The following is a 288,358-nucleotide window of genomic DNA, read 5'->3' as shown; positions in this document are numbered from 1 at the left end:
CTCCCCTCAGCACTCTCCCCTCAGCACTCTCCCCTCAGCACTCTCCCCTCAGCACTCTCCCCTCAGCACTCCCCCCTCAGCACTCTCCCCTCAGCACTCTCCCCTCAGCACTCTCCCCTCAGCACTCTCCCCTCAGCACTCTCCCCTCAGCACTCTCCCCTCAGCACTTTCCCCTCAGCACTCTCCCCTCAGCACTCTCCCCTCAGCACTTTCCCCTCAGCACTTTCCCCTCAGCACTCTCCCCTCAGCACTCTCCCCTCAGCACTCCCCCCTCAGCACCCTCCCCTCAGCACTCTCCCCTCAGCACTCTCCCCTCAGCACTTTCCCCTCAGCACTCCCCCCTCAGCACTCTCCCCTCAGCACTCTCCCCTCAGCACTCTCCCCTCAGCACTTTCCCGTCAGCCCTTCCCCTCAGCACGCTCCCCTCAGCACTCTCCCCTCAGCACTCTCCCCTCAGCACTTTCCCCTCAGCACTCTCCCCTCAGCACTCTTCCCTCAGCACTCTCCCCTCAGCACTCTCCCCTCAGCACTCTCCCCTCAGCACTCTCCCCTCAGCACTCTCCCCTCAGCACTTTCCCCTCAGCACTCTCCCCTCAGCACTCTCCCCTCAGGACTCTCCCCTCAGCACTCTCCCCTCAGCACTCTCCCCTCAGCACTCTCCCCTCAGCACTCTCCCCTCAGCACTTTCCCCTCAGCACTCTCCCCTCAGCACTCTCCCCTCAGCACTCTCCCCTCAGCACTCTCCCCTCAGCACTTTCCCCTCAGCACTCTCCCCTCAGCACTCTCCCCTCAGCACTCTCCCCTCAGCACTTTCCCCTCAGCCCTTTCCCCTCAGCACTCTCCCCTCAGCCCTTTCCCCTCAGCACTCTCCCCTCAGCACTTTCCCCTCAGCACTCTCCCCTCAGCACTCTCCCCTCAGCACTCTACCCTCAGCACTTTCCCCTCAGCACTCTCCCCTCAGCCCTTTCCCCTCAGCACTCTCCCCTCAGCACTTTCCCCTCAGCACTCTCTCCTCAGCACTCCCCTCAGCACTCTACCCTCAGCCCTTTCCCCTCAGCACTCTCCCCTCAGCACTTTCCCCTCAGCACTCTCCCCTCAGCACTCTCTCCTCAGCCCTTTCCCCTCAGCACTCTCCCCTCAGCCCTTTCCCCTCAGCACTCTCCCCTCAGCACTTTCCCCTCAGCACTCTCCCCTCAGCACTCTCCCCTCAGCACTCTTCCCTCAGCACTTTCCCCTCAGCACTCTCCCCTCAGCCCTTTCCCCTCAGCACTCTCCCCTCAGCACTCTCCCCTCAGCACTCTCCCCTCAGCACTTTCCCCTCAGCACTCTCCCCTCAGCCCTTTCCCCTCAGCACTCTCCCCTCAGCACTCTCCCCTCAGCACTCTCCCCTCAGCACTCTCCCCTCAGCACTCTCCCCTCAGCACTTTCCCCTCAGCACTCTCCCCTCAGCCCTTTCCCCTCAGCACTCTCCCCTCAGCACTCTCCCCTCAGCACTCTCCCCTCAGCACTTTCCCCTCAGCTCTCAGCCCTCAGCACTTTCCCCTCAGCACTCTCCCCTCAGCACTCCCCCCTCAGCACTCTCCCCTCAGCACTCCCCCCTCAGCACTTTCCCCTCAGCACTCTCCCCTCAGCCCTTTCCCCTCAGCACTCTCCCCTCAGCACTTTCCCCTCAGCACTCCCCCCTCAGCACTCTCCCCTCAGCACTCTTCCCTCAGCACTTTCCCCTCAGCACTCTCCCCTCAGCCCTTTCCCCTCAGCACTCCCCCCTCAGCACTCTCCCCTCAGCACTCTCCCATCAGCACTTTCCCCTCAGCACTCTCCCCTCAGCACTCTCCCCTCAGCACTCTCCCCTCAGCACTTTCCCCTCAGCACTCTCCCCTCAGCACTCTCCCCTCAGCACTCCCCCCTCAGCACTCTCCCCTCAGCACTTTCCCCTCAGCACTCCCCCCTCAGCACTTTCCCCTCAGCACTCCCCCCTCAGCCCTTTCCCCTCAGCACTCTCCCCTCAGCACTTTCCCCTCAGCCGTTTCCCCTCAGCACTCTCCCCTCAGCCCTTTCCCCTCAGCACTCTCCCCTCAGCACTTTCCCCTCAGCACTCTCCCCTCAGCACTCTCCCCTCAGCACTCTACCCTCAGCACTTTCCCCTCAGCACTCTCCCCTCAGCCCTTTCCCCTCAGCACTCTCCCCTCAGCACTTTCCCCTCAGCACTCTCTCCTCAGCACTCCCCTCAGCACTCTACCCTCAGCCCTTTCCCCTCAGCACTCTCCCCTCAGCACTTTCCCCTCAGCACTCTCCCCTCAGCACTCTCCCCTCAGCCCTTTCCCCTCAGCACTCTCCCCTCAGCCCTTTCCCCTCAGCACTCTCCCCTCAGCACTTTCCCCTCAGCACTCTCCCCTCAGCACTCTCCCCTCAGCACTCTTCCCTCAGCACTTTCCCCTCAGCACTCTCCCCTCAGCCCTTTCCCCTCAGCACTCTCCCCTCAGCACTCTCCCCTCAGCACTCTCCCCTCAGCACTTTCCCCTCAGCACTCTCCCCTCAGCCCTTTCCCCTCAGCACTCTCCCCTCAGCACTTTCCCCTCAGCACTCTCCCCTCAGCACTCTCCCCTCAGCACTCTCCCCTCAGCACTTTCCCCTCAGCACTCTCCCCTCAGCCCTTTCCCCTCAGCACTATCCCCTCAGCACTCTCCCCTCAGCACTTTCCCCTCAGCACTCTCCCCTCAGCCCTTTCCCCTCAGCACTCTCCCCTCAGCACTCTCCCCTCAGCACTCTCCCCTCAGCACTTTCCCCTCAGCTCTCAGCCCTCAGCACTTTCCCCTCAGCACTCTCCCCTCAGCCCTTTCCCCTCAGCACTCTCCCCTCAGCACTTTCCCCTCAGCACTCTCCCCTCAGCACTCTCCCCTCAGCACTCTCCCCTCAGCACTCTCCCCTCAGCACTTTCCCCTCAGTACTCTCCCCTCAGCACTCTCCCCTCAGCACTCTCCCCTCAGCACTTTCCCCTCAGCACTCTCCCCTCAGCCCTTTCCCCTCAGCACTCTCCCCTCAGCACTCTCCCCTCAGCACTCTCCCCTCAGCACTCTCCCCTCAGCACTCTCCCCTCAGCACTTTCCCCTCAGCTCTCAGCCCTCAGCACTTTCCCCTCAGCACTCTCCCCTCAGCCCTTTCCCCTCAGCACTCTCCCCTCAGCACTTTCCCCTCAGCACTCTCCCCTCAGCACTCTCCCCTCAGCACTCTCCCCTCAGCACTCTCCCCTCAGCACTCTCCCCTCAGCACTTTCCCCTCAGCTCTCAGCCCTCAGCACTCTCCCCTCAGCACTCTCCCCTCAGCACTCTCCCCTCAGCACTCTCCCCTCAGCACTTTCCCCTCAGCACTCTCCCCTCAGCCCTTTCCCCTCAGCACTCTCCCCTCAGCACTTTCCCCTCAGCACTCTCCCCTCAGCACTTTCCCCTCAGCACTCTCCCCTCAGCACTTTCCCCTCAGCACTCTCCCCTCAGCACTTTCCTCTCAGCACTCTCCCCTCAGCACTCTCCCCTCAGCACTCTCCCCTCAGCACTTTCCCCTCAGCACTCTCCCCTCAGCACTCTCCCCTCAGCCCTTTCCCCTCAGCACTCTCCCCTCAGCACTTTCCCCTCAGCACTCTCCCCTCAGCACTCTCCCCTCAGCACTTTCCCCTCAGCACTCTCCCCTCAGCACTTTCCCCTCAGCACTCTCCCCTCAGCACTCTCCCCTCAGCACTCTCCCCTCAGCACTCTCCCCTCAGCACTCTCCCCTCAGCACTTTCCCCTCAGCACTCTCCCCTCAGCACTCTCCCCTCAGCCCTTTCCCCTCAGCACTCTCCCCTCAGCACTTTCCCCTCAGCACTCCCCCCTCAGCACTCTCCCCTCAGCACTTTCCCCTCAGCACTCCCCCCTCAGCACTCTCCCCTCAGCACTCTCCCCTCAGCCCTTTCCCCTCAGCACTCTCCCCTCAGCAGTCTCCCCTCAGCACTCCCCCCTCAGCCCTCTCCCCTCAGCCCTTTCCCCTCAGCACTTTCCCCTCAGCACTCTCCCCTCAGCACTCTCCCCTCAGCACTCTCCCCTCAGCCCTTTCCCCTCAGCACTTTCCCCTCAGCAGTCTCCCCTCAGCACTCTCCCCTCAGCTCTCTCCCCTCAGCACTCCCCCCTCAGCACTTTCCCCTCAGCACTCTCCCCTCAGCTCTCTCCCCTCAGCACTCCCCCCTCAGCACTTTCCCCTCAGCACTCTCCCCTCAGCACTCTCCCCTCAGCACTCTCCCCTCAGCACTCTCCCCTCAGCACTCTCCCCTCAGCACTCTCCCCTCAGCACTTTCCCCTCAGCAGTCTCCCGTCAGCACTCTCCCCTCAGCACTCTCCCCTCAGCACTCTCCCCTCAGCACTCTCCCCTCAGCACTCTCCCCTCAGCACTTTCCCCTCAGCAGTCTCCCGTCAGCACTCTCCCCTCAGCACTCTCCCCTCAGCACTCTCCCCTCAGCACTCCCCCCTCAGCACTCTCCCATCCGCACATTCCCCACTCAGCACTCCCCCCTCAGCACTCCCCCCTCAGCACTCCCCCCTCAGCACTCTCCCCTCAGCACTCCCCCCTCAGCACTCCCCCCTCAGCACTCTCCCCTCAGCACTCCCCCCTCAGCACTCTCCCCTCAGCACTTTCCCCTCAGCACTCTCCCCTCAGCACTTTCCCCTCAGCACTCTCCCCTCAGCACTTTCCCCTCAGCACTCTCCCCTCAGCACTCTCCCCTCAGCACTTTCCCCTCAGCACTCTTCCCTCAGCATTCTCCCCTCAGCACTTTCCCCTCAGCACTCTCCCCTCAGCACTTTCCCCTCAGCACTCTCCCCTCAGCACTCTCCCCTCAGCACTTTCCCCTCAGCACTCTCCCCTCAGCACTCTCCCCTCAGCACTTTCCCCTCAGCACTCTCCCCTCAGCACTTTCCCCTCAGCACTCTCCCCTCAGCACTTTCCCTTCAGCACTCTCCCCTCAGCACTCTCCCATCCGCACATTCCCCCCTCAGCACTCCCCCCTCAGCACTCTCCCCTCAGCACTCTCCCCTCAGCACTTTCCCCTCAGCACTCTCCCCTCAGCACTCTCCCCTCAGCACTCTCCCCTCAGCACTCTCCCCTCAGCACTTTCCCCTCAGCACTCTCCCCTCAGCACTCTCCCCTCAGCACTCTCCCCTCAGCACTTTCCCCTCAGCACTCTCCCCTCAGCCCTTTCCCCTCAGCACTCTCCCCTCAGCACTCTCCCCTCAGCACTCTCCCCTCAGCACTCTCCCCTCAGCACTCTCCCCTCAGCACTCTCCCCTCAGCACTTTCCCCTCAGCTTTCAGCCCTCAGCACTTTCCCCTCAGCACTCTCCCCTCAGCACTCTCCCCTCAGCACTCTCCCCTCAGCACTTTCCCCTCAGCTCTCAGCCCTCAGCACTCTCCCCTCAGCACTCTCCCCTCAGCACTCTCCCCTCAGCACTTTCCCTTCAGCACTCTCCCCTCAGCCCTTTCCCCTCAGCACTCTCCCCTCAGCACTTTCCCCTCAGCACTCTCCCCTCAGCACTCTCCCCTCAGCACTTTCCCCTCAGCACTCTCCCCTCAGCACTTTCCCCTCAGCACTCTCCCCTCAGCACTTTCCTCTCAGCCCTTTCCCCTCAGCCCTTTCCCCTCAGCCCTTTCCCCTCAGCACTCTCCCCTCAGCACTTTCCCCTCAGCACTCTCCCCTCAGCACTCCCCCCTCAGCACTCTCCCCTCAGCACTCTCCCCTCAGCACTCTCCCCTCAGCACTCTCCCCTCAGCACTTTCCTCTCAGCACTCTCCCCTCAGCACTCTCCCCTCAGCACTCTCCCCTCAGCACTCTCCCCTCAGCACTTTCCCCTCAGCACTCTCCCCTCAGCACTCTCCCCTCAGCCCTTTCCCCTCAGCCCTTTCCCCTCAGCCCTTTCCCCTCAGCACTTTCCCCTCAGCACTTTCCCCTCAGCACTCTCCCCTCAGCACTTTCCCCTCAGCCCTCTCCCCTCAGCCCTTTCCCCTCAGCCCTTTCCCCTCAGCACTTTCCCCTCAGCAGTCTCCCCTCAGCACTCTCCCCTCAGCTCTCTCCCCTCAGCACTCTCCCCTCAGCACTCTCCCCTCAGCTCTCTCCCCTCAGCACTCTCCCCTCAGCACTCTCCCCTCAGCCCTTTCCCCTCAGCACTTTCCCCTCAGCAGTCTCCCCTCAGCACTCTCCCCTCAGCTCTCTCCCCTCAGCACTCCCCCCTCAGCACTTTCCCCTCAGCACTTTCCCCTCAGCACTCCCCCCTCAGCACTTTCCCCTCAGCACTCTCCCCTCAGCACTTTCCCCTCAGCAGTCTCCCGTCAGCACTCCCCCCTCAGCTCTCTCCCCTCAGCACTCTCCCCTCAGCACTTTCCCCTCAGCAGTCTCCCATCAGCACTCTCCCCTCAGCACTTTCCCCTCAGCACTCCCCCCTCAGCACTTTCCCCTCAGCACTTTCCCCTCAGCCCTTTCCCCTCAGCACTCTCCCCTCAGCACTTTCCCCTCAGCACTCTCCCCTCAGCACTCTCCCCTCAGCACTTTCCCCTCAGCCCTTTCCCCTCAGCACTCTCCCCTCAGCACTTTCCCCTCAGCACTCTCCCGTCAGCACTCCCCCCTCAGCACTCTCCCATCCGCACATTCCCCACTCAGCACTCCCCCCTCAGCACTCCCCCCTCAGCACTCCCCCCTCAGCACTCTCCCCTCAGCACTCCCCCCTCAGCACTCCCCCCTCAGCACTCCCCCCTCAGCACTCTCCCCTCAGCACTTTCCCCTCAGCACTCTCCCCTCAGCACTTTCCCCTCAGCACTCTCCCCTCAGCACTTTCCCCTCAGCACTCTCCCCTCAGCACTCTCCCATCCGCACATTCCCCCCTCAGCACTCCCCCCTCAGCACTCTCCCCTCAGCACTCTCCCCTCAGCACTTTCCCCTCAGCACTCTCCCCTCAGCACTTTCCCCTCAGCATTCTCCCCTCAGCACTCTCCCCTCAGCACTTTCCCCTCAGCACTCTCCCCTCAGCACTCTCCCCTCAGCACTTTCCCCTCAGCACTCTCCCCTCAGCACTTTCCCCTCAGCACTCTCCCCTCAGTACTTTCCCCTCAGCACTCTCCCCTCAGCACTTTCCCCTCAGCACTCTCCCCTCAGCACTTTCCCCTCAGCACTCTCCCCTCAGCACTTTCCCCTCAGCACTCTCCCCTCAGCACTTTCCCCTCAGCACTTTCCCCTCAGCACTCTCCCCTCAGCACTTTCCCCTCAGCACTCTCCCCTCAGCACTTTCCCCTCAGCACTCTCCCCTCAGCCCTTTCCTCTCAGCCCTTTCCCCTTAGCCCTTTCCCCTCAGCACTCCCCCCTCAGCACTTTCTACTCAGCACTCTCCCCTCAGCACTCTCCCCTCAGCACTTTCCCCTCAGCACACTCCCCCCTCAGCACTCCCCCCTCAGCACTCTCCCCTCACACTTTACCGCGACCCACACCCCCATCCCCTTGCCTAACCATGATGGTGTATTGTGTCTTGCAGGGCCATGCGGCGACCGACCCGGCCCACCTGGCAGACACTGTCCCCGGCCAGCGCCTGGGCGGGCAACCGACGCAGGTCGACCGGGCCCATCAGGCTTACACCGCCCCCGGCCAGCGCCTGGGCGGGCAGCCCACAGGGACTCTAGCAGCGACGGGGAGGGCAGCTCCAACAACAGCCCTCCGGCCCAATCCAGTGATGACACAATGACACAGGACACCAGCACACAGGGGACAGACAGACACGACGACACAGGACACCCGCACACAGGGGACAGACAGACACGACGACACAGGACACAGGACACCAGCACACAAGGGACAGACAGACACGACACAACGACACAGGACACCAGCACACAGGGGACAGACAGACATGAAAGAACACAACACAACACCAACACGGAGGGGATGGACAGACAGGACACCGCACCCCAGGGGACCCCCGACTACAGGTCTGATGAAGACACTGAGGTTGCGTCACAGCTGTCTCCTTAACCTCCGCCATCGCAGAGACTCTCACCTCGGTTGGCCATTTTAGTGATGAGGCTTCTGGGACACTAACTGGTGCGCACCACACAACCACTCCAGTATAGTAGGTGGAGGTAGGAGCAGCCGAGGGGCCGGACGGTCGGAGGGCAGCCTGGTCCCAGCAAACAGCTGGGTCCCGGGTTCCTGGAATTCCCTCACCCACTCATAGACCCGATGCAGTTAGGGACCCAGGGACATGAGAAGGGGGTGACGCAGGTGGAGGAGTGCATCCGCGTCCAGGAGCAGGAAATGGTGCCAGTCATGAGTGCCACACAGGCCAACACCGCACAGGTGGCGTCCGCGGAGAGGCAATGGTGGGGACGGTGTCGGGCATGGGTCTGAGTTTGCAAGGCCTGTGCACGAGGCCTCTGCGGCCCAGGACAGGGCTGCCCTCTCACAGGCAGCTATGAGCCAGAGCCAGCTGAACATCGCAGAGGTGCTCAACAACCTGGCCCGGTCTCAGCAGGCCATCGCTGAGAGCATCATTGCCTGGGTGATGGCCGGCGTTGTACAGAGCCAGACAGGGATGGCCAACTCCCTGTGCTCCATGGCTGCAAACGTTCAGACCCTGGTCGGTGCCAACGCGGGCCTCCAGGACTGGCAGCAACAGGTGCCGGGGGTGCCCCGGGTGCTGGATCCGCTCGCACCCCCATCCCATGCAGAGCCCCGGGGCCAACGAGCACCCCGAGGGAGGAGGAGGTGATGCAGTCGTTCTGGGTCCCCCTGCAGGGGAGGTCCTGGAACTCCGCGCCACCTCGGACTCCCCCCCCCCACCCCCCCACCCCCACCATCCCTGGTGCACCTGGTGGGCAACAGGCAGAACAGGGTGGCACTACGCCATCCCAATTGTCCGAGGTGCAGCCTGGCCCATCAAGGCTGGGCCGCCCCAGGAAACGGCCGCCAAAAGGGACCCTAGTCACAGGGCAGGGGCCATAGGAGTCCGCCTCCAGTTCTGCTGTACCGTCTGGGGAACACCTAGATGTAGTAATAGGGCCCAGAAGGCCAGAAAGGTAGACACTGAGTAAGTTGGCAGAGATACAGGGCACAGAATAGTTAGATGGGCTGGGGCACATGTACAGGAGGTCCGTTACTAAACACCATTCACACCTATGTGAGCTGCCTCTGTGCTCTGTCCGATGCGTCCGGGGGTAGGGCGGGGACTGGGTGCCAGTGTGGGTGTGTGGTGATGCGATGGAATGTTGAGCTCCGGTGTGTGTGATCCGTTGGATCCGCCCTCCCACGGTTCTCCCACGCCAACCCGCCCCCAGCCATACGACAGGGCCATGAGATGCAGTGTCCAGGCCACATGCAGGGTCCACCCAGGTGGAGAGTCTTGATGTGGCGATGAGTCAGATACTGTTGAACGATGTATGGCTCGGAGCCCGTCGCAGAGCGGGCTGTCGTCATTCTCCATGCCCGCACCAGACCCGCTTACACCGTCAACTGTGTGACCCCCCCATCCCATTGTGCTGCAGGTGAATGTGCCATGGAGGGGTGGTATGCATGCGAGTGATGTGGTGGTGGGGGAGGTGAGGGTGGTCGGTGGTGGGGGTGGTGCCGAACGTTGCTGTCTGTGCCCATGCCCATCAATCCTGCCACCCACCATGGTTGCTGAAACGTGCGGCTATCAGCGCCTCCCGTGCCGGCAGCGTCGGGTAGCCTCCCGTTGCCATCCATCTCCCATGTCCATGCATCGGCCCCCCCCCTCTCCATCGCCCTCATCTGGAGAGGAGCACCCCTTGTCCTGATCCTCCTCCTCCAGCACATCGCCCCTCTGCTGGGCTATGTTGTGCAGGACGCAGCAGACCACAATGATGCGGCCGACCCTCACCGATGGGCACTGGAGGGCCCCTCCACAGTGGCCCAGGCACCTGAAGCGCATCTTGAGCAGCCCAAAGCACCTCTTGACAACACTCCTGGTCGCACTATGGGCATCATTGTAGCGGTGCTCCGCGAAGGTCTGTGGCCTCCGTATAGGCGTTATCCATGGACCATGGGTATCTGAGCAACAGCGGCAAACCCTGCTGCACGGGCATCCTGGCAGGCGCGATCCTCGGGGAACTGTACATATCGGTCTGCGATGTCGTACAGGGCGTCAGTGACGGCCCGGATGCACCTGTACACCGATGGCTGCGAGATGCCAGGCAGGTCTCCACTCAGCGACTGGAATGACTCCGTCGCAAAGAAGTTGAGGGCGACCGTCACCTTGACGGCCACCGGGAGGGCATGTCCATCCCCGGTCCCACCTGGTGCCAGATGTGCCATAAGGTGGCAGATGTGGGCGACGGTCTCCCGGCTCACCCGGAGTCTCCTCCTGCACGCCCTATCCAGGAAGTCCTCGAAGGACATGCGGCGCCAGTAAACACGAGGCCTCATCGGACGCCTCCATGGCCGTGGCACACCCTTCTCCTCCTCCTCGGTATCCTTGTGCTTTGGCACCCCATGTCGTGGTGCTCCTCCTGCGCCTCTCGGGAGTATGGCCCTGCGGCTTGCACGTGCCCCATTGCGGCCCGCTCCTCTACAGCAGGCTCCGCCACCTGCCCGTCACACCCCTGCTCCAGCTCCCACTGGGCGTCATGCAGGGCAGCGGCCCCCGCCACGGCGGCCAACAATGCTGGAAGATGGCTGAACAATGTACGATCTGCAGGGGGTGGGCATAGACAAGGTTCCATCATTGGAATATCCCCCTCCCCAGCCAGGTGCCATGGGCTACATGGCCAGACCCGTTTGCCAGCAGGCGCCCCAACCCTGCCCCCTCAGTGCCCTGACACGTCGGCCTTCCCCCCTGCCAGGGCCACTGTCTGGCGGCACTGCCATCACCGGGGGCTGCCGTGTGTGCCGCCCTGGACCTACCCATTGGTGGGTGCTGCCAGCTGGGGGTCTGGCACACTTGACGCCGGCCGTGATGCGTGAGCCGTGACAGCGAATGGGTTGGGTGGACATCCACATGTCCGCCGTCATGGCGTCTGGACCGTTGGATCCGCCCTGCAATGGCAGGCCATGGCCGCCCACAGCCTTTGTCGCCCTCACCGCTCCTTCACCAACCCCCCCCCCCCGGGGCAGCGTACGTGTGGAACCACCCCCCCACACCGCCCGCAGTCACGGCCGTGCCGCTCCCCCTCCTGGGGTCCCTACCCCCAACGCCGTTCTCCCCGTGTCTGAGTGGGTTTCCTCCGGGTGCTCCGGCTTCCTCCCACAGTCCAAAGGCGTTTAGGTTAGGTGGAGTGGACATGATCAATTTCCCCTTAGTGTCCTGGGATGTGTAGGTTAGGCCAAGGGCTTGTTGGAATAGGGTAGGGTGCTCTTCCAGAGAGTCAGCGCAGATTCGGCAGGCCAAATAGCCTCCTTCCGCACTGTAGGGATTCTATGATTCTTTAAATAGAAAGATTGGGGCTTACATGTGGGATGGAGGAGGACGGGCTAATGGGGGCCTGAGAGGATAGAGGTCATCTGGTGTGCGGATAAGAAATAAAGAGGTGAGGGGAATGACGAGGGCAAGTGATGGGGGATAATAGAGCATGTGGATTGAGAGGGCATGGGGTCATGAGGTTTTCGGGGATGGGTGAAGAAGGTGGGGGGAGGAAATACGTTCAAATTTAACATAGTTTTGAGATATTAGATATTTTAGGTCCATATATTTGGAACTGTGAATGGAGGCAAGCCTTTTAACCAGCCCACTCCAGAGTCAGCCTGCCTCCAGCCCCACCTCAAGTCTGTCAACGCAGGCAGCAGATCTGCCTCCAGGACAATTGAGACTGGAGGAGTGCAAAGCTGTGCTCCCGTCAGCCTGGAGAAGGGGGCAGCAATGTGACTTGGTTCAGTCTTGACTTCCATTTCCTCCCATGAGAAAATTGGGCTCCTGGTAATGGGAGGTAGAGAGTGCAACATTAAGAAGCTATTCCCAGCTTTAGTATCAAAGTAAGAAGCTATTCCCAGCTTTAGTATCAAAGTAAGAAGCTATTCCCAGCTTTAGTATCAAAATAACAATACAGCAAAGAAGTATGTTTTTCCAAGGATAAATCTCATTAGATTCATATTAAATATAAAAAAAAAATCATTCACCATTTTTAACTTTTCATGCATTTTCATTGACGATCAAGAAAAAACAGACCTGTTACAACATGTTGTCAAACCAATTAACCATCAACAGTTTAAAATAACATTCTAGTCAGCATCAACTTCATCTCTAGCCAGTCAAGGGATTTAGTCCATGGATTGGCAACACATAAAATCTACTTGCATTCAACGCTCAAGTCAAAAGCAATAGGACTCTTGTTAGAAATGGAGCATTTTGGGTATCATATTGATCAAACACAGCCAGAATATGGTAAATGCCTTTACAGATTAGCCTGGCATGCTTACCCACCTCTTTTGCAGTGGCCAAAGTGCCGAATAAAATACATGAATAACGTGTCAAGCCAGGAGAATGCTGTGCAGTAAACCATATAATGGCTGCTGTCAATCATGCCAACAGCTAGTGAATTCCATTACTGGAATCCGTGACCTTTCCCTGAGAAATTCAGTCTGCCTTGCAGAAAAGAAACAATCAGTTTGGGATAATTGAATATTAAACCGTGAATTAGTAAGGACGGCTGCTGTGATAATTACAAGGAACAGCATACAACTACCTTTTGTTTCATGTCCGTTTTTGGATGGAAAAATCTGCTGTGCATCCTGAATGTAATGAATCAATGAATGAATTCATACATTCTGCACAGGATGTTTCTCTGGGAGAGTTAGGGAGGAACTTCAACAGTCTCGTTCAAACACGAAATGTTACAAAAATACTCCTGCCAATTTTCTGTACTGAAGAGGCTGAGTTATGTCAGGTGTGGTTCCATGCACATCAGCTGCCCTCCAATTCATGCTTCATGAACATACCTGGAAAATAAGTAGTGGCAAGTTATGCTACTCCGAGGGGCATCACAGCTGAGCCAAATCCTACCGACAGTGAATAAGCATATATGAAAAGCCTCGACAAGAGTTACGAGAAAGCAAAATAAAAACAGTGAATGTTGTAGGTTTTGTCAGGATCTGTAAGACGAAAAGAAGGATTAAGGATGCAGGCTAAATTAGACCCTTTCACATTCAGAAAAATCCAAAGAGCTCAAGGCCAGCAACAGTAGCTCTTTTGGGAGTGCAAGACTCAGACGTTTCGTGGGCCACTGATCCATTTATGTTCAAAGTTGCATTTCATCCATATTAAGCATTAAAAGAAGCAACCCTTGACTTTCTGCAATCCCTCTAAAGTTTTGTGAACCATTTAAACTGGGCAATAAAGGCCAGCAAGGTTATTATTTGTCAGGAAGGGTGCTTTTAAGGATAAATTTCTCCTTATATCAATCCTAAATTGCCAGCCCCTTATTCTGAGACAGTTACCCTTAGTTTTAAACTCTCCAGCCAGTGTGAATCTTCTCCTAGGATTCACCCTGTCAAGAATTTTATTTCTTCAATGAAATGACCTCTCATTCACCTAAACTCCAGAGAATAGAGGCCTAGCCTACTCAATATCTCCTCACAGGACAATCTCATCCCTGGATTCGGCCTAGCAAACCTACATTACATTCCCACTCAAACAGGTACATTTTTCTTAGGTAAGGGGACCACAATTGGACACAGCACATCATGTGTCGTCTCACCAAAACCCACAATTTTAGTAAGACTTTTTAAATCTTATGTTCTTCATTTTAAAAAAGTCAGCCTACCATTTGATTTTGTGATTGCTTGCTGTACCTGCATGTTACCTTTCTGGTGATTTGCATACAATAATGTCCAAGACCCTCTGAATGCCAACATTTCTCCATCTCTCATCATATTTTGCTTTTTTATTTTTTTCTTCCAAAGTGGATAACTTCCAACAGCCAGCGGGATATAGAGGAGCAGATAGGTAGACAGATTTTGGAAAAGAGTAAAAACAACAGGGTTGTTGTGATGGGAGACTTCAACTTCCCCAATATTGACTGGGACTCACTTAGTGCCAGGGGCTTAGACGGGGCAGAGTTTGTAAGGAGCATCCAGGAGGGCTTCTTAAAACAACATGTAGACAGTCCAACTAGGGAAGGAGCGGTACTGGACCTGGTATTGGGGAATGAGCCCGGCCAGGTGGTAGAAGTTTCAGTAGGTGAGCATTTCGGGAACAGTGACCACAATTCATTAAGTTTTAAAGTTCTGGTGGACAAGGATAAGAGTGGTCCTAGGGTGAATGTGCTAAATTGGGGGAAGGCTAATTATAACAATATTAGGCGGGAACTGAAGAACCTAGATTGGGGGCGGACGTTTGAGGGTAAATCAACAGCTGACATGTGGGAGGCTTTCAAGTGTCAGTTGAAAGGAATTCAGGACCGGTATGTTCCTGTGAGGAAGAAGGATAAATACGGCAATTTTCAGGAACCTTGGATAACGAGAAATATTGTAGGCCTCGTCAAAAAGAAAAAGGAGGCATTTGTCAGGGCTAAAAGGCTGGGAACAGACAAAGCCTGTGTGGAATATAAGGAAAGTAGGAAGGAACTTAAGCAAGGAGTCAGGAGGGTTAGAAGGGTCACGAAAATTCATTGGCAAATAGGGTTAGGGAAAATCCCCAAGGCTTTTTACACATACATAAAAAGCAAGAGGGTAGCCAGGGAAAGGGTTGGCCCACTGAAGGATAGACAAGGGAATCTATGTGTGGAGCCAGAGGAAATGGACAAGGTACTAAATGAATACTTTGCATCAGTATTCACCAAAGAGAAGGAATTGGTGAATGTTGAGTCTGGAAAAGGGTGTGTAGATAGCCTGGGTCACATTGAGGTCCAAAAAGATGAGGTGTTGGGCATCTTGAAAAATATTAAGGTAGATAAGTCCCCAGGGCCTGATGGGATCTACCCCAGAATACTGAAGAAGACTAGAGAGGAAATTGCTGAGGCCTTGACAGAAATCTTTGGATCCTCACTGTCTTCAGGTGATGTCCCGGAGGACTGGAGAATAGCCAATGTAGTTCCTCTGTTTAAGAAGGGTATCAAGGATAATCTAGGGAACTACAGGCCGGTGAGCCTTACGTCAGTGGTAGGGAAATTACTGGAGAGAATACTTTGAGACAGGATCTACTCCCATTTGGAAGCAAATGGATGTATTAGTGAGAGGCAGCATGGTTTTGTGAAGGGGAGGTCGTGTCTCACTAACTTGATAAAGTTTTTCGAAGAGGTCACAAAGATGATTGATGCAGGTAGGGCAGTGGATGTTGTCTATATGGACTTCAGTAAGGCCTTTGACAAGGTCCCTCATGGTAGACTAGTACAAAAGGTGAAGTCACATGGGATCAGGGGTGAGCTGGCAAGGTGGATACAGAACTGGCTAGGTCATAGAAGGCAGAGAGTAGCAATGGAAGGATGCTTTTCTAATTGGAGGGCTGTGACTAGTGGTATTCCGCAGGGACCTGCTGGGACCTTTGCTGTTTGTAGTATATATGAATGATTTGGAGGAAAATGTAACTGGTCTGATTAGTAAGTTTGCAGCCGACACAAAGGTTGGTGGAATTGTGGATAGCGATGAGGACTGTCAGAGGATACAGCAGGATTTAGATTGTTTGGAGACTTGGGCGGAGAGATGGCAGATGGAGTTTAATCCGGACAAATGTGAGGTAATGCATTTTGGAAGGTCTAATGCAGGTAGGGAATATACAGTGAATGGTAGAACCCTCAAGAGTACTGAAAGTCAGAGAGATCTAGGTGTACAGGTCCACAGGTCACTGAAAGGGGCAACACAGGTGGAAAAGGTAGTCAAGAAGGCATACGGCATGCTTGTCTTCATTGGCCAGGGCATTGAATATAGGAATTGGCAAGTCATGTTGCAGCTATATAGAACCTTAGTTAGGCCAGACTTGGAGTATAGTGTTCAATTCTGGTCGCCACACTACCAGAAGGATGTGGAGGCTTTAGAGACGGTGCAGAAGAGATTTACAATAATGTTGCCTGGTATGAAGGGCATTAGCGATGAGGAGCGGTTGAATAAACTCGGTTTGTTCTCGCTGGAACAACGGAGGTTGAGGGGCGACCTGATAGAGGTATACAAAATTATGAGGGGCATAGACAGAGTGGATAGTCAGAGGCTTTTCCCCAGGGTAGAGGGGTCAATTACTAGGGGGCATAGGTTTAAGGTGCGAGGGGCAAGTTTTAGGGTAGATGTACGAGGCAAGTTTTTTCCACAGAGGGTAGTGGGTGCCTGGAACTCGCTGCCGGAGGAGGTGTTGGAAGCAGGGACGATAGTGGCATTTAAGGGGCATCTTGACAAATACATGAATAGGATGGGAATAGAGGAATATGGACCCAGGAAGTGTAGAAGATTGTAGTTTAGTCGGGCAGCATTGTCGGCACGGGCTTGGAGGGCCGAAGGGCCTGTTCCTGTGCTGTACTTTTCTTTGTTCTTTGTTCTTTGTTCACTCTCCCCCACATTATAGTCCATCTGCCATGTTCTTGTCCAATCATTTAGCTGGTTCAAATTCATTCACACCCACCTTGTACCATCGTCACAGCTTACTTTCCCATCTAACTTTTACATTAACAAACCTGGACACATTACATTAAGCCATTGATGTAGATTGTGAGTAACTTAGGCTGAAGCACTGGTCCTCATAGTACTCTGTTAGTTACAGCCTGTCAACTCGAAAAATTACCCATTTAATCTCTCTTTCCTCTCTGTTAACCAGTCCTGAGTTAATGTCCATATTATCTAAAGATGTGCAGGTTAGGTGGATAGGCCATGCTAAATTGACCCTTTATGTCCAAAAGATTAGATGGTGTTACTGGGTTACGGGGATAGGGCGGAGGTGTGGGCTTGTGTAGGGTGCTCTTTCCAGGGGCCGGTGCAGACAAGATGGGCCGAATGGCCTCCTTCTGCACTGTAAATTTTATGATTCAACCGCATGAGCCCACTTTCGTAAAATGGCCACTTGTGTGACAACGTATTGAATGCTTTTTGAAAATTCAAATACCTGACAGCCCCTGATTTCTTCCTTGTCTAACTCGCTCGTTACAACTGCAAAAAATCCAGTGGATTTGTCAAACTCATAAAATTTCCCCATAAAATTAATTTGACAATATCTAATAATTTTGTTATTTTCCAAGTTATCTGTCTTTTATAGTACATTCTGATATTTCCCTGCCACAAATAGTAGGCTAACTGGCCTACTGTTTTCTCTTTTCTTTTTCCCACCTTTCTTTACAAGTGGAGTTCCATTTATCACTTTACAATCCATAAACACCACACTGGAATCCCGGAAATCTGGAAGTCTCTTCTTTAATACCCTAGGACAATGGTTCTCAACATGGGGTCCACAGAACCCTTCCAGGAGTCCGCAGTACAGGGTCAGCCCATGGTTAATTGCTCAGGGCACCATGGGTAAGATTAAATGAGCGACAGATGTAGGCTGCACCCACTGGCTTCCTCCTCTTTCACCTGCTTCTCTTGTGCTCCATCATGCCCTCACAGTGCTCCTGCTGTTCTTCTAGTCTCACCAGGTTCCTGCTCTCTCTAATCCCTCGTGCTTCTGCTCTCCACATTCGCCATTGCACCGTCCCCCCCATCCCCATGCTCCTCTTTCTTTCTGCTCCTCTCATGATTTCTTTGTGCTCTGTTCTCCTCGGACTCCTACCCTTTTCCTTGCTCCTGCCAAGGATAGCTTCTACAACTGAGAAACATGCACATCCATCTTACAGTCGGGCAGCATTGTCGGCACGGGCTTGGAGGGCCGAAGGGCCTGTTCCTGTGCTGTACTTTTCTTTGTTCTTTGTTCTTTGTTCACTCTCCCCCACATTATAGTCCATCTGCCATGTTCTTGTCCAATCATTTAGCTGGTTCAAATTCATTCACACCCACCTTGTACCATCGTCACAGCTTACTTTCCCATCTAACTTTTACATTAACAAACCTGGACACATTACATTAAGCCATTGATGTAGATTGTGAGTAACTTAGGCTGAAGCACTGGTCCTCATAGTACTCTGTTAGTTACAGCCTGTCAACTCGAAAAATTACCCATTTAATCTCTCTTTCCTCTCTGTTAACCAGTCCTGAGTTAATGTCCATATTATCTAAAGATGTGCAGGTTAGGTGGATAGGCCATGCTAAATTGACCCTTTATGTCCAAAAGATTAGATGGTGTTACTGGGTTACGGGGATAGGGCGGAGGTGTGGGCTTGTGTAGGGTGCTCTTTCCAGGGGCCGGTGCAGACAAGATGTCTCTTCTTTAATACCCTAGGACAATGGTTCTCAACATGGGGTCCACAGAACCCTTCCAGGAGTCCGCAGTACAGGGTCAGCCCACAGGTGGGCACCATGGTTAATTGCTCAGGGCACCATGGGTAAGATTAAATGAGCGACAGATGTAGGCTGCACCCACTGGCTTCCTCCTCTTTCACCTGCTTCTCTTGTGCTCCATCATGCCCTCACAGTGCTCCTGCTGTTCTTCTAGTCTCGCCAGGTTCCTGCTCTCTCTAATCCCTCGTGCTTCTGCTCTCCACATTCGCCATTGCACCGTCCCCCCCATCCCCATGCTCCTCTTTCTTTCTGCTCCTCTCATGATTTCTTTGTGCTCTGTTCTCCTCGGACTCCTACCCTTTTCCTTGCTCCTGCCAAGGATAGCTTCTACAACTGAGAAACATGCACATCCATCTTACAGGTACCTGTCAATAAGTACTTATTTTCTTAAAAGCATTGCTAAAATAATCATTATATGCATTATAAGTACTATATAGCATTATAATTCAGCGGGGGCGTCGTCCACGATTACCAATAGATTTGAAAAGGAATCCTTCAACCAAAAAGGATTGAGAACCACTGCTGCAGCAACTTGCCACAGCAGTTTTGACACCACCAACCCAAACTGTAACATCTACCGCCTGGGAGGACAAGAGCAGCAGGTGCATAGAACACCACTACCTCCAAGTCAGACATCACCATGATTGTGAAATATATTGCTATTGCTGCATTGTCACTGGGTTCGAATCCTGGAACTGCCTACCCAACTGTATTGTAGGCATACCTTCTTCACGCTGAGGGAGGCAGTTCAAGAAGACGGCTCACCTCCACCTACTCGAGGGCAATTACTGATATATATTAATGGTCTAGATCTTTGAGTTCATAGAATTTACAGTGCAGAAGGAGGCCATTCGGCACATCGAGTCTGCACCGGCTCTTGAAAAGAGCACCCTACCCAAGCCCACACCCCCACCCTATCCCCATAACCCAGTAACCCCACTCAACCAACACTAAGGGCAATTTTGGACATTATGGGCAATTTAGAATGGCCAATCCACCTAACCTGCACATCTTTGGACTGTGGGAGGAAACCGGAGCACCCGGGGGAAACCTACGCACACATGGGGAGAACGTGCAGACTCCGCACAGTCAGTGACCCAGCCGGGAATTGAACCTGGGACCCTGGAGCTGTGAAGCAATTGTGCTAACCACTATGCTACCGTGCTGCCCACACGGTGTGCAGGTGACAATTTCAACATTTGCAGATGACGCAAAACTTGCAAACTGTGATGGGGTCAGAACTTCAAAAGGACATAGACAAGTCGGTGGAGTGGACAGAGGGGTAGCAGATGAAGTTCAACATGGTGAAGTGTGAGGTGATGCATTTTGGGAGGAAGAACATGGAGCGACAATATGAAATAAGGGATGAAGTTATTAAAGGAGTACAGGAGCGTGTAAAAATGCACAGATCATTGAAGGTGGCAGGACAGGTGGAGAGAGCAGTTAACAAAGCAATTAGTATTCTAGGCTTTATTAATAGAGGCATAAAGTATAAGAGGAAGGAGGTTATGCTGAATTTATACAAGTAGACCTCAGGTAGAATATTGTGTAGAGCAGGCATTGTCAAATTTGGTGGCCCGACCCGCGGGTGGGTCGCGGGCGGGTGTCGGGAGGATCGCAGAGCCGTCTGTCGCGGAAGTCCCGATCGCGCAAATCTGCGCGCAACAGCTGGCTGTTAATAACGGCGGTTGCAAGCGGCCTTCAAAATGGCCTTGAACGTGTAAAAAAAATGCGGCCGCACTGCGCATGCGTGCCAGATCATCGGCGTGCATGGGCAAAACTATACGCAAGCACGCCGATGATCGGGCCGCATGCGCAGTGCGGCCGCTTTTAATTTAAATGGTTGCAGATTTTTGTTTTACAAGTTCGGGGGGGTTTTATTCATTTTTTCCCTTTATTTTATTCTTTTTTTTTTTACAAGTTTGGGGGGGGTTTATTTGATAAAATTTTACAGGAAAAAAATACAGAACTTTGGACAGGTGGAGACTCCATACTTTCCGACACCGGAAGGCTTCACCTTCATCCAACAGGTTCCATTGGAGGAGCGTGTACGAGGCCAAAGGGACCCAAAACCATTTCCTCCATTTTTGGCAGCAGCAAATAAGGTAAGAGAAAATGGTGGGTCGCGCAGGTCAGCCGGCATGGGTCGCGAAGGTCGGCCGGCGTGGGTCGCGAAGGTCGGCCGGGTTGGGTCCCGAAGGTTTTCCTGGTTGGCAAAAATGGGTCACCGGAAAAAAAGTTTGAAGACTGGCGTAGAGTTCTGGGTGCCACACTATAGGAAGGATGTGAACTCATTGGAGAGAGGTTTACAAGGGATGAGAAACATCAGTTATGAGAATAGTTTGGAGAGGTTAGGGGCGGGATTTTCCGACCCCACGTCGGGTAGGAGAATCACCGGGGGGGGCGGCGGCGTCAATCCGGCCCCCGCCGGTACCAAATTCTCCGATGCTGGAGAATTGGCGGGGTCGGGAATCGCGCCACGCCGGTCGGCGGCCGCTCACAGCGGCCCCCCCCCCCCGGCGATTATCCGGCCCGCGATGGGCTGAAGTCCTGCTCGTTCTATGCAGGTCCCGCCGGTGCACATTGGACTAGGTCCCTTACCGGTGGGACCTGGCGGCGCGGGCAGGCTCCGGTGTCCTGGGGGGGGGGGGGCGCGGGATGATATGGCCCCGGGGGGTGCCCCCACGGTGGCCTGGCCCGCCATCGGGGCCCACCTATCCGCGGGCGGGCCTGTGCCGTGGGGGCACTCTTTTCCTACGCGCCGGCCGTGTAAGCCTCCGCGATGGCCGACGCGTAGGTGAACCTACGCCCCTGATGCTCCCGCGCATGCGTGGACCCGCGCCGACCAGCGGAGTCTCTTCGGCCCTAGCTGGCACGGCGTCAAAGGCCTTCCACGCCGGCCGGTGGGGCGCCAACCACTCTGGGGCGGGCCTAGACCCTGAAGGTGCGGAGGATTCCGCACCTTTGGGGCGGCCCAACGCCGGAGTGGTTCACGCCACTCCGTCCCGCCGGGACCCCCCGCCCCGCCGGGTAGGGGAGAATCCCGCCCTAGGACTCTGCTCCTTGGCTCCGTGGAGAGAAGGCTAAGAGAAGATTTGATAGAGATCAAGAATGAGAGGGCACAGATTTAAAGTGACTTGCAAATGAAGCAAATGTGATGTGAGAAAAAACTTATTCACACAAGGTGTGCTTTGGGTCCAGAATACACTGCCTACAAATGTGGTGAAGGCAATCGAGGCATTCGAGATTACTTGATTAGAAACAATGTGCAGGGACAAGGGGAAAGGCTGGGGAATAAGGCACTAAGCTATGATACTCATTTAGAGAGCTGACACAGACATAATCGGCCAATTGGCCTCCTTCTGCGCTGTAACAAATCTGTGATTCTGTGAATTAGGGATGGCCAAAAAAAATTCTACCCTTGGCAATGATGCCGAGATCCTGTGAATGACTAAAGAAAAATGATGCTTGATAATTACACAAGCACAAAAATTCACCCAAAACAGATGTTGGAAGTTATTGCTGTTAGAAAACTGCTTTGCTCTACTTTGTAGTTGTCCTGATACATATATCCTGATGAATGTTTTTTCAGGTGCTTTCCTTCGCACATTACAGTGACACATGCACTGCAGTAATTCAAAATTGACTTGAACACTACATTATTGTGAGAGATGTTTGTATGGCTACATGGAAATCCGCTTGAACTGTGAATAGAAGGGTATGATTCGTTCTTTGAAACATCTGATTGAACCTCTGGGTAGATCATGACCTTATGAATGGTGTAACAGTTCATAAGCCTGTGAGGGGGTGAAAGGCTTACTCCTTTTCCAATGCTTATGACTCAGAATCATGCAACAGTGCTATTGGTTGGCAGCCACAGCTATCCCCTTTGGTAATGCTAATAAGGCTTCCACTGATGTAAGACAGATAACAAATATAATGAGGCCCATATAACTAAGGAGACAGAATATAGGCATTCTCAATCGACATTAGATCTCTGGGATGCAGGCCAAAGAGTGCCCAGAATCCATGTTGTTTGCTACACACCACATGTTATTATAATGAGGTAAGACCTTCCAGAACCTGAAGTTGATGACTTCCATCCCCATGGAATGAGGAGGATGCATGAGGACAGCCAGAGAAAATTGTACTTCAATGCCTTCAATGAATAAAATATAACTCACCAAATGACAGCACTGTAAACCTACCTGTTCTCCCTCACAAAATCCCTCTGTCAAAAGTTTCTGCTAATTTCCTTCAGGCAGTTTTTGGGGAGTCAAAAAATTAATTTGGCCCTTTATTTGGGCAGGCAAAGTGGCGAGGATTTGAAGGACAGTCCTTCAGAGGGACCGGCAGTCAGGGGGAATGGCATTGCCGAGCCTGATATATTACCATAGATCGGTGAATGAGGAGAACGTTTTGGGTTGGTGTGGGGGTCCGGGGCTACCTGGGTACGGACAGAGTCAAAATCATGGAGTGGTCTGGGTTGAGGGCACAGCGGCGACCTTGCTCCCGTTTTCACTAGTGAAATATTTGGCAAATTCTGTGATTTTATCCACCTTGAAGATATGGAGACAATTTCGGCCACATTTTAAATTGGGGGTGCTATCACAGCTGGTTCCAATTTGGGTGACTCCATGGGTGGGATTCTCCGATGCCTGACTCCGAAATCGGGAATGACGATTGGGTGGAGAATGGCTCCTGACGCCGAAATCACGGCAGGCGCCGGTTTGACGCCGGGTAGCGATGGTCCGCCCCCTCCAAATCGACGTTATCGAGACTTGCGCCATGCACAGTCGCAACCGTGTTTGCATGTCATTATCGAGTCCACCTGCAACGCTCTGCCTCCGATGGGCCGGGTTCCCGATGGCGCAGGCCATCTTTGATCTGAACAATCGTGAGCTTGGCGTGGCTGCTGAGGAGAGGTCGTATGGAGAGTGTGCAGCACTGCTATACCGAGCTTACAGCCATGCCGCTGGCTGGGGGGCTTCTGCCAGGGCTGGGGGAGTAGTAGGGGGTGGCCAGAAGGTGGGCTGTGTGGACGGTACGCTGTCCAGCACAACCAGTGCCAATTTTTCAGGCGCGATCGGTGCGTGTGTGGGGTTTGTAAGCATACGCGTGGCTTCAGCTTGTCAGCCCTGCACGTGTCCAGCATGGACCCGGAGATTCTCCCACGGTTTTTTAACATGGCGCCGACGCGAGCCCCTCACTGGTGGCAGATTTGATGCAGGTGTGGCGGCGACTTTTCAGTTGTGGAACACCACGGATCCTCCATTGGCGTCAGCACTTAGAAACAGGAACCGAGAATCCAGCTCTATATATTTGTACCTGCGAGGTAGGAATCCACGTTTAAGGGGTGGGAAGGGAAGGGGTTGGAAGGAAAGGGAGATCTGTTCTTGGAAGGACGGTTTGCGAGTTTGGAGGGGTTGTCGGAGAAATTTGGGCTCTCGCAGTCTGACTCGTTCAGACACCTACAAGCCCGCTATTTTGTGAAATGGATCTTTCTGGCATTCCCTGTGGCGGCGCCAACCTCTTTGATGGAGAGGGTTCTTTCGTTCTCAGGGTTGGAGGAGGGGAATATCTCAGGTATCTATGGAAGGACTATGTCCGAAGATGCAGTATAGGTGGAGGGGATAAGGCCAAGTGGGAGGAGGAGTTGTGTAGGTGTTGGAGGATTGAGTGTGGAGTGAGGCCATGCAGAGGGTGAATTCCACATCCTCTTGTGCAAGGCATGGCTTAATGCAGCCCTAAGTAGTGTATAGGACTCATCTGACTCAGTCCAGGTTGAGTCAAAGAACAGTACAGCACAGGAACAAGCCCTCAGCCCCCCAAGACTGCGTGAATCACATGTCCTACCTCGACCAACTGCCTGTATCCTTCTATACCACATCTGTTCATGTGCCTATCTAGATGAGTCTTAAAGGTTGCCAATGTATCTGCCTCAATCGCCTCACTTGGCAGTGCATTCCAGGCCACCACCACCACCCTCTGTGTAAAAAACATCCCCCGCACATCTCCACTTCTGCCCCCTTGTAATTGTCATTTCCGCCCTGGGAAAAAGCCTCCAACTGTTCACCCTATCTATACCCCTCATAATTTTATAAACTTCTATCAGGACGCCCCTCAGCCTCCGTCTTTCTAGGGAGAACAATCGCCGTTTATTCACTCTCTCCTCATAGCTAATACGCTCCATACCAGGCAACATCTTGATAAACCTTTTCTGTACTCACTCCAAAGCCTCCACGTCCTTCTGGTAATGTGGTGACTAAGATTGGACACAGAATTCCAAATGTGGCCTAATCAACGTTCTATATAACTGTAACATAATTTTCGAGCTTTCATACTCTCTCCCCGTCCTATGAAGGCAAGCATGCCATATGCTTTCTTTACCACCATTTTCCACCTGTGCTGCCACTTTTAAGGATCTGTGGACCTACACGTCAAGATCTCTCTCTGTCTTTATGCTCCTGATGGTTCTGCCATTTATGTTATAACTCCCACCTGATTTGGATCTACCAAAATGGATCACCTCGCATTTGTCTGTGTTAAATTCCATCTGCCATTTATCCACCCAATTTTGCAGCCTATCTATATCCTGCTGTATTCTCTGACAATTTTCATCACTATCTGCAACTCCTGCAATCATTGTATCATCTGCAAACCTGCTAATCAGACCAGCTACGTTTTCTTCCAAGTCATTTATATGTATTACAAAGAGCAGAGGTCCCAGTGCCGTCCCTATGGAACGCTATGAGTTACAGGCCTCCATTCAGAAAAACACCCTTCCACTGCTACCCTCTGTCTTCTAGGGCCAAGCCAGTTCTGAATCCATCTAGCTAGTTCACCCCTGACCCCATTTGATTTAATGTTTTGCACCAACCTGCCATGAGGGACCTTATCAAATGCTTTACTAACGTCCATGTAGACAACATCCGCAGCCCTTTCCTCGTCAATTATTTTTGTCACCTCCTCAAAAAACTCAATTAAATTAGTGAGACATGACCTCCCTCATACAAAACCATGCTGTCTGTCACTAATAAGACTATTCACTTCCAAATGTCCATAGATCCTGGCTTGGATTCTCTGCTGTCAGGATTCCCCATTTTGCTGGCAGCACAGGGATTTGCCGACGGCGTAGGGCTGCCCACAATGGGAAACCCCATTGGCCGGCTGCCGAGATGGAGAATCCCTCGCGGGTGCGCCGCACCAGATTTGGACGGAAAATCCCGCTCCCTATCTCTGAGAATCTTTTCCAACAATTTCACTATCACTGACGTCAGGCTCACTGGCCTATAATTACCCAGGTTATCCTTGCAACCCTTCTAAAATAATGGAACAGCATTGGCTATCCTCCAAACCTCTGGGATCTCACCTGTGGCTAACGAGGAAACAAATATTTCTGTTAGAGGCCCAGCGATTTCATCTCTTGTCTCCCTCAGATCTCTGGGATAGATGCCATCTGGTCCTGGGGATTTGTCTACCTCAATGCTTTTTAACACACCTAACACCTCCTCCCTCGTAATAACGACCTGTTCTAAAGTGTTTACATATCCCTCTGAGACACCACCAATCATGTGTCCCTCTCTTTTGTGAATATTGATGCAAGTACGCATGAAAGATCTTACCTACTTACTTTGGTTCTACGCATAATTTCCCTCCTTTGTCCTTGAGTGGACCAACTCTTTCTCCAGCTACCATTATGTTCCTAATACACATATAAAATGCATTGGATTCTCCTTAATCTGTCTGCCAAGGACATTTTGTGACCACTATTGCCCTCCTAACTCCCCGTTTGAGCTCTTTTCTACTTTCCCTGTATTCTTCAAGTGCTTCATCTATTTTTAGTGGCCTAGACCGTATGCATGCATCCTTTTTCTTTTTGACTAGACTTGCAATTTCCCTGGTCATCCACGGTTCCTGAATCCTGCCTTTCCTTTTCATCGGCACATGCCTGTCCTGCACGCACATCTACTGCTCCTTAAAGGATCTCCGGTGGTGGCCATGGTGTGAGTGGTCGTGCATTTGGCAGCTCTCGCTCGAGGCTGTTTTTTTTTTACCTTTTCCTCGCTTGCAGGCTGGATGTTTTGCAGAAAAGAGGTGTAGGACTGGATGGAGAAAAGTTTGGCTCCACTGGTGGAGCTGGTGGATGGATCCACGGACCAGAAGTAGGTCGACAAGAAGGGAGCAGTTGGAGCAAGAGAATCTTCATGCACCACAGGACAGGATGGCGGAGGATAAAGTGTCTATCTTGCTTGCCCAGTGGTCGTTGGAGCAACTTGTGGACTTTCTGACTGAAAAGTTTAGCCGGAAGAGGAAGGAGGTCCAGGAGGACCTGGCCAAGGCAATGGAACCACTAAAAGCTGGAATTGACCATGTGGAGTCATTCGGAAAGTAGAGGAGGCGGTGGGGGATGTTGCTCTCATTGGTTGGCTCTTAATTTGGCTCTGTTTAATCACGTTTGCTCAAGAGTCACCAGGTATCTTTAGACACCGCCACAAGGTTCAGAACCGAATACTGATCAATGACTCGATACACCAGTTAGTAAGTTCAAAAGCAATGCTCATTTATTTACATACAGTCAAATCTACTCATGCATAAACTCTACAAACTAAACTACCACTATTACTAAAGCCTATACTTAGCTTCGGGTGCCCACTCAGTCAGACGAACAATGGCCGTTGCTCAGTTCTGAGGCTGCTGGGTTGAGCTGTTTACAGGGTAGCAACTAGGAGCATCTATCTCGTAGCATGCGTTGACTTGAAACTTACTTGGTCTGCTGTGGCTGCTAGGCTGATCTCTCTCTTCGGTGAGAGCCAAAGCCAAAGGAGCAAGATTCTCCCTTGGGGAATATCTTTTATAATAAAAAGGTCTTTGCGCGCTTTTGGGCGGGCCTTGGACTTGGCCTCAACTAATTGGGTCTTTCCCAATCAGTCGTATCGATCTTCCTCCAATAGAGGGGTGGTTCCCTGATCGCTGGGTGTGTCCTGGTGACCGTTGGTCTGCTTTGTCTTAGTCTCCTCTGGTGCCGGGGAGTCTGCCTTAACATTGTGTATCAAAATGTTTCCCTTTTGACCCCAGAGATGGCTCATTAGTATGTAGATTGCTTGGCAGTTTCTGTCCTGTCTGAGAGGTTAAGGTTCTAATCAACAGACAGAGCTTGCATCTGCTTGTTTCTTAGCATTGTCCAATTTTCCCTGCATTCTTTGCAAATGTCCATTTTGTAATCGGGACGTGGCCATCCCAGATGGCTACACTCCCCCCTTGTGATCCTCAACGCGAAGCGTGAAGGATCACACCACTATGTCGTCTTCATCCTCTGATCACCGGGGCACCCATACTTAGGCTCTACACTGTCCTATCCTATGCAACATAATTTTACCTAAACCGTTTTAAATACATTCATTATCATAAAACTCTACGGGGCGCTATGACATTAATTCATGCATTACAGAATTTTTTTAAAAAACTGGAACCTCTAACTATTCTCAATAAAATATCCTCATTCAAACAATCCAAAAATACAAACAATCCAAAAATAATCTATACATCTTAAACTGTATAAAATAGCAGCACACAAATTTCTCTGGCCTGGCAGTCAGACACAGAGGTTTACATCTCTTTATCCATAGAATATATGAAGAAAAATGGATGCACTTTAATCCGTCCCAATGGGTTCGGGGGTCTGGTGAAATCCGAAAATGGGGGACCTAAATCTGTACACCGGGGTGTGAGGACGATATGCTCTCTTTCGCCATTTCCTGACTCTAACTGTTTGCACGACACTGCAAAGTATCGCCAGCACTAAGAGTGCTTCGACTACATATGAGAGTGAGTACCAGGTCAGGTGATAAACTTATCACACCAGGTCAGGGTGTTGCTAGCTGTCGCTTGGCTAGTTATCTCGGGGTTTCGTGTATTACAGGGGTGAGAGTCATTTACGGTTTGTGTAGTCGGGGTCAGGGGGGTAGCGTTCGCGCGCAACTGAAGGGATCCTGCTAAGATCCATGTGAACACGAAGGCTGTCTTCATCTTTGTCGGACTTCTTTGTCTTCCTCTGGGGTTCCTGAGTTTCCGGAGTTCTGTGAACACAAGCATAATTTCTGTTATTATCTTGTTTGAGATCTCGTATGTTTGTCTGTCTGCCCTTTTTGCCAATTTCCCTTTATAATTGGTCACCATCTGTGACTCCCTCATTTTTTTTATTTTTTAAACCGAATATTTGGACTAGACATCTTAGAAAATACTGCTGTACTGCGAGCCGTCTCGCAGCCTGTGTGATTTACCATCCCAGTGTTTGAGGATGTAAATAGCACAGGGAAGCAACCTAAGGATTGCCAAAACCAAACAGAAGAATTTCAAACGTAACGAGCCAAAATGGGGTGCGTATGGGCCACGGCGGGTAAGAATTGGATGGAATCTCTGGGTAGGACGGTGATCAATGCCGTATGTGCTCTACCCGAGCGTAGCTGACCAGAGGGGGGTCCTCAGGCAAGGCGGAGACCAATGCCGTTTCTCCACTGCCTGAGCAACCGGCAAGAACGGGTAAGAACGTGGTCGTCGTGGGGGGTTGCCTCTCGAATTAGGAGAGCAACTATGAGTCGTGTTCTGTCGACAAACTAGTTCCTCTGAACTATGTCTGGGACATACTTGTTCCATTAACAGCCGGGGGGCGTTAAAGGAGTGGTGACGTGGGCCGTGAAAAACTTTCCGAGTTTACACACAACACTTAACGATAACACTAACGAACAAACATTCAACAAACATGGTGCAGGTTCCATCAGAAAGGACACCGTATCTCTCCATCGGTTCCTTTTTTCTCCATCATCTGGACACCTCACTGCTCAATAGCAAACAGGGTCGCAAAGGGATTCGTTTGGTGGGAGTCAGATTCTAAGTCATCATCTTCTCCCGGCTGCCAAACTCTTGTCTGTAGTAACCATGCTAAAGCTGCTTGGGGCGAATTGGGGTCCATCTCATCATTCCGGATGAGCCTGAACAAATTGTCTCGGTGCCAGAATCGTGTGTCAAGGTTGGAGCTACTATGCTTCAATCTGTAATCAGCGGGCGGTGGGTCTGGGCCAGGGGCTTTGATATAAATGATCTCAAATGGGTCGGCAGAATCATGCTCAGATTCACTGGGAGTGGGGCCTGGTGCAGGGGTATAGTCGTAACGTGGTGTGCTGTGGCTGTCGTCATTGTGATTGCTGTCACTGCTGGTTGAGGGAAGGGAGAGGCGGAGTCGTGCCTCTGGGGGCTGAGTTGAAGTCGTGTCTGAGGGCGGGCTGGAGTGGTTAGGGGAGGGTAGGAATACGTCATCTGTGGGCGGGCATGATCGTCTGCTGCTGTGAGCAGGATGTGGTGCGTGTGGTTATTCTGTGAGCCGTTAGCCTTGAGCTGATTTATATGAAACCACGCAGACTTACCATTTGGATAGGTTATTTTGTATACTGAGAGGCTGACTTTGTCCGAAATGGAGTACGGTCCGGAAAATTTTGGGGAGAGGAATGAACTGGGGTTGTAAAGGGAAAGCATAACTTGTTGCCCTACTGTAATCTCAGTGGCGTGTACTGTTTTGTCGAAACAAGCCTTGCTCTGTTTCTTCCTGGTTCCAAGTCTCACTGCTGCGGCGAGTTGGGCTGCCTTTATGTTCTGTACCAGTTGTTTAACCGCATTTTCATGCGTGAGGGCTGTAACTGCGGGGCTGGCCAAATCCAGTCCTAATAAATACTCAGTGCCTTTCATGGGGCGTCCGGTCATGAGGGTGTGGGGGGTGTAACCTGTGGATGTAGATACCATGTTTCTTAAAAATATCAAAGAAAATGGGAGAACTGAATCCCAGGTGCTATTATTCTGCTGTACCATTTTCCTGAGGGTGGCTTTCAATGTCCTATTCATTCGTTCTACAATACCACTTGACTGGGGGTGGTATGCGATATGGAACTTTTGTCTAATGCCGAAAATTGTGAGGATGTTTTTCATTACACGTCCTGTGAAATGGGAGCCTTGATCGGACTCTATACTGCGTGGGAGGCCCCATCTTGTAAAGATGTGGTGTGTTAATATTTTAGCCGTTGTCTTGGCCGTATGAGTTCGCGATGGAAATACTTCCACCCATTTTGTGAAGGTGTCTATGACCACCAACACATATTTGTAACCATTCCTGCACGGGGGTAGGGGTCCTATATAATCTATCTGGAGATTTGTCCAGGGTCCATTAACGGGGCGGGTATGACTAAGTTGAGCGTTTTTCGCTTATCTGTCCGGATTGTTCTGGGCACAGATTAAGCAATTCTCAATGTAGTGCGTTACATCGGTTTTTAAATCAGGCCACCAGCAAAGCGGTCTGAGGTGGACTTGGGTGGGTTCAATTCCTTGGTGTCCATGATTGTCATGGAACTGACAAATGATCTGGTTCCTGTCCTGGCTGGGAACTATATAAATGCCATCCTTTAAAATCACACCGTCGTGTGTGGTGATTGTGTTTTTAAACTTGTCGTATGGGGCTGGGAAGGTTCCCGTTAAAACTTCCCTGAGTTTCTTGTCCCTCTTTCTGTGTCTTCGCTAAATCCTGAATGTTGGTCTGTGAGACCTGAACTGCGTGTACTGGGGTGCTTTCGGGGGGGTTCCAAAAATAACCATGCCTGGAGCCTGCCTTCGCTAGGGCGTCTGCTTTAACGTTACCAGGGGGGGAAGAACGGTGATGACTGCGAACCTTAATTATTCCGTATTTCCTATCCTTCGCTGTCTCTAAGACATAGCGGAGTAATGGGGCTGAGGGTAGGGGTTTACCATCCGCCGAAACATATCCTCTTGTTTCCCAGAGTGGTAGGAACTCTGTCAAACTATTACAGACATACAAGCTGTCTGAGTAGATGTCTGCTGGGGTCGGGAATGAGTCTGGGTGGTCTACAATATATGCAATTGCTGCCAGCTCTGCTGCCTGCGAGCCTAAGTGTCCTGGCAACTTTAAGGAAATGTCATCTAGGGCCATCCACATATATCTTCAGGGGTGCGCACGTGTCTGTGGGCTGGGGTCTCTGGGGTGTACTACCTGTTTTCCTGGGAGGTGTCTTGGGAATAAATGGGCCTGTGTTCTGTTTAGTGGTGATGATCTCACATTCGTGAGGGGTGCCTGCATACTGCAAATTATCAGCAAGGAAGGTGTGGGTTTTGGTTCTCTTTACCGTGATGTCTCGTCCCTGTAAAAGAAGGGTCCAACGGGCTGCATGGATTTGGCTGACTGTGCCATCTTTAAGTCGGCCGTCTAACAATAGCTGTGTCGGGGTGTGTTCTGTGAGGATGGTGATGAGGTTGAGTCTTGTAATGTATGTGAAGTATTGTACTGCCCAAAAAACTGCGAGCAGGTGCCTTTCACAGGCAGAAAATCCTTGCTCTACGGGGTCTAACATGCGTGGGGCGTATGCTACGGGGAGTAGGTCATGGCGTTCCTGGAGGAGCACGGCCGAAAGGGTTCGGTCGGTGCTTGCTCCTTTGATAGCGTACGGGGAGAGTGGATCTGGGACCTGTAGTGCGGGGGCTGCGCTGAGTGCTCTTTTTAAAGCGTCCACGCCATATGTGTGCTTCCCAAGGTGCCTGCTTCTTGAGAAGGTCGGAAAGGGGCGCTGCTTTAGTGGCGAAACCGTCAATATGGTTTCGGCAGTAACCAACCAGTCCTAAAAATGACCGGAGGGCTGAGACATTGTGGGGAAGGGGCAATTTGACGATTGAGTCAATTCTTTTTTGCTCGATCTCTCGTTTACCATGAGTGATCACTGTTCCCACGGTAAATCACTTTTTCTTTCAAAATCTGGGCGTTCTTGGGGTTGACTTTAGAACCAATTTCTTTTACGAGTGCTAGGAGTTCGGCGAGAAGCGAAATGTGCTCTCCTTTTGTGTCTGTCTGTAGTAACAAGTCGTCTACATACTGGACCAGACAATCGGGGCGGGAAAACTTTGCCAGCTGTCGGTGGAAAATGGAGGGGGAGTTGTGGAAGCCTTGTGGAAGGCACGTCCACGTGTATTGTTGCCTGGCGAATTTGTACTGGCACGCTTTAGCCAATGGAATGGTTCAGAAGCCATTCCTAATGTCCAAAACCGAAAACAATTTTGACTGGAGTCCCTGTTTGAGCATGGTCTCGGGACTCGTGGCTATGGTGGGGGCTGCTGCTGGGGTTACTTTGTTCAGTTCCCGGTAATCAATGGTCAGTCGCTATGATCCATCCGGTTTCCTTACGGGCCAAATTGGTGTGTTGTTTGTGGAGGCTGGTGATCTGAGTACACCTTGATCTAACAAACTCTCTATTATTTTGGAGATTTCTCCCTCTGCTTCCTGGGGAAATCTGTACTGCTTCTGGGGTTTAGGGTCGGGACCTGTAATGTTCACAAAGCCAGCCAATTTGCTACAGTCGTGCTTGTGCTGTGCAAATGCTGCTTTGTGTTCCTGCAGGACTGCCCTAACCTGTTTGGCTGCACTAATGGCTCGAGGGTCGAACCAGAAGTCTCCTACTGAGCTAATCCTATTTATGTACTCTCCTACTGTGATGTGGCGGGGGCTCGTGCTGCCTTTGCCATTTTCCAATCACACTTGTTAACTGGGTCGAAAGAAAGGTTATGGGAGCTCATGAAATCGATTCCAAGGATATGTTCTGCTGTCTGGGGTGGATCAACTAAAACCACGGGGTGCTTGGTCATGATGTTACCTATCTGTATTGCTATCGGGGCTGTGATGTGTCCCTGTTGTAAATAGCCTGTGAAACCGCTGCGTGTGATGGTGTCTGTTGTGGGCCACGTGTCTCGCTGAAACATCGTGGAGGAATTGAGTGTGGTGCGGACCCTCCTGTGTCCCAAAGAAATTCTACGGGTTGTCCCCGGACTTTGCCTGCTAGTACCGGTCTACCGGACTTGTTCCAAATGGTGTCGCAGACCCAAGTTGTGGATCCCGAACACCGTCAGTCGGTGCCGTTCATGTCTGCATTCTCTGAACGGGCGCTTACGCTATGGATTGGCTTTACCCTATTCCTGTTTAGGGTGCCTGTCTGTTGGTTTCTCTGCTGCTTCTGGGGAGCATTGCACTCTCGTGCAAAGTGTCCTAGCTGTCCACAATTATAACAGTCTTGAGGTTTTGGCTGGGGTTGGCTGTTCCTGCCCTCATTTACCCATGCAGCGTTCTGGTGTGGTTTAACTGGGTTCATCGCTGCCTGCTCTTCATCGGGTGTTATAAATGCGGTTTTGGCTGCAATTGATTGCTCCCAAGCGCGGGACAATCTCTTCAAAACCCATTTTTCATTGTGGGCCTCATCAGAGGCATCATAATTTGTGCAAGGTTTTCGTCCTGCTTCTGTGGCATGGGAGACTAGAATTCGGGTCCATTTGGCCATATTATCTGGGGACAAATGGGCGCGGGCTAACTCTCCAAAAACTGCGGTAAAGTGAATCCACGAACGTCCAGCAAACGCTGTGGAGCGCTCTGTCTTCTTTTGCCTACACTTATTTAGGCCTTCTACGGGGTCTCCTCTGTTAAAGCCGATCGCATCAAGGATCGCTGTGTGCATCTCTTGGAGTGTGGCTCCTCCTACATTCTGTGGGTCGGGAAGGGCTGCCACGGCTGAAGGGTCGAGGCTTAAAACTGTGAGCTTCACTTGTTCCTTTTCGTCCAGGCCGTACATGGTTGCCTGTTGTTTGACTTCCACGAAAAATTGGTGGGGGTCTGATGTGGGAAGGAACGGTGTAATTTTTCCACACGTGTCCCGTAATTGGGTCACGGTTAACGGGGTTGTATAAAGGAAGTCTGCTTCTCCTTCTCCTGCGGCCCTGCGGTGTGTGGTTACAGGGTTCATTGGGGTGTGTTCTATCTGTTCGGTTGGGGGTTGGGGCACTTTCCTTTTCTGGGCTTTTTCCTGCGTACATGTCCCATGTACGTATCTATGGGCAGTGTTGTTCAATTCCTGCCAATCTGGGCCGTTTTCTTGATCTAATTGGGGTCCGAATTTACTCTAAAATCCATTTTGCACGGACAGCAGAGATTGTAATTCTGCAATTTGCTTCCGGCATTTTGCGTGGTCTACTGAGCTCTGCCTTTGTCCTGTCGTGGAAGTATGGAGTGCTCGTAGGGCTGCTTTTAAATCATTGCACTGTTTCTGCAATTTCTCAACTTGCTGTTCTGTTTCTTGTCTTACCAAGACCGCACGTTGCGTGTCCTGGTAGGCCTTATCATATTGCGTCTGAAAACTGTTCAAATGCACGAGACAAGACTGATGTGCCCGCTTGGCATCATCCGCCTCTCTGTCCCTTGCTTCTAACTGCTCTTTTAAATCTTGATTCTCTTTCTCTACCTCACTCACATCTACCTCACTGGTTCTGTCTCTCTCCTCTATCTCTCTACGGAGCATCCTAATGACCTCCTCTGTGCCTCGCAATTGTGCCAAACAGGACACGATTGCCATCGGCTTGCGAGCTTTTCCTAAGCTCTTCGTGTGTATCTCTGACAGGTTCTCCCACCAAGTATGTACTATACTCCTGGGTCCTGTTTCCTCATTATCACAGAATTCACTCCAAAGGGGCCATCCTTTCCCTTTGAGATATTTCCTGATCTCATCTTCCCAAATGGGACACTGTCCTACTCTACTGGTCGCTGCAACCTCGAATTCCTGGGGGTTCATAAGGCGTTCCATTGCCTTCATTACCATTTTCTCTATCTAGGTTCTCTACTGAATTTGGAACAGGGGGTGATAAAGTGGTGATGTAAACACGGGTACGGCTTTCGCTAATTTCCGGCCTACAAAACTCCCGACAGTTTTACGCAACAAAATCTCTCAGGTTTACCTTATATCCCTGTTAGTACGCATGCATTAACACACTTCCGAATCTCAGAGGCTTGATCAGTACTGTTTTGACGCTTGTGGTTTTTCTTTCTGTTCCGAAGTGGATTCTCAATTCAAATTTTGGGTTCTCTCGGAGTGGTTAGGCCACTTCTAAGTCGAGTCTCGTCAGATGTCGCCAGTAAATGTTGCTCTCTTTGGCTGGCTCTTAATTTGGCTCTGTTTAATCACGTTTGCTCAAGAGCCGCCAGGTATCTTTCGACACCACCACAAGGTTCAGAACCAAATACTGATCAATGACTCGATACACCAGTTAGTAAGTTCCAAAGCAATGCTCATTTATTTACACACAGTCAAATCTACTCATGCATAAACTCTACGAACTAAACTACCACTATTATTAAAGCCTATAGTTAGCTTCGGGTGCCCACTCAGTCAGAGGAACAATGGCCGTTGCTCGGTACTGAGGCTGCTGGGTTGAGCTGTTTACAGGGTAGCAACTAGGAGCGTCTATCTCGTAGCGTGCATTGACTTGGAAATTACTTAGTCTGCTGTAGCTGCTAGGCTGGTCTCTCTCTTCGATAAACCAAAGCCAAAGGGGCAAGATTCTTCCTTGGGGAATATCTTTTATAATAAAAAGGGCTTTGCACGCTTTTGGGTGGGCCTTGAACTTGGCCTCAACTAATTGGGTCTTTCCCAATCAGTTGTATCGATCTTCCTCCAATAGAGGGGTGGTTCCCTGATTACTGGGCGTGTCCTGGTGACCGTTGGTCTGCTTTGTCTTAGTCTCTTCTGGCGCCGGGGAGTCTGCCTTAACATTGTGTATCTAAATCATAGAATTTACAGTGCAGAAGGTTTCCCTTTTGTCCCCAGAGATGGCTCATTAGTATATATATTGCTTGGCAGTTTCTGTCCTGTCTGAGAGTTTAAGGTTCTAATCAACAGACAGCTTGCACCTGCTTGTTTCTTAGTATTGTCCAATTTTCCCTGCAATCTTTGCAAGTGTCCATTTTGTAATCGGGACGTGGCCATCCCAGATGGCTACAGGGAGCACGAGGAGCAGCTTGCCTCGTTGGTGGCCGAGGTAGGTGTGATGCGGGAGACTCAGCAGGGATTACATAGATACATAGAGAATAGGAGCAGGAGGAGGCCTTTTGGCCCTTCGAGCCTGCTCCGCCATTCATCACGATCATGGCTGATCATGCAACCCAATAGCCTAATCCTGCTTTCTCCCCATAGCCTTTGATCCCATTCTCCCCAAGTGCTATATCCAGCCGCCTCTTGCACATATTCAAAGTTTTAGCATCAACTATTTCCTGTGGCAATGAATTCCACAGGCTCACCACCCTTTGTGTGAAGAAATGTCTCCTTATCTCTGTCCGAAATGGTTTACCCTGAATCCTCAGGCTGTGACCCCTGGTTCTGGACACACCCATCATTGGTAACATCTTCCCTGCATCTACCCTGTCTAGTCCTGTTAGAATTTTATAAGTCTCTATGAGATCCCCCCTCATTTTTCTGAACTCCAGCGAGAACAATCCCAACCTAGTCAATGTCTCTCATATGACAGTCCCGCCATCCCTGGAATCAGTCTGATAAACCTTCGCTGCACTCCCTCGAGAGCAAGAACATCCTTCCTCAGAGAAGGAGACCAAAACTGCACACAGTACTCCAAGTGTGGCCTCACCAAGGCACTGCACAATTGTAGCAACACATCCCTTCTTCTATACTCGAAACCTCTTGCAATGAAGGCCAACATACCATAAGAACATAAGAACTAGGAACAGGAGTAGGCCATCTGGCCCCTCGAGCCTGCTCGGCCATTTAATGAGATCATGGCTGATCTTTGTGGACTCAGCTCCACTCTCCAGCCCGTACACCATATCCCCGAATCCCTTTATTCTTTAGAAAGGTATCTATCTTTTTCTTAAAAACATTTAAAGCAGGAGCCTCAACTGCTTCACTGGGCAAGGATTAGCCTACCATTAGCCTTCTTTACCGCCTGTTGCATCTGCATGCTTATCTTCAGTGAATGGTGTATAAGGACACCCAGGTCCCGCTGCACACGCCCCTCTCCCAATTTACAACCATTCAGATAGTAATCTGCTTTCCTGTTTTTGCTTCCAACATGAATAACCTCACACTTATCCAAATTATACTGCATCTGCCATTGGTTTGCCCACTCACCCAACCTGTCCAGATCTTGCTGTAGGATTCCTGCATCCTCGTCACAATTCACCCTCCCACCTAATTTGGTATCATCTGCAAACTTTGAGATGTTACATTTTGTTCCCTCATCCAAATCATTTATATTGTGAATAGCTGGGGTCCCAGCACCGATCCCTGTGGTACCCCACTGGTTACTGCCTGCCAATTTGAAAAGGACCCATTAATCCCTACTCTTTGTTTCCTCTCTGCCAACCAGTTTTCTATCCACCTCAATACATTTCCCCCAATCCCATGCACTTTAATTTTGCACAATATTCTCTTCTGCGGGACTTTGTCAAATGCCTTCTGAAAGTCCAAATATACCACATCGACTGGCTCCCCCTTGTCGACTGTACTGGTTACCTCTTCAAAGAATTCCAACAGATTTGTCAAGCATGATTTTCCCTTCATAAATCCATGCTGACTCTGACTGATCCTACCATTGCTTTCTAAATGTTCCGCTATAAAGTCCTTGATAAAGGATTCAAGCATTTTCCCCATTACCGATGTTAGGCTTACTGGTCTATAATTCCCTGCTTTCTCTCTACCTCCCTTTTTGAATATCGGAGTGATGTGAGGTTAAGGGAGAAGGTGGAGGACTTGGTGGCAGAACCTAAGAATCGTGGGGATGCCTGAAGGCATCGAGGGAGCGACGCTGACTCATATGTGGCCAAGATGTTGGAGAAGCTGGTGGGGGAGGGGGCCTTTGACTGGCCCCTAGAGGTCAAACGAGCGCACAGGGCGCTGATGAGGAGGCAGCAGGCGAATGAGCCACCGATGATGATGGTGGCGAATGTTCACCGGTTTCTGGACAAGGAGAAGATGCAGAGATGGGTAAGGCTGACAAGGAGATGCTCCTGGGAGGAGACCGAGCTTCGGGTGTACCAGGACTTGGGCGCGGACCTGGCGAAGAGGAGAGCCGGGTTTAACTGGTTGAAGGCTGCCCTCTTTAAAAAGCGGGTGAAGTTTAGGATGTTGCAGCCGGCTCGCCTCACGATGACATTTAACGGCCGAGAACACTATTTTGGGACACCAGAGGAGGCGATGGAGTTTGTAAAGGACAATGGGTTGACAGGAGAAGGAGGACATTGAACTTTGGAGGGAGGTGTGGGGAAATGGGTGTTTTTTCAGTCTGCTTTTTCTCGTATCTTTGTTTTTGTTAGTTGTTGGAGATCTTTTGTCCTTTGAGATGTTTTGTCACGATTGAGGGTGAGTGCACTTTCTTTTCTTGTTGCATTGTTGCTTGTGAGGCGTGTGAGCGAGGGAGGAGGGGAATCAGCAGGGGGGGGGGAAGGAGGCTTAGGTACCTTGGGCAGAGGCTGCCAGGCTACCTGTGCGAGCTAGTTAACAAGAGCACAGTGGGGAATGATCAGGTGGTTAGTGTAGCAGAGGGGGATGGATAGTTATTTTGTTTAAGGGAGGGGAGAGAGGGGGGTGTTGCTGACAAAGGTACTGTTGCTGGGACGTAGCATCTGAGGGTGGGCCTGGAGGGGCACGGGGTACAGGCGGGGGTCTGGGCCTAAGAAGGGGTATGGTTGATCAGCAGTGGAGGGGGGGCGGGATGCCCTCCGACCAGGCTGATCACATGGAACGTGAGGGGGCAGAATGGGACGGTTAAACGGTCGCGTGGTTTTGTGCACCTAAGGAGCTTGAATGCGGACGTGGCCTTTTTACCAGAAACACACTTGAAGATCGGGGATCAGACAATGCAAGGAAAGGTTGGGTAGGACAAGTCTTCCATTCGAGATTACACATAAAGACACGGGGGAGTGGCAGTGCTGGTAAAAAAAGCGGGTGGCGTTTGAGGTGGGGAATACAACAGCTGATTCGGGGGGAGGTTTGTGATGGTGAGTGGGAAGCTGGAGGGGATGCCTGTGGTCCTGGTAAATGTCAATGCCCCAAATTGTGACGATGTGTAGTTTATGCGGCGAATGCTGGGGAAGATTCTGGACCTGGACTTGCACCGACTGATTATGGGGGAGGGGGTACGTTAACAAGGTCCTTGATCCAAGGTTGGACTGGCAGAGCCCGAGGTCAGTGAAGGTTTCAGCGGTGGCGAAGGAACTGAAGGGATTCATGGAACGAATGGTGGGGTGGACCTGAGGAGGTTTGGTAGGCCGAGAGTGAAGGAGTTTTCGTACTTCTCCCATGTGCACAGGATGTACTCCCGGATTGATTTTTCTGCGGTAGGTAAGACGTTATTGGTGGGGGTGGTCGACTCAGGGTATTCCGCGTTTGTGGTGTCAGACCACGTGCCACATTGGGTGGACTTGCAAGTGGACTGGGAGTGTGCACAGCACCCGCAGTGGAGGCTGGACAAAAGTTTGTTCGCGGATGAGGAGTGTGTGTGTGGGTGAGGGCCGCCATTCGGGGATATGTGGAACTCAATGACACAGGTGAGGTCTCGGCCGCCACGCTGTGGGAGGAGCTCAAGGCAGTGATTAAAGGACAGTTCATATCGATCCGGGCGCCGAGGGAGAAGGGGGAGTGGGCAGAGATGGCAAGGCTGGTAAATGAGATTTTGAGGGTGGACAGGAAGTATTCAGTGGCCCTGGAGGCAGGATTGTTGATGGAGAGGCAGAAGTTCCAGATGAAGTTCGGTCTGGTGTCCACAGGAAAGGCAGTAGGGCAGTTGCGGAGGGTCAGTGTATGAGTACAGGAAGAAGGCCAGTAGGCTGCTGGCCCATCAGCTCAGGAAACAGGAGGCGGCGAGTGAGATTGGAAGGGTGGAGGACTGTAGGGGTTGAGTGGTACTGGGCCCGGTGGGGGTAAATGGGGTATTTGAGGAGTTTTATTGGAGGCTTTATAAATCGGAGACCTGATCGGGGGAGAGGGAATATGGCGATTCCTGAATGGGTTGGAGTTCCCCAAGGTGGAGGTGGGCCTGTTAGAGGGGTTGGGAGCACCCTTTAGGCTGGTGGAGGTGATGGAGGGTATGGGGGCGATACAGGCAGGGAAGGCCCCAGGCCCAGATGGTTTTCCGGTGGAATTTTATAGAAAGGTTTTTGGTGACCTGGGGCACCTGCTGGTAAGGGCACTCAATGAGGCGAGGGAGAAGGGGGATCTCCCCCTCCTACCTTATCGCAGGCCTCAATATCTTTAATAGAATATACAACATAGAACAGTACAGCACAGCACAGGCCCTTCGGCCCACAATGTTGTACCGACCATCTATCCTAATCTAGGATCAACCTAACCTACACCCCTTCAATTTACTGCTGTCTATGTGCCTGTCTAAGAGTCGCTTAAATATCCCTAATGATTCTGACTCCGCCACCTCTGCTGGCAGTGCATTCCACGCACCCACCATTCTCTGTGTAAAGAACCGACCTCTGACATCTCCCCCATACCTTCCTCCAAACACCTTAAAATTATGTCCCCGCATGACAGCCATTTCCACCCTGGGGAAAAGTCTCTGGCTCTCCACTCTGTTCATGCCTCTCATCACCTTGTACACCTCTATTAAGTCACCTCTCTTCACTTTCATCTTGAAGAAGGACAAGGATCTGGAGCACTGTGGGTCCTACCGTCCGGTATCACTGCTGAATGTAGACGCCAAGTTGTTGGCAAAGATCTTGGTCTCGCGGATTGAGGACTGTGTGCCGGGGGTGATAGGAGAAGACTAGACGGGGTTTGTTAAGGGGAGGCATCTGTTAGACGTCTGTTGAATGTTATAAAGATGCAGTTGGAGGGACGGAATGTGGAGGTGGCGGTTGCTATTGATGAGAAGAAGGCAGTTGATCGGATAGAATGGGAATATTTGTGGGAGGTACTGGGGCGGTTTGGGTTCGGGCAGGGGTTTGTGGACTGGGCCTGGTTCAGGCACCAGCGGTGTGTGTAAGGACGAATCGGGTGAGCTCGGGGTATTTTATGCTGCATCCTGGGATGAGGCAGGGATGCCCACTCTCCCCATTGCTCATTGCCATGGTGATAGAGCCACTGGCAATGGCACTCACAGCATCAAGGGGTTGGCAGGGGTTCGTGCAGGGTGGGGGGTGGAGCAGAGTGGCTCGCTATATGCAGACAACCTGTTGCTCTACATATCAGACCCATTGGAAAGCATTAGAGATTCATGGATATTTTGGTGGAATTTGACCGGATCTCGGGGTATAAGTTGAACATTGGGAAGAGTGGACTGCCCGATCCAGGCGAGAGGACAGGAGAGGAGATTAGGAAGATCAATTTGTTGATCTTGGGGTTTGAATGGGCTGGGAAAGCCTCTCTGGTGCAGAAGGTGCTGTTGGAGTGGGGGTGTGGGACGGAGCGGGTGGTGGGCTGGCCTTGCCAAATTTAATGAACTATAATTGCCCAGCAAACATAGCCATGGTCAGGAAGTGGGTAATGGGGGAGGGGTCGGTATGGGAGCGGATGGAGGCAGCCTCGTGTAAGGGCACTCGTTTGGGGGCACTGTTGATGGCACCTCTGCCGTTTTCGCCAGCCAGGTACTCCACAAGTCCAGTAGTGATGGCGGCCCTGAGGATATGGGGTTAGTGGCAGCAGCACCTGAGGGTGGTTTGGGCTCAGATTTGTGGGAACCACAGGTTTGATCCGGGGGGGGCTGGGGTTTCGGGGGTGGCGGCGGCCGGGGATTGAGCGGTTTTGGGATCTGTTTGTGCGGGCCTTGGAAGGGTTGGTAGAGGAGTATGAGCTGCCCAGCAGGAATAGGTTCTGGTACTTACAGGTTGGGGATTATGTGAGGAAACAGGTGCCGTCCTTTCCTGACCTGCCGCCCCCGGGACAAAGTGATGTCGAAAGCAGGGATTGGTGAGGGCAGGGTGTCGGAGATTTATAAAGAATTAATGGACTGAGAGGGCACACCGATAGGGAAGTTAAGCGGAAGTGGGAGGAGGAACTGGGGAGGGCGCTGGAGGCTGGGTTATGGGAGGAGGCTCTGAGAAGGGTGAATGCATCCTCTTCGTATGATAGGCTTAGCCTCATCCAATTTAAAGTCGTTCACAGGGAGCATATGACGGTGGCCAGAATGAGGTTTGTTGAGGGGGTGGAGGATAGGTGTGGCTGGTGCACGGGGGAGCCTGTGAACCATGTCCACATGTGTTGGGCCTGTCCGAAGCTGGAGGGATTCTGGCGGAGGTACGCTGACATGATGTCTGAGGTGCTGAGGGTGAAGATGCTCCAAAGTCCAGAAGTGGCAATTTTTGGAGTGTCGGAAGACCCGGGAGCCCAGTGGGTGAGGGGGGCCAACGTTTGGGCCTTTGCCTCTTTGGTAGCCCGGAGATGGATCTTGGGACTCAGGGCCGCCGAACCCAGGGGTGTGGATGAGCGACCTCGCAGAGTTCCTCAGGGCCGCTGAACCCGGGGGTGAGGGTGAGAGACCTCCCAGAGTTCCTCAGGGCCGCCGAACCCGGGGATGAGGGTGAGCGACCTCGTAGAGTTCCTCAGGGCCGCTGAACCCGGGGATGAGGGTGAGCGACCTCGCAGAGTACCTCAGGGCCGCCGAAACCCGGGGGTGTGGATGAGCGACCTCGCAGAGTTCCTCAGGGCCGCCGAACCCGGGGGTGTGGGTGAGCGACCTCGCAGAGTTCCTCAGGGCCGCTGAACCCGGGGGTGAGGGTGAGAGACCTCCCAGAGTTCCTCAGGGCCGCCGAACCCGGGGATGAGGGTGAGCGACCTCGTAGAGTTCCTCAGGGCCGCTGAACCCGGGGATGAGGGTGAGCGACCTCGCAGAGTACCTCAGGGCCGCCGAAACCCGGGGGTGTGGATGAGCGACCTCGCAGAGTTCCTCAGGGCCGCCGAACCCGGGGGTGTGGGTGAGCGACCTCGCAGAGTTCCTCAGGGCCGCCGAACCCGGGGATGAGGGTGAGTGACCTCGCAGAGTACCTCAGGGCCGCCGAAACCCGGGGGTGTGGATGAGCGACCTCGCAGAGTTCCTCAGGGCCGCCGAACCCGGGGGTGTGGGTGAGCGACCTCGCAGAGTTCCTCAGGGCCGCCGAACCCGGGGATGAGGGTGAGCGACCTCGCAGAATTCCTCAGGGCCGCTGAACCCGGGGGTGAGGGTGAGTGACCTCGCAGAGTTCCGCAGGGCCGCTGAACCCGGGGGTGAGGGTGAGTGACCTCGCAGAGTGCCTCAGGGCCGCCGAACCCGGGGATGAGGGTGAGCGACCTTGTAGAGTTCCTCTGGCCCGCCGAACCCGGGGTGTGGATGAGGGATCTCGCAGAGTTCCTCTGGCCCGCCGAACCCGGGGGTGTGGGTGAGCGACCTCGCAGAGTTCCTCAGGGCCGCTGAACCCGGGGGTGAGGGTGAGTGACCTCGCAGAGTTCCTCAGGGCCGCCGAACCCGGGGATGAGGGTGAGCGACCTCGCAGAATTCCTCAGGGCCGCTGAACCCGGGGGTGAGGGTGAGTGACCTCGCAGAGTTCCTCAGGGCCGCTGAACCCGGGGGTGAGGGTGAGTGACCTCGCAGAGTTCCTCAGGGCCGCTGAACCCGGGGGTGAGGGTGAGTGACCTCGCAGAGTTCCTCAGGGCCGCTGAACCCGGGGGTGAGGGTGAGTGACCTCGCAGAGTTCCTCAGGGCCGCTGAACCCGGGGATGAGGGTGAGTGACCTCGCAGAGTTCCTCAGGGCCGCTGAACCCGGGGGTGAGGGTGAGTGACCTCGCAGAGTTCCTCAGGGCCGCCGAAACCCGGGGGTGAGGGTGAGTGACCTCGCAGAGTTCCTCAGGGCCGCTGAACCCGGGGGTGAGGGTGAGTGACCTCGCAGAGTTCCTCAGGGCCGCCGAACCCGGGGTGTGGGTGAGCGACCTCGCAGAGTTCCTCAGGGCCGCTGAACCCGGGGGTGAGGGTGAGTGACCTCGCAGAGTTCCTCAGGGCCGCCGAACCCGGGGTGTGGATGAGCGACCTCCTGTTTATTGATTTCTTCCAGGATGGTTAAGTCAGCTGGGGGAGGAGGGGCGGTGGTGTTGAAGAGGTGGTGGTTTTGGGGTTAAAAACAAAAAGGAGGCTGATTGGGTGGAGGGTGGGGCAAGGGGGTGTTGGTTATTTATTTGTTATAAGAATTCCTGTTTGTTCTCTTTTTGGTTTTGGTTGTGTTTGGTGTGTATATATATATATATATACAAATGCCTTAATAAAAACATTAAAAAACACTCCCACATGCCAAATGTGGATTTACCCTCAAACAGCCTTTCACAACAACAGCCTCCAAATCCTGCCTAATCTGCTTGTAAGTTAGCGTTCCCCCAATTTAGCATCTTAACCCAAGGAAAACACTTGTCCTTTTCCATGAGTATCTGAAAGCTTACGGAATTGTGGTCTCTTTTCACCACGTGTTCCCCCACTGCATGTTTGATTACCTCGCCGAGCTTGTTCCCTAGTACTAGGTCCAATATAGCCCCCTCTCTAGTCAGACTATCCACATATTGGGCGTCATTCTCCGACCCCCCGCCGGGTCGGAGAATGGCCGTTGGCCGCCGTGAATCCCGCCCCCGCCCCCGCCGAAGTCTCCGAAGGGAGAAAAGTCGGCGGGGCGTTAATGGCGCCGCTGCCGCGGAGAATGTCACGGGTCTGCGCAAGGCAGCCGGTTTTCGGCCTGCCGATATTCTCCCTTCCGGATGGGCCGAAGTCCCGTCGACGTGATGACCGTTCACGTCGACGTGAATCAAACCTCCTTTTCATCGGCGTGACCCGGTGCTCCAGGCTCACGCCGACCAGCGAGGAGGTGAGTGACGGCCTGGGGGGTTGGCTCTGGGCAGGAAATGGCGTGGCCGCAGACTGATTGCGTGAGGAGAGGTGTGTCTCGGCTTGTGTGTGTGTGTGTGTGCGGCGGGGGGGGTGGTTAGAGTAGGCTGGGCTCAGGGGGAGTGCCGGGAGGGGGTCCGTGCCGGGGTGGAGGTTGGGGGTTGGGGGGGTCCGTGCCGGGGTGGAGGTTGGGGGTTGGGGGGGGTCCGTGCTGGGGTGGAGGTTGGGGAGGGGGTCCGTGCCGGGGTGGGTGATGGGAGGGCAAATGAGTTGGTCCACCTGGCCAGGTGCCAGCCTCCAACAGTTGGACCCATGCGGTCCATGCCACCTGGCTGGGGGGAGGAGGGGATATGGGCAATGATGACATGTCGTCGTTCCCCTCCCCCCCACCAGGCCGTCATGTTTTCAGACCATCCAGCGATGTTGGCCGCCGTGGTGGCAGCCGCTCATGTCTATGTTGCCCTGGATGAGGAGGAGGAGGAGGAGGAGGAGCGTGCCAGAGAGGCGGCGCAGGCTGCCGCAGAGGGGCAGGCGGCAGCCGCCCAGGCTGGAGGGACACCTGACCGACAGGACGAGGAGGGGGAGGAGGACGTCGCGGCCCCACGGCAACGGAGGCACCCGAGGGCGCCCCGTGTGTACCGGCCCCGGCAGTCATACCAGGACCTCACGGACCGGGAATGCAGGAGGAGACTCCGGATGAGCCGGGAAACCGTGGCACACATCTGCCACCTGCTGGCACACCTGTCACCGCGTGGCACTGGCGGGGGACACCCTCTCCCCGTGTCCGTCAAGGTTACGGTGGCCCTGAACTTTTATGCAACGGGGTCATTCCAGGCACCGAGTGGGGACCTGTCCGGCATATCGCAGACATCGGTGCATCGGTGCATCCGGGCAGTGACAGATGCCCTATATGCCATGGCGCACCGCTACATCCGCTTCCCCCGCTTCCCCGTGGACCGGGCCAGCCAAGATGCCCGGGCCGTGGGCTTCTCTGCCGTGGCCGGGTTCCCCATGATCCAGGGCGCGATCGATGGGATGCACGTCGCCGTGCGGCCACCTGCAGATAACAGGGCCGTGTTCACTAATAGGAAGGGGACCTATTCGATGAACGTACAGGTGGTCTGCGACCACCGCATGATGATCCTGCACGTCTGCGCCCGTCACCCAGGCAGTGTACACGACTCATTCGTGTTGTCGCGGTCATCCATCCCCGGCATGCACGAGGGTCGCCATCCCCGGCTGAGGGGCTGGTTGCTGGGCGACAGGGGCTACCCATTGCGATCGTGGCTGATGACGCCTATACGGAGGCCACGCAATGAGGCGGCGAACCGCTACAATGATGCCCATGTAGCGACAAGGGGAGTGATCGAGAGGTGCTTTGGCGTGCTGAAGATGCGTTTCAGGTGCCTGGACCTCTCTGGGGGCGCCCTCCAGTATCGGTCAGATAGGGTCGGCCGCATCATTGTGGTGTGCTGCGTCCTGCACAACATAGCCCAGCAGAGGGGCGATGTGCCGCAGGCAGAGGAGGGCGGAGTGGAGGAGCAGCAGGAAGAGGCGCAGTCCTCCCCAGATGAGGAGGATGGGGGCAATGGTCAGGGCAGACGGGGTAGACACAGGCGGGTGGCTGTCCACCGTTACCGGCTGGCCCAGCGGGCACGGGACAGACTGATAGACGCCCGCTTCACTGACTAGATGGGCGTGGGAATCGGGTAGTATGGCCACAGACCGCACACCATGGCAACAGCCGACCACCCACACCCCCCACCCATCCACCCACCCAGCACCCTCACCCCCCTCCCCAACCCCACACACCCCACCCGCATGCACACCACCACCCCCCCCCCCAATTGCCGATCCACCGGCGGCACAACGGGCCGGGCTCACCCAGTTGCGGGTGGACGCGTGTCTATCGCAGGCCATAGAGGATGATGACAACCCGCCCTCCGATGAGCTCCTGGCTCTACATCGTTGGACTATGTCTGACCCATGGCCACAGTACCACCATCCACCCGGACCATCCCTGCATGCGGCTGTGACACTGCAGCGCACGGTCCCGTCCTCTGCCCGGGGGATGTTGATGGCGGCCCAGGGGGAAGGGGGCAGACTCACCTGGGGCTGAGGTAAGACCACCCGTCACACACACACTTGCGCTCAACGTACATGACACGCCCGCACACTTTGGACAGAGCACAAAGGCAGCTTCGGTAGGTGTAACATTGACTTTAATAACCAAAGGAGTTCATGCACGTGCCCTAGCCCCTAAAACTCATCTGTGCCCTGCACCCGTGCCAACTTACTCAGTGTCTAATTGTTTGGCCTTACGGGCCCTTTGACTACGTCTACGTGGTTCCCCAGACGGTACAGCAGAACTGGAGGTGGACTCCTGTGATTCCTGCCCTCTGACACTGGATCCCTTTGGCGGCCGTTTCCTGGGGCGTCCTGGCCTAGATGGGCCAGGCTGCGGCCCGGGCGACTGGGATGGCGAGCTGCCAGCCTGTCCTGCCCGTTGCCCACCCGATGCACCTGGGACGGAAGGGGGGGAGTCCGAGGTGTCGCGGTGTACCGGGACCTCCCCTACAGAGGGAGCCGGGACGGACCACACCACCTCCTCCTCCCCCGGGGTGCCCGATGGCCCCCAGGCCTCTACATGGGTGGGGGATGCGAACGGACTGGCCATCCGACGCGCTCCCGACATCTGGCGCTGCCAGTCCTGGAGGCCCGTGCTGGTATCGACAGGGGTCTGCAGGTTTGCAGCCATGGAGCCCAGGGGGTTGTCAAACCCTGTCTGTGACAGTGCGACGCCGGCTCGCACATGGCCACTGGCGCCGATGCCCTCAGCGATGGCCTGCTGAGACTGGGCCATGGCCTGCTGAGACTGGGCCATGGCCTCCACCGCCGACGCCACCCGTGCGGTGTCAGCCTGGATGGCACGCATGACCGGGACCACTCCCAGCTCCTGGACGCGGGTGGACTCCTCCACCTGCGACCGCAGCCGCCGCAAGCCACCCGTCACCCTATTCGCTCGTCTCCGTGTCGGTGGTTGCATCGGATCTATGTGTGGGTGTGGTAACTGCAGGAACCCGGGATCCATCTGGGCGGCAGATGTTCGCTTGGCCTGGGCTGCCCTCCGACCGCCGGGTCCCTCTGCTGCTCCTACCTCCACCTGCTGTACCGGGACGGCTGTGTTGTGCGCACCAGTGAGTGTACCAGACGCCTCATCACTAAAGTGCCCAACCGTGGTGAGTGTTTCTGCGATGGTGGAGGGTGTTGGTGACAGCAGTGGCGTTGTGTCGTGCTCTTCGTCCCACTCTGACTCCATGGCACTTTGGGGTGGGGGTTCGTCTCCACCCATCCACTCTGAGTCACTGTCCGGTATTTCGTCTTCCCGGGTAGGGGTGTCCTGGGTAGTGCTGTCCCGGGTCGTGCTGTCCCGGGTAGTGCTGTCCCGGGTAGGGGTGTCCTGGGTAGTGGTGCCCCGGGTAGGGGTGTCCTGGGTAGTGGTGTCCCGGGTAGGGGTGTCTTGGATAGTGGTGTCCTGGGTAGTGGTGTCCTGGCTCGGATGTGACGGGGGCCTGTGGCTGCCCTCCTCATCGCTGGGTGGTCGCTCCCGCACGTGACGGGGGTGTCGTCTCCCTGTTGCTCCAGGTCTCTCCGTCTCCCGTGGTGTGCGAGGGGCATCCTGCGGGCGTCGCATGCTGGATGGTCCGGGTCTCTCCGTCTCCCGTGGTCTCCGAGGGGCATCCTGCGGGCGTCGCATGCTGGAGGGTCCGGGTCTCTCCATCTCCCGTGGTCTCCGAGGCGCATCCTGCGGGCGTCGCATGCTGGAGGGTCCGGGTCTCTCCGTCTCCTGTGGTCTCCGAGGGGCATCCTGCGGGCGGTGTGCATCTGCGGGGATGGGTGCCTGGACGTTTGGTCCTGCGATACACAATGAAGCATGCATGGTTAGACATCAGGCAGTGATCAGGTGATACGGGGGAGGGGGATATAGGGGAGGGGGGATATGGGGACGGGCTGTTGGTGGCCCACTTGCTCGTGGGGCCCCGACCTCTGCATCAGCAACCTCCCGGTCCTCAGGTCCGCCAGCCAGTTCCAGGGCCCTTTCCTCGTGTACGGTCAGTGGCCTCTCATCAGCGGGCCCTCCTCAAGTCCTCACATGCTCCCTATTGTTGTGTGCGCGCTTCTCCTGTGGGGCGGGGGGGGGGGGGTGGTGGCAGGGGTAAAAGGCAACAGTGTTAGGCAGGTATATGAATGCATGCCATTGGTTGCGCGTGCATTGCAGAGGTTAAGGTTAGGGCTGGATTCACTTGGGGATATGGGGGATGGGGGGATATGGGGGAGGGGGGATATGGGGGAGGGGGGATATGGGGGAGGGGGGATATGGGGGGGATATGGGGGAGGGGGGATATGGGGGAGGGGGGATATGGGGGAGGGGGGATATGGCGGATATGGGGGGGGGGATATGGGGGAGGGGGGATATGGGGGGGATATGGGGGAGGGGGGATATGGGGGAGGGGGATATGGGGGAGGAGGGGATATGGGGGAGGGGGTATATGGGGAGGGGGGATATGGGGGGGATATGGGGAGGGGGGATATGGGGGAGGGGGAATATGGGGGAGGGGGGATATGGGGGAGGGGGGATATGGGGGATATGGGGGGATATGGGGGAGGGGGGATATGGGGGAGGGGGGATATGGGGGAGGGGGGATATGGGGGAGGGGGGCATATGGGGAGGGGGGATATGGGGAGGGGGGATATGGGGGAGGGGGGATATGGGGGGGGATATGGGGGAGGGGGGATATGGGATGGGGGGATATGGGGAGGGGGATATGGGGGGATATGGGGGAGGGGGGATATGGGGGAGGGGGGATATGGGGGAGGGGGGATATGGGGGAGGGGGGATATGGGGGGGATATGGGGGAGGGGGATATGGGGGAGGGGGGATATGGGGATATGGGGGAGGGGGGATATGGGGGAGGGTGGATATGGGGGAGGGGGGATATGGGGGAGGGGGGATATGGGGGAGGGGGGATATGGGGGAGGGGGATATGGGGGAGGGGGGGATATGGGGGAGGGGGGATATGGGGAGGCTCACCCTGCCTGCTCTGACGAGGTCGTTCACCTTCTTGTGGCATGGGTGCCTGTCCGTGGTGTCAGGGCCACAGCGGTGACGGCCTCTGCCACTTCCCTCCACAGACGCCGGCTGTGGCGTGGGGCAACTCTGCGGCCGTGCCCGGGATACAGGGCGTCCCTCCTCTGCTCCACCGCGTCCAGGAGCGCCTCCACATCGCGTGACTCGAACCTCGGGGCTGAGCGACGGCCAGCCATCCAGTCGGGTGTTCCGGTCGGGTGTTCCGGTCGGGTGGGGGGGAGCTGCGCGGCCTTATGAGCCGTCACGCCGTGCAGCGCGTATGACGCTGCACGGCGTGAACCACTGTGCAAGCGCGGATCCCGTTACGTCGCTGCTAGCCCATTTCGGGCCGGAGACTATCGGCCCATGTTTATGACGTGACGCAAGTAGGATTTGCGCCGTTTTGTGCGCCGATCGGCGGACTTTCCGCCGATAACGGAGAATTTTGCCCATTGTTTCCAAAAACCTTCTTGGACACACTTAACAAATTCCTCACCATCCAGACCCCTAGCCCGAAGGGATTTCCAATTAAAATGAGGAAAATTAAAGTCTCCCACTACAACAACCCTATTATTTCTACATCTATCCAGAATCTGCTTACATATCTGTTCTTCAACTTCCCGTGGGCTGTTGGGAGGCCTGTAGTGTAATAATAATAATCTTTATGGACACAAGTAGGCTTACATTAACACTGCAATGAAGTTACTGTGAAAAACCCTGAGTCGCCACATTTCGGCGCCTGTTCGGGTACACAGAGGGAGAATTCAGAATGTCCAATTCACCTAACAGCACATCTTTCAGGACTTGTCGGAGGGAAGCGGAGCACCTGGAGGAAACCCACCCAGACACAGGGAGAACATACACCCCCATCATTGTGACTGCCCCCTTCCTGTTTCTGAGTTCTACCCAGTGTCTCGCTACTTGATTCTTCCATGGTATCCTCCCTCTGTACAATTGTAATATATTCTCTAACCAGTATTGCAACTTCCCTACCTCTTTTACCTTCCCCTCTGTCTCGCCTAAAACACCTATAATCCTAGAATATTTAGCTGCCAGTCTTGTCCCTTTTTTAACCAAATCTCCGTTACAGCAATCACATCTAAGTTCCGCGCATGAATAAAGGCTCTAAGTTCATCTGTTTTACCTGTTATATGCCGTGCATTGAAGCAGATGCACTCCAGACCTCCAGGCCCACCGAGTTCGACCACCCCAGCCTGCCCTTCCTCTTAGCCAGCTGGGCCCTGGTACCATGCTCATCCCCAGGCTTTACACTTGCTGGCTTACTGTTCTGATTCCCACTCACCTGCCACATTTGTTTAAACCCACCCGAACCATGCTAGCCAACCTACCAGCTAGGATATTGGTGGCCTTCCAGTTCAGGTGTAACCCGTCCTTCTTGTACATGTCCCACCTTCCCTGGAAGACATCCCAATGTTGCAAAAAACGGAACCCCTCCCTACTGCACCAGTTCTTTAGCCACTGTTCAGCAGCACTATCTCCCTCTTCTTAGCCCCCCTAGCACGTGGAGTAATCCTGAGATTACTACCCTAGAGGTCCTGCTTTTTAATCTTCTACCTAACTCCCTAAATTGCCGTTGCAGGACTTTGCTACTCTTTATACCAATGTTGTTTTCCTGCGGGATTGGAGGACAAAGCAAGCGCTGTAGAGGGTGTCCGGCCAACCATGTGCAGATGTTCTGGTCCTGTTCTAAGCTTGTGGAGTTCTGGGTCTCCTCCTTTTGCACCGCGTCGGCGATTCTGAAAATTGAGCTGGACCTTAGTGCCATATTTGTCCCTTAGTGGCCATATTTGAAGTGTCAGACTTGTTTGAACCACAGACGGGTGCCGGGGCCAATGTCCTGGCCTTCACCTCACTGCTTGCCCAGAGGCGAGGGCTGATGGGATGGAGGTCAACTTCTCCACCCAGTGACTCAATGTGGCTGGGAGATCTGATGGAGCTCCTATACCCTGAGAAAGTCAAGTATATCGTGAGGGGAGCAACTGGGTTTTTTTAACGAAGGTGGTAGCCGTTTATCACGTATTTGAAGGAGTTGGTCACCGTTAGTTGCTAAACAGGGAGGGGGTCTAGAGGGGGCGTTATATTTTCAGTTGAGGGGGTTTGTGGTTTGGATGTTGTTTGGGTGGGATGTATAAAATGGAAAATGTTTGAATAAAAGTATTTTTCAGAAACAAATTTCCTTAAGTGCAAAGGTCCTTTTGCCATCATCCTGCTCACAAATGTGCTCAAACCATATTTACTTCCTATAAAACTAATTCACCCAGAAGTGTCAGAAGACTTGATTAACTATGTGAAGATTTTAGAGGGTGCAGGAAGGTTTACAAGAGTGGTTCCAGGAATGAGAGACTTCAGTTATGTGGATGAATTGGACAAGCTGGGATGTTCTGCTCAGAGACGTTAAGAGTGGAAACTTGACAGAGGTTTTGAAATCGTGAGGGATCTAGACAGAATGGAGAGAAAAACTTCCCACTGACAGAAGGGCAGAGGACAGAGGATAGCAATTTCAGGTAATTGGTAAAAGGAGCAATGATGACACGAAGAAGAGCATTTTTATGAAGTGAAGTGAAAATCGCTTATTGTCACAAGTAGGCTTCAAATGAAGTTACTGTGAAAGTGAGTGGTTAGGATCTGGAATGTAGTGCCTGTAGTGGAAGAAGATTCACTTGTGGCTTTCAAAAGGGAATTGAATAAGCACCTGAAGAGAAAAACACTGAAGGGTTACAGAGCAAGGCTAAAGGAGTGGAAGCAGTTGAGTTGCTCTTGCAGAGAGCTACCAGGCCAAATGGTCTCTTTTTGAGTTGGAATCATTATATGATTCCATGACTTGAACTACAATTGCTTCTTAGTGCCCCCAGCTGACACATTTGTTGGTGGTCCTGGTATGTTAACTTCTACCTGGTTCCTGAGTGAGATTGAGCCTGAGGGGTATGGGTGATGACAGTCTTGTGTTCAGTGCTTCATCTGGTGAAAACACATTTTTAAAATTAACTATTTCCTCTTGAGTGAGTATCCCTGGACTGGGGCTGGAGTGTGATACTGAAGAATCTAGATTGGGGGCGGATGTTTGAGGGTAAATCAACATCTGGAATGATGTGGAGATGCCGGCGTTGGACTGGGGTGAGCACAGTAAGAAGTCTTACAACACCAGGTTAAAGTCCAACAGGTTTGTTTCAAATCACTAGCTTTCAGAGCACTGCTGCTTCCTCAGGTGAATGAAGAGATAGTTTCCAGAAACATGTACAAAGTCAAAGATGCAAGACAATACTTTGAATGTGAGCATTTGCAGGTAATTAAGGCTTTACAAATCCAGAGACAGGGGTAATCCCAGGTTAAAGAGGTGTGAATTGTCTCAAGCCAGGACAGTTGGTAGGATTTCGCAAGCCCAGGCCAGATGGTGGGGGATGAATGTAATGCGACATGAATCGAAGGTCCCGGTTGAGGCCGCACTCATGTGTGCAGAACTTGGCTGTAAGTTTCTGTTCGGTGATACTGCGTTGTCGCGCGTCCTGAAGGCCGCCTTGGAGAACGCTTACCCGGAGATCAGAGGCTGAATGCCCTTGACTGCTGAAGTGTTCCCCGACTGGAAGGGAACATTCCTGCCTGGCGTTTGTCGTGCGATGTCCATTCATCCGTTGTCGCAGCGTCTGCATGGTCTCGACAATGTATCACGCTTCAGGACATCCTTTCCTGCAGCGTATGAGGTAGACAACGTTGGCCGAGTCGCACGAGTATGTACCGCATACCTGGTGGGTGGTGTTCTCACGTGTAATGGTGGTACCCATGTCGATGATCTGGCACGTCTTGCAGAGATTGCCATGGCATGGTTGTGTGGTGTTGGGGTCGCTGTTCTGAAGGCTGGGTAGTTTGCTGCAAACAATGGTTTGTTTGAGGTTGCACGGTTGTTTGAAAGCAAGTAGTGAGGGTGTGGGGATGACCTTGGCAAGACGTTCGTCTTTATCGATGACGTGTTGAATGCTGCGAAGATGTCGTAGTTTCTCTGTTCCGGGAAAATACTGGACGACAAAGGGTACTCTTGTCGTTGTGTCCCATGTTTGTCTTCTGAGGAGGTTGGTGCGGTTGTTTGCTGTGGCGCGTTGGAACTGTCGATTGATGAGTCGAGCGCCATATCCCGTTCGTACGAGAGCATCTTTCAGTGTCTGTAGATGTCTGTTACGCTCCTCCTCATCTGAGCAGATTCTGTGTTTACGGAGGGCTTGTCCACAGGGGATGGCTTCTTTAATGTGTTTAGGGTGGAAGCTGGAGAAGTGGAGCATCGTGAGGTTACCCGTGGGCTTACGGTAAAGCGAAGTGCTGAGGTGACCGTCGTTGATGGAGATGAGTGTGTCCAAGAATGCAACCGATTTTGGAGAGTAGTCCATGGTGAATCTGATGGTGGGATGGAATTTATTGATGTTATCGTGTAGTCGTTTCAGTGATTCTTCGCCGTGGGTCCAAAGGACAAAAATATCATCGATGTATCTGGTGTATAATGTTGGTTGAAGGTCCTGTGCGGTGAGGAGGTCTTGTTCAAACTTGTGCATGAAGATGTTGGCGTATTGGGGTGCGAATTTGGTCCCCATGGCTGTTCCGTGCGTCTGGATGAAGAACTTGTTGTCGAAGGTGACGACGTTGTGATCCAGAATGAAGCGGATGAGTTGCAGAATTGCGTCTGGAGATTGGCAGTTGTCAGTGTTGAGTACGGAGGCTGTTGCAGCAATGCCATTGTCATGGGGGAGCACCAGATACATCGATGATACTTTTGTCCTTTGGACATTGTCTTGCATCTTTGACTTTGTCTATATATATGTTTCTGGAATCTACCACTTCATTCACCTGAGGAAGGAGCAGTGCTCCGAAAGCTAGCGATTTGAAACAAACCTGTTGGACTTTAACCTGGCGTTGTAAGATTTCTTACTGAACATCTGGATTGTGGGAGGCTTTCAAATGTCAGTTGATAGGAATTCAGGACTGGCATGTTCCTGCGAGAAGGATAAGTATGGCAAATTTCGGAATTTTGGATAATGAGGGATATTGTGAGCCTAGTCCAAAAGAAAAAGGAAGCATTTGGAAGGGCAAGAAGGTTGGGAACAGATAAAGCCCGTGAGGAATATAAGGAAAGTAAGAAGGAACTTAATAAGCAAGGAGTCAAAAGGGCTAAAAGGGATCACGAAAAGGCATTGGCCAGCAGGATTAAGGAAAATTCCAAGGCTTTTTACACATATATAAAGAGCAAGAGGGTAGCCAGGGAAAGGGTTGGCCCATTCAAGGACTGGGGAGGGAATCTATGCATGGAACCAGAAGAAATCGGCAAGGTACTGAATGAGTACTTTGCATCAGTATTCACCAAAGAAAAGGACTTGCTGGAGTCTGGGGAAGGGTGTGTAAGGTAGTCTGGGTCACATTGAGGTCAAAAAGGTGTTGGGCGTCTTGAGAAACATTAAGGTCGATTTGTCCCAGGGCCTGATGGGATCTACCCCAGAATATTGAGGGAGCTAAGCGAGGAAATTGATGGGGCCTTGACAGAAATCGTTGTATCCGCACTGGCTACAAGTGAGATCCCAGAGGACTGGAAAACAACTAATGTTCTTTTGTCTAAGAAGGGTAGCAAGGATAATCCAGGAAATTACAGGTCAGTGAGCTTTATGTCAGTGGTAGGATAATTATTGGAGGATTCTTCGAGACAGGATTTATTCCCAATTGGAAGCAAATGGATGTAATAGCGAGAGGTTTTGTGAAGGGGAGGTCATGTCTCCCTAATTTGATTGAGTATTGCGAGGAAGTGACAAAGATGATTGATGAAGGTAGGGTAGTGGATGTTGTCTATATGGACTTCAGTAAGGCCTTTGACAAGGTCCGTCATGGCAGACTGGTACAGAAGGTAAAGTCACACAGGATAGAAATGAGCTGGTAAGATGGATACAGAACTGGCTTAGTCATCGAAGAGAGGATAGCAGAAGAAGGGTGTGTTTCTGAATGGAGGGCTGTGACTAATGGTGTTCTACAGGGATCAGTGCTGGGACCTTTTGCTGTTTGAAGTGTATATAAATGATTTGGAGGAAAAGATTGGTGGAATTGCGGATAGTGATGAGGACTGTCAGAGGATACAGAGCATATAGATCAGTTGGAGACTTGGGCGGAGAGATGGCATGTGGAGTTTAATCCGGACAAATGTGAGGTAATGCATTTTGGAAGGTCTAATACAGGTAGGAACTATACAGTAAATGGTAGAACCCTTAACAGTATTGACAGGCAGAGGGATCTGAGTGTCCAGGTCCACATGTCACTTAAAGTAGCAACGCAGGTAGAGAAGGTAGTCAAGAAGGCATACGGCATGCTTGCCTTAATCGGCTGGGGCATTGAGTATAAGAATTGGCAAGCCATGCTTCAGCTGTATCGAACCTTAGTTAGGCCACACTTGGAATATAGTGTTCAATCTGGTCTCCACACTATGAGAAGGATGTGAAGGCTTTGGGGAGAGAACAGAAGAGGTTTACCTGGATGTTGCCTGGTATGGCAGACATTAGCTATGAGGAGAGGTTGGATAAACTCGGTTTGTTCTCATTGGAACGCCGGAGGTTGAGGGGTGACCTGATAGAAGTCTACAAAATTATGAGGGGCATGGACAGAATGGATAGTCAGAAGCTTTTCCCCGGGGTTGAAGAGTCAATTACTAGGGGACATAGGTTTAAGGTGTGAGGGGCAAAGTTTAGAGATGTGTGAGGGAAGGTTTTTACACAGAGGATAATGGGTGCCTGGAACTTGCTGCCAGAGGTGGTGGAAGCAGGTACGATTGTGACATTTAACGGGCGGCTTGACAAATATATGAATAGGATGGGAATAGAATCATAGAATTTACAGTGCAGAAGGAGGCCATTTGGCCCATTGAGTCTGCATCGGCCCTTGGAAAGAGCATCCCGCTTAAGTCCACACTTCCAACCTATCCCCATAAACCCAGTAACCCCACCTAACCCAATTGGATATTAAGGGCAATTCAGCACAGCGAACCCACCTAACCTGCGCATCTTTGGACTGTGGAAGGAAACCGGAGCACCCGGAGGAAACCCATGCATACACGGGGAGAACGTGCAGACTCCGCACAGACAGTGACCCAAACCGGGAATCGAACCTGGGACCCTGGAGCTGTGAAGCAGCTGTGCTAACCACTATGCTACCGTGCTGCCCTAGAGGGATGCAGATCCCAAAGGTTTTAGGTTAGACAGGCAGCATGGCCGGCACAGACTTGGAGGGTCAAAGGGCCTGTTCCTGTGTTGTACTTTTCTTTGTTCGTGTTCTTTGTATTACAGAGCTGGTGATGGAGTAGCAGAAGTTCAGGGGCTGGATTCTCCGCCCCGCCGAGCCACATTTCAGGTTCACCCCTCTGGCGGGATGCTCCGGTACGCCGGCATGTCAATGGCATATCCCATTGTGGGGCAGCCCCACGCCGCCAGGAAACGTCCTAGCTGACGGCAAAACGGAGCATCCCGCCGGCGGAGTCTCCAGCCCCAGGTTTTCCATGATATGAATCGGAATGCACTGCTTGAGACTGTGGTGGAGGCAGATTCACATAGAAGCCTTCAAAAGAGAATCCGATTATTTCTGAAGACAAAATTAATTTGCAGCAAAATGGGGAAAAGACGGGAATAGGGCTAGGTGAGTTGTGCGTGAAGAGAGCCAACATGGACACGATAGGCCGAATTTCCTCCTTCTGTGCTCTCACCATTCTATATGTGCCAACAAACTGAAATCTGGAAGTACCTGGTAGTTATTGGAGTGGTTTCTCCCTTCCTGTGAGGCAGTCCTTCCAAAATGAAATACAAGAGCTTGCCTAGCAGTACCCACACTGACCTTGCCCCTTGAAGAGGCAAAGACTAGCTGTTAAGTTGTGCGATTTGAAAAGTAAATAACTCAACCTGCCTTGATGAAAACTACCCATGATGAGCACTTACCAGCCTTCTAAAGCCACCGTGTCCCAATCTCATCGTCACACTCCTGATCCCCTCTCTGACTTTCAATGTCTATTCCTTATGTGAATGAAAATATTTCAATGATGGTGCTTTTTTCTTTACCCACTAGAGTTCAGAAATGAGGACTAAACAGACTCTTAATGCAGTTTTACTATAATATTTACTGATACTTTTCCAAAGTCCCAGGAACTCATGAAATATAAAATTTATCTTCCTTTCAAATAGTGCATCTAATACATGCAGGAGCTGATTTTACAGCTCTGTCACAGTAGCTGTATGGGCACTATATATGTACACCTTCAGCACCTAAAGCTGAACGCATGCAGTAAAGGTTTGGTAAACTAATTGTCATATTATGGCATGTCCAAAGCCAGTAACTGCTACAGTTGTCATTGAACTACTGACTATCCTTAAGTTTACCTTGCTACAAAGGAGAAGAAATAGCTCCACTGAGAGAAGATGAACTAAAGTCAAGTGCAAACTGCCTGAAAAAGTATTTGGAAGTCCTCCAAGAGCATCTGATGCATTGCCAAATGTGATTCCAGTCTGGCTACCTTTATAACCTTGCTGTACAACACAGGCCAACACAGCACTTTGCTTCTATCTGGTGAGTATCAAAGAAGAACAACCCGATAATGCAATTTAGTAGCTGTTCGCAGGTGCAGATATGCCCATGTTTTTGCCAAATGCATTATTTGTGCCCTGCAAATTATATTAGCAGTCACAAAAAACTCTTTCAAACGAGGAACATTTTCATTGATTCACAATACATTGGCTGATGAAAGTTTGTGATGGTGATGATGTCTTATTTTCCTGATTTATGGTCTTTCGCCATCTTTTGCAGGAAAAGTTATAAAAAGGATGATTAACCTAAAGGGACCCAGAAGTAGTAGAACTAATTGTTCTGTCTGTATTACCTCATAGCATTCTAGTGCATTCTGCAAAAACATAGAAAGAGAGCTACTCATCATGGGGAACCTAACGTCTATCCTTCCGGTGTGGATCTAATGGATTCACATAAGCTTGTGGCTACCAGAAACTGAACTGGACGAGCCATATCAATACTGTGGTTATCAGAGCAGGTCAGAGGCTGGGAATCCTGTGCCAAGTAACTCACCTCCTGACTCCCCAAAGCCTATCCACCATTTACAAGGCACAAGTCAGGAGTGCAATGGAATACTCTCCACTTGCCTGGTTGAGTGCAGCTCTAAAAACACTCAAGAAGCTTGACACCATGGATGAGAAAGCAGACTGCTTGATTGCTACTCCTTCCACAAATATTCAATCCCTCCACCACCGACGAACAGTGGCAGCCGTGTGTACCATCTACAAGATGCAGTGCAGGAACTCACCAAGGTTCATTAGGCAGCACCTTCCGAACCCATGACCACTACCATCTAGAAGCACAAGAGCAGCAGATACCTGGAAACACCACCAACAGGAAGTTCCCCTCCAAGTCACTCACCATCCTGACTTGGATATACATCGCCGTTCCTTCAGTCACTGGGTCAAAATCTTGGAATTCTCGCCCTAACAGCACTGTGGGTGCACGTACACCTCAAGGACTGCAGCGGTTCAAGAACGAAGCTCACCATCACCTTCTGAAGGGAAACTAGGGATGGGAAATAAATGCTGGCCAAGCCGATGATGCCCACATCCAATAAGTGAATGTAAAAAATGATGGTGACCCACAGACTATGGGTGGGTGTCAATCTTTTATCATTGGCAGCACTCTCACTTTTGACTGAGAACATCGTGAGTTTAAACCCTGGTCCAGAACCTAGGCTAGTACGTCAGTGAGGTACATAAGAAATACTGCACTGTTGGATGTTCTGCCTTTCAATTGGATTGAAGTCATCATTAATCATTGCCACCGGGCATTCATGATTTTATCACCCGTTGAAGACAAAGTTCCTGTAAACTAGGTCTGGAAAGGTCAGCAGCTGATTGGAGGTGGCCATTGGATCATTTGAATGAACCTGACTACGTCTTCTCCAGTGAACGTTTGATGTCTCGAATGAAGCATTGCATTGTTGGTCAATACCATAGACATTTGCTGTGTAATTCTAATTGATTGCATACCTGGGAAATGTCTCACATTATTTAATTCTAGTGTTGTAGTTGCACTGAAATAGCACTACAAGGATGTTGTCAAGGCCTATATCCTTCCCGAGTACACATTTCTTTATTAATTCATGGACAGTGAGCATTGCTACTGCAAATCCATAGTTGCCCTTGAAAAGGTAATGGTGAGCTGCCTTCTGGAACTGCTGCAGTCATGTGGTATAGATACACCCACAGTGTTGTTAGGGAGTTTCAGAATTCTGACCCAGTGACAGTGATGTGGTTCCAAGTCAGGGTGTGACTGGGAGGAGACCTTGAAGATAGTGGTGTTTCCATGCATCTGCTGCCTTTGTCCTTATAGGTGGTAGAGCTTGCTGATTTGGAAGGTGCTGTTGAAGGAGCCATGGCAAGTTGATGCAAGTGCATCTAGTAAATGCTGCCACTGCACGTTGATGGAGGGATTGAACATTTAAGATGGTGCATGGGGTGCTGATACAGCAGGCTGCATTTTCCTGGATGGTGAGATTCCTGTATGTTGTTGGAGCTGCACTCATGCAGGTAAATGTGGATAATACTATTGCACTCCTGTTTGTGTCTTGTGGACAGCTTTGAGGAATTCAAAGGCAAGTTACTTGCCACAGAATTTCCAGCCTCTGACCTGCTCTTGCAGCCACAATATTTCTATTCTAATCAGAGCTGTGTACAATATGTAGCCCTTTTAATTCCAGACCCCCTGAAATAAAGGCCGACATTCCATTGGCATTATATATTTTATGAACCTGTTCATTGGCTTTTAGTGACTTCTGCACTGGCACCTACATAAAACTAGGTGCAGGAGTAGCCTTGAACCTGCTGTGCCATTCAGTAAGATGATGGCTGATTTTCTACCTTAACTCCATTTTCCTATCCTATCTTGTCATTTACTGTGGAGTGCATGAAATCTCATGACTTCAGAACAAACAAGGCCAAAGAAACTTGATCACTATCTGGCAGAATCTCAGGAAGGGACTGAATGGAAGTATCCACTCGACATGTTGATTGTAGATGTTGCCTTACCCCTTTAAATCCCATGCTCGAGTCTGTTCTAGCAGAGAATAAGAATGATCATGAAGCCCTTCTCATTAGTTTCCTGATTATCCATAACCAAAGCAATAGAGTTTTGTTTTCACCCCTTGGTTAAGGAACTGTTTAGCTCTACTGATGGTATGCCACTTTTGATGTATATGGGTTGCCTTAGATAGTAACTTGGTTAGATTAGCACTTTACTCTAAGGTATGCCTGGTGATAATATATACGTGCCCATTTATATTCCCTATTGGACTTACAGGTTGATGTAAAGGAGGGTCGATGGGTAATAATAATAATCTTTATTGTCACAAGTAGGCTTACATTGCAATGAATTTACTGTGAAAAGCCCCTAGTTGCCACATTCCGGCTTCTGTTCGGGGACACAGAGGGAGAATTCAAAATGTCCAAATTACCCAACAACACATCTTTCAGGATTAGTGGGAGGAAACTGGAGCACCCAGAGGAAACCCACACAGACACGGGGAGAACGTGCAGACTGTGTAGAGTCATGGGGCGAAATTCTCCGTTATCGGCGGAAACTCCGCCGATCGGCGCAAAAAACGGCGCAAATCCCACTTGCGTCACATCATAAAAATGGGCCGATAGTCTGCGGCCCGAAATGGGCTAGCAGCGACGTAACGGGATCCGCGCTTGCGCAGTGGTTCACGCCGTGCAGCGTCATATGCGCTGCATGGCGTGACGGCTCATAAGGCCGCGCTGCTCCCCCCCACCCGACCGGAACACCCGACCGCAACACCCGACTTGATGGCTGGCCGTCGCTCAGCCCCGAGGTTCGAGTCACGCGATGTGGAGGCGCTCCTGGACGCGGTGGAGCAGAGGAGGGACGCCCTGTATCCCGGGCACGGCCGCAGAGTTGCCCCACGCCACAGCCGGCGTCTGTGGAGGGAGGTGGCAGAGGCCGTCACCGCTGTGGCCCTAACACCACGGACAGGCACCCAGTGCCACAAGAAGGTGAACGACCTCGTCAGAGCAGGCAGGGTGAGCCTCCCCCATATCCCCCATACCCCCCCTCCCCATATCCCCCCTCCCCCATATCCCCCCTCCCCCATATCCCCCCTCCCCATATCCCCCCTCCCCCATATCCCCAAGTGAATCCAGCCCTAACCTTAACCTCTGCAATGCACGCGCAACCGATGGCGTGCATTCATATACCTGCCTAACACTGTTGCCTTTTACCCCTGCCACCACACCCCCCCCCCCCCCCCCCCCACAGGAGAAGCGCGCACACAACAATAGGGAGCATGTGAGGACTGGAGGAGGGCCCGCTGATGAGAGGCCACTGACCGTACACGAGGAAAGGGCCCTGGAACTGGCTGGCGGACCTGAGGACCGGGAGGTTGCTGATGCAGAGGTCGGGGCCCCACGAGCAAGTGAGCCACCAACAGCCCGTCCCCATATCCCCCCTCCCCTATATCCCCTCCCCCGTATCACCTGATCACTGCCTGATGTCTAACCATGCATGCTTCATTGTGTATCGCAGGACCAAACGTCCAGGCACCCATCCCCGCAGATGCAGACCGCCCGCAGGATGCCCCTCGGAGACCACAGGAGACGGAGAGACCCGCACCCTCCAGCATGCGACGCCCGCAGGATGCCCCTCGGAGACCACAGGAGACGGAGAGACCCGCACCCTCCAGCATGCGACGCCCGCAGGATGCCCCTCGGAGACCACGGGAGACGGAGAGACCCGCACCCTCCAGCATGCGACGCCCGCAGGATGCCCCTCGGAGACCACGGGAGACGGAGAGACCCGCACCCTCCAGCATGCGACGCCCGCAGGATGCCCCTCGCACACCACGGGAGACGGAGAGACCTGGAGCAACAGGGAGACGACACCCCCGTCACGTGCGGGAGCGACCACCCAGCGATGAGGGGGGCAGCCACAGACCCCCGTCACATCCGAGCCAGGACACCACTACCCAGGACACCACTATCCAGGACACCCCTACCCGGGACACCACTACCCAGGACACCCCTACCCGGGACAGCACTACCCGGGACAGCACTACCCGGGACAGCACTACCCAGGACACCCCTACCCGGGAAGACGAAATACCGGACAGTGACTCAGAGTGGATGGGTGGAGACGAACACCCACCCCAAAGTGCCATGGACTCAGAGTGGGACGAAGAGCACGACACAACGCCACTGCTGTCACCAACACCCTCCACCATCGCAGAAACACTCACCACGGTTGGGCACTTTAGTGATGAGGCGTCTGGTACACTCACTGGTGCGCACAACACAGCCGTCCCGGTACAGCAGGTGGAGGTAGGAGCAGCAGAGGGACCGGGCGGTCGGAGGGCAGCCCAGGCCAAGCGAACATCTGCCGCCCAGATGGATCCCGGGTTCCTGCAGTTACCACACCCACACATAGATCCGATGCAACCACCGACACGGAGACGAGCGAATAGGGTGACGGGTGGCTTGCGGCGGCTGCGGTCGCAGGTGGAGGAGTCCACCCGCGTCCAGGAGCTGGGAGTGGTCCCGGTCATGCGTGCCACCCAGGCTGACACCGCACGGGTGGCGTCAGCGGTGGAGGCAATGGGTGCGACGGTGTCAGACATGGGGAACGGTTTGCGAGGCCTGGGGCCTTCCGTGCAGGCGGCGCCTGTGGCCCAGGAAATGGCTGCCCTCTCACAGGAGGCCATGAGCCAGTGCCAGCGCCAGATGGCAGAGGCGCTCAACGCCATAGCCCAGTCTCAGCAGGCCATGGCCCAGTCTCAGCAGGCCATAGCCCAGTCTCTGCAGGCCATGGCCCAGTCTCTGCAGGCCATGGCCCAGTCTCAGCAGGCCATCGCTGAGGGCATCGGCGCCAGTGGCCATGTGCGAGCTGGCGTCGCACTGTCGCAGACAGGGTTCGACAACCCCCTGGGCTCCATGGCTGCAAACCTGCAGACCCCTGTCGATACCAGCACGGGCCTCCAGGACTGGCAGCGCCAGATGTCGGGGGCGCGTCGGATGGCCAGTCCGTTCGCATCCCCCACCCATGTAGAGGCCTGGGGGCCATCGGGCACCCCGAGGGAGGAGGAGGTGGTGTGGTCCGTCCCGGCTCCCTCTGTAGGGGAGGTCCCGGTACACCGCGACACCTCGGACTCCCCCCCTTCCGTCCCAGGTGCATCGGGTGGGCAACGGGCAGGACAGGCTGGCAGCTCGCCATCCCAGTCGCCCGGGCCGCAGCCTGGCCCATCTAGGCCAGGACGCCTCAGGAAATGGCCGCCAAAGGGATCCGGTGTCAGAGGGCAGGAATCACAGGAGTCCACCTCCAGTTCTGCTGTACCGTCTGGGGAACCACGTAGACGTAGTCAAAGGGCCCGTAAGGCCAAACAATTAGACACTGAGTAAGTTGGCACGGGTGCAGGGCACAGATGAGTTTTAGGGGCTAGGGCACGTGCATGAACTCCTTTGGTTATTAAAGTCAATGTTACACCTACCGAAGCTGCCTTTGTGCTCTGTCCAAAGTGTGCGGGCGTGTCATGTACGTTGAGCGCAAGTGTGTGTGTGACGGGTGGTCTTACCTCAGCCCCAGGTGAGTCTGCCCCCTTCCCCCTGGGCCGCCATCAACATCCCCCGGGCAGAGGACGGGACCGTGCGCTGCAGTGTCACAGCCGCATGCAGGGATGGTCCGGGTGGATGGTGGTACTGTGGCCATGGGTCAGACATAGTCCAACGATGTAGAGCCAGGAGCTCATCGGAGGCGGGTTGTCATCATCCTCCATGGCCTGCGATAGACACGCGTCCACCCGCAACTGGGTGAGCCCGGCCCGTTGTGCCACCGGTGGATCGGCAATTGGGGGTGGGGGGGTGGTGTGCATGCGGGTGGGGTGTGTGGGGTTGGGGAGGGGGGTGAGGGTGCTGGGTGGGTGGATGGGTGGGGGGTGTGGGTGGTCGGCTGTTGTCATGGTGTGCGGTCTGTGGCCATACTACCCGATTCCCACGCCCATCTAGTCAGTGAAGCGGGCGTCTATCAGTCTGTCCCGTGCCCGCTGGGCCAGCCGGTAACGGTGGACAGCCACCCGCCTGTGTCTACCCCGTCTGCCCTGACCATTGCCCCCATCCCCCTCACCTGGGGAGGACTGGGCCTCTTCCTGCTGCTCCTCCACTCCGCCCTCCTCTGCCTGCGGCACATCGCCCCTCTGCTGGGCTATGTTGTGCAGGACGCAGCACACCACAATGATGCGGCCGACCCTATCTGACCGATACTGGAGGGCGCCCCCAGAGAGGTCCAGGCACCTGAAACGCATCTTCAGCACGCCAAAGCACCTCTCGATCACTCCCCTTGTCGCTACATGGGCATCATTGTAGCGGTTCTCCGCCTCATTGCGTGGCCTCCGTATAGGCGTCATCAGCCACGATCGCAATGGGTAGCCCCTGTCGCCCAGCAACCAGCCCCTCAGCCGGGGATGGCGTCCCTCGTACATGCCGGGGATGGATGACCGCGACAACACGAATGAGTCATGTACACTGCCTGGGTGACGGGCGCAGACGTGCAGGATCATCATGCGGTGGTCGCAGACCACCTGTACGTTCATTGAATAGGTCCCCTTCCTATTAGTGAACACGGCCCTGTTCTCTGCAGGTGGCCGCACCGCGACGTGCATCCCATCGATCGCGCCCTGGACCATGGGGAACCCGGCAACGGCAGAGAAGCCCACGGCCCGGGCATCTTGGCTGGCCCGGTCCACGGGGAAGCGGATGTAGCGGTGCGCCATGGCATAAAGGGCATCTGTCACTGCCCGGATGCACCGATGTCTGCGATATGCCGGACAGGTCCCCACTCGGTGCCTGGAATGACCCCGTTGCATAAAAGTTCAGGGCCACCGTAACCTTGACGGACACGGGGAGAGGGTGTCCCCCGCCAGTGCCACGCGGTGACAGGTGTGCCAGCAGGTGGCAGATGTGTGCCACGGTTTCCCGGCTCATCCGGAGTCTCCTCCTGCATTCCCGGTCCGTGAGGTCCTGGTATGACTGCCGGGGCCGGTACACACGGGGCGCCCTCGGGTGCCTCCGTTGCCGTGGGGCCACGACGTCCTCCTCCCCCTCCTCGTCCTGTCGGTCAGGTGTCCCTCCAGCCTGGGCGGCTGCCGCCTGCCCCTCTGCGGCAGCCTGCGCCGCCTCTCTGGCACGCTCCTCCTCCTCCAGGGCAACATAGACATGAGCGGCTGCCACCACGGCGGCCAACATCGCTGGATGGTCTGAAAACATGACGGCCTGGTGGGGGGGAGGGGAACGACGACATGTCATCATTGCCCATATCCCCTCCTCCCCCCAGCCAGGTGGCATGGACCGCATGGGTCCAACTGTTGGAGGCTGGCACCTGGCCAGGTGGACCAACTCATTTGCCCTCCCATCACCCACCCCGGCACGGACCCCCTCCCCAACCTCCACCCCAGCACGTACCCCCCCCCCCAACCTCCACCCCGGCACGGACCCCCTCCCCAACCTCCACCCCAGCACGGACCCCCCCCCCAACCTCCACCCCGGCACGGACCCCCTCCCCAACCCCCAACCTCCACCCCAGCACGGACCCCCCCCCCAACCTCCACCCCGGCACGGACCCACTCCCCAAACCCCAACCTCCACCCCAGCACGGACCCCCCCCAACCTCCACCCCGGCACGGACCCCCTCCCCAACCCCCAACCTCCACCCCAGCACGGACCCCCCCCCCAACCTCCACCCCGGCACGGACCCCCTCCCCAACCCCCAACCTCCACTCCAGCACGGACCCCCCCCCCCCCCAACCTCCACCCCGGCACGGACCCCCTCCCCAACCTCCACCCCAGCACGGACCCCCCCCCCCAACCTCCACCCCGGCACGGACCCCCTCCCCAACCCCCAACCTCCACCCCAGCACGGACCCCCCCCCAACCTCCACCCCGGCACGGACCCCCTCCCCAACCCCCAACCTCCACCCCAGCACGGACCCCCCCCCCAACCTCCACCCCGGCACGGACCCCCTCCCCAACCTCCACCCCAGCACGGACCCCTCCCCAACCTCCACCCCGGCACGGACCCCCTCCCCAACCCCCAACCTCCACCCCAGCACGGACCCCCCCCCCAACCTCCACCCCGGCACGGACCCCCTCCCCAACCCCCACCCCAGCACGGACCCCCCCCCAACCTCCACCCCGGCACGGACCCCCTCCCCAACCTCCACCCCGGCACGGACCCCCTCCCCAACCTCCACCCCAGCACGGACCCCCCCCCCCAACCTCCACCCCGGCACGGACCCCCTCCCCAACCTCCACCCCAGCACGGACCCCCCCCCAACCTCCACCCCGACACGGACCCCCTCCCCAACCTCCACCCCGGCACGGACCCCCTCCCCAACCCCCAACCTCCACCCCAGCACGGACCCCCCCCCAACCTCCACCCCGGCACGGACCCCCTCCACAACCCCCAACCTCCACCCCGACACGGACCCCCTCCCGGCACTCCCCCGGAGCCCAGCCTACTCTAACCACCCCCCCCCCCGCCGCACACACACACAAGCCGAGACACATCTCTCCTCACGCAATCAGTCTGCGGCCACGCCATTTCCTGCCCAGAGCCAACCCCCCAGGCCGTCACTCACCTCCTCGCTGGTCGGCGTGAGCCTGGAGCACCGGGTCACGCCGATGAAAAGGAGGTTTGATTGACGTCGACGTGAACGGTCATCACGTCGACGGGACTTCGGCCCATCCGGAAGGGAGAATATCGGCAGGCCGAAAATCGGCTGCCTTGCGCAGACCCGTGACATTCTCCGCGGCAGCGGCGCCATTAACGCCCCGCCGACTTTTCTCCCTTCGGAGACTTCGGCAGGGGCGGGGGCGGGATTCACGGCGGCCAACGGCCATTCTCCGACCCGGCGGGGGGTCGGAGAATGACGCCCCTGAAATGTAAACATAAAATGCTGGAAATACGTAGCAGGTCTGGCAGCATCTGTGAAGAGAAAAACAGTTTCCATTTTGAGTCCATATGACCCTTCTTCAGTCTGATGCTGCCAGTTATCCCAGCATTTTCTGTTTTTATTGCTAACATATAGATTTTACATTTATTTAGATTAGATGCGGGATGGAGCTTTGAATTCTATTTCATGCTTCCAATTGACATTTTATTTTCAAATTGTGTGCAGTTGTATAGTGAATGATTGGCAGTCAGAGAGGATGTGGTGTTTCAAATTCAACTTGAACCAAATACCTTGACAAATAATATTGAAAACTGACTATATTTAATCATTGTAACAGACCTCACCAGATTACGGTTAGCTTAAGACATCAATTACTTTCTCGGGCATCTTTAGTTAGGCATGGTAAATGATGATTGCTGTTTCTCCTTTACAAGTTTTGCAATTCCTCAAAAATAAACTTATCGATTCATGTCACATGGTCAAACTACAGCACAGTCTGTACTGCACCAACATGAGCTGTCTGAACTAATACCAAGTATCAGGTTATAGAAAGTACATTTACACAAGTTACTGTAGGATTGTAATATCAATAAGAAGATTGGACCTCCACATTGTATTAGTGATGTCCAGTTGATTAACTGCAATATTGTTTGAAAGTGCAATTCCCAATGCTAAAATAGTTTTACAAATACAAGATGCTGCATAGCTGTACCATAAAAATGTTTCAAAAAGTACAAGGCAGTTCATGTCACCATTATGTAACCTCTTACATGGCACTTTAATAGCACAATGCTATTCATGCTGTTTCTCATGTGTAAAAGAACCAAACGTAACTCTGACATTAACAGCAGGATGTTGATACAATTAGCAACCCTTCACAAAATTCTGACAATGTTATCATCAGTGTTGCAATGACTAAAAACCTACAAATTCTTTAATTAGTAAAAAATTACATAATGTCTATTTTGCATCAATAGCCTAGTGAAGCCAAAAAAACAGGCATGGCACAATGGGGTAGATTATGACTATGGGCAAGTTTGGCTCGTTGGCTGTCCAGTGGTCCTCGCAAGAGGCTCAGTCCATTTTGAAGGGTTGGGGTATCCCACTTGCTTTGAGCCACTGTGATGTTGGGGAGTCTGTCTGGCCTTCTTCAATACTACAGGTACATCTCTGAAAGGAGCAGGGAGACATGTAAAGGAACCATGTGTGGCAGCAACCCAAGTCATTTTTGCTGAGCATAGCTTCTCCAAGCTTCATAAAGACAAATTTAAACTTATCTGCTGGATTCATCTTAAGATACCAGATGGAATTGACAAACCACACACTTCACCCAATACTGTCCTAAAAAGACAATCTGGGTACAGAATGGGATTCTTGCATAGGAAAAAGATCTACTGCCAGACTCAGATGATCCATCTATTGGAAACCAGATTAGGAATAGTAATTGTAAGTGTTCCACTGCCATTTTAGGGTGTTACTGCACTGTCTTCTGCTGGCGGAACCAGTGAAAAGCTACCCCAGCATCCCTACAATCAAATTAATGTTATCTGTATGGTTATATTTCTGTAGTAGATATAGGTTACTAAAAATGCCGATTTCTGCCCAATTCAGGTGTATTACACTAAGCATTAATTGCTCAATGGTTCTGTTATGCTAAAAACATTTGTCACAGGATTAAATGTAACCAACCTAGTCATAAAAAAAGCTTTAAAAATCTCAAGCATTATAACTTTGTATCAAACCAAAAGTTGTCTTTCTTTTGTACAAGTTACCTGCCCTGAAAAAGGTTGCAATTTGAATCTCCATCATCCCGTAACTAAGCAATAAACCCAATGAAATATGTTCTTCTCCAAGAACAAGTCAATAGTCTGACGCGCACACAGCTATGATGTTTTTGTCAAAATCAGGCAGTTGTCTAGTACCAAGCTTTGCTCCTGCAGCATCCAGTCATTTCAATCTTGTCTGACCGAGGAAGGAAGGGGGAGTTTCCAGTTGCCCGATTCAGCAATGCAATCCGAGTCAGGTGCTAACGGACAACACAGTTACCACTGCAGTTCTACTTCCAATTCAATCAACTATACCATTGTAAGATTTGTTATGCATTGTTGAAAGAAGTTCCACAGTATGAGTGGTTATGGGTTGTCTGTACAGTGGATTGGTTGCCTGAAAGGAAAAACAAAGTGAGGGTTAGCGCCGAGAGCTTCGTAAAGTTAAAATCTGTTCCGCTTTTTTGACACCAAAATCACTGCACACGTAAATAAGATGGCACCTGTGTGACTGTATTTAGTGTGGTTGACTTTCAGCTGCTAGGCATCCGATTATCAACCAACCAACCATTAATTCCAAGGCCAAGGAAGTGTTTAATTTTATGGGCCCAGTGGAGCTCCTCTCATGTTCACAAAAACACTCCAGCTTGTGACCAGCCCACTCAAGCTCCCCTCACCCTTCTAGCTTACTGAAGTGCTTGCTGAATATGACATGCCACCTAATGGCAGCTTTGTGCAGAAATCGACGATCAGGCACATTTCTCTCTCAGAAAACTCAGCATTTGGGCAATTCAGTGGCAGATGAAATGGCAGGTTGCATGGTATACTATACACAAGTATACTATGATTGATGTAGAAATAAATGTGATACAGAAAATAATTTGAGCATATTAGACTTGGCACTTAACTTCTTAACTTGAGCCTCCTCCCATTCCCATTCATCTAACCCTATCAATATACTCTTCTACTCCCTTCTCCCACATGTGCTTATCTAGCTTTCCTTAAGTGCATCATTTGCCTCAACTACTCCTCGCGGTGGCACATTCCCTTTCCTTACCACTCTTTGGGAAAATAAGTTTCTTCTGAATTCCATATTGGATTTATTAGTGACTATCATATTTTTGGCTGTTAGTTTGGTCCCCCCCCCCACACAAATAAAAATATTGTCTCTCTGTTTACCCTGTCAAATCTCTCTATTCATTTAAAGATCGCGATCAATTAACCCTTTCCCAGAGAAAAAAACCCACGTCTGTACTTTTTTTAATGATCAATCTGGTCGCACCCTTGTGAATCGATTTTGTATCGACTTTGATGACTCCATAACTTTTTTATAACTGTACTACATGTGTGATCAAACCAAGGTCCTATACACATTGTCACAAAGCTATGCCCACTTATTTTTGAAAATATTGGGCGGGTTTTTCCGTATTTTTGGTGCAGCACACCGTCGGGATTCTCCGTTTCGCCGGTTGGTCAATGGGGTTTCCCATTGTGGGGCAGCCCCATGCCGTTGGGAAACCCCCGGGCTGCTGTCAAAATGGAGAATCCCGATGGCAGAGAATTCAGCCCATGATTTTTCAACTTTCAATTGCTTGGAAATTTGAATTTGAATTGAGAAAGAGCAAACTGTTTAAAAATACAAAGCGACATTCCAAAGTGAAGATGAGAAACAAATAAATCACCCTCATGGGAGTGTGAAGAGAGAGACATTTCCTATAATCCAGACTCCCATTGAAACTCATATTGGAGCGGGGTCAGTACATTTTTCTTTCAAAAGCAATTTAAAAACTATAAAAGGTTTTCTTGGGTCTGTAATTAAGAAGTGCTAAAAGGTTCACATCCAATGTCGATGCTTTCATAGACCAGCATGAGATAACTGACAAAAAAGTCAAGAATTGAAAGATGCAGCTAGTCAGTTAGGGGTGGAATTCCACCCAAAGCAAGAAAAACAGAAATTTTAAAATGAATGGTGAAACATCTAGTGGTGAAAATCGAGGACACTGAAACGGATAAGCTAGTGGTAGAAAAATCAAGACTAAAGCAGCAAATATTGGAACTGGAATTTAATGAAAAACAGAGGGACAGGAATGGAAGGATGAGAGAAAATTCCAGGACAGAGAAAAGGAAAGGAATTAAAATTAAAATAGCTCAAGCTGAGAAGGAAGGAACCCACTGTGCCCATTGAAGACATCCCTGGTGAGGGAAGCACCCCTAATTCAGATTTAGGGGCTGAGGTATTGAAGTTTGCCCATTTAATCCCGAAGTTTGATGAAGAAGGGGTGGATGTCTTCTCTAACTCCTTCAAAAGGATAGTACGGTATTTTAAGTGGCCAGCCCAATATTGGTCTCTGCGGTTGCAGAGTAATCTGACAGGAAATGCTCACAAGGTTTACTCCTGAGGAAAGTACAGCAAGCTACGAGGCAGAAGAAAAGGGCTATTTTAAGTGTGTACCAATTAGTGCCAGAGGCGCACCATCAGAAATTCCATTCCTCCAACAAACAGCCGAACCAGACATGCCTGGAATTTGAATGGCTTAAGCAGCTTGCTTTTGACAGGTGGTCATGGTCATTTAAAATTTTGGTCCTGTTACGATACCGGACCGGACCCCTGTCATAACCTGCAATGAGGTGGGAATAATTCTCTTCCCCGTATCCCTTGTGGAGTACAAACTCCCCCATTAAGGGGGCGGGGGAAACTCAATCTTTGTTGTATATATAAGGTCGGCCAGTTCGGCACCGACCTATTTAGACCCGGTTGGGAACTACCAGGATCTGTGTATTAGCCTTGTAAATAAACCTAAGTTTCTTTGATACAACTCGTGTGGACTCTCCATAACTTCATAAAACTAGCGACCCGGCAGCATGGTGGCGCAGTGGGTTAGCCCTGGGCGGTTGGATGCATTTGACGTCGGAGCTGAGGACTGGAATTAATACGTGGAGTGGATGCACTATTTTTTTCATGTAACTAACATCAAGGAGAACGATCACCAGATGGTGATTTTGCTTATTGCTTATGGCATCCATTCGTTCATGGTAATTTGGAGCTTTACGTACCCAGGGGCGCCTGACACCCGCATCTTCGACCATCTCATGATGCTTGTGGGACAGCATTTCATTTAGCGGTGTCACTTTAATACGCCGGAAAGATCTCCGTGTGAGTTTGTCATCGAGTTTATGTCCCGACTGAGGAACATTGTGAGTTCTGTGATTATGGGACTGCTTTGTCTGAGATGCTGCACAATCATCTTGTTTGCGGCAGCAACAATATAGAGACACAGATAAAGCCCTTGGCCGAGCCTTCCCGGAATCTGTAGCAGCTGCTACAGCTCTCCTTATCCCGTGAGAGTGCTGAGTGAGGGTACAGGAGATACAGGGGATAGAGATGACCACCCTGGGGTGCGCTCCCTCCCGCAGTGCCCGCCCCCACGCAGTCCGGCTGCTGAAGAGATTCTGGCCTGTGGTCGCGGGCCCGGCCATCACGGCGGGAGATGTCCCCAGAGTGTGCTGAGGAGGACTTGGGTCGGTGCATGATGTGCAGTCACCGATCCAGGTATGACCGCAGACAATGGGGGTCCCAGTGGTACAGGTACCCCAGCAGGGTAGGCGTCTGCCTCGGGACTAGGATTTTCATCTGGATGAGCCGGAGGATGAGGCAGCGATGCAGCTGAATTGTGAGGTGGCGTCATGTGTGGCCTCCATTCAGGTGGAGTGCAGATGAATGACCATTTGTTGAACATGGAGTTGGATACTGGTGCAGAAGTTTCTGTTGTGGCACAGAGCATGTCTTACCGCAAAAAGCAGGGTGTGCAGACTTTGACCTTGGCAGGCACAGTGGCTCGGTTAGCCACATACACGAGGTAGCAGTTGAGTATTGTTGGGAAGACATTGGCTCCGGTGGATTAGGGGCACCAGTCGGCTCACTTCCCTCTCATCATCATTCAAAGGAACGGCCCCAGCCTGTTGGGCCGCAATTGGTTGGACCATTTGCACTCAGACTGACAGCACATTCTGCAAGTGGGGTCGAGTGGCTTGAACGACGTGCTTGGCCAGTACCCTGACGTCTTCCAGCCCGGTACCATAAAAGGGCCTGCGGCCAAGATCCAGGTTGACCTGGAGGCTCAGCTGTGATACTTCCGGGTGGGCTCGGTTCCCTAAGCCTTGTTAGACAAGGTGGAAGCCAAATTCAACAGTTTGAAGACTTTGGGCATTATTTGGACCGTATGCTTCGTGAATTGGGCGGTGCCGGTGGTCCCTGTCATGAAACTGGACAGAACAGTCCATTGGTGCAGGGATTATAAACTTAGGGTTAATGCCTTGCAAATAAACCAAGTTTCTTTGATAAAACTCTGTGTGGATTCTCCGTGACATCATAAAAACCCCAACGTTTGTTGGTATACTAGACCAAAATCCCAAACAAATGTCTATTTGTAGGACTGTAAGGAAAGGATATTTCACCCTGTGACTTTGACCAATAGGTATCTTTTGTGTTGAACCAAGCTTTAATTGAATATCGAATTAATCACATTAGTTAAACAATTCTGAAGTAAAAGGAAAAACTTGAACTTACTATCTACCCCTGTCACTAATTCCAATTAAGCAATCCAATACAGTTCAAATCATAGAATCATAGCATCTCTACAGTGCAGGAGGCCATTCAGCCCATCAGGACTGCACCGGCTCTCTAGAATAGCACCCTTCCTATGCCCAATCCCCCACCCTAACCTTTGGACACTTAGGGTCAATTTTAGCATGGCCAATCTACTCAATTCCTCTTATAAGTAAAGTTAACACAGGTTTACTTGTGGTCTTCTGTGTAGATAAGTTTAGAAGGAAACCCTTTCAAGAGCAGGTCCAGTACACTTCTATCTTGTCAGACTCAAATCCTATGGCAAACTGCTGTTCAACTTAAAACAGTCCAACAAGCTGCAAAACTACAGATAGACCTGGCTCCTCCCATTAATCACATCATCTGTATCCCACTAAGTTCCATGACTTGCTTAGCTAGGACTAAACATCACTCCCTATTACACTCCAGCAATTAGTACATGATTCCATTAGCCCTTTATCTGTAACCGAATAAGTGTTAGAATCAAGCATTACCTCACCTTTTAAGACTCTTTAATTACAGCTTTAGTAGACACACTGCATGCAAGTATTTTAAACCGGGGGTTTTAATGACATTACTGCACCAGAATATAAAATAATATACAAACATTTCTACATTCATCACACTCCTCTACCTCAATCAAGCAGAGTACGAAGTCTTACAACACCAGGTTAAAGTCCAACAGGTTTGTTTCGATGTCACTAGCTTTCGGAGCGCTGCTCCTTCCTCAGGTGAATGAAGAGGTATGTTCCAGAAACATATATATAGACAAATTCAAAGATGCCAAACAATGCTTGGAATGCGACCATTAGCAGGTGATTAAATCTTTACAGATCCAGAGATGGGGTAACCCCAGGTTAAAGAGGTGTAAATTGTATCAAGCCAGGACAGTTGGTAGGATTTTGCAGGCCAGATGGTGGGGGATGAATGTAATGCGACATGAATCCCAGGTCCCGGTTGAGGCCGCACTCATGTGTGCGGAACATGGCTGTAAGTTTCTGCTCGGCGATTCTGCGTTGTCGCGCGTCCTGAAGGCCGCCTTGGAGAACGTTTACCCGGAGATCAGAGGCTGAATGCCCTTGACTGCTGAAGTGTTCCCCGACTGGAAGGGAACATTCCTGCCTGGTGATTGTTGTGCGATGTCCGTTCATTCGTTGTTGCAGCGTCTGCATGGTCTCGCCAATGTACCACGCTTCGGGACATCCTTTCCTGCAGCATATGAGGTAGACAACGTTGGCCGAGTCGCACGAGTATGTACCACGTACCTGGTGGGTGGTGTTCTCACGTGTAATAGTGGTATCCACTATTTTTTGCAGGTGGGATTTTCCACTCCTGCTGAAGTCAATGGATTTTAGAATGGCCCCTGCATTTTTCAGCCTCACCCTCTCCATGGGGCTGGAAATTTCACCCCCAATGTTTTTTCCTACAAATCTTGAAATTGTACTTTTGACTCCAGAGTTTACATGATTCATGTAAATTGTGAACAACAGTGATCCCAGCACCAAACCCAGTGAAAAATGACTTCCCAACTTTTGCTTTCCTAATAGCTGCCTTCCCCCCCCCCCCCCCCCCCGTTTCTGTTTGAGAGCCAGAAGAACCACTGGAACCATGCAGGAGGCAAAGGGGAGAATTACAAGACACATTTCTTGGGCACAATTCTCCCCCAACGGCGCGATGTCCGCCGACTGGCGCCAAAGACGGCGCCAATCAGACGGGCATCGCGTCGGCCCAAAGGTGCAGAATGCTCCGCATCTTTGGCGGCCTAGCCCCAACATTGAGGGGCTAGGCCGACGACGGAGGGATTTCCGCCCCGCCAGCTGGTGGAAATGGTGTTTGTTTCCCCGCCAGCTGGCGCGGAAATGCGGCGCATGCGCGGGAGCGTCAGCGGCCGCTCACAGTTTCCCGGCGCATGCGCGGGAGCGTCAGCGGCCGCTGAAAGTTTCCCGGGCATGCGCAGTGGGGAGAGTCTCTTCCGCCTCCACCATGGTGGAGGCCGTAGCGGAGGCGGAAGGGAAAGAGTGCCCCCACGGCACAGGCCCGCCCGCGGATCGGTGGGCCCCGATCGCGGGCCAGGCCACCGTGGGGGCACCCCCCAGGGTCAGATCGCCCCGCGCCCCCCCCCCAGGACCCCGGAGCCTGCCCACGCCGCCTGGTCCCACCGGTAAATACCAGGTTTGATTTACGCTGGCGGGACAGGCAATTACTGGGCGGGACTTCGGCCCATCCGGGCCGGAGAATCCAGCGGGGGGTCCCGCCAACCGGCGCGGCCCGATTCCCGCCCCCGCCCAATCTCCGGTACCGGAGACTTCGGCGGGGGCAGGATTCACGGCGGCCAACGGCCATTCTCCGACCCGGCGGGGGGTCGGAGAATGACGCCCCTTGTATCAAAAGATTGAAATGTAACAGATCCTGCAATAATGGGAGCAGCCAAGAGGGGATGTCGTAGAAGCACAGAAATTATTAAATGTCACAGATAAACTTAATCCAGAGCATAATTTCCAGGTGCACAAGAATCGTGGAACAAATAAATATGATTCAGGGACAATGCCAAGAAGAACGTTTTCATGGAAGAACACTTGAAAATCTTTTAGATTGAGGTTAGGAGAAAGACAACAGCGGATTGAGGTTAGGAGCAGCGACAACAATCTATCCCTCAATGCCAGCAAAACTAAAGAGCTGGTTATTGACTTCAGGAAGCAAAGTACTGTACACACCCCTGTCAGCATCAACGGGGCTGAGGTGGAGATGGTTAGCAGCTTCAAATTCCTAGGGGTACACATCTCCAAAAATCTGTCCTGGTCCACCCACGTTGATGCTACCACCAAGAAAGCACCACAGCGCCTATACTTCCTCAGGAAACTAAAGAAATTTGGCATGTCCACATTAATTCTTACCAACTTATACAGATGCACCATAGAAAGCATCCTATCTGGCTGCATCACAGCCTGGTATGGCAACTGCTCGGCCCAGGACCGCAGGAAACTTCAGAAAGTCGTGAACACAGCCCAGTCCATCACACAAATCTGCCTCCCATCCACTGACTCCATCTACATCTCACGCTGCGTGGGGAAAGCGGGCAGCATAATCAAAGACCCCTCCCACCCGGCTTACTCACTCTTCCAACTTCTTCCATCGGGCAGAAGATACAAAAGTCTGAGAACATGCACGAACAGACTAAAAAACAGCTTCTTCCCCGCTGCTACCAGACTCCTAAATGACCCTCTTATGGACAGACCTCATTAACACTACAACCCTGTATGCTTCACCCGATGCCGGTGTTTATGCAGTTACGTTGTGTACCTTGTGTTGCCCTATTATGTATTTTCTTTTTTTTTCATGTACTTAATGATTTGTTGAGCTGCTCGCAGAAATATACTTTTCACTGCACCTCGGTACACGTGACAATAAACAAAATCCAATCCAATCCAATATGTCGATAAGTATGTATATGTTCTATCTAGATAAATTAGTTAAGATGGGACACTTGGACACCTTCATCAGCATGTGTCTTGTGCCCATCATCTTGTTTTACTATGTCAAATTCTGCAATTATTTTTTTGGGGGGATTCTCCGGTCCACCAGCCATGTGTTCCTCGGCAGTGTGCCCTTGTTGGCAGCAGGATTCCGTTCTCGCCACCTGCCAATGGGATTTCCCATTGTGGTCACCCCACGCCACCGGGAAACCTGTGGCCGTGGGTGCACTCCAAGCGCATCGGAGAATCCCGCTGGCGTAGAATCCAGCCCCTGATATTTTAATCAGACATTATCGGCTGGATTCTCCATTCCTGAGAATAAGTGTTGTCACTGGGCAAGATTCCACGACAGCAACCATTAAGCGGCTAGCACCGGCGCCATGTGGAACACAATCGATTCCAATAGGAAATGGTGCGGGATTCACTGGGTCCATGCTTGACACTCAGGAGGCTGACAAGCTGCAGCCGCCTATGCACACTTCACTCCCCACACACACCCCATCACAGCCAACAGGATGGCACTGATTACACTAGAGTGCGCCCAATGCACTGATGGGTCGGCTGGGGCCAGAGAGCACCTAGCGGGGTGGCCTGGGGGGACATCCATATGACCCATGGCCCTACGTTCACAGTGGACAGTCAGGGGCTGCATGGCTGTCTTGCAGGCTGCGGCAAAGGTGTTCAGTGACAGTCCACCCGGACCTCACAGCCCACTTCCTGGCCACCCCTGCTACACCCCCCGGCCGTGGCAGAGGACGTCCCCAGCCAGCGGCACCACTGCCAGCAAATTATGGCGATGTTGGACACTTTCCCTACCCCCCCTTTCTCCCTCAGCAGCCACGGTGCCTGTTTCACGATTTTTAAAAGCAGAAGTGAACCTCACCATAGGGAATTCGCCCCAGTGAGGCGGAGAAAACCGGGTCAAGCCCGCTAATGATATGCCAATGTCATTTACTGTACATGCGGAGTGGAGTACATTCACATCGCTGTCGAGGCATTGGAGAATTGTGATTTGGCATGAACCCGGTTCCGGCCATGATTTCGGCATCAAAACCAATTCTCCGCCCAATCGCATTTCGCAATTCTGGCGTCAGTCGACGGAGAATCCTGCCCTATATATGTGTGGAAAACTTCCAATGTCTAATTTTCAATGAAGTAAACTCTCAGCTGAGAAAAGTGAATCTGAACCTGATGCGGTGGAACAGGAAAGTGACAACAATGAATTCTGTGATTACAAGTACGACAGAAGTATTGTAAAGTTCAAACCTCTCTGTTTGAGCGTCTTTGGGTGCTTGCTAATGTATTATTGGCTCAATAGTTTCTGTAGCAGTTCTGCAGTAATTAAACATAGCTTAACAAAAATCTTACCATCTCATATCGGGCTCTGGACCTTTCATTCTGAAATCTGGCAAATTCCCGCCTGTCATGAATAGTGACAATCAGTTTCCAAATGGCAAGCAAGACAATTCCCACTGCCAGAATACTACCAACCACTGCTATCAATACAGTTACTGGATCGGTTTCACTCGCACATTCTGTAAAATGAGAACAATTCAGTAAATAAAAGGATGAATGAATAGATCTTGCTCATTCTGCAAATGCAGAATTCAAACTAGTAGCATGCAATAACCACTCAATTTTATTTTTGGAACAATTATCTGCAAAGCATTATTGCCACTAACAAATATTTAGAAAAACTACAATTTGATCCTACTCAGCACCTTTAACATAGCTAAATCTCAAAAAGTGTTTCACAGAGTATAAGAGGTGTGGGTACTGATTCTTTGTGAAGTAGTTAAGATAGGTGAGCTAGGGATTTCTTGAAGAAATGGGCTTCAAAAATGGAAGTATTTTGATAATGGACAGTTATGGGGTTTGAACCTCTGTCCTGGATCAAGTATGACGATGTACTGTCTCATTAGGCCTCAGCAGGAATCAAGGGAGAAGGATGCAGTCAGTGTCAAAGAAAAGGGGCTGGATTCTCCGATTCTGTCCTCACGCCGGCATGGGAACAGTGGCGTTTTACGCTAGAAAATCCGGAGCAAAACAGCCACCGATCATCTGTTTGGCTGGGGGCTAGCATGCCAGCAGCATAGAGCACCAGGCTCTAGCTGCCGGTACAGCCCGGAGAATTGCCGGGTCCGTGGCCGTGCATGTGCACGGAGGCGGCCTGCAGCGGCCGCGCCGTGCAACCTGGCGCCGGATGCGCGTGGCCCCGGCCTGCAAAATAGTGTCCCCACTTTGGCTGGCTCGTGAGTCCCGGACCATCTTCCAGCAGTGCCCCCAGCCACCTTTCAAAGTCCCCCCTGCCCACGGATCGGCCCTCCCCCGACTGTGGTGGCGCTGGACTGAGTCCGCAGCCGCCATGCCAAGTTCCCGACGATGGTAGCACATGCGACTGACGCCGTCGGGAACTCGGGGGCGGAGCATCGGTGGGTGGGCCTCAGGCAACGTCCTGAGGCCGTTGGTACGGCACGCGGTGTACTCTGGGAACACGCCGCTTTGGAGGGGGTGGAGCATCACGAAAACGGTGCTCCCCCGATTTGGTCGGAAACGTGTCGACAACCGGAGAATCCCGCCCACGATTGTGGCATGGACCTAAAGCCATGACTTCAGTCTTTCCATTGTGCAATTGGATAACATTTTGGCTCGTCCACATCTTAATATCAGAGAGGATGTCTGACAGAACAGAGGTTGTTATGAGATCTCGGGAAGTAGCGAGAGTGATTGAATTGGGTACTGTCAGCATTAATATGGAAGGAGGCCCATATGCCTAAAGGTGATGTAATTGAAGGGACAATATAAACAATGAAAGGGATGAAGCCAAAGAGGTTAGCTGCGGGATGCTCCGCCCAGCCACATTTATGCCTCAACCCGCTGGCGGGATGCTCCGTTTCGCTGGGCGGTCAGTGTGGTTTCCCATTGTGGGACAGCCCCATGCCGTCGGGAAACCCTCGGGCTGCCGGCAAAACGGAACATCCCACCGGCAGAGAATCCCTCCCTAGATCTCCAAACTGATTTTGTGGAAATAGGGCAGGAAGCCATTGGTGAACATACTCCTGCTGAATTTGCAAAATGCGAGTGAGAATCTCATAACGGCAGTCCAATGGGAGGGAGACAGTGGAGGACAATAGTGTCAGATACCATGGAAATATCGAGGAAGATAAGGGAGGATAAGTAATCACAGAAAATGCCAATGATGAATTTGATTAGGGTGATTAACATGCTTTGAAAACTGGACTGGAGGAATTTAAAAAAGACTGAATGGGAGGCAAATACAGAATTAACATTGATGACAAAAGTAGGAAAAGTCAGTCAACGAGATGAGGTAGCAACCTGAGAGGATGGGCAATGGTGGAGGGTGATAACTGCAATTTCTAAAGACTACAGGCATATTGCCATTGCAAAGGGAGGATGGCCGAAGCCCCACCCTGCCGCACATGCCGCTACCCATACCAGCCCCCATACCAACCCTGGCCACTGAGGCCACCAGTTACCCACCCCCTAGGCTACATGCGTTGACTGTCCATCACTGTCGTTTTCTGTCCCTCCCCCCGCCAGGAGAAGGTCGCCCATAACGGGAGAGGAAGAAGACAGGAGGGGGACCGCCGGATCTGCGGGCCCTCACCGTGGCCGAGCAGAGGGCCCAGGATGGGGTCAGCAGCCTGTAGGAACGGGAGGTCGCCGAGGTGGAGCTCGGCTGCGGGCGAGGAAGTGAGACCCCACTTAGTTGCGGTTCCCCGTGTCACATGTGCCAATCCCCCCACCACCCTCACCCCAATACTGCCCTCACGCCAACACCACCACCCTCACCCACATGCCCCCCCCGGCCCGCAGTCTAATCAAGCGTCTTGCCTTGTGTCTTGCAGGACCTGCTGAAAGGGGGGGGGGTCCAACTGCCATCTTCCACCCCATCCACCCCCCCAACCAATGCCGCAGCCGAGCACCGACGAGGAGAGCAGCTTGGACACCAGCCCTCCGCCTGAGACTCAGGACACCAGGTGGAGGTAGAAGCACCGAGGGGGCGAACTGTCGGAAGGCAGGCTGATCCCAGGGACTAGCTGCTGTGCAGACAGTTCTCGAGCTTCTGGAAAAAACAGTCCCATCCATAGTGGAAATGCAGTCACAGAGCCAGGGACTACATGAGGGGTTGTCGGCGAGCATCCAGCACATGCAGGTGCAGTTGGAGGAATCCAACCGCTTGCAGGAGAAAGAGGTGGTGCCGAGGATGCGTGCCACCCTGGCCAACACCGCACAGGTGGCGACCACGGTGGAGGCATTGGGGGCGATGGATCAGCATATCCACGGCCTGGGCCATTCTGTGCAGGTGCTGGCCGAGGCCCAGGACAGGGTTGCCGCCTCACAGGCAACCATGTCCCAAAGCCGCCTGAAAATTGCAGTGGCGCTCCTGAGCTTGGCCCAGTCACATGCGGGCCATGTCTGGGAACGGCGGCAGCATTGCCCAGGCGCTGGCTGATGTGGCGCAGACACAGAGGGAGATGGCGCAGTCATTGCCTGATGTGACACAAATCCAGAAGGCACAGTCGCAACGTGATGTGACGCAGTTCCAGACGTAGATGATCAGTGCGTTCATGGCCACGAGCATGCAGACTCTGGTCGAGAGCAGAGCGGGCCTCCAGGACTGGAAGTGTCAGGGGAGCCTCAGGGATAGCTTCCCTCAGGCCTCTGTCCCATGGAGTAGCGGGGGCATCAGCCACCCCGAGGGAGGAGGAGGTGCTGGGGCCCGTGCCGGTGAGTCCTGCAGGGGAGGTGCCGGAACACCGCAGCACCTTGGACTCCCCCCTCCTGTCCTAGCATATCTGGTGGGCAGCAGGCAGAACGGTGTGGCACCACACCACCTGGGACAACCGAGCAGCAGCTGGGCCCATCCAGGCCTGGTCGCCCCAGAGGACGCCTGCCAATGGGACCCAGGCCGCAGGGCGGGAATTACAGCAGGCCACTCATGCTGTACCGTCTGGGGATCCAGCTAGACATAGCATTAGGGCCCGTAAGGCCAGGAAGTTAGACACTAGTTAAGTTGGCACGGGTGCAGTGCACAGTTTAGTTATAGGGGCTAGGGCACAAATCTGTAGATGCTCGTTCACATTAAACGCCTGGTGCCACAGTTCCAATCTGGCTCTGTGCCCTGTCTGATGGATGTGAGGGCTGGGCTGGTCGGGGGGAGTGGTCGGAATGGGTGGACATTTGGGAGGGGAATGGATGACCCGGGCTCCCCATCCCCCTGACCGTCCCCACCTGCACCACCCCAGGGATTCGATGGGACCATGTGAAGGAATGGACAGCTCGCATGCAGGCATCACCTAGGTAGACGGTGGGAAGTGCTACCGTGAGCTGGAGTCAGATGTTGTCAAACGATGCGGAGCACCAGAGTTCATTGGCAAGCAGATTGTCATCATCTTCCATGGACTAGACCCGCTACCCGCTGATACTGCCAACCCATGGCCCGTAGTATGACAGGTATGTATCACGGCGGGAGTTGCAGGTGGGGGGTGGCCAGCGGGGAGGGGAGTGAGGGGTTGGGATGCGGAGTCCAGCCCCTGGCCAGACCCCGCCTCCAGAAGGACCGCACATTCAGGAGGTCGCAGCACCGCTCGATCACGCTCCTGGTTGCTGTATTCGCTTTATTGTAGTGGGTCTCCGCGTCGGTCTGTGCCCTCCGGATACGCTTCATCAGCCATGACCGCAGTGGATAACCCCTGTCACCGAGACCAACATCCCCAGCCGGAGGGGGGGGGGGGGGGCATCTCGAGCATGTTAAGAATCATTGAGTGTGCCAGGATGAAGGCATTGTGCACACTGCCCTGGTACCGGGCACAGACGTGCATGGTGCGCACCTGATGGTTACTTATCAGCTGAACGTTCATCATGTGGAACACCTGTCGGTTTGTGTAGAGCGGCCTGCTATCTGCAGGTGCACGTAGGGGGACATGCATTCCGTCGATCACCCCCTGGACCTGGGGCATCCCATCGATGGCGGCGAACCCCGCTGCCCGGGCATACTGGTGACCTGGTCCACATTGAAATTGATGTATTGAGCCACCTGGGCATATAGGACGTCCGTGACGGTGCTGATGCACCTATGCATTGAGGTTTGTGAGTTCGCGGACAGGTCCCCACTCAGCGCCTAGAAGGACCCCGTCACGTAAACGTTCAGGGCGACCATCTCCTTGATGGCCATTGGGAGCGGGTGTCCTCCCCCATACCCCCGCGGTGCCAGGTGATCCAACATCTGGCAGATATGTTGCACTGTCTCTCTGCTCAGCCGGAGTTTTCGATGGCATGCCCAGTTCTCAAATGACAGGCTCTGCAGGTACACAAGGCCTCATGTGGCTCCTCCTTGGCACCTTCTCCTCCTCGGCCTAATGGGCAGCCAACTCTCCCACCTGGGCAGCTGCCACCTGCCCCTCGCTGCAGTTTTCTCCTCCTCGAGCAGCTCCACTTCGTACAACTACATGGCATCCCCCAGGGCTGCAGCGCCCAGCGGGAAGGCAACCATTGCTGTTGAATTCCAATACCCATTGTCTGCAAGGGGTGAAAGGCCCCACTCCCGGCCCTGGCAGGGCCCGCCCCCAACCCAGCCAGTGTCCGGCCTAGCAGCCCACAGTCGCTCCTCTCCGTGTCCTACTTCCTCTCTCTCTCCTTCAGCAGCCGCGTTGCCGGTTTCAGGATTTTTAAAAGCAAAAGTGAACTGCACTGTCGGGAACTTGGCCCATCGGAGGCCTATAATCGCGGAGGCCCCGGTGGATACCGGGTCGAGCCCCCTCATGTTATGCAAAAGGTATTTACTGTATGTGCATTCTGGAATGCATTGACGCCACTGTCGAGGTGTTGGAGAATTGCGATTTGGCATCAAATAGGCTACCACCACAATTTTGACATCGGAACTGATTCTCCGCCCAATCGAGTTTCCCGATTTCCACGTCGGCCAACGGCGAATCTCAGCCTTCATATTTGGTGTTTTAGGTGAAGATAGGGAAGGCAGGGAAAGGTTTTTCTGCCAGTGATTTATGATGTGGAAAATAAACCAGCGATTGCTCTTACCTTCCAGAATGAACCGAGAGTGGTATGAATATTTGTACTATTCAGACACAGGTGCAATAATGATTGATTTGATTGAGGTGGACAACGAGGTCAGTCATGCACCAAATGTGCTTAATTCTGCAATGCTCAGAAGCTGTGCCCAGAGGGCAACCACGATGGGAGATAATGGGCTGGATTTTATCTGGAGCCATATCGAACCCCCAACCCCCACCGGCGACAATAGGTCGCCTGGGAGCCCACGCACCAAAACGTCAACTACCCCGTAACCACTTTATGCTGGGTGCAGTGTTACTTGGGTCAGGATGAGACTTCCATCTCCATCTCGGGAGGAAATCCCGCCTTCGGGAGCTGCAGGCCAATTTAATTGGTGAGCAGCTCCCTGGTCCCAGCAGCGCCATGTTTGTGCAGTCATCACTACTGGGACTTCAGGCAATCCCCAGGCAAGAGAAGGTTATTGAGACAAACATCATTTATGGCAAGGGTATTGGTAAGGCCTAGTTGGCAAGCTCCAGCTTAGGGGATAAGGGAGGGGAAAGAGTGGGTTTTAGAGGCAGGGGCGGGAGGATTAAAGTAGTGGTATGGCCCTGAGGGCAAGGTGTGCCCGATGAGCAGAAGGGACCACCAGAGGAAATCCCACCCACCCCCATTGTCCAACAGCAGCCCACCTGCCATGGACAAAATAGTGTCAGAGGTGTGTAAGCGGCCATTCATTGGCCACCTGAGGGCCTCGATAGGCCCAAGGGCAGGCAGGGTGCCTGACGTCGTCCCTGTTTCCCATAAAATGGGAGACAGTTCAGGGGCAGTGGGAAGGCCATGTGCTAAATTTTATAAGCCTCCCCACCCTCAAACATGATAGCGAGGGACATTGAATCCAGCCCAATGAGTAATTTGATACAGGTTAAAGTATTGAAGACAAAATGAGGAGTTGTTGAGGAGGTAAAAAGAAGCAGTGCTAGACTGTCAGGAAAGAGGGAGTTAGGAATATGGAAGTGAATTGGCGAAGGAACTGAGGTGAAAGCATTTCCTCCAGCATTGGAGGTTGAAGGATGAAGGTGGGCAGGGAGATGTGCATGGTTAGTGACATCCTTATTGGTGATCAATGCTACATGAAATGGCAGGACCAAGCACGTGAACAGGAATGTGAAGGGAATATCTGATATAAATTCTGGTTAGGATAGAAGGGTAGAAAAGTTGGAAGATGAGAATTGGCAGTGAGAGCCACACCATCCCATCGGGGTTTTGGTGAGGCATGTGACGATGTGTGGTTAAGCATGTAGCCAAGCTTGAAAAGTGCACTGAATAATTTTCATATTATATAACTCGTTCCTTCTTTCAGCAGTCACTGAACCAAGCCTGGCACAGAACCAAGCTATTTTCTGATCTTAAATGACATCCACATACAGGCACTGTTAGAGTCACTGTCGAGTGGAAGCCCTGGCTGTCTTTTCAGCTGCTTAGTTTATGGCTGCTGAAGCTAAATGACATCTAAACTTCAACACAAAAATTTGTTTTTGTCCTTTTGCAAGTACATTTTTACAAAGTGCATGATCTCATGTACAGCATTGAGACAAATGATCAAATGATGTACTTTTCTGTGGGTTCGACTGTGTCATGGGATTTTTAACATCCTCCCAAAGGGTGCGTTTTCAAGAACAGCACTTCAATTTTGATCATCTGCTGGGAGCTTAATCCGTGACATTAAACAAACTGAGAGCTAATAATTATATATTTATTTGTTTTTAATTTTGAAAGGTTTTCAAAATGAACCACTATGGAGTATCAAATAATTATCCTGTGAGCTGCAAAAAAAAAAAAATACATTTAAATCAATGCCACCTCTGGGAAAACTCTTATCAATTTAATAAAGAGAATCTTGAAATGTCACTTTATAGTAGTGATGTACTATAAATTTGTATACATACAATATATATTACATACAATAGACTTTCCTGCCCGACTTGTTTTTGTATTTAGCAGCAAGCCCAATATAACAAAACACTGAGGCAGAAAGGATTGACCATGGCATGTAGGGTGTGTGTTGTGCAATGGAGTGAGGACATAAGAATGCATAAATGAGTCAGAGGAAATGAGATCGAGTCTGCATGGGAGAGGGAGAATCAACAAAAAAATAGAAAACACACTAACCTGGTTCCTTTAGTGCAGTAAGGACAGATTTCCCACTGACATGTTCTGAATATGTAAACCTCATGACACAGTCATTTTCAGTTTTGTATAAGCATAGAACAGCATCTTGATCATCTGTTTCTAGAGAAAGATGGGAACAATCTTTAAGCCAGTGGTCTGAGCCAGCTCCACTTCTACAACTCCAATAAAATGAACCAGGCTAAAAGCCCCATTATTTTCGGTGAAGCGCAGAGCCAAAGGGCATCAACTATCAAATTATGAATAAGATTTATTTTTTTTACAAGTTTCTACATATTGGTGGTGCTATTTTAGTTTTTGTGCAAATTTGCAGTTTTGTCAAGTTTGCATGAAGCAGGCTTTCTATGCAAACATCTGCAATTCATTTGGCTCTCAAGGTGCACTTTTGAAATTGCACAGAGTAGCAGGCATAAACAAAATCTGCCATTGAAGAAATACCATAATTCAGGAGCTTTTTTCCACTCTAAATCTCAATCAAAAAAAAACTGTATTATTTAGAATGCAGATTTGGTCTACTAAAGGCATTTGCAACTTCTAAATGCAAAACCTTGTGTTCTAATCATTTCTTATTGATTGTATGCCCTATAAAAAGTTCCTTTGAATTGTATTGGTATAGTCTAATTATTGATGCCTGAGCTTTTGTGCAAAAATCATTGGTTGATCATTATTGATTTATTTATTTATTGTCACGTGTATCAAGGTACAGTGAAAAGTATTGTTCACTTACAGACCTAGCAGATCACTCTATACATAAATACATGGAATATAACTACAATAATTAATAATTATAGACCATACTATAATAACATTTACAAAGGATGTAGGAAGAGGATATGCAGGGGAAGCTCGCAGAGTCGCCACGTTCATCTTGAAAAACAAATTTACATATTAAAATCCAGCTGCAGCCCGTTGTTTTTTTTTTGTGCCCGATGTCAGCCAGGAAGAGGAAGTGCTGGTTTTGTGGGGTCACAAATAACCCTTAGATGGAATTCAGAATAAATGACCAGGGAGATCAATTCTTGGTACTTGAACAAAGAAGTCTAATGGCCTAACAGGGCAGTCAAGTTCAGTGAATGCACATTCACATGACATCAAATATCCATAATTCCATCAGCCGCTCATTAAAAAAAAAAATTAGAGTACCCAATTATTTTTTTCCAATTAAGGGGCAATTTAGCGTGGCCAATCCACCTACCCTGCACATCTTTGGGTTGTGGGGGTGTAACCTACACAGACACGGGGAGACTGTGCAAACTCCACACACTCACCTGGGGCAGGGATCGAACCTGGGTCCTCAGTGCGTAGGCAGCAGTGCTAACCACTGTGCCGCTGTGCGCCCCATTCAACCTCTCATCTTGTTCAATACGTTACACCCCTATCAAACACCCAGTATCACGTTCTGACATTCAGGGCTCATGCATAACATCCAGTTACTTTAATGAAGCAGCTCATGAGTTCCCTTCTCAGGACAGTCTGCCACGCGGATCACTGAAAGTTGGCAGCACAGCGCACTGACCCAGGAGGCCAGTCATTTTCCACAGGAACGCTTCTAGCAGTGCCACACATCCAAATTCTGTCAGGCAGTATGACCACAGAAAGAACAATTTATCCTGGTCTCCAGGAGTTTCAATGTTCTTTGCTGCAGCAAGTTGCACCAAATGTTTGGGGGGGATTTTCCAGCTGTTCCCAGCAGCGGGATTGTCCCAAAGTGCCTTTAAACGAAGGACACCACTTGGATAGTGAGTTGCCTGCTCGATGCTCGTTTAATAGCAGTGGTGGTGGGATGAAGCCCTTAAGTAGCCACTTAAGAGCCTGGATTTTCACCAAGTCAGGATGGCTTGGGAGCCCTTTAAAATTGGCGGCAGCATGAAGGACAATGGTTCCATAGTGCATTTGCATGGAAATACCTCGACTGGAGTTGACATACCATTTTTTTGAATTTAAACATAAATTGTAATAATAATAATAATCTTTATTGTCACAAGTAGGCTTACACTGTTACTGTGAAAAGCCTCTAGTTGCCACATTCCGGCGCCTGTTCGGGTACACAGAGGGGGAATTCAGAATGTCCAATTCACCTAACAACACGTCTTTCGGGATTTGTGGGAGGAAACCGGAGAACCTGGAGGAAACCCACGCAGACACGGGGAGGATGTGCAGACTCTGCACAGACAGTGACCCAGCCGGGAATCGAACCTGGGACCCTAGCGCTGTGAAGCCACAGTGCTAACCACTATGCTACCGCACTGTCAACACCTTTAACAATTAGAGTGCACTTCCCAACAAATCAGCACCCTTTTCCCATGCAGTAATAACATTCAGCATTCTTGCATCTGTTCTGATGAAAAGACCCAACAGCATGTCTTTTTTTTCAACAATACTCTTCATAAGTAATTACAGTAATTACGTATTTCTTCTTTTAAAAAAGATAGTTAAGTAGAAGATTCACTTACTGAGCACGTCCACTGTCAGGATCTCATCCTTGCAGAGCTTTTGACACGTCTGATTGTCAGCCAGTCTTCCTGAGTTAAACAGTCTGCACTCTATACACTCCCTGTAACAAACAGTGACATACAATTATTCTTTCTGATTTCCACAACATAAAATATAAAGCAGGGCACAGTGTAGCCAGCTACAGCTTTTTGAAGTCCTGTATTCAATGCAAAATAATGAGCAAAACCTCAAAAACAGATGACCATGCTTCATTGGACGTGACTCGTACTGGAAATTAATTGGTGTGGTATAACAATCTGGCTAATGCATATGTTCATTTATTCTGAACTCTACATGAAAATTAAATCTGGCAAAGCACTGCTCATAACTCTTCCAATCACAGCTGTGAAATTAAGAAGCCATCTAAAAGGCTTTAGCGGCAACCAATGCCAGCCTTGAGACACCTTTCCCAAATCTATATTTCTAAATTTATCCTGACAAAAGCAGGATAGCGATCATGAAAAGAAATGAAAATGGCTTATTGTCACAAGTAGGCTTCAATTAAGTTACTGTGAAAAGCCCCTAGTCGCCACATTCCGGCGCCTGTTCGGGGAGGCTGCTACGGGAATTGAACTGTGCTGCTGGCCTGCTTTAAAAGCCAGCGATTTAGCCCAGTGTGCTAAACCAGCCCCTTAGTGTGCTAAACCAGCCCCTTGTACAATAGTAGGATCAGATTGCAAATGCATAAGACACAACAGTGCCTCTCTTATCCAACATCAATGTGAAGCAAGCAGGTGGAACAATCTGGAATCCAGGCCAAAGGGTGTTTTCAGGAGTTGAGTTCATCTATTTATTATTTTGCATGCAGCTCATATGATGAATGCTGTTGAATTCCCAGGTTGCTCCTTATTTAAAGGCGATTTCAGAAAGTTTGTGATAAGTGGACTGTCTCACATTCCTCAGCAGTGCTCCAGCAAAGATCTGTAGATTTGGAGTTTTGTGCCAGGAGGGATTACTTAACCCTTCCTTGGGGGAAGGTGGTGGCAACGTGGTTTGTCACTGGACTAGTAATCCAAAGACCCAGAGTAATTCTCCAGAGACCTGGGTTCGAATCCCACCACAGTAGATAGCGAAATTTGAATTGAATCAGTAAATATTTGGAATTAAACGTCTAATGATGACATTGCCGATTGTTGTAAAAACCCACCCTTTAGAGAAGGAAATTTGCCATCTTTACCTGCCTTACAAGTGACTTCAGATCTACAGCTGACTCTTAAATGTCCTCTGCAATGGCTTAACAATCGGCAGGGGTTATGGCGAGAAGTCAGGAGAATGAGGATGAGAAATTATCAGCCATGATTGAATGGCGGAGCAGACTCGATGTGCAGTGGACACTGAAAGTCTGCAGAGGGATATAGATAATTTAAGTGAGTGGATATGGGTCTGGCAGATAGAGTTCAATGTTGATAAATGCAAGGTCATCCATTTTGGTAGGAATAACAGCAAAATGGACTATTATTTAAATGGTTAAAAATTGAAGCATGCTGCAGTGCAGAGGGACCTGGGTGTCTTTGTGCATGAATTGCAAAAAGTTGGTTTGCAGGTGTAGCAAGGAATTAAGAAGGTAAATGGAATTTTGTCCTTCATTGATGGAGGAATGGAGTTTAAAAGCAGGGAGGTTGTGTTGCAGCTGTATAGGGTGCTGGTAAGGCCACACCTGGAGTACTGTGTACAGTTTTAGTCTCTTTACTTGAGAAAGGATGTACTGGCACTGGAGGGTGTGCAGAGGAGATTCACTAGCTTGATTCCGGAGTTAAGTGGATTAGCTTATAAGGAGAGACTAAGTAGGCTGCGACAATACTCATTGGAATTTAGAAGAATGAGGGGGGATCTTATAGAAACATATTAAGTTATGAAGGGAATAGATAGGATAGAAGCAGGGAAGTTGTTTCCACTGGCGGGTGAAACTAGAACTAGGGGTCAAAGCCTCAATATAAGGGGGAGCAGATTTAGGACTGAGTTGAGAAGGAACTTCTTCACTGAAAGGATCGTGAATCTGTGGAATTCCCTGCCCAGTGAAGCAGTTGAGGCTATCTCGTTAAATGTTTTTAATCAAAGGTAGATAGATTTTTGAACAGTAAAGGAATAAAAGGTTACGGTGAGCAGGCGGGTAAGTGGAGCTGAGTCCACAAAAAGATCAACCATCATCTTATTGAATGACGGAGCAGGCTCGAGGGGCCAGATAGACTACTCCTGCTCCTACTTCTTATTTTAGCTAGCTCACAAAGGTGTTTTAGCATATTTAGCAGCTCATCGAGGACAGCAAGTTAAACACAAACTTGCTGAAAGTAAAATCTGCTGATCTGTATAGGTCAGTATTACATAATACCATGGGCAGGTTTTTTCGGGTCCCACCAGGAAATTCCCAACCAAAGGCAACAGACTTTGGCGTCTCTCCAAATTTTCTGGTCCCACCTGTACCGATTCTGGCTGTATCTCCCTACTATGTCATTCACGGCTCCACAGCACAGTTTATTATTACTATTTACAGATTTTCTTTCCATTGAGTTAAGGTGAAAAAAACTCTTTACATTAGCAAAATGTAACAGAAATTAAGAAGCAAAAGCACAAGTAACATCTGCCCAACTTGGATCTGTCAGTAGTTGGGCCTTTCGATTTCGATTTGATTAAAGTGTTCAAATACAACATTCCTTTATAGCAAGCACAAAGAACTTGCACATGCTAAACAGACTCAACGGGTTTGATGTGTACCTTTTCATGCCACAGGCATCAGGGCAGGTTGGACATTTCTCACAGGTATCCCCAAATGCTCCAGGTTCAGTGCATGAGCATGAGCCACAGGCACAGCTTCCTCTACCACTGCAAATTTGACCATCATCTGAGAGACAGGAGTCCATTTCTGTTGAACAGTTGCAGTTGTCCCCAATCCAGCTGGCATGACACTTGCATTCACCACAGAGGCACTCTCCGTGCCCTGAGAAGAGAAGGCAGAATGAAATATTCTATGTAATAATTGTGTCATGGATTTGCCTAGTAATAGCAGTAATACAAATCTAACAAAACATATTGGGATTAAATCTGCCCAGCCACAGGTAGAAATCTGCCTAGCAACAGCAGTAGCCAGTCTTCAAAAGGCTGGGTGAGATGCGACATTCGCAGTTACAAAATTAGCAGGCATTGAGATAGAATCAGGTGTTAATTGCCAAATTAATAAACAGCAGTTGACCTAGACGATTGGGAGATCAGTGAGGTATACATATGTTAATTTCTAGAGTCAAAGAATGTGAGAGAGGCAGAAAACCAAATACACAGAATGCAGAATCAAAGGGGAACAATGGTATAATTGCCAGCACCCTCAGAAGTAGGTAGGCCAGTTTACACCTAGCAGCCTGAAGGCTAGTTTTACAGAATAATAATCATTATTAGTGTCACAAGTAGGTTTACATTAACACTGCAATGAAGTTACTGTGAAAATCCCCGTGTCGCCACACTCCGGCGCCTGCTCGTGTACACCGAGGGAGAATGCAGAATGTTAAATTCACCTAACAAGTACGTCTTTCGGGACTTGTGGGAGGAAACCAGAGCACCAGGAAGAAACCCATGCAGACATGGGGAGAATGTGCAGACTCCGCAGACAGTGACCCAAGCTAGGACACTATTTTTGTGATCAGGCCCTTGAACCCAGAATCTTTTATTCAAAGTGCGCTTCCAACTGAGCCACTGCTGACAAGACTACCCCTCACTAAGCTTCATTTGAGTTCCAAATGTCGACATTGATTTGAAATATGTTTCTCTGTACTCAACATCTGCTAAATCGTAAATACTAGAAATACAGGTGTGCCCCTCCAGAAAACAATGCCATGCCAAAGAGAGTGTAATTGATCTTCGGGTGATCAATCACACTTACAAAATCTGAAATTTAAAACAATTTAGCTGAAATGTGATTTGGTTTGCATCTGCTCAGGAGGAATCCAGTCATGTTCTGCTACTACAGATATGCAAAGCAATAATTTCCCACCTCTTTCCCAAGAGACAGGTTTGACTGCACAGGTGGGAATCCCACAGGATGCCCACCTCAATTTGTTAAATAACCGCCAGTCTTGAAAATCTGCATGGAATCAGCCCATGGTTGCTGGTACCATGCATACCACCAAACCAGAAAGACAGCCAGGTTGGGCTGCATCTATGGAGAGAGCCACAGGGTTAACGTTTCAGTTTGCTAACCCTTTGTCAGAACGGTCACTGACCTGTAAACAGGGCCGGGTTTTCATCCTCGAGGCGGGTAGCGGGAGTACAAAAAATTCCCAGCTCAGCCCACCCACCATGGGAGAAAGTGGCAAGAAAGACAGAATTTTCATTGTGGGAGGGTGAATGGGTGCAGTGAATGGGCCAGCCAACCAGGAAAGAATTCAGAGGTAGCCACAGGGGCTGTGGGTGCCGAAGTGGGTTGGTGCTGTGGAACGTCAACCCAGTCACAATGAAAAGAAGTAAGTAATTCTAGCCCTCGCTCACCCACATGGTCCCTATGCCCCATCATGTACCCCACTCACCCCTTATGGCACTGCATGATAAGCCATTCCCCCAATCACCTATGGCCCCTCATGTAATGCCCTCACTGGTCTCATAATGTCTTCTTTGCCGAGAGCCCAGAAATTAACGTACAAGGAAAATATTGTTTGATTGTCAGCTATGGGTCTCTGACCTCTTTTGTCAGTTGCACAATGATTTTTTGCAGATAAAGAGATTTTAAGTGCTTGCAGTTTCAACTGTTGATTCTTCAAAGGGTTTGGGTGATTGATCTTTTTATTGGCCAGTGGTAAAAAACATTTATTTTTAAAGGAAGTGGAAAGTTATCAATGAGCGACTTTTAACAGACTGTTGTTACTAGAGGAATCATCGGTTCTATACAGTATATGGTATGGTGGGAAAATGAGCATGTGAGGCCATAGGGGGTGGGTGAGGGGCACACTTTAGTATGGGAGGGGCAAGCAAGCCCACTAGGGATGGGTGGGCGCATACCTTGACATGTAGTGATGAGGGGCAAAAAGGGATTGGTGGGGGGTATACTTTGGCCTGGAGGGCCATGAGCAGGACCGTTTGAACTTAACTTTCAAAAGGTTCTCTCATGCAGTCTATGGTTTACGACACCTCTTGAGGTGGCCTAGCTCCATGGAAATTGTGGAGATGGCCTATCCCTACAATGTAGCCAGCCAGGTAAGGAGTGTTGGGTGTGGGCTAATGACTTGAACCAATCTGCACCCTTAAAAGGCATACCTGAAAATGGGAAACCATGTAAATGTGATCAGGACTCTTCTGATTGTCCTGGTCACCATTTCATGCCTCCACAGAGTCTCAATGAAAATGCAACCCAGTAACTGTTTCTCTTTTCTCACATGTCACCTGATCTGTTGAGCATTTCCAGCATTTTTGCTTTTTATTTCAGGTTTTCATAATCTCTGGAATTTTTCTTTTAGAAAATTTTGTCTAAAGGTTCCAAATCTGGCCATTGCATGTTGGAATATCTGCAGCGATTCGTGAAAGCAGGTCACCATCTTCTCAATGGCAATTAGGAATGGGTAATAAATGCTGGCCAGTGGTGGGGATCACTGATGACCAGATATTTAACTGGATCAAACCCCATAGATGCTATAACACTCAGAGCACGTGAGAGGTTGAGAATTCTGCAGCAGGGATCTCATCTTTGGGGCTCCTAAAAAAATGTCCAACAGCCACAAGGCAGAAGTCAAGGCTGCACCAAAATGTGATAAAATACTCTCCATTTGCCTGGATGCATGTAGCTCCAACACTCAAGAAGCTCAACATCACCTGGGACAAAGCAATCCACTTGTTCAGCACCCCATTCACCACTTTGAGCTTTACCTCCCTCCACCACCAATGCACAGCGGCAGCAGTGTTTACCATCTACAAGAAGCATTGCAGCAACTCACGAAGAGTCCTTCAACCACACATTTCAAACTCTACTACCTAGAAGAACAAGGGCAGAAGAAGCTGGCAACACCACCATCTGCAAGTTCCACTCTAAGTCACACCACATCCTGACAGGAAATACATCACCATTCCTTCACTGTCACTAGGTCAAATTCCTGGAACTTCCTGCCTAACAGGTGTATCTGTATGAATGTCCCCTAACCATACAATAGGTGAATTTTCAACTAAGGTTCTGTAACAGCACAATCTAATTTGTTTTACCAAAACTGGAGCATTGAACACTCAACCACTGGATTACTGACATCACTTTTACTGAAATCGTGCAATCAAAACAGCTGCCTGACCTAATGTTTACTGTTATTATCCCTAAGGTTTGAGCATTCTTATAATGTTAATTATAAGTGTATGTAAGGGGTATGTGTCTGAAGGGTGAGTGTGTGGGAGGGGTGTGCGGATACTTGAGAGGGCTGAGTGAGTGTGTGAGAGGGGTGTGTACATGCGTGTGTGTGTGAGAGGTGTGAATGTGTGTTAGAGAGGGAGGTGTGAGTGTGTGTGTGTGTGTATGAGAGAGGGAAGGGTGAATGTGTAAGAGTGCATGATAAGTGTGTTCGAGGGATGAGAGGGAGGGGATAATGAGAGTCTGGCTCACTCCCGGTCTCAGGGTTCTCATTCTCATTCACCATCACACACTCTCACCCACTCTCATAGTGAGTGAGCACCCAATACTGAAAGTGAGATGGACACTCACACACTCTCACCCTTTCCCACTTTATCTTTATTACTCTTTTTTTTATTGTTTGACATTTGTTTGCTCAGCAAGTTGTTTCTTATCATACATCAGTTTAAAAGAATGCTTAATGTTGGATATCCTTAAATATCCAAAATTTGTTCATCAGCCCCTTGAGAAAGAAATTGAAATGAGCCTACCTGCCCACCATGCGAAAAGGCTGGACAAGCCTGAGCTACAATGTCAACTGAGTAAATTTACTCCTGTTTATAAACTTTAATTATCATGTGACAGATGGTGATGTGTGTTCAACAGAAAGACGGCAAATATGTATTGTTTAAAGTAAAACAACAGCTTTTTGCTATTAGGAATTTAGTGTTGACCTGAAATGCAGACCGCTATCGGCCTAAGAGGAAAGGTTGAAAGTACAGACTATTCTACTGAGCCTAATTTATGATTGACAAGTCATTTAAAAAACTGTATTGCTCCATCTCAAAAGACTGAAACAAAAATCTTGTCAACCAAGTTCATGTACCTTTTCCTTTCTTGCTCAATGTTTGCTTTCCTTACATCTTATCTGCAGTGTTTTAAACTATTTTTATGTTGATGGTGGTATTGCCTTTGGCCCAGTGCTCATGCTTCGTGTTCTCACTGTCAGTTCCATCCATTCCCTGGGTGGAATGGCAACTTAAATCTATTTGATCATAAACCAGGGCTGGTTTAGCTCAGTGGGCTAGATGGCTGGTTTGTGATGCAGAACAAGGCCAGCAGCGCGGGTTCAATTCCCGTACTAGCTGAGAAGTCTCAATTCTCCCTCTGTGTACCCAAACAGGCGCCGGAAAGAGGCGACTAGGGACTTCTCACAGTAACTTCATTGCAGTTTTGATATAAGCCTACTTATGGCAGCACGGTGGCGCAGTGGGTTAGCCCTGCAGCCTCACGGCGCCGAGGTCCCAGGTTCGATCCCGGCTCTGGGTCACTGTCCGTGTGGAGTTTGCACATTCTCCCCGTGTTTGCATGAGTTTCGCCTCCACAACCCAAAGATGCAGGCTAGGTGGATTGGCCACGCTAAATTGCCCCTTAATTGGAAAAAATTAATTGGGTACTCCAAATTTATATTAAAAAAATAAAAATATAAGCCTACTTGTGACAATAAAGATTATTTATTTATTTTATTTTACAGAGGGCCAGGTTTTTGCTACCGAGGCAGAAAGCTGGAATCAGGACATTTCTTGACTTGGCAGTCCCGTCTTAAAGCTCACAATTTTCGCTCTTGTGAAGAGGGGGCAGTATCGAGTTGGCCCTGGGAGCGGCGGCCATGGGCTAGAGAGTACCATGGTGGTTTGGTTGGAAGAACTTCCTTTGAGACTTTTTCCACAATTGTTTTAGAAACGGTTAAGGTCTCTAGCCCTCACTCCCCAACCCCCCCTTATCCTCCACACACTGAACATGCCCCTCCATGCCACTTCCATAACCACTCACTCAGCATCTACAATGGGCAGATCTCAGCAGAAAGAAAGAAAACCTATGGCAATCTAATAGAGTTCTCACTCATATACACTTGGTAGGGAAAAAAAACTTCCATTCGCGAAACCCAAAGATTTTAAATCCCTTAAGTGCCTGGGTGTAAAAACATTCTATTCAGTAATCACTTCAAAGACAGCCAATCCTTTAATAGCATCCTTAAACTGTCAATCAAACCGTGAACTCATTTTGAAACTCAGCCAAGCAGTCACAATGGCGGTCACTATAATAACAGCCTTTGGGAAATGTCAACAAAGAACTCTACTAAAACTGCAGAAACAGATGGTAATAAATGTTTCTAACCCATACTAGATGACCTGTCTGTCAAAGCAGTCCAGCAGAGGTTTTATATTTTTTAAATCTAACTGGCAGTTTCATCTTGGTTTTTCCTCCCATTTTTAAAGAGTTGGGAGTTTAAAAAAAACTTAAACAGAACTTATCAGCCCGTCACAAGAGTTTAAGTCTACTCCATGAATTTGTGACACCCAAGCTGTGGGTTAAGGTCCTTATGACAGCAAAAGTGGGGTCTGTTTGAACTCAGTACTCATGTCAAATCGCTACTAAATTCTGAAACGGTTATGGGACTTCTGCATTCAGGTCCCACCAACCATTATTAAAGGTCTCTGGAGTTGGCCTGGTTTTGCAAAATTCCAGCTCACGTTTCCAACCTTCTTCTTCATAAGGTCTTAGATCTCTGTTACATCACTCCAACCTCAGTCCATTTGCCACTGGAGCTCTTATTCATATCTTTGTCACCTCCTAACTCAATTATTTTAATACTCTCTTGGGTAGAAATCCTGCATCTTCCATGAACTTTAGCAGACCAAGGGGTTTTCTCATGCTGTGAAGGCCCTTATAGCAAGGAGTGCAAAAACTCCAAATAGTGCAAGACACCCTAGCTTTCTTCCTAAAAATGAATCAAATCACACGTGTGCCTTAGGCTCCTTTTATCAAAGTGGCAGGATGGCACTTTAAGTGCTTTCTGCTGCCTCACAAAAATGCTTGCCCATTGTGCCACTACAAGTGTGGGCACCAACTCCAATATCCTAATGACTCTGTTCACAGAAATTAGGGTATGATTTGCCTCATACTACAGTGACCAGTGGATGTTATGCTCCCCTCTACTTGACCAGCACAAATTCAGAATTTCCAGTGCAATTCCTTTTGTTATGTTCTTGGATGGGGAAGTCGTGTTTCTAGCTGGGTCCTTTTTTCTTTCATAAGCATTATTTTTGGCTTTGTACTTGTATTTCAAGATAGCTAAAATTTAAGAAAATCTACAAAAATTCACATCATCAACATAAACACCATGTGAGGTGACACTGTTCAATTAAAAATGCTGATTAATGGAATATAGTACAATATTTGCAGCATGAACTAAAATGCAAGTACTCAGGAAGTAAAGAAGTTTTCTTTTACTTCTAATTTTTTTACTTCTAAATACTGAAACATAAAGTATAATATAAAATAATTCAGTATACATGTACAAGCTCTGGATAACTTCATAATTGCTTCCGGTTGGTAAGGGGATGATTCAGGCTGAGGGAACATCATAAATACCAGTGAGTACAGAATTCTGGTTGGTAGAGTGCCAGAGAATATAAAGTTTACTGTAGTACCTTTAATGTAATGAAAATGCCACACCGGTGCACAGAAGCATTATAAAACAAAGTATGACACCAAATCACACTCAGAGTCAAAGTGGGGAAGTCTGCAGAAAGGCATGTGAGGAGCCTCCAAAGAACAAAATGCTCTGGAGCAAGGGTGTAAGGACAATTTTAGCACTCCTACCAGCGCCAGCTGAGGTCAAACAGCTCACACAAAGCAGGGATTGCATTACAACCCCGTAGAAACAGAACTTTTGAAAAGAGATATGGATTTCCCAGGAACACTCATTTCATGTTTTAAAAATTTTACATAAACAAACCAAAATCAACATTGAAATGTAAAATCTAATTTTATATTATTTCACACGATTTGAGGACAAATTAATTATTACTTACATTCCCCTGTTTCACCTCCCCAAAGTTGCCTTTAAAGGTAGCATTGAGGTTGCTGCTGACCGGATCATTGTGGCTGTAGCACCCTCGCTCCCAGGTGTTCCTCCTTTTGAAAGGACCTAATTCCTGAGTGGACACTCCTGGTCTCAAGGGTCACTCTCCCACTTGCTTCCTCCAACCAACTCACCACCTCTCAGTCCCCTTTTACTCCACCCAAGTGCTACAAGCCAATTACACTATGAGGCATCACCCCAAAAGCCCTGGCACCTAAACTTACAATTCTCATAACAATACGGTATGGTCATTCTTTTCTAGTCTTCCTATGAAGGCACAACGCCCCACCAATTGTCTGCTAAATTCAGCACTGACCTGCTCTTTGCATCTGAATATACTCATCAGGCTCTGATGACCCTGCATGCACCTCATGCAGAACTGAAACAGACCAGTAAAATCCTGGCCAATTGGCACTTGAAGTGCCTTAATCAATTTGCTTTTTCATCTGTGTGCCATTTTGAATCCACATGCCACCGCTTCTCAAAATCCCCAGTATTCCCAGGAGATTTTACATTTCCCCCCACTACCTCCAAAACGGAGGGCAAAGGGGCCTGAAAATCTTGGTCCTTTTTTTCACATTCCATCAGCCCTAAATCCCTTTAGGATTATGTCAATCAGAGAACTTTTGTTAAAAATATCAATACTCAAAAGTTTTTAGTGTCTACAATTAAAATAGCAACTACTTACCCCTTATTTAGTTGAACAAAAAACATAAAATCCCTAATATGTCCTAAATGATAAGATAGGCAGCTGACCAGAGTTTGCATTCAAACGGTTCATCTTGATAGCGTCATGGAAACCCATGATTCCTGCTTCTTCAGCAGATGTCTCAGTAATCTTGTGAACTCCAGAGCAATAGTAATAGTTTAACAACAGCTGCCAAATCCCTAAATGGTAGCAACAGCTGCATTTCACTTTTCAAAGAAGAGTTTTTTGAACTTCGTCGAATCTTAAACAAATCAATATCTTCATAACTGGATTGAGCATGTTATTCTGACACACCCTACCACTTCTCTTGCATTTCCCATTGGGAGAGCTAAAGGGATCTAGAGAAAGTAGCAAGAGGATATGGTATTTAAAAATCTTGGAAGAGTTATCAAGGCTAACAGCAAGTACTTTTATAAATATATTAAGGGAAATAAAGTGGGATTGTGAGCCCATTAAAAGTAGACACAAGCTGGGTAAATAATGGTTCAGAAAAAAACAACAGTCTCGGAAATCTTTGCATCAATTTTTACAGTCAGAAAATAGGAATGAATACCAATGGTCCAATGGACCCAAATAAGTTAAAGAGATGAATTTAATGGGTTTAATGTAAGTAAACAAACGGTAATGGAGAAAATAGTGATACTTAGGATAGGCAAATCTCTAGGACCTGATAATTCCCAGACGAGCATATTGAGAAAAATGGATGAAGACCGTACAGAGGTATTAGTCATCATTTCCCCAAGCTTTCTAGGTTCAAGAACTGTGTCTTTGTTAGAAAATTGCAAATATTGCTCCATTTAATAATGGAGCAAGGAGGGAGAGACCAGGTAACTAAGTCCTCTCAGCTTTACATTAATCATGGGGAAGTTACTGGAATCTATCATCAGAGATAGCGAGACAGAGCACTTGAACACATATCAGCGAATCAAACAGAGCCAGCATGGTTTTCTGAAGGGTGAGTCATGTCTGAATAATGTAGGTGACGTTTTTGAGAAGGTCACTACAATGGTGGGTGGAGAAGTGCTGGTGGAAGTAGTCTATATGGATTTCCAAAAGGCATGTGATGAGGTTCACACAAGAGGTTATTAGCAAAAATAACAGAACACAAGAATTGGACCTGTGAGGGATTGGGACCGGCTACATAAATGGTGGATCAAATGAAGGAGGATTTCCGGAGATGGGATGCGCTCCCGTTGTCTCTGGTGGGTAGGGTGCAGTCGGTAAAAATGACGGTCTTCCCGAGGTTCCTTTTTGTTTTCCAGTGCCTCCCCATCTTCATCCCGCGGTCCTTTTTTAAGCAGATTAATAAGATTATTGTGGGCTTTGTGTGGGAGGGGTAAGCCCCCGCGGGTGAAGAGGGCAATGCCCGAGCTGAATCGGGGTGATGGTGGGCTGGCGCTGCCGAATTTCAGTAATTACTACTGGGCGGCTAACATAGCCATCGTGAGGAGGTGGCTGGTGGGGGGGCGGGGGGGGGGGGGGGGAGAGCCGGCATGGGTGGGCATGGAGGCAGCTTTGTGTAAGGGCACATGTTTAGGGGCTCTGGTGACGGCGCTCCTTCCATTCTCGCCGGCACAGTACTCCACCAGTCCAGTGGTGGTGGCGGCCCCGAGAGTCTGGGGGCAGTGGAGGAGGCATGTGGGAGCAGAGGGGACATTGGTGTGGTCCCCAATCTGCGACAATCATAGGTTTGCCCCGGGTAGGATGGACGGGGGTTCCGAATTTGGCGGACAGCGGGGATTGAGAGGATGGGGGACTTGTTCTTGGAAGGTAGCTTCCCGAGTATGAGGGCGCTGGAGGAGAAGTTTGCATTGGCTGGAGGAAATGAACTCCGATATTTACAGGTACCGGACTTTTTGCGGAGGCAGGTACCAACCTTCCCACTCCTGCCGTTAAAGGGGACTCAGGACAGGGTGGTCTCTAGAGGATGGATAGGGGAGGGGAGCTTCTTGGACAAATATAGAGAGTTTAAGGGTTCGGAGGAGATGCAAACCGAGGAGCTGAAGCGAAAGTGGAAGGAGGAGCTGGGGGGGGGGGGGGGAGAGATAGAAGGCCTTTGGATGGACGCGTTAGGAAGGGTCAATGCTATCGCAACATGTGCCAGGCTCAGCCTGATCCAATTTAAGGTTGTTCACCGGGCTCACATGACAGTGGCCCGGATGAGCAGGTATTTTGGGGTGGAGGATGGGTGTGCGAAGTGTGCGGGGGGGGGGGGCCAGCGAACCACGTCCACATGTTCTGGGCATGTCCAAAACTGAGGGGATTTTGGCAGGGGTTAGCTGACACCATGTCCACAGTATTAAATATCAGGGTGGTAATGAGTCTGGATGTGGCGATTATTGGGGTATCGCAGGATCCGGGAATCCAGGAGGAGAAAGAGGCAGACGGTCTGGTCTTTGCTTCCCTGGTATTCCGGAGGCGTATTTGCTGGCATGGAGAGACTCAAAACCCCCGAAATCCGAGACCTGGGGGACGATTCTCCGAGCCCCGCGCCAGGCCAGAGAATCGCCGCAAACACGCCACAACGCCGGCACGCGATTCTCTGAGCTGCAGAGAATCTGCGCCATATTGCGCCGGCGCTTATGGCGTGGCGCCGGCCGCAGGCCAATGGAATCGGCAGGGCCTCTGATTCTCCGGCCCGGATGGGCCGAGTGGCCGTGCTGATACGACAGAGTCCCGCCGGTGCAGTTCACCCCTGGTCGCTGCCGGCGGGAACTCTGCAGGAACGGTCGGGGGGGGGGGGGGGGGCGGCCTGTGGGGGGGGAGAGAGGGGGGCTCCTTCACCGGGGGTGGGGGCCTCTGATGGAGTCTGGCCCGCGATCGGGGCCCACCAATCGGCGGGCCTGCCTATCTCGCCCCCCCCCCCCCCCCCCCCCCCCCGGGCCTACTTTCTGGCGCGGCCGGCACCTGAATACCGACTCCATCTTGAGTCGGGGCCGGCGTGCTAAAGAAGTCCCCCACGCATGCGCAGGATTGAGCTGGCCCAACCGCGCATGCGCGGGTTAGTGTGGCGCCCATTTGGCGCCGCGAAAGGAGGCTGGAGCGGCGTGAACCGCTCCAGCGCCATGCTGGCCTCCTGTGGGAGCCAGAATCATAGCATTTACAGTGCAGAAGTAGGCCATTCGGCCCATCGAGTCTGCACCGGCTCTTGGAAAGAGCACTCTACCCTAGGTCCACACTTCCATCCTATTCCAATAACCCAGTAACCCCACCAACACTAAGGGCAATTTTGGACACGAAGGGCAATTTAGCTTGGCCAATCCACCTAACCTGCACATCTTTGGACTGTGGGAGGAAACCGGAGCACCTGGAGGAAACCCACGCACACACGGGGAGAACGTGCAGACTCCGCACAGACAGTGACCCAAGCCAGGAATCGAACCTGGGACCCTGGAGCTGTGAAGCAATTGTGCTAACCACAATGCTAACCACAGTGCTGCCCCGTAACCGGGGCCAGTTCGCGCCACGTTCATGACGGCACAAACTCTTGGGCCCAATATTGGAGAATCGCCCTTCTGGCTTTCAGACATGGCAGGCTTCCTCTGCCTGGAGAAAATTAAGTTCACCATGAGAGGGTCTCTGCTGGGGTTCGCCGGAGGTGGCAACCATTCATCGACTTCCTCGCAGAGGACTAATCGTCAGCAGAAAAGAGGGTGGGGGAGGGGGGAGGAGGAAGATGGGGGTTAGGTTAGCGTAGGTTAGGAGGGTAAGTAATGGCAAGACCTGCGGGAGAGGGTGGTGGAATTTGCACTATGTATATATTTCTCTTGTTATTTATATTGTTGATTTTGTTGCTGTTAAAATGCCAAAGAAGTACCTCAATAAAACGTTTATTACAAAAAAAGGGTAAGGATTGACACATGATATTGTGATATAGCAGCCATCACAGAGATGTGGTTGAGGGAGGGGCAGGATTGGCAGCTCAAATCCCGGGATATAGAATCTTCAGGCTAGACAGAGGAGGGGTAAAAGAGGAGGAGGCATTGCATTATTAGTTAAAAAGTCAGTTATTGCGGTAAGGAGAGATGATATCTTGGAGGGGACATGAAATTAAGCTTTGTGGGTCGAGCTCAGAAAGAAAAAAGGGACAGCCACATTGCTAGGTGTTTATTATCGACCCCCAGGTCGTCAGCAGGAAATGGAGCAACAAATATGTGCAAAATTCACAAAGGTGTGTAAATAATAGGGTAATTATATTAGATAATTTCAACTTTCCCAACATTAAGTGAGATAGTCACTGTGTTAAGGGCTGAGATGGAGTATACAGGAAAACCTTTTACCTCAATATGTAGAGGGCCCAACAAGGGACGGTGCAGTGTTAGATCTAATTCTGGGGAATGAAGCCGGACAGGTGGTTGGTGTGTTGATGAGGGAGCATTTTGGTGATAGCAACTACAACATAGTACAATTTAAGTTTGTTATGGACAAAGAAATGGACAAGTTGCAAAAATAGGTTCTGGATTGGGGGGAGAGTGCATTTTAGTAAAATAAGGCAGGATCTGGCCAAGCTAGACTGAAAATTGTTACTTCTGGGGAAGTCTACAGAAGAGCAGTGGGGGCCGTTCAGAGAGGAAATGTAGAGGGCACGGGCCCAACATGTTCCCTCTAGGGTAATAGGAAGGAGTAACAATCCCAGAGAACCATGGATAACCAGAGATATTCATGACATGATGAGAAGGATAAGAGAGGCTTTTAGCAAGTACAAGGGGAGCAAATCAACGGAGGCTTTTGTGGTATACAGAAAGTGCAGGATGGAGTTTCAGAAAAAAATTAGGAGAACAAAGAGTGGATATGAGAAAGCTCTGTCTGGTTAAAGTAGGGAAAGGCCCAAGATATTCTATAAGTTTATCATTGGGAAGAGGATAACCAGGGAAAGAGTAGGGTCCATTAGGGACCAACAGGGAAATCTGTGGGTCGAGCCAGAGGACATTGGTAGGGTGGTGAATGAATACTTCATATCTGTCTCCACCCACGAGAATGAGGAGGTAGATATAGAACTCAGGTAGAGAGAGACTGTGAGGTTCTTGAACAAATTGTCTTAGGAGTGACAAGGGATTGGAGGTGTTGGCAGGCTTAAAAGTGGACAAATCACTAGGTCTGGATGAATTGTGTCCCAGGATGCTGTGGGAAGCGAGAGAGGAGATTGTAGAGACTCTGATCCAAATTTGTAATTCCTCTCTGGCCTTGGGGGAGGTGCCAGGGTACTGGAAAACAGCTAATGTGGACCCACTATTTAAGAAGGATTGTTGAGATAAGCCAGGGAACTAGAGACCAGTGAGTCTCACGTCAGTGGTAGGGAAACTATTGGAGAAAATTCTGAAGGAGGGAATCTATCTCCACTTGGGGAGGCAAGGTTTGATCAGGAATAGTCAGCCTGGCTTTGTCAGAGGGAGGTCATGCCTAACAAATTTGATTGAACTTTTTGAGCATGTGACCAGGTGTGTAGATGAGGATAGGACAATTAATGTAGATACAAGTTCATGGTTAGGGATAGGAGGTTTAGGGAGGATTTGCGGAAAACCTTTTATACCCAGAGGGTGGTGACAGTCTGCAATGCACTGCCTGGGAGGGTGGTAGAGGCGGGTTGCCTCACATCCTTTAAAACGTACCTGGATGAGTAGTTGGCACAGCATAACATTCAAGGCTATGGGCCAAGTGCTGGTCAGGTGTTTTTCATGCGTCGGTGCAGACTCGATGGGCCGAAGGGCCTCTTGTGCGCTGTATTATTGTGATTCTGTGAATTGTCCATGAAGCGCACAGTTCTGATGGGCAATTGCTCTGCAGTGGTATCATGGTAATATGACTGGATTAATAATCCAGAGGCCCGAGCTACAGGCCCAGGCTCAGGACACGGGTTTGAATCCCACCTTGGCAGCTGGTAGAATTTAAATCTGAAAATGCGATTTGAATGGCAAATGTCAACTATTGTTACATCAATAGTTACTCAGAAAAAGTTAGAACACTTACAACCACTTGTAGGTTCTATGTAACTATTGTACAGACCAAAACGTGAGCCCACCCACATGATTCCCCCCAACCAGCACTCCCCCGAGGAACTCTACCCACTATCCCCCCCGCCAACTACATCCATCCACCATGGAATACCCCTACTTCCCACCGCCCGAAAATCTCTTCCTCACCACCCCAACCCTTCTGTCCATGGGAAGTTCCTCCCCCAAGACCTAACTGCCAACATCTCCTCCTTCCCTGGCTAAGCCCCACTGCACCCCCAGCCCTTCCCTCCCCCAGTCAGGCCCAATAATCACATACCTGATGTATTGGGTACTCTGGATCTGTGGAGACTGCGTTTACCTTAGCAGTAACATAGACAGGCTACCAACACTTGTAATAGTGCAACACTATTTTATTAAGCTAGAAACTGTTGAACATACTTTCACTGTGGGTTAACACGATGTTAGATTAAACTAAAGACCTATGCCTGTCCTAACCAGTCTATGCACTCAGCACATGGTGAAGATCTGTGTTGTAAGCTGTAAGCTCTGTCCTTCTGAGACGCTGCATCCCGAATGAGCAGGAAAACTGATGCCCTCTGTCTTTATAGTGAGTGTGCTTGAACTGGTGATTGGCTGCGGTGTTGTGTGTGTTGATTGGTCTTGCTGTGTGTCCATCAGTGTGTGTGGCTGAACCATGATATACTGGTGTATATTATGACAATACCAAACTTCCATCCAGGCCCTAACTTCCCTACCCATCTAGCCCCCAGACCCGGACTCTTCGCCCTCTGAGGCGTGATTCCCCTCTCCCAGATTCCCCCACACCGGCCAGGCCCGACTGCCCTCTCGCCGCCAGCCAGACCAGACACCGATCTGACTCAATTGCCACTCTGTCAGAAGTAATGACCCTTCAATTTCATCAACTTAGATGAATTCAAACCTGGGACCTAGGGATGAAAGAACAATGGGCGGGATTCTGTGATCCTGAGGCTAAGTGTTGACGCCGTCGGAAATGCCGTCGCGTTTCTCGACGGCATCAAAACGGCCTCAGGATCAGCAATTCTGGCCACTACATCGGTCAGCACGGCACTGGAGCGGTTCACGCCGCTCCAGCTTCTGATCCTGTCGTGAATTGGGTGCTGTGGGATCCGTGCATGCGCAGTTGCACTGGCGCCAAAGCGCACATGCACAGTGGCTCCCTTCAACGCAACATGGCGCAGGGCTACAGGGGCCAGCGCGGAAGAAAGGAGGCCCCCAGCAGAGAGGCCGGCCCGCCGATCGGTGTGCCCCTATCGCAGGCCAGGCCACATCAGAGGCCCTCTTGGGGTCAGACCCCCCCTCCCACAGGTCACCCCCGGACCCTTCAACGCTGAGGTCCCGCCGGCTGAGAGCAGGTGTGAACGGCACCAGCAGGACTTGGTTTTTTTACGAGGGCCGAGAATCGGTGGTGGGGGGGGCCCATAGAGAGGCCCTCGACCGGTGCCGCGCCAATGGCGCCGATTTTCCACCCTGCGGAGAATCACGTCCCGGCGTCGGGGCGCGATTCGCGCCAGTCACGGGGATTCTCTGGCCCAGCCCCGGGCTGAGAGAATCCCGCCCAATGTGCTAATCCACTTAGCACAGTTCTTCCTTTATTCTCCATTCTAAACTACTTGATTTCCATCTTCTTGCTTCCTCTACAAAGGCGCACATGAATTACTGTTTGATAAATTTTTTTAATGTTGTTGGAAAGTGGGTTGCTTGCACTCACAACAGTAGGTATCAGCCCAACTCTTCACATTTTAGCCAGACTGAGGTGGTGTCATGGTAATTTAACCAGATTAGTAACCCAGAGGCCCAGGCCACAGACCCAGGCCCAGGACACGGGTTTGAGTTCCACCATAGTCGCTGGTGAAATTTAAATCCTATCAATAAAAATCTGAAATTATAAGATAGAATGTGTAATCGTGACCACTAAGGCATTGCCAATTGTCGTAAAAACTCATCTTTTTAAAATTAATTTACGGGATGCGGGTTAGGCCAGCATTTATTGCCCATCCCTAGCTGCCCTTCAGAACGTGGTGGCGAGTTGCCTTCTGGAACCGCTGCAGTCCTTGAGCTGTAGGAACACTCACTGTGCTGTTAGGGAGGGAGTTCCAGGATGTTGCCCCAGCGACAGTGAAGGAGCGGCGATATATTTCCAAGTCAGGGTGGTAAGTGATTTATAATCATAATAATCTTTATTATTGTTATAATGTGAAAATCCCCTAGTCGCCACTTTCTGGCACCTGTTCAGGTACACTGAGGGAGAATTCAGAATGTCCAAATTACCTAATAGCATGTCTTTCGGGACTTTTTTGAGGAAACTGGAGCACCCGGAGGAAACCCACGCAGACATGGGGAGAACATGCAGACTCCGACACAGACAGTGACCCAAGCGGGAATCGAACCTGGGACCCTAGCGCTGTGAAGCAACAGTGCTAACCACTGCGGGGAACATCCAGTGAGTTACTGCAGTGCCAAACAACACAAGCAGCAAGTGATAGACAGAGCCAAGTGATCACACAACCAACTGATGAGATCCAAGTTCTGCAATCCTGCCGCATCCAGTCGTGAGTGGTGGTGGATAATTATATAACAGGGGAAGGAGGCTCCACAATGATCAGTGAAAAAGATACGGCTGAAGCATTTGGAACAATCTTCAACCGGAAGTATGAAGTGGTAGATCCATCTAGGCCTCCTTCAAAGGACCCCAGCATCATAGCCGTCAGTCTTCAACAATTTCACTTCACCTCATGTGATATCAAGAAACAGCTAAAAACACTGGATACCACAAACGTGACAGGCCAGGCAACATTCCAGCAACAGTACTCCAGAACTACCTGCACCCCTAACCAGGATAATAATCGTTTATTGTCTCAAGTAGGCTTCAATGAGGTTACTGTGAAAAGCCTCTAGTCACCACATTCCGGCGCCTGTTCAGGGAGGTTGGTACAGGAATTGAACCTGCGCTGCTGGCGTTGTTCTGCATTACAAGCCAGCTATTTAGCCCACTGTGCTAAACCAGCCCCAGATGTTCCAGTACCACTACAACACTGGCATCTACCTGGCAATGTGGAAAATTGCTCAGGTACATTCTGTTCAAATCCAACCCAGCCAATTACTGCTCCATCAGTCCGCTCTTGATCATCAGCAAAGAAATGGAAGGGATCAATGACATTACTATCAATGTGGCAGTTAGATCAATAACCTATTCATTGATACTCAGCTTGCATTCCACCAAGGCCAATCAGCATCTAACCTTTGTCCAAAAACTGGCAAAAGAGCTGACCTCCAGAAGTGAGGTGAGAGTGACTGCCCTTAATATCAATGAAGCATTTGACCAAGTATGGCATCAAGGATCTCAACAAAATTGGAGTTAATGGGAATTAGGGTGAAAAATATACACTGGTTGGACTCGTACCTGGCACAAAGGAAGATGGATGTGCTTGTTGGAGGTCAATCATGTCAGTTCCAGGACATCACTTCAGGAGTTCTAGGCCCAACCATCTTCAGCTGCTTCATCAATGACTTCCCCTTCATCATAATGCCCAAAATGGAATGTTTGCTAATGATTTCACAATTTTCAGCAACATTCGAAACTCCTCAGATACTGAAACAGTTCAAGCCTCTAAGCAGCAAGACTAGACAACATTCAGGGTTGAGCTGATAACTGCCAAGTAACATTTACACCACATGAGTGCCAGTCAATAATTCTCCAGCAGGAAGGGGTCCAAGCATTACCCTTGACAGTCAATGGCATTACCGTCTCTGAATCCTCCACCAACAACATCCTGGCTGAAACTGACCAGAAACTGAGCAGGTACAGCCATATAAATCCTGTGGCTACAAGAGCAGGTCAGAGGCTGGGAATTCTCCATTGAGGAACTCACCTCCTGACTCCCCAAAGCCTGTCACAAGTCAGGAGTGTGACAGAATACTCTTCATTTGCCTGCTTGAGTGCAGCTTAAACTACACTCAAGAAGAGACAGTAGCACAGGGGCGGCATGATAGCGCACTGATTAGCACTGTTGCTTCACAGCTCCAGAGTCCCAGGTTCGATTGCCGGCTTGGGTCACTGTCTGTGCGGAGTCTGCATGCTCTCCCTGTGTCTGTGTGGGTTTCCTCTGGGTTTCCTGCCGCAGTCGATAGATGTACAGGTTAGGTGGATTGGCCATGCTAAAATGCCCTTAATGTCCAATAGGGTTAGGTGGGATTGCTGGGTTGCGGGGGTGGGGTGGAGGGGTGGGCTTGAGTGGGGTGTTCTTTGCTAGGGTCGGTGCAGACCCGATGGGCTGAATGGCCTCCTTCTGCACTGTAAAATTTATGATTCTATGAAGAAGCTTAATGCTACATGGATTGCAGCTGCCCAGGCAGCTTACCAACACCCTCTCAAGAGAAATTTGATTGGGTAATAAATGCTGGCCTAGCCAGTAATGTTCATCTCCCATGAATGAATAAAAAAAGACCCATTCAGGACAAAGCATCCCCCGCTTGATTGGGACCCCATTCATCACCTTCAACATTCATTCCCTCCACCACTGACTTAGAGTGGCAGGAGTGCGTACCATCTAGAGATGCACTGCAGCAACTTGCCAAGTCTCCTTCAATAGCACTTTCCAAACCCGTGCTCATTGCCATTCTGAAGGATAAAGGCAGCAGATCCACGGGAGCACCACCACCTGCAAACTCCCCTCCAAGCCACTCAGCCACTTGACTTGGAACTATATTGCTCTTGCTTCACTCTTGTTGGTCCAAATCCTGAAACTCCCTATCTACTACAGCACTATGGATGTCCCTACAGCATAGGGACTGCAGCAGTTGAAGAATGCAGCTCACCACCCCTTCTCAAGAGCAATTAGGAATGGATCATAAATGCTGGCCTAGCGAGCGACACTCAAATCCTGTGAAAGAATAAAAGGAAACAAATACAGCCTTAGTAGCTAAATTATAAAATGGCTGGACTGTCAAAAAATCCAAGTTGATGCTCAGTAACAGATATTAGTGGTATAAAAATAGTTAACGCGCTGCCAGAGGATGTGGTGGAAATAGGCACATTAGCAACATTTAAGAGGCATCTGGATGGATACATGTATTGGAAGGAAATAGAGGGATACGGACCGAGTAAGGGCAGAAGGGTTCTTTTTAGTTTGGGCATCATGATCGGCACAGGCTTGGAGGGTTGAAGGACCTGTTCCTGTGCTGTATTTTTCTTTATTCTTTGACATCGGAAGATCACACACTTGAAAATATATAATGGATATTGAGAACTGAACAGTTAATTCAATTTCTGTTGATAAAGTTTCCTCCACCCAAAGTGAGCAGGGGATGGGAGGTAGGGTAGGGTCGATATAAGAATTTTCAAATTCACAGCTTCCGACTTGTGATGCTTATGCTCCACTGTGGTTTGGCTAAGACATTGCTTGCTTTCATGTAATTAAACTCTTTTTCCCCCCTATGGTGATATGCAGAATCCAATCGGATAGTTAAGGGACAGGAATTCACTGCACACAGATGGTAAGCAGATTGGATTGGCAAAGTGGAAACTTGGCACTGACAGTCTTATTGCTATTGGTATGAAAAATGAATATTCAGAACTTTACTATGTGACGTGCAAGCAATTTTTCACATTTTCAGTACAATGCCAGGAATTTATATTTTTTTAACTTCTTTACATAATTCACTTTCCATCCTTGCAATTCATATTACGAGCTGGTTTTGGAAGTTTACTTGTTCAAGCATCTATTTAGTTTTCTTAATATGGATTGCCAACCCGGCAATGTAACTGGCAACAAAGCATTAGTTACAGCAAAATCACAGCAATAAAAAAAACTTGTATTACTCCACCTATACTTAAAACAATCTAATCTTTACAGTGCTGGTCTGTTAGTGCATTTATCTTTCAATTGTGTCAAAGTTACCTTAACAATTGCTCAATGTTTATACTTTCCAGCTCCTACAATATTTCAGAAAAGTATGATGCAAAACACAAAGGCCCACATTTTGTCCTACGAAATTAACAATGAGACACCACCGCATTATTGATATTAATGGGGGCCGTTTAGCTCAGTTGCCTGGACAGTTGGCTCATGATGCAGAGAGGCCAACAGCGCGGGTTCAATTCCCGTACCGGCTAAGGTTATTCATGAAGGCTCAACCTTGCTCCTTGCCTGGATGTGGTGACCCTCAGGTTAAATTACTACCATTCAGCACTCCCCCCTGAAAGGGGAAAGCAGCCTGTAGTCATCTGGGACGATGGTTACTTTATTGATATTAAACAGTAAATTGGGCAGCAACTTCCAATGGCCGCACATGCGCAGTCAAATGTGAAAATAAAGAAGTTACTGTCTAGGTTGCCCTACTCCTCCAGAATCTTTGTGAGGGATTTACTATTGGTGCATAGTTGCAGTACTTACATGATAGATACACACAAAGCAGAAAAGGTTAGGGCCTGTTCATTTAGGTGTAAGCGAATGTTTAGCACTACGTTAAATTGTACTTACTGCTAAACAGCATCTCTGGCATTGGAAATTGATGTTTACAAATAAATCTAATTTCTTCAGAGTTTAATAATTGTTGGATAAGAACACTAAAATGTATTTTTTAGCTCTTTCTTTGTCTCTTATTTCTCTATTAGTGTATATTTTCTTCCCTCACTTTATTTTACTTCTTGTACATGATTTGACAATAAACTCCCACTTCCTAGGGTGGATTCTGCAGGTGGAATCTAATACACTTAGGATCATGGAGCATGATGGTCTTATACAGGTCAGCATCGCGAACCTGTGAGATGTATGTATTTTCCAGGAACCATCCAATTAAAGCACACGACTGAGTCAAGCATCCAACTAGTAGAAGCAGGCCAAAGGAGCAGGCAGAAGCCTGATTGAGGGGACAGTAATTACAGGGACACCAGCAGCACACACAGGTAGAATGGTGTGTTCTGGATAGAAAAGCTGCAGAATCTGATATCAGAAGGGCAAGGCCAGACCCAGGATTTACAGACATGGGGCGGGATTCTCTCAGCCCGGGGACGGGCCGGAGAATCCCTGCGACCGGCGCGAATCGCACCATGCCGCCCCGACGGCGGCACGCGATTCTCGCCATTGGCGCCGGCATGGTTGGCATGGTGCCGGTCGGGGGCCGCTCTATGCACTCCCCCCGCGCTGATTCTCGGCCCGAGATGGGCTGAGCGGCCGTCATGAAAAACCCGAGTCCTGACGCCGCCGTCCACACCTGCTCTCAGCCGGCAGGAACTAGGCGTGGAAGGATCGGGCGGCGGCCTGTGGGGAGGTGAGGGTCCGACCCCCGGGGGGCGGGGAAGGAGGAGGGTGTCTCCGATGTGGCTTGGCCCGCGACTGGGGCCCACTGATCGGCGGGCCGGCCTCTCTGGCTAGGGGCCTCCTTTCTTCCGCGCGGCCCCTGTAGCCCTGCGCCATGTTGCGTCCGGGCCGGTGAGTTGAAGAACGCCACTGCGCATGCGCATGTTGGCGCCGGTGCCATTGCACATGTGTGGATCCCACGGCGCCCAATTGATGTCAGGATCAGCAGCTGGAGCAGCGTGAACCGCTCCAGTGCCCTGCTGGCCCCCTGTAGGGGCCAGAATTGCTGATCCTGAGGCCGTGTTGATGCCGTCGAGAAACGCGACGGCGTTTCCAACGGTGTCAACACTTAGCCTCAGGATCACAGCATCCCGCCCATGGTACTTGAGATGGAAGCTGTAAGGACCCAAAGTACATCCTTTCCAGAGGATGCCAGCCAGCTCACCAAACAGGCAGGAGAGGAACCTTAAAAGTCAATAGCTTTCCAATTTTTCCTGTCCCTCCTACGGTAATGCCCACCAACATTGGGGTCAGAAAGTACTGCCCTATATCTCCATAGGGAGCAATGATATTCTCCATCAGTTTGTTTATTTAGCACTCCTCATCACTAGGTGAGACCCCAAATGCTGTGCTCATGGTCTAAGCAAAGACTGACCTACTAACAGTCCTCGCTCTATTTCTTGTCTCACTGTAAAAGAAGAGGACATATAAACCTAGTGGAGAAGGAGAATATGGGTGGAGTGGAGATGCCAAAGGAGGCAGATCCAAAGGAAGTTTGCAGGGTGCATTCGTGCATGCTGTCACCAACTGAGATTTGGGGTGCTGCAGCGAGTGGGTGAAAGCATTACATATGACACTTGCAACTCGCTTGACACATCACTCATCTCAAGTCCTGTTCACCAATACGGCAAATATAATCATCAGCAAAATGCAAGGGCCAGGATTCTCCCCTACCCGGTGGGGCGGGGGGTCCCGGCGGGATGGAGTGGCGGGAACCACTCTGATGTCGGGCCGCCCCAAAGGTGTGGATTTCTCCGCACCTTTAGGGGCCAAGCCCGCACCTGTGGTTGGCGCGCCGCCGGCCGGCGGGAAAGGCCATTGGCGCCACGCCAGCCGGGGCCGAAAGGAGCGTCAGCGGCTGCTGACGTCATCCCCGTGCATGCGCTGGGGGGGGGGGGGGGGAGATCTCTTACGCGTTGGCCATGGTGAAGGCTGTGGCCGAGGCAGAGGGAAAAGAGTGCCCCCACGGCACAGGCCTGCCCGTGGATCGGTGGGCCCTGATCGCGGGCCAGGCCACCGTGGGGGCACCCCCTGGGGTCAGATCGCCCCGCGCCCCCCCCCCCCCCCCCCAGGACCCCGGAGCCCGCCCGTGCCACCTAGTCCCGCCGGTAAGAGAGGTGGTTTGATTCTCGCCGGCGGAACAGGTATTCCAGCAGCAGGGCTTCGGCCCATCGCGGGCCGGAGAATTGCTGGGGGTGGGGGGGCCCGCCGACCGGCACGGCGCGATTCCCGCCCCCGCCGAATATCCATGATTCACGCCAGCTCCCGGTGGGGGGTCGGAGAATACCCCCCAAGGTCTTCAACTCTCGATCAGCTGCGTATCGTAATAGTTGGCATTTTAAAAATCTCTGACAGGGACATTGCCAGAGGTGCAGGGAGAAATGTGGGAGGAGGCAGTACTGTCCTCGGAGGGGGAACATTGTGAAAATGCAGTTACATGACTCATTCGCACCCTCCAGCCACTGGGATACACTCACCTCAGTGAGTCCAATATCACAGGTAGAAAGTGGCTATGGAGAAAGCCTTTGACTATGCTGAGCCAGACACAGGTGCTCAGCCCCAAAGACCATATGGTAAGCAAGTGCTTATTCAGCAGAAAAGGGGATTGTAATCACCTTTCAGAATTTCCAAAGTAGTGCACTTCCCGTGCTCAAGTCCATCTCTGTCACCAGTGCCATTTTGTCTCTGACATATGAGCAAATGACAACCACCATTCCAAAGAGTGGAGAGTCAGATGTGGCAGACCAACGAGTGCATGGAGGTACACAACAATGGCCTTCACATGATGGGGGATACCATGAAAACCTATCCTGAAGATTGCACCGGAGCGAGGCGACTCTTTGCGAGCTCTCCCCAACAGATCCACTTTTTACTTAACTTATACTCCTTCTCCCTATTATGTATTTTCTTTTATTCCCTTTTCTTCCCATGTACTTAATGATCTGTTGAGCTGCTCGCAGGAAAATACTTTTCACTGTACCTCGGCACACGTGACAATAAACAAATCCAATCCAATCCAAAACTTTTGAGTGAATATTTGCCATGATGGTTGAACACTACATCCAAATGTATCCAAACGTATATCCACACTTGGTTAGCAGGGAAGTGAAGGTCAGGGAGGAGTCAGCAACAATTCCATGAGTGGTTCTCCTCAAGGTGCTCCCTGCACCCTCGAGGTCCTTCCCAGCAGCCCCTATAACAGATGGGTTAACTGCCCTCTGTTGAAGCTTGCCTGGATAAAGGTGCCATAGGCTTCCCTGGCATTCGGGTCAAAGCCAGGACACGTCATAGGTGCTTCTGAATGTTCATTCCCCACTGGCGTATCCTTTTCATTCTCCTCCATCTTCAAGGAAGCCTTTCAATCTCCAGCATCCTCTGATGCAAGCTCCACTCCTCTTCAAGCAGCCAGTCTGTGCAGGATGGAGCACACCACCATGCGTGAAATCCTTGTCAGCCCATATTAAAGGATGCCCTCAGAGCAAGCCAATGGCCTTAGTTGACAGAAGGCACCTACCAAAACTCTCATGTGCCTCTATTGATGACATAAAGCATTGCTGGCAACAGCCAGATCTTCAGGTGTTACCCCTTATCACCCTGGAGCCATCCACTGAAGATATGTGAGGATCTGAAAAACTGAAGCAGCTGAGAGTGCTGGAGGATAACGGTGTTGTGACAGCTCCCCATCAACAGGATCCTCCTGCGATGGTTACATATCAGCTGCACACTGAATGAATGGAGACCCTTATGATTAACAAATACACTAGCTTATCCATAGGTGCCTTGATCGCCACATGGATGCAGTCAGTCAATGAAGCTTTGGACCGGAGGAAAGCTGGCCATCAAGGCAAAGCCTAGCCCTCTGGGCTTCACTGGCGTCATTGCTTTCAAACTTAAAGTACTGGGCTACTCGCCAAAGCAAGGCATCTGTCACCTGGCTAATACTTTGTGGGCTGTTGATTGTGAAACTCAATAGATGTCTGCAGCTGAGCAGATGGATAGAAAACCCCATATAAGGACACAGCTTTAAACAGTGATACTGCCCTCTATCTCTCCAACTGGCCTCAGTGCAATGACACCAAGTCCCTCTTACTGCTATTCAAAGTATTTGCTTCAGGCAGTTGCTCATGTGAGCATTACATTATAGTTGACCCATTTACTGCCAATTTCCTCCTTTGTACTGCTGCAACAATGGTGGCTAGAAGTGACAATGTCTTCCCACAGTGTGCTCTCCTTCCTCCTCTTCGATGGCTCGTTGACTGGGCAAGCAATCCGTATGCAATAGGGAAAGACACAATGCACCATAAAATGATTCGATATTGGATCCTCAAATGCTATAATTGAATATGCGTTTTGGGGTTCCTGACCGCAGTGCCAACCAGCCCCTAGGAAAATCAGAAGGAGGTGGAGCCACATCCGTTCCTGGCCTGACACCTGTTCCTGCTATTTTCCCAACCTGGCTGACAATGACCCAGCCTCCAACAGCCCAGTAAAATTCTACCCTGTTTCCGAATAATTAATCAGTCAGATAAGTTAACACGGGTCCCAAATCCTCTGTAGAGAAATGCTGAAAAGGTTTTCTGACTACCACACTTCCACAGTAAAATGCCACAGAAAGTCTGTGGGAAAGTGCAGAACAAATGAATGTTGAGCACCATTCATTCACCGCTGTCTCTAAATTTCAAGCTGATCTATACTGCACATTCTTTAAGAGCCTATTGTCAAAATTATTGTTTAATTGTAGGGTTTTCTGAGTTTGCTCAGTTAATATCAGTATTCAAAGATGAGGCTGGTCTTGGCTCTTTATTCAAATTGGCTGGAGGGCATTTAGAAAGAATCTCAACCATTGAAGCACAGCTATTTAGAGAGTGAAACCGTTCTTTTGTCAAGCAGCTTTTCCAAAGTCTGAAGTAAAATCTCAGACTTTACTACTTATCTGTTGTCTGCATGACAGCTTGCATTAATATCACACAATGGAAATATTTTCCAGTTGTGGCTGAACAAAGGTGGAAATCCTCATCATGAATCGTTTTTCAACAGTCTCCAAGAACGCTTGCTTTCAAAAATGTGGGCGCGATCTACCGGCTGTTCACGCGGCGGGATATTCTGGTCCCACGCCAGCGCACGGGTTCCCCAGGAAATCCCACTGACAATGGTGGGGTTGGTAAATTCCGCTTGGCGGGCCGCCTTTGCTGCCGAAAAACACGCGGCGGGTTGGTTGGTAAATCCCGCCCCTCGTTTATAAACATTCAAGATTTTACTCCATAAACAAAAATTAAACAATTCTAAAATTCTTCGTAGTGGCCTTCACTTTGTGTTAGCAAATTCATTTCAAAGACTAACGCTATGTGTGAACAGCTGAAGTTGATCTCAGACTGGTAACCGCAGGGTTGGTTGCAGCCAACAAGAACCCTGCTTACATTGCCTGACTGGAATTGTGATTCTGTTCACAACATATGGATATGCAGAATTCCTCACCCAGTGGTGAAACTATAAATGTTTGCAAATGTTAGCATTGCAATCGTCTTAACAATTCAATTAATTGCAAGTAGCTTTAAATTGTGCCTAGTTGGTTAAGTTTTCTATTTTGACACCCCATAGAAGCTAAACCACTTGCGGCGTCACATTCTGGCAGTGTGAGTTCACCTCATACATCGCCGCTCTCCGTTCATCTAAGGATCCCATTCTCTAATCCAGGGACCCTGCATCTGCTTTGATGATGCCACCGTCCATACCAGAGTTTACTTGTTAGGCGATTGATTAGGGAAATTGAAGAAACTGATTGGTTTCCCACAAGGATGTGTGCGGGGAGTTGAACTATTCATTATATTAAATATTGACTTAGATCAGAGCTTCCCAAACTTTGCCAGCTGTGGAACCCCTCGTAACCTCCCAAGAGCATCAAGGAACCCCAAACATTCTTATCATGTCAACAACATGTTTTAGCCCCCTCCCATGAACCCTCTCCCTCAGCTCCCCTCACATCAGCATCTCCCATGGCACCCCCTAAAACACCCCCATATGAATTCCTCTCCCAAAGAACTCCTCACATGAATCTCCTGCAACCCAGGATTCCCCTATCAAAGCTCCCCACATGAATTTCCTATATGAAGTCCCTGCTAAAGCCCCCCCCCTTGAATCTCCCCCAAAAGCCACCCTATGAATCACCCCAAAAGTCCCCCACATTTATACCCTGCTAAAATCCCCATGAATCCCAAAGCCCCCACTCCCCCCCACGAATCTCCCCTGAATGTCCCCCACATGAACCCCTGCTAAAGTCTCCCATGAATCCGCCCACCCCTGCCCATGAACCTCCTCCCAAATCTCCACTCCAGGATCTCTTCTGAAAGCACCTCCCATGAATCTCTTCCCAAAGCACCCCTCCCATGGTCCCACTCACATAGCATTTAGTTTACTTGTCAGGACCTTTTAAAAAAATAAGTTCTGAGGATGTGGTTGACACTGCGAAGGAAACAATTCCTCTTACTTAGTAAGAGTACTTACCGATGCCGCAGCTGCCGTTCCTTCACCGCAGAGGCCACTGCTCTGCTCGCTCATCCGCTTTTGTGGCCAGTGCTTCTTCTTAAATTTAAAAAAAACTGCCCCTTCACGCGCTTTCATTGGTGTGAAACACGATATGGGAGTTCCCATGACATTTTTGCTCTTGTCGCTGAACCCGCCTGACGTAAACGGGAGCGGAAAATCCAAGCCACAGTGTTTGGACATGGATTGTTTCATAAATTTTTAATTTAATTACATTTCTTAATCTAGTCCCTGTGGAATAAATTAGGTAGAAAAGAAGCAACTTTGCAAGATTACATGGCAGCTATTGGGGGGAGTGGGATCCACAACTACCTCATTATTTTATTATTTCTTTGATGTGGTTGATGTTTGTAAACATTGTGATTACAGCATTAGAATTACTTGTCCATGAAGGGAGATGATGAAGCAAAGCCAACAGCTGTGATTGTAGAGGCTGTCAATCACAGCCCACTAAGAGGAATGAATGAATGGCTTGCAGCTAAAGGATGTGAAGGGTTTAAACACAGGTCAATGCTTTCTCTTTCCAGGAAACGACACGCGGTGCTTCCTCCCTCTGAGCCAGCAGATGTATGCTAAGGTGAGTGTTACAACAGTGATTTTTATCACTGCCCCTGACTGGACTGCTCCCTAGCTTCCAGACAGGAGTGTTTCTTCTGGGGGTTCAGTGGGGTGGGGGTGTTCCATTAGATAGAGTGTCTCTGTGCGGGGGGGTCCCTTTGGTCAGGGAGTCTCTGGGAAAGTTCCTTTAGTTAGGGAGTTTCTGTAGGGGTTTCCCTATCTAAGGCTTCCCGGAGGGGGGGTCACCCTATCCAAGGGGTCTCTAGGACTGTCTCCCGAATTAGGGGAGTCTTGGGGGGGCGTTGGAGGATCTAGTAGGGGAGGGGTAGGAAGGTTGTGCATTGTGGGGGGCCCTCGGGTAGACTTTGGGGGCATCTCCCTTAAGGGGTTACCCCCTTGGCACGTGGCGAGGTCCACCACGTGAGGGCCATGCTGGTAAATACCAGTCGTGATCCACATCCATGTGATTCCCGACCCAGAGGACCAAAGAATTGTGAGGGAAGGGGAGGCTCTGGTGTCCGGCCTGTTAAGTGGATGCAAATGGGTTATTAAGACCCATTTGCATCCACTAGCACTCTCCTCCTGCTGGTGTGAACCTCAATCGCGCGGCCAGAGGGGGAGGCTGCAGCATAGCGGTTGGTTTGGTGCCCCATGTGAGCCTTGATTTTGGCCGAACGCCCGATTCTCTCAACCGTAGCCTGCGTTGCCAGTGTCGCAGGGCAAAGAATCCAGCCCTCGGTCTCTGCAGAAGGGAGTAAGGGAGAAGCTGCGAGGACACATATGTGTTACATTGTGGAGCCAGTGAGAGAGACACACACAGACACACTTCACATCTCACCATGTCAGAGAATCAGGGTGGAGTCTGAAAACCTTTGTGACCAACTATGTCCACAATGAGTAATGTTGTAATAAAGGCAATGCTGTGAATCCAAAGATGAATATTAATCCCCACATCCGTGAAATTGAATCCAGCATTAAAACAACAAAAAATCTTGCAAGCTGCTATTCAAATATATCCAAACATATCTTTCTTCCCAATCTGTGCTACACCAATTCAACTAAAATGACAAGTTTTAAATATCAAAATGATGCTCCAGGTTAAGAAAAAGTCAAATAATATCTTAGTTGCATCCACAATGGGGTCTGTTCACAAGACAAAATGTGGCAGGCGTGTGGAATTAACTCAGAGAATAAGATGGTTGCTGCTTCAATGTAACTAGTCACCGTGGGGAGTAGTAATATTTAACTGGTCGCCGGGAGGGGCAACGATCCCGGACAGTTGAATACAGCAGGACAGAAACCAGAGCAACTTCCTTTTTGGAAGAGCGGTGAATTAATCAACTCAGAAGCTGGTCTAGTAGATGATTAGCTCTGAGCTTCCTTTCAGCAATCCTAGTGTGGCTACAATATACCAGCACTCCACAAAACATTTAATGATGAAAAACATTCCATGTGTTTCTCCTAGGCTGAGAAGAACAAAATTAACATTTCCTTATGCCCTGCCCTGGGGAAACATCAAAAATTGTATTATTACTTGAGCTGACTACTCGTTCCAACACTCATGATCATACCGGGAGGCATGGTAGCACAGTGGTTAGCACCGCTATTTACAGCTCCAGGATCCCAGGTTCGATTCCCGGCTTGGGTCACTGTCTGCGGAGTCTGCATGTTCTCCCTGTGTCTGCATGGGTTTCCTCCGGGTGCTCCAGTTTCCTCCCACCGTCCAAAGATGTGCAGGTTTGGTGGATTGGCCATATTAAATTGCCCTTAGTGTCCAAAACGGTTAGGTGGGGATTACTGGGTTACGTGGATAGGGTGGAGCTATGGCCTTAACTAGGGTGCCCTTTCCAAGGGCCGGTGCAGATTCCATGGGCCAAATGGCCTCCTTCTGCACTGTAAATTCTATGATTCTATGATCTACCTTTACACACTGCTTCAAGATTATGCATAGACACCAGCGAGGAGAGTAGAGAATCAAAGAGTGAAACCTAACGAGAGGAGCGGGCGAATCAAGGGAGAAGTAAACTGGAAGAGCGGAATATGAAGAGTGGGAGGTCAGTGAGGAGAGAGCGGCAGTAAAGAGAGAGACTACTGGAATGAGAGTGGGAAATCAGAGAGGAAAGTGGGTCTGTACAGCAGATTTCAGCAGGGAAAGTACATCTGTACAGCAGTTTTCAGAGAGGAGAGTGAGTCTGTACAGCAGATTTCAGCAGGGAGAGTGGGTCTGTACAGCAGATTTCAGCAGGGAGAGTGGGTCTGTACAGAAGATTTCAGCAGGGAGAGTGGGTCTGTACAGAAGATTTCAGCAGGGAGAGTAGGTCTGTACAGCAGATCTCAGTAAGGAGAGTGGGTCTGTACAACAGGTTTCAGACAGGAGAGTTGGTCTCTACAGCAAATTTCAGAGAGGAGAGCGGGTCTGTGCAGCAGGTTTCAGAGAGGAGAGCGAGCTTGTTCATCAGATTTCCGAGAGGAGAGCGAGCTTGTTCATCAGATTTCAGAGAGGAGAGCGAGCTTGTTCATCAGATTTCAGAGAGGAGAGCGGGTATGTGCAGCAGGTTTCAGAGAGGAGAGCAAGCTTGTTCATCAGGGGCGTCATTCTCCGACCCCCCAGGAGAATGGCACGGGTGTGCGCAAGGCAGCCGATTTTGGGCCTGCCGATATTCTCCCTTCCGGATGGGCCGAAGTCCCGTCGATGTGATGACCGGTCACGGCGACGTAAATCAAACCTCCTTTTCATCGGCGTGAACCTGTGCTCCAGGTTCACGCCGACCAGCATGGAGGTGAGTGACGGCCTGGGGGGTTGGCCGCTGGGCAGGCGATGGCGTGGCCGCAGTCTGAATGTGTGGGGGAGAGGTGTGTGTAGGGTTTTGTGTGTGTGTGTTCGGCGGGGGGGGGTGGTTAGATTGGGCTGGGCTCCGAGGGAGTGCCGGGAGGGGGGTCCGTGCCGGGGAGGAGGATGGGGGGTCCGTGCCGGGGAGGAGGATGGGAGGTCCGTGCCAGGGAGGGGGATGGGGGAGTCCGTGCCGGGGAGGGGAATGGGAGGTCCGTGCCGGGGAGGAGGATGGGGGGGGGGGGGTCCATGCCGGGGAGGGGGATGGGTGGTCCGTGCCGGGGAGGAGGATGGGGGGGTCCGTGCCGGGGAGGAGGATGGGGGGGTCCGTGCCGGGGAAGGGGATGGGAGGTCCGTGCCGTGGAGGACGATGGGGGGGTCCGTGCCGGGGAGGGGGATGGGGGGGGTCCATGCCGGGGAGGGGGATGGGGGGGGTCCGTGCCGGGGATGGGGATGTCCATGCCGGGGATGGGGATGGGGGGGTCCATGCCGGGGAGGGGGATGGGGTCCGTGCCGGGGAGGAGGATGGGGGGGACCGTGCCGGGGAGGGGGATGGGGGGGTCCGTGCCGGGGAGGGGTTGGGGGGATCCTTGCCAGGGAGGGGGATGCGAGGGCAAGTGAGTTGGTCCACCTTGCCAGGTGCCAGCCTCCAACAGTTGGACCCATGCGGTCCATGCCACCTGGCTGGGGGGGAAGGAGGGATATGGGCAATGATGACATGTCGTCGTTCCCCCCCCCCCTCCCACCACCAGGCCGTCATGTTTTCCGATCATCCAGCGATGTTGGCCGCCGTGGCGGCAGCCGCTAATGTCTATGTTGCCCTGGAGGAGGAGGAGGAGGAGGAGCGTGCCAGAGAGGCGGCGCAGGCTGCCGCAGAGGGGCAGGCGGCAACCGCCCAGGCTGGAGGGACACCTGACCGACAGGACGAGGAGGGGGAGGAGGACGTCGCGGCCCCACGGCAACGGAGGCACCCGGCCCCGGCAGTCATACCAGGACCTCACGGACCGGGAATGCAGGAGGAGACTCCGGATGAGGCGGGAAACCGTGGCACACATCTGCCACCTGCTGGCACACCTGTCACCGCGTGGCACTGGCGGGGGACACCCTCTCCCAGTGTCCGTCAAGGTTACGGTGGCCCTGAACTTTTATGCAACGGGGTCATTCCAGGCACCGAGTGGGGACCTGTCCGGCATATCGCAGACATCGGTGCATCCGGGCAGTGACAGATGCCCTATATGCCATGGCGCACTGCTACATCCGCTTCCCTGTGGACCGGGCCAGCCAAGATGCCGTGGCCGGGTTCCCCTTGGTCCAGGGCGCGATTTATGGGATGCACGTCGCCGTGCGGCCACCTGCAGATAACAAGGCCGTGTTCACCAATAGGAAGGGGACCTATTCGATGAACATGCAGGTGGTCTGCGACCACCGCATGATGATCCTGCACGTCTGCGCCCGTTACCCAGGCAGTGTACACGACTCATACGTGTTGTCGCGGTCATCCATCCCCGGCATGTACGAGGGACTCCATCCCCGGCTGAGGGGCTGGTTGCTGGGCGACAGGGGCTACCCATTGCGATCGTGGCTGATGACGCCTATACGGAGGCCACACAATGAGGCGGAGAACCGCTACAATGATGCCCATGTAGCGACAAGGGGAGTGATAGAGAGGTGCTTTGGCGTGCTGAAGATGCGTTTCAGGTGCCTGGACCTCTCTGGGGGCGCCCTCCAGTATTGGTCAGATAGGGTCTGCCGCATCATTGTGGTGTGCTGCGTCCTGCACAACTTAGCCCAACAGAGGGGCGATGTGCCGCAGGCAGAGGAGGGCGGAGTGGAGGAGCAGCAGGAAGAGGCGCAATCCTCCCGAGATGAGGGGGATGGAGGCAATGGTCAGGGCAGACGGGCTAGACACAGGCGGGTGGCTGTCCACCGTTACCGGCTGGCCCAGCGGGCACGGGACAGACTGATAGCCGCCCGCTTCACTGACTAGATGGGCGTGGGAATCGGGTAGTGTGGCCACAGACCGCACACCATGGCAACAGCCAACCACCCACACCCCCCACCCATCCACCCACCCAGCACCCTCACCCCCCTCCCCAACCTCACCCACCCCACCCACATGCACACCACCCCCACCCCACCTGCGGCACAATGGCCGGGCTCACCCAGTTGCGGGTGGACGCGTGTCTATTGCAGGCCATGGAGGATGATGACAACCCGCCCTGCGATGAGCTCCTGGCTCCACATCGTTGGACTATGTCTGACCCATGGCCACAGTACCACCATCGACCCGGAACATCCCTGCATGCGGCTGTGACACTGCAGCGCACGGTCCCGTCCTCTGCCCGGGGGGATGTTGATGGCGGCCCAGGGGGAAGGGGGCAGACTCACCTGGGGCTGAGGTAAGACCACCCCTCACACACACACTTGCGCTCAACGTACATGACACCCCTGCACGCTTTGGACAGAGCACAAAGGCAGCTTCTGTAGGCGTAACATTGACTTTAATAACCAAAGGAGTTCATGCACGTGCCCTAGCCCCTAAAACTCATCTGTGCCCTGCACCCATGCCAACTTACACAGTGTCTAATTGTTTGGCCTCACGGGCCCTTTGACTACGTCTACGTGGTTCCCCAGACGGTACAGCAGAACTGGAGGTGGACTCCTGTGATTCCTGCCCTCTGACACAGGATCCCTTTGGCGGCCGTTTCCTGGGGCGTCCTGGCCTAGATGGGCCAGGCTGCGGCCCGGGCGACTGGGATGGCGAGCTGCCAGCCTGTCCTGCCCGTTGCCCACCCGATGCACCTGGGACGGAAGGGGAGAGTCCGAGGTGTCGCGGTGTTCCGGGACCTCCCCTACAGGGGGAGCCGGGACGGACCACACCACCTCCTCCTCCCTCGGGGTGCCCGATGGCCCCCAGGCCTCTACATGGGTGGGGGATGCGAACGGACTGCCCATCCGACGCCCCCCCGACCCCTGGCGCTGCCAGTCCTGGAGACCCGTGCTGGTATCGACAGGGGTCTGCAGGTTTGAGCCATGGAGCCCAGGGGGTTGGCAAACCCTGTCTGTGACAGTGCGACGCCGGCTCGCACATGGCCACTGGCGCCGATGCCCTCAGCGATGGCCTGCAGAGACTGGGCCATGGCCTGCTGAGACTGGGCCATGGCCTGCAGAGACTGGGCCATGGCCTGCTGAGACTGGGCCATGGCCTGCAGAGACTGGGCTATGGCCTGCTGAGACTGGGCCATGGCGTTGAGCGCCTCTGCCATCTGGCGCTGGCACTGGCTCATGGCCTCCTGTGAGAGGGCAGCCATGTCCTGGGCCACAGACGCCGCCTGCACGGAAAGCCCCAGGCCTCGCAAACCGTTCCCCATGTCTGACACTGTCGCACCCATTGCCTCCACCGCAGACGCCACCCGTGCGGTGTCGGCCTGGGTGGCACGCATGACCGGCACCACTCCCAGCTCCTGGACGCGGGTGGACTCCGCCACCTGCGACTGCAGCCGCCGCAAGCCACCCGTCACCCTATTCGCTCGTCTCCGGGTCGGTGGTTGCATCGGATCTATGTGTGGGTGTGGTAACTCCAGGAACCTGGGATCCATCTGGGCGGCAGATGTTCACTTGGGCTGGGCTGCCCTCCGACCGCCCGGCCCCTCTGCTGCTCCTACGTCCACCTGCTGTACCGGGACAGCTGTGTTGTGCGCACCAGTGAGTGTACCAGACGCCTCATCACTAAAGTGCCCAACCGAGGTGAGTGTTTCTGCGATGGTGGAGGGTGTTGGTGACAGCAGTGGCGTTGTGTCGTGCTCTTCGTCCCACTCGGAGTCCATGGCACTTTGGGGTGGGGGTTCGTCTCCACCGATCCACTCTGAGTCACTGTCTGGTATTTTGTCTTCCTGAGTAGTGCTGTCCCGGGTAGTGCTGTCCCGGGTAGGGGTGTCCCGGGTAGGGGTGTCCCGGGTAGGGGTGTCCCGGGTAGGGGTGTCCTGGGTAGTGGTGTCCTGGGTAGTGGTGTCCTGGCTCGGCTGTGACGGGGGCCTGTGGCTGCCCCTCTCGTCGCTGGGTGGCACACGCCTGCGTCGTCGCTCCCGCACGTGACGGGGGCATCGTCTCCCTGTTGGTCCAGGTCTCTCCGTCTCCCGTGGCCTCCGAGGGGCATCCTGCGGGCGTCGTATGCCGGAGGGTCCGGGTCTCTCCGTCTCCCGTGGCCTCCGAGGGGCATCCTGCGGGCGGTCTGCATCTGCGGGGATGGGTGCCTACACAATGAAGCATGCATGGTTAGACACGCGGGCAGTGATCACGTGATATGGGGAGGGGGATATAGGGGAGGGGGGATATGGGGACGGGCTGTCGGTGGCTCACTTGCTAGTACGCCCCCGACCTCTGCATCCACAACCTCCCGGTCCTCAGGTCCGCCAGCCAGTTCCAGGGCCCTTTCCTCGTGTTCGGTTAGTGGCCTCTCATCAGCGGGGCCTCCTCCAGTCCTCACATGCTCCCTATTGTTGTGTGCGCGCTTCTCCTGTGGGGGGTGGTGGCAGGGGTAAAAGGCAACAGTGTTAGGCAGGTATATGAATGCACGCCATCGGTTGCGCGTGTATTGCAGAGGTTAAGGTTAGGGCTGGATTCACTTGGGGATATGGGGGAGGGGGGATATGGGGGAGAGGGGATATGGGGGAGGGGGGGATATGGGGGAGGGGGGATATGGGGAATATGGGGGAGGGGGGATATGGGGAATATGGGGAAGGGGGAATATGGGGAAGGGGGGATATGGGGGAGGGGGGGGGATATGGATATCGGGGGGGGGGGGGGGGGGGGAGGCTCACCCTGCCTGCTCTGATGAGGTCGTTCAACTTCTTGTGGCACTGGGTGCCTGTCCGTGGTGTCAGGGCAGCAGCGGTGACGGCCTCTGCCACCTCCCTCCACAGACGCCGGCTGTGGCGTGGGGCAACTCTGCGGCCGTGCCCAGGATACAGGGCCTCCCTCTTCTGCTCCACTGCGTCCAGGAGCACCTCCACATCCCGTGACTGGAACATCGGGGCTGAGCGGCGGCCAGCCATCCGGTCGGGTGTTCCGGTCGGGTGTTCCGGTCGGGTGGGGGGGGAGCAGCGCGTCCTTATGAGCCGTCACGCCGTGCGGCGTGTATGACGCTGCACGGCGTGACCACGTGCGCAAGCGCGGATCCAGTCACGTCGCTGCTAGCCCATTTCGGGCCGGAGACTTTGCAACGATTTTTCCGGCGTGACGCAAGTCAGATTTGCGCTGTTTTTTGCGCCGATCGGCGGACTTTGCGCCGATAACGGAGAATTTCGCCCCAGATTAACGAGAGGAGAGCGAGCTTGTTCAGCAGGTTTCAGAGAGGAGAACGAGCTTGTTCATCAGATTTCAGAGAGGAGAGCGAGCTTGTTCGGCAGATTTCAGAGAGGAGAGCGAGCTTGTTCAGCAGGTTTCAGAGAGGAGAACGAGCTTGTTCATCAGATTTCAGAGAGGAGAGTGAGCTTGTTCGGCAGATTTCAGAGAGGAGAGCGAGCTTGTTCAGCAGGTTTCAGAGAGGAGAACGAGCTTGTTCATCAGATTTCAGAGAGGAGAGCGAGCTTGTTCAGCAGGTTTCAGAGAGGAGAGCGAGCTTGTTCATCAGATTTCAGAGAGGAGAGCGAGCTTGTTCAGCAGGTTTCAGAGAGGAGAGCGAGCTTGTTCATCAGATTTCAGAGAGGAGAGTGAGCTTGTTCAGCAGATTTCAGAGAGGAGAGTGAGCTTGTTCATCAGATTTCAGAGAGGAGAGCGAGCTTGTTCAGCAGGTTTCAGAGAGGAGAGTGAGCTTGTTCATCAGATTTCAGAGAGGAGAGTGAGCTTGTTCATCAGGTTTCAGAGAGGAGAGCGAGCTTGTTCAGCAGGTTTCAGAGAGGAGAGCGAGCTTGTTCAGCAGATTTGAGAGAGGAGAGCGAGCTTGTTCAGCAGGTTTCAGAGAGGAGAGTGAGCTTGTTCATCAGATTTCAGAGAGGAGAGTGAGCTTGTTCAGCAGATTTCAGAGAGGAGAGTGAGCTTGTTCAGCAGGTTTCAGAGAGGAGAGCGAGCTTGTTCATCAGATTTCAGAGAGGAGAGTGAGCTTGTTCAGCAGATTTCAGAGAGGAGAGTGAGCTTGTTCAGCAGATTTCAGAGAGGAGAGCGGTTCTGTGCAGCAGGTTTCAGAGAGGAGAGTGAGCTTGTTCAGCAGATTTCAGAGAGGAGAGCGGGTCTGTGCAGCAGGTTTCAGAGAGGAGAGTGAGCTTGTTCATCAGATTTCAGAGAGGAGAGTGAGCTTGTTCAGCAGATTTCAGAGAGGAGAGCGAGCTTGTTCGGCAGATTTCAGAGAGGAGAGTGAGCTTGTTCAGCAGATTTCAGAGTGGAGAGCGGTTCTGTGCAGCAGGTTTCAGAGAGGAGAGTGAGCTTGTTCATCAGATTTCAGAGAGGAGAGCGGGTCTGTGCAGCAGGTTTCAGAGAGGAGAGTGAGCTTGTTCAGCAGATTTCAGAGAGGAGAGCGAGCTTGTTCATCAGATTTCAGAGGAGAGTGAGCTTGTTCAGCAGGTTTCAGAGAGGAGAGCGGGTCTGTGCAGCAGGTTTCAGAGAGGAGAACGAGCTTGTTCAGCAGGTTTCAGAGAGGAGAGCGGGTCTGTGCAGCAGGTTTCAGAGAGGAGAGCGAGCTTGTTCATCAGATTTCAGAGAGGAGAGTGAGCTTGTTCAGCAGATTTCAGAGAGGAGAGTGAGCTTGTTCAGCAGATTTCAGAGAGGAGAGTGAGCTTGTTCAGCAGATTTCAGAGAGGAGAGTGAGCTTGTTCAGCAGATTTCAGAGAGGAGAGCGGTTCTGTGCAGCAGGTTTCAGAGAGGAGAGTGAGCTTGTTCAGCAGATTTCAGAGAGGAGAGCGGGTCTGTGCAGCAGGTTTCAGAGAGGAGAGTGAGCTTGTTCATCAGATTTCAGAGAGGAGAGTGAGCTTGTTCAGCAGATTTCAGAGAGGAGAGTGAGCTTGTTCAGCAGATTTCAGAGTGGAGAGCGGTTCTGTGCAGCAGGTTTCAGAGAGGAGAGTGAGCTTGTTCATCAGATTTCAGAGAGGAGAGCGGGTCTGTGCAGCAGGTTTCAGAGAGGAGAGTGAGCTTGTTCAGCAGATTTCAGAGAGGAGAGCGGGTCTGTGCAGCAGGTTTCAGAGAGGAGAGTGAGCTTGTTCATCAGATTTCAGAGAGGAGAGCGAGCTTGTTCATCAGATTTCAGAGGAGAGTGAGCTTGTTCAGCAGGTTTCAGAGAGGAGAGCGGGTCTGTGCAGCAGGTTTCAGAGAGGAGAGCGAGCTTGTTCAGCAGATTTCAGAGAGGAGAGTGAGCTTGTTCAGCAGATTTCAGAGAGGAGAGCGGGTCTGTGCAGCAGGTTTCAGAGAGGAGAGTGAGCTTGTTCGGCAGATTTCAGAGAGGAGAGTGAGCTTGTTCAGCAGATTTCAGAGAGGAGAGCGAGCTTGTTCGGCAGATTTCAGAGAGGAGAGTGAGCTTGTTCAGCAGATTTCAGAGAGGAGAGTGAGCTTGTTCATCAGATTTCAGAGGAGAGTGAGCTTGTTCAGCAGGTTTCAGAGAGGAGAGCGGGTCTGTGCAGCAGGTTTCAGAGAGGAGAACGAGCTTGTTCGGCAGATTTCAGAGAGGAGAGCGGGTCTGTGCAGCAGGTTTCAGAGAGGAGAGTGAGCTTGTTCAGCAGATTTCAGAGAGGAGAGCGGGTCTGTGCAGCAGGTTTCAGAGAGGAGAGTGAGCTTGTTCAGCAGATTTCAGAGAGGAGAGTGAGCTTGTTCAGCAGATTTCAGAGAGGAGAGCGGTTCTGTGCAGCAGGTTTCAGAGAGGAGAACGAGCTTGTTCGGCAGATTTCAGAGAGGAGAGCGGGTCTGTGCAGCAGGTTTCAGAGAGGAGGGTGAGCTTGTTCATCAGATTTCAGAGAGGAGAGTGAGCTTGTTCGGCAGATTTCAGAGAGGAGAGCGAGCTTGTTCAGCAGATTTCAGAGAGGAGAGCGGGTCTGTGCAGCAGGTTTCAGAGAGGAGAGCGAGCTTGTTCAGCAGATTTCAGAGAGGAGAGCGGGTCTGTGCAGCAGGTTTCAGAGAGGAGAGCGAGCTTGTTCGGCAGATTTCAGAGAGGAGAGCGGGTCTGTGCAGCAGGTTTCAGAGAGGAGAGCGAGCTTGTTCAGCAGATTTCAGAGAGGAGAGTGAGCTTGTTCATCAGATTTCAGAGAGGAGAACGAGCTTGTTCATCAGATTTCAGAGAGGAGAGCGAGCTTGTTCGGCAGATTTCAGAGAGGAGAGCGAGCTTGTTCGGCAGATTTCAGAGAGGAGAACGAGCTTGTTCATCAGATTTCAGAGAGGAGAACGAGCTTGTTCATCAGATTTCAGAGAGGAGAGTGAGCTTGTTCGGCAGTTTTCAGAGAGGAGAGTGAGCTTGTTCGGCAGATTTCAGAGAGGAGAGCGGGTCTGTGCAGCAGGTTTCAGAGAGGAGAGTGAGCTTGTTCGGCAGATTTCAGAGAGGAGAGCAGGTCTGTGCAGCAGGTTTCAGAGAGGAGAGCGGGTCTGTGCAGCAGGTTTCAGAGAGGAGAGTGAGCTTGTTCATCAGATTTCAGAGAGGAGAGCGAGCTTGTTCATCAGTTTTCAGAGAGGAGAACGAGCTTGTTCATCAGATTTCAGAGAGGAGAGCGAGCTTGTTCGGCAGAATTCAGAGAGGAGAACAAGCTTGTTCGGCAGATTTCAGAAAGGAGAGCGAGCTTGTTCATCAGATTTCAGAGAGGAGAGCGAGCTTGTTCGGCAGATTTCAGAGAGGAGAACGAGCTTGTTCGGCAGATTTCAGAAAGGAGAGCGAGTCTGTGCAGCAGATTTCAGAGAGGAGAGCGGGTCTGTGCAGCAGATTTCAGAGAGGAGAGCGGGTCTGTGCAGCAGGTTTCAGAGAGGAGAGTGAGCTTGTTCGGCAGATTTCAGAAAGGAGAGCGAGTCTGTGCAGCACATTTCAGAGAGGAGAGCGGGTCTGTGCAGCAGGTTTCAGAGAGGAGAGTGAGCTTGTTCATCAGATTTCAGAGAGGAGAGCGAGCTTGTTCAGCAGGTTTCAGAGAGGAGAGCGGTTCTGTGCAGCAGGTTTCAGAGGGAGAGTGAGCTTGTTCATCAAATTTCAGAGAGGAGAGTGAGCTTGTTCAGCAGGTTTCAGAGAGGAGAGCGGTTCTGTGCAGCAGGTTTCAGAGAGGAGAGCAGGTCTGTGCAGCAGGTTTCAGAGAGGAGAGCGAGCTTGTTCGGCAGATTTCAGAGAGGAGAGCGGGTCTGTGCAGCAGGTTTCAGAGAGGAGAGCGAGCTTGTTCGGCAGATTTCAGAGAGGAGAGTGAGCTTGTTCATCAGATTTCAGAGAGGAGAGTGAGCTTGTTCAGCAGATTTCAGAGAGGAGAGCGGGTCTGTGCAGCAGGTTTCAGAGAGGAGAGCGAGCTTGTTCGGCAGATTTCAGAGAGGAGAGTGAGCTTGTTCATCAGATTTCAGAGAGGAGAGTGAGTTTGTTCGGCAGATTTCAGAGAGGAGAGTGAGCTTGTTCGACAGATTTCAGAGAGGAGAGCAGGTCTGTGCAGCAGGTTTCAGGGAGGAGAGCGAGCTTGTTCATCAGATTTCAGAGAGGAGAGTGAGCTTGTTCAGCAGATTTCAGAGAGGAGAGCGGGTCTGTGCAGCAGGTTTCAGAGAGGAGAGCGGGTCTGTGCAGCAGGTTTCAGAGAGGAGAGTGAGCTTGTTCGGCAGATTTCAGAGAGGAGAGCGGGTCTGTGCAGCAGGTTTCAGAGAGGAGAGCGGGTCTGTGCAGCAGGTTTCAGAGAGGAGAGCGGGTCTGTGCAGCAGGTTTCAGAGAGGAGAGTGAGCTTGTTCGGCAGATTTCAGAGAGGAGAGCGGGTCTGTGCAGCAGGTTTCAGAGAGGAGAGCGAGCTTGTTCGGCAGACTTCAGAGAGGAGAGCGGGTCTGTGCAGCAGGTTTCAGAGAGGAGAACGAGCTTGTTCGGCAGATTTCAGAGAGGAGAGCGGGTCTGTGCAGCAGGTTTCAGAGAGGAGAGCAGGTCTGTGCAGCAGGTTTCAGAGAGGAGAACAAGCTTGTTCGGCAGATTTCAGAGAGGAGAGTGAGCTTGTTCATCAGATTTCAGAGAGGAGAGTGAGCTTGTTCGGCAGATTTCAGAGAGGAGAGCGGGTCTGTGCAGCAGGTTTCTGAGAGGAGAGCGAGCTTGTTCAGCAGATTTCAGAGAGGAGAGCGGGTCTGTGCAGCAGGTTTCTGAGAGGAGAGCGAGCTTGTTCAGCAGATTTCAGAGAGGAGAGCGGGTCTGTGCAGCAGGTTTCAGAGAGGAGAGCGGGTCTGTGCAGCAGATTTCAGAGAGGAGAGCGGGTCTGTGCAGCAGATTTCAGAGAGGAGAGCGAGCTTGTTCGGCAGATTTCAGAGAGGAGAGCGGGTCTGTGCAGCAGATTTCAGAGAGGAGAGCGGGTCTGTGCAGCAGATTTCAGAGAGGAGAGCGGGTCTGTGCAGCAGGTTTCAGAGAGGAGAGCGAGCTTGTTCGGCAGATTTCAGAGAGGAGAGCGAGCTTGTTCGGCAGATTTCAGAGAGGAGAACGAGCTTGTTCATCAGATTTCAGAGAGGAGAACGAGCTTGTTCATCAGATTTCAGAGAGGAGAGTGAGCTTGTTCGGCAGTTTTCAGAGAGGAGAGTGAGCTTGTTCGGCAGATTTCAGAGAGGAGAGCGGGTCTGTGCAGCAGGTTTCAGAGAGGAGAGTGAGCTTGTTCGGCAGATTTCAGAGAGGAGAGCAGGTCTGTGCAGCAGGTTTCAGAGAGGAGAGCGGGTCTGTGCAGCAGGTTTCAGAGAGGAGAGTGAGCTTGTTCATCAGATTTCAGAGAGGAGAGCGAGCTTGTTCATCAGTTTTCAGAGAGGAGAACGAGCTTGTTCATCAGATTTCAGAGAGGAGAGCGAGCTTGTTCGGCAGAATTCAGAGAGGAGAACAAGCTTGTTCGGCAGATTTCAGAAAGGAGAGCGAGCTTGTTCATCAGATTTCAGAGAGGAGAGCGAGCTTGTTCGGCAGATTTCAGAGAGGAGAACGAGCTTGTTCGGCAGATTTCAGAAAGGAGAGCGAGTCTGTGCAGCAGATTTCAGAGAGGAGAGCGGGTCTGTGCAGCAGATTTCAGAGAGGAGAGCGGGTCTGTGCAGCAGGTTTCAGAGAGGAGAGTGAGCTTGTTCGGCAGATTTCAGAAAGGAGAGCGAGTCTGTGCAGCACATTTCAGAGAGGAGAGCGGGTCTGTGCAGCAGGTTTCAGAGAGGAGAGTGAGCTTGTTCATCAGATTTCAGAGAGGAGAGCGAGCTTGTTCAGCAGGTTTCAGAGAGGAGAGCGGTTCTGTGCAGCAGGTTTCAGAGAGGAGAGTGAGCTTGTTCATCAAATTTCAGAGAGGAGAGTGAGCTTGTTCAGCAGGTTTCAGAGAGGAGAGCGGTTCTGTGCAGCAGGTTTCAGAGAGGAGAGCAGGTCTGTGCAGCAGGTTTCAGAGAGGAGAGCGAGCTTGTTCGGCAGATTTCAGAGAGGAGAGCGGGTCTGTGCAGCAGGTTTCAGAGAGGAGAGCGAGCTTGTTCGGCAGATTTCAGAGAGGAGAGTGAGCTTGTTCATCAGATTTCAGAGAGGAGAGTGAGCTTGTTCAGCAGATTTCAGAGAGGAGAGCGGGTCTGTGCAGCAGGTTTCAGAGAGGAGAGCGAGCTTGTTCGGCAGATTTCAGAGAGGAGAGTGAGCTTGTTCATCAGATTTCAGAGAGGAGAGTGAGTTTGTTCGACAGATTTCAGAGAGGAGAGTGAGCTTGTTCGACAGATTTCAGAGAGGAGAGCAGGTCTGTGCAGCAGGTTTCAGGGAGGAGAGCGAGCTTGTTCATCAGATTTCAGAGAGGAGAGTGAGCTTGTTCAGCAGATTTCAGAGAGGAGAGCGGGTCTGTGCAGCAGGTTTCAGAGAGGAGAGCGGGTCTGTGCAGCAGGTTTCAGAGAGGAGAGTGAGCTTGTTCGGCAGATTTCAGAGAGGAGAGCGGGTCTGTGCAGCAGGTTTCAGAGAGGAGAGCGGGTCTGTGCAGCAGGTTTCAGAGAGGAGAGCGGGTCTGTGCAGCAGGTTTCAGAGAGGAGAGTGAGCTTGTTCGGCAGATTTCAGAGAGGAGAGCGGGTCTGTGCAGCAGGTTTCAGAGAGGAGAGCGAGCTTGTTCGGCAGACTTCAGAGAGGAGAGCGGGTCTGTGCAGCAGGTTTCAGAGAGGAGAACGAGCTTGTTCGGCAGATTTCAGAGAGGAGAGCGGGTCTGTGCAGCAGGTTTCTGAGAGGAGAGCGAGCTTGTTCAGCAGATTTCAGAGAGGAGAGCGGGTCTGTGCAGCAGGTTTCAGAGAGGAGAGCAGGTCTGTGCAGCAGGTTTCAGAGAGGAGAACAAGCTTGTTCGGCAGATTTCAGAGAGGAGAGTGAGCTTGTTCATCAGATTTCAGAGAGGAGAGTGAGCTTGTTCGGCAGATTTCAGAGAGGAGAGTGGGTCTGTGCAGCAGGTTTCTGAGAGGAGAGCGAGCTTGTTCAGCAGATTTCAGAGAGGAGAGCGGGTCTGTGCAGCAGGTTTCTGAGAGGAGAGCGAGCTTGTTCAGCAGATTTCAGAGAGGAGAGCGGGTCTGTGCAGCAGGTTTCAGAGAGGAGAGCGGGTCTGTGCAGCAGATTTCAGAGAGGAGAGCGGGTCTGTGCAGCAGATTTCAGAGAGGAGAGCGAGCTTGTTCGGCAGATTTCAGAGAGGAGAGCGGGTCTGTGCAGCAGATTTCAGAGAGGAGAGCGGGTCTGTGCAGCAGATTTCAGAGAGGAGAGCGGGTCTGTGCAGCAGGTTTCAGAGAGGAGAGTGAGCTTGTTCGGCAGATTTCAGAGAGGAGAGCGAGCTTGTTCAGCAGATTTCAGAGAGGAGAGCGGGTCTGTGCAGCAGGTTTCAGAGAGGAGAGCGGGTCTGTGCAGCAGGTTTCAGAGAGGAGAACGAGCTTGTTCATCAGATTTCAGAGAGGAGAGCGGGTCTGTGCAGCAGGTTTCAGAGAGGAGAGTGAGCTTGTTCGGCAGATTTCAGAGAGGAGAGCGGGTCTGTGCAGCACATTTCAGAGAGCAGATTGGGTCTTTACAGTTTATTTCACTGGGGAGAGTGGGAGAATGGGTCCACACAGCATATTTCAGTGGGGAGAACGCGCCTGTACAGTACATTTCAGCGTAGAGAGTGGTTCTGGACAGCAGATTTCAGTTAGAGCTGGTGTGTACAGCAGATTTCAGTGGCGAGAGAGAGTCTGTAGAACAGATTTCAGCAAAGCAGTTGAGGTTAAGTGCGACACTTCAGCGAGAAGAACCGGCTGTAAATAGTAGGACTTTAGCAAGTGGAGCGGGGCTTTAAAGAGAACATGTCCATTAGAGTCTAAGTGGGTGCGCCGTGGAATTGTTTATCTCACTGAAGTGTGTTGGGCAACGTGATCAACTTTAAACGATACACAATTCAATAAATCAAGCGGAGGACCACATATGACTGTTTTCACATGCTGACTCATCAGCTCTCAGGTAAATCGGTTTTCTTCTGCATTCGATAGATCTGAATTGCAATTTGTGCAAGGGTGAAACTATTTGCAAAATCATTTAAAGCCTGATCCTTTCTTCTGCTTGATGCCAAGTACATGTTGTATATCGGGACACATTAGTGCAAAACAAATACAGCGGGTATCCCCATGTATCGGGACACATTAGTGCAAAACAAATACAGCGGGTATCTCCATCCCCAGATCATGAAAATCAATTATTTCAAAAAAGATTTTTTTCTTCTGTGCAATTTGTCGGTAGGAATATTTTTGCTCAATGATGATGATATTTTGACAAACCTCCCTAGTTGTGTACACATGTTGTTGCCATACAAAAATAATCTTTTACAATGATTTTACAAAACTTTCTTGCATGATCTCCCCACTGCGACTGAAATTCAAAAGTACAGCAAACTATACAAGAAATAATAGAAAACATTAATTCAATTATTTTAATGTTGAAATAGATAATAGGATGACCAATTAATTCTAAAAATTCCCAGACTGCAAAGACTTATATTTAGTTAGCACCTTTCACGACTTCAGGATGTCCCCAAGAGCTTCACAATCTATGAAGTACTACTATGAAGTGTAATTATGTTTGTAGCATACACACTGACAGTTTCTTAAATGACTTTTGTGTCATAAATTCATGGAAATGTTTGCAAATAGTACATAACGCAGAGTAAACACAAAGTAAAAATAAGTGAGTCTGGATATTATTTTTAATGCTTCTGAGGATTTAACTCATGTATTAGACATGAAACAGTTGTCATGCCAATACTATAAATCATGAACATGGGACTGTAAGCGAAAATGGACTCTGGTTGAAATCTAAACAGAAGTCGTTGTCTGTAAATTATCAAACACTTCGACCAGTTTATTAGTAAAACGTTTTACCCAGGTGCCCTTATTTGCAAGTTGAACAAAGGACAAACACAGGTTCACGATTCAACTCGAATTTATTCCCATACACAATAAAACAGTTATCCTCCCCAAATTATATCAACTAGAATATACCTAAGATTCTAATATTCCACATGCCGATGAACTGGATCGAGCTGCGGGTCCAATCCTCTGAGCCTCAATTGTCTCAGGGTCCTCGTCTGCGAAGGTGGGTCTTGCACGCTTCTTCCTTCCGTCCTCTGGTCTGCTGTTGAGTCTTCTCTGTTGCCTCTGCAACAAATCTTCACTGGAGAGGGTCTCTGGGTGCCTCTTCTTATCCACCTCTTTGCACTCTTCCAGAAGTTTCTGAGTCCCTCAGTCAATGAAGTCGCCGGGCAGAGATTGCAACACCCAATTGAGTCACCTATTGCAACTCAGCAGGACACCAGGAACTCCCCCCCGCACCCCCCCCATCTCCCTCCCAGTCCATCTTTAGGTGCATTGTCCGCACGTAACATTATCCCATGTAAGGTAATGGCGAGAAATCTAGGTGCCAGAAAGTCTGGTTTCATCTGGGCAATTCACAACAATCGATCCATTTGAATGGGGACGATTATCTTCCAATGCCGTTTACAGGACAGGCCCAGACTTGCTCCGGCTCTCTGTCACTGTCCTATGTACTCGAGTTTGGCGGTTTGACTTTTCATCAGGCCTGTCTATGGTTCTGACTGTGGCTTTAATTTAAAGTGTCCAATTCTATATTGTGCCTAACAAAGAAATGTACAGCACAGGAACAGGCCCTTCAGCCCTCCAAGCCCGTGCCGACCATGCTGCCCGACTAAACTACAATCTTCTACACTTCCTGAGTCCGTATCCCTCTATTCCCATCCTATTCATGTATTTGTCAAGATGCCCCTTAAATGTCTTTATCGTCCCTGCTTCTACCACCTCCTCCGGTAGCGAGTTCCAGGCACCCACTACCCTCTGTGTAAAAAAACTTGCCTCGTATATCTACTCTAAACCTTGCCCCTCTCACCTTAAACCTATGCCCCCTAGTAATTGACCCCTCTACCCTGGGGAAAAGCCTCTGACTATCCACTCTGTCTATGCCCCTCATAATTTTGTAGACCTCTATCAGGTCGCCCCTCAACCTCCGTCGTTCCAGTGAGAACAGACCGGGTTTATTCAACCGCTCCTCATAGCTAATGCCCTCCATACCAGGCAACATTCTGGTAAATCTCTTCTGCACCCTCTCTAAAGCCTCCACATCCTTCTGGTAGTGTGGCGACCAGAATTGAAATCTATGCTCCAAGTGTGGCCTAACTAAGGTCCTTTTCAGCTGCAACATGACTTGCCAATTCTTATACTCAATGCCCCAGCCAATGAAGGCAAGCATGCCGTATGCCTTCTTGACTACCTTCTCCACCTGTGTTGCCCCTTTCAGTGACCTGTGGACCTGTACACCTAGATCTCTCTGACTTTCAATACTCTTGAGGGTTCTACCATTCACTGTACATTCCCTACCTGCATTAGACCTTCCAAAATGCACGAAGATTCATGCCGTTGGCCATTTTAACACAAAGTCATATGTTCACATTCTCGTTCATCTCAGGAGGGGACAAAAGGATGTATTCTCAAAAATGAAAGACATTTAGAATTCAGTGAGTGCTCAATAAATATAAATAGACACCGTTGACTTGCGTTTCCCATCACATTCTGGTTTAGCACACTGGGCTAAATCGCTGGCTTTCAAAGCAGACCAAGGCAGGCCAGCAGCACGGTTCAATTCCCGTACCAGCCTCCCCGAACAGGCGCCGGAATGTGGCGACTAGGGGCGTTTCACAGTAACTTCTTTGAAGCCTACTCGTGACAATAAGCGATTTTCATTTCATTTCATTGGCCTAAATTGTTGGGATGGACGGCTGTGACTTCCATGTCTTCCATGTCTTTTCCACTGACTCGAAGTGCCTCGCAGCCATTTCACGCTCGAATGAGCATTAAGCAGCTGTAGGTGTGTGGTAGTATGTATTGGGGGTCATGTGGGACTGGAAGCCCTAATGTCATTGGCTGACAGATCCCGGGTCCTGGTTGGCCGTTGACCTCATACTCCGCCCTGAAGGCGAAGTATAAGAAGCCGGTGCCTTCCCCCGCATGCCAGTTTACTATCGGGCTGCTGGGGAACAGACACGCTTAATAAAGCCTCATCGACTTCACTCTGTTTGTCTCACGGAGTCTTTGTGCGCCACAATTTATTAAGCGTGCCTAAAAAGGACTATGGAGCTCAGGATCATTCCAGAATGCCTGAGGATCAGCCCCCACGCAGTGAATGCAGCAGCAGCCTTCAAACACTGGCAGACTTGCTTTGAGGCCTACATCACATCGACCACAGGCAGAGTCTCAGATGAACAAAAACTGCAGGTCCTGCACTCGAGGGTGAGCACGGAGATTTTCACCCTCATTGAAGACACCCGCGATTTCCAGACGGCGTTCGCAGCACTGAGAAGTCTCTACGTTCGCCCAGTTAACCAAATCTACGCTCGCTATCAGCTCGCGACGAGACGGCAAGCTCCCGGAGAATCGATGGACGAGTTCTACGCCGCGCTGCTGATTTTGGGACGAGCCTGCAGCTGCCCGTCTGTGAACGCGAACGAACACACGGACATGTTAATGCGCGATGCTTTTGTTGCAGGTATACAATCCTCCCAAATCCGCCAAAGACTTCTAGAAAAAGAGTCACTCGGACTCTCAGAGGCACGGGCCCTGGCAGCCTCGCTGGACGTAGCCGCGCGTAATACCCGCGCCTACGGCCCCGACCGCGCGGCAGGCCATTGGGCCCCGTACGTACCCGCCGCGGCAAACCCCCTACCCCCCCCCCCGGACACCCCACAGGCTTGCGCAGTCCAAACGCCGAGTCGCACCGGGGGCGCCCGCTGTTATTTCTGCGGCCAGGCGAAGCACCCCCGACAACGCTGTCCGGCCCGCGCAGCCATCTGCAAAAGCTGCGGGAAAAAGGGCCACTATGCGGTGGTGTGCCGGTCCCGCGTGGTCGCCGCCGTCCCGGGAGAACAGGGAGCCCTACAGGCAGTCTATGCCTCCCAACTCCCCCAGCACGCCATGTGCGACCCCCAGGCGCCGCCATTTTGGGTCCCAACCACCGCGGCCCCGGGAGAACTGGGAGCCCTGCACGCCGCCTACGCTCCCCAACCCCCCTCCCCGCAGCCCACGTATGACCCGCCGCCGGCGCTCCCGATTTGGGTGCCAGCCAACACTCTCCACGGAGAGGAAGGGGTTTTCCGTATCCCGAACGCCACCCTCACCCCCGTCCCGCGCCCCACGCCTGACCCGCCGGCGCCACCTACCTTGACCCCGACCACCGCTGTCCCCGGTGAGGGAGCTCCGCGCGGTGCCAGCGCTCGCGGCCCCACGACTGACCCGCCGACCTGGGCCCTCGCCCCCGTCCCGCGCCCCACGCCTGACCCGCCGGAGCCGCCGACCTGGGCCCTCGCCCCCGTCCCGCGCCCCACGCCCGACCCGCCGACCTGGTCCCTCACCCCCGTCCCGCGCCCCACGCCCGACCCGCCGGAGCCGCCGACCTGGGCCCTCGCCCCCGTCCCGCGCCCCACGCCCGACCCGCCGACCTGGTCCCTCACCCCCGTCCCGCGCCCCACGCCTGACCCGCCGGAGCCGCCGACCTGGGCCCTCGCCCCCGTCCCGCGCCCCACGCCTGACCCGCCGGCAATACAACTCACCTGGACCCCGACCTCCGTCCCCGGCGAGGGACCTCCTCACTGTCCCAGCGCTCGCACTGACCTGCCGGTCCCCAGCGAGGGAGCTCCGCGCGGTCCTAGCGCCCGCGGCCCTGGAGCTCGCACCAAAGGAACTCCGCGCGGTCCTAGCGCCCGCGGCCCGGAAACTCCGCGCGGTCCTAGCGCCCCCCAGACCCCCCAGCACTCAATGTACGACCCGCAGACGCCGCCATTTTGGGTCCCGACCACCACGAGGGGAGGAGGGGCCCCGCCATCTTGGACCGCCCCCGACCTGTACGACGCATGGGGGCGGCCATTTTGCCCACCCCCGACGCCATCTTGTGACCCCTCATCTACGGGCGAGGTATGGGGGCGGCCATTTTATCCATCCCCGACGTCCTCTTGGACGGCAACAACGGACCCCACCCCACTACTACAACCACGGCTCGCTTCGGTTACGCTCGATCAGGCTCGGCCCCAGACTCTCCAGACGACGACGACAACGGTCCTAATTAACGGCCACGAGACGCCATGCCTAGTCGACTCCGGGAGCACGGAAAGTTTTATACATCCCGACACGGTAAGACGCTGTTCCTTAACTACCTACCCCAGCGCACAAAAGATTTGCCTAGCCGCAGGATCCCACTCCGTACAGATCCAGGGATTCTGCATAGTTACCCTAACGGTACAGGGGAGGGAATTCAAAAACTACAAACTTAACGTCCTTCCCCAACTCTGTGCCCCCACCTTGCTGGGCTTAGATTTTCAATGTAACCTACAGAGCCTTACGTTTAAATTCGGCGGCCCCATACCCCCACTCACTATCTGCGGCCTCGCCACCCTCAAGGTGCAACCCCCGTCCTTGTTTGCGAACCTCACCCCGGATTGCAAACCCGTCGCCACTAGGAGCAGACGGTACAGCGCCCAGGACCGGACCTTCATTCGCTCCGAAGTCCAGCGGCTACTAAAGGAGGGCATAATCCAGGCCAGCAATAGTCCCTGGAGAGCGCAGGTGGTAGTAGTGAAGACAGGGGAGAAGCAAAGGATGGTCATTGACTATAGCCAGACCATCAACAGGTACACACAACTAGACGCGTACCCTCTCCCCCGCATATCCGACATGGTCAATCGGATTGCCCAGTATAAAGTCTTCTCCACCGTGGACCTCAAGTCCGCCTACCATCAGCTCCCCATCCGCCCAAGTGACCGCAAGTACACAGCCTTCGAGGCAGACGGGCGATTATACCACTTCCTAAGGGTCCCTTTTGGCGTCACAAACGGCGTCTCGGTCTTCCAACGGGAAATGGACCGAATGGTTGATCAACATGGGTTACGGGCCACGTTCCCGTACCTCGACAATGTAACCATCTGCGGCCACGATCAGCAGGACCACGACGCCAACCTCCAAAAATTCCTCCAGACTGCCAAAGCCTTGAACCTCACGTACAATGAGGACAAGTGCGTTTTTAGCACCGATCGGCTAGCCATTCTGGGCTACATAGTGCGCAATGGGATAATAGGCCCCGACCCCGAACGTATGCGCGCACTCATGGAATTTCCCCTCCCGCACTGCCCAAAAGCCCTGAAACGCTGCTTGGGGTTCTTTTCATACTACGCCCAGTGGGTCCCCCAGTACGCAGACAAGGCCCGCCCCCTAATACAGACCACGGCTTTCCCGCTGTCGACAGAGGCTTGCCAGGCTTTCAGCCGCATCAAAGCGGACATCGCAAAGGCCACGATGCGCGCCATCGACGAGTCCCTCCCCTTCCAGGTCGAGAGCGACGCCTCTGACGTAGCTCTCGCGGCTACCCTTAACCAAGCGGGCAGACCCGTGGCCTTTTTCTCCCGAACCCTCCACGCCTCAGAAATCCGCCACTCCTCAGTGGAAAAGGAAGCCCAAGCCATAGTGGAGGCTGTGCGACATTGGAGGCATTACCTGGCCGGCAGGAGATTCACTCTCCTCACTGACCAACGGTCGGTTGCCTTCATGTTCGATAATGCACAGCGGGGCAAGATCAAGAACGACAAGATCTTGCGGTGGAGGATCGAACTCTCCACCTTCAACTATGAGATCTTGTACCGGCCCGGAAAGCTGAACGAGCCGTCTGATGCCCTATCCCGCGGGACATGTGCCAACGCACAAATTGACCGCCTCCAAGCCCTCCACGAGGACCTCTGCCACCCGGGGGTCACTCGGTTTTACCACTTCATCAAGTCCCGCAATCTCCCCTACTCCTTAGAGGAGGTCCGTACAGTCACAAGAGACTGCCACATCTGCGCAGAATGCAAACCGCATTTTTTCAGGCCAGATGGAGCGCACCTGATTAAGGCTTCTCGTCCCTTTGAACGCCTCAGTCTCGATTTCAAAGGGCCCCTCCCCTCCACCGACCGCAACGCGTATTTCCTTAATGTAGTGGACGAATACTCCCGCTTCCCTTTTGCCATTCCCTGCTCCGACATGACCGCGGCCACAGTCATTAAAGCCCTGAACAGCATATTCGCACTGTTCGGTTACCCCGCATACGTCCACAGCGACAGGGGGTCCTCTTTCATGAGTGACGAGCTGCGCCAGTTCCTGCTCAGCAAGGGTATAGCTTCAAGCAGGACGACCAGCTACAACCCCCGGGGGAACGGGCAAGTAGAAAGGGAGAACGGCACGGTCTGGAAGGCCGTCCTACTGGCTCTACGGTCCAGGGATCTCCCAGTTTCACGGTGGCAGGAGGTCCTCCCGGACGCTCTCCATTCCATCCGGTCGTTATTATGTACGAGCACTAATCAAACGCCTCACGAGCGTCTCCTTGTCTTCCCTAGGAGGTCCTCCTCTGGAACGTCGCTGCCGACCTGGCTGGCGGCCCCAGGACCCATCCTGCTCCGAAAGCACGTGCGGGCACATAAGGCGGACCCGTTGGTCGAAAGGGTTCACCTCCTCCACGCAAACCCCCAGTACGCCTACGTGGAGTACCCCGACGGCCGACAGGACACGGTCTCCCTGCGGGATCTGGCGCCCGCCGGCACCACGCACACCCCCCCGGCACCATCAACCCAACCGCCCCCCTTCCTGCCACCGCCGCACCCCGCGACCGCCCCCTTCCCAGGAGGATCAGCCCCCCTCCCCTTTGCACCGACAGCTAAAACCGTGCGGTTCCCGGAGGCGACAACGCTGGTACAAGCACCACCACCACCGCCGGGGCCGAGGCGATCGACACGGACGACCAGACCGCCCGACCGACTCGTGGCGTCGATGTAAAACAAAGATGGACTGTCCAATTAACATTTTGTTTTCATATATCCTCTGTAAATAGTTGTAACAGGACGATACTGTCCAATACGGTCCTACCATGTAACTGTTCTCTCCTCCCAGGACCAGTACTGTAAACCCTTACCACCATACGAAGCATCACCCCGCCGGGTTCATTTTTGACAAGGGGTGAATGTGGTAGTATGTATTGGGGGTCATGTGGGACTGGAAGCCCTAATGTCATTGGCTGACAGATCCCGGGTCCTGGTTGGCCGTTGACCTCATACTCCGCCCTGAAGGCGAAGTATAAGAAGCCGGTGCCTTCCCCCGCATGCCAGTTTACTATCGGGCTGCTGGGGAACAGACACGCTTAATAAAGCCTCATCGACTTCACTCTGTTTGTCTCACGGAGTCTTTGTGCGCCACAAGGTGGAACTTCAGTCCCTCACCGGGAGGAATCTGATTGGCCGGACGCTCAGCAGTCCCTTCAGGACTCTTAGGAGGACGCTTAAGACAAAGTCGAGGCACCAGAGGCCCAGGTAAGTTCAAGGAGTACCTGGGTAGGTAAGACCTAGGGGGGTGGGGGTTCTGGAGGACCTTAAAGGGCCTGCGTCCAACTTCCTACAGAATCATCACAACTGATGAGACATCTCTGCTATGCAACAACGTGACTACGAAACAACAGGGGCGAAATTCTCCCCCAACGGCGCGATGTCCGCCGACTGGCGCCCAAATCGGCGCCAATCAGACGGGCATCGCGCAGCCCCAAAGGTGCGGAATGCTCCGCATCTTTGGGGGCCGAGCCCCAACATTGAGGGGCTAGGCCGGCGCCGGAGGGATTTCCGCCCCGCCAGCTGACGGAAATGGCGTTTGTTGCCCCGCCAGCTGGCGGAAATGGCGTTTGGTGCCCCGCCAGCTGGCGCGGAAATGTGGCGCATGCGCGGGAGCGTCAGCAGCCGCTGACAGTTTCCCGCGCATGCGCAGTGGGGAGAGTCACTTCCGCCTCCACCATGGTGGAGGCCGTGGCGGAGGCGGAAGGGAAAGAGTGCCCCCACGGCACAGGCCCGCCCGCGGATCGGTGGGCCCCGATCGCGGGCCAGGCCACCGTGGGGGCACCCTCCGGGGTCAGATCGCCCCGCGCCTCCCCCAGGACCCCGGAGCCCGCCCACGCCGCCTGGTCCCGCCGGTAAATACCAGGTTTAATTTACGGCGGCGGGACAGGCAATTTCTGGGCGGGACTTCGGCCCATCCAGGCCGGAGAATTGAGCGGGGGGGTCCCGCCAACCGGCGCGGCCCGATTCCCGCCCCCGCCCAATTTCCGGTACCGGAGACTTCGGCGGGGGCGGGATTCACGGCGGCCAACGGCCATTCTCCGACCCGGCGGGGGGTCGGAGAATGACGCCCCAGGTCTGCATTGACAGAGATGAGTTTCATTCCATTTTTATAAATGTTAGTTGGATCTTAACTGCAGCTAGTTTTGGTGTGTGCAGGAGACTGTGAGTGAGATGTAGTTTCTTTAGTAACTTCCAGATATGGAAAGAAGCTGTGGAAACAAACATATTGTTTCCTTTTTAAATATCGAAGGGTCGCTGCTGGGTTATCTCAAATTGACTCACTCACTTTTTTGATTTGATTTATTATTGTCACACGTATTAGTATACAGTGAAAAATATTGTTTCTTGCATGTTGTACAAACAATGCATACTGTACATAAGGAAGGAAGGAGGGACTGCAGAATATAATGTTACAGTTATAGCAAGGTGTAGAGAAAGGATCAACTCAATCCGAGGTAGGTCCATTCAAAAGTCTGATGGCAGTAGGGAAGAAGCTGTTCTTGAGTCGGTTGGTACGTGACCTCAAACTTTGGTATCTTTTTCCTGACAGAAGGAGGTGGAAGAGAGTATGTCCGGGGTGCGTGGGGTACTTAATTATGCTGGCTGCCTTTCCGAGGCAGCGGGAATTATAGATAGTCAATGGATGGGAGGCTGGTTTGTGTGATGAACTGGGCTACATTCACGACGTTTGTAGTTTCCTGCGGTCTTGGGCAGTGCAGGATTCATACCAAGCTGTGATACAACCAGAAAGAATGCTTTCTATGGTGCATCTGTAGAAGTTGGTGAGGGTCGTAGCTAGCATGCCAAATTTTCTCAGTCTTCTGAGAAAGTAGAGTCGTTGGTGAGCTTTCTTAACTATAGTGTCGGCATGGGGGGATCAAGACAGCCTGTTGGTGATCTGTACACCTAAGAACTTGAAGCTCTCGACCCTTTCTACTTCGTTCCCATTGATGTAGACAGGGGCATGTGTTACATTTCAAGGGTAACACTGTCACAAACAAATTTAAATGATCACAGGCAATAAAAGGTTAACAACTTAAAATTGTACATGACACAGTCCATTCAAAAATTAATAGTCTTCTGGACAGTTTTGGTGCAGTGTAATCTGTAGCCACCGGCTGTGAGTCAGAGATGTCTACTTCTCATGTAAGGTCGTTGAGTGCATTAGCTGTTATTCCATGTACACAGGACACACCAAATTATAAACAACTCAACATAAATAGACCAATCTCAAGTTTAGATTTTTAAGACCACTGAACCCAAATATATATTTTAAACACAAACATCCCTTTAGAAGTCAATGGTTCAAGCAAAAATATGAAACACTACCAAAATTTTTAATTGCTTCTGGTTCAGTTTCTTTGCCATGTGTCAATACAGTACAAGGACATTAATAATATGTTAGGATACTGGACCAGATCCTAACATGTGGCAGGCTATCCCAAACAACTGTTTTAAATCGGTAAACTGTGAGGAAAGGATATTTCACCCCAGGAGTGATGACTCTGACTAATAGGTCTCTTTTATGTTGAAACAGTTAAACAGTTCTTAAACACAAGGAGAAACTTGAGCTTACTATCTATACCTGCTACTAACTCCAAATAAGCAACCTAACACAATTTAAATGCCACTTACAAATAAAGTTAACAAACAGATTATTTGCTTAGCTGTGTTGAGACTTTTGGAGAGAGAGACCCTTTCAAGAGCAGAATCAGTGCACTTCTGCTTAAGCTAGCAGCATTTGGAAAAAATGCTGTTCAACTTGAAATCCTATTTCCAACTACAAAATTATCAACAGTTCTGGCTCCTCTCATCAATTACAAAATCTGTATCAACTTGAAATCCTATTTCCAACTACAAAATTATCAACAGTTCTGGCTCCTCTCATCAATTACAAAATCTGTATCCCACTAAGTTCCATGACCTGCTTAGCTAGGACTAACCACAACTCCCCCCCCCCCCATAAATTATCTACACTCCAGGGCATCTCCAGCAATCATAACAATATTCCATAAGACATTTATCTGTAATCAGGTAAGTGGCTGGAATGAATCAATACCTCACCTTTTACAACTCTTTAATTACATCTTTAACAGACACACAGCCTGGATACCTTAACCTAGTTTTTTAAATAATATTACGGCAACAAATATATACCTTAACCCAAACTTTTAAAAAGCTTACCGCAACAGATATAAAATTGAATATATATCAATTTCAACATTCATCATAAACCTGAATGATTATTTCCTCAAGGGGCTCAAATATCAATTTTCTGAAAAAAAGAGTACCAGCTATAATCAAAAAGTTGGTATCAATTAGTTTGAAGCCCGAGATATACTGAAAGATCTTTAAACAAATAATGTTTTGGGCTAATGATACTTATACCATGCGGCTGACATAGATTCATAGAATTTACAATACAGAAGGAGGCCATTTAGCCCATCGAGTGTGTACAAGCTCTTGGGAAGAGCTCCCTAATTAAGCCCGCATCTCCACCCGATCCCAGTAATCCAACCAACCTTTTGGACACGAAGAGGCAATTTAGCATGGCCAATCCACCTGACTTACACATCTTTGGACTGTGAGAGGAAGCCGGAGCACTCGGAGGAAACCCACGAAGGCGCAGGGAGAAAGTGCAAACTCCACACAGAGGCCGGAATTGAACCCACGACCCTTGAAGCAGCAATGCTAACCACAGTGCCCCCCCACAGATTAGTAAGGCACTGACATCATCATGAGGGATCAATGCACCATGGGAGATATCATGAAAACATGCTAATATTGTAACCATATTCAGAAATTGTGACTAAACAGAAACAGGCAACAACAAACCCATTAGATGTATTTCCATTTCACAAAATAATGGAGTCAATTACCAGGAATGATTAATTGAGGATTATCTGCATGACAACCATCATCTAGTAAGGAGCAGTTACCATGGTTTTAGATGGAAAAAATCCTGGGTGGGATTCTCCGTTGGCTGAAAGCAAAATCGGGAAACGCAATTGGGCGGAGAATCGGTTCTGACACCAAAATCGCAGCGGGCACCAATTTGATGCCAAATCACAATTCTCCGTCACCTCGACAGCGACATCAATGCGGGCCGGAACGCACATATAATAAACACCATTTGCATATCATTGACAGGCCTGATCCAGCATTCTCCGGGGCTTCTGCGATTCTCTGCCTTCGATGGGCTGAGTTCCCAACGGCGTGGCTCACTTGTGCTTTTAAAAATCGTGACACTGTCGTCGTGGCTGCTGAAGGAGAGAGAAGGGGCACGGAAAGTGTTCAGCATCGCCATAGTTTGTTCACAGTTGTGCTGCAGGCTGGGGGCTTCTGCCATGGTGGGGGGGAGGGGGTGTGTGGCCAGGAGGTGGGCTGTGGGGTCGGGGTGGACGGGCACAGAACACCAATGCACGCCACTGACAGCCCACTGTGAACTTAGAGCCATGAGCTGCATAGTTGCCCGCCCAGGCCATTCCCCTTAGGTGCCCTCTAGCCTCAGCTGACCCATCAACTGTATGGACGTGCTCCAGCACAACCAGTGCCACCTTGTTGGCCGGGGTGAGAGTGTGAGTGGGTATTGTAATGTGTATATACGGCTGCAACTTGTCAGCCTCCCGAGTGTCAATCACGGACCATTTTTCATTTGAAGCGACTGTGTTCCACGTGGGGCCGGTGGCTAGGCCCTCCACAGTCGCTGGTTCGGCGCCAGTTTTGCTGTTGTGAAAGTGCACGAATCCTGCCCCGGCATCAACACTTATTCTCAGGAAAGGTGAATCCAGCCCCTTGCCTACCAACACTTTGATTTCTTTGTGAAACAATCAAGTTAACTGTGGTAAAGTTAACAATCAGTTAACAATCAAGTTAACTGTGGTAAGGCCTATGACAGTCTATGCTGAAGATTTTGCATAAGGTTCACATGCAAAATGACTAATTAAGTTAAAAGCTCTGGAGATTAGTGGCAAAGCCTACATGTGGATATGATATTTGCTAATGGGTAGAAAGCAATGGGAAGTGGCCAGAGCAGTAAAATGTTATTGGGGGGGGGCCGTTGGGAGTGGGTTGCCCATGGATTCCATAATGATTTGCATTCTTAAACTCAATGAAAACTCGTTACATTTTCAGAGCATACCCAACTAGGAGAGATAGAAGAATCGAAAGAAGCACTATGGAAACTACAGGATTTGTCAAAATAAATATGTGACTATGTTGAATGCACACAGGGTGAAAACATAGACAACACATCTACTTCATTATTTCAGATTTCCAGAGTCCACAATATTTTGCTATTCATAAATGATGTTGAAATCAATGGTTGAAACTGAAAAAGACGAAGCAGCTTAATGAATGCAAGGTTTAGCATGTCCAGGCAAGGCAGAGCTGCAATCAGCAAAATCACCAAGAATGTTTTCATGCAGACACCAAAACCTGGAACAGGTGCCGGAATGTGGCGACTAGGGGCTTTTCACAGTAACTTCATTTAAAGCCTACTTGTGACAATAAGCGATTTTCATTTCATTTTCATTTTCAACTTCCAAACTGAGGTAAGAAACAACTAGAGGTACCAATGGGAGAGCAGTTTGTGCTCGATGGATGAATTAAGATTGTCTAAAGTATTTACTGATCTTTGGGTAAACGCCGATGGAAAGTGATAGAAATAATTGTTTCCCAATATATAAGGTTCCATGCCAGAACCTCATTCACTATACAATAGGTCTACTTGGTGATACATGACTCAATTTCACAAATTCTTTAAGAGTAAGAAAATGTAAGTATCTACTGGCATTGCATTTATCTTAAATTTTGCATCAAGAGTGAAAATTAATGGAAATAATTTAGCTGATCCCTTTGGGAATGCACCAAGTGAAGATAATGCACTTACAAGGGCCTCTTAGTAATTGGTTCAAGGCTACTGACTTCTGTCGGGAACAGTTATGGGACATAGCAACAATAAAAGTAAGAAATCTATGGCACTTACCCACCTCAGGAGTGAGCTGGAAAAATGGAGGGAGGTTTGGGGCATGGTGGTGGGCTGTAGAATCAGGAAAGAAGGCTAGGGCGGAGTGCCCATTACCTTCCTGACTTCTTCCCAATTAAGTCAGAGATGGGGCAGGCCAAGGACAGCCTTCTCACTTGGAGACCAATTGAGGTACCGAAGTGGACAATTAATGGCCACCGCTCCTGGTGGCACTGCTGAGATCGAAGAGCTGCCAGCCATCCAAATGCATCAGATGGACTACAGCGGCTCAAGTAGGCAGCTCACCACCACCTTCTCAAGGGTAATTGGGGATGGGCACCAAAGGTTGGCCTTGCTAGCGATGAAAGAATAAATAAATGGACCCCGGGGGATTGCCCACGGCTTTATGGCTGTTGGACAGGGTCATTGCTGTGGCCATTTAAGTTCAGACCCAAATGTAAAATTCAAACTTGTAATGTCTGCTCTCACTCTTATGGAAAACTGAGAGACTTGGGCTGAATCCTCTGGTCCACCAGCCACGTGTTTCTCAGTGGCGCGGCATTCGCTGGCGGCGGGATTCTACCTTCCTGCCGTCTGTCAATGTGTTTTATCGTTGAAACCCACCCACACCACTGGGAAACCAATGGGCAGGGCGTGCTGCCGGCGAGTAAAAGTGAATCGCAACAATCGGAGAATCCCGCCCTGTCTGTGTCTAGCCGACAGAAACATTTTTGTATCATTCCATTAACAAGCAGCTGTTGGGCAAAGTGACAGAAAGGATAATATCTTTATGGGAAAAAAGTCATAATTTCAGGAATCTGGGCAGACACATTTACTGGTTATGTTATTAACCCTCCCCAAGCTTAAAGGTAATGGACCTGGTGAAGTAACTACATAACCTTTCATCTTTCGCCACTTCTGTGGTCAATGAAAATAACTATATTCAGCTGTACTGTGCACAGATTTGTAGGAATGCGAAAACCATGCCCTGGGGCTATAGCAAACAGACACTGACTAGACAGAAAACACCACTGGCCCAAATCTCAGCAAGGCTGTAACCTATCTGACTACTAGTAAATTAACCTAATTGTACTGGGACAGTTACTCCCATTTACAACAGAAATATAGATGTCAGTTAGCAACGCAAGGCTACAGAAAAACCATATTAAAGTTATAACAGTATAGAGTACGAGGCTTTTTGGTATACAACTTTTTTGTGTGTGTTTGTCAAGGCCAGGAACAGGTGTACTAAGGAACAAAAGATGCTGCTGGTGAACTAGACAGCAACCCCATATCACCTTTGGAATGGGAGAGAAAATACCAGCTCAAATTTTAATGAATGACTCCTGTCATGTAATGTTTGGGCAGCATCAACGACTTTGAAGAGGTTAACACCTACAACAAAAATTGGGCATAACTTGGGGCAAGCTGACAATCTCAGTGAAAATTCGATAAGAATATTAAACTGAGAAATAGATAAATACTTGCGAACACATATACTCTTCTGTCATTCGTGTTAAAATATGTTTGTGGTGATACAAGTGTGAATAATATTGTACAGTTAGCAATACGACCTCCAACCAGCTGGTGGCGTCAGACATCGGTCACGTGACGTGAGACGCTGCCAGTAAGGCGTACAACAGAACAGTCGCACATAGGGTAGTTCCAGGAGAGTTCACAGAACTCACATAGTAACCTAGTCTGTTTAGTGTTATGTTTATTATCTTTCCACATGTCCATCAATAAATTCAAAATTGATTTCCTTTTCCTTTAATGGTGATATTTGTGAAATCTTTGGGGCACTAGGGCAATATCTAGGAGAATTTGAATACTTGCTCCAAATAAATGCATAATGCTTCAACAGCATGTGTACTCTGCAACTTTAAATTGTTATATAGTGCAAACTCTTGAAGCTCCTTCTGTAAAGAGAGACACGTTGCCGAAGCTTTTCATCTAACACTCATTAGATCAACTGCATGAATGCCAAATTTCAAACAATCACAACAATTTATATTGTAGGAGCAAAGGGTGCTAATTGATTGGGAGGTCAACTGATTGGCCGAGATATTGCTATGGAGGCAGCTTGCCAACCAATCAGCACCCTTTTCTCCAGTAGTAAAAATTGTGAACATTTGAAATTTGATGTTCTTGCATTTATCTTGATGAGTGCAAAATGAAAAGTTTTGAAAACAGGGGCGGGATTCTCCGATATCGGCGCGATGTCCGCCGACCGGTGCCAAAAACGGCGTGAATGAGTCCGGCATCGCACCGCCCCAAAGGTGCGGAATCCTCCGCATCTTGAGAGGCCGAGCCCTAACCTTGAGGGACTAGGCCCGAGCCGGACTGATTTCTGCCGCGCCAGCTGCCGGGAAAGGCCTTTGGTGCCCCACCAGCTGGCGCGAAACTGACTTTGCCGTGCGGCGCATGCGTGGGAGCGTCAGCGGCCACTCACAGCATCCCCGCGCATGCGCAGTGGAGGGGGTATCTTCCGCCTACGCCATAGTGGAGACCATGGCGAAGGCGGAAAGAAAAGAGTGCCCCCACGGCACAGGCCCGCCCACGGATCGGTGGGCCCCGATCGCGGGCCAGGCCACCGTGGGGGCACCCCCCGGGGCCAGATCGCCCTGCGCCCTCCCCCCGCCCCCCCCCTCCCCCAGGACCCCGGATCCCACCCGCGCCGCCTTGTCCCGCCGGTAAGAGAGGTGGTTTGATTCTCGCCGGCGGGGCAGGCATTCCAGCAGCGGGACTTCGGCCCATCGCGGGCCGGAGAATCGCCGAGGGGGCCCGCCAACCGGCGAGGCGCGATTCCCACCCCCGCTGAATATCCGGTGCCGGAGAATTCGGCAACCAGCGGGGGCGGGATTCACGCCAGGCCCCGGCGATTCTCCGACCCGGCGGGGGGGCGGAAAATCCCGCCCCAGGTCTCTCTTTTCAGCTTTGATCCCTGTTTGTAATGAGCATAAATGTCCTCAGTATAAATTCATAACTGAACTTATTTTGGAGGCTGTAAGTTAAAAAGTGGTTATTGGCGACTCATTCCAATGATTTATCAGGCGTTTCTGAATATTGAGAACAGTATATTATACTGGTTGTATAATATGGTTGATAGTAATATTTTAGGGCTAATTTTTAGTTCTGGGAAGATTAATGTTTAACTGTAGGAAATGGGATAAATGCAACCAAAGTAGCTTGAAGTCTATTACATTTAAAAGGTTGGGGCCATATTAACCTAAAGGGCCGAGAGCAAGAAAGGTAAAATCATTAAACTACAGGTTTACTTAGCTGGAGATGAGTTGTCTGCACTGCTTGCAATGCAGCCAGAGAGGTATTCTTTTGGGAGTTAGAGCTACAATTAATTTTAAACCATTCAGGGAGGTGGTGAAGGCTACCTCATCATGGAGATAGGTAGAGCTTAAGGAGGTTCTAGGCTTTCAATTTATATGTGTTTCCAGGGGGCATGAATGTTTTGCAGCAGGGAAAAGGCCAAGCCAAAAAGATCCAGCCGTTAGCAGGCTCCATGCAGCAAAAGTTGGCTGTTAGCTGGCTCTGTGCAGTAAGGGCTCAGAAGTCCTGGAGAGCTGAGAAGGTGGCAGAAGGTCAATGGCTCCCTACTGGAAAGGGTTAAGGGTCAGAAGAAGTCCTGGGAGCCACTTGGACAAAGAACAAAGAAAAGTACAGCACAGGAACAGGCCTGTCGGCCCTCCAAGCCCGTGCTGACCATGCTGCCCGCCTAAACGAAAATCTTCTACACTTCCTGGGTCCGTATCCCTCTATTTCCATCCTATTCATGTATTTGTCAAGATGCCCAAAAACGTCACTATCGTCCCTGCTTCCACCACCTCCTCCGGCAGCGAGTTCCAGGCACCCACTACTCTCTGTGTAAAAAACTTGCCTCGCACATCTTCTCTAAACCTTGCCTCTCGCACCTTAAACCTATGCCCCTTAGTAATTGACCCCTCTACCCTGACTCTCCACTCTGTCTATGCCCCTCATAATTTTGTAGACCTCTATCAGGTCGCCCCTCAACCTTCTTTCTTCCAGTGAGAACAAACCAAGTTTATTCAACCTCTCCTCATAGCTAATACCCTCCATACCAGGCAACATCCTGGTAAATCTCTTCTGCACCCTCTCTAAAGCCTCCACATCCTTCTGGTAGTGTGGCGACCAGAATTGAACACTATACTCCAAGTGTGGCCTAACTAAGGTTCTGTACAGCTGCAACATGACTTGCCAATTTTTATACTCAGTGCCCCAGCCAATGAAGGCAAGCCTGCCGTATGCCTTCTTGACTACCTTCTCCACCTGTGTTGCCCCTTTCAATGACCTGTGGACCTGTAAACCAAGATCTCTCTGACTGTCAATACACTTGAGGGTTCTACCATTCACTGTATATTCCCTACCTGTATTAGAGCTTGCAAAATGCATCACCTCACATTTGTCCGAATCAAACTCCATCTGCCATCTCTCCGCCCAAGTCGCCAAACGATCTAAATCCTGCTGTATCCTCTGACAGTCCTCATCGCTATCCGCAATTCCACCAACCTGTGTCGTCCGCAAACTTACTAATCAGACCAGTTACATTTTCCTCCAAATCATTTATATATACAAAGAACAGCAAAGGTCCTAGCACTGATCCCTGCGGAACACCACTAGTCACAGCCCTCCAATCAGAAAAATACCCTTTCATTGCTAATCTCTGCCTTCTATGACCTAGCCAGTTCTGTATCCATTTGCCAGCTCACCTCTGATCCCGTGTGACTTCACCTTTTGTACTAGTCTGCCATGAGGGACCTTGTCAAAGGCCTTACTGAAGTCCATATAGACAACATACACTGCATCAATCATCTTTGTGACCTCCTCGAAAAACTCTATCAAGTTAGTGAGACACGACCTCCCCTTCACAAAACCGTACTGCCTCTCGCTAATACGACCCCTTGTTTCCAAATGGGAGTAGACCCTGTCTCGAAGAATTCTCTCCAGTAATTTCCCTACCACTGAAGTAAGGCTCACCGGCCTGTAGTTCCCTGGATTATCCTTGCTACCCTTCTTATGATAAATTGCCCTTAGTGTTCAAAATTGCCCTTAGTGTTGGGTGGGGTTACTGGGTTATGGGGATAGGGTGGCGGTGTTGACCTTGGGTAGGGTGCTCTTTCCAAGAGCCGGTGCAGACCCGATGGGCCGAATGGCCTCCTTCTGCACTGTAAATTCTATGATAAGCTACGATAAAGGAACAACATTGGCTATTCTCCAGTCCTCCGGGACATCAGCTGAAGACAGTGAGGATCCAAAGATTTCTGTCTAGGCCTCAGCAATTTCCCCTCCAGCCTCCTTCAGTATTCTGGGGTAGATCCCATCAGGACCTGGGGAGTTATCCACCTTAATATTTTTCAAGACGCCCAACACCTCATCTTTTTGGATCTCCAATGTGACCCAGGCTATCTACACACCATTCGCCAGACTCAACATCCACCAATTCCTTCTCTTAATAATAATAATAATAATAATCACTTATTGTCACAAGTAGGCTTCAATGAAGTTACTGTGGAAAGCCCCGAGTCGCCACATTCCGGCGCCTGTTCGGGGAGGCTGAAACGGGAATTGAACCTGCGCTGCTGGTCTTGTTCTGCATTATAAGCCAGCTGTCTTAGCCCACTGTGCTAAACCAGCCCCTCTTTGGTGAATACTGATGCAAAGTATTCATTTAGTACCTCGCCCATTTCCTCTGGCTCTACACATAGATTCCCTCCCCTGTCCTTCAGTGGGCCAACCCTTACAATGGCTACCCTCTTGCTTTTTATGTATGTGTAAAAAGCCTTGGGATTTTCCTTAACCCTATTTGCCAATGACCTTTCGTGACCCCTTTTAGCTCTCCTGACTCCTTGCTTAAGTTCCTTCCTACTTTCCTTATATTCCACACAGGCCTCGTCTGTTCCCAGCCTTCTTGCCCTCACAAATGCCTCCTTTTTCTTTTTGACGAGGCATACAATATCCCTCGTTATCCAAGGATCGCAAAATTTGCCATATTTATCCTTCTTCCTCATAGGAACATGCCGGTCCTGAATTCCTTTCAACTGACATTTGAAAGCCTCCCACATGTCAGATGTTGATTTACCCTCAAACATCCGCCCCCAATCTATGTTCTTCAGTTCCCGCCTTCCCCCAATTTAGCACATTCACCCGAGGACCACTTTTATCCTTGTCCACCAGCACTTTAAAACTTACTGAATTGTGGTCACTGTTCCCGAAATGCTCCCCTACTGAAACTTCTACCACCTGGCCGGGCTCATTCCCCAATACCAGGTCCAGTACCGCCCCTTCCCTAGTTGGACTGTCCACATATTGTTTTAAGAAGCCCTCCTGGATGCTCCTTACAAACTCTGCCCTGTCCCAGCCCCTAGCACTAAGTGAGTGCCAGTCAATATTGGGGAAGTTAAAGTCTCCCATCACAACAACCCTGTTACTTTTGCTCCTTTCCAAAATCTGTCTACCTATCTGCTCCTCTATCTCCCGCTGGCTGTTGGATGGCCTGTAGTAAACCCCCAATATTGTGACTGCACCCTTCTTATTCCTGATCTCTACCCATATAGACTCGCTGCCCTTGGAGGTGTCCTCCCGCAATACCTTTACAAGCTGAGGAGATTGGAGCTTCGACAAATCCAGGGGCAATGCCAGCCAAGTGAAGCTAGCCGGGTATGTTTTTGTTTTAAATATTTTTATTCATAATTTTACAGAATTTTTACAAGACCATTACTAAACAAAAGGCAACAAAAAACAAACAAAAAAGGAATTAACAACTTAACAAAACAAGGTGGGATAACTACAATTTACAAGAAAAATCTATCCACAACCCCCCCCCCCCCTGGTTTGCTGCTGCTGACCTCGTCACTCAACGTTCCGTGAGAAAGTCAAGGAACGGTTGCCACCGCCTGGAGAACCCCATCAAGGACCCTCTCAAGGCAAACTTTATCCTCTCCAAACCTAGAAACCCAGCCATGTCACTGACCCGTGTCTCTACACTTGGGGGTTTCGCGTCCCTCCACATTAACAAGATCTGTCTCCGGGCTACCAAGGAGGCAAAGGCCAGAACTCCGGCCTCTTTCGGCCCCTGCACTCCCGGATCTTCTGACACCCCAAATATCGCTATCCCCAGACTCGGCTTTACCCGAGTGTACAAGACCTTGGGCATAGCCTTTGCAAAGCCTCGCCAGAATTCTTTAAGTGCCGGGCATGCCCAAAACATATGGACATGAGTTTGCTGGGCTCCCTGAGCACCTCACCTGTCCTCCACCCCAAAGAACTTGCTCAATCTTGCCGCTGTCATGTGCGCCTGGTGTACCACCTTAAACTGAATCAGGCTAAGCCTGGCACAAGATGAGGAGGAATTGACCCTGCCCAGGGCGTCCGCCCACAGGCCCTGATCCAGCTCCTCACCCAGCTCCTCCTCCCACTTGCCTTTCAGCTCCTCCGCCGAGGCCTCCTCCACCTCCTGCAGCTCCTGGTATATGTCTGATCCCTTTCCGTCTCCTACCCACATGCCCGAGACCACCCTGTCCTGTATCTTGCGGGAAGGTAGCAGCGGAAATTCCACCACCTGCTTCTTCAAGAAAGCGCGGACTTGCAAGTACCTAAAGGTATTCCCCGGGGGCAAGCTGAACTTCTCCTCCTGCGCCCTCAGGCTAGCAAAAGTCCCATGCATAACCAAGTCCTCCATCCTTTTGATACCCGCTGTGTGCTAGCTTAGAAACCCTCCGTCTATATTACCTGGGACGAACCTGTGGTTGTTTCGTATCGGGGTCCAGACTGAGGCCCCTACTTCCCCCCTGTGCCTTCTCCACTGACCCCAGATCCTCAGTGCCGCCATCACCATCGGGCTCGTGGTGTACCGTGCCAGTGGGAGCGGCAGCGGTGCCGTTATCAGTGCCCCCAAGCTAGTGTCCCTGCAAGATGCCACCTCCAGCGGTTTCCACGCCCCCCCCCTCAACTACCCATTTACAAATCATGGATATGTTCGCTGCCCAATAATAACTGCAGAAGTTCGGCAGCACCAGCCTCCCCCCCCGCTCCCCCGACTGCGTTCTAAGAACAGTCTGTTAACTCGCGGGGTCTTGTTTGCCCACACAAATCCCGTGATAATCCTGTTCACCCGCTTGAAATAGGATTTGGGGATGAGGATGGGAAGGCACCGGAAGACGAACAAGAACCTGGGGAGGACCGTCATCTTCACGGACTGCACCCTGCCCGCCAGGGAAAGCGGTAGCATGTCCCACCACTTAAAGTACTCCTCCATCTGATCCACAAGCCGTGTTAAGTTGAGCTTGTGCAGGGCATCCCAACTCTTAGCCACCCGTATGCCCAAGTAGCGAAAGCTCCTCTCCACCATCTTGAGCGGGAGCTCTCCCAGTCTCTTTTCCTGGCTCCTCGCATGGATCACAAAAGGCTTGCTTTTCCCGATATTCAACTTACACCCTGAGAAATCCCCGAAATCTTTTAGGATCTGCATGACCTCTCCCATCCCCTCCACCGGATCTGAAATATACAGGAGCAGGTCATCCGCATACAGTGAAACACGGTGCTCCACCCCCACCACACCAGCCCCCTCCAGTTTCTAGACCTCCTCAGTGCCATGGCCAACGGCTCGATTGCCAGGGCAAACAGCAGGGGGGGGGACAGGGGGCACCCCTGCCTCGTTCTTCGGTGCAGCCTAAAGTACTCCGACCGCAGCTGGTTCGTGGACACACTCGCTACGGCCTGATACAGTAATGTGCCCCACCCCATGAATTCCTCAGCAATCCAAATCTGCCTAACACTTCCCACAGGTACTCCCACTCCACCCGATCGAAGGCTTTTTCCCCATCCATTGCAGCCACCACTTCTGCATCCCCTCCTTCCGAGGGCATCATGATCACATTCAAGAGCCTCCGCACATTTGTGTTCAGCTCCCTGCCCTTGACAAACCCCGTCTGGTCCTCATTGATCACCCCCCCCCCGGTACACAGTCCTCAATTCTAGTGGCCAGGATCTTGGCCAACAGCTTGGCATCTACATTAAGGAGCGATATTGGCCTGTAGGAGCCACATTGCAGCGGATCCTTATCTCGCTTAAGGATGAGCGAGATCAAGGCCCACGACTTCTTTCGGGGGAAGGGTTCCCCTTTCCTTAGCCTCGTTGAAGGTTCTCAGCAATAGCAGGCTCAACAGCTCTGAGAATTTCCTTTAGAACTCTACAGGATATCCATCCGGTCCCGGGACCTTGCCCGACTACATACCCTCCAAACCTTTAACCAATTCCTCCAATCAATCGGGACCCCTAATCACTCTACTAGCTCTTCCTCCACCTTCGGAAACCTCAGTTGGTCTAGGAATTGCTTCATCCCTTCCCTCCCCTCCGGGGGTTCTGACTCATACAATTTACCATAAAAATCCTTGAAGACCTCACTGATCCTTTCCGAGCTCAGGACTGTGTTACCCCCCCGTCCCTAATTCCCCCAATTTCCCTGGCCGCCTCTCTCTTCCGTAGCTGGTGCGCCAGCATCCTACTTGTTTCTCCCCATACTCGTACACCACTCCTTGTAACTGCTTCAACTGAGCCTCAGCCTTCCCTGTGGTAAGCAAGTCAAACTCCGCCTGCAGGCTCCGACGCTCTTTTAGCAGCCCTTCCTCGAGGGACTCCGCATATCTCCTGTCCACCCTGAGTATCTCCCCCACCAACCTCTCCCTCTCCATCCTATCCCTCTTCTCTCTGTGGGCCCTGATAGAAATTAGCTCCCCCGCTGATAACTGCCTTCAGCGCCTCCCAGACCACACTCACTGAAACCTCTTCTGTATCATTGGTCGCCACATAGCTTTGGATACCCCTCCTAATCCGCCCACAGACTTCCTCATCCGCCAATAGTCCTACGTCCAGTCTCCATAGAAGGCGTTGGCCTCTCTCTGCCCCCAGCCTCAACTCCACCCAGTGCGGAGCATGGTCCGAGACCGCAATGGCTAAGTACTCTACCCCCTCCATTCTCGGGATTAGCGCCCTGCTCACCACAAAAAAATCAATCCGCGAGTACACTTTGTGGACATGGGAGAAGAAAGAAAACTCCTTCGCCCTTGGCCGAGCCAATCTCCACAGGTCCACTCCCCCCATCTGGTCCATGAACCCCTTCAGGACATCGGCTGCTGCCGGCCTCTTACCCAATCTAGACCTAGACCAGTCCCGTGCCGGGTCCAGGACCGTGTTAAAGTCCCCCCTCCATTACCAGACTGCATGACTCCAGATCCAGAACTTTACTCAACATTCGCTTCATAAAATCCGCATCATCCCAATTCAGGGCATACACGTTCACGAGCACCACCCGGGCCCCCTGTAGCCTGCCACTCACCATAATATATCTGCCCCCTTTATCCGCCACAATACCCCCCACCTCAAATGCCACCCATTTGCTCACCAAGATTGCGAACCCCCCTGTTCTTCGCATCCAGTCCCGAGTGAAAGACCTGCCCCATCCATCCTTCCTCAGCCTAGTTTGATCAGCGAGCTTTAGATGCGTTTCTTGTAGCATGGTTACGTCTGCCTTTAGCCCCTTTAAGTGCGAGAACACACGGGCCCTCTTGACCGGCCCATTCAGGCCCCACACATTCCACGTAATCAGCCTGATCGGAAGGTTAATTGCCCCCCCGCCGACTAATCATCCCCTTTTTTAGGCCAGCCACGTGTCCGCGCCTCCCGCACCCTCCAGCCCCCCAGCCGGAGGCACCCCGTCCCGACTCCCACTTTTACTCCGAAAGTTGCTTCCCCTACAGCCAGCAAAGCAGCATCCCAGCCCTCCCCCCCCCCACCCCCCGCCTCTCCCAAGTCAAGCATTCGCTTAACCCCCCTTCCCCCCCCATTGCACTCCGGTAAGTCAGCTGACTTATGCTGACACCGGCCGCTCCCGCCTCTACCTCTAATCCCACTGTTGGCTCCCTCTACGGGTCTCCACCCCCCCCCCCCCCCCCCACCCCCCAACCAAGTGAAAGAGAGCCCCCCCCCTTATTCCCGTGTGTCAAGAGAAAAAAAAAGATCAATCAAACAAACAAACTTTGGGTGCTATCCCCAACATAGAGCGAGTCCCCCCCCCCTCCATCCCGCAAACTGCTTTCGCTGTCCGGCGTCCCCACCACCTGTGATGCAGCTCTGTACCAACAGCAAACAGATCCAGAACATTGAGGGCCCAGCAAAGGGGGCAAACAAAGAGAAAACACGGGGGAAAACCAACATAACACCGCCCCTGCCGGGGTGCCCCAACAACATACAGTAGTCCATTAGTTCGAGTCCAGCTTCTCATTCTTAATAAAAGTCCATGCCTCATCCGGCGTATCGAAATAATGGTGCCGGTCTTGGTACGTGACCCACAGCCTCGCCAGTTGTAGCAGCCCGAACTTCACTCCTTTGCAGTGGAGGACCGCCTTAGCCCGGTTGAATCCCACGCGCCTCTTGGCCAGCTCTGCACCCCAGTCCTGGTAAATACGGATCTCGGTGTTCTCCCACTTACTGCTTCGCTCCTTCTTTGCCCATCGCAGGACACACTCCTCTTCGGTGAAGCGGTGGAATCTTAGCACCATAGCTCTCGGCGGCTCGTTCGCCCTCGGCCTCCTTGCCAGGACTCTGTGCGCCCCGTCCAGCTCCAGGGGCCGCGGGAAGGCCCCTGCACCCATCAGCGTTCCCAGCATCGCGGTCACATACGCACCCGCATCCGACCCCTCCGCGCCTTCAGGGAGACCCAGAATTCGCAGGTTCTACCTCCTCAACCTATTTTCAAGGTCTTCCAGCTTCTCCTGCCATCCTTTGTGCAGGGCCTTCGTGCGCCTCCACTCTAACCGCCAGGCCCAAAATCTCGTCCTCGTTGTCAGAGGCCTTTTGCTGCACCTCCTTAATCGCCGTCCCCTGGATCTTCTGGGTCTCCACCTTTCAATAGAAGCCTTCATTGGGGCCAGCATCTCCGCTTTTAACTCAGTGAAGCAGCTCCTAAGAAACTCCTGCTGCTCCCGTGACCACTGGGCCCACGCTGCCTGATTCCTGCCGGCCGCCATCTTTCTTTTTCACGCCCGTTCTCCTCTCTTCTCCAAAGCCGCTTTTTTGATCGGCCCATACCTGGTCCACTCCATACAGCGCTGGGGGACCCTCACTGCTTCCTTCCCACACCGGGAATCGTCGTCCAAGTGCCGCTGGAGCTCCGTACAAGGGCCCAAAAGTCCGTTGTCGGCGGGAGCTGCCGACCGTGCGACCTACCTAGGCATATCCGCAACCGGAAGTCACTAGCCGGGTATTAAAGAGCTGACATTGCACCAGTAGGTAGAGGCTGGAGTGCATGCTCAGCAATCCCAGGGAACGGTGTCTTCAGAAACGTTACTGAAACCCTGGGAGGTGTGCAATCGCTTAGGTAGACCAAGCTAAAACTGCTGTGAGAGAATTCAGAGGCTTGATCTTCTAAAGTGTAAATTTTGGAATTCCTCCTAAGAGAGACAGAGTTTCAACGAGATTGGTTGACTCACAGTGTTTACAGTTCACAGTGAATTGCGGGCGGGTTGCTGATGGGATCGGTCCTGCTCACATTTGTTGATTATTGTATAGTGTGCTTGATCACAGTTTTCCTGTTAATTCACATGTACCTCATATTAATCTTTTAATAAAATTTTAAGAAACAAAAAAATTAGAGTACCCAATTCATTTTTTCCAATTAAGATGGCAATTTAGCATGTTCAATCCACCTAGCCTGCACATCTTTGGGTTGTGGGGGCGAAACCCATGCAAACACGGGGAGAATGGGGAGAATGTGCAAACTCCACATAGACAGTGACCCAGAGCCGGGGTCAAACCTGGGACCTCGGCGCCGTGAGGCTGCAGGGTTAACCCACTGTGCCACCGTGCTGCCCTATCTCATATCAATCTGAATGTTAGAGTATAAGATAGATATTGGGCGCGATTTAGCGGACCAAAGTTAACGTCCGGTTTTGGGTGCGTTTGGCAAGGATTTTCCCAATGGCCACGTTGGCAAGATTGCAGCCTTATTTCAGTGGCACTTAGTACCAACAATGAGCCTCCCACCCCCGGGAATCTTGATATTACTGGCTCCCTGGCCATCTGATTTGCCCGACTCGAGCCTCAGCTGCTCGCTGCTAATAACGATTAGTGGATATACTTCTGGGGCACAATCTGGTGAGCACCACACAGCAGCTGATGCACATTAGGTGGAGGCAGGAACATCCAAGGGAGGCAGCAGCCGGAGGTCTGCTGGATCCCAGGACACAAATGGGGCCCAGCCAGATGTCGGGTCTCCGGACACGTTTTCAGCGACTGTAAGGCCGACTGGAGGAGTCCAAAGGCTTAATACGCAGGAGATGGTGTTTCCCTGCATGAAATATCATAAACTAAATTTTCGGTTCACTCTAGAGACTTCTTGTGTTCTTCTCTGCACAGTCCAATGCTCTATTTTTGGAAAGTTCTGTTCACACCGCATTGCTCCCCTGTACCATTCCACATTGGTTTGTATCTATAGGAACAATGGAACATTTTCACTGGCTGTAGCTTAAAGGAAAAGATACTAGGATATTTGAAATGGTCTCTGGGAATACTGGCAGCATCTTAGTATTTGTATTTAAGAGTGGAATTATGTAAGCATTAGAGTCAATAATGCTAACTTGCTTCATCAAATTAGTTTCTGCCAGCAATAAATGAATAACAGATTTAGAAAGATTAGTGATTATGCTGTAAGTTAGTCCTTCGCGAAGCTTGTGTAACCAGAAGAAAATTGTTCTGAAGTCAAACAGATACTTTTGCACGTCCCACACGATATATAATGCATCACAAATACCCAGGAATGATCATCAACAGGACAAACTTGCACAACTAGAAAGAAAGGGTTCATTCAACTGATTTGATGAAACATTGGGGCTCCATGCTGATACAATAATTTTACTGCACCATGGGTGATTCAAGTATGTCAGTGAAGTGTCCCACCTCTCCAACAAGAAACAATTGCATGACGCATTCTCCTTCAACGGTAAAATGCAGCAGGCACGCATGTATGCATCGGGTTGGGATCACATTTTTTGGCTTTAAAGCATCCTGGCCTCCTCTCACCCTTCATGGGGGAGTTTAACATTAAAACCAATGTTGTCAGTCTTCCTTGCGCAATTGTTCGACTGTACTAAGTAAAGATTGAGCTTATTCACACAGAAGACAAATCTGACGACCACAAGCTCAGAGCTGATCATAAGCGGGAGTTTTTTTTAGATGCATGGTACATCCAAAGTGCTGTCCAAACCAAAACTATAACAGCGATTAAATACAGCAGGCTGTGTCTAGCCTATGAGTTGCAGAGGAAAGTCAATCTGTGATTTATTACAGCGTACCATCCTACTACTGCTTAATTAACTGCTCTGGGTCACTGATATTATTCAGTTATCATTAGGGTAACTAAGCAATCTCCTGAAGAAGCATTTTCTCACAGTCATCCACTGGGTATCATCTGGAAAAAAATATATTCTTACATTGGGAATGATGAACATTGACAGCAGTATAAAAGAGCTGATGCAATGTCCTGACAGAAAAGTTTAAATTTAAAATTAAAACAGGGGTTAGTAGTCCTTTGTACCATTGTTCATATTTTAATGATTGAAAAGAACGGCATATTTTGTCAGCTGTTTTCAATCATTAAACCTTACATTGACGGTTGGAGGCCAGTGATCAACCTTGAGTACAATGCATGCACTCCTGCCTTAATTTCATCGGAATTCAAACCAGAGGTTACAATAAAGCTCCAGCTTATATTCATTTTGAGTACGATGCTAATGCTGCATGGTGCGAGTAGTGCAAATGTGGTAATAATATATTTTATCTATAATCTTGTTTATTTTCTTTTTCAGTCTTATATGTCTCTACTTCTGTTTTGTTCTTTCGTTCTCTTCAGATGTGACAGCTGCTATTATTTTTGTTGAACTTTCCGTCTGTCTTCACCGAGGGAAAGCAGAAAAGCATTATGAAGGCAATGTCATCCACTATTCTTAGCGTTATTGAAAGGTCCTGATTAAAAGTATAGTCCAAAAATATTGAAATATCTGATAAATCCTGGTATTTGTAGACAGATTGCCAAACAGCAATACATATATATATATAATCACAACACACCATATCAAGCAACATACTGGCCGGGATTCTCCGGAACCCAGGCTAAGTGTTGACGCCGGCGTAAACACCGGAGTGGTGTATGCCGGCCTCAACGGGGCTCCTGACCCTGCAATTCTGCCTATTTCAGCGGCCCTCGACCGGCGTCGCGGCGACTGCGTGGGCGTGATTGGCGCCGATTCTCCAGTCGCCGGAGAATCGCGGCCCGGCGTCGGAGCAGCATGGCGGGAATTATCCGGGCCACCGGAGATTCTCCGATCCGGTGCGGGCTCGGAGAATCCCGCCCACTGGTTATGTTTTATGCTGCTCTTCCCTGCATTATGCAATTTTTCTAGGCAAAATTTCAAATATTGTTGCAACAGCTGGTTTTTAATTGCTTTTTTAATTCATTCATGGGATGAGGGTTTCACTGTCTAGGCCAGCATCCACTGTCCAAAACCCACCACAAATGACACTTAGGGCGTGATCTACCGGCCACGTTGCTCTTGACCACAACACGGCCGGTTGATCCCGGGAGGGGCCTCCCGCGGCCATCCCGGCAGCCTTTACGCCTCGTGAAAAAAACCCAAGTCCCGCGAGTCATCAAAATGAGAATCCCACCCAAATGGCACAAGCGTAAGTAGGTTTTAACTATACTTAGGCAAGTTTACCCGGGATCTACCAGCCTCGCCAGCGAGGCCGCAGCCAAGCGCCATTCAGTACTAATCCACACAAACGTGGGCCAACTGGAATGCCACCCAGAGGGGTTTCCCGGGCCATCAGATGCCCCTGGGTGGTCAGGGTCAGGGAAGCGTGGGTCCCTGGCCCTCCCCCTGGAACACAGGCATTTTGGCACTGCGCAGTTGGCACTTTGTCACTGCCACCCTGGCACTGCCAGTGTCCAAATGCGACTGCCAAGCTGTCTGAAGCAAAGCCAGGGTAGCAGTGCAATGGTGCCCAAGTGCCAGTGCGGCACTGCCAAGGGTCAGGGCCTGAGGGTGACCATGCTAGGAAAGAAGGTTAGGAGGGTATGACGGTTGGGGGACTGTGCAGGGCAGGTAAGTAGGGGCCTCTGGGAGGTTGGGGGGGGGGGGGGTGATGGGTGGGGGTCGTGGAGGAGGGGGGTGCTGTAAGGGGGCGTGGGGAGGGAGCCTGAAGAGGGGGACCTCCATGAACACCATAGTGGGGTGTCCTCACTGGAGGGGGGTGGGGTAGTGCCCATGTGTATGGTGGGTGACATTGCCCATGGGTGGGGGGTATGTGGACACAAGCTCACTTAGGAATTGGAGCACCCTTTCAAAATGGTGGCCCAATCTCTGAGTTCAGCTGCCCAGTGCTGAAAAGAACTCTAAATGTGGGATAAATCGGAGAGAAACTCCCCAAGGCCCAAAAAAGTGACGAAGTGGACCCCCATACCGGATTGTCCAGAAAGATTTCCAAGTGTGGTAGCGAGCGGGTCTGCCGTGAACTTCCCGGCACTCGGCCGGCAACACTATTCAATGTTAATTGGTGCACTTAACGAGGCCCCGCAGGCTATCACCACAAATGAAGGCTCGCCTGGCGATTTGCTAGCACCGTGCTCACCAGCCCCCCGCTAACAAGGTCGAGCAGCACTTGCTCAGCCAACCCCAGCCAGTTCACAACAATGGCGCCGAGGAGACCAGCCCCAAGATTTGGGGATGCAGACCTTGGGAGGCTCCTAGTCATAGTGGAGGTCAGGAGAGATGTCCCAAAAGGTGAGCCACAGGGTAGCCTGTGCTGCGGGGGATGAGGTGGAGGTGGCTATAAGCTCCGGGAGTGTCACGAGAAGGACTGGCCTTTAGTGCCGAAAAAAGGTCAACAACATACACCGGGTAACACGAGTGAGTAGACACCAACCCCACCCGCTACGAGACCTTTGCAACCCCACGCGAGCATCCACCCAAACTCTCCAAGCAAGCCCCAACTCTCCTTTCAACTCCCGCCAAAGATGCCCTCTCTGTGTCTCCTCAGGAAAAGCTCTCCCACAATCGCCGGGAGCGGGGTCAGATTGGCGGCAGGGTGCCAGACTTAAGAATCCCCACCTCCTTCGAGAAGCAGCCCTGGAGGTGACTAGGGTGGCCAAGGACAGGGCGGTCACCCATATGGAGGTTTGCGGACGTCGCAGAGGTGAGGAACCACAGGCCCCACCCGGAGGACCTGTCAAACTGAGTTGTTATTACCTTATTGACTGACTCATCCCTCCCACTGACCACATGTCAATTCTCCTGCAGGTTGACGGGAGCTGGCCCATCCCAGGTGGCCCCCTCTCCAGCCTCCCAGGAGAACACCTCGGAAATGAGCTCCGAGGAAGACATGATCAAGTCACCATCTACACCCCCCACCAGCGCAGATACACGCACCTCGGTGGTAAATGTTAGTGGTCAGTCTTCTGGGGCACAATCTGGTGAGTACGACATTGCTGCTGATGTACATCAAGTGGAGGCAGGAACCCCCTGGCGAGACACCAGTCGGTGGGCTGCTGGATCCCAGCTGGGTTCCAACCTGATGCTGAGCCTCTGGAAGAGGTATTCCCAGAGCTGATGGAGATGATAGGGAGTGGTCAAGACATTCAGAGGAAGATGTCAGTGACATTACAGCAGATCCATAGCCGATTAGAGGAGTGTGTTCATTAGTGAAGGGGTTCAAGGCATCGCACAGTCAGTGACGGCCATGGCGGAGGGTCTCACAGAATGTCTGCCTCGCTGAGGGATGCCACCCAGTACCAGGCTGACCTTGATGAGGTTCTGTGGGGCATGTCCCGCTCTCAGATGGGAATGGCCGAGGCACTGCTCCAGTCGCAGGTGGACATTGCCAAGGTGCTGCAGTGCATGCCCCAGTCCTCGAGGAGCATCGTCGAGGGCATCAACACGATGGTGCAGACCATGGTGAGCCGCCAGGGCTGGCAGAGCCGGATAATGCCAGGGCTCGAATCAGCTGCCTCTCCATTCCAAGGTAAAACCCCAGGGTCGCATGGGCATCGACTGGGAGGAGCGGGCGCTGGGCAGCAACCCGGACCCATCCCATGGAGTGGCGACGGTGGCCGCCAGCATCCCAGAGTCCTCCCCCCCCCCCCCGATGAGGTCGCACCTTGCAGCCAGCGCCTGGGACAGGTCAGCACGGCTGTGCATGTGCCGCTGATAAGTACGCCTGGGCCCTTCAGCCCCAGAGGACGCTCGCCAGGGGCATTGAAAGCCATGGGACAAGGTAAGCAGCTGGTTACCTCCACCTCAGATGTGTATCCTGAGGTCACACGTAGATGTAGCGCAGTAGAGCTAGGAAGGCAAAGCACATGGAGGATCACTGAGTGCACCGGGGGAGAGTGTGGGTGGGTTGGGGTTAGGTAGGGGTGAGGGTGAGGGGGTAGCACTATTGGAAGAGTGGGGAATTGTAAAACACAATAAACACCCTTGACCACAAGCAGTATGAAGCCCTTGTCACTTTCTTCTGCAATGCAGCCCAACCTCCGAACACTTGGCCCATCTCTCCAGGCATCTCCCCCTCCCCATAGCACTCACCCACCTTCTGACCATGGACATGTCCCCGGAGCTGTGTCCCATTTCTTAGTTCGGACGTTGGCGGCTGCGTGTGTGGTGTTGCTTCCCGCCAAGTTCAAGCACAATGTCCATTTATCAAGGTGTGATTGGGACGCTAGGCAATGAGTCCCATATGCTACATGCCACGCCCAGTCAAGGAAATCCACTTGGATTGTGTGAAGTGCTCACTTAACCACGATTGGTGCCAATTCCCTATGAGCAATAGTCTTTAGCCGCACAGCCAGAGGCCTCGGCAGTTGGTGGGGGATATGGTTGGTGAGTGGGGCAGACGGGCAGGGGCTAGGGTACACACAATCAAGGGGTTGGCATGCTGGTGCCATGAGCGGTTGCTCCCTCCCTTCCCATGGGCCCCTCAGGATGGTGCCCCCACACCCAGTCGAGGGACACCGATCCCCGCCGAGCACTGTGGTGGCAAGCCCAGCTCTCCCGGGCTCTTTGCCTGTGAGCAAAGATGGGCCATGGGCCGAAGGGCCTGTACTGTGCTGTACTGTTCTACTCACCTCCTCAACTCCCCACAGAAGCCCTTCCGCCAGGTTCACGATTTTCAAATGGAGTACTAATCTGCACCAGCGTGACAACTTGCTGGGGAGGTCGATGACTGACCGGAGACCGTTGGATATGGGGTGGTTCCCGTTAATTGTATGGAAACAGGGCTTAAGTGATGATAAATGGTTTCTCGCCACGCTACGGTGAGATCCCGATTATACCTACGAGAGCGGACCGGTTGCATCGCAAACTGTTTGGCGCTTGGTGCGGTTCTCGTTTTCGGCCTCTCCCACGATTCACCGGCCTCGTTTCACTCGAGTGAGAGCTCAACAGGGCCGGAGAATCACGCCCAAAGTGTTGTTTGATAGCGCTGGGGAATTCACCGGCAGAGCCAACAGGAAACTCCCTGAAAGTTCGCCACAAATGAACTTAGAAATTCTTCGGTTAAATTCCGCTCTAAGAAACCTTTCCGTTCGATTGCGCCCAAAGTAATCATGAATTAAGAGAGTATTTTAGAGCAGGTTAAGTACAATAAATACTATTCTCTTTTCTTTTTAATAACTTACAAGGAAATCTATCTTGGTCTTTTGCAGTCACAGCACACAAACAGTTAAACACTCACTGATTTTGTAACCATATCCTTGAAAAAGAGGTCAAACGAGGAGTGGGAATCGAATAAAGCCATTCTATCCCATCTCACCTGATTGTAATGATGCACAAGACTATTAATAGCTAGCGTGCATTTCTTGAATTACAATTTCAAACAGTTATAGAACATAGAACGATACAGCGCAGTACAGGCCCTTCGGCCCACGATGTTCCACCGAAACAAAAGCCATCTAACCTACACTATGCCATTATCATCCATATGCTTATCCAATAAACTTTTTAATGCCCTCAATGTTGGCGAGTTCACTACTGTTGCAGGTAGGGCATTCCACGGCCTCACCACTCTTTGCGTAAAGAACCTACCTCTGACCTCTGTCCTATATCTATTACCCCTCAGTTTAAAGCTATGTCCTCTCGTGCCAGCCATTTCCATCCGCGGGAGAAGGCTCTCACTGTCCACCCTATCTAACCCCCTGATCATTTTGTATGCCTCTATTAAGTCTCCTCTTAACCTTCTTCTCTCCAACGAAAGCAACCTCAAGTCCATCAGCCTTTCCTCATAAGTATTTCCCTCCATACCAGGCAACATCCTGGTAAATCTCCTCTGCACCCGCTCCAAAGCCTCCACGTCCTTCCTATAATGCGGTGACCAGAACTGTACGCAATACTCCAAATGCGGCCGTACCAGAGTTTTGTACAGCTGCAACATGACCTCCTGACTCCGGAACTCAATCCCTCTACCAATAAAGGCCAACACTCCATAGGCCTTCTTCACAACCCTATCAACCTGGGTGGCAACTTTCAGGGATATATGTACATGGACACCTAGATACCTTGCTCATCCACACTTCCAAGAGCTTTACCATTAGCCAAATATTCCGCATTCCTGTTATTCCTTCCAAAGTGAATCACCTCACACTTCTCTACATTAAACTCCATTTGCCACCTCTCAGCCCAGCTCTGCAGTTTATCTATGTCCCTCTGTAACCTGCTACATCCTTCCACACTGTCGACAACACCACCGACTTTAGTGTCGTCTGCAAATTTACTCACCCACCCTTCTGCACCTTCCTCTAGGTCATTGATAAAAATGACAAACAGCAATGGCCCCAGAACAGATCCTTGTGGTACGCCACTTGTAACTGAACTCCATTCTGAACATTTCCCATCAACCACCACCTTCTGTCTTCTTTCAGCTAGCCAATTTCTGATCCACATCTCTAAATCACCCTCAATTCCCAGCCTCCGTATTTTCTGCAATAGCCTACCGTGGGGACCCTTATCAAACGCTTTACTGAAATCCATATACACCACATCAACTGCTCTACCCTTGTCTACCTGTTCAGTCACCTTCTCAAAGAACTCAATAAGGTTTGTGAGGCATGACCTACCCTTCACAAAGCCATGCTGACTATCCCTGATCATATTATTCCTATCTAGATGATTATAAATCTTGTCTCTTATAATCTCCTTCAAGACTTTACCCACTACAGACGTGAGGCTCACCGATCTATAGTTGCCGGGGTTGTCTCTGCTCCCCTTTTTGAACAAAGGGACCACATTTGCTATCCTCCAGTCCTCTGGCACTATTCCTGTAGCCAATGATGACATAAAAATCAAAGCCAAAGGTCCAGCAATCTCTTCCCTGGCCTCCCAGAGAATCCTAGGATAAATCCCATCAGGTCCCGGGGACTTATCTATTTTCAGCCTGTCCAGAATATCTTCCCTACGTACCTCAATGCCATCTATTCTAATAGCCTGGGTCTCAGCATTCTCCTCCACAACATTATCTTTTTCCTGTGTGAATACTGATGAAAAATATTCATTTAGTATCTCGCCTATCTCTTCAGACTCCACACACAACTTCCCATCCCTGTCCTTGACTGGTCCTACTCTTTCCCTAGTCATTCGCTTATTCCTGACATACCTATAAAAAGCTTTTGGGTTTTCCTTGATCCTACCTGCCAAATACTTCTCATGTCCCCTCCTTGCTCGTCTTAGCTCTCTCTTTAGATCCTTCCTCGCTACCTTGTAACTATCCATTGCCCCAACTGAAACTTCACACCTCATCTTCACATAGGCCTCCTTCTTCCTCTTAACAAGAGATTCCACTTCTTTGGTAAACCACGGTTCCCTCGCTCTACGCCTTCCTCCCTGCCTGACCGGTACATACTTATCAAGAACACGCAGTAGCTGATCCTTGAACAAGCTCCACTTATCCAGTGTGCCCAACACTTGCAGCCTACTTCTCCAACCTATCCCCCCCTAAGTCACGTCTAATGGCATCATAATTGCCCTTCCCCCAGCTATAACTCTTGCCCTGCAGTGTATACTTATCCCTTTCCATCACTAACGTAAACGTCACCGAATTGTGGTCACTGTCCCCAAAGTGCTCTCCTACCTCCAAATCCAACACCTGGCCTGGTTCATTACCCAAAACCAAATCCAACGTGGCCTCGCCTCTTGTTGGCCTGTCAACATATTGTGTCAGGAAACCCTCCTGCACACACTGTACAAAGAACGACCCACCTAATGTACTCGAACTATATCTTTTCCAGTCAATATTTAGAAAGTTAAAGTCTCCCATAATAACTACCCTGTTACTTTCGCTCTTATCCAGGATCATCCTCGTCATCCTTTCCTCTACATCCCTAGAACTATTTGGAGGCCTATAGAAAACTCCCAACAGGGTGACCTCTCCTTTCCTGTTTCTAACCTCAGCCCATACTACCCCGGAAGATGAGTCCCCCTCTAGCATCCTCTCCGCCACCATAATACTGCTCTTGACTAGCAGCGCCACACCTCCCCCTCTTTTGCCTCCTTCTCGGAGCTTACTAAAACACCTAAACCCCGGAACCTGCAACATCCATTCCTGTCCCTGCTCTATCCATGTCTCCGAAATGGCCACAACATCGAAGTCCCAGGTACCAACCCATGCTGCCAGTTCCCCTACCTTATTTCGTATACTCCTGGCATTGAAGTAGACACACTTCAAACCACCTACCTGAACACTGGCCCCCTCCTGCGACGTCAAATCTGTGCTCCTGACCTCTATACTCTCATTCTCCCGTACCCTAAAACTACAATCCAGGTTCCCATGCCCCTGCTGCATTAGTTTAAACCCCCCCAAAGAGCACTAACAAATCTCCCCCCCAGGATATTTGTGCCCCTCAGGTTCAGATGTAGACCATCCTGTCTGTAGAGGTCCCACCTTCCCCAGAAAGAGCCCCAGTTATCCAGAAATCTGAATCCCTCCCGCCTGCACCATCCCTGTAGCCACGTGTTTAATTGCTCTCTCTCCCTATTCCTCATCGTATCAGTTACATTGATAGATATGTAAAAGCCAACGTCCAAACATATTTGAAAGAAGTGCATTGTATATATGGAATGTTTAATGTCTTTCTCTCCTCAGAGAATTAATTATCCTGATAACAAAAGACCGCTATAAAAGGGATCAACAAGCACAGCTCTGAAGTGAAGCATGAACAATACAGCAGTATTTACAAGTAATTGTATTCTGATAGTTTGAACAAATTAGATTTTTGCTGGTGGCAGTGTAGGAGACAGAACACAAAACCACTTCTTTCATCCTCTCAGACTCTGTGTCACCCTGCTTCCTGTTAAGACCAGTTCAGTATAGGGGTTAACTTGTGAATGCTTAGGATAGGTTTTCTTATCATATGAATCAAAAAGGAAAGAGATAAACTGATCTGACACTTGTATATCCACCATCAATGTCCAATAAAAGCGAGTTCCGGTAACATCGCTACATGCCATCTTGTTAATTGGAAGTCATTATTAGATTCAAATGTAGCAGTGCCCAATGTTTGTGTAACTGAATTATTATGTATTTTATAATATATGGAACAAAACCTCTATTTATATAAGTAAACATAAACTACCTCCAGAAGAAAATCCGTCCTGCTATTACCCGAGTGATGGCTGTTCTATTTTGGTTACAAAGGTGAATCAGAGAACACAGCAGAGTACTGGCCTCCAATCACTTGCTTATGGTTTTCTAATTTAATTAAAACAGAGAAGAATCCAGTCATGTGTTCGAAATGGATTATTAGCATGAAAATGCAATTCATTCAATAGCACGCAGTCGGTTCAGCTCAGCTGGCTGGTTTGTGAAGCGGAGCGACGCCAACAGTGTGGGTTCAATTCCTGTACCCGCTGAGGTTATTGTTGAAAGCCCCACCTTCTCAACCTTGCCCGCCACCTGAGGAGTGGTGGTCCTCAGGTTAAATCACCACCAGTCAGTTCTCAAAGGGGAGAGCAACCTATGGTCGTTTGGGACTGTGGTTACATTTGCAATTGAAGTAGATTGAAGTAGATTTTACCTTTCACTGTTCTGAATGGCAGACCAACAGAAAAGTATTACACTTTCATGAATCATAGAATTCTTTTTTTTTTTAATCATAGAATTTACTGTGCAGAAGGAGGCCATTCGGCCCATCGAGTCTGCACCGGCTCCTTGAAAGAGCACCCTACCCAAGCCCACACCTCCACCCTATCCCCATAACCCAGTAACCCCACCCAACACTAAGGGCAATTTTAGACACTAAGGGCAATTTAGCATGGCCAATTCACCTAACCTGCACATCTTTGGACTGTGGGAGGAAACCGGAGCACCCGGAGGAAACCCACGCACACACGGGGAGAATGTGCAGACTCCGCACAGACAGTGACCCAAGCTGGGAATCGAACCTGGGACCCTGGAGCTGTGAAGCAATTGTGCGAACCACCATGCTACCATGTTACCCAATACTGTCATGTTAAGCTTTTTTGCAGCTGAACATATTAAATCGATAAAACAAATGCACGGGTCATTTTGTTCCCTGTTATTTTTGATAATTATGAAGTTAATTGCATATTACTGTTCAATGTATGCATTTTTTCTTTATCAAGATCTACCTATGGGCCGGGATTCTCCCCTACCCGGCGGGGCGTAATGGAGTGGCGGGAACCACTCCGGCGTCGGGCCGCCCCAAAAGTGCGGAATTCTCCACACCTTTAGGGGCCAAACCATCACCTTGACGGGCTAGGCCCGCGCCGGAGTGATTTCCGCCCCGCCGCCTGGCAGGAAAGCCTTTGGCACCACGCCAGCCGGCGCCGAAAGGACTTTGCCGCGCGACGCATGCGCGGGAGCATCAGCGGCCGCTCACGGCATCCCCGCGCATGCGCTGTGGAGGGGGTCTCATCCGCCTCCGCCATAGTGAAGCCCATGGCGAAGGCGGAAGAAAAAGAGTGCCCCCACGGCACAGGCCCGCCCGCCGATCGGTGGGCCCCGATCGCGGACCAGACCACCGTGGGGGCACTCCCCGGGGCCAGATTGCCCCTCGCCCCCCCCCAGGACCCTGGAGCCCGCCCGCGCCGCCTTGTCCCGCCGTTCACATGGTGGTTTAATCCACGCCGGCTGGAGAGGGTTGACAGCGGCGGGACTTCGGCCCATCGCGGGCTGGAGAATCGCCGGGTGAGCCCGCCGACCGGCACGGCGCGATTCCAGCCCCCGCCGATTCTCTGATGGCGGAGAATTCGGGACACGGCGGGGGCGAGATTCACGCCAGCCCCCGCCGATTCTCCGACCCGGTGGGGGGTCGGAGAACCGCACTCCTGGGCCGGGATTCTCCCCTCCCCGGCGGGCGGGGGAATCCAGCATAATGGAGTGGCGTGAACCACTCCGGCGTCGGGCCGCCCCAATGGTGCGGAATTCTCCGCACCTTTAGGGGCCAAGCACTCACCTTGAGGGGCTAGGCCCGCTACGGAGTGGTTTCCGCTCCGCCGGCTGGCGGGAAAGGCCTTTCGCGCCACGCCAGACGGCGCCGAAAGGTCTTCGCCGGGCGACGCATGCGCGGGAGCGTCAGCTCACGGCAACCCTGCGCATGCACTGGGGAGGAGGTCTCTTCCGCCTCCGCCATAGTGAAGACCATGGCAAAGGCGGAAGAAAAAGAGTGCCCCCTCGGCACAGGCTCGCCCGTGGATTAGTGGGCCCCGATCGCGGGCCAGGCCACCGTGGGGGCACACCCCGGGGCCAGATTGCCCCGCGCCCCCCCCCCAGGACCCCGCCCTCGCCGTCTGCTCCCGCCGGTAAGGTAGGTGGTTCAATCCACGCCGGTTGGTGAGGGTTGACAGCGGCGGGACTTCAGCCCATCGCGGGCCGGAGAATCGCCGGGGGGGTGCCTGCTAACTGGCGCGGCGCGATTCCCGCCCCCGCCGATTCTCTGGTAGCGGAGAATTCGGGACACGGCATGGGCGAGATTCACGCCAGCCCCCGCCGATTCGCCGACCCGGCGGGGGGTCGGAGAAACGCGCCCATGGTCTGAGTTAGTATCAGAGCTGGCCAAAGTTCAGCTGGTCCCAACTGGCAAACTCCATGGCTATACATTGTCAGATCTGAATGATACCAAAACTCAGTTAGGCCTCAGGCAGGCAAGACTATGCACAAAGTAATTACTGTGATTTGTCACTTGTCACTCTAGTTTGGGTACAGGTTCAATTTCTCAGTCACAATATCTACACCAGCGCATTGTTCACAAGTGCAAAAGTAAAGCAAAGAGCCTCGGAAATATAGCAGATGTTAAATTACAGAGGTATATGGAATCCCTCACTGGTTTATATGCGAACCTGTAGCTGGACTCATCAACACAGGCTGCTGAAGAAACCGCAGAGTAGAAGACTGTTCCATAATTCATCCCGACTGCAAACAAATGAAATATGTTTATGAGTCTTGCACCTTTTTAGAATCACCCGGGAGCTTGGGGAGCCTATACTTCCCCATTGCTTTCTCCATGGCAATGCCTTGGCCAGAGTCAACTTGTCATCCAATCAGCATGCTTTTATCTAGTCGTAAAAATTGTTGTGATTGTTAAAAATTTGGCATTCTTGTATTTGTCCTGATGAGGGCAAGACGGAAAACTTTAGCAATATGTTTCTCTCCTTCCAGCAATATTCAAGTTCTGGGTTGCCAAATGAAAAAATAATTGAGTATCGTCTTACGGTAGCCAGAAACAACTGAAATCAGAAAACCATAAGAAACGTCAAGGACAAGAAATGTCCTTTCAGTCCAACGATTTATCTTCAAACTGCCTCTGCATCAAAATTATTTCCGTCTGCAGCACAGAATATATATTCAACCGGGGTTCAGCAGTGTGTGTGGCGACACACAGTTAGCCTAGGCACCTAAAAGATTGTCACTCTCTCTTAAAGGGGAGCTGCAATCATACAACAGAAGCTGCTGCTGACTGCAGAAGATCTGGCTGGAAGGTAAAGCGCATCAACATACGTTACTTTCAAGGGAGAGGGCTTTCAGGTTCTCTGATTTGATGCTGGAGGCATTAGTGATAAGGAGGCAGAAAGGTGCCATGTTGCCCAATAGGGGCAGAACACATACTGAGAAAGGAATCGGAGCAGATGCCACGGAGATCAATTCCCAGAGTCTGGCCCTGAGGACCTGGCTACAGGGGAGGAAAATATCCAACAACCTCACACGGGTGGTCAGGATCAGTGAATATATCTGCAAAGGACATCTCCAAGAACATTCAGAAGGACAGTATGTTCTTGTCTATGCCCCATCTCAAATCCTACAATGCAGTCATTCTGCTATCTGGTATGAGCTGCAAATTGCTTTCATATCCCCAAGAACTGTATCCTGGCCGGCCAGCCAATGCAGCCTCAGCATGAAGCTACAGCAGATCTCTAATGAAGCACCACCATTTGATCTTATACACACAGCCACCTGTTTCGATATGGAAACTGTGAAAACTTTAGACGGGTGTCTATAGTCAAGATTGCATGTTGCTAGTTACCGGCTTAAGTTAGGTGCAGCCAGGGGCGGCACGGCGGCATAGTGGTTAGCACTGCTGCTTCACGGCACTGAGACCTGTGAACGATCCCGGGTCACTGTCCATGTGGAGTTTGCACTTTCTCCCAGTGTCTGTGTGGGTCTCACTCCCACAACCTAAAACGTTGTACAGACTAGAGGAATTGGTCATGCTAAATTACCACTTAATTGGAAAAAAAAGAATTGGGTACTCTAAATCTAGAATGTTTTGAGCGGAAAGTCAGAAGGAAAGGTCAGAAGGAAAGGATCATTCTGCAAGTTTGCAGAAGAGTGAGTTCTACTGCAGAGGGATCAGTGTGCTGAAGAATGTTTACAGGTATACACAACCAGATGCAAAATGAATTGGTAAACCAGCCACACAGACTTTTCACAGTCAATGAACATGGAGGAGTCCGGTTCCAATTTGACACCGGATTTTGCACAGAGCTTAGAGTTATTCCTTTCCAATGTAGAAGTGAGGCCAACTCCAGAACAAAAATTGCCATCCCACCCATGATGGAGTAGCTATAGGTGGCATGGTAGCACAGTGGTTAGCACTGTTGCTTCACAGCTCCAGGGTCCCAGGTTTAATTCCCGGTTTGGATCACTGTCTGAGCGGAGTCTGCACGTTCTCCGTGTCTGCGTGGGTTTCCTCCGGGTGCTCCGGTTTCCTCCCACACGTCCGAAAGGCGTGCTATTGGTTAAATTGGACATTCTGAACTCTCCATCTGTGTACCCGAACAGGCGCCGGAATGTGGCGACTAGGGGCTTTTCACAGTAACTTCATTGCAGTGTTAATGTAAGCCTACTTGTGACAATAAAGATTATTATTATAATGTAAGCCTACTTGTGACAATAATAAAGATTATTATGCCTGATGTCTCAGCTTCCAGAACAACACAGATAGAAGCCACAATTTAAGCTCAGACTGAAGGCATAAGAGCCATGCTTGATGACATGCAAGCTCAGATTGCTTCTATCATGGACACCAGTACTAGTGTTCAAAGGGTTCTGCAGATTTTAACAGCTGTCCAGCACCATATTTACTGGGACTGCTGAAGCACTACACCAGGTTACATGGTTACATGGAGCACAAATCTATGCTCTCTCAGGGTGACAGTATTCATTCTTCCACCATTACCACTCCACCAATGACCACGCTGTTACAGTTCAAGGTGATCCTGTATTTGCAATCTTCTCTGCTGTAAGTCAGTGGCTAATGAATCGGACATTTTACCCATATGCTACCAACTCCTCTGACCTCTTTGTCACGATTTAGCCTCTTTCTCTTGAAAATCTAAAACACAACCTAAAACCCCTCCAAAAAACACAAACACAGCAATTTCAGTAATTCAGCACCAGTAAAAGTAACTTGAAAGCACTTCTCTTGTTGGATGGTTAATCCTTTAAGCAACACTACTGGGGGGAGTCCCTCATGCAGCTGAATGAGAGTGTTTAAGAGACAGCATTAACTGGACTTGCAGCGTCTAAACTGGGAATTATTCATCAAATCAGCATTAGAGGCTTTGGCATTATAATCTGCCCACTCTGCAAGCTTTTGGTGGTACGCACATAGCATGTCCATGCCAGCGTCCTGCAAGCCAGGACCTGTCGCATAGACTGTGCCAGATTGACCCAAAGTATTCTGGACATCCTTTTTTGAATTTGGGCTTTCCATAGCACCAGCAGTAGTGGCATTATGGAGCTCAATTTCACAAACCCAGTACTTATTTAGTGCCTTGTCATATTTCTAAAAAAGACTTCAGTGCCTCATATGTAGTTAAATGATGGCAGTCATTCTGTAAGAAGCAAGATCTTACAGTTAAACAGTGATCAGTTAATCCACTGCTCTATTTTCCAACTTAACTGCACTGATGCAGCAGCCCTCTATATTTTGAACATTCCTCATGATTTTGCCCTTTTTACACTGTCATGCGAGAGTGCCTTTAAGAACTGGATGTTTAAGCAATGTACCTTTAAGAAAACAGTGATGTCATAGAGTGGGTGGAGCTCAGCTCAGTTCAGCCATTTTACAGTTTGGTTTTGCAGTTTGAAAAGTGCCTGGCTGGTTTTGCTGAGAGCATTTAAAAGTGTCTGGCTGTTTTACTGTGAGCTGATTAAAAGGAGAAAGCCAGTTTGAGACAGCAGCTTGAGAAGTTCAGGGGCGTCATTCTCCGACCCCCCAGCGGGTCGGAGAATGGCCGTTGGCCGCCGTGAATCCCGCCCCCGCCGGTTGCCGAAGTCTCCGTAGGGAGAAAAGTCGACGGGGCGTTAATGGCACCGCAGACGTCGGAGAATGGCACGGGTCAGCGCAAGGCAGCCGATTTTGGGCCTGCCGATATTCTCCCGTCCGGATAGGCCGAAGTCCCGTCGACGTGATGACCGTTCACGTCGACGTAAATCAAACCTCCTTTTAATCGGCGTCAACCTGTGCTCCAGGTTCACGCCGACCAGCGTGGAGGTGAGTGACGGCCTGGGGGGTTGGCCGCTGGGCAGGCGATGGCGTGGCCGCATTCTGAATGTGTGGGGAGAGGTGTGTCTAGGGTTGTGTGTGTGTGTGCGCGGCGGGGGGGGGGTGGGGGGGGGGGTGGTGAGAGTGGGCTGGCCTCCGGGGGAGTGCCGGGAGGGGAGGATAGGGGTCCGTGCCGGGGAGGGGGGGTCTGTGCCGGGGAGGGGTCCGTGCCGGGGAGGAGGATGGGGGGGTCCGTGCCAGGGAGGGGGATGGGGAGGGGGGTCCGTGCCGGGGAGGAGGATGGGGGGACCGTAACGGGGAGGAGGATGGGGGGTCCGTGCCGGGGAGGAGGATGGGGGGTCCGTGCCGGGGAGGGGGATGGGGGGTCCGTGCCGGGGAGGGGGATGGGGGGGTCCGTGCCGGGGAGGGGGATGGGGGGGGGGTCCGTGCCGGGGAGGGGGATGGGGGGGGGGTCCGTGCCGGGGTGGGGAAATCTGTGTCGGGGAGGAGGATGGGGGGTCCGTGCCGGGGAGGGGGATGTGGGGTCCGTGCCGGGGAGGAGGATGGGGGGGTCCATGACGGGCAGGGGGATGGGGGGGGTCCGTGTCGGGGAGGAGGATGGGGGGTCCGTGCCGGGGAGGGGGATGGGGGTCCGTGCCGGGGAGGGGGATGGGGGGCCCGTGCCGGGGAGGAGGATGGGGGTCCGTGCCGGGGAGGGGGATGGGGGGTCCGTGCCGGGGAGGGGGATGGGGGGTCCATGCCGGGGAGGGGGATGGGGGGTCCATACCGGGGAGGAGGATGGGGGGGTCCGTGCCGGGGAGGAGGATGGGGGGGGGGGGGTCCGTGCCGGGGAGGAGGATGGGGGGTCCGTGCCGGGGAGGGGGATGGGAGGTCCGTGCCGGGGAGGGGGATGGGAGGTCCGTGCCGGGGAGGGGGATGGGGGGTCCGTGCCGGGGAGGAGGATGGGGGGTCCATGCCAGGGAGGGGGATGGGGGGGGGGTCCGTGCCGGGGAGGGGGATGGGGGGGGGGGGTCCGTGCCGGGGAGGAGGATGGGTGGTCCGTGCCGGAGAGGAGGATGGGGGGTCCGTGCCGGGGAGGGGGGGTCCGTGCCGGCGGGGAGGATGGGGGGTCCGTGCCGGGGGGGAGGATGGGGGGGGTCCGTACCGGGGAGGAGGATGGGGGGTCCGTACCGGGGAGGGGGATGGGGGGGTCCGTGCCGGGGAGGGGGTTCCGTGCCGGGGAGGAGGATGGAGGGTCCGTGCCGGGGAGGAGGATGGAGGGTCCGTGCCGGGGAGGAGGATGGAGGGTCCGTGCCGAGGAGGAGGATGGAGGGTCCATGCCAGGGAGGGGGATGGGGGGGGGTCCGTGCCGGGGAGGGGGATGGGGGGGGCGTCCGTGCCGGGGAGGAGGATGGGGGGTCCGTGCCGGAGAGGAGGATGGGGGGTCCGTGCCGGGGAGGGGGGGTCCGTGCCGGGGGGGAGGATGGGGGGTCCGTGCCGGGGAGGGGGATGGGGGGGGGTCCGTACCGGGGAGGAGGATGGGGGGTCCGTACCGGGGAGGGGGATGGGGGGGTCCGTGCCGGGGAGGGGGATGGGGGGTCCGTGCCGGGGAGGGGGATGGGGGGTCCGTGCCGGGGAGGAGGATGGAGGGTCCGTGCCGGGGAGGAGGATGGAGGGTCCGTGCCGGGGAGGAGGATGGAGGGTCCGTGCCGGGGAGGAGGATGGAGGGTCCGTGCCGGGGAGGAGGATGGAGGGTCCGTGCCGGGGAGGGGGATGGGGTCCGTGCCGGGGAGGAGGATGGAGGGTCCGTGCCGGGGAGGGGGATGGGGGGCCCGTGCCGGGGAGGGGGATGGGAGGTCTGTGCCGGGGAGGGGGATGGGGGGTCCGTGCCGGGGGGGGGATGGGAGGTCCGTGCCGGGGAGGATGATGGGGGGTCCGTGCCGGGGAGGGGGATGGGTCCGTGCCGGGGAGGAGGATGGGGTGTCCGTGCCGGGGAGGAGGATGGGGGGTCCGTGCCGGGGAGGAGGATGGGGGGTCCGTGCCGGGGAGGAGGATGGGGGGTCCGTGCGGGGAGGGGGATGGGGGGTCCGTGCCGGAGAGGAGGATGGGGGGTCCGTGCCGGAGAGGAGGATGGGGGGTCCGTGCCGGGGGGGGAGGATGGGGGGTCCGTGCCAGAGATGAGGATGGGGGGTCCGTGCCAGAGATGAGGATGGGGGGTCCGTGCCGGGGGGGAGGATGGGGGGTCCGTGCCAGAGATGAGGATGGGGGGTCCGTGCCGGGGAGGGGGGGTCCGTGCCGGGGGGGGAGGATGGGGGGTCCGTGCCGGGGAGGGGGATGTGGGGGGTCCGTGCTGGGGAGGGGGATGGGGGGGTCCGTACCGGGGAGGAGGATGGGGGGTCCGTACCGGGGAGGGGGATGAGGGGTCCGTGCCGGGGAGGGGGGTGGGGGGTCCGTGCCGGGGAGGAGGATGGGGGGTCCGTGCAGGCCGTCATGTTTTACGATCATCCAGCGATGTTGGCCACCGTGGCGGCAGCCGCTAATGTCTATGTTGTCCTGGATGAGGAGGAGGAGGAGGAGGAGGAGGAGGAGGAGGAGGAGGAGGAGGAGGAGCGTGCCAGAGAGGCGGCGCAGGCTGCCGCAGAGGGGCAGGCGGCAGTCGCTCAGGCTGGAGGGACACCTGACCGACAGGACGAGGGGGGGGAGGAGGACGTCGCGGCCCCACGGCAACGGAGGCACCCGAGGGCGACCCGTGTGTACCGGCCCCGGCAGTCATACCAGGACCTCACAGACCGGGAATGCAGGAGGAGACTCCGGATGAAGTAGGAAACCGTGGCACACATCTGCCACCTTCTGGCACACCTGTCACCGCGTGACACTGGCGGGGGACACCCTCTCCCCGTGTCCATCAAGGTTACGGTGGGCCTGAACTTTTATGCAACGGGGTCATTCCAGGCACCGAGTGGGGACCTGTCCGGCATATCGCAGACATCGGTGCACCGGTGCATCCGGGCAGTGACAGATGCCCTATATGCCATGGCGCACCGCTATATCCGCTTCCCTGTGGACCGGGCCAGCCAGGATGCCCGGGCCGTGGGCTTCTCTGCCGTGGCCGGGTTCCCCATGGACCAGGGCGCGATTGATGGGATGCACGTCGCCGTGCAGCCACCTGCAGATAACAGGGCCGTGTTCACCAATAGGAAGGGGACCTATTCGATGAACATACAGGTGGTCTGCGACCACCGCATGATGATCCTGCACGTTTGCCCCCGTTACCCAGGCAGTGTACACGACTCATACGTGTTGTCGCGGTCATCCATCCCCGGCATGTACGAGGGTCGCCATCCCCGGCTGAGGGGCTGGTTGCTGGGCGACAAGGGCTACCCATTGCGATCGTGGCTGATGACGCCTATACGGAGGCCACGCAATGAGGCGGAGAACCGCTACAATGATGCCCATGTAGCGACAAGGGGAGTGTAGAGAGGTGCTTTGGCGTGCTGAAGATGCGTTTCAGGTGCCTGGACCTCTCTGGGGGCGCCCTCCAGTATCGGTCAGATAGGGTCGGCCGCAACATTGTGGTGTGCTGCATCCTGCACAACATAGCCCAGCAGAGGGGCGATGTGCCGCAGGCCGAGGAGGGCGGAGTGGAGGAGCAGCAGGAAGAGGCGCAGCCCTCCCCAGATGAGGGGGATGGGGGCAATGGTCAGGGCAGACGGGCTAGACACAGGCGGGTGGCTGTCCACCATTACCGGCTGGCCCAGCGGGCACGGGACAGGCTGATAGCCGCCCGCTTCACTGACTAGATGGGCGTGGGAATCGGGTAGTACGGCCACAGACCGCACACCATGGCAACAGCCGACCACCCACACCCCCCACCCATCCACCCACCCAGCACCCTCACCCCCCTCCCCAACCCCACCCACCCCACCCGTATGCACTCCACCCCCCCCATTGCCGATCCATCTGTGGCACAATGGCCGGGCTCACACAGTTGCGGGTGGACGCGTGTCTATTGCAGGCCATGGAGGATGATGACAACCCGCCCTGCGCTGAGCTCCTGGCTCCTCATCGTTGGACTATGTCTGACCCATGGCCACAGTACCACCATCCACCCGGACCATCCCTGCATGCGGCTGTGACACTGCAGCGCACGGTCCCGTCCTCTGCCCGGGGGGATGTTGATGGCGGCCCAGGGGGAAGGGGCAGACTCACCTGGGGCTGAGGTAAGACCATCCCTCACACACACACTTGCGCTCAACGTACATGACACCCCCGCACGCTTTGGACAGAGCACAAAGGCAGCTTCTGTAGGTGTAACATTGACTTTAATAACCAAAGGAGTTCATGCACGTGCCCGAGCCCCTAAAACTCATCTGTGCCCTGCACCCGTGCCAATTTACTCAGTGTCTAATTGTTTGGCCTTACGGGCCCTTTGACTACGTCTACGTGGTTCCCCAGACGGTACAGGAGAACTGGAGGTGGACTCCTGTGATTCCTGCCCTCTGACACAGGATCCCTTTGGCGGCCGTTTCCTGGGGCGTCCTGGCCTAGATGGGCCAGGCTGGGGCCCGGGCGACTGGGGTGGCGAGCTGCCAGCCTGTCCTGCCCGTTGCCCACCCGATGCACCTGGGACGGAAGGGTGGGGGGGGGGGGGGGGGGGGGGGGGGGAGTCCGAGGTGTTGCGGTGCTCCGGGACCTCCCCTACAGGGGGACCCGGGACGGACCACACCACCTCCTCCTCCCTCGGGGTGCCCGATGGCCCCCAGGCCTCTACATGGGTGGGGGATGCGAACGGACTGGCCATCCGACGCCCCCCGACATCTGGCGCTGCCAGTCCTGGAGGCCCGTGCTGGTATCGACAGGGGTCTGCGGGTTTGCAGCCATGGAGCCCAGGGGATTGGCAAACCCTGTCTGTGACTGTGCGACGCCAGCTCGCACATGGCCAATGGCGCCGATGCCCTCAGCGATGGCCTGCTGAGACTGGCTATGGCCTGCAGAGACTGGGCCATGGCCTGCAGAGACTGGGCCATGGCGTTGAGCGCCTCTGCCACTGGCACTGGCTCATGGACTCCTGTGAGAGGGCAGCCATGTCCTGGGCCACAGACGCTGCCTGCACGGAAAGCCCCAGGCCTCGCAAACCGTTCCCCATGTCTGACACCGTCGCACCCATTGCCTCCACCGCGGACACCACCCGTGCGGTGTCGGCCTGGGTGGCATGTATGACCGGCACCACTCCCAGCTCCTGGACGCGGGTGGACTCCTCCACCTGCGACTGCAGCCGCCGCAAGCCGGCCGTCACCCTCTTCGCTCGTCTCCGGGTCGGTGGTTGCATCGGATCTATGGGTGGGTGTGGTAACTCCAGGAACCCGGGATCCATCTGGGCGGCAGATGTTCGCTTGGGCTGGGCTGCCCTCCGACCGCCCGGCCCCTCTGCTGCTCCTATCTCCACCTGCTGTACCGGGACGGTTGTGTTGTGCACACCAGTGAGTGTACCAGACGCCTCATCACTAAAGTGCCCAACCGAGGTGAGTGTTTCTGCGATGGTGGAGGGTGTTGGTGACAGCAGTGGCGTTGTGTTGTGCTCTTCGTCCCACTCTGAGTCCATGGCACTTTGGGGTGGGGGTTCGTCTCCACCCATCCACTCTGTGTCACAGTCCGGTATTTCGTCTTCCTGGGTAGTGCTGTCCCGGGTAGGGGTGTCCGGGGTAGGGGTGTCCTGGCTCGGCTGTGACGGGGGCCTGTGGCTGCCCCTCTCGTCGCTGGGTGGCACACGCCTGCGTCGTCGCACCCGCACGTGACGGGGGCGTCGTCTCCCTGTTGCTCCAGGTCTCTCCGTCTCCCGTGGTCTCCAAGGGACATCCTGCGGGCGTCACATGCCGGAGGTTCCGGGTCTCTCCGTCTCCTGTGGTGTGCGAGGGGCATACTGCTGGCATCGCATGCCGGAGGGTCCGGTTCTCTCCGTCTCCCGTGGCCTCCGAGGGGCATCCTGCGGGCGTCGTATGCCAGAGGGTCCGGGTCTCTCCGTCTCCCGTGGCCTCCGAGGGGCATCCTGCGGGCGGTCTGCATCTGCGGGGATGGGTGCCTCGACGTTTGCTCCTGCGATACACAATGAAGCATGCATGGTTAGACACGCAGGCAGTGATCAGGTGATATGGGGCAGGGGGATATAAGGGAGGGGGGATATGGGGACGGGCTGTCGGTGGCTCACTTGCAAGTACGCCCCCGACCTCTGCATCAGCAACCTCCCGGTCCTCAGGTCCGCCAGCCAGTTCCAGGGCCCTTTCCTCGTGTTCGGTCAGTGGCCTCTCATCAGCGGGGCCTCCTCCAGTCCTCACATGCTCCCTGGTGTTGTGTGCGCGTTTCTCCTGTGGCGGGGGGGGGGGGGGGGGGGGGTGGCAGGGGTAAAAGGCAAGAGTGTTAGACAGGTATATGAATGAACGCCATCGGTTGCGCGTGTATTGCAGAGGTTAAGGCTGGATTCACTTGGGGATATGAGGGAGATATGGGGGAGGGGGGATATGGGGAAGGGGGGATATGGGGGAGGGGGGATATGGGGGAGGGGGGATATGGGGGAGGGGGGATATGGGGGAGGGGGGATATGGGGGAGGGGGGATATGGGGGAGGGGGGATATGGGGGAGGGGGGATATGGGGGAGGGGGAATATGGGGGAGGGGAATATGGGGGAGGGGGAATATGGGGGAGGGGGAATATGGGGGAGGGGGAATATGGGGGAGGGGGAATATGGGGGAGGGGGGATATGGGGGAGGGGGGATATGGGGGAGGGGGATATGGGGAGGGGGATATGGGGGATCTAGGGGAGGGGTGAGTGGGGATATGGGGGAGGGGGGATATGGGGGAGGGGGGATATGGGGGAGGGGGATATGGGGGAGGGGGGATATGGGGAGGGGGGATATGGGGGAGTGGGTATATGGGGGAGTGGGTATATGGGGGATATGGGGAAGGGGATATGGGGAGGTGGGATATGGGGGATGGGGGGATATGGGGAGGTGGGATATGGGGGATGGGGGGATATGGGGGAGGGGGATATGGGGGAGGGGGGATATGGGGGGAGGGGGGATATGGGGGAGGGGGATATGGGGGAGGGGGGATATGGGGGGAGGGGGGATATGGGGGAGGGGGGATATGGGGGGAGGGGGGATATGGGGGGAGGGGGGATATGGGGGGAGGGGGGATATGGGGGGAGGGGGGATATGGGGGAGGGGGGATATGGGGGAGTGGGTATATGGGGGATATGGGGGAGGTGGGATATGGGGGGATATGGGGGAGGGGGATATGGGGGGAGGGGGATATGGGGGGAGGGGGGATATGGGGGAGGGGGGATATGGGGGAGGGGGGATATGGGGGAGGGGGGATATGGGGGAGGGGGGATATGGGGGAGGGGGGATATGGGGGATGGGAGGATATGGGGGAGGGGGATATGGGGGAGGGGGGATATGGGGAGGGGGGATACGGGGGAGGGGATAGGGGGGAAACGGGGGGATATGGGGAGGGGGGATATGGGGGAGGGGGGATATGGGGGAGGGGGGATATGGGGGAGGGGGGATATGGGGGATATGGGGGAGGGGGATATGGTTATCAGGCAGTGGGGGAGGCTCACCCTGCCTTCTCTGACGAGGTCGTTCACCTTCTTCTGGCACTGGGTGCCTGTCTGTGGTGTCAGGGCCGCAGCGGTGACGGCCTCTGCCACCTCCCTCCACAGGCGCCGGCTGTGGCGTGGGGCAACTCTGCGGCCGTGCCCGGGATACAGGGCCTCCCTCCTCTGTTCCACTGCGTCCAGGAGCGCCTCCACATCCCGAGACTGGAACCTCGGGGCTGAGCGGCAGCCGGCCATCCGGTCGGGTGTTCCGGTCAAGTGGGGGGGGGAGCAGCGCGTCGTTATGAGCCGTCACGCCGTGTGGCGTGTATGATGCTGCACGGCGTGAACCACGTGAGCAAGCGCGGATCCCGTCACGTCGCTGCTAGCCCATTTTGGGCCGGAGACTTCGCAACGGTTTTTGCGGCGTGACGCAAGTCGGATTTGCGCCGTTTTTTGCGCCGATCGGCGGACTTTGCGCTGATAACGGAGAATTTCGCCCCTGGTTTGCTGTGAGTTGCTTGAAGGGAGAAAGCCAGTTGGAAAAAGCATTTGTGTGTGTCTGTGTGTCCAGAGAGCTGCAGGAAGAAAGCAAGGTGCTGGAGCTGAAGTCAACCAAGCTAATATATCTCTGCCATTCTACAGAAAAAATATATATCCTTTAACCCGATGTGATACTGTTTAAAGGTGTTAAGTCTCTTGGAAGTTTGAAGGAACATTTTAAGGAGTTATTTATTATTTTCTGAGTTGTCTTTGAAGTAAGGGGTGTTAAGAGATCCAATGTTTATTTAAGATGTTAAGTTGAGTTCATGGAATAAACAGTGTTTGTGTTTAAAAACCCACGTGTCCATAATTGTAATCCCACATCTAGGAAAAAAGCCGTGTGCTCGGAAAAGCAACAAATCCGTTAAAGGGAGAGGTTGGTTGAACTCCATGATACATTTTGGGGTTCTGAAACACCTCGCCCATAACAATTGGGGGCTCAAGGGGGATCAAAGTCTATCTATTGGATTGGCTTTTGTGAACTTAAAGACAGTGAAGGATTGTTGCTTTTCCGGTGTGGTATTTTAGTTTAAGTGGGGAGAGTGTTGTGAACAATGGCTCTTTCAGAGGCTCAGAAGTTTTTGGGGATGGAGAATGTCACACGTCGTACTTTACGGACAGAAACGAAAAGCAGACTGTTAGATTTTGCAAGAACATTGCAGTTAACATTACCTGACAAAATGCGAAAAGATGAGGTAATTATGGCGGTGGTTACGCATTTAAAGTTGCCTGAGATAGAGTTTGACTCATTGGAAATGGCAAAAATTCAGTTGCAAATTAAAGAAATGGAACATGAGAAAGAATTAAAGAGGCTGGCATATGAAAGAGAGAGAGAGGAAAAAGAAAGAGAAAGAGAGAGAGAGAGGAAAAGGAAAAGGAGAGAGAAGAAAGGAGAAAAGAAAGAATAGCTCCAGCAGAACAAAAAGAAAAAAGGGAGAATCAGATCAGGGAAAAAGATAAAGAGAGGGAGTTTGAACTTCAGAAAATGGCTCTGAAACATGACAATCAGTTAAAATTGGCAGACGTAAAGGGAAACGTACAGTTGGACGATAGTGATGAGGATAGTGAGAAAGAGCGTCATAGTCGAAGGCTTGGTGGGAATCTATTTAAACATGTCCAAGCATTGCCAAGGTTTGACGAGAAGGAAGTGGAAGCCTTTTTCATTTCATTTGAGAAGGTAGCTAAGCAAATGAAATGGCCACAGGACATGTGGGTGTTACTGATTCAAACAAAGCTGGTAGGTAGAGCTAGTGAAGTGTTTGCATCACTACCGGAGGAGGTATCTGGAACATATGAGGAGGTAAAGAAATCCATCTTAAGCGCATATGAACTAGTGCCTGAAGCTTACAAAGGTTTAGAAATTTAAGGAAAGAATTTGGTCAAACATACATGGAGTTTGAAAAGCTCAAACAGAGTAATTTTGATAGGTGGATAAATAGACCAAACGTATGAAGCTCTCAGAGAAATTATACTTTTGGAGGAGTTTAAAAATTCAATTCCTGATGTCGTGAGAAGTCATGTGGAAGAGCAGAGGGTTAAAACTGTGAGATTAGCAGCGGAAATGGCAGATGATTATGAATTAGTTCATAAATCAAAGATTGGTTTCCGACATCAGTTTCAGCCGGTGAGGGATAGAAACTGGGGACATAAGAAATACTCAAGTGGAAAAGGTAAAGGTGATCTGATGGGAGACAATAAAGAGAGTGTACCTCAGATTAAAAAAGAAATCCAGGAGGATGGAAATGAAATGAAAAGTTTCAAATGTTTTCACTGTAATAAACTAGGCCATGTAAAGTCACAGTGTTGGTGGTTGAAGAAAAGCACTGGGAAGGCTGATGTGGTAAAACAGGATAAGACAGTGGGGTTTGTTAGAGTGGTAAAGGAAAGCCCAAGGGAAGCGAAGGAGGTGCAAATGATTGTACAGCCTGTTAAAGAAGTAATTATAAGAAGGTGCCAGATGTCTTTAAAGAATTTACTTGTGTGGGTAAGGTTTACTCATGTGTATCGGGAGGAGCAGGTAAAGAAGTCACAATTTTAAGAGATACAGGGGCTAGTCAATCTTTAATGGTAAGAGATGAGGAATTATGTAGTTTGGGAAGAATGTTGCCAGAAAAGGTGGTGATATGTGGAATTCAGGGTGAGAGGAGTAGCGTTCCATTATATAAGGTAAGGTTGGAAAGTCCAGTGAAGAGTGGTGAAGTGGTAGTAGGAGTAATAGATAAACTATCTTGTCCAGAAATACAGTTTATCTTGGGTAATGATATAGCTGGAACGCAGGTGGGAGTGATGCCTACTGTGGTTGATAAGCCAGTGGAAAATCAGTCAACTGAAGGGTTGAAGGACGAATATCCTGGGATTTTTCCGGATTGTGTAGTAACAAGGTCGCAAAGTCACAGGTTAGAACAAGAGGAGAAATCAAAGAGTGAAGATGAAGTTGAAGTGCAATTATCAGAAACGATTTTTGATCAGATGGTTGAAAAAGAACAAGAACAGGTGGAGGATGAGGCGGATATTTTTAGTTCAGGAAAATTGGCGGAGTTACAACAGAAAGATGTAGAAATAAAACAGATATATCAGAAAGCATATACGGAAGAGGAATCTGAGAGTATACCAGAGTGTTATTACCGTAAAAATGATGTCTTGATGAGAATATGGAGACCTGTACATATGCAGGCGGATGAAAAGTGGGCAGAGGTTCATCAAGTAGTATTGCCGGTAGGGTATAGAAAGGAGGTGTTGCGAGTTGCACATGAGGTACCAGTGGGAGGTCATTGGGGAATAAGGAAAACTCAAGCTAAAATCCAGAAACATTTTTATTGGTCTGGACGACATAAAGATGTAGTAAAATTTTGTCAATCATGTCACAAATGTCAAGTGATAGGGAAACCTCAAGCAGTGATAAAACCAGCACCCTTAATACCCATTCCAGCATTTGACGAACCTTTCACAAGGGTCCTAATCGATTGTGTAGGACCGGTTCCTAAAACAAAAAGTGGGAATCAATATCTTTTGACTGTAATGGATGTGCCTACTAGGTTTCCAGAGGCCATTCCAGTACGTAATATTACAGCTAAAAGGATTGTGGAGGAGTTACTTAAATTCTTTACTAGATGTGGACTACCCACAGACATTCAATCGGATCAAGGAACAAATTTTACTTCAAAGTTATTCAAAGAAGTTATGGATAGCTTAGGAATAAAACACTTTAAATCAACTGTGTACCATCCAGAATCGCAGGGAGCGTTAGAAAGGTGGCATCAGACATTAAAGACAATGTTGAGGGCGTATTGTCAAGATTATCCAGAGGATTGGGATAAAGAAATTCCATTCGTATTGTTTGCAATTAGGGATGCACCTAATGATTCTACCAAATTTTGTCCTTTTGAACTAATTTTTGGTCATGAGGTAAGAGGACCACTTAAATTGATTAAGGAAAAATTGGTGGGTGAGAAATCGGAAATTACACTATTGGATTATGTGTCAAATTTTAGGGAATGATTAAATAGTGCAGGTGAATTAGCTAGACTACATTTGAAAGTTGCACAAAATGTGATGAAACGCGTAGCGGAAAAGTAATCCAAAGTTCGTAGTTTTGCCAGTGGGGATAAAGTTTCAGTGTTGTTACCAGTGGTAGGGGAGCCTTTAAAAGCTATGTTTTGTGGACCATATCAGATTGAAAGGAAATTAAGTGAGGTGAATTATGTGGTAAAAGCACCAGATAGAAGGAAGACTCACCGAGTGTCATGTGAATATGCTTAAAAGGGAAGGAGAGAAAAAGGAGGTTTCAATGATTCTAACTCAAAGTGACGAACCAAATCCAGATGACTGTGAATCTGACATACCTCAAATTAAATTGGAAAATGCAGATGTTCTTAAAAAGTGGGATGAATTGTTAAGTTACCTTCCAGAGGAAAAACATACTGACCTGAAAGAGTTATTGATATCACATGGGGGAGTTTGTAGAGATAAATTGGGAAGTACTAAAATGGCTATACATGATGTAGATGTGGGAAATGCTGTTCCTATCAAACAACATCCATATAGATTTAATCCTTTAAAATTTGCACAGGTTAACAGAGAGATTGAGAGTATGCTGAAAAATGGCATAATTGAAGTGAGTTGCAGCCAATGGAGCTCACCCATAGTGATGGTACCTAAACCAGCCGGTACCCAACGGTTGTGTGTGGACTATCGAAAGGTGAATGCAGTTACAAGAACGGATTCTTATCCTATCCCACGTTTGGAGGATTGCATTGAGAAAGTGGGACGATCCGCTTTTATTTCCAAATTGGAGTTACTTAAAGGTTATTGGCAAGTACCTTTATCTGAAAGGGCGAATGAGATTTCAGCTTTTGTGACTCCAGATGGTATATACCAGTTCAACGTTATGCCATTTGGCATGAAAAACGCCCCAGCAACATTTCAACGGTTAACTAATACAGTCGTTTCAGGATTACCCAATTGTGCGGGATACATCGACGATCTGGTAGTTTTCAGCCAGACATGGAAAGAACATTTAAACATCTCAGGGAGTTATTCGATCGACTTCAGGAGGCGGGTTTGGTGATAACCCTAGCCAAAAGTGAATTTGGAAAAGCCCAAGTCACTTTCCTTGACCATACAATCGGACAGGACCGACTGGCCCCACGAGATGTGAAAACCAAAGTTATTGGGGCGATTCCGATACCCTCGACACGACGGGAAATAATACGATTTCTTGGTATGAGTGTATTTTACCGGAAATTTGTACCAGATTTTAGCAGTGTGGTCGCTCCACTGACGGCATTGCTCAAGAAGCGTAACAAATTCCAGTGGACAGCGTAGTGTCAACAGGCATTTGACGGCCTGAAGGCTGTGTTAACCACTACTCCTTTGTTAGTCATCCCAAATTATACCAAACCCTTCAAAGTGGCTGTTGATGCGAGCGATGTGGGCGTAGGTGTGGTGCTTCTATAAGACGACGACGAAGGGCTAGAGCGGCCTGTTGGTTATTTTTCAAAGAAATTGAATTCTCACCAGAAAAAGTATTCGACGATTGAGAAGGAGACTTTGAGTTTGGTGCTGGCTTTGCAACATTTTCATATTTATGTGACCAGCAATCCATCTGACACCATTATATATACGGATCATAATCCTTTGTCGTAATGTGATCAATCGAGAAGGATTTCGGTTGGAGGAAGAAGAACAAAGAAAAATTGACTAAATTATTATACCTGTTTGCGTGTGTTGTTTTCTTTAAATGAAAATGTATATTTACTGTGTGCATTTCTTAGTGGATGGTGCAAAAGTGAAAAATGAAACTATCTTGAAGTTGATGGTTTATTTTTTTTTCTTGGGGGGAGGTGTCATGCGAGAGTGCCATTAAGAACTGGATGTTTAAGCAATGTACCTTTAAGAAAACAGTGATGTCATAGAGTGGGTGGAGCTTAGCTCAGTTCAGCCATTTTGCAGTTTGGTTTTGCAGTTTGAAAAGTGCCTGGCTGGTTTTGCTGAGAGCAGTTTAAAAGTGCCTGGCTGTTTTGCTGTGAGCTGATTAAAAGGAGAAAGCCAGATTGAGACAGCAGCTTGAGAACTTCTGGTTTGCTGCGAGTTGCTTGAAGGGAGAAAGCCAGTTGGAAAAAGCAGTTTGTGTGTATCTGTGTGTGTCCAGAGAGCTGCAGGAAGAAAGCAAGATGCTGGAGCTGAAGTCAACCAAGCTAATATATCTCTGCCATTCTACAGAAAATATATATATCCTTTAACCTGATGTGATACTGTTTAAAGGTGTTAAGTCTTTTGGAAGTTTGAAGGAACATTTTAAGGAGTTATTTGCTGTTGCAATATTTTCTGAGTTATCTTTGAAGTAAGGGGTGTTAAGAGATCCAATGTTTATTTAAGATGTTTAGTTGAGTTCATGGAATAAACAGTGTTTTGTGATTAAAAACCCACGTGTCCATAATTGTAATCCCACACCTCGGGAAAAAGCCGTGTGCTAGGAAAAGCAACAAATCCATTAAAGGGAGAGGTTGGTTAAACTCCATGATACATTTTGGGGTCCTGAAAACGCCTCGCCCATAACAATACACTAACTAGCAGATTGCTCCAAACATTGATTGCTCTTCCTAATTCTGTGTATTTTTCAAGCTTAATTCTCACTCACATTTAAATTCTCTAATTCAACTTGTATCAAATAATAGAAAGTGATGACAGTCTGATCCCAGGTTCCTGTTGGCTCCTTTTAAGCCTTTAATATATATTTTTGTGCAACTACCTAATTCCCTTTAAAAGGTATAAATTCTGCATTAAATACACTCAATTTCATGCATTGAATGGTACATCGGAATGCTGAACATGCGATTCTGAAGCCTGGGCCACTCTGGTGGGGCCCTGCAATACACCCCCCAGAGCGCTTTGTGGTGGTCTGCTGTGCCCTCCACAATCTGGCACAGCAGTGGGACAACATGAGGAGGAGGAGGAGGGACATGCGGCCTCATCTGAGGAGGTGGACTAAGAGGGGCTGGAGAATGAGCCTGAGGAGAAGCCAGTGAATCGAGAGGGGCAGCAAGGGGCTGACATGGCCCCCTCCCCCCCAATCCATCCCTCTGCCCCATTTCCCTCCTTCCCCCCCTAATCCCCCACATTTCCCATCTTCCCCTCCCCCCTCCATTCCCCCAATTCCATACCCCCAGCACACCGCCCCCACCCTCAAAGGGTCTGTGTAACATCACTCCAGAGTGATGGCCTGTGTTGGCACTGTCAGTGAAGATTAAAGTAACAGTAGATTCACATGTTCAGGTGTTACATGTTTTAATAGTGAACATTTTACATTTCCATTCCCCCTCACTATGGTTGGTGAACCCCACAGTGCCCACTCAGTGCTCTTGACTCTTCTTGATCTCATGGTCTAGTGCTATGTGTAGGCGTGTCCCCAGGATGCAGAGGTGAAGGCAGCCTGCTGCTTTCCACACCCTGTGGCCTCTGATATCCTTGGCAAACGCCCTCTGGAGGGTCTGGAGTTGGAGGGCCCTTGATGACTTACCGGTGTCAGACGTTGTCGTGCCACCCTGTTCTGCCCATTGCCCTTGAGATGCGCCGATGTCAAGAGGGGTGGGTTGAACTGGAGACCACTGTCGTCTCCTTGATGGCAGGCCCTAGATTGGCTTCCAGCGCTTCCTCCTCCCTGACAGTGCCCAGGTCCCTGGAGGACTCCATGGGACAAAGGGGCAACTAGAATAAGTGCCAGAGGTCTCTTTGTTATCTAGTGCAGCCAGCCCTGGAAGCTCCCCACTGTCTGCACCATGGTGTCGACGCCCTCAGTGATGCCCCTCAGTGAGTGGGTCATGCTCTGCAGTGCCTAGGCAATGTCCACCTGCATCTGAAACATGTCCCTCGTCGACTCGAACATGATGTCGAGGCCCTCAGCCATGGTTGTCACAGACTGAGCCACACCCTGTGCACCACCATTCAAGATGCAGACGTCATGCTCCAGGTTTTCCACTGCGGTCCCTAACCCTAGCAGTGTTGGCCTTGGTGCCACGCACTGCCAGACCATCTCCTGTGCCCGAAGCCTTTGGGACTCCTCCAATCAGCTCTCCAGTCGCTGGAATGTCGCTGACACCCCCTCCTGAATGACACGGCTCTGGCCTGTCATCTGCATCGGTTCTGAGAGAACCTTGCCCAGAGGCTCGGCATCTGACTGGGACCTAGCTGAGTCCTGACCTCTGGCTGCTGTCTCCCTTGGATGTTCTTGCCTCCAACTAATGTGCATCAGCAACTGTGTGATGCTCACCAGACTGTGCCCCAGAAGCCTGTCCACTAATGTCGCCCACCAAGGTGTGTGTCTCTACGCTGGTGGAAGGTGGGGGTGACAGCTGTGACGCTTTGATGATGGTCTTCTTGGAGTTCTCCTCCGGGATGAACCCTTGAGTGGCTGGCGGGGTGCGGGACAGTGGATCCTCACCTCTGTAGCTCAGGCCAACCTCGCTGTCAGTGACTGCTCTCTCCTCAGATAACCCTGTGATTGCCAGGGCCTGATTCTCACAGGGGGTGATCTCTGGATTCATGTGGGTGTGGATTACCAGCATGGTCCTGAAAGAGTGGACTTCGTGGTGGGCCAAAGGGGAAGTACTTAAGGTAGTTGCCCCCAAAGTACATTGAAGGGCCTACTCTCCCCTCAATGCAAATCCTGCCCACCTCCCTGCCTCTCCCACCAGAAACCTCATACAGGAACCCCCCCACATAAGAGAGATTTCCCTCTCTGCCCCAATTCAGTCACCCCTGCCTGGAAGCTAAAGAGGTCCAGGCAGAAACAGCAAGAAAATCACAGCTTTTTCACTCCCCTGTGCCTTACACCTCAGGCAGGTGTCTGGAGAGCAGCAGCTGTATCTTGTTAGAAAGCCAAAATGACAGCACAAGGCTTTAAACCCCCTCAGATCCTTTGATCTGCAAGGCTTCTATTCACTTAAAAGAGAAATAGCTTTTAGTAGCCTGTAATTGACAGCATCCAGGCAGCCAATGTCTGGACAGTTTAATTTAATTTCCCTTAACACTTGAATGGATCTCAAGTAGCCTGCTGTGAAACTAGCCACAATGTTTCTAAACATCCAGGAGTTAAGTGCTTTCACTTCCTTTTTTCTCAGCAGAAAGCACTTAACTGCTTTTGATGTGGTCATGAGCTGTCAATTATAGCTAGATGTTTTTTTTTTAATTTAGAGTCGCCAATTATTTTTATTTTCCAATTAAGGGACAATTTAGCGTGGCCAATCCACCTAACCAGCACATCTTTGGGTTGTGGTGCGAAACCCACGCAGACATGGGGAGAATGTGCAAACTCCACATGGACAGTGACCCAGGGCTGGGATTCGAACCCGGATCCTCAGCGCCGCAGTCCCAGTGCTAACCACTGCACCACATGCCACCCATAGCTAGATGTTTCTAAACATTGCAGTTAGTTTCACAGCGCGGCATTCGGCAATGGAGAATCCACCATAATGTCTACTAACCCTTTTTTGAAGTACATCGCTCATTGATCAGTTACAAACTTTATCGTAGAATCATTGAATTCTTATAGTGCAGGAGGCCATTCGGCCCATTGAGTCTGCACTGGCCCTTGGAAAGAGCACCCTGCTTAAGCCCGCGCCTCCACCCTCTCTCCATAACCCAGTAACTCCAGCTAACCTTTTTTTTTGGACACTTTAGCACGGCCAATCCACCTAACCTGCACATCTTTGCACTGTGGGAGCAACTGGAGCACCTGGAGGAAACCCATGCTGTTATGTGGAGGACATGCAGACTCCATGCAGACAGTGACCCAAGCCGGGAATCGAACCTGGGATCCTGGAGCTGTGAAGCAACTGTGCTAACCACTGTGCTACCGTGCTGCCATTTTTTTGTCATAACTTTCAATAAGTTTGAGGAATATAGCTGCTTTGTCACAAGGTCAAAGATGTCAGGTGGTGAGTGGCGACAAAGGAAATCTTGATGGCCAGTAGGGTAGCCCAGGTAGCTCAAGCAGTTGAATATTTCACTCCCATTTGATAGGCCGGAGCTTGAGTCATGGCAATACACCCATTTTATTTTCACTGGATTTTTTTCATCAGCTGTCATAATCCTGTTTGATAGAGCGATGTGGTCGGGAACCCTCTCTCTCCCTTCAGGTACCATGCCCCAAGAAGATGTTTATGACTATGGACTTTCAAGTGTTAGTCTATACTTATGCTTAGCAAGGTTTACCATTGCTTTCTAAAGGTTCTGGCCAACCAGATGACTCTCCTGTGCTTAGCACCTACCACAGGTGTTTTGGAAGGATTTGCAGACTGATAATTAACCTGTTTGGCAAAATTATGCACCTCTTATGGCCATCAGGGGGAATCAAAACCGGCGTTTCTGAATACAGAGGTAGGAATGCTACCACTGTAAACAAAAACTCTGGAACCATTACAAGAGGTGGGATCTCAGAATCTGACATTGCAAAGCTTTGGGGATTTATATCTGAGGAATATAGCTGTGGAAAGCATGGAGGTTGACAGCTGTCGAAGAAATCCTGTACTGTTGAAACCATGCTAATAGTACATATCATTCAAATTGGTTGGTACCACATGCAACCCAAGACTAATTAGTATTGTCTGCTGATAGAAAAATAATATGTTTTAGGACAGACATGCATTGTCCATCTTGGCTGGGATTTTATGGGTGGCGATGGCCTCCATCTACCGATTAGAAAGTCAAGGGCAACCTGACATCCGTTGGTCTTGTAAGTCGCAACTTGATTTTACAGTCCCCAGATCATTTACTGCCTATAATCGGGGCCTTTTCCGCTTTAAAGGTGGTTACCACCATACTCTCCCCTGTGCCTTTTTTACCTGCTGTAAATATGGCAATCAATGAGGTTGCCCTTCTTTCTTTTGATATCTATATTATATTGCTCAGAGTTGCCAGGTATCAAATGATACCACCACAAGGTTCAACCGGGTATCGATCAGAGAGCCAAACACAAGTTAGTTAGTTCAAGATCAAGGGTATTTTATTTACACACACAATTATCATGCAACATAAACACTACCAGTTAAACTACACCTATCAACTATGTCAACCTGTACTTAACTTCAGGTGCCCGGCTTAGGTCAGAGGAACAGTGGCCGTTGTTTGCGTCTGGGTCTATTGGGTGTGTAGAAGTAACTGCTGCTCAGAAGGGCTCATCCGTCTGGTAGCGGGCGTTGAACTTGAACTTGCTTCTGGTGGTGCTGCACTTGGAAGTAGATGTTGCCGGAGCGCCAGGTCCAAGAGAGGCCGAACACATGATGGTCTCTCTCTTTATCCTTGGGGGTTTTTGCGTTCTTTTGGGCGGTCCTTCAGTTTGGACCCCATTAATTGGGTAATTCTTGATCACTGTGTTCGATTTGAACCAATAAAGGGGCGGATGCCTTGATGGCTGGGCGTGTCCTAAGCGGTCATTGACCCTGTTGTTCACGCTTCCAGAGTACAGGGAGTGGCGCCGAAATGTCTGGGATTGTATCGGTCACTCAAGTATCAGTCCTTTGTCTGGCGGGCGGAGATGGGCCATCAAAATGCTAATCGATTGGGGGTTTCGATACCGTCTGGATTCCTCGCTCACAGATATACATTCAGGCTCTGAGCCTGCCTGAACCTTGCATTGCCCATTTTCCCGTTGTGCATTGCGACCTTCCCTGTTCCTTATTGTAAGTGGCCATCCCAGATGGCTACACCCCCAACTCCCATAGCTGCCAGCCAAACGGATGGCCTGCAGTTCCAGCAGCACCACCGTGAATGGCGTCGACAGGGTATTCTGATGGACTCCTTATGTAGCAAAGTGCCCATCTGCTGCTTGAAAATACACGTGGTGGCAGGAAGTAGTCCTTAAGTCGCCCTTAAATGCCTTCATTTGGCCTAAAGGTGGGAAGGCCGTATCCCACCTTCCCACCGCTGCTAAAATGCCAGCGTTAGCTTGCCCCACCCCACCAGTTTTTATGTCCACCCTTCCTCCTTCCAGCGCACTCCCTCAGGTCCTGTAAAACTCTAGCCCTTGTTAATGTTAGTTTGGAATGTCTCATGTTATTTTGCAATTCCTGATGGGACCTCAGTGGGCCTCGTGTTCCCACATACTGCAGAGAAAATCCTATTTACACATATAAACAGAAACACATTTGTCAATCCCACTAAAACATGATTTTTCACTTTTACACACAGATTCAAGGTGGTCACCTAGAAAATATGCAATTCAGGCATTCAAAAAACTCAAATGTGGCCACTCTTAATACAAGGAATTCATGAAGAAGTCAGAGAGGTTCCTATTGTGTGCCTGCAATACATTAGTGGGGATGAACCTTGTCAGTCGCAGACAGAGGCACACAGTTCAAAGAAAGAACAGGGGCTGGATTCTCCGAGCTTCCGCGTCGATGTCGCATTCGTCGCGGGGGCGGAGAATGGTCGTCAACCCGGAAATCGGGACCAGCGCCACTCCCGCGATTCTCCGGTGCCTGGAGAATCACTTGGGAGTCTCTTGCGTGCGAACTACGTGGCGCGGGGTAGGAGGTCATTGACAGAGCCCCCCCCCCGCGATTCTCCACGTAAAACTGTCCGAGTTCCCAGCGGCGTGGTTCTAACCACTATCGGCCATCAGGAACGTCAGGTGGAGGGCAGCACGGTGGCACAGTGGTTAGCATTGCTGCCTCACGGCGCCAGGCTCCCAGGTTCGATCCCGGCTCTGGGTCACTGTCTGTGTGTAGTTTGCACATTCCCCCTGTGTTTGTGTGGGTTTCGCCCCCACAACCCAAAGGTGTGCAGTGTAGGTCAATTGGCCAAACTAAATTGCCCCTTAATTGGAAAAAATGAATTGGGTACTCTAAATTTTTTTTAAAAGGAACGCGGGTCCGCAGCCGCTTTGGTGGGGGGGGGGGGCGGGGAGATCCATCACCGGGGGGGGGGCTCACGGAGGGCCAGGGGAGCGATCGGGTGTCACGGACCCGCGGGCACATGCGATCTCAGCGGGGCCTACATTTTTGGTGCCGCTCTGCAGTCCGAGTCCACAATGTCCCATGGGGCGGCTGCTGCAGGCTGCCGCCTTGCGCATGCGCGGACTCCCGACCGGAGATGCGGGGCCCCGTATCCGCAGCCAGAACTGTGAGAAGCATTCCAGGGCCCTGCCAGTCCCCTGCAGGTAGGAGAATCGCTCAGGACGTTCTTAAGGAACGTCCAGAGTGAAACGCCAGAGTTTTTACGCTGGAGTAGGGACATAGCCCCATTATAGCCCAAGCTATCTGGCAAGCTATATTCTATCAGTCTTTTTATATGATTTAATTTCAGTTCTTTCCATTAGAATTCAAACCCCCCAGTTCACACATAAGTGTACAGTTCTGTCTTTGCACTCCCAGTGAAAACTTACAGCAATATGTACCACATTAGGTGTGCGTTGCACATGATCTTTCGACCATTTAATTTTTATATCCTGCACACTGCACATCTAAACGTGTAGTATGTGCTTTGGGCAGGAATGGTTTCCTGCTTGAAGCACAAACCATTCTTGAAAAGAGGTTTTGAAATTAGGTTTGGAAAGTCTGCCATTCAATTTGCTGAATATCATCTGACCAGTTTATCTCTAAAGCGATCCTAACATTTATGTGAAGTTTAGCTGAGTTCATCTTACATTGCCTGTTCTGCCAAGGTCAATAAAGTGCTTTCTGGACTTGCAAAGCGGTAAGTTGGTACTGACTGTGCAGCCCGACATATTCCTTGTCCTATCCTGTGGAAATCTGTTGTTGCAGCCTCGAGTGCCTCATGTCAAAACAGGTTGATCTCGGTCTCACTGCTTACAACAACTGATAACAACGTAAGAACATTCTGTGCTGCTGCAAACCTGAAATGTTTTTATCTTTGTTTCGGCAAAAACAATTCCAATAGCTTTCCCCTTCAATTTACAAGCCATTATACATGTGTGACAGCGCACTATTCAACTATCAGTCGGGATAAACACCTCCTCCATGATAGTCCTCAATACCGGGATCACGCAAGGTTGCATGCTTAGCCCCCTACTATACTCCCTATACACACACACACACACACACGAGTGTGTGGCAAAATTTGGCTCCAACTCCATCTACAAGTTTGCTGAAGACACAACTTTAGTGGGCCGGATCTCGAACATTGATGAGTCAGAGTACAGGAGGGAGATAGAGAACCTAGTGGCATGGTGCAATGACAACAATCTTCCCCTCAGTGTCAGCAAAACTAAGGAGCTGGCTATCAACTTCAGGAAGTGAAGTGTCGTACACACTTCGTCTGCATCAATGGTGCTGAGGTGGAGATGGTTGACAGTTTCAAATTCCTAGATAAGCACATCTCCAACAATCTGTCCTGGTCCGACCACATCGACGCTATGACCCAGAAAGCACAACAGCGCCTATACTTCGTCAGGAAACTAAGGAAATTCAGCTATGTCCATATTGACTCTTACCAATTTTTACAAATGCACCACAGAAAGCATCCCAGCCTGGCATGGCAACTGCTCAGCCCAAGACCGTAAGAAATTGTAGAGAAACTACAGAGCCCAGTCCATCACGCAAACCCGCTTCCCATATATTGACTCTTGTCTATATCTTCCGCTGCCTTGGGAAAGTGGGCAGCATAATCAAAGACCCCTCCTATCCGGGTTATTCTCTCTTCCAACCTCTGCCATCGGGCTGGAGATCCAAAGGTCTGAGAACATACACTAATAGGTTCAAAACCAGCTCTTTCCCCGCTGTAACCAGATTCCGGAATGACCCTCTTAAGGACTGAACTGATCTCTCCATGCATCTTCTCTACTGAGTAGTGCTACACTCCATATGCTTCACCCGATGTCTGTGTCTATGTATTTATGTATTTACATTCTGTATCTATCGTATGTCCGATGATTTTCATGTATGGAACGATCTGTCTGGACTGTACGCAGAACAATGCTTTTCCCTGTACCTCGGTAGACATGACAATAAACTGAAATCAATCTAAATCAATCCTGAATTACATTCCACTTTACTTCCTGGTAGATTTACACCAATAGGAAGACATAGGTTTTTGACTCTACAGCCACAATGAAAAAAGATGCAAGGCATTTCATTATAAACATTTCATGCTAAGGATGAGCCTTACCTCTAAAGCAAGTTCACTGCAGTGGCAGCAAAACATAGAACAATACAGCGCAGTACAGGCCCTTCGGCCCACGATGTTGCACCGAAACAAAAGCCATCTAACCTACACTATACCATTATCATCCATATGTTTATCCAATAAACTTTTAAATGCCCTCAATGTTGGCGAGTTCACTACTGTAGCAGGTAGGGCATTCCACGGCCTCACTACTCTTTGCGTAAAGAACCTACCCCTGACCTCTGTCCTATATCTATTACCCCTCAGTTTAAGGCTATGTCCCCTCGTGCTAGCCATTTCCATCCGCGGGAGAAGGCTCTCACTGTCCACCCTATCTAACCCTCTGATCATTTTGTATGCCTCTATTAAGTCTCCTCTTAACCTTCTTCTCTCTAATGAAAACAACCTCAAGTCCATCAGCCTTTCCTCATAAGATTTTCCCTCCATACCAGGCAACATCCTGGTAAATCTCCTCTGCACCCGTTCCAAAGCCTCCACGTCCTTCCTATAATGCGGTGACCAGAACTGTACGCAATACTCCAAATGCGGCCGTACCAGAGTTTTGTACAGCTGCAACATGACCTCCTGACTCCGGAACTCAATCCCTCTACCAATAAAGGCCAACGCTCCATAGGCCTTCTTCACAACCCTATCAACCTGGGTGGCAACTTTCAGGGATCTATGTACATGGACACCTAGATCCCTTGCTCATCCACACTTCCAAGAGCTTTACCATTAGCCAAATATTCCACATTCCTGTTATTCCTTTCAAAGTGAATCACCTCACACTTCTCTACATTAAACTGCATTTGCCACCTCTCAGCCCAGCACTGCAGCTTATCTATATCCCTCTGTAACCTGCTACTTCCTTCCACACTATCGACAACACCACCGACTTTAGTATCGTCTGCAAATTTACTCACCCACCCTTCTGCGCCTTCCTCTAGGTCATTGATAAAAATGACAAACAGCAACGGGCCCAGAACAGATCCTTGTGGTGCTCCACTTGTGACAGAACTCCATTCTGAACATTTCCCTTCAACCACCACCCTCTGTCTTCTTTCAGCTAGCCAACCTCTGATCCACATCTCTAAATCACCCTCAATCCCCAGCCTCCGTATTTTCTGCAACAGCCTACCGTGGGGAACCTTATCAAACGCTTTGCTGAAATCCATATACACCACATCAACTGCTCTACCCTCGTCTACCTGTTCAGTCACCTTCTCAAAGAACTCGATAAGGTTTGTGAGGCATGACCTACCCTTCACAAAGCCATGCTGACTATCCCTGATCATATTATTCCTATCTAGATGATTATAAATCTTGTCTCTTATAATCCCCTCCAAGACTTTACCCACTACAGACGTGAGGCTCACCGGTCTATAGTTGCCGGGGTTGTCTCTGCTCCCCTTTTTGAACAAAGGGACCACATTTGCTATCCTCCAGTCCTCTGGCACTATTCCTGTATCCAATGATGACATAAAAATCAAAGCCAATGGTCCAGCAATCTCTTCCCTGGCCTCCCAGAGAATCCTAGGATAAATCCCATCAGGTCCCGGGGACTTATCTATTTTCAGCCTGTCCAGAATTGCCAACACCTCTTCCCTACGTACCTCAATGCCATCTAATCTATTTACCTGGAGCTCAGCATTCTCCTCCACAACATTATCTTTTTCCTGAGTGAATACTGACGAAAAATATTCATTTAGTATCTCGCCTATCTCTTCAGACTCTACACACAACTTCCCATCCCTGTCCTTGACTGGTCCTACTCTTTCCCTAGTCATTCGCTTATTCCTGACATACCTATAGAAAGCTTTTGGGTTTTCCTTGATCCTTCCTGCCAAATACTTCTCATGTCCCCTCCTTGCTCGTCTTAGCTCTCTCTTTAGATCCTTCCTCGCTACCTTGTAACTATCCATCGCCCCAACCGAAACTTCACACTTCATCTTCACATAGGCCTCCTTCTTCCTCTTAACAAGAGATTCCACTTCTTTGGTAAACCACGGTTCCCTCGCTCGGCACATTCCTCCCTGCCTGACCGGTACATACTTATCAAGAACACGCAGTAGCTGATCCTTGAACAAGCTCCACTTATCCAGTGTGCCCAACACTTGCAGCCTACTTCTCCACCTTATCCCCCCCAAGTCACGTCTAATGGCATCATAATTTCCCTTCCCCGAGCTATAACTCTTGCCCTGCGGTGTATACTTATCCCTTTCCATCCTTAACGTAAACGTCACCGAATTGTGGTCACTGTCCCCAAAGTGCTCACCTACCTCCAAATCCAACACCTGGCCTGGTTCATTACCCAAAACCAAATCCAATGTGGCCTCGCCTCTTGTTGGCCTGTCAACAAACTGTGTCAGGAAACCCTCCTGCACACACTGTACAAAAAACGACCCATCTAATGTACTCGAACTATATCTTTTCCAGTCAATATTTGGAAAGTTAAAGTCTCCCATAATAACTACACTGTTACTTTCACTCTTATCCAGGATCATCCTCGCCATCCTTTCCTCTACATCCCTAGAACTATTTGGAGGCCTATAGAAGACTCCCAACAGTGTGACCTCTCCTTTCATGTTTCTAACCTCAGCCCATACTACCTCGGAAGATGAGTCCCCATCTAGCATCCTCTCCGCCACCGTAATACTGCTCTTGACTAGCAGCGCCACACCTCCCCCTCTTTTGCCTCCTTCTCTGAGCTTACTAAAACACCTAAACCCCGGAACCTGCAACGTCTAGGTATACTGCCATCACTTTCAACCCAATTTCCCCAATGTCTAACTCCAGCCTCCTAAACTCATATTTGCATAAATACTAACTTGGCTAAATTTGTCAATCATTAATTTCTTGTCAAGCAGCAAGTCCCAATCACCAACTCACAATGGTCCCAATGTGTCTAATTTAAAATCCCCTTGAATCCCTATATCGTCTCAAACTGCCTTAGGTCCCCTCCATTTCATTCAGCGCTCTGATTCCAGCCTTCAGTGCATCCCTCGCTTGGTTCCACCCACAGAACAGACCGACTCAGCTCTACTTTCTAGTGTCTGGAAATACATCTCTTCAACCAAATCTTCTATCATCTCTGAACACCCTCAGAAGAACACAATGTTTTTTCTCTCTTCCTCTGAAGAACATTAAAGCCCCCAATTAAATACCAAGCTGTTGTTAATTGTGTTTTATATCTATAGTTATCCTCTTTTCAATTACAACAACAATGTGTACTTATACAATGCCTTTAATGTAATAAAACATCTCAAGGCATTTCAAAGAAACATTATGAGTGGTATTTGATAGAGAAGATGAGACTCTCGTCCACCTGCTCGAGGGCCAGTGGCCCTTTGTCAATTCTTTCAGGGACAGCCCACCACATTATGCCACCCAAGCACCAAACTTGGCAATGCCGGCCTTCCAGGATCAAAAGCCCCGAGGCCAGGTCAGTAGTAAGTGGGGGGGTTTACTTTTCTCAGTGGATCCTTCTTTTCCACAGGATCGCTTTCTTGATCCCAGGTCCCTCAATCAGGTTAGGTTGACAGCCTCCCTGCACAATGAACCCCTGCCCCCGTCCCGCCTGTCTTTGGAATAATAGCAGCAGTGGTGTGATGAGGCCCCTAAATGGGCATTAATTTCCCATTTGAGGGCCTCAATTGGCAGATGGACGCAAAAGGCCATCCACAGAGCTTCCTGCCACGAGGCAACTGCCACCAGTCTTGCCACAGAGTCAAGCATTAAATTCTGCCTTAAAAAAGAAAATTTGAGGCTGAGGCACAGAAAGAAATATTAAGGCAGGTGTGAAAAAGTCAAGGATTAGGATTTACAGAGCGTCTCCAAGGAGGAACGGGAAAAAAAGAGGTGGAGACATGTAGTAGGGGAGGAATTTCAGAGCTGCGGAACGTGGCAAATGGTGAAGCGATTAAAATGTGAGATGTTCAAGAGGTTTGAAGGTGTGCACACACCTCAGACAGTTGTAGGGCTGGAGGGGATCACAGGTACAGAGAGGGGTGAGGCCACAGAGAGAGGAGAACTTAAAACTGAGGCATTGCATGACTGGGAGCCATTTATATCAGCGTATGGCCAGGGTAGCAGAGTTTTGGATGAATCCTAGTTTATCGAGGTTAGAGTGTGGGAAGCCAGCCACAAGTGCACTGTGGCAGTCAAGTCTACAGATAAAAAAAGACACAAATGCAGAATGCAGCAGCAGATGAGTCGAGGCAGCTGCCGTGTTGACAGATATAACAGATGTCAAATTAGCTTGTCTTTGTGACCATCCACAAGATACACCCAACAAGGCCGTTTGCACTGAATTTCCACAGGGATCCATTTCCCTACCCTTACAAAGGAAACACTATCAGACCTGGGAACAGTCTAGTAGATTTCTAAAGAATGTTCTCTTACAGACCCCACAAACTCAAAGAGGGGGTAGGGGGGAGTGGATAGCTATTGTGAAGGCTAAGATCATGACCCACAGATTTTCAAGGTTCAGCAAAGAGAAATACAGAATGGGCTTCCAATCAGTACATATCCTTGTTCACATGCCATACAAGTTACCACAGAAAATTAGAAACAAAGGTGACAATGCTCCCTTTCAAAAAAATATCTCAAAACTTAATCTTCTCTCCTCATGCAGTTTGAATCTTCACAGGGGAAATAAAAACTGTCATCCAGTCGGGCCTTGGTATTGGAGCTCATGGTACATACAATGGCAAGGAATCAATGAATCAGAAACACTGGGCATGTGCCCAATGGGAACTAAAACTGCCATGTTGGGAACAGTTGAAACTTTTACGTGTGGCTGAAATTTGCTTTTCACACTTAACTTTCCACCAAATAAATAGTGATGATTTGCAGCCATGGAATGAATGTGGCTTGAAACTAGAGCTGTCTAAAAACTAGAGCTGGTTTAGCTCAGTGGGCTAGATAACTGGTTTGTGATGCAGAACAAGGCCAGCAGCGTGGGCTCAATTCCCGTACCAGCTTACCCGAACAGGTGGCGGAATGTAGTGAGTAAGGGCTTTTCACAGTAACTTCATACTTGTGCCAATAAAAGGTTATTATTATTATGGGGCTGGTTTAGCACAGTGGGCTAAACAACTGGCTTGTAATGTAGAACAATGACATCAACGCGGGTTCAATTCCCGTACTGGCCTCCCCGAACAGGCATCGGAATGTAGCGACTAGGGGCTTTTCACAGTAACTTCATTGAAGCCTACTTGTGACAATAAGCGATTATTATTCTCAGGAATCAAGCCTACTGAGGTTTCATGGTGACCTTTCCTAGTTTTGGAAAATATATGGTCCATACGGGTGTAAATTGTCCATACGGGTGTAAATTGTGAAATTTACTCTCCTGCAAAATGGTGTCAGATTAATCCTTTATCTGTCACTCAGAAACCCCCCCACAGATATTAACAGCTAAGTTTGCCCCCAGAACAAAACATTTCTCGTTAAGGGCAAAGGGTTAAAGCAAATACACACCAGTTTATGTTGTAATTAAACATGTTGAATTTGAACTTACCTGAACAGAGTATGCCCTTGTGCCGAGCACACGAAAAGTCATCACATTCACAGAATGTCCCATAAATCCTTCCAAACTCGCTCTCATAACAGGCACACTGATTGCAGCTGCACTCCCCTCTGCCGCTGCAGATCGGCTTTCCCTTTGCTTCACGGCAGAATGTTTGGAATACATTACTTTGTTCTCCATCCTGGCATTCACAATTGGCTCCCAGAAAGCCCGGATCACACTTACAGATCCCGCACTCGTAGGTTCCATTACCACTGCACTTGGAGCGGTTGGCTTTCATCTCTGATGTACAGTCACAGTTGCAAACATAACCAACGGTTATACTCAATGAATCTTTAAAGCCAACTGGCTTAATGGTGAAGCTATTTATGATCTGATCCTCTGGGCAGCTCCTGGCTTCCACAGTGACATTAAAAGACACCTGAATAGAAAGAACATTATTAAATACAGCAATACTATACAGAGATCAAAGTCACAATAAATTCAACATGTTTGCATTACACTTATCTCCCTTATTTTTAAAGTAACGTTTTGGACAGTGCATTTTGAGGACTAGACAGCTTCAGTGAACAACGAAGATGCTTAGTCCTAAATTAATTGTGTCAGATTATTTACAGAAAATCGCGTAACTCAAAAATATATCTTCTCAAAACCAAATTATTTTGTTTAAAAACCAATGGAAGATTTTAACTGTATCTGTCTGTATTTTTTTTAAACTTAAAAAAAATAGTAATTTCCACCAGGCAGACAAAATGTCCACCTTTCAGCCAACTAGATCCTGTTGAATACAATTTTTGTTGAGGCCTCTGGATGGGGAGCTAATCCATCCAAAAAGTTGTGGCACTTTCCTTAAACATGTAGGTCAGGATCTGATGTTTTTAGACCCTGGCTGCAACTTTAACTTCAGCCTGTGTAGGCAAGTATCCAAGGAGTTAAACTTACTGCGGTGGCTGGAGCTAACTAAAACAGCAGCCGCCCGTCAGCATTGAAACAGCTGGACTTCCAACGTTATCTTTTTACATTTCAATGTACATTGTGCCAGCACTTCTACCCTTGTATTATATTGGCAGTTCTGTCTAATCCTTAATCCTTCTGGGTAAAACACATTTATTCATGCTCAATGAAGGGCAGGCATCATGATTTCTTTCTAACTGATAGACTCTGGACTTTCACAGCTTTCTTTCAACGTGTATTTTAACATCGTCACTGCTGTCTTTACCTAATATGATTCACTCTAAATTGGGGAATTGAATATCGGCATTATTTTAATCTGAATCTTGTTCATTTCATTACCACAAGGATCTGTTTTGGGGCCACTGCTGTTGTCATTTTTATAAATGACCTGGAGGAGGGTGTAGAAGGATGGGTGAGTAAATTTGCAGATGACACTAAAGTCGGTGGAGTTGTGGACAGTGTGGAAGGATGTTAAACGTTACAGAGGGAAATAGATAAGCTACAGCGCTGGCTGAGAGGTGGCAAATGGAGTTTAATGCAGAAAAGTGTGAGGTGATTCATTTTGGAAGGAATAACAGGAAGACAGAGTATTGGGCTAATGGTAAGATTCTTGGCAGTGTGGATGAGCAGAGAGATCTCGGTGTCCATGTACATAGATCCCTGAAAGTTGCCACCCAGGTTGAGAGAGTTTTTAAGAAGGCGTACGGTGTGTTAGCTTTTATTGGTAGAGGGATTGAGTTTCGGAGCCATGAGGTCATGTTGCAGCTGTACAAGACTCTGGTGCGGCCGCATTTGGAGTATTGCATGCAATTCTGGTCGCCGCATTATAGGAAGGATGTGGAAGCATTGGAAAGGGTGCAGAGGAGATTTACCAGAATGTTGCCTGGTATGGAGGGAAGATCTTATGAGGAAAGGCTGAGGGACTTGAGGCTGTTTTCGTTAGAGAGAAGAGGGTTAAGAGGTGACTTAATTGAGGCATACAAGATGATCAGAGGATTGGATAGGGTGGACAGTGAGAGCCTTTTTCCTTGGATGGTGATGTCTAGCACGAGGGGACATAGCTTTAAATTGAGGGGAGATAGATATAGGACAGATGTCAGAGGTAGGTTCTTTACTCAGAGAGTAGTAAGGGTGTGGAATGCCCTGCCCGCGACAGTAGTGGACTCGCCAACACTAAGGGCATTCAAATGGTCATTGGATAGTCATATGGACGATAAGGGAATAGTGTAGATGGACTTTAGAGTGGTTTCACAGGTCGGCGCAACATCAAGGGCCGAAGGGCCTGTGCTGCGCTGTAATGTTCTATGTTCTATTTGGATTGTAACAAATCAAAATACTATACCACAGCCTTTAGCATCATTACACTAAATCCGTTCTGACGTTAATGCAGAATTTGCAGCCAACCATGAAAGAATTTTGATTTGCAGTAACACAAACAATCCACGGCTGCATGCTTGTTATTCAATGCCTTTTTTATTTTACTGAATAGCTGTAGGAGGAATTGAGAAAGGTCAGAAGTACTAATAGTTACCAACTATATTTTAGGGATGATCAGGCTTGGAATTTATATTTCTGGTACTGTAGGCAACCTCTGATCAATCCCTCTGCATGTGCAAGCTACCTCTCCATTCCAATATTGCATTCCGCTCTCAACCCCCTTGAGCATGTTGTCTCCCAAATCCATATTCAATCTGGTTTCTTTCCCTGCCGCAACACCAAAATAGACAGAATAATCGTCGGATTCAAAGTTACAAATGAATCCTTTGTGACTATGACAATGAAGCACTATCTTTCCTCTCCCTTCCAAACCCTCTGCAGTCTTTGACATGGTTGAATCACACCATCCTCCACCAATGACCTTTCTCCATTGCTGCATTCCTCTACCAAACACCAAAAGAATTGTTCCCTTTAAAATTCGCTCATGCATAACCATGTAGCAGTCTTAAAGGGACCGTGCAGTGCATAGTGGAAATTAGAGAGACTTTGCTCCATTGTCCAGCTCAGGAGAATTGCTCTCATTTGGTTTAGCTCTTACTTATCCAAATTGTTACCAGAACCAACCCAAGCAATGACCTCTCTTTCCATCCCTGCTTACGCTGCCTCCTCTTTGTTGTTAACATGTGGCTCCCTGTCAAGCCAAATGATCGGATCCTCCCACCCCATTCACACATGGTCTAATGGCTTCCATGGCTCCCTGCAATCTTCCCTCACCCCCCCAGATTTCTCCAGCCCCCGGTATCCTGTGCCCTTCATTCTCCAATCTCGCAGGCCCAATACACTAGGTGCCCTCTTCCCCCAATTTCTTCAGCCCTCATAATCTACTTTCCACCCTCTTTATCCAATGTCTCCCAGCTCTCCACCCACTACCCCCAAACTTCTCCCCCCCCTTGTCCAATGTCTCTAGTGTGGTCATTTTAAAATCATACTACAGTCAAACCTCAGGAAGTCTGTTGTTCGTACCCAGATCGAGCCAGACATTCCGTCGCCGAGAGTATCTACTGTTACCTTGGATGGGATTGGCGGGTTGGCCCGACGCCGCGCCAAGAATGGCGCGAACCACTCTGGCGTCGGGCCAACCAGAAGTTGCGTAATCACTTCCGGGGGCTAGGCCGGCGCCGGAGGGGTTGGCGCCGCGGCATTGTGTTGACAGTGAATTGTGTGACCGGTTGGTAGGATTTTGCAAGCCCAGGCCAGATGGTGGGGGGTGAATACAATGTGACATGAATCCAAGGTCCCGGTTGAGACCGTACTCATGCGTGCGGAACTTGGCTATCGGTTTCTGCACAGCGATTCTGCATTGTCGCGCGTCCTGAAGGCCACCTTGGAGAACGCTTACCCGAAGATCAGAGGCTGAATGCCCTTGACTGCTGCCTGGAAGGGAACATTCCTGCCTGGTGATTGTCCCGCGATGTCCGTTCAGCCGTTGCAGCGTATGAGGTAGACAACGTTGGCCGAGTCGCACGAGTGTGCACCGCGTACCTGTGGGTGGTGTTCTCACATGTAATGGTGGCCCATGTCGATGATTATGGGAACAGGTCATGTGCAGCCCACACCACCAGAGAAGGGACACCTGGGGTGGGCTCAGAAGGCCTGTCAAATGGTCATCAACCGGACCATTGGCTGCTGGGACCCCCTCCCGAGACCTCATTGGTCGGAAGCCAGAGAAGTTTCTGGAAAGGCGGGGAGGGGATAAAAGTAGGCATCTCAGGGACACCAGAAGCAGAAGACTAGCAGAAAAGACTCGAAGCAAAGACACGAAGCAAAGACTCGGCGCAAAGGCTCGAAGCAAAGACTCGAAGCAAAGACTCGAAGCAAAGACTCGAAGCAAAGGCTCGAAGCAAAGGCTCGAAGCAAAGGCTCGAAGCAAAGACTCGAAGCAAAGACTCGAAGCAAAGACTCGAAGCAAAGACTCGAAGCAAAGACTCGAAGCAAAGACTCGAAGCTAAGACTCGAAGCTAAGACTCGAAGCTAAGACTCGAAGCAAAGACTCGAAGCAAAGACTCGAAGCAAAGACTCGAAGCAAAGACTCGAAGCAAAGACTCGAAGCAAAGACTCGAAGCAAAGACTCGAAGCAAAGACTCGAAGCAAAGACTCGAAGCAAAGACTCGAAGCAAAGACTCGAAGCAAAGACTCGAAGCAAAGACTCGAAGCAAAGACTCGAAGCAAAGACTCGAAGCAAAGACTCGAAGCAAAGACTCGAAGCAAAGACTCGAAGCAAAGACTCGGTGTGTGAGGTGACCCTGACCAGACCAGAAGGAAGCAAGCAAGAAACAGCCAGCATGAATCACCTTTACAAAGAGGAACCAGGGGGTCTCAGGGATCAGATCTACAACTTACCAAACCACCTTTGCGGGTATTATAGTCGAATCCTGGGTGTTTCTTGTATGAATAGTGGGTAATTTACGGGTTAACTATATTTAATAAAGTGTGTTGCATTATATCCGTGTCCGCACTTTGATCTACTCATAAATAAAGACATCTGGGTAAACTTTAATTAAGGAGCTGGTTGAAGTATCTGAATTGGACAGATACAACACTAGTGTTAATGCTGAGTTTATTATATTGTTAGGGTACACAGGTGAAGAGCATTGTTAAACTAAGTAGTATGAACTCCTATAAATCGGGGAGAATATTTTAATTATTAAGTTTCCTATCGCTGTTATGTTTTAGTTACAGTGCCCCACCAGGGGCTGTCACCCCCCTCTCATTTGTCTTTAATTTATTTACTTTCTTTTCCGAAAGAGTATGAATAAGAGACAACTGGAACACTGGTGTGTGGGAGGAGAGCTGGGAAACTGTACAAAGACAATAAACCCCCTCTATCAAATAAGGTTTGTGTCTTGGTTTCTGCTTCATCTTGCAGCTTGGATCCTATTAACATTTAGCTCTGCCTGTGAACTTCTCCCCTCCCCCATACCCATAAGTCATAGGAGCAGAATTAGGCCACTCGGCCCAACGAGTCTGCTCCGTCATTCAATCATGGCTGATATTTTCTCATCCCCATTCTCCTGCCTTCTCCCCATAACCCCTGATCCTCTTATTAATCAAGAACCTATCTATCTCTGTCTTAAAGACACTCAGTGAATTGGCCTCCACAGCCTTCTGCGGCAAAGAGTTCCACAGATTCACCGCCCTCTGGCTGAAGAAATTCCTCCTCATCTCCGTTTTAAAGGATCGTCCCTTTAGTCTGAGATGGTGTCCTCTGGTTCTAGTTTTCTTACAAGTGGAAACATCCTCTCCACATCCACTCTATCCAGGCCTCGTAGTATCTTGTAAGTTTCAATAAGACCCCAAGTCTCCCTGAGTCTCCACAGCAATGCATAAATCATCAACCCCCATGAACCTATCCTATCCCCAGTCGATGACCTCACCCTGGGTTTCCTCACAGCAAAACTGACTGTTATTGTTGATAAAAGCAAATTACTGCGGGTGTTGGAATCCAAAACAAAAATAGAAAATACCGGACAATCTCAGAAAGGCTGACAGCATCTGTGGGGAGAGAATGGAGCTAATGTGTCGAGTCTGAATGACTCTTTGCAAAACGTTTTGAGTCATCCAAACTCGAAACATTAGCTCCCTTCCCTCCCAACAGATGCTGTCAGACTTGTTGAGATTGTCCAGTATTGTGTGTTTTGGCTTATGACTGTTATTGATGTTGTTGTTGCTGCTGTTGCTCCACAAATTATTGATTTCTTTAGATGCAAACTTCTTCTTCACAACATCGTGCGAAAGGAACAGGATCAATGGAAATTGTAGCAAATTGTAAACTGTTGACAGAAAATGCAGCTCCTACCTCTCTTTCACTGACTTCTAGAAAATCCATGCAGCACATGTTAATTTAATTTGGCTTCAATTGTACCATAAAAGGCTGACTTTAAATAAGTTAATGAAGTGCCCTACTTTTCCATCGCTGGAAAAGTAGAAAGCCATGAAAGCCAGATAAGGATACATTTTGCACATTTGACGGCTTAATCTGCATTCCTCCCCCTCAACCCCCACGTGCCACTTCTCTTCTCTCCCCCCCCCCCCCCCCCCCCCCCCCCGAGATCGACATCCTCTCGTTGGACTAGTGTATAGTTCCACAGTTCACTGGCAAAGTGACTGTTCTCCACATGTGAGCGATATCTAACGTGTGTCAGCAGGTCATTAGATTGTGGAAGGTATTAGAACTTTGTTCTCACCCACAGTGGGCGGAACATTCCGGTATTTTGTCAGTGTCAGGCTCTGACTGAAACCCGAGGTGTGGCTCTCCAACTGCATCACCGAGGGGTGCAATCTAACGACCTCGTTGCGCCCGACCTGGGACGTAACGAGGCTGGTAACTCTCGGGAGACTCAACGTGATCTTGTGAGGTGGCGTGATATGGATCCCGACCTCAATGGGATGCCCTCAATGGGCGGGATCCAGATTTCCATATTTAAGTTTTGTAGTTAAGCTCACTTTAATATGTTTGTGCCGGAGTTGCCCAAGGTGCGGGACCTAATGGCCTTGCTTCAGAGACCCAAGGCGTCATTTAGCACTGGTTTCCACAAATGTGGACCAGGCATACCGGCACTTGGGGACGTCTCCCAGATGATCGGGAGCCCTTGGATGGTAAATCTCTGGGCAGGGTAGTACCCTGGCACTCCCGATGCCACCTGGGTACTGTGGCACTGCTACCTGGGGACTACCACCCGGGCACCTAGGTAGCGCCACTCGGCACCCTGGCAGTGCCATGATGGCATCTTGCCTGTGTCGGGCTCGCCCTGCCATGAGGTGGGGTGCGGGGAGCTCAAGGCCCCTGATTAGTAAGTTGGGGCATTGGGGGTAGGTGCGGAGGAGACCACGGTGAGGGGATCCAGAGGTCACCCTGATCTCATCCTGCACTGGCGAGCTGAGCTCGTTAGAGCAGGAAATAGCATAAGTGCGGCCTCAGTGGGACGTTCTTCGCCAAGGCCCAAAAATGAAGCTCGTTTCATACTAGTGTCGTTCTTGGCGCTTCAAGTGCCTGGATACAACCCGCTAAACAAGCCTGAAATGAGGCTTGTTTCATTTCCGTTAATTCACGCTCAAGATCTTAGTCCAGATTTTCAGCCACTCTGAAAAAATATCAGTGGACACGGTTTAAGCAGTCATTGTGGCGGGGCGGGGCCTGATAGAGCCGGCAAGACCGGCTACACATAGATCGTGAGGCTACCTTTAAATGGTTACCCATTTAGCACAGAAAGAAATCTCCCCCCAGATCCTCCCCCCAACACAGGGAACCTCCTCAGAAGCATTGGGGCTCTTCCCCACCTTACTCCCCCCCCCCCCCCTCCACAAGCATCAGCATCGGGGCTCCCCCCCCCCCCCCCACAAGCATCAGCATCGGGGCTCCCCCCCCCCCCCCCCACCCCCCCACCCCCACAACAAACAGAAGTGGAAACCCATCCCCATTGGGGATCCCCAGAGGGTCAATGTTGCAGTGCCATCCTGTGCCAGGGGACAGTGCCAGGGGCTGTGCCATGGCACTCCCCAGGCACGTCCCTCTCCCCCAGGGGCTTTACTTATATTTGCAACCCTGGGGGGGCGGTCCCTTTGATTAAATGTGGTTTGTCAAAACCTGTTGTAAAACCCGCCGACGTGACGTCATGTCAGCAAGGTTTGAATATCCAGTGAGGGGGGAGCATGTGGCTGGGAGGCTCGCTAATTATATGTAAATGCATTAAAATGTATTAAAATTAGGTTCCTGCCCTTTGTGACTGAGGACCTCGTTACGTCATCGGCGAGAAGTGTGGATCTCGCCGGTCAGAATCTAGTTTCCTGACTCTTGCGTCGCGTTCGTGCTGACAGCAGACGCGGGCACAAAATCACCCCCACCATTTACACACATGAATATGTCACCGAACAACAATATTGAGCAGGAACTGTTGCTGGTTTTTCTCCACCTGCAGCCACTTGTGTACCCCACCTACAATTGACCAACTAAGAGTGTCATCTGGGTATCAAAATTGTGACCCTTCTATTTCATCTGCAGATCAGTGCCATTATTTTTACACTGAATTTAAATCGTAACAAATATTCTAAGCTCAAATGGATCCTTGCTTTTTCTTGTTTTAAGCTCTACTGCTTGGGGTTAATCAGAGAAACACAGTTCGGAGCAAATTAATTCACATCTTCAACAAGTAAGTTTAAAAAAAACATTGTGTAACGTTTTGTATGTTGACTTACAGAGCACACCTAGCATTTCTCAAGTTCTCATCTTCTGAATCAACAAGAGGAAGCAATACCTGCTCATGCAATAAAATGGAACCAATAGTTGAAAGTGCCACATATTATTTTAGATTTATGAAGTGGTTTTTAAGATCAATGAGCTTCACAGGCTTACTGGAAGTTGTTTCCAGTACTTTGCAGTACCTTGAGATGTATTTACCCAGTCTGCTAAAGCAAACAAAGGATTAGTTATTTTAAATCTGAGATAGATAGATTTTTGTCAAGCAAAGTTATTAAGGGATATGGGCTGTCAGCAGGTATTTTGAGTTTGGTCACAGATCAGCATTGATCTCACTGAATGTTGGCACAGGCTTGAGGGGCTGAATGGTTTGCTCCTGTTCCTAGTCACATCATTAACAGTGAGGACCTAACATGAAAAGCACTTAAATTTTCAATTTCATTTGAAACTACTCTTCATTTTGTTGTTTCATTTTGAATTATCTGTTCATTTGAATTGAAGTAATGAAAAAGCACTTCCCATGTTTTTTTTAATTCAAACTGTTCAATATGATCAGCTAAATAATTTAGTTTTTGAGGGAAGTACATAGAGGTTGTAATGGTTCTCTAGACCAGGATTCTTCAAAGTGCGGGTTGCGACATATGGATGGGGCATGGGCAGGTGTCAATCGGGAGATTGCAAAGCTATCGGTCGCGGCGTTCCCACGGTCGTCCCAATCACAGGAGAAGTGCCCATAGGACACTACTCACCTTTTTATTGAGAATGGCGGCAACTGACACCTTTTAAATAAGAAAGAAATTATGTTGTGTGCAGTATTCTGACCATAAGTGGCAGCAGTGTGCAGGTCACATGCCCTGTATGTGCACTTACTGTCAAGCGCCAAAGCATGCAGGAGACTTTCTTCCATTTTCTAACTGTTGGCAAGTAAGGCAAGAAGTAAGGGCAGCACGGTGGCGCAATGGTTAAGCTCTGCTGCCTCATGGCGCCGAGGTCCCAGGTTCGATCCCGGCTCTGGGTTACTGTCCGTGTGGACTTTGCACATTCTTCCCGTGTTTGCGTGGTTTCGCCCCGCAACCCAAAGATGTGCAGGTCGGTGGATTGGTAATGTTAAATTGCCCCTTAATTGGAAAAAATTAATTGGGTACTCTAAATTTATTTTTAAAAAAGCAAGGCAAGAGGATTGTGAAGATGGATCGTTTCTTCCAAACAAGAGACTATCAGAGACACAAGTAGGCAGTGTACCTATTGGTCAGGATCTCACACCCGAATCTGGAGAGAGCTGCTCAGGAGAATCCACAGCAGGTCAGAGCAGTGTTTGTGTTATCTCTGTACAGAGTTCAGGGCCTCTGGTTAACAGCCTACAAGGCTGTCAGCATTCTGGAGCAGCATCTCCCAGGAGTATCCAATGCTGATTAAAACGCGCATTTTGTTGCTATTGTCCTTCACAACGACCTACATGGACGAGGTTGGATTTTCCATTGTCACAAAGGTGAAGATGTGCACAAAAGAACAAAAGCTGAAGTCTGCAGCTGTTATGTATATTTCCTTCTCCTCCTGTGAACGTGATTGGAGTGAGAGCGCGAGGACGAAGCAGGCTCCCCTTTCTCATTGGAAGGTAAGTGTACATGGCATGTTCCACGAAGTTTGGTCGGCGTGGGTGGCGAAGATCAACTGGCGTGGGTCTGAAAGGTCAGCTGGTTGGCAAAAGTGGGTCCCGGGAAAAAACTACTCCACACTACACCCACTCCACTTTACAACACTAACACATAGAGGTGGTTGAAGGAACCACCCTTTATTTGCAAAAAAGTATTTTTTTCGAGGCAGACAACGTTGGCATCACATATTTATATCAGTCCTTAATTAAAAAAAGTTAGAGGCTGTGTAAATTTACTATGTATTTTTAAATGACTTAAAAATAGAACAAAATATATCACTCTTATCTATCATACTGTGAGTAATAATCGACTACTTACAGTGTCTCCAATTTTAAGGTCACCGCATTTCCTAACTTCAGGGCGTGAAACACCATCCTGACATGTGGCTGTCAAGGAAAGGTTGATGTCTTCTGGCTGGTTCCCTACTGTCAGTTCGACCTTAGACCGAATGCTCTAGATTCAGACAAATACATATTCTTTAAAACAATTAAACAAAAAATATTCTTTGTTATGAATACACTAATCTAAGTTTATTCAACATGATGGCAACTGATTATCATGTAACAAAACTTCCTTATCTCAATCAAGCATCTAAAATTAGGGGCAATGTTTGGGTTGCAGTTATTTGCTGTGCAGGTGCACCTACGCTGGACGCAGAGGAAGCGACAGTCTTGATGAAAATTGTGGAATTAGCTCCAGCACCCACCATCCGCTGTAATCTGGAAATAAGAAGTAAGCCCAGAAATTGACAATACTTTCAGAAAATTAAAAGAAACTGAGGCAAATATGGAAAGGTAACAGCTTCTCAATATTCTTTCACAATCTAACAGAAAGCTGGACTGATTACCAGTTGATGGCGCACGTGGAACTTGTGCAAACAACATAGTCCTCAGCATTGAACCGCATTAATGTAACTCTTCCTTCATAAAGAAACCGATGTTGGCTGGTAACAGAATCCAAGATGGCGCCGGAGCGAGGCAACGTCTTGCAAGCTGTGTCCAGCATAACCTCTAACTCTATCTTTTACTCTCGTTCTATGCTTCGAAAACTTCATTCTAACTCTTTTAAACTCTCTAACAATGTTAAGTTGATCTTTTCTCTACACCTTGTCATAACTGTAACATTAACTCTGCAGTCTCTCCTTCCTTCCCTATGTACGGTATGCATTGTTTGTACAGTTTGCAAGAAACAATACTTTTCACTGTATACTAATACATGTGACAATAATAAATCAAATCAAACAATCAAAAACAGCTGCCCTTTGACCCATGTTAGCCCCTGCAATGAACAGGATGCATCTGGTGCCTATATCCTGACACATTCTCAATCATAAGCCCCACACTCTGTAGCCAATCCCACTGGCCAGCAGCTCTGTAGTCCCACAAGCACCAGCAGGAAGCACTGGCACCTGTTGAGACTACAGGCAGACCCACAATGCCAAAGAGTCCATATAAGTCCAGGGTTAGGAGTGTCAGCAAAAGCAGCAGCACGGTGGCGCAGTGGGTTTGCCTTGTTGCCTCACGGCGCAGAGGCCCCAGGTTCGATCCCGGCTCTGGGTCACTGTCCGTGTGGAGTTTGCACATTCTCCCCGTGTTTGCATGGGTTTCGCCCCCACAACCCAAAGATGTGCAGGCTAGGTGGATTGGGCACGCTTAATTGCCCCTTAATTGGAAAAAATGAATTGGGTACTCTAAATTTTTTTTAAAAAGGAGTGTCAGCAAATGAGGGAGGTTAGAGTACTATGTTCAAGAAGCCAGGAGAGTTAAAAAGGAGTAGACGATTACCTTTTGGGGAGGCACCTCCAATGGCCCCAGAGGGCCAGAAAAGGAGGTTACTTCCCATTGCCCAATAGCCCATGCAGCTAAAGCTGACAGGTGTCCGTCCGTATGGCCTAAGGCTGGGTGGGCCAGCCAACTTTACACCCATCCCTTGTAAATTTCACACAGGTCGGGGATAGGCAAATAGGTGGCAAGAAGGTCACCCACTGGATTTTATGTGCCACCCCGCCTTCAAGCCCAGCAGCAGAGGACTAAATCCCGCCCCCAGTATCAGTCAGCATTCCAGCAGAGAAAGCAGAAAACTGCAAGGCAAGGGGAAGAGATGTGCCGAGATGTCCATCTGATAAACTACGAGAATACATGCCACAATATCAGGAAATGGAGCAGAAACATAACAAACATGCAGTATGGGAATCAAGGTACACATTCTATTTAACCACTAACATTAGGGGCGCGATTCATCGATGTCCGTTTTGGGCACCTGTGGCAGGGTGTTTTGCTATGGCTGCAATGCCGAGAATGAGAACGCTATTCAACAGCACTTTAGCCGATTTTCTGGGCCTTGGGGAGTTTCTCCCTGTCAAGGCCACAGTTTGAAAATTTTCCAGCACTGGGGAGCTGAACTCGCCAGCAGGGCCAGCTCCTCACAGATCGGGGCGCCATTTTGAAAGGCTGCCTAGATCTCTTTCAGGAACCCCCTCCACCAACCTTTCTGCGGCCCCCTTAAACCCCCTTTCATGGACATTTTCAACCTGGCCGGGGCATCTTGGCACTGCCAGCCTGGCAGTGTCCTTGGCACCCTGACAGTGCCAGGTTGCCTGGGTGGCACTAATAGGATGCCTGGGTGCCAGGGGGAGTGCCAGGGTACTATCCTGTCCTGTCCCTACCACCCAGGGGTTCCAATAGCCTCGGAGCACCCCCAAGGTGCCTAATGGCTCATTTAAATATCATTATGTGGATCATGCCCAGTGAGGGTGTGACCCAGATCATGCCTGGTTTAGCGAGTCGGGTGAAGAGCGACCGGCCCGACACGAATACTGATTTGGGGCTCTCCCGACCGTCACCCATCGTGCCCGGCGCAGTTCAAAATGTTTTCAAATTGTAACCAAAGGCCATATTTAACTGGTGTTGGTGAAAATATATAACATGTAATTCAGAAGGTAAAGGATTTAGAGATAAAAATGGTGCTTATGAAATGTTTCACCTCATTCAAAGATGAATTACATTAATTACAACAACAAAAAAATTGTATGATTAGTACATCCTGTACAAAATAAATTAAATCTAGACATAAGTACAAGTCAAAATATCTCATTAGCCTAACAAATGTAGACTAGACAGATTAATAAAGCATCAGTGTCAGAGACAATTCTTACAAATTAAATGTATTCTCAATACCATGAACTACATGACTCCAGAACAAATTAATAATTTACACATCCTAAATCCAAAAAATAACGGTTATTTGAGTCAGTCTATGGCCCGAAACATGTTTCTAAGTTGCTTCATATGTTTACATTAATTCCCCTGGTTAGCCTGCAGCTTTCACAGGGTTTAATTGCACAAGTAATCTGGATGAGCTCATTTTGGCCAAGAGTTTTCATGGGTCGATTGCTCAACATACTCAACAAAATCAAATTAAATCTAAAGTTGAGAAATTCCATCCCCTTGGAGATGATATTTTAGCAGATTTATGGATGTAGGAGTGACATTTGGCCAAAATCAATCGACACAGTCAAAACCTGTTGAAAGCAAGCATAGATTTTGGTCCTTGGCCTAATGAACGGCTCAGCAATGACCAGTACAAAGTTGGTCAGCATTCTATGCTGAGCCTTCACATCTGTATTAAAGTAAAAAATGAAAGTAAAGCTACATTTTTTTAAGAAAAGAAGATTCTTTTCACTGTGCACCACTGCAAAAGAAAACTTGCATTTGCCTCTTCTCAGCACCAAAAGCTGTTTACAATGGATTCCACAAGACATGGCACGGCAGTGGGTGGACAATTCTTTCACTTTTTAATCAATGCCATTGTCAAAATATAAAGAGAGTATTGGAAGACGATGGGTTAAAAATTTTGTCAATACTCATACTATGCTTTAGCGAGGCAAATACTTCCTTCACCCATGAAAATTACAATATCTTTAAGTGAATCCTGAGCAATATGCAGGATGGAACTGCTCCCCTCTCCTCCTTGCTTACTAAGGCTGGATTTTATTTGTCTCTCATAGTTCCCGGGATACCTGCCATTTAAATGAATTGACTGAAATTCATCAGTCTTTCTGATGTGTTCTTGCGCATTTCACTTGGACAAGATACTTCATCCAAGGTGACCAATCGTCCCATATTATATGGGATTGTGCGGTAATGGAGGCGACAGGTCTGGATTGTATGTTGCCGGAACAGCGTTTATCATGTTTTTCAGCCGTTTAAATTCTGCACATGCACAGTATGCATCAGTGTGCTCAAGCTGCTCCCGTCCACCTAATCGGACTTGTCCACGAGGCCTGCCATGGCTTCAGCAGCTAGCCCCCCTCCTCCCTACCCCCCGCCCTCACAGGCTCACCAGTTACACCACCATCCCAGCTCGCCAGCAACCCTTGCCCACTTGTGTAGCCTCCCACACCAAAGTGTTGATTAATTTTGTTCCCTGAGAGTTGGTCACCCTGACTTCACTTCACATGTTGACGAACAAAATCTACCTTAAAAGTACGAGCCTAGTGCAATAAGCAAAATACTGTTAACTGCTGTCAATTTCCAGTTCAGCATTTCAAAATCACTAAATTATTAGAATACACTTAACTCTCTTTGAAGTTGTTGATGTTTGTGAACTTTGTGGTTACAGCACTGCAGAGCTACTCATCCATGCAGGGAGAGGAATGAAGCAAGGCTCACAGCTGTGTTTGCGGAAGCTGTCAATCGCAGCTCAGTAAGGAAATGAATGAACGGCTTGCAGCTAAATAATCTGAGGGGTTTAAACACAGATCAATGCTTTTCTCTTTCCAGGAATGGACACGTGGTGCTTCATCTGTCTGAGTCAGCAGGTGTATGCCCAAGTGAGAGTTACAACCGTCATTTTTATCACTGCCCCTGTCTGGACTTCTCTCTAATTTACAGACAGGGATCACTTTTCTGAGGGGGTGGGGAATCTGTGGGGCGGTTCCTAAAGTTAAGGGGTCTCTGGGGGTGTCCCCCTATTCTGGGGTCTCTCCCATTTTAGGGGGTCTCTGGGGGAGGAGGTGGTGAGGGGGGGGGGGTCTGGTACGGGAGGGCATGTTGTGCATTGTGGGGCGAGAGTGGTCCTTGAATGGATTTTGGGGGAAACTCCCTGAAGAGGATACCTCCCCATTGGCCCTCTGCGCGGTCCACCAGGTCAGGACCACACTGGTAAATACCAGTAGTGACCCTCACCCATGTGATTCCCGGCTCATAGGACCAGATAATCACACGGGCAGGAGACTGGTGCCCAGCCCGCTAAGTGGGTGCAAATGGGTAATTAGAATCCATTTCAACCCCGCTCTGCTGCCAGTAGGGTGCGGGTACATCGCAAATGAATCGGCGCTCGCCGGCGAACCCATTTTCCTCCGGACGCCCGATTGTCTGCCGCATCAGGGACCTCACTGCCGGAGTCGCGAGGCGGACAATCCAGGCCGTTGTAAACACTCTGCAGGTCAGACAGCATCTTTGGAGAGAAAGAGTTAACATTTCAGGTCAATCGATTTCATTTCTTCGGCAGTCCCTCGGGACCGAAGATGACTTTCTTCCACTCTGGGGTTGTGGGTCCCAAGGTGAATAAATAATCCAATGCTGGATGCACACATTCCGCCACAAATAGGACAGTAGTTGTTGAGAAGGCAAGCGGGTGCCTTGCTTGGATTGTGGTACGCTTCTGCCGCTGTTGGCATTTTACCTCCACTTAGTCCTGTCAGAGACATTCAAAATGATTGGTACCTTTGCGGGTGCTTCCTCTCCAGTTTAATCAGTCTTGGGCAAGATTCCCACATATTGGTGGGGATGTTGCATTTATTCAGGGAGGTTTGAGGATGTCCGTGAAACGTTTCCTCCCTCCTGAGAACTGGCTTGCCGTAACAGAGCTCTGAGATCAGAGCTTCTTTTGGGAGTCTTGTGTCAGGCATGTGGACGATAAGGCATGCCCAATGTAACAATTAGCCATATCCAGTGCCTCAATACTGGGAACGTTGGCCTGAGATAGAACGGATATGGAGTGCCTATCCTGCACTTGAATTTGAAAGATTTTGTGCATGCATCGCTGGTGATATTTCTCGGACTGGTTGGGATTGGAGGGGTGAAGGGAATTTCCGGTATTGGGCCGGGTTGGTAGGGGATGGTTGGTGGGGAGGGATGTGTGTGTGTGGGGGGGGGGGGCCTCAAGGTGCGTCCCTTGGGGAATTGTGGGTGTGCGGGGTGTCCCATGCAGGGCTCAGCCTGGATGTTTAAAATAGATACTCTGGAGTTAGAAGAGCTTTTCTTCCCTCTAACTCTTTCAGAGTAATTGTCAGGGTAACACTGGCAGAACCATCCCAAGTTAACAATTTAAATCGCTTTGTCGATGGTTCCCAGGAGAGCAAATTTGTCCAGGTGACGTTAGCCCTATTGTCAGGCAAACCTTTACATGGGACTTCCTGGAGGGATTCCCCAGTGCATCTTTGAAGTTACCCTCACATGTGACGCTAGGGAAACCAGGAAGTTATGAGCCAATTAATTGTGGAAAACTTCAAAATGCCTAATCAATAGATAAGATGCTGATTGTTGAGCATACGTTGAGCTTCACTGATACACTAAAGAAGACCAAGGACAGAGAGATGAGCATGAGAAAAAGTGAAGAATTAAAATACTAGAAGATCATAAAATACCTACAGTGCAGAAGGAGGCCACTTGGCCCATCGAGTCTGCATTGACCCTCCTCCGAAAGAGCACCCCACCTCGGCCCACTCCCCGCACAATCCCTGTAACCCCACCTAACCTTTGGACACTAAGGGGCAATTTAGCATGGCAAATCCACCTATCCGGCACATCTTTGGAATGTGGGAGGAAAGCAGAGTACCGGGAGGAAAGCAGAGTACCCGGAGGAAACCCATGCAGACATGGGGAGAACGTGCAAACTCCACATAGTCACCCAAGGTTGGAATTGAACTCCATCCCTGGTGCTGTGAGGCAGCAGTGCTAATTGCTGTGCCACCATGCCGTCCATGGGGTCAAGCTTGTTGACTGAATGCAGGCATTCCACATATCAGTCATCCAATCTGTGCTTGGTATCTCCAATGTGGAGCAGACCACATTGTTGATAACTGAATGCATATTATGAATTCACTATGTACTAAATTTTAAGAAATTAATATAAATCACTGTTTCACCCGGAAGGAGTGTCTGGAGTCTTGGATGGTGGGGAGACAGGAGGTTAAAGGTCTGGTATTTCATGTCTTGCATTTGAATGTAGGGAACTGTGGGAAGGGGACAGAATGGGAAGGGGTGATTGGGGAGTGGAGGTAAGGTCCTTTTGGAATGCTGAAATGGGAGGGGAAATGTGTTTGGTGGTGGCATCACGCTAAAGGTGGCGATAATGGTGGAGGATAATCCACTGAATAGGGAAGCTAGTGGTGTGGAGCATGAGGACATGGGCAAAACATATCATAGCTCTGGGAGGGAGAAGAGGGGATTGGACAGTGGTGGCTATGGTGGGGAAGGGGGAAATGGAATTCTCAGCTGAGGAACAAGGAAGACGGGACAAAAGCGCTGGTGTAGAAAGCTGCATCATCAGAACATATGTAACGGAGAAACTGGGAGACTGGAATGGAGTCCTTAAAGGAAGCAGGATGGGAGGAAGTATAATCATGGTAGCTTTGGGAGTCAGTGGGCTTATAATGAATCTTTGCAGAGTATCTTTATTTCTGGGGATAGGTTGAGCAGATGAGGGAGGGTGTCTGAAGTGGATCATGCGCAAGAGAAGGGTGGAAATTGGAAGCAAATCTGATTAAGTTTTCCAGTTCAGGGTGAGAGCAGGAAATGGCACAGATGATTACATCATCAATGTAATAATAATAATAATTGCTTGTCACAAGTAGACTTCAATGAAGTTACTGCAAAAAGCCCCTAGTCGCCACATTCCGGCACCTGTTTCGGGAGGTCCGTACGGGAATTGAACCCGTGCTGCGGGCCTTGTTCAGCCCACTGTGCTAAACTTCCCCTGGTACAGCCTGTACAGCCACTGTACAGGAAAGGGTTGGGTGTCAGTAAGAAAGAATAAGGGATATTCCACATATGCCATAAAAAGACAGACACAGATAGGCCAAATCATAGAATTTACAGTGCCGAAGGAGGCCATTCAGCCCATCGTGTCTACACCAGCCCTTGGAAAGAGCACCCTACTCAAGCCCACGCCTCCACCCTATCCCCGTAACCCCACCTAACCTTCTTGGACACTAAGGGCAATTTAGCATGGGCAATCCACCTAAACTGCACATCTTCAGACTGTGGGAGGAAACTGGAGAACCCGGAGGAAACCCACTCACACACAGGGAGAACGTGCAGACTCCGCACAGACAGTGGCCCAAGCCGGGAATCGAACCTGGGACTTTAGAGCTGTGAAGCAACTCTGCTAACCACTGTGCTGCCCTTAAATGCCCTCCTTCTGCACTCGAGGAATTCGATGATTAGTTGTATATGTCTTTGCCATAGTAAAGTTAAATGACCACTGTATAATGTATCATAGAATTTACAGTACGGAAGCTGGCCATTCTGCCCATCATGTCTGCACCGGCCCTCGGAAAGAGCACCCTTCCTAAACCCACACCTCCACCCTATCCCCGTAACCCAGTTACCTCTTCTAAACATTTTTTGGACACCAAGGGACAATTTATCATGGCCAATCCATCCAACCTGCTCAGCTTTGGATTGTGGAAGGAAACCGGAGCACCCGGAGGAAACCCCACGCAGACACGTTGAGAATGTTCAGACTCCACGCAGACAGTTGCCCAAGCCGGGAATCGAACCTGGGGCCCTGGAGCTGTGAAGTGACAGTACTAACCACTGTGCTATCATGCCGCCCATTCTGTAATTGCCAGGATGGTACTTCTGTCAACTTGCAAACAGATGGGAAAGAACAGTCCTGTAAAAGTGGAAAATCTATGGATGCATTAGAGTATATCCACAGGATAAAGTGTAATTCTGCATTCTACAATATTGAATGGCTGGCCCAGTTTGAATTCAGACCCAATGGTGCAAAATGTCTCCTTCATTTTATGTTCAGCCATCTGTTTAGCTGTTTCATTCATTTTATGTTCAGTTCAGCCATCTGTTTAGCTGTTTCAAAGCTTCAATCAATGGCTGAGCTCCTGGATGTGTTTAAAGGCTTCAATTGATCCTCTGCAGGAGGTTTTCATTACACAGTTGCTGTTATGTGGTGTGTCATTATGAATGCTTGGTTGACTTACAATTCACTAATGGAACCTGCTCATCAAGGGTTATTGACACAGCTATCCAGTAGAATGTGAACTTGTTCATTTTGACAGATTTTTTTAGAAAATAGTGTTCACTTATTTTGGTAGATCTGTGAACTTTTCAAAGACTTGCAAATGATTTTCAGCCGGCACAGACACAATAAGGCCAAATGGCCTCTCTTTGAGCTATAAACTGTCAATGATTCTTGTGTGTTCTGTTTATTGTAGATACTGGTGAACATGTTTTGGGGGGGGGGGGGGGGGTCCAGACTGAGTGAAAAGGTATGGTGGAGGCAGATTGAATTATGGCTTTCAAAAGGGTATTGGATAAGCAACTGAGGGGAATGTATCTGCAGGGCTATGCAGAAAAGACAAGGGAGTGGGACTAAATTGATTAGCTCTTTCAAAGAGCCAGCACAAGAACGATGCAAATGTTAATACCTGCAGCCACACTCATCCAGTCTTGGAGCTGTATCACCATTATTTCACTGTCACTGGTTCAAAATCCTGGAACTCCTTTCCTAATAGCACTGCCGGTGTTCCCATACTAAATGGACTGCGGCGGTTCACTACCACCATCTAAATGACAATTAGGAATGTGCAACAAATGGTGGACTAGCTAGCAATGTTTGCAACTCACTGGGTCCAAGTAATTGGAATTTTATCTAGAGAAGTGTGAGGTAAAGCAAAAAGTGCAGAGGATACCGGAAGTCTGCAGAGGGGTTTGGATAGGGCTAGTGAATGGGCGAGGGTCTGGCAGATGGAATACAATGTTGACAAATGTGAGGTTATCCATTTTGGTAGGAATAACAGCAAAAGGGATTATAATTTAAATGATAAAATATTTAAAACTGCCGCTGTGCAGAGAGACCTGGGTGTGCTAGTGCATGAGTCGCAAAAAGTTGGTTTACAGGTGCAACAGGTGATTAAGAAGGCAAATGGAATTTTGTCCTTCATTGGAATCTATGGAATTCCTTGCCCAGTGAAGCAGTTGAGGCGCCTTCATTAAATGTTTTAAAGATAAAGATAGATAATTTTTTGAAGAATAAAGGGATTAAGGGTTATGGTGTTCGGGCCGGAAAGTGGAGCTGAGTCCACAAAAGATCAGCTATGATCTCATTGAATGGCGGAGAAGGCTCGAGGGGCCAGATGGCCTACTCCTGCTCCTAGTTCTTATGTTCTTATGTTCGTCATTGGTAAGTCCAAGTAGGTAAAATAATACACAATAAATGGTAGGAGACAGTGAAGTGTGTAGAACATAGAACATACAGTGCAGAAGGAGGCCATTCGGCCTATCGAGTCTGCACCAACCCACTTAAGCCCTTACTTCCACCCTATCCCCGTAACCCAATAACCCCTCCTAAACTTTTTGGTCACTAAGGGCAATTTATCATGGCCAATCAACCTAACCTGCACGTCTTTGGACTGTGGGAGGAAACCGGAGCACCCGGAGGAAACCCACGAGGGACATGAGGAGAAGGTGCAGACTCCGCACAGACAGTGACCCAGCAGGAAATCGATCCTGGGATCCTGGCGCTGTGAAGCCACAGTGCTATCCACTTGTGCTACTGGGCTGCCCTGTAGGAATGGAGAGATCCTGAGCTGGATTCTCTGCAATCCAACGCCGAAATCGTGGCCGGCGCAGGGGCGGAGAATCCATCTCCCCGCACGGAATCGGGACCGATTCTGCAGGCCCTGAAAAGCAGCGTACTCGGAGAGTACACCGCGCCGCCTAGGACCTACCTGGGGCCACTGCTGGAGACCTGCTCCGCCATTCTCCGCCCCCGACCGGCCGAAGTTCCGATGGCGCGGATCTAATGTGGTCCAGCCGGTCGAGAAACTAGCATGGCGGCTGCGGACTCAGTCCGTGTCCGCTCTGGTCGGGTGCCGGCCGATCAGAGGCCGGGGGGGCCTTATTCTCCCCCCCCCCGGCCTCCCCGAACAGGCGCCGGAATGTGACGACTAGGGGCTTTTCACAGTAACTTCATTGAAGCCTACTCGTGACAATAAGCGATTTTCATTTCATTTTCATTTTTTCATACGCACCCGGGAAATGTTTGTGCGGGTGGACAGGTTTGGGCGCACTGCCCATCGGGGGGCCTTAGGGTCCAGCTCCGTGGTCCGAGTCCACCATGGAGCACGGCGCGGCTACTGGAGGCCACCGCTGTGCACATGCGCAGCCTCCAACCTAGAAGTGTGGGGGCCGTATCTGCAGCAAAAGCTGCTCGATATACGCCGGTCCCTGTTAGCCCCCTGCAGGGCGAGGAATTTGTGGCCCTGTCATGCCAGTTTTCCTGGCGTGAAACTCCACAGTTTTGACACTGGCGTGGGGACATAGTCCCAATGACGGAGAATCCAGCCCCACATGTCCACAAGATCTCTGAAAAAAACAGGATGGGTAGGTAAAGTGTTGAAGAATTTTTATATCGTACTCTCCTTTAATAACTGAGGAACAGAATATGCTAGAACTGCATAAAACAATAGGCCACAGTAGGGTGTCGCATACAGTTCTTGTCACCACATTACACAAAGGATGTGATCAGACTAGAGAGAATACAATGGAGTTTCAGGTGGATGTTGCCAGGAACAATGTTCCCTCCAAGATATGTGAGTACAAGGAATACCGAATACAAATGGTTACAGCAAAGCATATCAGATAATAGGATTTGGGAGTGTGTCAGTGGTGCGTCATTATATTCACACGCTGAAGGCATGTGAGATTGTGAGAAGTTACAAATTGTCTGGATTAACATTGTTTTCTGTGTAATGCCTGTTGGCAATCACCATTAGTCTTCTCTACACAAAAATTCAAACCTTTTCTTTGCCAAAAGTGGAGATGGTTTGGACTTAAGAGCTAACAGGTTTTATCTATTGTCTTGTATGAATAGTAATATGTTACAAAACAACACTTTAAAATTTCAGTTATCGATATAGCTAACAAAGAATTGTAAGAAGTGGTTGTTCTTGTCGACAGCTGAACCTTTTTACTTTTCCGTGAATCGGGAGCCGGCTGGCTGAACACCACACACGAGTTCAAGTTCTGTTCAAACGTTTAAGTTCAATCCCAAATTGGTGAATTCATGAAACTGGTTCAAAGATGTGAATCCAAAGGTGATGCTTCAGCCCCAGTTTGTTCAGGTGAGATGACCATTATGATTATATTGGGCGCGATTAAACCAAAATATTTCTATGTCCAGTTTGGGCACGTTTAGCGGGGTGTTTGTCAGCACCGGGAAGGACCCCACTGTGGTGTTGGGTGCTCTGAGGTACAGACAAACCAACACGGTTGCGATTGGTACAACGCAGTTTTATTCCAACTAGTTATTTACACATCTGACTTGGTACTCAGCACGTGGTGACAGTGTGAGTGTCTTGTTAATGAGGTCCTGGCCTTGTCCTGTCTCCAGATGGACCGACCAGGAGGTGTTGTGTTTCTTGTCTTATACTGTTTCTGCTCTTGTCTGTGATTGGCTGTCATGTTATGTGTGCTAATTGGTCTGTCTATCGTGATGTGTGTATTGTGATGTGTGTTTGAATATCATGACATCCCCCCTTTTTTTACAAGATTATGTGCCTACGTGGTTATAAATATAAATGTGTCCTGAGTGCCGCTAAAGGTGTGTGTGCGTGATATTTACAGCATGTACATGTGGCGTAACTATATACAAGGGGCGATGTCAGGTGTGACATGCTAACGAGGTTGTACCATAAAAAAAGAACGTTGAAATTTGGACCGATCAAACGAGGCCTGGAACGATAAAACAGTGACATGTTACAACACAGTAGTTGCTAAAATTTGACGTGTGAACAGTCTCACAAGCCCAGTCTAGTAGGTGGGCGACGAATTTGGGTTGACCGTCAGGGTGGCACTCCATTCATCGGCCGGATTGATGGTGTTGACCTGGTTCACATCAATGACCGCAACCAGGAAGGCGTCTTGGTCATCTGTGTCGTCTGTTTGGATGTCGTGATGTGGAGGCTGGATGGTCCGCACGTGTCTGTGAGGTTGTCGGAGATGTGTAGGATCCACAGGTTGAGCCGCTCGACAGTAGGCAGCGTAGTGGCCCATCTTGCCACAGCGTAGGCATTGTCGGGTTTTTGCAGGACATTGCCCTTTTAAATGTGCAGCTCCACAGTTGCCGCACATCATGACGTCATGCCGTTCGTTACGACACTGCGCAGTTCGGTCTTGCGTCGGGCGCGCCCGCACAGCACGTCCCTCAGTGTTGCTGTAGGTTTTGGCGCGCACAAACGCGGGAGGCCTCAAAAAGCGCGCGAAACGGTCGCCCTCCTCCGGGCCGCGGGCCGGGAGAAACTCGATTGCCTGGATGCGTTCGGCCTCGTGGGCGGCCTGGCTTGCCGATTCGACCGCTTGGGACCCCCTCCGTGTCGATTCGGTCGCCTGAAATTGGGCATAGCAGCTGGTCGCATTTTCATGCAGGACACAGGCTTCAACTGCAGATGCCAAGGTCAGGCCTTTAATTTTTAGAAGCTGCTGGCGTAGGCCACTGGAGGCAATGCCAAAAACAATCTGGTCCCGGATCATGGACTCGGAGCTGGTGCCGTAACCGCAGGACTGCGCGAGTATGCGGAAGTGCGTTAGGAAGGACTGAAAGAGCTCATCCTTACCTTGTAGGCGCTGCTGAAAGATATACCTCTCAAAGCTTTCATTGACCTCAACGTTGAAGTGCTGGTCGAGCTTGAGGAGGACCGTGTCATATTTAGATTTGTTCTCGCCTTCCGCGAACACCAAGGAGTTGTATACATCGATGGCGTGCTGACCTGCGGTAGCGAGGAGCATGGCAATCTTTGTTTCGTCCGAGGCGCCCTGTTTTTCGTTGGCTCGCATGAACAGTTCGAATCGCTGCTTGAAGAGCTTCCAATTGGTGCCCAGGTTCCCAGCGACTTGCAACGGCTGCGGTTTGTTGTGGGTGGCCATGGCTCAGGATGGCAGATTTGTCGGTAAGTATCGATTCACTCACTGGTACCATGTGGTGTTGGGTGCTCTGAGGTACAGACGAACCAACACGGTTGCGATTGGTACAACGCAGTTTTATTCCAACTAGTTATTTACACATCTGACTTGGTACTCAGCACGTGGTGACTGTGTGAGTGTCTTGTTAATGAGGTCCTGGCCTTGTCCTGTCTCCAGATGGACCGACCAGGAGGTGTTGTGTTTCTTGTCTTATACTGTGTCTGCTCTTGTCTGTGATTGGCTGTCGTGTTATGTGTGCTAATTGGTCTGTTGGTCTGTCTATCATGATGTGTGTGTGTTGTGATGTGTGTTTGAATATCATGACACCCACTATCCAACAGCACTTTGCCATTATTTTTGGCCTCGGCGAGGAACTCACTGCACTTACATCATTTCCTGCAGTGATAAGTTCAGCTCGCCAGGCTCAGCTCACCAGTGCAGGAAGACTACTCACGGATCAGGACGCCATTTTTAAAAACAGCCCCGATCTTTCAACCTCAGCAACTCTATCAAAGCCTTCGGACCCCCCACTTCACTCAACTTACCTCCTCCGGGGTCCTCAAGTCCCCCTCACCCCACATCTTATGGGCAATGCACACCCAGGTCTGGCCCTGGTCACGAGCAACCTGGCACCTGGGCACTGCCAGCCTGGCAATGCCAGTGTGACACTGCTAGGATGCCCAGATGGCAGTGTGAAAGTGCCAAGTTGGCAGTGTCAAGGTGCCCAGGTGGCCAGTGGTAGTGCCAGAGTACAACCCAGCCCAATGTCCGACCACCCGGGGGTCTCCAATGGCCTGGAAGACCCCCCCCCCACCATCCCTCCCTCCAGGTGCCGTTACGACTGGTCCACGTTTATGTGGACCAGTACTAAACAGCGCCCTGGCAAAGTCTTCCAGGCAAGACCAGTGAATCCCGAGCCCTGTGAGAATCTGGCGGGCTCATATTTAAATGAGCCGAACGGCTGATTTAAATGTGCATATCTGTATCGCACCCAGCTAGAGATCCAGATCACGACATCTCGTGAGGCTCGGTTTCGAGCATCAAGTCTCACGAGAGGTCTCTCGCAAGATTCATCTGTGTCGTCCCAACACCAAGTCAGGCACGACGAGGCTTTACAAACCAAGTGTTCTACATTTCATTAGCGCAGAACAAAATACTACCATGATCTTAGAACTACCAAAGCAAAAGAATGTTGCTTGGAAATCTGATGATTTTGCAGCTTTCCAAAGCATAATGTTTCAAACTTGTGGCAAAAAATGTGCATGTCTAAGCAGTTTTCAAATGGCAGAAAATACTGTTTACATTTTAGAGACATTTCAGCATAACAATCTGCATGGTTGAAGCAACATTTGACTTTGATAATGGACTCAAGTCAACTTACACTGTAAGCATTGACAATCAGCTGAATGATATTCTTTGAATCCTTGTCAAGAATTTCGACAGTTGTTCCAGGGATCAGAGCAGTATAGTTCTTCAAAAATAAAAACACAAATATTGGATTATTCACAAAGTATTTCAGCAAAAAACAAACTATGGATTGTAAAGAATATGAATCAAAATGCATACAATACCTTGTAAAGTATATAATGGGACTGAGTAACAGCAAATATCAAATTAATGTTGTTCTCTGTCAACTTTTCTCCAAGAAGTGCCAGTGATGGATAATCCTGGGGCCAAAATAAGAAGTGTAAATACATGTTCCATCTCTCGCCAGTACATTGCTCCACAGTCCCAAACAGCATTGGATATGGTTATTCACCAGCATCTGATACAACATTATAGGCTTATTCCGACCTATTCTTTATCCCAGGAGAAGCTTATTTTGCAAAAATACTGGATAACCTTCAGAAACTATTTGTATTTCCTGTTTAGGTTGACAGTGCATTATATCACAAGTGTGAGTTTTACATCACCTTTAATGAACTTCTGCTCCTTCACGGTAAATAAAGCAGCCACTTCCCAATTCCTTGACTGCAGGCTGATACTCAGTTCTGTTCATTTGTCCTGTGCCACTTTCTTTCTCTCTTCTTCCTTTGCACGTCGCTGTCTATCTTCAGTTTTACCATTCTCGCAACTATGCATTTCCTTGCTCTCTCTTTCAACTTCCTTACACAGAACTCTCCAAAAAATGAACAACTGGTCCTATAAATGATACTCAGCTTCTCACTACAATGAACTAACATGAACAAAATTCCAAAAATATCATATCATTAACCAACCAGCCCACCCTGTGTAATATGGACCTACCATAAGATAAAAAAAACTTTTTACAAGATCACTAGGTATAAAACTAATAAAAAGTAGCATGAACAAATCCACATTTTAGAAAGTGAATGATTTGTGATGAAGTCAATATAACTCATCTGATTGTGACATTCATGGCTTGTAGGTCCTCATGCCAATTGATCACTTGTTAAAAGGCAGAACAATTCTTCATGCATTCTATGTGCACTAAGGATATATTTCAAAAAATGCCTATACACAATAATTCTTAGATGTAGCTGGTAGTTTATCAGGAGCGGAAGGCATTTCAATACAAACGTAGACAGTACAAACAGACGTAAACATCAGATATTACTGAATCAGGGAATTATAAAATACATTGTGAGGTTTTGCAAATAGCTGCAACATATTGAACATAATTCATTCATAAGTGGAATGAATGCTGTGGAACTGTAAATAACTCCTTGGAAAGCTGACTTCACATGTTTTTATCATTAGTTTGGCATTTTGTTTTAAAAGGAAACATATTGGATTGAATTTTAATCAACGTTAACTCAAACACAACCACATGCATTATACCGGTTAGAATATTTACTTGATATCTTGCATACAATTTTACATATTATTAACCCAACATAATTATGTTCGTGTGCTGGTCAGGAAATAATGCAGAAAGGTTAAAGAAACCATTTCCACAACAATCGTATTTCAGGAGAAAATTTAAAGGTCAGGCAAAGTTTAGGTGGCCTGAATTTTTGCAACAGGACAATTCCTGGCTCGACAAACTCAACCCGGGGAAAGTGCCCCCCCATAAGTTCAGATTTTCATTCCGTCAGTGTGAGTGAAAATGAGTCATTCCCGCTGCCCCCAGAAAGTGTTGATGAGCTGCCAGGTGGGAAGGAGGGATGGACGAAAGGCCAGCCTCGGTGCTCCAGCACTTCGTTGAAATTATGAAAAAAAAGGAATAAAACAAAACACAACCCTACTGCCCTTATCACTTACCCCCATGTACTTACTGTACTCCATCCATGCCAACCTATGTCCCTCTACCCACCCCCATGGTCCTTCATACTCTCCATGCATACCTATTCTTCTTTAGCCATCTCCCACCACACCCCCTCATATGCCCTTTGTCATCCTGTGCTGCCTATTCAACCCATAGCTGTTTATGGCCCTGATGCTCCAGCTCATGCCAACCCATGTCTCCACCCACCACTCATTGCCCAAACACCTTCTCGCCAACTCAATCAGTATCCACTACGGGCAGACCTCAGGACCCATGCTGAGATTAAACAAAGTTCTTAAGTGTCTGAATACACTCTTTGATCAAACATTCACATTGATAAAACCCCTTTCACTCATTTAACTTCCTTTAATTTCTTATAAAAATAAGTGTTTGTATTCATACTTCCACGTCAAAGACTATAAGTACCCGAAGCTGTCAATGAAACTGTAGACAGGCACACCAATGTGAAAGTGATGGGTTGTGAAATCAGACATGCAGCAGTAAACCCACAATGTTGACGTAAACCTGAGGGTTTACGTCAACAGACAGAATGAAATATAGTTTTTGTTTCAAATATATAACGGGCAGGAGATTTAAATCATTTGACAGGTTGATAGCCCCCTTTGACACCTCCCCTTCATGGGAGTTTTCTTTACAGCTCTCAACAGTTCTAATGAGCTTAACAGTTCCAATGAATTTATGCAATATTAAGCTCATTCATGTCTACTTTTAACAATCCCAAAGGGCACATGACTTCTCCCAAAAGGCATATCACCTCTCCCTAAGGTGTCCCAGGACCATATCAAAAGGGCACCTGACCTCTCCAAATGCATATCCTACCTCTCCAAAGAACTCTGGCGAGGTCAGACCTTTTCTTACCAGGTCTAACGTGAACAAATCGTGTTTTGGACACCCCACTAGTGAAGATCAAATCTGACTGATACAGTTGCACTTCAACATAGGTAGATACCTCTGTGAACCAAGGATGTGCTATTTAGTACCGGTCCCCATTCCCCCACTGAGAAAATGGCAGGGGTTGGGTTCAGGGCAGGACTTCTTCCTTCCACAGCCATTTTCGATAAGACAGAGTCCATCTGTATGGAAACTCAGGCAGTTTTTTATTCTGCACTACTCTACATAGAAAATTAACACGGTCAAAATAAAAATGATGTGAATTTATTATCTCAAGAATGGGAGAAAACATTAAAGAGATACTGAATTAAATTTGTCTTCTCCATTTACTTTAAACACCTTAAACATTCACTCACTCCACTATGACCACAACGTAGTTTTGTGACTGCAGTATATAACTACAAGATCCACTGCTGCAACTCACTGCATCGTCAAACAGTACCTCCCAAACCCACGACCTCTGGAAGGACAAGGTGCCTGCAAGGTGCCTGGAAACACCGTCATCTCCAAGTTCTCCTCCAAGTCACAAATAATCCTGACTTTGAAATACCTGGGGCGGGATTCTCCGTCGGCATGATCCTCTGCTTCGCCGGCAGCCCACTCACACTGCAGATTTCCCAATGGTGTAGATGTGGCCACAATGGGAAATCCCATTGGCTGGCTGTCGGGAAGGAGGATCCTGCTGCCGGCAGGGGCGCACCGCACCAGAAAACAGGTCTGGCGGGAAGGAGAATCCCGCCCCTCATCCTTCCATCGTCACTATCAGGTTAAAATCCTGGAACTCTCTACCTAACAGCACTCTGAAGGTACCTTCATCATATTGACTACAGCAGTTAAGAATACAGCTTCCTATCTCCTTCTCAAGGACAACCAGGCAATACATAGTGGTGTCACTAGTAATGCCCTTATCCGATGAATGAATAAATAAAAAGAAAGAAACTGAACACCGCCATAATTACCATTGCAGTCTAGGAAGAGCACAGCACAGGCTTTTACTTTTTTATCTTTGAATTTGTAGGATATATATCAAAGTGGAAACCATCTGACACAATATGCAAGTAGCTTGCATGACATAGGGTAAGAAGGCTTTGATCAATATTGAATCTATACATTTTTGTATCATGTTACAAAGAAGTGACAGGTTAGCCTCACCATTTGTGTAGAGGAACTATACTCGTTGTTTTCATCGAGATGGCACTGTCCATCATTGGGTCGTACCAGGCCACCAAGTTTGCCATCCAATGCAATATGTGGCACATCATCTGTGGTAAACACCAGTAAGTGGGAGGCCTCTTTCCGCCAACCAATTTTTTCCTTAGGAGGCAAATAAGGTCACAATTACCAGTGTTATTTTGAAAGCCTGGCTTCCTGTAAACATAAATAGCTTAGGATAGCATAGCTGTAATTAAGTGATCCTCGTGAACCATCAGTAAAGTCCACACACATTTAAGTGAGTGGTCAGAGTATGTAAGTGCCAGTCTCCACAAATCTTTTCACAATCAATATAAAGGAATTTGAGAAAACAGAGAATCATCTATTGTGGTAATTCTTACGATTGGGCTCTACAGAAAACAACTATCCAATAGTATTATTTATCAAACACAGAAACAGTAAATTTGAGGAAGTATTAAAAGCAAAATAAGAACTTTTTATGTCTTCGACCTCACTGAGTACTGGCAAGAATATCAGTCAAATACAAACATTCTTTGGATTATATTACTTACATCCTGAATCAACTGAAATTGTATAATTTTGCAGAACAATTCTGTTGTCACATGCTTTTCGTTGTAAGTTCATAGCTTTAAATTTGTTGGCATAAGCCTGTATGTCATCGACTAACCACAGAAATAGGGCAGACATTCCACACGTTCCAATCATTCACATTTTCTGGTACAGCACAAGTACTTAATGAAATCAGGGAATGGAAAAAAATTCCATTTTGTAAAAACTTTGTGAAACATCAGCTGAGGATGGCGGTTTCTCTATGCCAACATAAACAGGCACCCTAGCAAGATCCACCCATAGGAAAGAACAGTAAATACAAGTGTTTTTCACATGTTAAACTTTCAGTGACCCAACTCAGAGGAAATAACTAAAACATCTAACAAGTGTCATTTTTCAACACACTACCTTCTTAAGATCCCCAGCTTATATTCAGTTGTAATACTAAGGGCAAGAAACTCATAGACTTCTCCACCTGTAAAGATGAAACGGTGCCAAAAATAAAGCATTTACCTCCAATATAGGTTAAATGATTCTTTATTGCATCGTAGCCGAAAGGATACTTTTTGCTGGATGTTTCTGTAAGCTGTAGGGAGTGTACATTACAGTATTGCTAATATTAGTCAAGTCAGTGATGTTGATAATTTAGAAAGTCAATGGTATAGCTCTGGTAGTGTACATTCTAACTGCTGCCAGAGACCCCCAGAGATTTATTTCTGGTACCTCTCCTTTACTTAATTTGTGTGCTGCCCTGGTGACATTAGCCACATGCACTTATTCAACTACCATCTGACGACAGCAAAGTGTTCCTTCCCATTAATTCTCTTAGCTCCATAACCGCCTTTGTGCTTCCAGATTACAGATCTAATATTGAATCATGGATGAATTTCATCTCCGTCAACTAAATATCAGGGAGACTAAAGTCATTGTTTTCAATCTCCTCCATAAACCCCAGCTTTTGACAGGATGAGGACAGCGCTGGCTGGCATTTATTGTCCTTCCTCAACGGCCCTTGAGAAGGTGGTTTTGACCTGCTCCTGTAGCCACGGAATTATATGGTTGGTCCCATTCAATTTCTGGTCAATGGGAACCTCAGGATGTTTATAGTGAGGAATTCAGTGATAGTAATGACATTGAATGTCAAAAGGAGATGTTTAGATTCTCTGTAATTGGAGCTGGTGACTCCCTGGCACATGTGTGGCGCAGAATACTTTCCACTTATCAGCCCATGGCTGAATATTGTCCAGGTCTTGTTGCATTTGGACACTGACTGCTTCAGTAACTGAGGAATCACGAATGGTGTTGAATATTGTGCAAACATCAGCGAACATCCTCACTTCTGACCTTATGATGGAGAGAAAGTCATTGATGAAGCAGCTGAAGATGGTTGGGCCCAGGAAACTACCATGAGGAGCTCATGCAGTGGTGTCCTGAAGCTGAGATGATGGACCTCCACCAACCACAACCATCTTCCTTTGTACGAGGTCGGACTCTACTCTAACCATTGCAGAGACTTTCCCATGATTTCCACTGGCTTCATTTGTGGCATGCAAGTAGTCCTGTGTTGTAGCTTCACCAGGTTGATACCTCGGTGATAGACATTGAAATTCACCATCCAGAGTATGTTCTGTGCAATCTCCACCCTCAGTATTTCTTCAAATTGGTGTCTAACATTAAGGACTACGGATTCATCAGCTGAGGATGGCAGTATGTGGTAATCAGTAGCAGCTCTCCCTATCCCACTTTCATCTGATGTCATGAGACTTCATTGGGTCCAGCGTCTACATTAAGGTTGCCCTGGGCAACTCCCTCCCGACTGTATACCACTGTGCCGCCCTCCACCTCTGGTGAGTCTGTTCTGTCGGTGGGACAGAACATACCAAGCGATGGTGAAGGCGGTATCTGAGACATTGTCTGTAAGGTATGATTCAGTGAGAATGACCACGTTAGGCTGTTACTTGACCAATCTGTGGGACAATTCTCCCAATTTTGGTATATGCCACTGATGTGGGTAAGAAGGGCTTTGCAGGGTCAACATGGTTAGGTGTGGTGTTGTCATTTTCAGTGCCAAGGCTGATGCAGGGTGGGACAGTAAGTTTCATTCCTTTTTGATTCAGTAGTGATTTCATACAACTGAATGTAATCGGACATTTCCGAGCACATTTGATAATTAACCACTTTGCTGTGGGTCCACAGTCACATGTAGATAAGGGCGGCAGATTTCCTTCCCTAAAAGATATTATTGGACCAGATGTGATTTTACCAGAACCGACAGAAGTTTCATGGTCACTATTACTGAGACTAAATTTTAATTCCAAGTTTATTAACTGAATTTAATTCAACCAACTGCCATTGTGGGATTTAAACCCATGTCCTCAGAGATTTAGCCTGGGCCTCTAGGTTACTAGCCCAGTGACATTACCACAGTGCCACCTCCTTCCCCCAGTTATCCCCTAGTACTGTCTCTTGCTGGTTCCTTGCACAGGTTGAATTGAATTTTGATATTATGTTTGGCTCAGAACTGAACTTCAATCTCCAAAGCCTATCCATTACTTGCACCTATACAATTTGACTGTCTGCCCTTTCTTTCTGCCATCAAAACAATTTTACATTTCTAGACTCAATCTTTCCAATGTCCTTTGGGGATGCAACAATCAGGTAAGATTCATCATGTTAGGATTCTTTTCTCTGGAAAGGGAAAGAATAAGGGGAGGTCCGATAGAGATTTTTATTACAATGATGGGGTTTGATAGGATGAAGATGGAGAAGCTGTTTCCCCTAATGAATTCAGAACAAGGGCACATAAATATAAAGTAGTCACTAACAGATCACATGAATATGGAACTTGTTGCCACATGGAGTGGTTGAAGCCAATAACATTGACACTTTTAAGAGAAGGTTTGGTACACAAATGTATAAAAGGAAAAGAGCAATATGGGGCAGGGTGGGAGGAAGCTTTTGTGGAGAATAAACATCAGCATAGACCATTTGCAAAATGACCGGTTTCTGAACCATAGAATCTATGTCATGACATTCTAAAAGGTGCTTTGTCAACAGATTTGCTGTCAACAGTTAAACAGTCATGGGGATTGGATGATGTAAACAATTAACCTTGGGCCTATTTTTGAATCTAGTGTGGACACAGGCTGGAGGGATTCAGAAATTAATTTGAGCTGTCTCAATTCCACCCCTCAGGGGAAAGTTGGTAAAATGTTGTATTAAATTAGCCATTTCCCCTCAAAAAGGCCATAAGATTGACTGAAAGAGAAAGAGAAGTTCACCACCATACTTAGAGGGGGAATTAAGAAATTAAGTAACTTTGCTCTAAATCTGGCAGGCTCATCAAATTAATTTGGGAGTTCTTCATGCTGAAAAGCATTTAATTTCCTGGCATTAAACTCTCCGACCCTGATGAAACAAAGGGATAAAAATTAATTTGGGTCCCATCATTTCAGAGTAATGCTACACCAACTACCCCAATTTCCCAGGGGCAGACACTGCTGCTGGTCATTACCTGGTTTGCTTGCATGGGTTTCCCCATGGACAGTACCATAAAAATCCTTGTGAGCTGTAAAGCCAATGGCTAACAGGTCTGAATTCCACTGGGGAATCAATGTAGTTCACCTAGCATGTATTTTGTGAACAAATCTTAGATCCAAATCTTTTTCTTAAACTGTTTTAAGCAGAAGAAAAAAAGCTGTACAGCTGTACATCGCTGCACTTCTAGTAGCACCAAACAGACTATAATAATATACAAGCAAATTACCACAGATGCTGGAATCTGAAACAAAAACAGAAAATACTGGACAATCATAGCAAGTCTGACAGCATCTGTGGAGAGAGAAGGGAGCTAACGTTTTGAGTCTGGATGACACCTTGATAGAACTGGTAATAGGTCAGGTTTAGACTGTTGTGGGGGGCATGGAGCGATGGGGCTGGAACCAAACAGACTATGTTCATTCTCCTAGGGCAGTCAATGCCATGGGGCCACTTTCTTAATGGGCCTTGTGGCTTCCTTGAATTACATCAATAAAGAACCTGTAAGTCTGAATGGTGCCACTTCAAGCTCCGTGGACAGATTATTTCCTTCTTGGCTTCTAGAGAGAATGACCAAGAATGAACAGGATATATCAGATGATAGGATCAGATAAACTGGCCATATCTGTGTTAGGCCAATGTGAGGGGTGCCACCCTCATGCTTGCAGTGATAAAATAAGACTGCCTGCAGAGCACACTTTCTCACCTCACAAACTGCTGCCTGCAGGATTGCATCAAAACCACCCTCCGGTGCATCCCGATTCCGAGATACCATTTGCTTCTGAACTTCTGCATTAAACTTGTCAGACTTCTCGGTCAAAGACAGCAGGTGTCGGAATCCAAAGGATGGAACACAATGTGGAAACATCTTGTACCTACATGAAAAAGAAATGACAGTAATAAGTATAAGAAATATCATCCAGTGCTGTTGCATTCTTACCTGCAGATGACAGAATGGGAGTTTATGTTGTATATATTAAAACAGATTTTATAATGTTTTGAAATGGGCCATAAACCCATAGTTACTTATACATTTATTTAAATTGGTAAACTCATACTGTTGATTTAGAAGTATTCTGGGTCTCTATCTATTCTAATAGCTAATAATACAGGCTAAGTTTACCATTAATAAAATACATTTCAGAAAAATAAGTATTCAAATAACAGTTCTTCAGAATTATTCCCTTCATTCCTTTCCATTTAAACTTTGGTCTTCAGAGGGGAATGTAAGATGCGCATGGGAGCTGCTGCGTTTTCATGAGCTCTGACTCTACTGGTCTATTAATCCTTTATTTTTCCTAATGGACATCCCATAGTCATTTACTTTATGGATATGTCTTTTATTCTGTCCCTGGAAGATCCTGGCTAGATTTTAGCGATGAGGAGCCGAGTTAAATCAAAAAATCCACATTTGATTGAGGTGGTCGGAGATAGCTGGGGTGGGGCCCAGCTCACGCTGGCGATTTTGCTGGTGAGCGGGCCTGCACCACGGCGATGCTGTCGGCATCAAGATGATGACTGTCATTACAAATGATGTTCTGGACGGTGATCTTAGCCCTGTGGTGCAGGTTTTTGGTGCTCAATTTGATATATTACAAAATATCCTGGATAGACTAGTGGAAGGGGAGAAGAGAATCCTGCTATTTGCTGGAGCAATTTCCCTGCAGAGGGCTCGCCTTTGGTCCTTGGAAATCCTGTTGCATGGCATGTCGTCTATCCTAACCGACTTGAGGGGCAGGGGCTGGACGGGGAATGTTCCGGCACTTGGTCTCTTGCCAGGCGTGGTGGTGGAGTGTTTTTGCGATTCCGATTTGACAGCTGGGCATTTCAGATTCAACGGAGCACACTGTATCTGGTCCTCGAGGCCTGGGGTCAGTAGGTGGCCCCAACCATTGATCGTATGTTGTCCTGTTCTTAATGCTCATTGGAGGAATTGGAGGCAGTTAAATGTGTTGAGTCATCCTCCTGCCGAGCCCAGGTTCCTTGCTACCTGGGCGTCAGGCCGACAGCATGGCAGAGGTGAAGGCGCTTTGTTCGATGGTTACTCGATGATTCTGTCATGGCTCTGGCCTTTCCAAGCACAATGGATGGTGTTATTGTCCCGTAGATCATCAATGATCCTGGACTTTATTCTCTTGTGATTCTGCTGTTGATTTCATGTTATTGTCTTTTTTCCTGACAAGGGTGCGATATATGAGCACAAAGGCGAGGTTCACCTGTTATCCTGTTTTGGCAAAAGCCATACTGAGTCAGTAATGTGACATAAGGTTTGTGCATAGCCTTACCCTTTCTTTTATGTGTTGTAATTCTTGCTTTTATGAAAAGGGGGTGCATTTTAGACACTCCGCACCTCGTTCTAAGAAATAGAGCCATGGCAGGGTGATGGATGGATGGTTAGGTGTGGTGGTGGTGGGTGGTAGGGTTAGACATGTCCTCACTTGAAGAAAGACCCCAGTTAGAGCTATCTGTGTCAGGTTTCTATTTTGTATTTGTGTTTCTTAAGAATCGGTGTTCATAGGATCATAAATATCTACAGTGCAGATGGACGCCATTCGGCCCATCGAGTCTGCACCAACCCTCTGAAGGAACACATTGCCCAGGCCCACCACCCCACCCTAACCTTATATCCTCACCTAACCTGTACATCCCTGGACACAAAGGGGCAATTTAGAGTGGCCAATCCACCTACCTGCACATCTTTGGACTGTGGGAGGAGACTGGAGTGTCCGAAGGAAACCCACGCAGGCAAAGGTAGAACATACAAACTCCACAGAGTCACCCAAGGCCGAAATTGAACCTGGGTCCCTGGCCTGTGAGGCAGAAGTGCTAACCACTGTGCCACCGACGAAAGACCGAACAATCATGTACCCGAGAGAGGACTGGGTTCCTTGTGATTCTTCTTTGTGGTAACATCTCTGGAGTTGTTGGGAGTAGGTGAAAACAAGTGGTGGCACATGCCTGGGTGTGGTCAGTTAATCCTTGCTCGATTTGAGAGTGAGAGCCTGTATACTGTGGATCTGTGTTGTTGGAGCTCTTATTCAGTTTGAGGATAGGCTAGATGAAGGAAATTGGTGCCCTACTGCAAGTGGTCTTATATGGTAGCTTCCCGAGTGCCCTGCTCATTATAGTCAAGTCTTACATGGGGAGGAATTGTTTTTGTCTCTGTTGAGGCAGCGGTGTGCTGCCCCTAGTATCCTTTTCGTAATGGCTTAGAGTGCTGGTCTGTGTCTATGTTCTTTGGTAATTCCTGGCATTCCTCCCTATTGGGGGTTTCTTCTCCTTATCTGGGCAGGCAGCCTGCTCTTGGTGTGTATTAATGATTCTTCTTCTCAGTGGTGGAGTTTCCTTGGTTGAGGGCTACATGATTCTTCTAGTGTCGGAGGAGCTGGTGCGCTGCCTTGGGTGCAGTTAGTGACAAGTGAGGCTGGTTTGGTGGTGAGTCTTGGCATGTGCTAGGTATCCTGGGAGTAATGACTCCTTTGTGCAAAAGTGTGCAGAACTGGGCCAGGTCTTGTACTATGACGAGTATCCTGTTGCCCCCTTATGCTTGGGATATTTCTTTTTAGTCAGGATGTCCTGAGAGGCTAAGTCTTAGATATGTTCAAAGTAAACTTGGTTTACTGACTCCTAAGAGCACAAGGATGAAGAACTGGGCCAGGTCCTGTACTGTGGTTGGTATCCTGTTGCCACCTTATGTTTAAGACGTTCCTTCTTAGCCGAGATGTTCTGAGAAGCTGAGTGAGGTTTGAATGAGCAGCTATTTCTCTTCTTTGTCTTGTGATGAAGGGCATGCACCAGAGGATCATGGTGTGTTCTAATCCTTTTTATCCTGCGACCCTCTACACCTGGTAGTTTTCCATTTTTACCCCGTCTCAATTGGTTCGTTGGGAGGCACTGACAACACTGACTATAATCCAAACCTACTATGTGAATATTTGCAGGTCCTCTCTATATAAATATGTGGAATTATGATCATTCTATACTGTGCCGGAGTTTGGGTTTTTTTCCGACGAGTGGTATATGGAAAATATCCTTTCAGAATTGGTGTCCTCACAATCTTTTTTTAAATTTAAAGGACCCAATCCATTTTTTTTTCTAATTAAGAGGCAATTTAGCATGGCCAATCTACCTATCTTGCACATCTTTGGGTTGTAGGGGTGAGACCCATGCAGACACGGGGAGAATGACCTTTTATGTAATTTTTTATTTCTGTTATTGTGAGGTTAAAGATCCGTGACTGGCTTCTGGAAGGGTACAGCAAGGTTTGATATCCGAGAGAATGACATGACAGTATGTTATTGGTGCCTCTGGTGTGGCTGGAGTTGAGGGAGATATGTTTTGGTGAACGCCCAAACAGCGCCAAGATCTTGTCCTGAATTTTCGCAGTCATTGCGAGCAATTGCCGCACAGGAAAGTACACCATTTTACAATGTTTTTGTGGCCTTATCCTCCTCTCCTTTATTCTCTGGTAGTGCATATAGAGACACCAAGTTGTGTTCAGTAGTTATACTGGGAAGCTGTATTGTTGTTTTTCTGTCCTCCTCTGTAACTATGCACGTTGATACATTTTTGCTGTGCTGTACCATTCCTGTGGTTTTGTTGCGTTATTTGTTAAAATGGAAAAACTTCCATAAAAATGGTTTAAAGAAAATCTTTGGTCTTCACCAAGCAAAATGCTCTTGAAATAACTATGAGAAGGGATAGGATTAGACGTCTATTATTCAATGCAGTCCTTAATAATACTTCAATACTGATGCATATTCTACCCTTCCTGAGAACTGCAGGAAAGATCTGCTTTCAATTATTATAACTGGCGAAAATAAATATGAGGAGAATTTTGGCAAAGTTACATTCTCATGTGAATTCGACAAATACTTGATTTGTTTTTAAAATGAATCAAACTAATATGGGAAAAAACAATGGAAAAAAGGGGAAAATTCACATGCAAATCGTGCATTAAATGATATAAGAAAATGTTTTGATTTAAATAAACAATGACTGTTAATCAAAACCAAAATGATCAAAATTCTAGTCAGAAGAACTAAACAGTTGATCTTTTAACAGTTTCCTTTAAGTATAAGCACTTTATCCCTAAACTCGCTGGAGTGAAGGTGGCTGAAGTAATCATTGACATTCTAAAATATTAATGCTGATATTAAAAATATTTAAGCCCCTTTCAAAATGTTACTATTCGTTTATCAATGAACTGATTACAAATAACACCACTGAGTGCATTTGAAATGACAGGCTGTTAGGTAATTTGGGCATTCTGAATTCTCCCTCCGTGTACCCAACAGGCGTCGGAATGTGGCGACGAGGGGCTTTTCAGGGTAACTTCATTGCAGTGTTAATGTAAGCCTACTTGTGACAATAAAGATTATTATTATTATTAATAATAATAATTTACGACTATAAACTAACAGCAAGGATTTTGCAAACCAGGAATATATTTTTTGTTATTTTGGAAGAATCGCATATCATGTTCATTATTAAACTATTGTTAACTATTGTTGCCCAATTTAAAAAGTAAATTGAGTTTGAATCACAATAAGTCGCTATAATGATGCCACAATATTCAGCAAAATGGCAGATTTAAACTGAAAATAATATTGGAGTTAGACATTTTACTGAGGTTATTGGAATTAATGAGTACAGTAGCTTTGTGCTACCAAACATTTCAAATGAGGCAACTACAATCCGTTCGTGCATATGAATACTGAAATGTACATTTGACTTGTGTAGTTTACATATAACATGTAAAATAGGTACAAAACTGCTGATCAAACACAGCAGGTCTGACAGCATCTGTGGAGAGAGAAGGGAGCTAATTTTTCGAATCTGGATGACTCTTTGTCAAAGCAGACTCGAAACGTTAGCTTCCTTCTCTCTCTACAGATGCTGTCAGACCTGCATTTTCTGTTTTTGTTTCAGATTCCAGCATCCGCAGTCGTTTGCTTTTATAGTTATGTAAAATAGGTGCCTGGAAACAAACTGAAGCATTATTCAAGAGCTATTCACTGGCAACAGACAAATTTACAGACAAGCATATTGTGGTGTTTCTTGGTTTATATTATCAACTTCATTAACATTACTAGTTTTACCATTTAGAGTATTGTGGCATAATAGCATGATTTGACTGTATTCTTTGCAATGGAGATACTGTACCTGCATTTTAACTACAGTATAACTTTTGGTACACCTTGGGACTGGGAAAAAAAGTTAGCACAGAGTACAGAATTCATGAATTGTTCACGGATTGAGAAATGCACATCACCAAAGTGATTTTATCTTTCAGAAAATGTCTCATTATTTTGGAATGTTCTGATTGGTCAACAGATCTTAAGCCGATGACTTTTGCTATAATTTAGTGAAATATATGCAGTCACCTCCATATAGATTTCGAAATTCATTAATTACTTAGCTATACAATTTCATTCAGTCACAACCTCATACCTTCAAAGAGCTGCTACATTTGGAAGATTCAGAATAAAGTAAATTTCATAAACGTCCACCCAGAAAGGCAGCTGACCAAACAGCTAGCAATGCCACCTATTTCAAAATGAATTACATCGAATGGAGTCCCTGATATTTTGGTAGACATTTTAATATTGTACAGCTGAGTCTCCCAGAGCCTGGATAACCCACAGCGGAGGAGAAATGGGAGTAACTAACTGGTCCTGGGGGAACTAGTTGGTCTGCAGCTAGATTATTGCATACAGTCTGGACAGCACATTACAGGAAGGATGTGAACATACAAGAGGGGATACAGAAGAGATTTATGTAGATATTGCCAGAAATGACGAACTTTAGCTGGGAGGAAAGATTTGATAGGCTGGAGTAGTTATCTTTGGAACACAGGAAGCTGAGGGGACATTTAACTGACATGTATAAAATTCTGAGGGATTTAGACAGAGTGGATAGGAAATACCTATTTAAATTAGCGAAGAGGTTCATAACCCAGGGTTTAGATATAAAAGAAACTTAATTAAATGTTATCTGGACAGATTCATGTGCAACATGAAGGCCAGTAGCAGGGCTAGAAACTGTTCTCTCAGCGGGATTAACTGTGGTCCTTTAACACAGTCACAGGATTAGAATCTTTCTTCTGGGTCTATCGACCAAGCACGGAATATGGGAATGATGATGACCAGCACCTTGTGAATGAAGCTTTTTATTTAAAAGGACCATGGCAAAGGCTTTTTATTTAAAAGGACCATGGCTGTAGGAAAACTTGGTGTGGCTTGTGGAGGCAAGGACATGGAAGGTAGGTGTGGAAAGCCTTCTTCCCCTGTTTTCTGACACTTCCCTTGAGGTTATGCTGGAAGAGATCATGACCAGAAGGGAATTGCGGTTTCTTATAAATTTACCCAAAGGAAATAAGCATGGCTGGAAGTTGTGGAGTCTGCCAGCGCTGATATGGTTCCTTAAAGGAGTCATCAGCCAGGTCTTCAGATGGTAGCCCTTGTCTCCAAGAAGTCAAGTGCTGACAAACACCTGCAGGTGATGTGATGACACAATGAATGAAGCATGGCACCTCAATGGATAACTAGTGCAGACATGCATGATCATAAACTGAATTATGAAGGAGTATAATCTGTTGTGATTAAAGAAGACTCTAGACAGGTTGGAGGATGCCAAATGTGTGCTGTTGATAGCTTCCTGTTCCTCTTGGAAATCCAGTCACTACACTGAACCTGACAGCCTCCTGTGTCTGGCTGGCCTCATCCATGTCGAAGTGGACAACGTGGCTTTGACAAATAATACATTGGTAACCTGGAAAATAACATACGGGCAGCAGATTGAGAGATGCCATCAGCATTTCACCGGAAGTAGGTGAAAGGCAAAGATATTCAGGGCTGTGATGACCTTGACAATGACCGACCGTGATCACATCATCCTCTTGCAAGGATCTCTTGCAGAAAATAGCCACAGGCTTTTGTGAAAACCTGTATCTCCTGAAGATATGCTGCTCCATCATGTTGGGAAAGCTGATCCTTTGTGTTATACCCTGTGTTCGCTGTATCCCTCCTTCGACCTGAAACTCTGCGTTCATTCTTCTTCTCCTGTGAAGCAGCAGGTGATTGAGGTCAAGGTTGCTACTGTTAGTGTTGTTGCTGCTGGTGCTCTTGCTATTGTTGCTGTTCCTAGTGCTGTTGGTGCTGCAGCTGTTGGTTTGGCTCCTGGAGCTGCTGCTGTTGAAACTTCTGCTATTCCTCAATGGAAGTCCATACCACTGCTGCGAAAGCTGCTCCCATGGTGTAGTGAATGCTGACAGCAGGGAAATTGAGATGAAGTTGAGTAAGTTTGATTTCTGATTTTAAAATGTGCTAAAGGGTTCTAGGAAACAGGTAGGTAGGGAGGTGGATTGAGACCAGGAAGAGATCAGCCATGATCTGAATGAATGGTGGAGCAGGCTCGAAGAGCTGAATTGCTTACTTCTGCTACTAATTCCTATGTTCCTAAGTTGCAGGGTAGTTAAAAGCTGCTGTCCTCAAGTCCTCAACAGATCAGGCGGAAGAACACCAAGACGAGAACAGCCACACCATCCAAGACTTTGTCGACAAGAAGAGGAAAGCTCTCCATGCCTGTTAAACAACATAACCAGCAAGCCAAAAAGGAGAGCTCATCAATTAGCCAAGGCGGAGGTACAAAGAAGAATTAGGGAAATCAAGAACCAATGGTGGAGTGAGAAAGCCAAGGAGCTAAAGCTCCTCGCTGACAAGCATGAAACCCGGAGCTTCTTTAGTGCTACCAAGGCAATATAGGGACCCAACACCCTAGGCCTTAAACCGGTGCAGAGGAAGGACAAAACTCTCTTGCGAGACAAAGAAAACATTGGCCTTCGATTGACAGAATACTTCAAAGAATTCCTAAACCATGATACAACCATAGATGAGGACGTGTTTGAGGAAATCCTCCAACTCCCCATCAAAAATGATCTTGGACTCCCACCAAACATGGACAAAGTCGAAGCCACCATTAAACACATGACAAATGGAAAAGCTGCAGGAGTGGACGGGATCCCAGAATCAATTTTCAAGTTTGGAGATCACCCGTCATCTCCACACGCTGTTGATGAAGATATGAGACAAAGACGAAATTCCTGCCGTACTCAGGGAAATTGTCATCGCCACCATCTTCAAGAAAGGAGTCAAAGCAGACTGTGGGAATTACTGAGGAATCTCCCGATTCTCCATTGTCGAGAAGATCATCGCCCGAATCCTCGCTAGCCGCCGTCTCCCTGTCTCTGAAGAAACCATTCCGGAAAGCCATTGTGGCTTTCGCCCCAACAATGGAGCAGTAGACATGGTTTTCACTGCTCGGCAACTTCAGGAGAAATGCAACATCAACCACTCCACATGACCTTCATCGATGTGACTAAGGCTTTTGACTTAGTCAAACCAGAAGTCATTGAGTCGTACAGCGCAGAAAAGGCCCTTTCAGCTCATCGAGTCTGTATCGACAATAACTACCCATAATCTCACGCCATTCCCACTTGTCCCAACACTTGTCCCGTATGCTTGAATGTGATGGTGTTTCAATTGCTCATCCACGTGCTTTTTAAAGTTTGTGAGGTTTCCATCCTCCACTACTTTCCCAGGCTGTGCATTCCAAATTCTCACCACCCTAAGTGAAGATTGTTTTTCTCAAATCCCCTTGGAATCTCCTGCCCCTCACCGTAAAGCTATGCCCCTTGTGATTGACCCCTTAAGCAAGGGGAACAGCTGCTTCCTATTTACCCTGTCCAAACCCCTTATAAATCTTATTTACCTCAATGATAATTGCCTCAGCCTCCTCTGCTCTAAAGAAAACTATCCAGTTTCTCCTTATAGCCAAGATGCTCCATTCCAGGCAACAGACTGGTGAATTTTCTCTGTACTTCCTCCAGTGCAATCATCTCCTCCCTATAGTGAGGTGACTACAACTGTACACAGTACTCCAGCTGTGGCCGCGCCAACGTACTGTGCAGCTCCAACATAACCTCCTTGCTCTTATATTCTATGCCACAGCTGATGCCCATCTAACCAACCCACCTATATCTTTCTGTAACTTACGACCCTCTTCTTCACTGTTAACCACCCTACCAATCTTGGTGTCATCTGTAAACTTACTTATCATTCCCCCTGCGTTCTTGTCTACAAACAACAAGGGACACAGCACTGATCCCTGGACACCGGCCTCCAGTTACTCAAAACAGCCTTCTACCACCACCCGAATACATTTCTAGACATTCGCCCCTCTAAATCGTTTACAATATGACTATTCCAATGTATGTTGGGAAGTGCTATTGAAGACCCTGTCAAAGGCTGGCTGTCCTGAGAAATTCATCAACATCCTCCGACTCCTCCATGACAAGATGTCGGGGACAGTCCTTATCGACAGAAATAAGACCAAGACCTTCTAAGTCAAGCAGGGATGTGTCGTCGCCCCAGCCTTTTCTCCATCTTCATTGTTACCATCCTTCACCTTGTCAAGAGCAAGCTTCACAGTGAAGTGAACATCGTCTACAAGATGGACAGGAAACAGTTCAACCTCAACCGGTTGAAATCCAAGAAGAAACCGAAACTGACATCACTCATGGAGTTTCAGTGTGCGGATAACAACGCCATCTCCATTCTCACAGAATAGAATCTCCATGCCTCACTTGACACCTTTGCAGAACAATACCAAAGAATGGATCTCAGCCTCAACCTCAAGAGGACACAAGCCCTGTACCAAACCGCCCCTGTGCAAGATCTGGTCTCTCCCTCCATCAAGATCAACAGAAAAACCCTACCAAACGTGGAATATTTCCCAAACCTGGGAGCCACCTCTCCTCTAAGGCCGACATCGATGCGGAGATCCAACATTGTATCCAATCCACGAACACCTCCTTTGGACGCCTAGGGACAAGAATCTTTGATGACCGCGACATCAATGCTGACACCAAGATCCTTGTGTACATCATGTAGACGATGTTCACTTCACTGAGAAGCTTGCTATTGACAAGGTGCAGGATGGTGACAATGAAGATGTACAATCCTTGTGTACATTGCGGTCGCCCTCTCATTCTTCTATATGGCTCAGAAACATGGACTACGTACAGATGTCACCTCAAGGCCTTGGAGAGGTACCCTCAATGGATTCTCCTCATCATGTGGGAGGACAGGTGTACTAACCTCAGAGTCCTTGAGGGAACCAAGAGAACCAGAATCGAGGCCATGCTCATCCGAAACCAACTCTTCTGGGCCAGCTATGTGCTTAGGATGTCAGAGTCCAGCTGCCAAAGCACTCCACGTTCCCGCCCCCACCACGGCACTTAGTGCCAAAATGGGGGAATTCTGCCCAATATTCTTTCGTTGCCTTTAACAGCACCCACCCTGAATCAACCTACCCTGCCCTGACCCAATGCTACCTTCCTTGGAAGCTAAAATTCTGACCATAGGCGCAGAAAAAAAAAAAATCTGAGAAAGGGAATGAACATAAGCAATAATGGGTGAAACAAAGTGAGAATTACGATACTACAATTAGTTGAGAATAATTCTTTTTTTTAAATTTAGAGTACCCAATTCATTTTTATTTTTCCCATTAAGGGGCAATTTAGTGTGGCCAATCCACCTAGCCTGCACATCTTTGGGTTGTGGGGGCGAAACCCACGCAAACACGGGGAGAATGTGCAAACTCCACACGGACAGTGACTCAGAGCCGGGATCGAACCTAGGACCTCGGCACCATGAGGCAGCAAGACTAACCCACTCACCACCGTGCTGCTCTAGTTGAGAATAATTCCAACTAATTTGGCTCAACAATGTAATTCACATCTTTTAACTATGTAACTAGTGATTCAGAAAGGTGGAGAACAATAGGGTGTATTCATGTTACTTATTAACTGGGACTGCCCAGATGGAAAACACTATTGTACACCATAATTTCAAACAGTGAGGCAGAGTGCATCAGTAATAGTGAATTATTAACTGGCTTTGAAAGTAAGTTTCAATAAAATAATGGTACACTCTAAAAATCTTGAGAATGTGCCTATTTAGCATTCATTCCGTCAGCGACTACCTGAAACAGTGGATTTAAAGAGGAAGGGTAAGTTAAAACACAATTCCATCTTAGCAGTTAAATATCACAAACATGCTGCCAAACCTAAATGTGAGCAATACAACAGATTGATTTGATTTTGATTTATTGTCACATGTAACGAAGTACAGTGAAAAATATTTTTCTGCGGCCAAGGAACGTACACAGTACGTATATAGTAGACAAAAAAGAATAATCAACAGAGTACATTGTACATCGACAAACAGTGATTGGTTACAGTGCGGAACAAGGGGCCAAACAAAGCAAATACATGAGCAAGAGCAGCATAGGGGGTCATGAATAGTGTTCTTAAAGGTAACAGATCAGTCCTAGGGGGAATCGTTGAGGAGTCTTGTAGCTGTGGGGAAAAGGCTATTCTATGTTTGGATGTGCGGGTTTTCAGACTTCTGTACCTTCTGCCTGATGGAAGGGCCTGGAAGGCAATGCCTAGGTAGGAGGAGTCTCTGATAATGCTGGCTGCCTTCCTGAGGCAGCGGGAGGTGTATACAGAATCAATGTGAGGGTGGCAAGCTTGTGTGATGAGTTGGGCTGAGTTCACCACACTCTGCAGTTTCTTGCGATCTTGAACCGAGCAGGAGATCGAGGAGAAAAAGTAGGAAGAACTTGTTTTTACACAGCACTGTATTTGCATCGCTCGTGATACTGCAAAGCATTTCACACAGTGAAATAATGGACAAGGTTTAACAGGTAATGGGCTTTTTCACACTGCCACCCAAAGAGTTGGGATATTGGGTCCCTTAGCCAGGAGTGATGGCCACTGCTGGGATTACAAGCAGCTCTCATTGTTTGAAGCTCTGGAGCCAGGATGGAGGTAAGTGCCAGGGAGTGCTGCTGTAGGGTCAGGAGGGGAAACCTGAAAGGGGACTGAGTGTTTTTGATGGAGAGGCTTAGAGAGGTGCCAGTGAGAGAGAAACCCAGCTGTTGTAACCCGCATGGGTCTTACGGGGTGGGAATGATTAACACCTTATGGACTTTGCAGAATACAAGCTCCCGCAATAAGGGAACAGGGAACCTCTGGCTATGTACAAATAAGAGTTGACCAGCAAGGCACTGACTAGTAAAGACCCAGTAGAGAGCTACTGGAACTGTATACAATAGTAGTTGTAGGGGTGGCATGTGACGCAGTGGTTAGCACTGGGACTGCGGCGCTGAGGACCCGGGTTCAAATCCCGGCCCTGGGTCACTGTCCGTGTGGAGTTTGCACATTTTCCTCATGCTGCGTGGGTTTCACCCCCACAAACCCAAAGATGTGCAGGTTAGGTGGATTGGCCGCACAAAATTGCCCCTTAATTGGAATTTAAAAAATAATTGGGTACTCTAAATTTATTTTTAAAAATAAAAAACAATAATAGTAGTTGTAAAATGAAGTAAGTTTTTGTTTCTATAAACCTGGTGCAAACTCTTTGCGGCCTTATAAAACCTGCCTTCTCGCCACAGCCTGACAAGGGTAACTTGTGCGGCTTCACCCTCACCCTTGAACTTCTTAACTCATTAATTGAGGACAGTCAGTGGTGGGCAGGAGAGCAGTGGGAAGGCCAAACAACTGGTTGAAGTCCATTAAATTCTGCCCAGCGGCTATTTCTGAATTTCTTCCGAATATTTAAAAAAGGAACACAAATCATTTGCAGAAAGATATTTTACTTGCCACAAGCTTTGAACGACTCCTGATTGTCAGGTTTGTGGATTTCCAGGCTCACTACGAAATGGATTTGTCTGGTAAAGCACAGGTTGCTAAAGAGGGAAAACAAACCTAGACCCAAAGAGGTCTGTGTGAAAGAGTTTGGCCAGATACACTTCAAGCTATAACTAAGGATCATACATTTTAAATTCATTACATAAATTTATTTCTTGTAATGATGGTTGCTGTACAAGTAAAACAGAGAGGATGCACAAAGAAAGAATGAAGTCCATCAGTGACTTTGCATAAGCAACGTTGATGTAAGAGAAAATTATTTGAAGGAATAGTCACCCGTCATATTTATTGGAATAAGAATTTTACTCTTGTGAAACTAAATCTGAAATTCCATCTCCAAACATAAAGATGTTCATACAGATATCATACAGTCACAAGAAACAAGAGCAGGTGTAGGTTCATACAAGCCTGTATATTACAGAAGTGGCACACTTTATTCTGCTATCCTAAAGTAATTTGTTTCTGAGTGGCATGCCGCACCATAGAAACTGTAGGTTAACACCATGTAATTAAAGATCATAAATTTTCCTACTGCATACTCTTGTAATGCCTCTACTGGAATCAACTAAAGTCAAAACCCTCAGGGAAGGAGGCGATAGGAACAAAACACTGACAAAAATTGTTCAGTGGTGTTCACTGGTCATCTTCATGGCACATAGTCGAGACTGTTCATCGAGGACAATATTTGAGCACTTCACAAAAAGCAATTTCATTATCCCCAGCAATGTTGGAATATAATCGGGCAGATCATTTTCATGGCAGCTCTTCCCCTGGTGTCCTGTCTTTGGGTGGGATTATCTAGCCCTTCCCGTCGCTGGGATTGTCCACCCTCGCCGAAAGACAATCGACTTTTGGCTAGGCCGCTGAATCTCTTACAGCCAAGCCTGCCAAGATAGGGCCAGAAAATCCCAGCCTTTGTCACAACCATTATACAGAGATTAATTAGGGGGGAGGACATTCCATAACACCAATTTTAATGAAATGAAAAAGGAAGGTTATAAAGAGACCAACTATTAAACTCGGTGCACGTAAAGCTTCATATAAAGTTATACACAGCTGCACCTGAGTAGTCAAATAATAACTAATTGCTACACAGTGCAATGCTCCTATCATTATAAACATTATAAATATGAATACAACAAAATCAGAGGGATGAGTTAATATTGGCTGGGAATGCAAAATGGGCATTAAGTATTGGCAGCCCACTTTACACTCAGCATTGAAATTGACAAAAAGTGCTGAAGTTGACAAAACAGAGTGCTGATTTTCTATTGTCATTTTATGCTATCGTGCAGGATGAATTTTACCCCCAGAAATGTTCAAACAGCAAAGAAAATGAAGTTTCATCTCAATAAAAAAAAATTCTTGTTTTAATGGCGATGTTATGACAAATAGATATTAATGGCCGAACGATTTATTTCATGATGATGCCTAAGTTGCTGAGACCTTGTAAATGTTGTGTCAAGAAATACAGTCCCAAATCTTCCAGTATCTGAACTGTTAAATTGGGAGATGGCGGACAGGACCTTGTGGACGTCTTGATGCACCCACACATTCTGAAATTAGCTTAAACTTCCAATGTACTGATTTCCACTGCCCGGAACCCTTGACAAATATCTCCGATACTGTGCTCAGTGACAAAGACTCAGTGACATGTGGGACTTACCTGCATACTTACCCATGTAATGCTATGCTGCTTAATACCTGGTCTGAGTGATTAGTCAGTGTAACTGCATACAAGCGCCACAACCGATTCCACCCACCCAAACGCTGCGACCCAACTACTCCCTGCCCTGCCCACCCGACAACCGCAACCATTCAAACATCCAACATCCACTCACTCACACCCATGCACCCAGCATTCACTGACACATTCATCCACTGAAAGGCTTGGAACCTTCAAAAACGTACCCAAGTGTGGCAGCTAATGTTGTTAAAAAAAAAGAATGCCTTCTTTTCGCCCGGCTTCTCCTATGCTCATTGATCTTCTACGGAGATGGGTGGACTGACCCATCATTACTGCAGCCTGGATCAGAAGTCCTGGCTAAAGCTGTGCAAGAATACATGTCGCAAAATTCTTCACTGGCAGTGGCAATGCGTGCAGCATCCAAACTGACTGGAAGATCTGGGCCGCAGTTCGCAAGGATAATTAACACAGGGTAAAATTTTAATAGATATTCAGGAATTCTGCCTGATTTACCATTAAAGAGCTTGCAGAAACCTCCAGAATCTTTTCTCAAGAGATGAAATAGCTGGATAAAGATCCGAACAGAATGGTATATTTTTGGATCTTTTTATTCAGGATACATTTTAGGTTTCAGTGTTTCAGATACTTTTACAGTGAACCCTCACCCTCTACATTATTAACAGTTTACATGTGCCATTGTAACTAGATAATTATGATTGCAAACTAAGGATAACAAACGGAAATGTTTTTTTCGACAATATTAGTTAGTAGTTCTAGCCATGTCACCACAGGATCCTCCTCACAACTTTGAGAAGCTATGGAATGACACAACAGACCTTGGATTTAAACTTTAACTGGCAACCTAATTTATTGAAAAGTAAATCCAAAAAAAGAAAATAATAATTTTTTAAAAATAAAAATTTAGAGTACACAATTCATTTTGTCCAATTAAGGGGCAATTTAGCGTGGCCAATCGACCTACCTTACACATCTTTGGCTTGTGGGGCCGAAACCCGCGCAAACACGGGGAGAATGTGCAAACTCCACACAGACAGTGACCCAGTGCCGGGATCGAACCTGGGACCTCGGTGCCGTGAGGCAACAGGGCTAACCCACTGCGCCACCGTGCTGCCCCAAGAAAATAATAAATGTTCATATTCTCAAAACAAAACCAAATATTAAAATGACCCTCTTTATATATTTCTCTTTATAATCACAGTGGGTACACTCCAGAGGGGGAGCTCATTATAGTGGGACCCAAATGAGGAGAGAGGCACATCTGAGACATGTTAGGAACCTTTTGATGACAGTGCAGGGAGTCAGAAAAGTGAAACCATGATGCCCATTCAGTTGAGACTAATCCCGCAGAGTGGCAGAAATTGATCACCTGGTTTTAACCCCTTGTTCAGTGTGGAAATTCCCCAGTCATAATGGACTCCAGAGCAACTGGGCAAATGGACAAGCTCCAAAAGCCTGTTAGAAATTTGGCAATCGAAAATTCAGTGAAGAAAATCTTCAGGCAGCCCTCAAATAATCTAATTTCCTGAATGAACATGTGCCCTCAGGTCTTAACTTGGACCACGTACAGACGTCATCTCAAAGCCCTGGAGAGGTACCAGCAACGCTATTTGAGACAGATTTGCTGCATCTGTTGGGAAAACGGGTGTACTAACACAGCTTCCTTGAAAGAGCCAATGGCACCAGCATCGAGGCCATTGCCATATCCTGCATGGCGCCTATGGGGTGGGAATGCTTATCTTCCCCGTGCTCCCGAGTACATATCATTTGTGTAAATAAAGCTTTGTTTCTTATTTTACTCTGTGTGGACTCCCCATGTCCTTATTAAAGCCACGATCATCCAAAACCAACTCTTCTGGGCCAGCCACATGCTTAGGATGCCAGAATCCTGGCTGCCAAAGCAAATCATCTTTGTACAGCTCAAGAAAGGTTCCCAAACAAAAGGTGGTCAAAGGAAGCACTTTAAAGACTCCCTGAAGGCTTACCTCAAGAAAAGCAATATAGACACCAATACCTGGGAGACCCTTGCTCAGAAGAGACATACTTGCAGGATCCTCCTGATTGAAGCTACATAATTCTTCGAGAATACCCGACGGCCAGAGGAGGTCCAGAAAAGGAACCCGAGAAAGGTATACCAGTAATCTTGAGTCCAAGGAACAATCCCACCTCCCGGAAACACATTGCAAGTGTGTCATCGGAGATGCAGCTCTCGGATTGGGCTGATCAGCCATGCAAGGACTTACAATACCCATGACCAGTGACACAGAGTATCGTAGGTGGACAATCACACTCGGCAGCGAGTGATCGCCGAAGAAAAAGAAGATTCCCAAGAATGTCGTATTAGAGTGCAGTGAATGAGCCTCCCAGTGTCTAGGCTGAATGGAGTTCCTCCACCCCTCAGCGGGGGAGCTCGCACTCCACGATATATTTACCTGTATCGGAACTCGAATGGAGGCCACAGGGGGCACTGCCAAACAGTTTAACTGCATCTCAGCTTCATCTTCTGCCTCTTCTGGGTCATCCAGATGCAAGGCCCGGCCCCGGGGCTGACGCCTACCTTGACCTGAGTACCTGGAGCACTAGCCCTTCTGCTGCCTGCAGCTACGCCTAGACCGGTGCCCACAGGTTGCATACGGGCTGGAATTTCCTTCAGAGGAGTCCGGGGACATCCCACGCTGGCATGAACAAGGTGAGCTGAATGGCCTCCTGCTGTAACATCTCTGTTAGTTCTAACCAAGGGGAAGATAATCATTCCCACCCCAAAAGACCTGTGCGGGATATGTGCCTCAATCTGACACAGCCAGGAATAAAGATGACATGACCCAGCAAAGCATGTGAACCAAGTTTGTTCCAAAAATATAATTAACATTAAGGTCGATGCATCACTTTGGTATCAGGCACTCCTCCCCCAGCGCCAGCTTGTCCTGAATAAAGACAGACGGATTGAGTGTGAAAAAGATGCTTGCCAGGGCAGATAATAAGGCTGCCAGCTTGTGTGCGTGGTGAGGGGAGTCATGGACGGCATGGGGACACAATCACCTTTGTAGGCGAGGCCAGATGAAGATGTGAGGTGTGGGAGAGAATAAGAGATGATTTCCCTTGAGCTGACAGTGAGTGAGATGTCATTGAATATATTATAGGCTTGTGAGTGAGCTGAGATTGATCAGATGGTTGGCTTACCCTGGTGGTACGGATGAGATCATTCATCCTCTTCCTGCGTTGGGTGGCTGACCTCTTGTGGACTGCGGTGGCACTGATCACTGCTGCCACCACCTCCCAAGCTGGTTTAATTGTTTCCTGGACGTCCTGTGTCCAGGGTGGGAGCTAGAAGACATTGTGGCGGGCCTTGACTACGTCCAGGAGACGCTCCAGTGAGGCATCCCTGAATCTGGGTGCTTCTGCCTTCTTCAATTTCGTGGCCATGTCTTCAGCGGAGCAGTCCTGCATACATGTATTTTAAATATGAAGCCCAGGGAGTGGAAGCAGCGAACTGACGGCAGAGCAGGCAAATCAAAGGCTGCCTGCCAGAGTGCTTCACATGCATGCATATGTACATAATGAGCTGAGGAGCAGGCAATATGGTGCGAAAACCTACCACTGCGGCTGGTGGGTAGAATGCAGTTTTTCATGTCTGCTACCACACTTAGTGTTACTATCCTTCACTTAATTAGAGTGCAGTCAGACTTTCCATTATTTCAATAGGATACTTCGAAAATCACAGCAAAAATACTTCAGCATGACTCACCCTACACATGGGTTGTTCTGGTATTTGGGTCCGGTGTACGAAAATGGTGATGTTGGTTTGTCAACAAATGTTCCAAAGCCCAGGCGAAAGTTGCTGGTGAGCTTTGCCATCTCTCGTGATAACGTTGTACCCAACACACGGATGTTGTCCAAGTCATCTTTCATGGAGAGGGAAAGGTCCATAAGATAGTACAAATCCACAGGATAATCCTCCACCTGCCGCACCTGCATTTGAAATGTGGTCTTTTCATCTATATGTGATAGAAACAATGTTTGTGATGTGAATTTTCATTCTTCGTAGAATCCACAACATTATAAATTAAGGCTCACTGATTTTTTTCTTTTGCCTTTATGTCACTTCTTGCAGCAGAGTAACAAACTCTTATCATGAATTTCCATTTTTTTGCAAAAGAGAAATTAACTTCAGAAAGACTGAAAATATAAACCACTATTCATAAACAACTGGTGTGCCAGGAAATTCAATAATTAGAAATAAAATTGCAGAGTTAAGTAGTAAGGTGAAAAATATTTGCACCCCATCCCAGTATTCTGTTTCCAAAATGCAGGTTAAGTGAAATGAAAATTGCTTATTGTCACAAGTAGGCTTCAAAGTTACTGTGAAAAGCCCCTTGTCGCCACATTCCGGCGCCTGTTCGGGGAGGCTGGTACGGGAATTGAACCGTGCTGCTGGCCTGCCTCTGTCGGCTTTAAAGGCCAGCGATTTAGTCCTGTGCTAAACCAGCCCCTATAAGTGGATTGGCCATGCTAAATTTCCTCTTAGTGTCCAAAGATGTGCCAGTTAGGTGGGGTTATGGGGTTAGGGCTAGAGCGGGGGAATGGTCTTAGGTAGGGTGCTGTTTCAGAGGGTCAGTGCAGACTCGATGGGCCAAATGGCCTCCTTCTGCACTGTAGGAATTCTATTCATCTGAATATTATTAATATTAATGGGTGAGCCATTGCCACTTCAGCAGATGCATTCATTCAGAACTTTAAATATCAAAAGGTGACACAGTGCTCTCATTAAAATTGAAGTACAGCTGATGACACCAATGTATGGCGAGTAACTTGTTAATATTTGATCTCAGCCACAACATATGGAAAGCTCTCAATTTTGACAGCGGTGAGTACAGTGGCCAGGTCACAGCACCACTTCTTCCTCCCACAAGTCGCGAAAGAGGCGCTATTAGGTAATTTGGACATGCTGAATTCTCTCTCTGTGTACCCAAACAGGTGCCGGAATGTGACAACTAAGGCCTTTCCACAGTAAATTCATTGTAGTGTTAATATAAGCCTACTTGTGACAATAAAGATGATTATTATTATTATTAAATAATTCACATTAAATCGTAACTTTATTGTATAAATGTAGTTAACTATCATTTCAAGGTTTTAAAATTAGACCAATGTGACAGAATTTGTTATATTTTTATTTACTGAATGAGATCTGGTCGATACAAAATTGAATGGCAATATTGAAAAAATATATATCCTTCAGGGTCTGTGGCGTGGACCCACTGGAGATATTCACGTACATCCTTATGGACCCATTGCACTTCCACACATTTGATGTAATGACCAACACTGCAAGACCAGACTATGTTCCACACCCAGCTCAAAGAATGCCACAATTGACTCCACTCTGGGAACTGAATTAACATCAGGATAAGTGCACTCGTTCATGGGATGTGGACATTGCTGGCAAGACCCCCACTTATTGCCCATCCCTAATTGCCCTTGAGAAAGTTGTGGTCAGCTACCTTCTTGAACCGTCGTAATCCATTTGATTATAATTACACCCAGTGTGGTTGGGGAAAAAGCAAACAGCAGTATTTGGCTAGTCCATTACAAGAGAGTCTCATCAATGTTTACTGAAAATTGTGACAGATATTATTCCGTGTTTCTGTTTTTTTTAATGTATCGTATTTTTTAAAACGTTGACTGTTGATGACATTCAGAAAGAATACTGAACAAAACTCAATCAAATTTGAACTGTTGAAATCGAACAGTATTTGGATCATTCAATTAGCTGATCAATACCTAGAAGGTTACAAGAGTTGGCCAGGAGTTGGGAATTCAGCGGAGTGTAACTCATCTCCTGACTCCCCAGAGCCTGTCCACCATCAGGGCGGGTTTAGCTCAATGGGCTAAACAGCTGTTTGTGATGCAGACAAGGCCAGCAGCATGGGTTCAATTCCTGTACCAGCTTACCCGAACAGGCACTGGAATGTGGCGACTACGGGCTTTTCACAGTAACTTCATGCTTGTGACAATAAAACGTTATTATTATTATTATTATTAAAAAGCACATGTCAGGAGTGTCATGGAATGCCCCCCACTTTCTTTTTGGATGAGTTATTTAATTCATTATTAGCAGTAGTAGCAGTAAGTAGTCCCGTTTTTTTCTTATGTCTGACATGTAGTTAAGACAAGTTTCTGTATTACAAGCGCTGAGGCCTGAGACCATGAACGCACTTGACAGGATCACTCCAATGCAAAAGTCTGAAAAATATTTAAAGCAGGAAGGCTCCCATGATACTACTTCAAGCTCGGAATGTCACTCTATTTCTACAGCACACTTAAAAAGATAAACATTTCCAACTTCCACCCCCTATTCCTCCCACAGAAAAATACGTATGAGCCATGAGCAGCTAACAGCTTTCAATATTTCTATTTTGTTATGGAGCTTAGGGCCGGGTTTTCCTGATTCCCTGCATGGCATGTTTTCCCATGGCAGATGCAGCAGGCTATTGGCCACCAGTGGGATTTTATGGTCCTACCAAAGTCTATGGGCATTTGTGTCGGCTCGACCACCCCGATGCAGCGGAACCCGCCACCAGGAGTCAATGGCGATGGGACCAGAAGATCCCACCAGCGCGAGGGGCCAGAAAATCCTGCACTAGGTCTCATGTAACAGTCACAAAAATGTACTTTCCAACAAGCCATTGGGAGAGGGCTGGAATAGAACTGAATCTTTGGCTGATAAAATATATCTATTTTACACAGCCTCCAAATCCAGAGTTTACCACATCAGTATGCGGATTCAAGGGTTACAATTATGAGGTTTTTAAGATTGTTTTGCTTTTGGACTGTGTAATACCATAAGAAATGGGAACAGGAGTAGACCGCTCGGCCCCTCCAGCCTGCTCCGCCATTCAATAAGGTCCTGGCTGATCCGACATTCCTCATGTTCACTTTCCTGCCCTTTCTCTGTAACCTTTGATTCCCTTACTAATCAATAACTCAGCTTTCAATATACATAAGGATTCTGTCCTGACAGCTCTCTGTGGCAAAAAGTTCCAAAGACTCAACACCCTCTGAGAATCAATTCCCCTGCATCTCAGTCTTAAATTGGCATCCCTATATTCTGAGAATATGCTCTCTGGTCCTCGACTCTCCCATGAGGGGAAACATCCTCTCAGCATTTACTCTGTCAAGCCCCTTAAGAATCCTATATGTTTCAACAAGATCACCTCTGATTCTTCTAAATTTGAATGAGTAGAGTCCCAACCTGTTCCTTTGCTCATAAGACAAACTCTCTATACCAAGGATCATCCTAGTGAACCTTCTCTGAACCGCCTCCAATGAAATAATACCTTTCCTTAAATAAGGGGACTAAAACTGCTCACATTATTCCAGATGTGGTCTCACCAGTACCTTGTACAGTTGCAGCAAGACTTCCCTACTCATATACTCCAACCCCCTTGAAATAAGGGTCAATATTCCATTAGCCTTCATGATTACTTGCTATCTTTAATTCAGCGTAAAAAAAATTGAAGGGAATCATGTGATCTTTTCCAAGTGGTTATTAAAGATTAAAGAGGGATCTGGGTTGATGGCGGCAGCATCTGTGTTTACTAAGGTTAGTCTGCTCGTCTCCAAAGTCCCAGAATGTCGGGTTGTAAATAGCATTGCTTAAAACGGTTCATTTACTTCCAAGGTGAAAGAGTTGGTGCTCATGGATAGCTGGACAGCATTATTTTAAATATAAATTTAGAGTATCCAATTCTTTTCTTTTCAATTAAGGTACAATTTAGCTTGGCCAATTCACATACCCTGCACAACTTTTTGGGTTGTGGGTGTGAGACCCACGCAGACACCGGGAGAATATGCAAACTCCACATGGACAGTGACCTGGAGATGGGATCGAACCCGGGTCCTCAGTGCCGTGAGGCGGTAATGCTAACCACTGCACCACCGTGCCTCCTACTGGTCAGCATTTTGTCCTGGATAGAAAAGCCCATGTGATTCACATCACCATGGAGATAAGCTTTGAGAGGCGAAGTCCCTGAAACTCACTGACACGGACAGTCTGCCAGGATCTGGGAGAGAGAGAAAACAACCAGAGGCTGAAATTCAATATGGTTCATCTTGAAGGAATGCAGGAGCGAGCTCAAGTTCAGATTGGCGAGACCAAAATCGTGAGGATTTTAAAACAGGCTCCAAGATTTTACCAGCTTGATAGTGACAGTTCCCAGGTTAAAACTTACCAGGGTGGGAATCGAAAAGAACAGAAGTAATCACCCCAAAGCTAAGAATCACTTTAGACTGATTATGGGAGAATTGAATGTTTGCTTAATGGACAGTATAAAGAAAACCTAAGAACTGGGGGAGGGATTTTCCGGTATCCGGCGGGCGGTCCGCACCGGCGCCAAAGAGTGGCGTGAACCACTCCGGCATCGGGCCGCCCAGAATGTGCGGAATCCTCCTCACCTTCGGGGGCTAGGCCGGCGCTGGAGTGACTGCCGCCATGCCAACCGGCGCCGAAGGGCCTTAGCTGGCCAGCACGAGTTGGCGCATGCGGAGGAGCGCCAGTATAGAACATAGAACATTACAACATGTTCCCAGAACCGCTGCCGTGATCCCTGCGTATGCGCAGTGGGTTTCTTCTTCGCGAATGCCATGGCGGAGCTTTACAGCGGCCGGCGCGGGGGGAAAGAGTGCCTCCATGGCACAGGCCTGCCCGCAGATCGGTGGGCCCCGATCGCGATCCAGGCCACCGTTGCCCCCCCGCACCACCCCCCTCCCCCTCCGGGGCCAGATCCCCCCGCGCCCCCCCCCCGCCCCCCGGAGGACTCCGCAGGGCGCCCGCAGAGCCAGGTCCCGCCAGTACAAACCTTGTGTAATTTACGCCAGCGGGACTGGCCAAAAACGGGCGGCCGCTCGGCCCATCACGGAGCAGAGAATCGCCGGTGGGGGGGGGGGGGGGGCGCGGGGGGGGGGCGCTGGCAACGGGATTCACGTCGCCCCCCGTCGATTCGCCGGCCCGGCAGGTGGTCTGAGAATCCCGCCCTGGGTTTTTCAGTTGTGTTAAAAGCAAAAGGGGAAAGTTCTATCCCGCAGTTTAAAATATGAATGGTCTATTTATTACTATAAATAAATCACATTTTTAAAACCCCTATCGCACCTTTCAACTTATTTTTGTGAATACAATATATGTTGCGTTTGACCATAGAAATGCTGTGCTTCGTGTTTCAATGTGGCAGGCATGAGCATTTTAAATATATATCTGTTTAGCCAAAAGTGCCTTTAGCCCTTTTATTACTGTAAAAAAGTTAAAATATGAAATCTTGTCATGCCATCCTTTTAGCTTTCAACTGGATCTTTGAATTTATTTTTCTCAAAAGGAGAATGTAACACTTTACCTGGTCTTAGCTTCAGAGAAATCTTTTGAGGTGTGAGTTGAATGACATTTGATTGTGATGATCCGGATCCCTTATTGCTCAATGGGAAGTTTCTTTGTATCAGTATACTGCTTTGAGGACTCTCTATAAACTGAATTTTGCATCCTCTTTTAATCAAGCTTTCCTTAAAGTCACATCTTGAAGAGATGCTTCCCTTGTTGCCAAATTCCTTAAAGATAAAAAGTGGTAAGAAAATAAGAAAACTAAATTAATTGCAATAGACACAGGGAGACAGATACAAATTACTCTGCAAAGAAAATATGAGTTAGAGGAGACAACTCAATCATTGATTTTGCGAAGCCATCTTTGGACTATTAAAGCTTTTCTAATATTAGTTTTTCTTTTTGTTCAGTATATCCTTCATGTGCACTTTTCAAATTACTTCTAACTCCTTAAAAGTCAGTATCGTTATTCCAGTAGAATTTTTTGCTTCAAATTTTAAATGGCACAGAAATACAGTAATGAAAATGAATTGTCCTTTCACAGGTGCAACCTCATAGGCAATTATTGAAAGCCTTTTTTCGGTCTACTGAACTTTCCTGCATGTGTGAAGCAAAGTGAGATATCAGATAGTACTACTGTGCAGGGATAAAAACTGAGTTATAGCTATACAAGAAGGTCTCAAGGACAGAGAGCCATAACAACTGGCACAGTGAATCTGAATAGCGTGAAAAATGCATGATTACTAAAACAGCCATTGTTGCTGCAGTCTACTCTGCGGGAGTGAACTCTTTTCAGATTAGCTACTGTAATCAACTGGAGTGCTATACCCACGTTTAGGTGCAAGGTTGTCCTGCTACAACTATAAACAAAAACACAGTAGACAAATAATATCACTCTGTAGTTCTATAATAACTATTTTAAAAATGATGCCAATACAATACAAAGGGTGGTAGCTGCTACTTATTACTGTAGCATTAAAATAAATCACATTTTTAAAATCCCTGTCACCCCTTTCGACGTTTTTTGTGAATACCATATATGTTGCATTTGACCATAGAAATGCTGTGGTTAGTGTTTCAGTGTGGCAGGCCCATTGAGTATGCACCGACCCTCTAAAAGGGCACCTGACCTAGGTCCAATCCCCCACACTATCCCCGTATTGCCAGCTCACCTTTGGACACTAAGGGGCAATTTAGCATGGCCAATCGTCCCAACTTGCACATCTTTGGACTGCCAGCGATGAAACCGGGGCACCTGGAGAAAACCCACAAAGACAAACGCGCAAACTCCACACAGTCACCCGAGGTCGGAATTGGACCCGGATATTTAGCGCTGAGGCAGTGCTAACCACTGTGGCACCATGCTACCCTCTGGAATGGTGCATAACTGTAAACATGCAAACCATTATTTTTTTTTAAATATTCATTATAATGTTATCTATCGATGCAGAAAATCGGATTTCATAAATGACACTCCTTCGCCTCATTCCAGGTCAAGCAGATGTGATACAAATTTGCTTGCCTCCTCATTTACCTAACTTCGACTGATACAACTTCCATCCACACTTTCATTAACTAAAAGATGGATCTTTTCAGCATTCTACTTGTGGGCCTCCCAAATTCCACACAAACTCCTAATTGTTCAAACCTCCTCCCACTCTGTCTACTCCTGTTCATGACATCATCTACTGCTTTGCTATTTTCATCCTCATTACAAATTCCTCCAGGATGTCAACCCACCCAACCAGCCTCCTTAAGTTATATATATTACCAAGTCCTCTGTTTTCCCATCTCCAGCCTCTTTTGCACCCCTTATTGTTGTCATGGGAATGGGGCAAATGCCTGTTTTGCATTCCACTGAGTTTACCCATCATTGATTTTAGATGGAGTAAAATGGATATGATCTAACCCTGCCCATTCTTACCGAGGTTAGGTTAAAATTAGATGCTAATGTTCACCCATTTTCCCCTTTCTGAAGTAACTTGGGATGTTTTACAAATGTTAAAAGCACTTCAAAAATACAAGTTGTGGATAAAATTCTAACGCCGATTTAAAAGTTTCTGGTTGTGGTTTTCTGTTTCCTTCCCTACCAGGCGACAAATTTCTACTCGATCACTTTAATGGGCAGAAAACTGTCAGGAAGCGAAGCGGGAACCCCAGCACATTTGTACTGGGCAAAAAATCTACTTTAAAGTCAATATAATTGACAACTGAATAAAACCAATCATGAGATGAACAGGAAGGTGCATTTTAGTTTGAAGTATATTGTTGAAATAACATTAGTAATTTATAACACCGGAATACAAATCAGAATCAATCTTGGCATGGATAGATTTGACAGTACATCCAACTGTTCTAAAATCAGAGGTAACTGCTCGTCTAAATCCAACAGTGAAAAATGTAATTTACCCCCAAATCATATGAAACCCTTCAATATGTAAATAATGTACCATGTACACAAAATAGATGAACACATAAAAATGTATAACTAATTTATGCACAAATCAATACCGACAGGTAATTCAAATTAAGTGCAAAAATCATGTTAACTGTCCTTCCACTTATGTCACATCATCTTAAACACACAATTATCATGAAACAATAAAATTATTATTACACCAGTGTCTGTTAAACCTGTAAATGTAGACCTTTATAAATAAACATACAGGCAATACAGTAACAAATAGCTGGCAGCGAGGCTATGTTTCAAATTTAAAGCTCTCCTTTTGTTCATAAAGCACCATCGTATTGCTTCTGTGGTTTTCAGCAGCCTCAAAACTTCTTTATTGAATTAAAGTCTTTATAACTCACTGCCAGCTATCGATAATCCCAGATTAACTCTGAAAAGTTTTAAATACTAATATTGGCCTGCGCTCTGATTAGCCTTCAGCTAAAGAGTCCCTTCTATGAACTTGGCTTCTGTCAAAGAATTAAAAGGTCACATCTATTCCAAACATCAAGTATAAACTTGCAAAAAATCTTAGTTTTGACCTCATCTGTTTTCTTGGGAGAACAAAACCACAGACAAATATTTTTATTCTTTCAAAGTGGTGACTCAGACTTGTTTTCAATTCAATGAATAGCATATTATGTGGAGGCACACAGATCGTCCACCCCTCCACAGAAGCGAAGTTGGCATGGGGCCTACCAGTTCCACTCCAGCCTACCGCGCAGCCATTATGTGCTGTGGGCAGGTTGAACTGAGGCAGTTTGGGATTTCTACCCCTCACTGGGGCAGAGGTCCCACCATCAGGAGTTGGCAGCCAATCAGATTGGGGGCAGTCCTGGTAGCGCCAGGAGTGCATTACTGGGCACCGTCTGTACTGCAACTAGGAACAAGAAGAGTTGAATTGGGCCCTATTTATTTAAACATGTTGAGCAGATAGCTGATTTTGGCGACTCCCAATAGGAGTGGAGAAAGGAAGGTGGTGGGGTGCGCACCCACCCTATTTTATGTGTCCCACTGCTGAAAACATGCCCAGCATATCTCAACTCTAAGAGTATTGTGTAATACCAAATGATCAAACTAATTAATTGAACATTATTGTTCCTTCTAAGTAACATCTGGAGATAGAGGTCATTGAAGCTTTGTTTAAAGCTCTAAGTTAATAAGTGGTTACTACATCCATTACATTCCTGTTGAACATTAATGCAGACTCAGAAATTCATTTGTGGAAAAATCGGTGTATCATTCATTACAATCTATCACAAACCAAAAGTAGAAATTTAACTAAGGTAAACTTTGAAGGGATGAGAAATAAACTGATCACAGCAAACCTGGCTGAGCTGTAAACTGACAGGGGAATAGTAGAAAGTATTTAAAGAATCAAACAAAGTACATGGTCCTATAAAGCAAAGGCTCTTAATCTAGCAGATTCAGAGAGTTATAAAAATTAACAAAGGGATGCAAAGGAAGTAATAGGAGGACAAAAATAAATATGAAATAATCTGCAAGGGATATTTTAAAGTTAATTGCACAAGCTTTTTAAAATGTTTTTTAAAATGGATACAATTAAAATGAAAGCTATAATTTTTAATAAGAAAATAACAGACTTGCTAAGTGAACACTTTGTATTCACTTTCACAATAGAGGAACAGAACAAAATCAGGAGCACAGTGGAGCCTAAAAATAGATCAAATGAAGGACATTACTGGATTGAGTACAAGTTTTTTTAAATGGTAATGGAAAAAATAATGGATCTTACGAGAGAAATATCTGTAATCAAACGGTTTCTGTCCCAAGATTTTAAAGGAAGTAGGCAAAGGAAATTAACTTTCACATGACCCCACGAAAGAGACTATTAACAAAAATGACATTGCATGATACTGGAGATAATCTTATGATATGAGTAGCAATTGGATATGAGTAGCAATTGGATGATAGGCAGAAGACCTTAAGAATAAAGAGAATGTTCTATGATTCATGGGCTATGGCATGGTGTTTCTCAAGGACCTGTACTGAGCTCTCAACTTTTCACCACAGATCAATCAACTGTAAACAAAAATAATAACTTTCATCTTATAGCATCTCTAATATGGTAAAATGTCCCATGGTGTTTCACAGGAACAATATCAAACAAATTTGACAGTCACTTAGGGAGGTACCAAGGCCAAAAGCTTGATCAAAAAGATAATGTCATCAGCAGTGTTTTAAAGGAGGAGAAAGATGTAAAGATGCAGAGGGGTTCAGGGAAGGGATTCAGAGCTTAGGGACTAGACAGCCGATGGCATGGCCACCAATGGTGGAGTCATTAAAAACATGGTTGTGCAAGAGGCCAAAATTGGAGGACTGCACAGATCTTGAAGAGCTGGAGAATATTATATAGAAATGGAGGAGAAAGGCAATGTCGGGATTTGAAAACAAGGGTGACAATTTTGAAATGAAGGTTTTGCCATCCAGAGGCCAAGATAGATCAGTAAGCACAGGGTGGTGGGTATTGGTACAATTTAGGAGACAGGCAGCAGAGATTTGACCTCAAACGTATATTGGGTTACAGATGGGATATGGGCCATGCAAGCATTAGAATAGTACGGTCTAAAAACATGGATGGTGGTTTCAGCAGAAGATGAGCTAATTGCCCTGGAGTCACGCAATGATATGGAGGTGGAATTAGACCGTCATGGTGATGGAGCAGGTATGTGATTTGGAAGATAATTTGGGAGTCAGGTATGATCACAAAGTTGCAAACAGCCTGGTTCAACATCAGAAATTTGTTATGGAGAACAATGCTAGGGAACAGAGCTTATGGCAGGAAATGAATGATGGCACGATAGCACAGGGGTTAGCACTGTTGCTTCACAGCACCAGGTCCCAGGTTCGATTCCTGGCTTGGGTCACTGTCTGTGTGGAGTATGCACGTTTTCCCTATGTCTGCATGTTTCTTCCCACAAGTCCCGAAAGACGTACTTGTTAGGTGAATTGGACATTCTGAATTCTCCCCGTGTACCCGGACAGGCACCGGAATGTGTCGACTACAGACTTTACACAGTAACTTCATTGCAGTGTTAATGTAAGCCTACTTGTGACACTAATAAAGATTATTATTATTAGTAGCAGTAATAGTATGAAGACAATGCCTACAGTTTTCCCACTATTTCAATTGGAAGAAATTTCTGCGCATCCAGTACTGGATTTCAGGGAAGCAATCTGACAAACCCAGAGAACAACAAAGAACAAAGAAATGTACAGCACAGGGACAGGCCCTTCGGCCCTCCAAGCCCGTGCCGACGATGCTGCCCGACTAAACTACAATCTTCTACACTTCCTGGGTCCGTATACCTCTATTCCCATCCTATTCATGTATTTGTCAAGATGCCCCTTAAATGTCACTATCGTCCCTGCTTCCACCACCTCCTCCGGTAGCGAGTACCAGGCAACCACTACCCTCTGTGTAAAAAAACTTGCCTCGTACATCTACTCTAAACCTTGCCCCTTTCACCTTAAACCTATGCCCCCTAGTAATTGACCCCTCTAACCCGGGGAAAAGCCTCTGACTATCCACTCTGTCTATGCCCCTCATATCTTTGTAGACCTCTATCAGGTCGCCCCTCAACCTCCTTCGTTCCAGTGAGAACAAACCGAGTTTATTCAACCGCTCCTCATAGCTAATGCCCTCCATACCAGGCAACACTCTGGTAAATCTCTTCTGCACCCTCTCTAAAGCCTCCACATCCTTCTGGTAGTGTGGCGACCAGAATTGAACACTATACTCCAAGTGTGGCCTATCTAAGGTTCTATACAGCTGCAACATGACTTGCCAATTCTTATACTCAATGCCCCAGCCAATGAAGGCAAGCATGCCGTATGCCTTCTTGACTACCTTCTCCACCTGTGTTGCCCCTTTCAGTGACCTGTGGACCTGTACTCCTAGATCTCTCTGACTTTCAATACTCTTGAGGGTTCTACCATTCACTGTATATTCCCTACCTGCATTAGACCTTCCAAAATGCATTACCTCACATTTGTCCGGATTAAACTCCATCTGCCATCTCTCTGCCCAAGTCTCCAAACAATCTAAATCCTGCTGTATCCTCTGACAGTCCTCATCGCTATCCGCAATTCCACCAACCTTTGTGTCGTCTGCAAACTTACTAATCAGACCAGTTACATTTTCCTCCAAATCATTTATATCTACTACAAACAGCAAAGGTCCCAGCACTGATCCCTGTGGAACACCACTGGTCACAGCCCTCCAATTAGAAAAGCATCCTTCCATTGCTACTCTCTGCCTTCTATGACCTAGCCAGTTCTGAATCCACCTTGCCAGCTCACCCCTGATCCCGTGTGACTTCACCTTTTGTACTAGTCTACCACGAGGGACCTTGTCAAAGGCCTTACTGAAGTCCATATAGACAACATCCACTGCCCTACCTGCATCAATCATCTTTGTGACCTCCTCGAACTCTATCAAGTTAGTGAGACACGACCTCCCCTTCACAAAACCATGCTGCCTCTCACTAATACGTCCATTTGCTTCCAAATGGGAGTAGATCCTGTCTCAAAGAATTCTCTCCAGTAATTTCCCTACCACTCAAGTAAGGCTCACCGGCCTGTAGTTCCCTGGATTATCCTTGCTACCGTTCTTAAACAGAGGAACAACATTGGCTATTCTTCAGTCCTCCGGGACATCACCTGAAGACAGTGAGGCTCCAAAGATTTCTGTCAAGGCCTCAGCAATTTCCTCTCCAGCCTCCTTCAGTATTCTGGGGTAGATCCCATCAGGCCCTGGGGACCTATCTACCTTAATATTTTTTAAAACGCCCAACACCTCGTAGGGAGAGTAGGGTGTCAAGAGAAATGGTGGTGAAGAAGAGCTGGGTGTCATTAGCATATGAATGGAACCTGATGTCTTTTGAGATGGCGGAATGTAGATGAGAAATATGGGACAGCCACAGATTGCTTTGGGACACCAGAGGCAATGGAGTGGGAGTGGGAAGAGAAGCCATTGCAGGTAATTCTCTGGCCACAGCTGGATGTATAAGAACCAGGGTAGGGCAATCTGACCCAGCTGGACGCAGGAGGAGAGGCACTGGAGGAGGATGATATGGTCAGCCTTGTAAAAGGCTTGAAAAATTAAGAGGGAATATTTACCATGGTCAGCCTCACACAGGATGTCATTTCTAACATTGATAAAGGTCATGCCAGTACTGTGGCAGGAACAGAAACTTGACTGGAGGGATTCAAAATGAAGTTGCAGGAAAGATGAGCAGTGGGTTTAAGAAGCCTGTTTGTTGAGAAAGAAGAGCTGTGAAGGAAGGAATTGAGTGATATGCACAGATTTGCAGGTGACACTAAGTTAGAAAAAACATTAAATTAAATGAAAATCGCTTATTGTCACAGGTAGGCTTCAAATGAAGTTACTGTGAAAAGCCCCTAGTTGCCACATTTCGGTGCCTGTTCGGGGAGCGAGTGGATGGGGAAGGGGGGCCAGAGTGAACAAAGCTTTGACAGATTGAGTTCAAAGTTGTGGATGTGTGAAATCATCCACTTCAGATCCAAAGAATACAAATCAGAACATTTTCTAAATGGAGAGAAACTAAAAGCTGCAGAGGAACAAAGGGATTTAGGTGCCAATGTATACAAATCACTAAAGGTTCATCACAAGTACAAAAAGGGCATTGCCAGTAAGGCCATTGGAATTTTAGCCTTAATCCCAAGGGGTTTAGAATTGAACAGTTAGGAAGTGATCGTTCAATTGGATAGAACTTTGCTCAGACCCTAGTTAGAGCAGTAATACATCAGGGTTGGCTAGCAGAACAAGAGGACATTATCTTATCGATCAAGTTTAGCCATTCAAGAATGAAATAGGAAGCACATTTTCAAAGCAGTAGTAGGGGAAATCTGGAACTCATTCCCATGAATGGCTCTGAATGCTGGGTCAATCGAAATTTTCAAGACTGACACTAATAGATCTTTATTGGACACTGGTTTTAAGGGACATGATACAAAGGTAGGTAAATGGATTTGAAGTACACGGCATCCTTGACTTAAATGAACAACAAATCAGCCTCAAGATACCAAATTACCACCTCCTCTCCCTATGTTCCTAAATGGTATAAACAGTAGACACCTACAGGTTTTGACTGAGCTCCTGAAAATATTTAGTTTGATTCAGTTCAAAGAGGACACAATCCATTGAGTCTCTACGGTGCAGGAGGCCATTCAGCCCATCGAGTCTGCAATGACCCTCTGAAAGAGCACCCTACCTCGGCCCACTTCCCTGCTCTATTCCCATAACCCCACCTAACTGGCACATCTTTGGACTGTGGGAGAAAACCGAGGCACCCAGAAGTAACCCACACACACGGGAAGAACGTTCAAACTCCACACAACCACCCAAGGCCGAAATTGAACCTGGGTCCCTGGCAATATGAGACAACAGTGGTAACCACTGTGCCACCATGCCATCATTGAACTGCCCATTCTTAGACCTCACTGAATATCAGAAGCTTCACGAGGTACGACTCTGAAAATATAAAGACATCAACTGAATCACCAGCATTTCACACACAATGGTGACATGAGTAGCTTCACACCAACACATTCAGAAAGAACTCCTCTGTCACCACAAGGATGTGTGGACACAAGAGCTGAGGAGTCCAGTGGTCAGTTTCATAGCCAGCCATGATTTGAGAACCAAAACAGAAAATACTGGGCAATCTCAGTAGGTCTGATACCATTTGTGGAGAGAGAAGGGAGCTAATGTTTTAAGTCTGGGTGACTCTTTGTCAAAGTCATCCAGACTCGAAACATTAGCTCCCTTCTGGCTGCACAGATGCTGTCAGACCTGCTGAGTTTGCCCAATATTTTCCACTTTTGTTTCAGATTCCAGCATCCGCAATAACTTTCTTTGAGAATTTATATTTGAGAACTGGCTGTTTCTTGCAAGTCAATTCTAACACTTCACTATTAACATCACACATTGAAAGCCTGGAGCTATTATTTCCACATCCTCACTTTATTAAACACACACATATTTGAAATTCCATCCTCGGCAGATGCTGCAAACAAATGTCATGGTCAGGACACAGGTGGCTGAAGTCTACATTATAGACAAATGGGAGTCAAGATGAAATGCGATACTTAAATAAAATTGTGAGTATTTGGACTAGATTGTGGAGTTGTAATGCATTTCCCATTTGAAAGTCATATATTCACCATTTGAAAGTCATACATTCCCTCGTTATTATGTTTCAAATGCAAATACATTCTTAAATATGTATTTATAACGAGAACTCGTCTGCTGCAATTACACCTCCCTGCCAGAGGCAATGGTGCAGTGCCTCCTCTAGGAAGAAGTGCATTGAACATTTTACATTTGCGCTTCCATTATAACAGGAGAAGTTGACTGTAAATGCCTATACATGTATAATTGGTTTAGATTATATATGGTATTCCATTGCCAGGATATGACTCAGTAACCGAATTTTGCTATCACCATTACTAATCATTAGTCCCCCTCCCACTATTATCCTGTACACATCAGAGCTCTGCAGGCTGTATTTTTTGTTGTTTGTTTGTATTTTTCCAAAGGTTGGGTACCACTGTAAACCTGAATTAACAACGGCAAAGCCAAATGAATCACTGGGATAACAACCTCCATTCTGTATTCAGCAGTAAAAATGGAGGATACAAAGGAAAACCTTTCGTGAATTGATAAGTTTGTGAGTTTATAACAAATCTGAGCAGCCTACCTCTTTAACACACCAGCCACAGTCGGGATGAATAAGCAAACACTCTTCGCAGGAGGTAGCACGTCCACTTGTACACACATTGAGACCTTGGACACAAACAGAACAATTTGTCACTCTCCTGTCCGCAATCATCGGGCAAAGACGACCCCTTTCCGCACCTTCAGGTCATGTTCGTGCTGAGGCTCCAAAGAGTCAATGGTGCATGTCAAATCATTCCACAAATACGAAGCATCAGCAACAATGCACAATGCTGAGATCTATCACCAGTATTTACTACCACCGAGCGAAATACTTCAAACGTCGCTTAAAGTAACTTACCGACAACATGTTGTTGCATCAATAGATAAAACACTGGAGAAGATAAAAACAAATAATTTAAGCTCCTTTTCTTGAACATGGCTTTTTGCAACTCTGTTGACCGTGTTGATTCAAAACATGTCTTTTATTTTTGGTGTGTGTCCCCCCCCCTCCCCCGATCCGATCAGCGCCGCAGTCAGCAACCAAAAAACACACTCGCAAGTTTGGCTGCGACGATCACAAAGTCAGATTTTCGGCGCAGACATTTCGAGGCGTCGCGTCTCCCAAACTTTTCTGTGTGGTCCCGGGTCTGGGAAACTCATGCTGACATGGGGCCCGGGTCGGAGGGTCCCGGGGGGGGGGGGGGGGGGGGATGCCCGATGTCAACAACTCCCAGCACCAGCGTCCCACTGCAAATCACCAACTTCGCATCGGCTCCTGCTTTTCTTTCCGTCTCTCTGTCTGTCTCCTTGCTCGCTCCCAGATTTCAGTCGGGGTGGTGCTTCATCCACCTTGTCTCCTCACCCTAGGCGCGCAGCCAGCCGCCTCTGCCGTCTCCCCCTGACCCGCAGCGCCGGCAGCGACACTTTTGTTGCCGTTCAGTCCGCGCGAGCTCCGAGCCCGAGCCCGCCTCCCCCGCCGCGCCGTCCAATCACCTCTCCGGCTGCCGCCCTCCCCCTTAACCCTTTCACCTCCGCAGCTCCTTCCACTTGAAAAGCCGCCCGCTTCCCCTCGCCCGCTTTGTGCCACCCGCTCCCCCTCGCCCACTTTGTGCCGCCCGCTTCCCCTCACCCACTTTGTGCTGCCCGCTTCCCCTCGCCCGCTTTGTGCTGCCCGCTTCCCCTCGCCCGCTTTGTGTCACCCGATCCCCCTCGCCCGCTTTGTGCCGCCCACTTTGTGTTGCCCGCTTCCCCTTGCCCACTTTGTGCTGCCCGCTCCCCTTGCCCACTTTGTGCCACCCACTTCCCCTCGCCCACTTCCCCTCGCCCGCTTTGTGTTGGCCGCTTCCCCTCACCCGCTTTGTGTCACCCGATCCCCCTCGCCCGCTTTGTGCCGCCCACTTTGTGTTGCCCGCTTCCCCTCGTCCACTTTGTGCTGCCTGCTCCCCCTTGCCCACTTTGTGCCACCCACTTCCCGTTGCCTGCTTTGTGCTGCCCGCTTCTCCTCGCCCGCTTTGCGCTTCATAAATCCGTCATCATCCCAGTTCGAGGCATATACATTTACCAGTACCACCCGCACCCCCTGCAACCTACCGCTCACCATCACATATCGATCTCCACTATCCACTACAATATTCATTCCCTCAAACGACACCCGCTTCCCCACCAGTATTGCAACCCCTCTGTTCTTCGCATCCAGCCCTGAATGGAACACCTGTCCTACCCATCCCTTTCTCAGCCTAACCTGATCTGCCACCTTCAAATGTGTCTCCTGGAGCATAACCACGTCTGCCTTCAGTCCCTTTAAGTGCGCGAACACCCGGGCCCTCTTGACTGACCCGTTCAGGCCCCTCACATTCCAAGTTATCAGCCGGATCCGCCCACCTCTTGTGAAGCGCCTCGTGCGCCTCCACCTTCACCGCCAGGCCCAAGATCTCATCCTCGTTCTCCGAGGCTTTTTGCAACACCTCCTGGATCGCCACCCCTTGGGCCTTCTGGGTCTCCACTAGCTTCTCAATCGCCGCCTTCATTGGCGCCAGCATTTCAGTTTTCAGCTCCTCAAAGCAGCGTCTAAGAAACCCCTGCTGCTCCTGCGACCACTGCGCCCATGCTTCTTGGTCTCCACCCGCCGCCATCTTGTTTTTTCTCCCTCTCACTTTTCGCTGCTCCAAGATCACTTTTTTCACCGCTCCACTCCTGGTCCAATCCATATAATGTCGGGGGGACCTTGCTGTCACCTTCCCACACTGGAAGCCGTCGAACAATTTCAGTTGGGGCCGCTTTAGAGAGCCCAAAAGTCCGTTCCCGGCGGGAGCTGCCGAACGTGCGACCTACCTAAGCATAGCCGCAACCGGAAGTGGAGTCTACTTTCCAGTACAACTGCATCCAGTTGCAGTCCGTGTTACCCCAGGGTGATTAACACGACATGGTACCAGTAGTCTACTATCGCTAAATGGTTTACCTCGAGTGATTCCGTGACGACCAGCAAATGCCTTCAAGCTGCATGGAGAAGATCCAGGCCCCTCCACAGCTACGGATCTCCGGCACTCTCGGCGCCAACTGGCGGGTCTTCAAGCAAAGGTTCCTTCTCTACATTGAGGCCTCAGACTTCGAAGATGCGTCCGATGCCAGAAAAATCACGTTGCTCCTATCAACTGCAGGGGACCAAGCCATCCAGATTTTCAACTCGCTTAGTTTTACCGACGGCCAGGACAAGACCAAATTCAAGACATTTTGGAGAAGTTCGACAGTCACTGTGAAGTCGAAACAAACGAGACCTTTGAGTGCTATACATTCCAGCAACGCCTTCAGGGTAAGGTTGAACCGTTCCAATCCTTTCTAACTCATCTCCGTATATTAGCGCAATCCTGCAATTATGGTGCAACCGCTGATTCCATGATCAGGGATCAGATCGTGTTTGGGGTGCACTCCGATTCCTTGTGGGAGCAACTCCTCAAAATTAAGCACATGACCCTGCCAGTCGCAATTGAGACGTGTAAAGTGCATGAGCATGCGCGCAATCGGTACTCCCGTTTCAAATCGGCAGAATACGGAAAACTTGCCTCCCACGAGGCAGAGAGTGTACAGGCCATCGCCCGGATGCAGCGCCTCAGTATCGATGAAAGTGGCCATTTCACGCGCTTTTCCCAGGGCCCCACGCATGCGCAACACGAACGGGAGAACGAAGTGGCCGAAAACCAAACTGTGCAGGTGCGAACATCGGCTGACCGCACTGCGCATGTGCGACGACGCACAGAGTGTAACGACGTCAACGTCATGACATGCCCGAACTGCGGCACCACCCACTTAAAGCGGCAATGCCCTGCAAAAGGCAGGCGATGTTTAAATTGCAGGAAGCCTGGACATTATGCACCCTTGTGCAGGTCTGCACCACCAGTCAAGGGCCAGCGATCCTAATTCCAACGCAAGCGCGTTCGATGTGTACAGCAAGGTCTACTGGATTCTGATCCTGGTGGCACTACGGATCCAGAGGACGACTGCCTGGAGACCCCCTATCGTGTGGGATTCATAACTCCTCAAATTCAGCGAGATGCCTATCTATCCTCAATGTGGATTCCGCGGACGAATGGAGTGCTGTCATACACGTAAATCAATGCAGTATCCAGTTCAAGCTGGACACTGGTGCTTCTGCCAATCTCTTTCTCTCAAGCTGATTTTGACCGCATTAAAAAGCAACCCAAAATTCTTCCGCCAGCCTGCCAGCTCCTCGATTATAATGACAATGCCATAACTGCACTAGGATCTTGTCATCTACTCGTCTCCAACAAGACCATCAATGTCACACTGCGATTCGAAATCGTCAAGCCTGATAAGGCATCCCTGTTTGGTGCCAATGCATGCAAGCTACTCAACCTCGTACAATGAGTCCATGCCATAGATAGTCAATAGAATATGTCTTCTTCCAATGTGGATCTTCAGGCTGACATTGATGACATCCTTGCTCAATATCCAGATATGTTTGATGGAATGGGCACTCTGCCATACTGCTACAAGATCCTACTCAGGTCTGATGCCACGCCTGTGATCCATGCACCACGCCGGGTGCCGGCTCCTCTGAAGGAATGTTTAAAGGCACAGCTACAGGAGCTCCAAGACCAGGGCATCATCTCCAAAGTAACGGAGCCGACTGACTTGGTCAGCTCGATGGTCTGTATGAAGAAGCCCTCAGGAGAGTTGCTGATATGGATAGATCCCAAAGATCTTAACCAGAACATCATGCGGGAACACTACCCGATCCCGAAGCGGGAGGAACTGACCAGTGAGATGGCACATGCCAAATTCTTCACAAAGCTAGATGCATCGCGTGGTTTCTGGCAGATACAACTGGACGAGTCCAGCAGGAAGCTCTGCACTTTCAACACACACCATTTGGCAGGTACTGTTATAACCAGATGCCGTTCGGCATTGTCTCAGTCTCTGAAATTTTCCACAGGATCATGGAGCTGATGATGGAGGGCATTGAGGGTGTGCATGTCTACGTAGATGATGTAATCATATGGTCCACGACCCCCGAGGAACACATATCTCATCTCAAACAAGTCTTTTGACGTGTCCATGCAAACGGCCTCAAGCTGAACAAGGCCAAGTGCTCCTTTGGCATGTCAACCATCAAGTTCTTGGGCGACCAGATATACCAGCAGGGTGTGCGACCAGATTCGGACAAGGTCAAGGCCATTAACACCATGAAGACCCCGGAAGACAAGAAGGCGGTACTACACTTCCTCGGAATGGTGAACTTCTTGGGAAAATTCATTCCCAACATGGCCTCACACACCACGGCTCTCAGGCATCTGGTGAAGAAGTCCACTGCATTCCAGTGGCTACCCACACATCAAGCAGAGTGGCTCGAGTTCAAAGCAAAGCTCACCACTGCTCCGGTACTAGTGACCTGGACAGGGAAACAAAAATCTCCACGGACGCAAGCTAGGATGGCATTGGTGCGGTGCTCCTCCAGAGGGATGACTCCTCGTCCTGGGCTCCAGTTGCTTATGCGTCAAGGGCCATGACTCCTACTGAACAGAGGTACGCCCAAATAGAAAAAGAGTGCCTGGGCCTCCTAACTGGCATTGTAAAGTTCCATGACTACGTCCACGTCTACCAACATTCACAGTGGAGACTGACCACAGACCCTTGGTCCATATCATTCATAAGGACTTGAAAGACATGACGCCCAGGCTTCAGCGCATTCTGCTTCAACACCAATGGTACAATTTTGAGTTAGTATACACACCAGGCAAGGAGCTGATATTTGCAGATGCCCTGTCCCGCTCCATCACCTCGCCCTGTGAACAGGTTGACTTCATCCACCAGATTGTGGCACAGGTGCAGCTGTGTGCCAGTAACCACCCGGCCTCAGGTGAAAGAGTGATCAGCATTCATGAAGTGACTGCCAAAGACCCTCTTCTGCAGCGTGTAATGCACCACCTTGCAAATGGCTGGCAAAAAGGGCAATGCCCTCAGTTCTTTAATGTGAAGGACTACCTGACAGTCGTCGAGGGGATCCTCCTCAAGCTAGATCATATCGTTATTCCTCACAGTTTGCAGAGCTTAGTGCTCAAACAAATACACGAGGGACACCTAGGTGTCGAAAAGTGTAGGCGCAGGGCCCGGCAGGCTGTCTATTGGCCTGGAATCAGCCAGGACATATCCAACATGGTCCTCAATTGTGCAACCTGCCAGCATTTCCAGCCTGCTCAAACCAGAGAAACACTCCAGCAACACGAGGTCGTGACCTCTCCGTGGTCCAAGGTGGGACCCGACCTTTTTCACACCAATGGGCGTGACTATGTGCTTATCATAGATTACTTCTCAAATTACCCGGAAGTTGTGAAGCTGTCAGACCTCACATCAAGGACAGTCATCAAGGCCTGCAAGGAGACATTTGCCAGGCATGGTATTCCACTCACTGTCATGAGTGACAATGGCCCCTGCTTCCACAGCCAAGAGTGGTCCAATTTCGCCAAGTCATACCAATTTAACCACGTTACCTCAAGTCCACACTACCCGCAGTCCAATGGGAAGGTTGAGAAAGGGGTCCATACAGTGAAGCAACTGCTCTTCAAGGCTGCGGACTCTGCTTCTGACTTCCACCTTGCGCTGTTGGCGTACAGGGCAACCCCTCTTTCCACCAGTATGTCTCCGGCTCAACTCCTCATGTATAGAGACCTGCGGACGACTGTTCCAGCCGTACACTTACCAGACCTGGATCAACTCCCAGTGCTGCAAAAGGTGCAGCAACTCAGGAACAGGCAAAAGCTGACGTACGATGCTCATGCTACCAATTTGCCTGTGCTATCTCCGGAAGATGCTGTTCGCATCAAGCTACCTGATGGAGGCTGGTCAGCTCCAGCTGTTGTTGTTCGACAGGCTGCTCCCAGATCGTTTGTAGTTCGTATGGCTGATGGTTCCATTGTCGGGCGCAACAGAAGGGTACGGCGCAAAGTTGCCTGCCCACCATCAGATCCTACTTTTCCATATGTTGTTATGCCTCCTCCGGACACCTCGCACCACGAGGCCACCAATCTTGCAGCAATCCCACCTGTCAAGGCGCCGTCGTCCCCACCTCCACCTCTCAGGCGGTCAACAAGGATCTGACGCAAACCCCAAAGATTGGACTTATAGACATTTATCTTGTAAATTTTGTTCTGTATCTGCACACTAGACACCTCTTATGTATATATTCATCCACTCGTTTTCATCCACTCGCCATTTAATGTAAATAGTTCTGCATGTAAATACAGTCGCTTATGCTCCAAGCAACCAACATTTTTTTTTAAAAAGGGGAGATGTCACCATATGCACTCATGCACATAATGAGATACAGACAGGCAGTGACAGAAACCTAGTGCAGCCAATCAATGTACAGGACAGAACACAACCAATCACCAGGCGGAACACTAGAAGGTGGTCTCCCACTATAAAACACACAAGGCATCAACATTCTGCCTCTTTCCACTGGTGACAACTGCAGTGACAGTCAGGGTGTATATATCAGTTAGCACCTTCTACACATAGCTCAGAGCTAGTCTGGTCTAGTTAGTTATAGTAAGCACGTTTAGATTAGTAGAGTGTCAAGCCCACAGCGAACTGTGTGCACTGCTTAACAAGTTCAATAAAGCGTATTGAACTAACATCAAAGTTTGGAGTCTACTTTCAAGTACAACAGCATCCAGTTGCAGTCCGTGTTACCCCAGGTGATTAACACGACAAAAGTTAGGAAGGTAGATATAACTGAAGTGATTGCTCAGCATTTAAATTTGAAAGAAATGCTAGAAATACAGCCTGGGTCATAGCAGCAATCAGTAGAATGAGCTAAAATCCAGTTACAAATGAAACAATTTGAGATGCATGTGGTAAACCACTGTTGCACCTGTATTAGGTGATGTACGGGAGGACCTGTACTACAAGTTCGCCGGTAGTCCCTGCCTGCTGGCTCCGCCCAGGAGGCGGGGTATAAATATGCATCTCCTCCAGCCAGCAGCCATTTCGCCAGCTGCTGTGGGAGGCCACAGACCTGATAGCAATTGGATTAAACTATCGTCTTTGTCCAATTGATCGTGCCTCAATTTATTACTATCAGATGTGTGGCTTCCCACAGCAGTGGGGCCTTGGGACAGTGGGGGAGCGGGAGCTCCATGAGGAGGCGCATGCGGTCTTCCAAAGGGAGATGGACCGAATGGTCGACCGGTACGGGTTGAGGGCCACCTTTCCATACCTATTAAACGTCACCATCTATGGCCATGATCAGCAGGACCACGACGCCAACTTTACTAAATTTCTCCACACCTCTGCTCTCCTAAACCTCACCTACAACAAGGAGAAGTGTGTGTTCAGCACGAACCGCTGAGTCATCCTCGGCTATGTGGCCCAGAACAGAGTTCTGGAGCCCTATCCCGACCGCATGCACCCCCTTATGGAGCTCCCCCTCCCCCACTGCCCCAAGGCCCTCAAACGCTGCCTGGGGTTCTTTTCGTACTACGCTCAGTGGGTCCCAAACTATGCGGACAAGGCCCGCCCACTCATACAGTCCACCCAGTTTCCCCTGACGGCCGAGGCCCAACAGACCTTCGCCCAGATCAGAGCTGATATTGCCAAGGTCACAATGCACGCTGTAGATGAGACACTGCCCTTCCAAGTAGAAAGCGACGCATCAGACGTTGCCCTTGCCGCCACCCTCAAACAGGCAGGCCCGTGGCATTCTTTTCCCGCACCTTTCATGCCTCAGAAATTCAGCACTCATCTGTCGAAAAGGAGGCCCAAGCTATCGTTGAAGCTGTGCAGCATTGGAGGTATTACCTGGCCGGCAGGAGATTCACTCTCCTCACTGACCAACGGTCGGTTGCCTTCATGTTCAACAACACACAGCGGGGCAAGATCAAAAATGATAAAATCTTGCGTTGGAGAATCGAGCTCTCCACCTATAATTATGAGATTATGTACCGCCCCGGCAAACTCAACGAAACTCCAGACACCCTATCACGAGGGTTTAGCACAGGGCTAAATCGCTGGCTTTGAAAGCAGACCAAGGCAGGCCAGCAGCACGGTTCGATTCCCGTAACAGCCTCCCCAAACAGGCGCCGGAATGTGGCGACTAGGGGCTTTTCACAGTAACTTCATTTGAAGCCTACTTGTGACAATAAGCGATTTTCATTTCATTTATTTTTCATGTGCCAGCGCACAGGTAGACCAACTCCGGGTCCTGCACGACAGCCTTTGTCAGCACGGGTATCGCCTCCAGCAAAACGACAAGCTATAACCCCCGGTGAAACGGACAGGTAGAAAGGGAGAATGGGACAGTATGGAGGGCCGTCCAGCTGGCCCTACGGTCCAGAAACCTGCCGGCCTCCCGCTGGCAGGAGGTCCTCCCTGATGCACTCCACTCCATTCGCTCATTACTCTGCACTGCCACTAACAATACACCCCATGAACGTTTTTTTGCCTTCCCCAGGAAGTCCACATACGGGGTGTTGCTCCCGACTTGGCTCGCAGCTCCGGGAACCATGCTTCTCCGTAAGCACGTCCGACTCCACAAGGCGGACCCGTTGGTGGAGAGGATACACTTGCCCCACGCAAACCCACAGTATGCCTACGTGGCGTTCCCCGATGACCGCCAGGATACTGTTTCCCTCAGGGACCTGGCACCAGCAGGTTCCACCCCCACACCCCCTCCGCCCCCGGCGCCACACTCCTCTCCCCCGTCGCTCCCAAAAGCAGCCCCCCAGGACCATCCGTCCCGTCCCCTGCCCACGCCCGATGATGAAGAGGATTTTGCACGCTCCCAGAGTCACCATCAACCAGATCAGCACCAACATCACCGACACCACTGCGTCGCTCCCAGAGGAACATCAAGGCCCCGGATCGACTAAACCTCTGACCGATCCACCGGACATCAAAGGACATTTGTTTACTCAAACCTTGTAAATATTAACTCATTGTTGTATATAGTTATCCACCACGCCCACCGGACTCAATTTTTAACGGGGTGAATGTGGTAAACCACTGTTGCACCTGTATTAGGTGATGTACGGTAGGACCTGTACTACAGGTTTGCCGGTAGTCCCTGCCTGCTGGCTCCGCCCAGGAGGCGGGGTATAAATATGCGTGTCCTCCAGCCAGCAGCCATTTCGCCACACATCTGATAGCAATAAAGCATCTGTTGGATTCAACTATCGTCTTTGTCCAATGCAGCAAAAAGGAAAAAAAATGGAAAGCAGCAAAAAGAAAAGCTTTTCAAATGGAAATTGAAAGGACGAGGTTTGAATTAGAGAGACAGGAAAAATCACTAGAGAGAGAGGAAAAAGCAAAGAAGAGAGAGTTGCAGCTTGAGGCCAGGAACCAGAGGCTAGCTTAATCCTAGAACGGAACAAAGTAGCGATATGTTTACACTTATACAGGCCCTCCCAAAATTCGAGGAGAAGGAGATAGAAACCTTTTTTAGGACTTTTGAGAAAATAGCAACCCAAATTGGATGGCCAAAAGAAAAGTGGACAGAACCATGCAAAGTAAATTGGCAGGCTGGAAATGGAAGTTAATGGTTTCCTGTCAAAGGGGGTATCTAAGAATTATGATAAGGTAAAAAGGCTATTCTGCGTGCATATAAAATGATCCCCGAA

General features: G+C 49.6%; 1 protein-coding gene across 1 annotated transcript; it reads right to left on the bottom strand.

Annotated features, from left to right (window-relative positions):
* Positions 1 to 68,527: 68,527 nt before the first annotated feature.
* Positions 68,528 to 279,176, bottom strand: itgb5 (integrin, beta 5). The gene is made up of 15 exons (XM_072473441.1): positions 278,587 to 279,176; positions 278,269 to 278,354; positions 268,094 to 268,301; positions 262,453 to 262,702; positions 243,932 to 244,100; positions 239,119 to 239,280; positions 235,397 to 235,492; positions 235,207 to 235,296; positions 219,937 to 220,071; positions 209,311 to 209,740; positions 92,504 to 92,726; positions 89,752 to 89,852; positions 87,281 to 87,400; positions 79,442 to 79,608; positions 68,528 to 70,391 (listed from the first exon to the last, which is right to left on the bottom strand). Exons 1-15 carry the CDS (start codon positions 278,663 to 278,665, stop codon positions 70,296 to 70,298), a joined length of 2,412 nt encoding a protein of 803 aa, XP_072329542.1. The 5' UTR covers positions 278,666 to 279,176; the 3' UTR covers positions 68,528 to 70,295.
* Positions 279,177 to 288,358: the final 9,182 nt, after the last annotated feature.

This window comes from Scyliorhinus torazame, chromosome 2 (genome assembly GCF_047496885.1).
Source record: "Scyliorhinus torazame isolate Kashiwa2021f chromosome 2, sScyTor2.1, whole genome shotgun sequence".
In the NCBI taxonomy this organism is placed as follows: Eukaryota; Metazoa; Chordata; class Chondrichthyes; order Carcharhiniformes; family Scyliorhinidae; genus Scyliorhinus; species Scyliorhinus torazame.
The sequence above is the reverse complement of the archived record's forward strand: the minus strand, read 5'-3'. Positions and strand labels throughout refer to the sequence as shown.

Bases quoted from the DNA above. Each gene is read 5' to 3' on its own strand.
- itgb5 (XM_072473441.1), bottom strand. From the start codon at position 278,665: ATGTTCAAGAAAAGGAGCTTAAATTATTTGTTTTTATCTTCTCCAGTG. The intron at 278,355-278,586 runs GTAAGTTACTTT...TTTGTGTCCAAG, and splicing joins GATGCAACAACATGTTGTCG to GTCTCAATGTGTGTACAAGT. The intron at 268,302-278,268 runs GTAGGCTGCTCA...TTTATCTTTAAG, and splicing joins GTGGCTGGTGTGTTAAAGAG to GAATTTGGCAACAAGGGAAG.